This window comes from Haliotis asinina, chromosome 8 (genome assembly GCF_037392515.1).
Source record: "Haliotis asinina isolate JCU_RB_2024 chromosome 8, JCU_Hal_asi_v2, whole genome shotgun sequence".
In the NCBI taxonomy this organism is placed as follows: Eukaryota; Metazoa; Mollusca; class Gastropoda; order Lepetellida; family Haliotidae; genus Haliotis; species Haliotis asinina.
Window position 1 is genome coordinate 17,895,214 of NC_090287.1, and position 288,358 is coordinate 18,183,571.

The following is a 288,358-nucleotide window of genomic DNA, read 5'->3' on the forward strand; positions in this document are numbered from 1 at the left end:
CCCGTCCTAGATGTGACCAGCGAACATTTTAGCCTCAAGGTTTGGCCTTCTGTTTTGATGAGGAAAGTGGTGTTGCATTGTATTCGCCTTGCGTGTTTCATCATATCATTACAGCAACGATTTACAACTGTTTCCCTACTTTGAGCTGCCATTCGTTGTATCAAGATCAAAATAGAGCCATACGTCGGCTTTCCCCTTTGTTGAGATCAAAGAGACAGTCTTATTTACATACGTTCTCAGTCTGACGACCCATCTAGATGCTATCGCAATGGCTATTGTTAAAGGTTTATATCACGGCTTACCGGTAATACTGCACATTCTCAGACTCTCTGCAGCCTTTCATAACATTCCGACCAAAACTTTATAAAAAAACCACGAGTTCAAAAACCTAGAAATGTGTACGTCATTCGCCCTTACTGCATGCTAAAACACCCTAGCAGTGAAACATGAGTAGATATTACACATGGAATAAAAGCAACAAAGCCCTTTCTGTACAATGCCCAATAGCAGTCCACTGTCTATTGCATGGAGATAGGTACATGTTTGAGACAAGATGTGCTTATCTTGCCTCATTATCAACACATGCAAAGGCTAGTCAATTATTAACCTCAAACTCTTAGCTGGGTTGAGTTATCTACAGTCTGTAAGTGTGGGTTTAGTTTAACCCATCACTCAGCAATATTCCAGCTATACCCTGGTGGTCTGTAAATAATCAAGCCCTGACTGATCTATGCAGTTGAGATACTATGACAAGTCAAAGGCTATAACTGATCTTCAGTTACCAATGCTTGTAGTATAAGGCAACTAATATGTAGCCTGGCTTGATGTATATATCTATACTATAAGTGATTGAGAGAGTTAAGATTTATGCCCACTCAAACATATTCCAGCGGTATGGCCATGGTCTGTAAATATTCTTATTCAAGTGTGGATTAGGCAATCCAGTGATCAACAGCATGAGCATTGATCAATTCTTATACAATGACATATGTCAACGAGCCTGACCAACCCATACAATCTTGCTTCTCACAAGGAGGTTGCTGAAGATCAGTTCAATGCGAGTATGGTTTTACAAACTTTAGCAATATTCCAGCAGAAACACTGGACACCAATAAGGCTCCACACATTGTACCAGCGTGGGGAATTGAACCTGGGTTTTCAGCATGATGATACTTTCCTACAGCCCATTCAAGTCAGAGAATTTGGTTACTTGTCCTAATTCTGAAAGCAGTTTAATCATGTCCACTCATGTAAGCTTTGCTCAAAAAGTCCAAAAATAACACAGAAAATAAAATTGAAAGAGAACTTTCACCCTGTAGACTCCATGTATTTAGCTCTTTAAGTTCTATTTTGCTGCAGGAAAACATTTGTCATATACTCATTATATGTTTTAGTGATTTGTGGAAAAATCCACTTGGCTTCTATGTCTGCTTAACTAAGATAACATCTTTGGTGTTACAGTAGCCAACAGACAATCACTAGGCACACTGTTTACAATAAATACACTATAAAATCTGAATGAAAGCATGAGTATACTTTCAGACATCTCAACCAATAAATACTTTCACATTTTCTGGGGTAAAAAAAATACTCACAAAAAACTGTTAGAACTGTCCCCCATAAATCAACTTTTACTGTTACATAATGCCAGTCATCAGCATATTCCTCAAAGACTAAGCTGCTTACTAACTTATGATGATAATATTTCCAGGTCTGTTCCAGAAATACTAAACAGATAAACATCACCTTTTGACATGGAGCTACAATACTTTCAAGTGACTTAGCTTAAGACTACAATATTATCATAATAACTGCAAGCTGATCTCATCACAACATAACCTTCCATGAAGATCACTGTCGATAAAACTAGTTCCGGCAACACACAAACAACAAAGCCTTGTATCATACACTCCACAATTTATTTATGCAACAACGCATAAGCACCATGCTCAGTGACACAGAAACTCAGGAGGATCACCAGGGAGACGAGACGGGCTAGTGTTTGCTGAAAAAATATTTCCCCTTGGAAAAACCCTCACAAACACAGAAACACGAAGGAAAGAAAACATGGAAGATTGAGATGAGTGGCGGATACGAGTACAGACCATAACAGTTGGTTGTGAGAGGCGATGATCGTCTCTCCGTGAATTACAGGTGATGAAACGCATAGAGAATCGGCGGCTGCAGCACTGTGGGAGGCATCATGACAACTCCTCCACACTGATGCTGGTTAAGTCATCAGCTCCTCTCACAGAAGGTAAGGTAGCATACTTAGCATATCTTCATGGACATTGCATTCAGTTAGACACACCGATTCCAGATTGATATTTTACCATAATTAAAAAGCCATGAGTGGCGAAAGCTTCTATTTTGACTAGCTCCATCAACACACAGTACTTGTTCAGATAAAGGACATAAAATTCTGATGTTGGGCAATCAAAGTCGGTGATGTGTCTATGTTCATTTTATCATCTGGTAACCTCTTCACTCGCACATAATTTATTCGATATTGATACCTAAAAACAGATATTTCACATTCTCAAGAAATTCCGTGCCACATCAATACATGATTCAACTTCTAACATTAAGTTGTCTCTCAAAGAACAGTTATTGGCATCTTTGTTACAAATTGGCAAATACAAAATGATTACAAAAAGAAAATGACACAAAAACTTGTTCTGTCTCACATCATATGTAACATATCTCTTTGTTTTACAGTGAAAGACACCACCAAAACATGGCCAGATGAAAGACAAATCCTGAAGTCAATTCATTTCGTCACTTGACAGTGGAAATCTCTATCTCCATCTCTTGGTCACCACTGTAGTACAGAATGTCTCTCTTCAGTATATCATCATCTGGTTCTGAGATGTTTAAGATGATAGAATGGACAGATATACACTGGATACTGGGGAAGCTCTTAAACAGTACTATGCCAGCATAAAGACGGTCTCTTAGTACTTTTCAATCCAACCTGTCACGCAGCTGCAAGTGGTCCACATAACTAATGCAGGATTTTCAAAAAACAGAAAATATCTTTTTCATATTTCTAAATGCCACACTTACATCCCACTATAAAATACATCTCACAAAGATTGGGAAATGCTGCCAACACTAGCCCGTCCCTCCTGTTAATAGTGTATAAATTGCATAAACATAGACAATGTCTGCCGTGGAATAACACTCACTTTCTTATAATTGATGATGTCATAGACTTGTCAACTAGTGCATTATCAAATATATACATAGGAAACATGGTAAATACTTCAAAATGTTGTTTACTAGATAAATATACATGATAACACAGATTAATTTCACACCCATTTAGGTAATTCAAAGTCAACTTATACTTTGGTACAGTAAAATAAAGGAAGTTATGAAAGATGGACAAAGGACCAAAACAAAGTCAACTGACACCAAATTAAGCATCTTGCCATGACAGAATGAGGTCAGTAGGGTAGCGTAATGGTTAAAGCATTTGCTCATCACACCAAAGACACAGGTTTCACTCCCCACATGGTTACAATGTATCAACAACATATCTTTTCCTATTGTTGCTTTGACATTGCTATTGTATTGCCTTACCCACTCATGGCAAAGCGGTTTAGGGGCTACAGAGACAGCTTTTTAGAAAAAAGGATATACAACTTTTATAAAACATGAGGTATGAAAAAAAAAAATAGCAAAATCCTGTGATGTACTTTTTGCCCCTCTTAAAAATTAATCCAGCCACATCACAAGAAGTAGGACCCAATGTGAGAAGTGTGCTTCACACACTGTACCAATAAGAAGAATCAACCCCAAGTTTGCTGCATGATGAGCTAACACTTTACCCACTGAGTTCCCATATGTCCCCTTAGTGCTACAGAGGAAACACTCCTTGTCTCTGGCTCATTCTAAACTTGTGTACTATAATAACCTGCAGTATTCACAGACTTCCTGTCATCCTTCAAAGACCTCATAATCAAAAGTGGCTTCTTACACGGCTCTCAACTTCGTGTGGAAATTACATTCTTACATTTCTCATCTGTTCTCTAGCGTTGTGCAATAATTCCTGCCAAAAACCTGACGCATCTTAACTGATAACATGCTGCAACATGCTTGCTGGATTCACAAGCACTATTTCAGGCTCCTGTCGTGTACCAAGCCACTGTAGCTGCCAAGTTGTGACTTGAAAATCTATCAGCCCTGTGTCTATTCTGTGCATTGAATGACTGCCTGGGATTACATAAACCCAAAACTAATCAGGGTGTCTAAAGGAAGAATTAATCGCAAGCCTACGTCAATGATTCATCTTCCCCAAAACATTTGAAAAGGTTCAAGGATTAACTTACTTCAAGTTAAACAAGTTTACTGTATTTTATTATTAACATGCCATTCATTGTTCTACACATGGCATATTCTAGATGACCTTTCTTCTGAAGGCTGTCCGTGGTTCAAGTTGAACAAATATCATTCTGTTTTTACTGGCAATAAAAATATACAAATATGCCAGAATATTTTGAGGCACACAGTAAAACAATCAACAATATGATATTTTATTTCACAGTGGTATTTCCTATTTTTGCTGACTTTGTAAAACAAACAAGCCAACTTTTGTTTTAAACTAAATAATCCTTCACACAAGGAAACTAATTTGGAGAGAAGCATATTTTCCTAGGAAACTGGTTCAAAGGCATCTCTCTTTCCAAACAGATGAGACTTACTTAATTTCTTTTGTTCCTCCAGGCAACGTTCAGCCTCAGCTGCTCCTAAATAGATAATGTGGATAACAGTGTCTTTTAACAAAGTTAACAACTAGTCTTAATTTTGGCAAGATGTTTTTCAGGTCGTTGATGAATAATTTCCCATGAAGTTTACGGGCTTAAATTGACTTTTGAGCACTAACACCAAAACCAACACAAAACCTCTTTTATTGTTCAAAGGGAGCCTTACAAACATCAACCATCCATCAAAATCTATACATATTAGAAGAAAGGTCATTTATAGGGAGAGCCATAGAAAACTGTGGACGGGCCACCCAAAATATGACAGTATGGATGAGAAATTAATTACAAATTAATAAATATATATTGGGAAATGGTCATTAAATTGTAATTAATGATAAAGAACTTTTCAATTCTGATGATAGTTCAGGAACAAAACGTAGAAGTTACAGCACAGGTTTTCCATAAATGCACTAGGGGGTGGTAAGTACATTGTATTTTCAGTTCATGTGAGCCAACTGTCAATCCCTGTATCTACTAGTGGTCCCTAGAGTCTTTCATGATGCCAGTGATATTCTTGCAAACAGTTTAAGTGAATATCCTATTTGTCATTTGTCAAATGAACACAGTGAATCATGTATTTCTTCACCAAATTAATTTCAGTAACAGATGTAGTTTCAATTAGTGTTGTTAACAAAGACCACTGGTTAAACAGCAAGGCTGATGCTGTTTTCCACACGACTACACACAGATAAGATGACAGTCACCTGGTCTTTCTAATACAAGTGTCTTGTTAATGTCTTAAGGGATTAACAAAGGAGACAAATCATGATTAACAACAGTACAATTGTTCTTGATTGACAGCCAATCTGTCACACGGGCAGTAATACCTGTCAACCCAGAAAAAACAATCAGACATCAAGAAGCAGAAGCATGACTTACAAAATTCAGCCATTATCATTAACCTGGTGCCATATTACAAAACTCATGAGGAAATACAAGTTCATTTCAACTGTAAAATACATCTATAAAATTTTATAAATGTGAATCTCTTAAAACACAAAATACTGATAATTTTTAGCCAGATATGGAACAATCCACACAGACATGTAACGAAAGTATCAATTAGTAGTATTACGTTCACTTAATCTCCAGTTAATGCTAGGCCTGTATTCAAGAGGTTACACATCAGCTTGGTATGTCTCCCAGACACTGGTCTAAATAGAGTCTGGAAAAAGTGGGTAAGTCTTGACTCTGAAATGTACCTGACGTCTTTTCAATTTTATTACATTTTTTCTTGAAGATATATAATTCGAAGGATACTTATTATATTTCTGGGACAAAATGCCACTAAGATTAAACCAGAGATTCTGGGAAATACAGTTTCATTGTTTTTTTTACAACATACTCCAAGGATCCGTACTGTGTACTTTATCTAGGGCCTCCATCACAACTGCTCCCATAAGCACACTATCCAGCAAGAGGAATTTCTGGGAAAATACAACCCTGTGGGACATTACTCATACCTGTATGCCACACTGCACATTTAATGTCAGAACTTCTGTCAATTTCATCAAAGCCAGATCTTGTATATTTCAACCTTCTGTATGTTTTCACAGTAAACATCATAATAAATGCACTTACATGTTTATTTTAGATGGAGTAAGCTGATTCATCTGTCAGATGAGGCTGTGAGAGTTATTTACTCAATAACTCTTATCAATGAAACAGTTTTTAAATATGTGGCATAACCATGTAGAGCCACAGAAAACAGAAAAACTGTCATTCTTCATGAGAACATTTCCACCAACAGAACAGCTAATGAGATGCTGTCATGAAATATAGTTTTTGGAACCTGTATTTTTAATGGAAAGGCATATATTTTCAGAAAATGAATTAACTATTGCTCAAATAGTCATTTAGAGAGATGTATGATTTTCAAAAAGGCTTCATACTAAGTATTTACATATATGTGAAAGAGTTACAGACTTAACACTCACAGCCTTCTAATATCTAATCTAAACAAAAACTGTCAACAATGAAATAGTGTTAAGAGTGAGTGAGAGAATGAAACACTGGAATCAAGCTTCATGCTGTATACCTCTAAAGGGAACTCATCCCTGGCAATGTGTGACAATCAAAATGCCTTTACTGCTTTTGGCTCAGAGAAATTTCTTCCACTTTCACTCTCAAGAAAGTTTTCCAAGACTTGTATCTTTTCATTTATAATTCAACAAAATGACTCATGTTGTTGATCCATTTGCAAAGATGATAGCACATTTATTTCCTGGTGACTTCTCCATTTCAAACTTTAAACAATTACGCCCAAACTAGTGTAATATTACACAGATTAGAGCCCCTACGCTATTTATAGGTGACATCACATGACGTGCACATGTAGCCATGGAAGTCAACCATCACTCAACCCTGCAAGATTTACACCCAAGCTACATCATTCATAGCTGAGTGGGTGTGTCGCAGACTAGTGATTATTGTTTGGATAGCTGCCTCTAAAACATATTTATTTTTATTCGTACACTGTAGAATAATTTTAGATACATGAGAAAATGTTGACTTCCTTTGCGAAGGTGTTAGTTTAATATGGTGGTATTTACTTTATTGTCGCGACACATGTTAACGGAATGTTATACCTGCGGACAATATAAGCAACGCTGCTGCTGTGCGAAATGTGCATGTGCCTGTCCCAGATGAATTCATTCTGAGAGCAAACATAAATTAGACATACAGAATATTCACAGGTGTTCATCATGTCTGTCAGAGAGGTGAGCTACAAAGTGCTATTGCGTCCGACGTTCACAAAGACAGAGCTTCCTTTCCAGCCTAATCCCCTCTTCAGGTTGAAAAAGTAAATGTTTTATTTAATCAGAATGACAATCAAACTTGTCTCCACTTTCTCCAGGTTTATGAACAGGTATGAAGCTGTTACTGATACAAAATGTGGGCAATTACGACATTAACTGTTAGCATAAAAAATTATATCAGTTTCATTTACAAAGGTGTATTCGGATGCCCTGACTAGTGGTATTGCCTCGGCATCCAAGACACATACATACCATGTATATCAGCATTGTGAGGCACAGACTTATTCAACACAGGACAATTTTAGGAAATTTGAATCGAAGAAATGTGTAGGCACACATGCTCCGCAGTATATAAGTGGACATATTTACTTATTATGACAAATCTATGACTTCTTCAGCATCTACACTACAGCTCTTCATGATCATCCGTCGGTGGCAATGGCGGAAAACGAAGAGGCTGTCGAACAATAAGTTCTGTGACAATAAGGACCAAGATGGCCCCTAACAGAAACCCCGCAAACATGAGTGTCCCCCACAACAGATCTCCATGGTAACCCTCCTGAGTCATGGTCAGTCCAACTCCTCCGGCCGAACTGGGTGGGCAAGCGGTATGACCGACTTCTTTTCAACATCTCGAGACAGAGCCTTCCTCATGTCTGAAATAATAAAAACAAGAATTTCAAGAATCTGTTTCACACCTTCATGGTATTCAAAATGTTGAGACATGTCTAGTTTCTTGTGTTCATAATACAAATATCAGACTGGATTCATGTAGGTAAAATGTGTAAAGTGATGATAAGACACTAAAAAATAAAAACATATTTTCATAACCACCCTACCTCAATAAAAACTACCCATGAAGATCCATGTTAGAACTGGTCTCAAGTAACCCCTGCTTACTGTAAGAGGTGAATAATGACATAGGGTGGTCAGACTTGCTAGCATAAGTCGTCAAATCCCAAAGTGTAGATTGAGGCTCATTGCAATTGATCACTGGATTTTCTGGTCCAGACTCGATTATTTACAGACCGCCGCCATATACCTGGAATATTGCTGAGTGTGGTGTTAAACGCCAATCAACACAAAAAATCCCCTAAAATCAATACCAAACTTTCACCCTTACATCAATAAATAATCTCTGCGGATAAGAATATTTTTGTGTATTCCGGTCTCTATAAACATGACACAATGCAGAATAGTCATCACATCATTCCAGCTTCATTCATTAACTGAGACAAATACATGTATACAGTTACATGAAACAGTCTGTATCAAATATGACATGTCTCCTGCCACAAACTTTGGAGTGAGTTTAGTTTTATGCCGCACTTAGTGATATTCCAGCTTTAAAGTGACGGTGTCTAAACAATCAGCTTTACAGTGACGGTGTCTAAACAATCAGCTTTACAGTGACGGTGTCTAAACAATCAGCTTTACAGTGACGGTGTCTAAACAATCAGCTTTACAGTGACGGCGTCTAAACAATCACTTCTGGACCAGACATTCCAGTGATCAACAGCATGATCATCAATCTATGTAACTGGGATGCGATGACACAAAGTCAGAGAGTCTGAGACCATCCCATTAATCGCCTCTTATGACAAGCAAGAGTTACTGAAAATCAAATCTAACCCAGATCTTCACTGGTTCACACACTTCGGAAACAAATGAATGAATTTATATTGGTTAAATTGCTTCATTTCTTGAATGTCACATCCAGTAAGGTACCTGCACAATAACACCCCTACCCAAAACAATATCTACTCCACCATTCCTCCTACCCCTTCTCCTAAAGGTGATGCCTGAAATAAGCTTCACCCAAACTGTTTCCAAGTGATGAATGAAAGTTTTAAGTACTAAGCTACACAACCACCCCTTAATACAAAGCAGGAATCAAGTTATAGAAATACTAACACTCACTTGCAGCCCCAGTCATCTACATAATTATGCCTTCTAAAACATAACCGTTTGCATTCCCTTTTCACCTTCTACATTAGAACAAGTCAACTGCTCTTAAAGCAACATTCATGGACATGTAAGGGAAAAGCTATTACCTAATTTCCAATGGAAGTTGACAATAAAAAGGCTTTTACCATAATCCTATAAAAGGAACACCTAAACAGTCATAATTCCTAGTACCAGAGTAAAGCATCATTTTACCCAAATACAGAGCTTAATGTATATTTCATATGCACTATGTTTTGTCAGTTACTCCAGCTGTTATGCTTGATAACAAACACTACATTGGATAACATTTACATAGCACACTACATAAATTTCCCTGTGTCAGCAGTTTGGAGTGGAAGCTGGCACCACTTGACATAACTGCCAAGTTGAGATAGAGGAACCCCCTCAAGCATTTATTGGTAACTCCCAGCCACAAGCAGAGGGCTTCCCCAATTTGCTCATCATCATATTAACACAAGTCGTCACTTTGATGCTGACATACTCAATGGCCTGTTTCCTTTAAACACTACCATCATGTGCCATACTCTTCTGGGTACTGTATGCTGTTTTACAGTCTGGGCAAGACTTAACTTCAAACTCTCTTTCAAAAGAATTGCTTTTTATTCAAACAGATATCTGAATATAAAGCCTTACATGCATGCAGTTTATAGTATGGTACTAGTCAGTTAGTTCTCAAAGTTTTTGTAAATCACTGTGTGTAGAAACTAGTTAAGAAAAACGTATCAGTGATGAAGCATTGAGAGCTGTATAGAAACCTGTGTTGGAACAGGGCAAATTGATATCTGATAACAGCCCATCCTATCTACATCCAATTACAAGATAATATCACTCAGTTTTTTAACTAATTTAAATTTGGATTAAAAAATCTAGAGTTAATTTAATGTTTGCACAGAAAGATTTGAACAACACATGAAGAACCAATGAAGAGATGCATTGTCAACCAGACTGTCCTAAAGTTGATTGGGTTTTAACAATGTGAATAAGGTAGCTCTAAATGGTAACAATGTGAATAAGGTAGCTCTAAATGGTAACAATGTGAATAAGGTAGCTCTAAACGGTAACAATGTGAATAAGGTAGCTCTAAACGGTAACAATGTGAATAAAGGTAACAATGTGAATAAGGTAGCTCTAAACGGTAATCTGAATAAGGTGGCTCTAAATGGTAACAATGTGAATAAGGGTAACAATGTGAATAAGGTAGCTCTAAATGGCAACAATGTGAATAAGGTAGCTCTAAACGGTAACAATGTGAATAAAGGTAACAATGTGAATAAGGTAGCTCTAAACGGTAATCTGAATAAGGTGGCTCTAAATGGTAACAATGTGAATAAGGGTAACAATGTGAATAAGGTAGCTCTAAATGGCAACAATGTGAATAAGGTAGCTCTAAGTGGTAACAATGTGAATACGGTGGCTCTAAATGGTTAATATGTGGATAAGCATTATCTTCTAACTGATTGTAGGTAGGTTGATACTTGTCAGCACGAGACAAAATACGATAAAACTTCAACGATTTCAAAGTCCACAGCCATGCTAAGATTCATCGTCAGACACATCCATGTTTTGTCACATGCAGACAACAAGTAATATCCACAATTTCACAAGCCCATTATCACACCGACCCCTACTGCTGGTTTAAAACGCAATCAAAAAGATAATTTTCAACCTTCTGGCCCTCCACTGTTGCATGATCTTGCAACAATGACATCCTAAACTCAAGGCTTATGTCTGCCATTTACAACTCCACAGTTTTGCATCTGATTTGCCTCTAAATTTTTTAACAGTCCCAGATGTGCAGTGGTGAAAAGTGGGGTGGCATCTGAATGTGACAGAAGTGAGAAATAACACATTTGTCATGATTAATGTGAACAACATTTGATACTTCCCTCAGATGGATGAAGAGGATGAAAGAATGTAGCTGTTGTTGTTTGACTATCACATGATGTTATGTTTCCCTAATTATCCAGTGGCGAGGACATTTAGTGTTCGTCATTGGGCAAGTTGCTGATACTGAGTTACTGACAGAACTTGAAACAACTTATCATCTATCTTTCTGTCTGTTAGGGAGGTGGTGGCGTAGACTAGTGGTTACAATGTTTGCTTGTCATGCCAGAGACCCAGGTTCGATTCCCCACAGGGTAGAATATGTGAAGCCCAATTCTGGTGTCTAGCTTTATGATACTGGAATACTGCTTAAAGCTCACTCACTCACTCACTCACTCACTCACTCACTCACTCACTCACTCACTCACTCACTCACTCACTCACTCACTCACTCACTCACTCACTCACTCACTCACTCACTCACTCACTATCTGTGTTGTTAAGAACCACCATGCCCAGTAGATCATGACAATTTCACCAACAAAAGTTTGTCTGCTGGCCAGCTACATTCCTTCTCTGAACCCAGACTTCTCCCACATTCAGCATGCACATTAACCAATGACCTACCCACAACCGCTGCAGATGAAAACACATGCTGCACAAAATAATATGAAAATAAAATATAGCCTTTGTTTATTATTTTTACATATTTATATTGCTCAAGTAAAAAGCAGAGCACAAAGAATAAAAAATGTGACAACCAGAAATAATCTTCAACCCAGGAGGCTAACATTCCATCCAGTTTACTTGATTAATTCATTCTCAACAGGGATTCATTTTAATCTATTTGTCTCCCATAACCTTAAGTCTCTACAAAAATTTTATTTCCCAGAAGAATGTGAACTTGACAAACTTATTCACCAAATTACAATATTAGACCATCACATGCTCATAAAATTAAGCCATAAAGTTTGATGAAACAGTTTTATTATTTGAATTAGTCAACTTTGTATCACATAATTCTGTGTCTGAATTGATGAAATTTACATTAGACCCCATTCAGTTGTTGGGGGTACAGAATTGTCTACAGACAGGTTATAGAAAATAACAAAAAAATGGATTTTTTATCATCTGAAAATTTTATTTGGATTCATGATAATGTAAATTAATCTTGATCCAGTTTGTCTGAAGTTTCATGAATTGGGTTGTCTGCAGTGATTTGTTTGGGGACTAACACAGGCATGACATACATATCCATTGCACTGAGAAGGAAAGCAAAAAATACCAAGGTGGTTTCAGTCACAGACAAATCCCACAGACAAACAATTTTAACGGATGATTTCTTTCTGATATTTCTATGGTCAAGATGGTTGGTGGATCAATAAACGATGATCTCCAAAGGTTTGGGTCACACAAAAATTGCACTATATCTAATATAAGGTAAGTAATAATATTAATTATGGTTTTTAACGAGATAAGGCCCAAATATAGTATGGTGCACTTCATTTTTTTATAATTAGATTCTTATATATGTCAGGCATGCTAAACAAAATTATAAAAATCCACTGAGAATATATTGACAATCTATGTTGGACATCATTCATATAGCTGACCATGAACCACTGTTATGAGATAAATATCATGCGACGGACAATTTCCAGATGTTATCAAGTATTTGAAGCACAGGCATTCATTTGGTGCCATTGGCACCAGAGCCTGGTCAGTTTATTGCATCATCCCCCAATTTTGTTTTTTAAAATGTTTTTGTATCAAACTGTAATGGGATCCAATCTCGCCCTATTGAGTTTCCTTACCTGATGTCAAAATGCCCTGAACAACTGAATAATATTTTTTTGGACATCTTGCAAATTATTACAAAAACCTTAATTAGCCTTTTCAAATTGTGTACCAGAATTTATGTAGGGAGAAATTACTTGCTTTTACAAAATAGTCTCCAATACCTGCAATGCCATATCTTTAAATATGGCTGCAGCGGTAGCCATATTGAAATTCAAAGAACTCTTTAAGCAATTAAAGGTTTCTTTATCTCCTGTGTGTACACCACTCACAATGGCATTTATCTATTTTAGGATTTTACCAACAGAAGACAAAAAGGTCTGTTAAACATATAATAATTACAAGGACGTGATAGGAAAAATTTCAAAACATGTCAAGAATTATCACGATTAAAGGCGATTGTTTAATAATACATACGCCCATTTCCTGCTGCCCTGATAGACAAGGAACAGAAGTTGTTCATGTTTACATAAATCTGCACAGCAATAACAAATAGTCATCAACGCTGCTCTTATCCAAGTCCACATATTGACAAAACAGAGGTTTTAAAACCAGGAATAGCGAGCAATCTTCCTCTATGTGTTGAAACCTCCAATGTGTGGGCCTATACCTCTCATATTAACAGAAACAGCGAATAACACAGGTGCCGACAGTGATTCAGATCACAGGAAGATTGGCTTCAACTTCATGACAGAAATATTTCACCTACAGCCACTTAAACTGTTGTGAAGCTCACCTGATACAACAGAGTGTAATATACTGGACAAAAATAGTTAGGGATATATGTCAATTTTGAAATTATGAAACAAAGACGTATATATTCATTGACATACTTACAAAATATCAATAATAAAAATACTGATATCTCTAACTTATTTTGTCCATTTTAGATGGAAAAGGAAATTCATTTTTAACATGTTGTTTAACATCAAACCAAAGCAATATTTTACTGGTATGCAAATAGCCAAGTCTGATAAACGATCCTGTGATTCCTACTGTGAACAAGAATTCACATAAACGAAGTATTATGACACACTCTCAATTTCTGAGTCAGATTGATAGTTCCAACAAGTCACAAACACTACAAGAAATACAGGTGGCTTGGATCCAACTTGTATGGTAGGGTAGCCTAGCAGTTAAAGAATTTGCTTGTCAGGTCAAAAGTTCAACAAAACAACAAAAAGTTTCAACAAAAGTATTTCAACACCCCACAGAAGTAAAATGTATGATGCTCATTTCTGGTGTTCCACATCCTAATCCTGAAATAATGCTAAGTGGCATAAACAAAACTCTTCCAGGGTTACAAAGACATCAAACAATTCCAAAAACCTTTCCTTTTTAAGCAAGAAGTAACAAGAGAAACATTTATAATTCTGTAATTGTCTGAAGCATTTCCAGCCCAATTTAATCCTAGCCATAATGGTTTATTATCAAGGAACAGGTGTAATACATGCATCTGCACCATGAGCTCAAATTATAAATGAAATATCAATACCTCAGAGAAATTAACTGCAAAACTTTCAGAATCACAAGATCATTTTGCCACAAGGAGTGAATGAGTATGGTTTTAGGCTGCTTTTAGCACTATTCCAGCAATCCGACGATCGGGAACACCGGGGATGGGCTTCACACGTTGTTCCCATGTGGGAAATAGAATTATTAGCAAACGCTCTAACTACTAGTCCACCCCCATTTTGCTACAGAATTGTGAAAACAGTTTCTCATCTATAATGCTGATTTCCCTGCAACCAGACACTTACACAATATCCAGGAATTCAAACCTCAAATCAAGGCAATTGGAACATCTGCCATAATTAACGTCTAAACATAAACTGGTAATCACCACTGACTGATTGCATGGTGTAATAAACATGTGCTGAAAAATTACTATTGTGCTTACTTCTTAAAGTGAAAAGTGTAAGCAGTGATTATCAAGTGATTACCAATTATTACCTACCAACCTTGACAGATCAACATTAAACATGTAACATGAAAACTTTCTGAGTATTTCTCTTTGTAGTTTTTGTTGTATTTGCTCTAAATATAACAAGTATTCCACCAAAACAGAAATGGTTAGCATCTTTGAACATCACTTCATCAAATGTACTACATAATAATTCAAAATGATCATTAAATTTATGAAATTTTGGTTAAAAATAATCATTGAACAGAATCTGTAACTTTTTTCTCTCTCAGAAGCAAATTATATTAATGAAATTCCATTGCCAGAATGAAAATATCCATGAATGTAATCATTAGTTTTTGCACAGATCTGCTCCAACCTCACACCCAGCTGTAAAAATTTGAGATGCACAGCCATTCCACTTATGTTTTGTTCTGGAGCACTCTTCTGCACCTGTGACATTCATTAAAATCTTTCCATATCTCATTGGATCCGAAAACTCACATTATTACGTAAGCTAACACTTGCTTTCCATATGTTCAACTGAAATTAATCAACGTGAAGAAAGCCAATAGGCACAATATGGATTTCAGAACAAACATTTGGAACGTTTCTCGCTCGCACTTTTGGTAGACGGTGACAAGTTTATAAAAAAAAATTTACTTGTTATCATGCTAAACCAAAACATCAGTTAGGTGGACATCTTCACAACAATGTGTAAAGGTGCACTATTTATTTACACATGTCGTTATTAATACTCTGACACCTCCAACTAGTCACAACACTGCACCTAAGAGCACCAAACAAACCTAAACTGGTAAGGCCACACTTAGATATTCTATGGTTAACAGACTGTTGTGAAGGAATCAAAAAGAACTTACGGTACATCAGCAATATGTCAGCCATGTTATGAGTGAGCGTGGTTTTAGGTCACTTTTAGCAAAATGCCTGCAAATATCATGTTGGGAAAACCAAAAATAGGTTTCACACATTGTGAGAATCCAACCTGGGTCTTTGGTATGACATGTTAGTGCTTTAACCACCTAACTCGGAACATAAGTGCGTAAGGTAACTTTTACACCACTTTTAGCAATATTCCATCAATATCACTGCCGGGGACACCTGAAAAGGACTTCATACACTGTGCCCATGTGGGGAATTGAACCCAGGTCTTTGGTGTGATGAACGAATGGTTTAACCATTGAGCTACCCTACCCTCCTCATTAATCAACTGTAATATAAAAATAACTCATCAGTATGAAAGAACATTTAGAATAGACAAAATACAATATAAATTCCAGACTTCAGATCCCTATTAATCAGTAGTAATCCACCCTACTTGGGACCATGAAGACTTACGGCAAGTCTGTTATCTTTGGGGACCCCTGCAGGATCTATGCCATTCGTCTAGCTGCTTAAGATTGTTTGCCAGCTATGCTGAAAAATTCAACTCAACAAATATGCCAAAACGAAACAGTGGTAGATATGGACAAAATTTAATGACATGACCTTCTGATAGCCTCTCAGGTGATAACAACATTACACCCTTCAACCCCCAATGAGGGCACAGTCTACCTGATTAACAGGGTCATAGGGTCGAGTCTGAAACAAAAGTAATCTGCTGAATCTCAATATTTCTTTCTGTGGCATGCAGGAGCTGGGTTTGTAATATCAGAGCCATTGAGTTGAATAAGAAAACCTAAATGCTAACACTGTTAAAAGTGGAGAATATTTAGTGCTTCTATATAGCATGAGTCTCTTAGTGGCAGTATTTATGTACCTTGATAGCAGATTTCGGCATTACAACCCCTGTGTTTCTGAATAACTGTACTTTGTGTTCTTTAAATGTACTTTATGTAAGGAAGTCACAACCCCTGTGTTTCTGAATAACTTGGAGTAACTGTACTTTGTGTTCTTTAAATGTACTTCATGTAAGGAAGTCACAACCCCTGTGTTTCTGAATAACTTGGAGTAACTGTACTTTGTGTTCTTTAAATGTACTTCATGTAAGGAAGTCACAACCCCTGTGTTTCTGAATAACTTGGAGTAACTGTACTTTGTGTTCTTTAAATGTACTTCATGTAAGGAAGTCACAACCCCTGTGTTTCTGAATAACTTGGAGTAACTGTACTTTGTGTTCTTTAAATGTACTTCATGTAAGGAAGTCACAACCCCTGTGTTTCTGAATAACTTGGAGTAACTGTACTTTGTGTTCTTTAAATGTACTTCATGTAAGGAAGTCACAACCCCTGTGTTTCTGAATAACTTGGAGTAACTGTACTTTGTGTTCTTTAAATGTACTTCATGTAAGGAAGTCACAACCCCTGTGTTTCTGAATAACTTGGAGTAACTGTACTTTGTGTTCTTTAAATGTACTTTATGTAAGGAAGTCACAACCCCTGTGTTTCTGAATAACTGTACTTTGTGTTCTTTAAATGTACTTCATGTAAGGAAGTCACAACCCCTGTGTTTCTGAATAACTTGGAGTAACTGTACTTTGTGTTCTTTAAATATACTTTATGTAAGGAAGTCACAACCCCTGTGTTTCTGAATAACTTGGAGTAACTGTACTTTGTGTTCTTTAAATGTACTTTATGTAAGGAAGTCAATGACCTGAAAACAACATACTCTGCCTTTAATCATTATTCGAACAGATTTATTTGGCAATTGGTTAATAATAGATTGTCCATATCATGTGAAATCATAAGTCTTTAGTTCATACACACATTATGTTGGTTTTTTTTAATTCATCAAAGATCAAGAAGTTGGACAAATACAACTAAATCCTAACTATAAATATTTTAGTCTTCTGGCTGTGGGTTTTGGCAAATCTCTAAACCAAAATATATAAATATGTTGAGTAAGACCATTATTAACAAATATAAATATGAAAACTGCCTTCCAAATACATGTATGAACGTGCACAAAAATTGTCACATGCATGGTCTTTACTCTCTGTGTGTGGTTACTTGATAGTGAGCACTTACATACCGGCCATAAGGGTCACTGTTATGATGAAACTAGTTTAAAAACTGCCATCATAGATATGGCTAATTTTCAAACACCTTTTTGTAAGTGTATGCATTGTATCTGAGGTTCTGTTCTCATATCAAAATTTTTTAGTCCAATTTCATTCACAAGAAATAATGGCAAAACACTAAAAACAATACAACGAAAAAGCTATTCAATCGCAATATTTATTATTTAATGACATAACATATAGCCATAGCCACATGAAATATTACGGGACTGCTTCTGTAAACAACTATGTCTTACAAACATTTACAAAGATATAATGAATTCAACTTTGTATGGGTAAACCTTTCTTAAGATATGTTAATGACACAAAATATATTGTGCATGGCATACAGAGATTCTAATGAAAACCTGCTTCACTGATCACAAAGAACTAGTGAAGACACATTTAGAAAAAAATATATTTGTGAAACATGCAAACAGGATAAACAAAAAATTCAAAATATATTCTTTCCAACATTTATTCAGCAGACCCTTAATGCATGTAAATGGGGTGGCCGTTAAAGGATATATATTCAGTGGAATATGTCACATATACATTACTGGTGATGTGTAATCACAACAACAGAAGTACAAAAAATTCAATCCTTCATCATAGTTTTTGTCTTCAACCACGACATACTCCAAACATTCATGAAAGAAATCAGGAGTAGAGAGTAGATAAATCACGAGTTTTAAAAGAAATGAGATGAGTTTTACACAAGTAGTAGTGATTTAGCAGCCTCATCTAGAGAGGAGGCACAAAAGATGTGCTTACCATACTCTGATACAGTCTATGGTTGTACACCATGACTGCTGATACAACAACTGATCCTGCCTACCCCCAAGTATTTTTTAAGTGATCCTGCACACTTCAATGTCTTGGGTGAAGTAACAGAGAGCCACACACCCTTCACAGATAAGGGAAGCCAAGGATATATTTGTTGTGTTATAGTAGTCAGACATCAATAGAGAATGGGTTTGGTTTAATCTTAGTCTGAACAGAATTATGTTCTAACCACAGTGTGACAGCTTAATGTGGATGGAAGGGGAGCCCAAGTTATGATGGGTATCACTAAGGAAAAGCTGAAAAGCACAGGTATGATTCTGACGAAACATAACAAGAGCGGTGTCTGATTACTGTTTCTTAAATGTCCAAAAACAATGATGGTCTTCAGGTCTTCAGCAATAGGGATCAATATTCAATAAATCCTCTGTGATGCCAATTCAAACAACTTATTACTGTACTGTCCTAAAATATCTACTGTTGGTTTCATGAACATTATTTCCACTTCAAACAGAAAGTACAAAGAATATTCATAAATTAATATGTAACTTGCATGCATTTAGGTTGAACAAAATATTTCTGGTTTGAAAATGCAAATATGAAATGCAAATATTTTGTTACATTACGAAATAATGAGGCATACTATATCACCTTGTTCCAGACAGTGCTTCTTTCTGCTGGCATGTAGCAACAGAGAATGAAAGGGTTAGTTTATAAAAGTGGCACGCAATGTTTTTATGGCAGTACAAGTTGTCTCCCTTGCTGTGTACATATCATGTCCAAAAGATTGAACAATCTCAACATTTTCTATGTATATATTTTAATAACTCCTCATATGATTGATATGATGTTGAAGTATTAATGGTGAAATATCACTTATTTTGAATTAAGTTCCTCACTTGTTCACATATCTTTAATATTCAAACTGTAATAACAAAGGACAGTTCTCTCCCTTGACAATCTGTCAGGCCTTTCTGATCATGATGTTCAAAAAGGACTAAAAACTACACCTCTCCTTTTATTTCTCACCTCCAAGTATAATTCACCAGCCAGTTTAATTATTTCATAATGTTCATTGTTTCAGCTCTCTTGATCTATTCCAAATATGTAGTAAAATTCAAAGGGTGTCTGTTACTGTGTTAAAGAAGAGGCCCTGAAGAAAACATCAGCTATTTATTGGTTATACTTGGTGGAACTTCTTAAGTTCACCTCTATTTCAATGACTTCCACTCATCCAGACTGTCTTACAGTGACAAAGGAGTGAGTGAGTGAGTGAGTGAGTGAGTGAGTGAGTCAGTCAGTGAGTCAGTGAGTGAGTGAGTGAGTGAGTGAGTGAGTGAGTGAGTGAGTGAGTGAGTTTAGTTTTACACCACACTCAGCAATATCCTATCTATATGGCTGCAATCTGTGAGCAACTGAGTCTGGACCAGAAAAATCCAGTAATCAACAGTATGAGCAATTGGGAACCAATGACGTGTGAACTAAGTCAGCGAGACTGACCATCTGATCCCATTAGTCACCTCTTACAACAAGCATGGGTTACTAAAGATCAATTCTAACCCTCATCCTCATGAGTTCACAGACTTAAACAAATAAATGAACTTATATATAGTCGCCTTTTGTGGCAAGCATGGGTTGCTGAAGACCTACTCTACCCCAGATCAATTCTACTACAGAAACAAAGGACTCATCAAGAAACTCTGTGTCCCCAATGCAGTGGTGTGGAATTACTATGTCCGACTCGTCCGACTCGGGAAAAAATTGACACTGACAAGTCAGTTTTTACAAGTTAGTCGTCCGCGGACAAGTAAATACCGAATCTCATTCATTCGTTCCATTAAAATACAGTGTGCCAAAAATTAATGTCCTAGATCAAATTCATTCATCAGTCCCCTCCCGCACTCGTTCTGACGGTCACGAATATTAGTGTTGTAATAAATTGTGAATGTCAACTCTTCTCTGGTTGGCTGGATTTCATAACTTCCTGGGAATTCCTTGGTAGAGAACCAGTCAAATCAATTGTTACTATAAGGCACAGTCGCGTTGACAAAATCGTGGAAGTGATCCCTCGGCTATTTCTGAGAATTCGATACGATGCAGCATTACGATTGGCTGAAAGTTATATCCCTGATTAATATTCATGAGCTCATTCGCGAACATTTGTCAAACTTCCGCTGTCAGGGAAGCGAATGTTGTATGAAAAATGGACAAGTTTGTAATACGATCAACACCTGGTCACAGAGAACAAACCCTGAGTCGATCAAGTGAGGAAGCTGGCTCTAGTAAAAGAAAATCTAAATCAGAACGCGACCGTGATTATGATAAAAAAAGAGTTAGAAAATTTCAGTCAGGTTGGCTGCACGAATTCACGTGGCTCAAAACAGATGACGATGACAATGTATATTTTTGCGAAATTTGTCGTCTGTACCCTCAACTTGCAGACACTACCTCTGGACTGTATGTTGGAAAATCAGTTGACAGAAAGGACACGTTAACGGCCCATCAGATGTCTGCCAGACATATTTCGTGCTTGTCAAAATTTGAAGGCCAGCAGAAGAAAAACACGACTGACGGCGCGCTGTCGAAAGCCTTTTCAAAAGTCGAAGAAAAGGAAGTTGAGCGATATAAAAAGCTTTTTAACACAGCATTTGCGGTTGTAAAACACGGACGCCCATATACCGATTATCCGTTTTTATGCCAAATTCAGAAGAAAAACGGACTTGAGCTGGGAAATGACCACATCGGGAGGGATGCTTGTGTAGATTTTCAGAATGCTATTTCTGCTGTTTTAATGAAAGAAACTGAAAACCACATGCAGAGTGTGAGATTTGTTTCAATTATGAGTGATTCCAGTACAGACTCTTCTGTTATTGACCAGGAGGGTATATTACTGCGTTATGTGCATCCAGTCAGTCATGAACCAGTTACTGCAGTGGCAAGTATTGAGAAGCTGGAAAATGCCAGAGCTGAAGGTGTTGTACAGGCAATTAAAACAGGTGTACAGAAATGTGGCTTTGATCTTGAAAATACTCAGAATAACTCTCCCAAATTAATCTGTGTGAATTTAGATGGAGCAGCAGTTAATATGGGGGCCAAGAACGGTGTTGCTAAACAGCTGAGTGACTTAGTGGACAATAAAGTTATTATAACTCATTGTGTTGCACACAAACTGGAACTTGGTGTGTTGGATGGCATAAAACACATGGATTATGTAAAGAAATTTGAAGACACAATCAAGAGAATTTGCAAATTTTATTCTTATTCTCCAAAAAGGCGACAAGAACTTCAGAAACTGGCATGTTTTTTTCAAGAAAATTTGATCATGTACACCGAGATCAAGGCTATCAGGTGGGTCTCTTCAAAACTACGAGCGCTGAAAGCAGTTTGTGCAGATCTACATGTCACTGTCTCTCATATGGAACAAGTGCTGTCCACATCCAACAAGGCAGATGAATTAGGCCAGGCACGGGCCATACTCAATGAATTGAAGCAAGTGAAATTTGTCAAGTACATTCACCTCATGACTGATGTTCTGTCTGTCATTACAAAAACCTCTGAACTGTTTCAGACCAAAGATCTTCTTCTCTTTGAGGTTAAAGAAGCCATTGATACCCTGTACATGAAGCTACTTGCTATGTCAAAAGAACCAGGAGAAAATTTGTCCAAGTTCTACAGTGTTTTTGACAAGGAATCTGCCCTGTTTGATGGGAAGCTAAAACTCACTGGCCATCTCCCTGTCTTTGGAGAGGACAAAGATGTTCATGATCTACTTGAAAAAGTTGCCACATACATTCTGAACAGGTTTTCAGATTTGGGAAGACCCCCTGTCTCCAACTTTCAAGTGTTTGACTTCAGGACCTGGCCATTCAGTCTTCAGGACTTGAGCACTTATGGGTGCAAGGAAATTGGAACTCTCTGTGATGAATACAGTGACATCTTGACAGACGAAGAAAGATCCAGCATTCCCTCCGAATGGCAAACCTTGAAAGTACAAGTCTCAATGCAAAGGAAATCACACCCCCTGGCAGTCTACACTTCCATTCTGCAAAGACAGGAAGAGAGTGTTAAACACATTCTGGTCCTGTTAAACATGTTGGTAACTGTTTCACCTTCGACAGCTGCATGTGAACGCTTGTTCTCCAATATGAATTTTGTGAAGAATTCGTTCAGAACACGCCTTACCCAACAAAACCTTCAGAACCAAATGCGTATCATTGTTAGTGATACACAACTTGAGGACTTTGATCCACTTCAAGCTGTTGAATTTTGGTTGCAATCTGGACATAGACACATAACTCACAGAAAGCGTCAGAGGGCTGCTACTGTAGTTCCTACCCAAGCCAGTACAGCAAGCTGTTCTGATGTGACAGATCAGGAATCTATCCAGCCTTTTGTAGATGCCATTGTTAACACACTGGGTGGGGAAGACATTGCCAGGCAGAAGCTAAAAGACATGGCCAGTGATTCAGCTAAACAATGCCTTATTATGTGAAACCTTGTTAGACAGAAGCTGAAAATCATGGCAAGTCATTCAGTTAAACATTGCCTGATGATGTGAAGTTACCATAGAGACACTTTGCTAGACAGAAGCTGGAAAATAAAGAAATGATTCAGCTAAGTAGTGCCTTATTACAAATATGTGATATTCAGTTTAGCATTGAGTTACATTGATAGACAGAAGTTGGAAGACAGCAAGTGATGTAGCTTATTGTGTGACTTAAATACTTTTTGATCCAGCCTATTGTGTGACTTAAATACTTTGTGACATTGCAAGACAGAAGGTAGAAGATACATCTGTGCTGGCTGCTTCCATTAGGTGAATGGAAGTTCCTAATTTCAAAGAATTCAGAGATTTAGTGACTGTGTTGCAAACAAATTCATTAAAATAAAGAACTTGTGCAAAGTAAACGTGTTTGATGACCTTCAACAATGTATGCCATAGTATAGTCAAGGTAATGTTGATTTAATTGTAGTTTTAACTGTCATAATTCGGACAAGTAGAGTTTAGCTGCGGACAAGTGGATTTTGGCACTTTACTTGTCCGTGGACAAGTGAATGAAAACTGTATTTCCACACCCCTGCCCAATGTATAACAGTGGCGACATTCTCCCCTGATGCTGGTGTCTCATTGTATCATCAATCAAAATGTGGTGTCTAACAATGGGACCAATCAACTACACTGACCTTCATCAATTTGCAATCATTGCAATTTAATATTAACCAATCTCAGCACCTTTCAAGAAGCCCAATACTAGGAGATGCCAACAGTATCAAGCACAGAAGCAATGTCATTATAGCTGACAAACAAGGATGAGTGAGTGAGTTTAGTCTGCAGGAGACACCAGAAATGAGCTTCATGGGCTGTAGCCCTTTGAGGAATCGAACCATGATCTTCTTCAACGAGACGTGTGGATGTTTTAACAGCTAGGTATTCCACTGCCACAACAAACTGAACACAACGGAAATATATTTGTGACAAAACAGTACAATGTGATAAAGATGTTGTTGTCTAAGGCCACAGCAAATTCCTGCTACATGTTTAGTAGCCAGTAAATAATCAAATCTGGACAAGAAAACCCAGACATTCATATGATGAACAACTACTGCCACATCAGGCTACTAACTATCAACTAAGTCACCACATCTGATCATGTGATCTCTTTCATCATCTCTTGCAGTCCACATCCATTGCCCCAGATCAGTTCTCACCAAGATTCAACACCAGTGAGTGAGGGAGTATGATTTTATTTCAACAATATTCATGGCAGAGGACACCAGAAAAGGGCTCCATCATCTATGTGGGGAATCAGGCCTTCATCATGATGACTGAACACTTTAATAACAAGGCCACCACCCCACCATCCCCACACACAGGGGAAGAAGGACATGAAGTGTTCACGCTAACACAGAAACCTGTATTTTTCACGCCAAAAAATAATAAAAACATGCAAAAATATTTTGTGTGTGTGGTTTGGACGCATAAATTCTGATCTACTTAAAAGGTAATTTATACACACACACACACATACATACATGAAATCATGAAATGATTCAGGACTTAAAGCAAATTTTATGCTCAGATCTGGACTATATATTTGTAATTTTATTTCTGCACACACTTTTACAAAACCTCCCGCTAACACTGCATGAAGGCCAGTGACAGTTGCTCTTAATAGTTCTCTCAAAATAATCAATTCAGTTGCGGCTGAAGTCAAACAGGTCCAAAAGATAAAACAATTGCAAGTTCAACATGTTTAATACTTGTTAACATCCAATTTGATGACTGTAGTGTATACATTATGTTCTTGTAGCCCTTATACACTGTACTAGAATGAACATGGAACAGGAGAAACAACATTTAGTAACATCATTATTTTCATGTAAAGTGAGTGAGTTTAATTTTACGCCGCACTCAGCTATATTCCACCTATATGGCAGTGGTCTGATAACAATCCAGCCTGGACCAGACAATCCAGTGATCAACAGCATGAGCATCAACATGTGCCACTGGGTTTTTCATGTAGACAGTCAATATGACCAGTAGATGTATCAGCCACTAGCCATCAAACAGTTTTACACAACATCCTCATACATCAAGGTTGTTTCTCAAGAGTCCATCAAATTGTGGTTCAAAACATTTAAACATATCAGTGACCCGAGTGATCCTTTTTCTGATAAAAAAAATTGAAATTGTAAAATACTGATTCTACCAGAGAATGATCCAATATGATCGGTAAATCTTCCTCAACATTCATTTGTGAAAAAAGTGTAAAAAAGTGTTGTGGTCATGGAAGAATGAAGACAAACCTATTGTGGGTGTTTCATTTTCGGACCTGTTTATATTTTGGACAAAGTAACAACATATACCACACCATAGACTTTACTCCAATCACATCACTTGAAATCACAAAGTAACAACCTTGTTCAAAGGCAAATGCATATAAATACTCTTTTGACATCTTAACAACACTGAACAACTTAACAATGGCGATGACCCTTTATTATTATTATTTTGAACTGAACTTTATTTTCAAATCAGACAGCAGCACATGTGGTTACATATATACTTCCCATCAAATGTTTACACTCACTTCAAGCACTCACTAAATGTTATGTATTTTTTGCAATGATCATGTATTTTCAAATCCCCAAACCTCACAACCATACAGAAAAATCAGTAACACCATGGAATCAATTAAATGCCATTGTAATTCGCATGTTCGATACAATTTCTGACCTTTACTAAGAAGAAAATACCTTGTTTTTGTGGCTTTTTCAACAGCTGTTTCTTTTAATATAAATCTTCTGCGTTTTCAAAAAAAACTACACACAAATTCAGTGATGTTAGCGACATCGTTTCATCATGGATTTGATTCCCAGTGTATTATGTGCATGAATGTATGTACATTGAAAGGTTCCTGTGGTCAAAATACCAGACTGCTTTGCTTTGGGTGGTGGCTTGAAGAGTTACCTCCCTCAAACTTCACCTTCCTGCTTTTGCGAATGGTTCTTGAGAGTGTTCCACAAATGGTACATTCATGGTAAAAACTTCTTCACCCAAAATAATACTACTTACCGAAAGCATCTTCATCCACTTCGCCTGAGTAATACTCTAACACTCTCCGGTACACACTGTAACCTAACTTCTCATACATTGCCACTGCAACCTTGTTTGATACCCTCACAAACAGGTCCACGAAAAAACAATGCTTTCTGCAACCAAGCCAAATTCACATATTCATTTACATCATAAAATTCAGTGTCTGGTCCAGATAAACTCTCAATCATATATGAACAAAAAATGTACAACTGTTAAGATGATGTACATAATATGTTTTGAAAAGAGTTATAAATGTCAAAATGATTTTACTGCATTGCATGTATTCACTTAGAATTAATGAGCTGCTCCCTTATGTTTTAAACTTAGTGTTTTATTGTTAACTTCTGGTGGAATGAATGCTCCCTGTCACATGGCGATGGATAAAGAGTGCTAGTATTGAGCTGATTGTCATAAATATTGTCCAGGAGATCAAACCTTCAGGTATCTTATTTTTGTACATCTTTCTGATCACTAATTCAACCTGTTTAAGGGCCAGTGATGTCAGAATTATGTAAGAATTGGTTTGTAAGGCTTCTTTGAAAGTTATGGACGAGTCCAAATAACGGCATCCAAAGTATGATCATTTAATTATATTTTTGGGCATTTTATTGTCTTTATTATTATGTATGAGAGTTCTTCAGATTATTTTCATGGTATTCGTTAGTTGTTGTGGTTAACACTCATAAACTATATAAAAATTCATGCTGAGACCGGAAAACTCCTGTCCCCACTCATAGTGGACTCGCCTTCCATGAATTTGGTAGTGACAGGTTGTGATCAGTCGTATTTGTTTACATTTTGGTTAAATGGAATCTCTTGCCAATTGCGAGGGAATTTAGGTTCAGTAATGTCAGCGAACACCATCACCAGTGTACAATTAATAGGGATTTTATTTTCTTTGTTTTCAAAATGTTAAGGATGTATTGTCTCAACTGTATTTAGACGCAATACATTATAATAGAAGAGGTCTACGACTTGAGTTGTTTTATCTACACCATAATAAGCATCTCACTTCTGCTGGACTGCAGGTTTAACTATTAACCAAAAATTATCAATCTGCTTCTGATGGAACTTACTTCTCTGAGATTTCTTCCAGTATGTTCATGAGTTTTGCTGCAAGGCCAAGTCTCCGAAACACAGGGGCAACCGTCAGTGCTGTCACATGACCATGCCAAAGGTCACCAGTTCCTTCTGACTTCCCCATGACTGAAAGTGGACACATCGATTAAAGATGGAGATGCTGCTATCACTTATCTATAGGCAAAACCTTTCTAAATCACTGTGTCCATGTGCAATCAACAGCAAAAGCAGAAAGGAATGAAGAGTTCTTGAATCCATGTATCTTCGACATTCTTTGATAATTATACAATTGTGATCCCTGAACTTCCACTGTACATTGTAAGTTGTTCACTGATCATGAGGGGGCCATGGGCTCATGTACCTTCGAGGCTTGTTTATGTTCCCTGAGCCCATGGACCCCGAGGGACCAGTGAACACCTGAATTTTAATTTTGAACTGTTTGAAGCACTTCTGTTGAAAGCGAGGTGAATCGCCATTTTGCAGACGACACAAACAGATTTAGAGTTGTCTCCCTTCCATCAATTTTCAATCGCAAAACATCGGTAATTTCCGTGCTTGATGCATGATTCAATGTTATTCATGGTTAAAAAGTACTACCATGAAGCACCAGAAGAGTTCGGAATTCCCAGCAATGTACATTGAAAATAATACATCACCTGTAAGCGGGGTACATTGAAAATAATAGAACAGCGGTTAGCCAAACAGAAAGTGACATTCATGTGTGAGGTAAGATAATTATTATCTGTCATCTGCCAATATAGTTGAAAAAAGAATCAGCTTAGAAGGTAACAGCTTGTGAAGTCAACAACATTTATAGCATGCATTTACATTAAGATCACAGCAACTGCAACATCAAAAAGGATAAATATGTGATATTTACAAGATACGAAACAAGCTTCCCTTTCATATCAAGTTTATGTCCCGAGTGAAATAAATTTTGCTTTGTCACAAACTTTAACTTCTGAATGAAAATCATGGATGGAATGAGTGCTGAAAGTAGTACCATTAATGTCAAAGTTCACATATTAGCCAATCAAATCACTCAAAGATGTCATAACCTATGTAATGATAATGTGTCTCAAACAACCCACTCTGGAGACCATAACACTGAACCTTTTTTCATGCTTTTATCTCTTTCCATAAAAAGCAAACTTGGTTTCGAGTTTCCTTGTTCATATGTGTCACTGATTCCAAAATGATCAGTGCATGCAATGTTTATCACTACATTGTCATGTCCAGACAGTATCAGCTGCAAACCAAAAGTCACTGTCTTCTTTAATCTGACTGCTTGAAAACAAAATGTAATGGTATTCAATTCACAGAAATTTTAAGACTATGCACTGCGTACTGACATGTACAAATATTGTATACAATTGTATTGTTGCTCCATCAGTATCGGCGGCGTCATACAAATAATACTGTGACGTAAAGCCTGAATGTTATCACAAATGAGCAGTTCCAGCAGATGCTACCATGGGAACCAGCTGAAACAAAAAACTGATGACACTTCACTGCTGTACCTATACTCGATGTCAGTGAGTGCAGACAGTAAAATGTACGTGGGCCTTTTAGTTTATTTATGTGATTACATTATTGATAAACATCATGTGTTGGCCGATTTCCAGGTGCTGTTAAATATTTGAAGCATGGGAATATTTCATTTGAAACCTCTGGCTAACGCCATTGGTTACAAATGAATTCCCATGCTTCTAATGCTCAATAACATCCCGAAAACATGATGTTTATCATCTAATATTGTCACACAGATGGAGGGCTCAATTTAATGCTTTGTTACTTGCACTGGTGCAACCCAATATTACAAAGTGCATCCTAGTTATTAGTGAAACCTGTACAAGGTGCATCTCAGTTTTTGAGAAATAAATCAAACAATAAATCTAACATCATAAGTATTAATGTGTCAGCTCAGTTTCTTATACATTTTGAATGGCTATGACTGTTCATGTAAACAGGGATTAGCTGGGTACTACATCATCGAATTATGTCTATGTTCACCAAAACTGCAGACGTTTTATCACACTGCGTTGCAACAGGAGTGAGTGAGTGAGTTTAGTTTTACGCCGCACTCAGCAATATTCCAGCTATATGGCGGCGGTCTGTAAATAATCGAGTCTGGACCAGACAATCCAGTGATCAACAACATGAGCATCGATCTGCGCAATTGGGAACCGATGACATGTGTCAACCAAGTCGGCGAGTCTGACAACCCGATCCCGTTAGTCGCCTCTTACGACAAGCATAGTCGCCTTTTATGGCAAGCATGGGTTGCTGAAGGCCTATTCTACCCCGGGACCTTCACGGGTCACGTTGCAACAGGAATTTGGGTGGTGCAAGAAGGTCTTTATCTTAGGTTGCACTTGGTGCAAGTAGCTTAACATCTCTTAAATTGAGCCCCGAGATGTATTCTGTGTGTGACAAAACACAACAATCAATCAAACTAACAAATACAATTTTTCCTCACAACCATTATGGCTATGATCACAGTGTTGTTGAGCATATTTTATGCCTTTTTCATACAACGTGTTAAATAAACACTTACTGTATCCCATGATCTCGCCACTTGGAGACTCTGCGATCTGGAAGTACTCCGGCCAGTGAGCCAGGTACTGCATGTAGAATGGCAAGCCATACTAGGTCAATGTAAGGAAAACAACATGGAATACATTATACAACATGAATAGGAAACAGATGTTTACTTTTGTGTGAAAGTGTCAATAAACAGCATGTGTTGGTCAATTTCTGAGTGTTATTGAGTAATTGAAGCATGGGAATATTTCATTTGACACCTCGAGCTAAAGTCGTTAATTCAGAATGAATTCCCATGCTTCAAATACATAATAACACCTGTAAATTGGACAACACATGATGTTTAACGCCTAACCATATGTGAATATTCAAGGGGATTCCCCTTGTTGATGAGGTCCTTTATGATGCTCAAAAGCCAAGATTTTTTGGCTACAGATTCTAATCAGCATCTGGTGATTAAGTGGAATAAATAAAGTGGTCCCAAAAGATGCTGGATCCCATCAATGTTCTACCACAGTAATTGTATCAAAGGTTTGATATCACTTCCATCTGATCTTAGAATCACTACTTGGAACATTTTTGGATGCAAAGGAACCAGTCTTCAGAAAATGTAAGGATACTGTCTCTGTGAGTGGATCCAAATTCCTGAAAATAAAATAAAAATTGATTATATGACTTATGAGACATTATGATGGTTTAATAATGTTGTCTTTTGAAATTCAACTCATGACCCTACATGATGGGCATCAAATGAGGCTTACTACTTGTATGAGTCGAGGAGTCTCGCAATTTTCGACGGATGGTCTTACCACAAAACAAGTGAGCTGTTTCGCAAATCTACAAACATTACTTACACATTATTAAACCTGAACAGATCGTCACAAGTAAACGGTCTTATCGTCGTCATGTTTGTCGCTGAACCGACATAACACGTCTTGTTGACAACCTGAGTGGGTCCTCGTCGCTCAGATCATGCTTTTCTTCATAAGGGGGGGATAACTCTGTTTTCTAAATGATATAAGCGACTGTCGCGTTTGACTGGGCCCTGTCTACTTATTATAGCAAACGCTCTTCGTCGGGGAGTGGGTAGATGTGTAACCAATTTAATGGTTGGATTAGTGAGTAAGAGAGTGAGCTTAGTTTTACGCCGCACTCAGCTATATGGCAGTGGTCTGTAAAAAATCGAGTCTGGACAATCCAGTGGTCAACAACATGAGCATGGATCTGCGCAATATTGGGAACCGATGACATGTGTCAACCAAGTCAGCGAGCCAGACCACCCGACAAATTCCCATTAGTCGCCTCTTACGTCAAGCATGGGGGTACTGAAGATCAGTTCTAACCCGAATTCCCATGGGGCAGTTAATTGTTCCATAAAAGAAAGTTCATGTGGCGTGTTTTGTGTTTCACTTTGTGTAGCGAACGACACATGCACCCAGTACTAGAACGCGTTTGTAATTATCAAACAGGGACCTTTAATTAATTGTGGCTGAGAAAAAGTACGTTTAGTTCCAAGTGACAGCTAGAACAAAGTTTCGTTTCTTAAATAGGTAACAACAAACACCACAGACCTGTAATGCTTTACACGACTGCGTAAAGGGTGTTTAGTTTACTTTGTGGAGTGATTTTAACTTCTCTCCCCGGACGATATCCACCCGCTTCTGATCAGCATCTGAAAGATCCCACTCCAATGCCCAGAACATCCAGATCAACATCCAGAGATCCTCATTAACATCCAGAACATCCTGATCAACGCCCAGAACATCCTGATCAACGCCCAGAACATCCTGGTCAACATACGGTTTGTTTGTTTGATGTGCCGACAGATATATCCGGACGGGAGGTTGCCATCTACTAGTCTTTAATTTTCCCTACTATAGCCTGTACTGGAAAGTCGAATACCGGACATGTGGGAGCAATATAAAGTTATAACTTTATACGGGTTAAAATGTTAAGAAGACAGATTTTAACGTTTTAATACTACATTTAATTAACAATGCTCCATTTTGAAACGACATTTTGACATTTATAACAACATATATACACAAATTTTTAAATTAACTTTATTTTACCAAATGGTAAACCATGTGGTTCCGGGCTATCGTTGTGACCGTCCTCCATGGAATGTTTCTCACAACAGTAACTACAGTCTTAGGAATAATGAAAATCAGCATTTTTCCTATTATATGGAAAGAAGCGTCAGTATTTCCGTTGCATAAGAAGGGTAGTGTAAATGAATGTCAAAATTACAGGCCCGTTGCACACTTACTAGCTGTATTGGGAAGGTATTTGAAAATTGCGTATTCAAATATGTTTTCAATTTTCTTCGGGGCAATAATGTCTTAACAAATTTGCAGTCCGGATTTATACCGAGAGATTGCGCTGCTTATCAACTTACATATCTATATGACTTTATATGACTCGCCGTTTTCTGTGACATTAGTAAAGCTTTTGACAAAGTATGGTACAAAGGTATACTGTTTAAATTAGAGGCCTATGGAATACGTGGCAGTTTAAATGAATGGTTTCACAGTTATCTTAGTGATAGAGTACAAAGAGTAGTCATAGATGGCCGATCATCGGACTGAAAACAAATATCGGCAGGGGTCCCACAGGGATCAGTCTTAGGGCCGTTACTGTTCTTAGTGTATATAAATGATATTGTAGATGGCATCAATAGCAACATTCGACTCTTTGCTGATGACACTTCAGTATATGTAATTGTAGAGGATCCAGACAAAGCAACAAGGATTTTGAATAATGACTTAAATCGTATTTCTGACTGGGCCGATATGTGGCAAGTGAATTTTAATCCAACAAAAACTGAAAATATTTTATTCTCTCGCAAAGTAAATCCCTATGTATGTTCACCCATCGAAATGAAAGGAACTCAAGTAAATTAAGTATATTTCCATAAACATTTAGGTATTTATCTTCAAAAAGATTGTTATTGGGAAAAACAAATTGAAGAGATAGTAAAAGTTGTAAGTCCTATGGTAAACTGTTTAAGAAGGTTTAAATATAGATTAACTAGACATACATTAGAATGTATGTATACTTATTATATACTTCCACACTTCGATTATTGTTGCCACATATGGGACAACTGTACGACAGAACAATCTATTATTTTCGAAAATTTACAATTAGACGCTCTAAGAACGATTTGCGGAGCCGTGAGAGGAGCCAGTCATGAAAAAATCTACAATGAGACAAACTTCGTACCATTAGTTAAGCTTAGAGAAATCAAGAAACTTACCTTATTCTACAAAATGAATAATAATCTTACTCCAGCCTACTTATCAGATTTAATTCCGGAACATGTTTCAGTTTTAAGTTCTTACAATCTGAGAAATACTGATAGTATTCGCACAATTCGTTGCCACACAGAGTTGTATGCTCGGTCCTTTTTACCAAACACCATACTCCTATGGAACAATTTACCACCTGAAATAATTAACTCAAAATCAGTAAATTCATTCAATAAACGACAGACCAAAGAAAGACATGTTCTCTTTGACCAAAACTTTGGATCTAGATTTTGTCAAATAATAATTCTCAGATTGGGGTGTAGTGACTTGAACGCCCATCGCTTTGATAGACATGTTTCAGATAATGCAAATTGTGCATGTGGGTATCCATGGGAAGACTCTCTCCACTACTTCTTTTCCTGCCCTTATTATGATTCAATAAGATCAGATCAATTGTAGACGTATTTCCCGAATGTTAATGATCTAAAGCCTTTGTGGAAATAACTGTTTCTTTTGCTTTTTATTTTCTGAAATAATTCATTGCCTCTGTACTGTGTAAATTTTTTATTGTGTTATATTATAGTTAATGCAGAGGCACTTACATAAGCCTTTGGCTTGTTGTGCCAATCCATGGACTCTGTCACTGTTCCTAGACTTACTACAAAACTGGCAACTACAGTAAAGTTAATACTGACGTCTAAGAAGTTAGGAACGAAAGGCTGGAACTTGTGCATTTGTCATAGCTGCAATGACATAAACAAAACCTGTTTCTTGCTTAGGCTCCACCTTAAGGAAAAAAAACATGTCACCTTATCAGTTGAACAGTGTTGACTCAAGGGGTAAGTTACAGAAATTGATTGACAACTGAACTGAGCTCACTGAAACTGACTATGAAACTGACGTCATCACGTGTAGTGTAAGACGTGTGTCGGAGGATCTCCCATTTTTCCCCCATAAAAAAAGCTACAAAACTGTTCACTCTATATAACGTGTCTCAAAAGCAATGGGGATATGTGTGGACCAATTCCGAGCCAGAATTGGACATTTTGCACCGGTTCTTATCCATATTTTGGTGAAACTTAGTCGGCGGAAACGAGAGGCAAGACTACCGAGACGGTTAGTAATGGCGGGTGTAGCTACCAGATTCACTGTTTTGAACTTGATTTTGATGTTGCTTCTTCGCGCGGGTGTGGAACAGAACCCTGGTCCCGGCCCGCGTATGAGAGGGTCTGATGCCGAGGATACGAGACCGTTTACACGTGGTAGTGCGAAAGGATCTGGACGCCAACTCCGTCTGACTAGCAGTTCTCCGGCTGACAGTGAAGGCCATGAAATCGAATCAGTGTTAGCGGCCATTGCGACGTTGTCTACCAAGTTCGACGGTATAGTGAAGGTAAACAACGATATGAAGTGTCAACTGGAAACCATCAACACATCTCTAATAGCAGTCAACTCACAACCTGTAGACCTGACTACTAAGTGTGAGCGTATAGAGCATGAAAATATCAAGTTGAAGGAATATGTGTTCAAGCTGGAGGATAAACTCGACTATCTCGAGAACCAGAGTCGACGGGATAATATCATATTCCATGGCGTCCCAAAGCGAGATGGATTTGAATCATGGTAGGACTGTGAAAAGGCAGTCAGAGAGGTGATCTCCGATAAACTTGAACTTGATGCTGGTAGCATAATTATAAATCGCGCCCATAGGATAATGAAAGGCCAAGCAATAATTGCTAAAATCCCGGATGACCACGACAGACGGAAAATATTCCAATCAGCAAAGAAGCTAAAATCTACATCAATATGGATATCTGAAGATTTTTCCCAGACTGTGAGGGAAAAACGGAAGCATTTGAAACCTTTGATGATAGATGCGAAGAAGGATGAACGACGAACATCAATGCGGTTCGATAAGTTATATATCGAGGATGAGGTGTACACCTATGACATCGATAAGGGGTGTGTCGTTCAGCTGAATCGACATGGTACGAGACCACGACAATCACGTGCAAACGTGCAGACGTCGATCGATGATGAATCACGTGAAACAACCTAGGAGTTAGGCCTGGCTCGTGAGTCAGACGCACATAACGGTACATCCGTCTCAAGTGGAGAACGGGTTAACTGTATGTGTTGGAACATAAACGGGCTTAAAAATAAATTACATAACAGTGATTTTATCTCTTTTTGTTCCAAATATTATATCTTCGGTTTATTAGAAATTTGGAAAAGTGTTGACAAAGATAGTATCGAAGCTGCGTTCCCTTCGTTCACAGTATTTGTGAATTATAGAGAATATAACCCAAGAGGAGGGGTTGCAGTATGTGTACATTCTTCAGTTATTAATGGTGTGAAAAAGGTTATTACCCATTTCAATGATATGATATTTCTTGTGTGTGACAGGAATGTATTCTCCTTTACTCATGATATTATCCTTGCATTTATTTATATACATCCTATAAACACATCAGTACAAACTGATAACTGACTTTATAAAGGTATTGAATACTTTGAAAGGTCGTTAATGTCTGTCGTGTATGATTTTCCCGGATATGAAATTATTGCATTTGGTGATTACAATGCAAGAACTGGTACTTTACTTGATTATGTGATTGATGATGATAATAGACACATACCATGTCTGGAGGATATGCACTACGTATCAGACGCCTATAATATACCACGTAGGTCTAGAGACGAGGTGTATACTCAGTTCGGAAAGGAGCTAACCGAATTATGTGCTACATTTAATATTCATATGTTAAATGGCCGATATCAGGGTGATTATAATGGCGCTTACGCGTACTTCCGAGGAGAGGGGGCGAGTTTAGTCGACTATTGCTTATGTTCCAGTAGTATATTCTTGTATGATATTGACTTTTGTGTTGAAACACGATGTGACTCTGATCATTTTCCGATTGTAATGACTATGCCAAAGAATGCGAATGTTTATATAGAACCAAATCGGGAGGAAACGGTTAATACATCAACTTTACCCAGATTCACATGGAATAATAGTACGGCTGCTTCTCTTGTTACTAACTTGTCGAATCTCCTTGAAAATTTTACATTAGCGAATTGTGAGGCCTGTTGTTTGAATGATATTGATGTGGCTGTTGACACACTTGTGAACATTATTCAAGAATCTGCTCGACTTTGTGGTCTTCAGAAGCACTTATCTACTCGACATCGTCAAAGATTTGAAAATAACAACAAATGGTATGACGATGCGTGTACTGCGTTAAAACAGAAAAAGTTCAAGACGTTGGATATTTTCAGAAGAACGGGGGATAAAGAAACTCTTAAAGAATACCAACACGTTAGAAATGAATACCGACGTGTGTGCAGAAACAAGAAAAGTGTATATGAAGATGCCTGTGTAAATGATCTCGTGGCCACCAGTAATAACGGTAAATTATTTTGGAGAAAGCTCAAATCATTAACTCAGACAAAGGATAAGACAAATAGAGATAATATCCCCCCGGAGGAGTTGACTGAGTATTTTAAACGAGTTCTTAATTTGACGGATATTCAAGTGGACCCTGATAATATGGAGTCTGCAACTTTATATGAATGCAACCACACTGAGGAGAACTGTAACTTCTGTCAAGATGTAACCTTAAATAGCATTTTGAACTCAGATATATCAGAGAGTGAAGTATATAGTGCCATAAACAGGCTAAAATGTGGGACTGCACCTGGACAAGATGGTCTACCGCCGGAAATAATTATGAAATGTTGTAGTACTTTAGTTCCATATTTGACAGTATTATTTAATTGTATCATGCGTACGGGAGTGTTTCCTTCTACGTGGGCTAAAAGTATTATTATACCTTTACATAAGAAGGGAAGTGTGAAAGATGTTAATAATTATAGAGGTATATCCTTGATAGACACGCTAGGAAAATGTTTGACTGCGGTTATGAATGACAGATTAGCTCAGTTTGCCGATTTGTATGAGAAGATCCCAGAAGCACAAGCTGGATTTAGACGCGGATACTCTACTGTAGATAATATTTTCACTCTACAATGTTTGGTTCAAAAATATCTATCTAAGAAGGGCATGAGATTTTATTGCATTTTTGTAGATTTCAAAAAGGCTTTTGACTCTATTAACAGGACACTTCTATGGTACTCCATAATGAAGAATGGTGTTCATGGTCGTATACTTGTTTTGTTAAAGAACATGTATTCTAAAATTCAGTGTGCCGTTAAACTCTCTAACACTACAGTGTCGGAGTTCTTTGATTCATTAAGTGGTGTTCGTCAAGGGTGTATTATTAGCCCAATGTTATTTTCCATGTTTATGTTAGAACTTCAGAATATGATAGAATCGTCCACTCTAAGAGGTATATCGGTTGGCCAAGAGTTTATGGAAATATAATTATTACTATATGCGGATGATTTATGTTTAGTTGATGACAGTGTCATTGGACTGCAGCGGAAGATAGATATCCTTGATAGTTTTTGTAATAAGTGGGGTCTTCAAGTTAATTTAGATAAAACAGAAGTCATGGTTTTCAGAAATGGTGGTATATTAAGGCATTATGAAAAATGGTTCTTTAGTGGCTCTCAGATAAAGGTTACTACGTATTATAATTATTTGGGCATTTTGTTTTCAAATAGATTGTCTTGGTCAAAGTGTGTAGACACGTTAGCTGTCAAAGGCAACAAGGCGCTGTTTTTCATCAAAAAGTTACTTTTTATGCTCCCGGGATTGCCAGCTAATATTGCATTTAAACTATTCGACATTAAAATTAAGCCTGTGTTGCTATATGGTGCTGAAGTCTGGGGATTTCAGAGATATCCAGTGTTAGAATCATTACATTCACAACATTACATTACATTTCTGTAAGTTTGTGCTGGGCGTTAGCAAATATAATTCTAGTAATGCTGTTTTGGCAGAGTGTGGTAGACATCGATTGTATATAGATTATCATGTCAAATGTGTTAAGTATTGGTGCAAACTTTTGAGGATGGATAATAGCAGATATCCCAGGCAGTGTTATCTTTTAATGAAACAACTCGATGAATCTGGCAGGACAACATGGGCGAGTGGTCTAAGGCAGCTACTTTCCAGCTTTGGATTTGGTGATGTGTGGTGGTTTCAGGATATTGGCGATATGGATAGGTTTTTAATGCTGTTTAAGCAACGCATATGTGAGTGTAATGTGCAAGTAATGTTTGACAACATAAGTACATCTTATAGGTTAAAACATTATCTCCAGTTAAAATCATGCTTTGATACAGAATATTATGTCATGAATATTAGAAACTGGGAGTTGAGGAGATGCTTTTGTTTGCTTCGATTAGATGAGTTGCCTATTCAAACAACCATTGGACGAAGGTATGGTATCGATAAACGATTGTGTTTCTGTAAGTATTGTAATGATAAGATAGTTGAAGATGTTATGCACTTCTTATTTGTGTGCCCAATGTATAATTTGGTAAGGGCTAGATATATACCATCTCTATTTTCCGATAACCCCACTGCTTACTCATATAAGCAACTAGTATGTAGTAAAGATCATCAAACCATACTCAATGTAGCAAAATATGTCAAACATTGTTTGACTCTCCGCAGTGCATAATCATTGTCACTAATGCTATATCACAATGTTAATGTTCACAGATGTACATGGGCCGATGGCCTAAAAACGAATAAAAACAGTTACATATAACGGACCAGCAACCCAAGCGGAACACTTAATCTGGATTACATCAGGTTACATGACCGGACAAGTGGGACGAGCCACACCCACATCATACCACGCAACATCCAGGAGACACTGGTCAAGCCGATGCAACTAAACAAATTCAAAATGTTGTACCTGGACATGATATAACCTGGACGTTGAAGACATGCACAGAACACAATGTAACAGTGCATACATTTTCTGTAAGTATGTCACGTGTGAAACCAATCAAGGCGTGGATACTTCCTCGATGCATGTGTACAGAGAGCAGTTTCATATCCAGCTCTAACGGGAGTACCCCGTCAATGGCTTTCAGATTCCACATCTACACACTGAACAGACTTACACTCAATATACGCTCATTTACGGCCAAACACAAATCCGAGAGTGACAGTAATTGAACATTCATGGGATGTCGTATAAAATAATATTGGTAGTCTTATAACCCAGTTATTTACGAATATGTGTTGTATTTAATGTGTGTTGAGATGTGATTTGTGATTGTAGAAAACCGTAAACATTTATCTTCTCAGTTGGTAGAGTAAGTATCCAATAACTGGTCCGTACGTGTACACTTGTACGATTAGTCTGTCTCACGGTCCCTGACTGAACCACATTATTTTGCCTACTGCCAAGCCTTCTCTGCAGTGCTGCCTTAAATGAATCAAGTCTAGTTTTGCTCAGGTACAGGATCTCTGGTCTCCCAGGGGCTCCTTTTGAATTAAAATGGGTTTGTTTGTTACTGTCAAAAATTTATATATTCAGAGACTAACCCTTAGTCTATTGTACAATGTACATTGCATTAAGACAATTCTGGCATTTCTCCGAATCCAACCTCTTATTTTTTAGTCCCATTTTAGGTAATTCTGTAATTCTGATAATACTCAGGCAGATGCTATGTTTGTGTCTCTGTCAACATTAATATGGAGAAGGTAATCTCATCTATTTTCTTCCACTTTTACAAGTAAACAAAGATGTGTGTGTGTTTCTGATACATGGACGCCCCTTCCCGCCGTAACAAGCAGTCCAAACATGGGATATCTTTCCTCAGATTTGTTACTTCAAATATCCATTTCCTTGAGACTGTTTATGGCGAGAGTCGATATTAGATCCTCACAAGTCGACTTTTCACCAGGTTGTTGTTACTTTGTTGTTCAACGCCACACTCGGCAATATTCCACCCATTCCGGTCTGTAAAGAATTAGTCAGTGAGTGAGTTTTACGCCGCACCCAGCAATATTCCAGCTATATGGCCGCGGTCTGTAAGTAATCGAGTCTGGACCAGACAGTCCAGTGATCAATCTACGCAACTGGGAACCGATGACATGTGTCAACCAAGCCAGCGAGCCTGACCACCCGATCCCGTTAGTCACCTCTTTTGACAAGCATAGTCGCCTTTTATGGCAAGCATGGGTTGCTGAAAGCCTATTCTACCCCGGGGCCTTCACGGGTCGTCTGCAAATAAGCGAGTCTGGACCAGACAATCCAGTGACCACCAGCATCATCATCGATCTGCGCAATAGGAATACGGTGGATTGTGTCAGTCATCGAGTCTGACTACCCAATCACGTTCCTCGCCTCTTATGACAAACATTGGTTCCCGAAGACTAATTCTAAGCCTGATCTTCACCAATTACGCTTTATCAGAAAATGTATGTATATGATCAACAAGAAGATATCAACAAACATTAATATCATAGGTAATGTGTTAAATTATTCAATATCTGAAGGAACTAACACTGAAAGGAATACAACACCAGGAACACCATTCATACATGCACGCACGCACGCACACATATACATACATAATGTAACGTTGTACCCATGAGTTGAATCGAACCCGAGTCTACAACGTGACGAGCGGATGTGTTACCCACCAGGCTACCCGACCCATCTGTTCAATGGTGTTTTTCAGTGTTCCCGTAATTATTAGGTGAACAGATGACTAGACTTAGTACATGTGTATGTTTATTACGGGTGGCACCGGAGGGTCAGGATAAGCTCGCCTATTTCATACTGATATATAAAAACATGCTCTGACATCGTATCACAGGGTGATCACTGGATTGTGTGGTTCATATGTGATTTGTTTACAAAGAACGTTATGCTGCTGTAATACTGCTGAAACAAATATCTGCTCGATATAGTCACATCGACTTTTGACGAAAATTTCTTATGAATGTGGACAGGATTTTGTGGCTTCTATTTTAAATCTTATGCTGGCGAAATAAGCCTTGTATGGCGATTGGATCGCAGGTTAAAATCCGAGCATCCCCTACCCGTAACAGTAAATCATTTATTTATTTATTTATTTATTTATTTATTTATTTATTTATTTATTTATTTATTTATTTATTTATTTATTTATTTATTTATTAAAATCAAATGTGTGATATCAGTGAAGCATTGATATCTATCACCATTTATCATCAGTAAAACCTTTTTTACGATATCGAAAAATAGTTTATGATGACTACATTTATACTTATTTATATCGATGAATTATTTAATATTGTGACACTAGGTCCATAATGATGAATGAAATTCACTTTATAGTATCTTATGTTTATTTATTTTTTTAGAATATCAAACATAATGTCATGTATTATTATACAAACTAATGTAAAAATCATAATATCGTATTTGATTCAAACAAGAAGACAAAGTCATCAATGGCAATATAGTCTTCAGGAAATATGAACTGGTTATGGCTGTCAAATGTTACATTTTTCTTCACATTGATCCAGAGAAAACATACGTGTGTAAACTATTCGTATAGATGTACAATATTCCCGTCGAGCATATAAGCTGAAAGAAGCACGTAAAGACAGCACAAGCTATTATGAAACTTTACTGAATCCATCTTCCAGAAGAACACTTGGCATGATAAACGAAAAGATGTTTTCCACAAGCACCAAGAAGATAACGAATAAAAGGAGGTCTGCTTTTACTGAGATGTGGTCGTTTAAGAAATAACATTTTTCATGCAGGTTTGGGAGTACATTTAATACTTCGGGGAAGCTATATAGCATCAAACTCACAGGTACTGTTTGAACAATTTTTGACATTCAGAATAGACCATCAGAATGACTGCATTCAACGCGAAGGCCCGCATGCCTATTACAAGAGCACCTTTGAAAAATATCTTTCCTCCATCTGTTTTATAACTTTTTGTAGCACAATCCCACAATCCCCTATACAGGTGTCTCTCTGGGTCTGCTTGTAGCCGGCTCTTGACTACATCAACAGGTAGAATAAAAGCCCAGCTCATTATACCACTGAGTCCTCCACAGAAAAAGTTGATGACCTGAGATGGGACTGTGGGCATCACACTGGTGGTTGTGTGTGTCAGTAGTTCGTAAGTCGTCATGTAAATTCCACTGGATGAGATGTCTCTCAATGCCTGTGCACTTACTCCTCGGTATAGGCCTTGTATCCCTCGAAGACGGACAATATCCATAGCTGCTGAAATGGGGCCACGGTGGAATTTTTTGTGTGCAGCTGAAAATTGCACATAAGATACATTACTAAAATGAGCACAGTTACATTCGTGATGTGAGCGAATGAAGTATTTTCAGCAACAAATCCCCGATGTGTAATTATGAGATTTAGAGTGAGTGAGTTTAGTTTTACGCTGCTGTTAGCAATATCCCAGCAATATCACGGCGGGGGACACAGGAAATGGGCTTCACGCATTGTGTTCATATGGGGAATCGAGCCCGGGTTTTAAGCGTGACGAATGAACACTTTAACCACAAGGCTACCCAACCGTTCTAGGATGTTTAGAAGCATGGTTGACAAGAAATCATTTGTGTGAACAAGCTTTGTGTGACACATCAGCTTAGACATTGTTGTTTGGTCCAAGATAATGTGTCAGGTGCCAGTAGATGCAGTTTATAAGAATTCAGGAGCATGCTACAGTGTCCACAGACCAATATCTGATATGATCTGTTCTGTACACATGTACGAAATCCCATCCCACTTTGGACACATATGGTCCTAAATATGTTTCAGCTTGCTATATGTTTGAAGTAACAAGGTGTAATGTGCAATCAAGGTTAAAGTATTTGAAAAGCTTAATATCATTACACAAATTCAAACCCTCTTTACATGCAGCCATACAAATGTTTTTCAAAATGGCTGTCACGGTGGCCATATTGAAAATTCTTTGAAGGGCATTTAGAAGTGAAATGCATAAGAATGAAGATTTTTATGGGTATCAACTTCTTTATTATGAGAACACAACGTTTCGGAGTTAATGCTTACTCCTTCATCAGGTGAGAACACAACGTTTCGGAGTTAATGCTTACTCCTTCATCAGGTCACCTGATGAAGGAGTAAGCAACTCCGAAACGTTGTGTTCTCATAATAAAGAAGTTGATATCCATAAAAATCTTCATTCTCATATTGAAAATTGTATTTCTGGGACCAAGCATTAGTCAAATGTATTCCAGAGTGGACGTATGGCTTTATATTTTTATTGAAATCAGATTTCTGAAGTATGTGTGTTCGCGTCAACAGGCAAGATCCATTCAATACAGGGTAGGGGTAGCCTTGTAGTGGTTAAAGAGTAATGCGTGAAGAGCACTTCCCGTGTCCACAGCCATGTTACTGCTGAACTATCGCTAAAAGCGACGTAAAACCTTACTCATTCGAATCTTGGCTGTTTTCTGCTTTGACCCTTTTTAACATATATACCACCCACCTAGCTTGTCACCGTGGGGTATCTGAGACTGTAGGACGATCTTCAGTGTGTCTACCGGACATGATAAGGGCAACTGAGCAACACCAGCAACACAACCTGCAGCTAAGACTGTCGAATAGTAGGTGGCGCTGCGACGTGAAGCCTCCCTCTGGTGACCAAGTAGAGACAGAGTTGTTCCATAAACGCCAAAGAAGATGGACGAAAGGGCGACACTTGACATCAGGGGCCAGGACAAACCACGGAAAAAACCATTTGACTGAAATGAAGTATTCATATTTTATGTAAAATATTATAAAGGATAGGCCCCAGTGAGCAAAGTGAGAGTGTGTCTAAACATACTCTACCATGTGAACACAATGGATGGGCTCCAACATCGTATCTGTGTGGGGAATCAAACTCAGGTGTCTGACCAACCCTTACTCCCTTTAAATGTGAAGTGTGCCCACGTGGTGAATCCAATCCGTGTGACGGGTAACGCTTTAACCACAATGCTGCCCCCACCGCCCCTTTTATACGGACAACATGAACAGTAATGTTATAAAGACGGTATCAATTTAATGCATATTGATATAACTCTAAGTATCAGATCATAAATACAACAGGAGAATTTGGAGACCTGGCTAATTCAACAAAAAAAACTAGGATTTCTGGCACAAACTGATATCTCTATTTTCATGTAAATATCCCGTCAAAGGGTATACTTATTACCAGAGTTGTTTGTGAGTGAAGATTCTTGACACAGTCCAGGATATTGTTGTAACGGTCCGCGCCTCCCTGTATCTGTAGCAGCACCTAGAGCAGAACAAAATACAACAATGGAAAGCACTTAGCGATAGAACATCATACAACAATGGAAAAGGCCTGCAGATAGAACATAATACAACAATGGAAAGCGCCTACATACAGAACATAATACACCAACGGAAAGCACCTGCAGATAGAACATTATATAGCAATGGAAATGGCCTACAAATAGAACATAATACAACAATGGAAAGCGCCTACAGACAGAACATAATACAACAATGGAATGTGCTTACAGATAGAACATAATACAAAGGGAGGCATATACAGACACAGGACACAAGGCAACAATGGACGTGCTAACAGACGGGGCGCAATGCAGTGGGATACATAAACAGATGCAATACAACAATGGAAGGTGCCTACAGATAACATAATATAATGGGATGCATAAAGAGACAGGAACACAATACAAATATATTCAATACATGCAGACATAGAAAAATACAAGGGAACAAAGTCGTCGATATCCCTGCAATGCTTGTCTCGAAAACGTAACGTAATCTAGTTGTATTAAATATATGTACTTTTCACCAACAATATATAAAAAAAACAAAGAGAACCTTTACGAAACATTACAAACCTCACTATTTCACAATATTAGTTATAGCGTTCGCTCGTCCTATTTATGGCGTTCCCCCGCCGAGATACTGATGAATTTTGCTAAAAGTGGCGTAAAAACTCACTCACTCACTCACTCACTCACTCACTCACTCACTCACTCACTCACTCACTCACTCACTCACTCACTCACTCACTCACTCACTCACTCACTCACTCACTCACTCACTCACTCACTCACTCACTGTATGAGTATTACCTTAACTGTGTCGAGGGGATAGCCGACCACCAGACCAGCACCACCTGGGGACACAATGTAAGATTAAACAAGGATTCAACGGGATCCTTTACAAAATACTACAAACAACGGTTATGCGCAACTTTCTAGTACATTTAGAGCTAACACCACGTTCAAGACGAACTTACCCCGTATGTAGCTCGCAATTTCTGTTGGGATTGGCAGGGCGACAGGAAGTACAAACAAGGTAATTGGTCCAGAGGCTTAACATATGCTTTACGCGTATATCAATGATTTGATATCGTTCAATAATTGTTAAAAGACACATTCCTTCCACTGACTTAGAATGGATACAGTGGTTTCATATTAAGAACAATACACAAATACTGACAGCGACGAGCACTCTAAAAGACTTATGACAAGAGGGATGAATTCAACTTTCTATGTCGAGCAGTATTCATGACTTTCGTGTTTACATCGAAATTCTTGAGATATGATCAAGCATACATTTTTGTAAAGATTTCAAAGTACATCAAACAACGCTTGATAACAAAATATTTAATTAAGGTTACGACATTATATATAAAGGGTTTGTCGCTTTCATTTACTAACATTCATATGAGTCAAATCAGATGGAGATTGCAGTTTGCAAGGAAAGAAAGGGTAACTGGAAAAACTGCCTCACTTCTTTAACAGGTTTGGACGAAAATCTTACAATATGCTTTGTAGCCTTTTCCAATCAAACTGCACGGATAGTGGTGAAATACGTGTTTGTTTTCTATTGATTAGAAGCACAACACCACATCTTGTGGTGACGTGGGGTGAAATGGTGTTGTAAATATCGGCTTACTTAAGAATATTTCGTTCACATGACGGCGTGCATGCGTGTGTATATGTGGTTACTAGCAAACACTTAAACTGGTTTTATAGCGCTAGCTCACTGAGATACCATGCCGCAGTTGAGCATGGATACGCCTCTCAGACACATTATACTGACTCCAAGCTGAGCAGTCCTCGTTGTACCAACTGATGCTGAGCGCCAGACTTGGTCCAACATATTTTAATGTCTTTTGGTAGGGATCGAACCCGCGACCTTCTGCTCTCCGTGCTTACATTCTAACCACTATACCAGGGAGGCGGTTATCACATCTGTGGCATAAAATGAGGTATTGGTATAATTTAAATTTGCAATAAGTTTCATGATGTTTTATGTAAAACCAAACTATCATCAACGATCTTGCATAATTTATTATTCAAAATATTGATTATTTAAATTATTTAATCAGTTATTTATTTAACTAATTATTTAATCCTGACACGACCAAGGGACAAAACTTAGTTCCGCAAAGTTTGGCGATGTATTCCCCTAGTCACACGTTCCTTTCACTCGTAAGAACCCGATGCCCCTTGAGTACCTCCAATGGCTCCTGCTAAAAAGTCATGTAGGACCGTCCGGTCCTTCAAAATGGCTTCCTCTCCAGCCATTGGTTATCTTCCAACTGACAGTCCGCCATAAACAGGATATCACCCTCAGAATATCCTGTCTGAAAGGTAATAAATGAGTGGTTAGTAACTAAGACCATAGAAATACTGTACTATACTGGGATAGTATTTGACTAATGTACCATCTATATGTCATATTTTCTGTATAATGCACGACACATACGTGAAATGATCTGAATCCTGTACTTTTCATCTGTGATATGGTTTGAATTCTGTACTATACATGTATGATATTGTCTGAATCCTGTACTACACGTCATGCTATCTGAATCATGTACTACACGTGTGATATTGTCTGAATCATGCATCACACGTGTGGTACTATCCGAATCCTGTACGACACGTGTGTTGTATATATGTTGAAATAGTCCAAAAATGACGTCATCAAACACCTGCGTGACCTCATTTCGCAGACGTCAATGACCGCGTACCCCCAGAGGGAATCGGTATTCACACATCACACCATCACATCACCCCATTCATTTGGACTAATCAGGAAGTAATCAGAAGACTTACTGGTTTACAAACCAGTTTCATTCTGTTTCCATTTGAACTCCGCTGACAAAAATCACTTTAACATGGTGTCTTTACACCATGTTTACATGCTTCCATACTCCATCACCTTTTCTGTCTCATGTCTCAAAGTGCGCGCGCAGTTGAGGCATTGTGCACTCTCAGCCTGCAACCGAGAGAGCTCACTCAGCTAAGGTGTCATATGATATTGTTCTAACATTGTTCTCTCCCATATTATATTTTCTGCTTGCTGTGGTTTGTTTGGGTCCATACATATTCAGAGATTAAACACACATAGATGTAAATAGTTCGCCGGCTTAAGGACACATTTGCCATACTACATGTTTATACGAATCAGAATGGCTTAACCTTACATGGTTATATTCCATATCCTTAAGGTATCCTGCCTGGGAATGCCAACATGCCAAAATTTCATAATAAACTAGTGTATCCAATGCGAGAGGTGCGAATTCAAGGATGATATTGACATGTAAAACCCAAATCTCATATGTTTGTGATTGTATGGAATGAATCAACCACCAACGCACATGAGATGAAAATACACATCTGTGTATTAATCAGTCACTGCCACAAATTAGCGCCAACACGTTTTGGGTAGACTGGCGCAAGTCTCCATTAAGTTTTATCACAAACCGTTGATGCACTGCCCCGCGCTAGACTAACTAGATAGAATTGCCATACAATTACGAGTTTCAACGAGTTTAACCTTTAGGGCCGTCTTAAACCAATGCTAGGCTGCATTTAAACATGTGGTGATCCACACTGCTCTAGCCAGGAGGAGCTATCATGGTTCCGTGGACTGGTACACTGGTGACAGTCAGCATTGAGTGTATGCGTACGAGGCCGCTCGCGGTGTTACTAGGATGGAATTATGAATTTGCTCATGGCTAAATAGGATTGAATGAATGCCTCATGATAAGACATTGTAAAACAAACATAAATAAATAACTTGAATTTTGTCATATAGTGTTGTATAGCTTTTGCCCTAACTTTGCTCTGTCCTATAGCTGACATGTACGTGCGCTTCCTTAGACTTCCATCAGGAAAGTTTTAAAGTGTCAGACAACGCATTGGTGTAAATAGTTACATGTTCCCATGCTCAATCAATAACTCCCTATGGACCATCCACCTGGCGCACACTTTGTGACTAACGGTGGATACCATACATTAAGAAACAACAACAATATAGACTCATTTCATATTTTTTATTAGCTCCGTTTCAAGAACTATGGGATAGGAGCATGCCCAATAGTCCTCTGTACATATATTGTCTTATGGTGCTTCATCATCTTCGCTCTCCGTATCATCGTCATCGTCATCGTCATCGTCATCAGAATAATCAGGGTCATCAAAAAGATTCTCAACCCAGTTTTTGTACCTATAAAGCTTGGAAAATACATGATCAAACCCATTCTTCGTGTCTTGTATTTCCTTGAGTAATTCACGTGTCTTTGGAACCCAATGCATACGGTACACATAAGTAATAAATCGAGCATACGTCTCTTTAAACGCTCTCCAAATGAATTTTCTCAGTTTGGCTTGGATCAGGTCTTGGTTTAAACCCCGTTTCTCATTCAATACACGTCTTTATTCAGCTCAGGGATACGTGAAAACATGTGTCGTACACCTTGCTCTTCGAGATCAGCTATCTTCCTGTCACCACTTTCATCATCATCATCATCATCCATCTCATGACACCGTTTTTCATGTAAATGTTTCTGCAAGTTGTGGTGACTGTTAAACACTTGTCCACAAAAATCACAATCCACCAGAGGTCTCTTCACAGGAGAGATGTTTTTCTTCTCCCACTTCCTTTTACCTGGGGCGTCCCTAGGGGACCCACTGAAGCCTTTCAGGGACACCAGCTTCTTTTGTGTTTTTGCAAATCAGAAGGATCTTGAAACAAAAGACCACAGTCATCACACGATGGCATGGTTGGGAGGTTTCGTCACACGTCTGCTCACGATGAACATTGAATGACTGAATGGTCTTTGCCCGGAGGTCCCATTTTAAACTGAATGCATTAGGACAAAGCCGCAGAAGGGGAGGTGTCTGGGGTTTTAGATCAACCAGCATGTGTCCATACGGGTTCTGAGTTGCCCCTTGAAACTGGTCCATGAAATATTTAGTTTCCTGGATACATCTGTCTCGCCAAAGTCATGATGGGCTGTTGATCAATAGGATTATTAAACAGAAGTAGATAATGACAATTTCTTCATTGTGTGGAATCCTTACTGTAATACAAGTTTTGGTTCAAGACAGTTACTGAGAGATTCCGATGATGCCTTCCTTCCGTAAACAGATCTGTAATGCGTGGATCTTTGCTGACTGTTGACATTAAGTCACCAAGCACAACGTCATTCACCACCTGGGGGTGTAGAAACATATACTTTTCCAGGTCAGAAGGAATGCCTTGACGGAATTCAACGTAGGGATAAACACAGGTTCGAATGGAGTTGCCATCGTTTGTAGAGCCATACAATACGTTCAGGATAAGGTTTCATGTTCATCCGTACTAGAAGCTGCTTCACTGAGTAGGTTTTTCCACAGGAGGTCGACCCAGAGACAAGCATGGTAAATGGGTGTCGCAACCTAAAATCATCACCCACATGTAACTGCTTCTGCTTCTGCTTCTGCTTCTGCTTCTGCTCTTGCTGCTTCTTCTGCTGCTGCTTGGGATCCTCTCCTGAATGTTTTGTTCGAATATGACGGGACAAGTCATGAGCCCAAACATATTGTTTGGACCATACGGGATAGCAATACATGTTCACACGGCGACAGTCCTACTACAAATGACACATTTAGCCTTTTGTCTCAATTTAAAAATCTGTTTTCATTCGTATTGTGGGCACTGCTTCCATGGTGATTTCCCTATGGACGACACTTTTTTTCCTTCAACTTGGCTTTCGCCTATTGAACGACATGTTGGGTGGGAGACGTGAGAGCAAACGTGTCTGTAGAAGAGGGTAGGTCCATCTTGAACCCTTGTTTCTCGTAATAGATCACATAATCGTCTACATTCGTAAAGGGGTCGGGATAGTCCATGGCCTGAAAGTAGTAATATTTGGTCCATTTCTTAGGATCGTCCAGATAGGGTCTCCACTATCTCCTGTTCATTTTCTTGGTGCAGTTGAATACTGGCAGTTGCAGATGAAGTGTCACTATCACAGGTCCACGGCTAAATGAAGCTTGATTGCGCTCGCAGCCCTGTATATAGAACTCCCATCGTGTTCAAAAAGGAGAAGAGCGTGGTTTCGATCCAGGTTCCTCTGGGTTATGAGCCCAGTGCACTTCCACTGCGCGTCTCTGCTGTACTTGCATCTGCCCTTTTTGTTAGCATTTTTGTATGTTCACTCCAAGGATTATCCTCTACGTCCCAGTTCTTGAGAATGACAAAATATTGAGCACACTTGCAAGCGTCTCCTCTGAGCAAGTACACAAACCCTGCCCGTGCCATTTGACTAGGACTTTGTTTCATCTGCACAGGCCAAGACTGAAACGAATTCAGCCGTTCTTGGAACTGTGTTTGAGGTTTGAGAGGGAAACTGTCCATACATGGGTACCCATCGTCATATTCGGTCTTGTCTGTCTCTTGTACCAGCAATGCCATGGCCTGTATCTCTCCGCATTCCTCCAGGGCTTTGCAGAGCAGGGTGTATGCTTGAGGACCTCGTCTAGGTAATATGAACAGGAGTTCTTTGACCCGATCAAAAGACGGTTTCTCCATAATGTCCGCTTTCATGAAGATGGTAAGCACTCAAAACCGTACCAGTCTGCCGACCACCTCTTCTACTCCCTGTATCGCTTACACGAGGCCAGAATAATTCTTCCTCAGATTATCAAGGGCTTCCATCTTCAAGAGGGAGAGAGAGACCTGGATGTGGTATGTATTCAGGAATGAAGCTGATGTATGATCCAAAATGAAAGGGGTATTACATAGGTAAGACATGAAACCGGATGAAACTGGTTGATCTGTCTGTATGGTTGCTATGCGTCTCACCTAAAAATACACCCATGACCGTGAGGACCGCTCAAGGTCGTGGTGAAAATGAGGTCACCGCCATAGTGTTTTCCAAGATCATTGACTTTCGCGAACTGAGGTCACGCAGGTGTTTGATGACGTCATTTTTGGACCATTTCAACATATATACAACACATGGGATACAATCTGAACTGCACTACACCTGTGTGATATTGTCTGAATCCTGGACTATACGTGTGATATTGTCTGAATCCTGGACTACACGTGTGCTGTTATTGTAATCCAGTACTACACATGTATGATATGGCTGCAATCCTGTACTACACATGTGAGTGAGTGAGTGAGTAAGTGAGTGATTGAAATTAGTTTCACGCCGCTCTCAGCAATATTCCAGCAATATGGCGGTGGTCTGTAAATAATCGACTTTGGACCAAACAATCCTATGATCAACAACATCAGCAACGATCTGCGCAATTGGGAACCGATGACATGTGTCAACCAAGTCAGCGATTCTGACCACCCGATCCCGTTAGTTGCCTCTTACGACAAGCACAGTCGCCTTGTATGGAAGCATGAGTTGCTGAAGGCCTATTCTACCCCGGGGCCTTCACGGGTCACTACACGTGTGATACAGTCTAAATCCTGTACTACACGTCTGATGTTGTTGTGCTCCGTTGCTACACATATGTGACATTGTTGTAATCCAGTACTACACGTGTGATATTGTTGTAATCACGTACTACACATGTGTGATATCATCTGGATCCTGTGCTACACATGTGTGTAATCCTGTACTACACATGTGTGATCTGGTCTGAATCCTGTACTACGTATGTGCGATATTGTTGTATTCCTGTGTCACACATGTGATATATTGTAGTAATCCTGTATTACACATGTATGATATTGTCTGAATCCTGTACTATACATACAATGTGATATTGCTTTTATCCCTGTAATACACATACATGTTTGTCTGTATGCCATTGCCTGAAAATAAGTATTAAATGTAAATGATCTGATATTGTCTAAACAACAGAAATGTTCTATTCATAGCATCATTCAACAACATTAATTATCGGTAGTACCCGTTGAGTGTGCACATATTGTGTTAATCATGCATACATCTTGTGTACAGACGTTAGTTTGTATAATCGGGAAATCCTTTACAAGAACTGTGAGACTTTCTCTTACCGCGAGCACGTGAGAGCATTACGTTTCTAGTGTAACCCGTTCACAACTGACCTGTAATTCATACGGTGTTGACTGACGTATGACCTTTAACATACATTGTCAATGCACGTGATTCTCACAACTTACACGTGCATTCTGCTTTTCATTTCCTCTTTATCACTTTTTCGTGCAGTGTCACAAAATTTGCTGTATAAAATTGCAGTTTATTATGATTGCATCTGTGCGCTTTATAAGTTAGCGAGTACGTGTCATACCTGTTAACTTAAACATAGACATGTATAGTCTGGTTCATAATTATTGAGAATTTTTCTTCTTACTTTGAGCTATCCTAACACCTCAACTGATTCACTGATACTTAAAACTAAGTAATGGTACAAGGGAGGTAACTCATCTTGGCCTACTGAGTATAGTACAATTAGAGTTACCTCCCCTGAATTTGTAGCAGACGTCATTTTCCTCAGCACTGTCAACAATGTCTGCTGAAGATAAAAGAAGGTTGATTTTTGAGTTGTGTAATCAAGGAATTGATGATGTAAATACATTGGCAGAGAGAACAGGAACTCCTTTTTCTACTGTGTATAGGATTAGGAAGAATTTTAAAGAGGGAAAGGATTTTGGGCACCAGAAAGGAGCAGGGAGACCCAGAAAATTGGACTTCTCAGATCGCGTCCGGCTGGGAATTTTAGCGTCTAAAAAGCAAAGGGCAAGCATCTCCAACATCAGGTATGAAATGATAGAAAGGGGATCAACAGTTGTATCAAAATCTACAGTTAGAAGAAATTTGATTGATCTTGGATGGGAGAAAAAGACTGGAATTCCTTCTCCTCTCATGAAACAAGAACATAAAGACAGGCGTGTTGAGTGGTGTTTGGCACATGAAAACTTTGACTGGGAAAATGTGATTTTTACTGATGAAAGCTCAATATGGGTATATCCCAATAATGTGAAAATATGGACAAAGTCTGCGTCAGCACCGTTGTATCGACGACCTAAATACAGCCCAAAGTTTCATGTATGAGGAGGGATATCCTTATTAGGAACGACCCCGCTGTGTGTGTTTGAGGGAAATCTGACAAGTCAACGCTACACTAACATATTAGATAATTTTCTCCTTCCAAGTGCACATGTGTTTTATGGAAATGACTGGATTTTGCAGCAAGATAATGATCCTAAACACACCGCAAAACATGCCAAGCAGTGGTTTCAGGAGAAAAATGTGACTGCATTACCATTTCCTGCATATATTCCTGACTTAAATCCCATTGAGAACATTTGGGGGATGATGAAGAAATGTGTGAATCAAAAGGGGTTGACAAAAATTGAAGACATGAAGAGAGAAGTGGTCCGATACTGGGACAGCATAACTCACGAGACACTAACCTCTCTGATAGGAAGTATGCCTACCCGTCTTAGACTGTGCCGTGAAGCTCAAGGAGACTTGATAAAATATTAAATTGTTACCTACACAACATTAAAAAGGTCAGTTCACTTTCACAATACATTCAATTTTATCTGATTTGTTCTCGTTTAATAATATGAAATGCTTTAGCTATTCTCAATAATTTTGAACCATACTGTATTTAGACCCTTGAATTGTATTCAAACTCCCATAAACGCCACACAATCCTTTCCAAGCACCACCGTTCGCCACCCCTTGCGAAGACAATGTTTTGAATTTCTTGGCCCAGGGGACTACGATTTGTATAAATATCACTGATATAGCAGATTAGGAACCTTTTATACAGAAAAATCACTGAATGTTACAACTATAATTCTGAAATACACTGTAACTGCCATAATAAACGCAGACATATATAGCCTTCACTTAAGCGTTTCTGTATACATTTAATGGCAGGATATGCTACATTATAATGTGAAACAAAATACTAGTACTCACAAATCTTCAGTTGCACATTTTGCACAAGGTCACTCATTTATAAAACCGAATGTAAATTCATGCTCAGCATTTATAACCTGTTGGCTACAGCTGTTAAAGATATGATATACATGTAAATTTCCCATTAACACAGCTGCTGAGTTGAACCAAACAGCATTACACGCAAACATGCACATTCAGACAGGTCCCCACATGCATGTACAAAGGAACGAACCACTTATATTTTTTTCGTGGATTGATGACAGTGAAATGTTCGCTTTTTAACCGGAGATCCAGGTTCGATTCTCGGCTGGGTGTACATGGCACGGCGGGGGAACACCAGAGATGGGCTATATTGGTGGAATATTGCTAACAGCGGCGTAAACCCTTACTCACTCACTCACGCCAGTCAGACAACCGGACTACAGCTTTGCGAAGTTAAAAGCCCAGACAAACTGACGTCAGTTCAGAACTTTATAGGCCTAATAACTAAAGAGTCAACAGAGGAATATATAATGTTTGTTATTTGCTACATATCTCATATTTCGAATGACTATTTCTTAGTACATAAATCAGTACTTTTGTTTGACTGATATCCATCCGGGATGTTGATGTTTGATATTTGCCACAGTTTTGGAATAATGATATAAGTGTGTCGGAAAACACAAGGGGATGAATATTGTTTTATGCCGTTTTAAGCTATATATCAGTATAATGGCGAGGGTGACGGGATAAGGGATTTACAAATTGCACCCATATGGAGTATCGGGTATACCGTGTCTTCAGACTCACAAGCGGATGCTTTAACCTTTAGGCTGCCACACCCGTTAGACCAAACCGTGTTTCTAACGGTTTTTTTCACAGACACTGTTTACTTGATGGTTCTTGGGAGGCATATAGAAGTTGGTATTCAAGTGAATGAATGGCAACTTCTTCTTTATTGTATGTCATAAAATTTCTGGGCCATTCCTTGTTCCTTCGTCATTCATCTGACGAAGGAGCAAGGAAAAGCCAAAAACAAAGTTGACATCCATAATAGTTATCCTATGCTTTCGTGAAATGTTTTGATGTATGGAAACCGTTCGTTTATGTTGCCTTGTCAAATTTTAAATGGTATCTAACTTGTTTCAGAATTCTGGAAACATTTCTGTTTCAATAAGTGTGAATTACCTGTAATGATAATATCACTGAAACAAAAGTGGGTCACGTATATGGAACGAATATTTGACAAGCTTTCCCTCATTTCCAGTCAGATATCGATATCACAAAATTGTCAAAGTCAAACTATCTAAAAATTCGAGATAATATATGTGGCATCTAACGTTCAAGAGATAAGAACTCAAAAAGTCGCCATGGAGAAAAATATAAAGAAATAATTATTCTTATTTAATTTGTTTTTAAAACTATTTTACTTCATACTGATGAAAGACAACAGCTGAAAACTGTCAATTGTGAATCAAATGATGAATTTCACAGTTTGATCTTCCTGGCATGTAATAAAAGAAATGTTAAAGTGAATTTAATAAATTATTTTGTTCATTTTCAAATTTTTTAACAGGGGTAATCTACACTTGTCACACATTCTAGATTTGCATAGGCTGCATGGGGCATATTTGTTTCAGGGTGTGTATGGCATGCTAATAATTGATTAAATACAGTATGGTTCAAAATTATTGAGAATAGCTAAAGCATTTCATATTATTAAACGAGAACAAATCAGATAAAATTGAATGTATTGTGAAAGTGAACTGACCTTTTTAATGTTGTGTAGGTAACAATTTAATATTTTATCAAGTCTCCTTGAGCTTCACGGCACAGTCTAAGACGGGTAGGCATACTTCCTATCAGAGAGGTTAGTGTCTCGTGAGTTATGCTGTCCCAGTATCGGACCACTTCTCTCTTCATGTCTTCAATTTTTGTCAACCCCTTTTGATTCACACATTCCTTCATCATCCCCCAAATGTTCTCAATGGGATTAAGTCAGGACTATATGCAGGAAATGGTAATGCAGTCACATTTTTCTCCTGAAACCACTGCTTGGCATGTTTTGCGGTGTGTTTAGGATCATTATCTTGCTGCAAAATCCAGTCATTTCCATAAAACACGTGCACTTGGAAGGAGAAAATTATCTAATATGTTAGTGTAGCGTTGACTTGTCAGATTTCCCTCAAACACACACAGCGGGGTCGTTCCTAATAAGGATATCCCTCCCCATACATGAAACTTTGGGCTGTATTTAGGTCGTCGATACAACGGTGCTGACGCAGACTTTGTCCATATTTTGTCAGATTTCCCTCAAACACACACAGCGGGGTCGTTCCTAATAAGGATATCCCTCCCCATACATGAAACTTTGGGCTGTATTTAGGTCGTCGATACAACGGTGCTGACGCAGACTTTGTCCATATTTTCACATTATTGGGATATACCCATATTGAGCTTTCATCAGTAAAAATCACATTTTCCCAGTCAAAGTTTTCATGTGCCAAACACCACTCAACACGCCTGTCTTTATGTTCTTGTTTCATGAGAGGAGAAGGAATTCCAGTCTTTTTCTCCCATCCAAGATCAATCAAATTTCTTCTAACTGTAGATTTTGATACAACTGTTGATCCCCTTTCTATCATTTCATACCTGATGTTGGAGATGCTTGCCCTTTGCTTTTTAGACGCTAAAATTCCCAGCCGGACGCGATCTGAGAAGTCCAATTTTCTGGGTCTCCCTGCTCCTTTCTGGTGCCCAAAATCCTTTCCCTCTTTAAAATTCTTCCTAATCCTATACACAGTAGAAAGAGGAGTTCCTGTTCTCTCTGCCAATGTATTTACATCATCAATTCCTTGATTACACAACTCAAAAATCAACCTTCTTTTATCTTCAGCAGACATTGTTGACAGTGCTGAGGAAAATGACGTCTGCTACAAATTCAGGGGAGGTAACTCTAATTGTACTATACTCAGTAGGCCAAGATGAGTTACCTCCTTTATACCATTACTTAGTTTTAAGTATCAGTGAATCAGTTGAGGTGTTAGGATAGCTCAAAGTAAGAAGAAAAATTCTCAATAATTATGAACCAGACTATAGTTCCCAGATTACAACATATGTCGCCATTGGTGTGAGTGAAATTGTTTGCACCTGTTGACCACTGTGTCTTTACAATCAAAATGATATAATATACCATCAGAAAGAAGATCGTCGGGTTTAGATTGGATTAACACGCTATTTAAGGATAATCATTTACATGTGTTTACGAACAGATCGCGCCATTTTCCTCACTTACTCAAGCGTCAAGCTGAATTAGGCATAGGTTGACAATTATGCAAAACTGTTACAAATTATCCAAGGCGGAATTGGCATAACATCGGTCATTACAAAGCATTGTGAAGACCAGATCTCATGCCTGTTTAAATATGTTAATAGTTCTGATATTGTGGTGTACATTTGTGATTTTTTTAAGTGTTTGGTTTGTGGATGATGTCCTGTAGTGCATTCTAAGTAAACCTAGTCTCAATGTATTTCGAAGAAGTGGAGTGTAACGAAAAGTACTGAGGATAAGTTTACTTAGACTGTTCTATAGAGCAGTAAGTATGGCTGTAAGCCACTTATAACAATGTTAAATGAGAACGCAAGGATCAAACGGGGGACACCTGCTTGTGTCATTTAAAGAGAAAATAGCGAGATAGTATGTGCGGACATGCGTGTGTGTCAAGTGCTCGTGCAGGCGTGTGTCTCGTGATTCAGTTTTAACACGACACACTGTTATGCCTTTATAATAGCTAGCATTATCGATATCTCTACACATTACACGTTTGACCTATGTGCTTGAACATAGACTCAGATTTTTAAGACTTTCTGGAATGCGGTCATCTGTGTAGTGACTACTTTCGTGCAAATAATCGCAGAAAATGGATTTCACATGCATTTTTGTTGTTACGTATAAATACATGTATATAATTTATTCCTATCGCTATTATTAGCTGAAAATGCATAAAAGAAAAGGGGACATGCGTTGAGAATAGTGCAGTGTGTTGTTGGAGCAGGAGGAATGAATTCTTTTCGCCATAATTCGTTATTTATATGTGCACAGTCGGCCTTCTTCGTGTAGTAAATCATTCACAAAAACGACTTCGAAATGTATTCCCAAGAGCGTGAAGTCTGTGACCAATCAAAATTCCATCCTTTACACAACTTATATTGGGATCTCTATCCATATTAGTTTGAAAGTTCACGTAGATAAAACTAAACTAATCTGAAAACCAGGCAAATAATTCTCAAGAATTCAAAACTGCATGAGGCATTTCTCTGATCCGTCTAATGTAAGTGTTGTATCATCTGCGAACTGTGATAGAAACTTGATATATTTCCAAGTTCAATCCCTTTTAACCCTTGAAGATCCCGGGGCAGAAACGGCCTTCAGCAACCCATGCTTGCCATAAAAGGCGACTATGTTTGTCGTAAGAGGTGACATCGGTTCTTAATTGTGCAGATGGATGCTCATGTTGTTGATCACTGGATTGTCTGGTCCAGACTCGATTATTTGCAGACCGCCCCCATATAGCTGGAATATTGCTGAGTGCGGCGTAAAACTAAACTCACCCACTCAATCCCATTTAATTTTTATTGTTTCGTATCATGACGCCGTCACTACTACACACAACAAAAACATGGAGGTACTAATGCGTCAACATGGCTTCAGACCCTACCTACTTTATAAGGACTTGACGCAAGACCATTTTCCAAGACTCTCGATTCAATATAAAGCATTTTCCGATACGTTTTCAATAAAAAAACAACAACAATTTGTAACGTATGAATCAGTTAAAAAAGAGCATTTATAACATATGTCCAAACACTAAATATAAAGCAGTTTAAAAAGACATTAACCGAACCAATTTATCCTTTTAATGTCTCAAAAATTGACGCCACAATTGGGAGTAAGAAACTATACGTCTCCCTTTTCAACTCATAATTTCTTCGGATGCCAAGTTTTTCAAAATGGGAAAGAGTTCTAAAGTGTGACTTTACAGAACACGACTGGAAATTATTCAACATTATTGGAAACAAATCTTCAGGAAGCATAGATTTGAAATGGTTGCAGTTTGGAATTATTCACAAAATCCTCCCAACGAGACAATTATTGTATAAAATTGGATACAACAATTTGTCCATTTTGTGAAACAGAAAGAGAAGTTATCAATCATATGTTATGGAAATGCGAATTTGTTTTTAAATTATGGGGCAAAAATAGAATCATTGTTGAACTTGAACAGTTACAATGGCAGTTTACAAATAATATCGTTTTATTGGGAATGAAAGGAAAACCAATAATCCGATTAATGAAATCATATTAATGGTCAAACATACTATTTACAGATGCAGCAAAAATGGTTTTAGACCAAAGTTGGAATGTTTAAGAAATGCAATTGTCTGTCATTATGATATGTGAAGATATGTTTACCTATCAACGGGAACTGAGCAGTTATCTTTTCAGTATTGGTCAACATTTCATTTATTACTTGGAAAATAATCCGGCCAAATACTAGTATACCTTTTCAGCCAACTGTACATTTTCATCCATGTATACATATAACATTGTATTATTACGAAACTTTGCTTATACATGTTTGCCTGTGCGTGAAATATGGAAAACACAAAAAATAAAATAAAACAAAAAACATCGCTATTTCTTAAAGGTGTTCAAATCAATTCAACACTCCGAATCCCGGGTGGATATCAGTCAAAAAAAGTACTGATTTATGTACTAAGAAATAGTTATTCCAAATATGAGATATGTAGCAAATTACAAACATCATATGTTCCTCTGATGACTCTTTAGTTATTAGGCCTATAAAGTTCTTATATCTGAACTGACGTCAGTTTGTCTGGGCTTTTAACTTCGCAAAGCTGTAGTCCGGTTGTCTGACTGGCGTGAGTGAGTGAGTAAGGGTTTACGCCGCTGTTAGCAATATTCCACCAATATAGCCCATCTCTGGTGTTCCCCCGCCGTGATATTTAGGACTTTTTGGCGGATCGAGGGCTTTTTTCAAAGGAAATTTAGAACTTCATTTCCTGTATATTTTCGGCATACTTGATATTATTGCTGAAATATTCCTAAAATCGGCGTAGAGACGACCCCACTCACTTGTTACCCATCACTTGTAAACTGCATTTCTTCTGATATTCATTTATTGGAAATTTATTGTATTGGGTTTTGACACTTTTTGATTATTTCAACGAAGAAAGACTATAAGCAGTGATTATCTTGTATTGCTTAATTCAATGAAAATCGTGTAATCGTGGAAGTTAATAATAATCACTGAGTGCCCCCGGGTGTGGTAATATAACGACGAGACGAACTCGGTATCTCTTTGCCAAGTCTTGAACAAATCAATATTCCCGTCAAGAGTTCGTTCCCTTTACTACCCAATCTGAACGAAGGTGCACGATTCATGGGCAAGAAAAATCGTGAAGAACTCAGAGAGAATGTGATAACAGGGAGGTGATTTGTGCTACTGGATCCATGGATTGTTTATATTTCCGAGCCTTTCAGTGTAGACGATGACTGGCTGCCAACTGTTTGACAGGTGCCCCAACATCTTCCAAAGATTATTACGATAATGTAAAGAGGGCCAATTTGGGTTGTGTTAAATAAATATTAATTTGGCCTGTTGTTTATACCAGGGCCATAGTTTAGTTTTCTTAATAAGGAGGGTACATCCAATGTTAAAAAAGTATTATATCAATACTTTTGATGCATAAAAAGTAATTTTAAAAGATCAAGGGGTTAGCGGCGTTCATTTTTTTCACAAATATTTTTTAAAATAATGAAAATAGCCATAACAATAACCAGTAAAATATAGGATTATCAGATGTGGTGAAGCTAGTCTTTTTTGTAGATGTTATCCCGACAAAAACAAATAGCTCCATTAAAACGGAAAGGGAGCCTCGGGTATGTTTGCGCTCTTGCGAAGCTCACTCTTTTCTCCATGGAATGACTTCTGCTGCTGTCATGACCACACTTGACATTGCCCAGCCATCCTACTCCTGTATAGGTCTGTATTTTCTTAGATTGTTAGATGACAAAATATATCTGAGACATCAATGATATCATTTAGGAATTTTGTAATTTTCACCAAATCTATAACTATTTATTTGTGTAAGTCAAGAGAACATACACCTCTCTGCAACAGAAAACATACCAAAGGAACTGGAAGAAAACTGACAACTGTCTCCTACTTTAAAATGTAGTGAATGATCCTTTACTGAGAGAGAGCCATGCATCAAGGGTAACTGAAATTCAACTACATCTGATCGAGGTTGTACTTGAAAATAAATCACATTGTATGTTGAACAAAATTCAATGGGGCTCTTGTTCAATTTAAATGGACTTAGAGATCAGTATTTGATTTAGTCATACGAGACAACTAAGGGGATCAGGGGCTCCTTTCACGAAGCAAGGGGATCAGGGGCTAGTTTCACGAAGCAAGGGGATCAGGGGCTCCTTTCACGAAGCAAGGGGATCAGGGGCTCCTTTCATGAAGCAAGGGAATCGGGGGCTCCTTTCGTGAAGCAACCTTCACTACAGTTAGCCGTAACTCACATTCTTTATCATAATGCCATAAGGTTACCTTAGTGACTTACTATCACCTAAGACACCCAGGTGGTCAGACTCACTGGCGTGGTGGATGGATGTCATCCCATATTTTTATATCAGTACTCATGATAGACTACTTTGTCACTGGATTGTCTGGTCCAGACTTGATTATATCCATTTATGTGTAGTTGGAACATTGCTGAGAGTGGCGATAAACACCAAACAAACAAACAAACAGACACAGTTAAAATACAATGCAATTGTTTCTCTTAGTTCATCTAAAGCAGATTTCAAGAGGTGTCTACTTACCTATTTATTCTCAAACTGCATTGGATGAGACAAGGGGTAAATCAAAATGTGTGACAAATTGTGTGTGTAGCCAATTTAATATTTTATACTACCACATGCACCATGTCACTGGGTCACCTAAGCCTTCATTCGTAGTCACTTCTTCTCACAGGCACACTTTGGGGGTCAGTTTATATACCTACTTACCTACACTGTGTCATTGTATTGAGGAACTGAATGGGAGGTGAAAAATGGCAATGCAGATCATGTGTGGGTTCAACTAGGATGCAATCAAAGTTTAGAACTACAATGGAGACAAGCAAGACTAATATTGACCTGTATGGATCATTGCCCACATTTTATACCCACTCATCTTTAACTTTTTATGCAGGATATTCTGAGTGTGATATGCTGTACTGGATGATCTAATGACGGACTGTCAGTTGGAAGATGACCAATGGGTGGAGAGGAAGGCCATGTTGAAGGACCGGACGGTCCTACATGACTATATATCAGGAGCCATTGGAGGTACTGACTGTTCTCTACCAACAATGGGCATTGGTTCCTTTAGGGTCTTAGGTGTCACAACTTGCTTGGTTTCTGAGTTTTGTCCCTTGGTTGTGCCAGGATTTGATGATCACCATTTTGAACCCTAAATTACTGACAATCTTTGGTATAAGCAGACATTAATGCACTTTGGATACTTGGATATATGCCTGATATAAACTTTCTCATGGTTGAGGTTTTCTTTTGATTGTCCTGATTGAAAAAATAGATATACATCCACTAAGTATGTAATATTTTACAAATGCAAATTGTCAAGAAACGTCTAAAATTATTTTTAGGCTGTATCTGTCAACAGTGTGGAAGACTAATATATTTGTTTTTACATCAAACAGAACAAGTTCAAAATGATTTTAAAACTGTAGTTCTGATTATCTTATGCCCTGAATGGACTGGAGAATGAATTTTGTCCACACCAGTGCATTTAGCTGCCTTCAATATTGCATTTTCCTAATCAACTCAAAAAGAAAGAAAAGAATACAACCACTACCAGCACATCTCCACTGGTGTATGCAGCGATAAACTATTTGTTACATTTCCTGTTAACTCTTTGAACAATGTGAGGATGAAGGTACTTTTACTTCTGAATTTCTTTGCCATTAAAGTAGTTACGGTCATGAGAATGTCCATGGAATAAATAGGAATTTCAGTTGAATATATTCAGTGACACGGATAGAAAGAATATTTGGAAATTTTGTTCCATGGTTAAAGGATTATTTTACAAATCAATGACTTGAGTACATCATGTAAAAAATATGAGCATATCGAATACAGGTATTACAAATCTTAGCCCTCCATTTCATGGGCAAGTGTGCAAAATTGCTGTTAAAAGTCGTTGTGAAAGAATATAGTCATAAGCGTTGAAGTGTTTGCTATGTGTTCCTAGGTGGTGCTGGAATGGTAGTGGGTCATCCCTTTGACACAGTAAAGGTATGACATTAAGGCTTCAGCCATATCTCCAAGATGTTTTTGTATTGTATTGTGTCCTATGTCTATAGGTGCTGCCCATTGTTGTATTGTATTCTATGTCTGTAGGTACTGCCTGTTGTTGTATTGTGTTCTATGTCTGTAGATGCTGTCCATTGTTGTATTGTGCTCTATGTCTGTTGGTGGTGTCCATTGTTGTATTGTGTTCTATGTCTTTTAAGGTGCAGTCCATTTTTGTATTGAGTTCTGTCTGTAGGTGCTGCTGCAGATCGAGGGTGGCAGGGATCGCTACAAGAACATCTTGGACTGTGTCAGGAGCGTCCATACACAATCACTGGTAATAAGTACACTCAGAAACATGGTACATATCAAAACACTAGTATGACCTTGTGGTACAAATACTGATAATATTCTGTGATAAGTCACCATGTCTAAAACCATTGGTTATTTAACTAAGCTGTAGATTGATATTCATATACAATTATTATTTATTGTTTATGGTAGTAAGAGAAGGCCAGTGCTATAGGATGTAACACATCCAGTCTGAGTTTGTTTCCCAGTCTTCATGCTGCTGGAATGTTGTTAAACGTGTTATCACAATTTTGAAAGTATTATATATTAAGTGGAATCTTTATTTCAGTCAAAGGGTTTCTTCCGTGGTTTGTCATGGCCCCTTCTGTCCAATGTCGGCCTCAATGCCATCTTCTTTGGCGTATATGGGACAACAGCATCTCTCTTTGGTAACCAAGGGGAGTCCTTACAACATAGCACCACCTACTATTTGACAATCTTAGCTGCTGGATGTGTTGCGGGTGCTGTTCAGCTGCCTCTGTCATGCCCCATAGACTCCCTGAAGACTGTACTACAGTCTCAGATACCCCATGCACTCGGTGACAAGCAAGGTAGAGCTATTCTCATAGCAAAGTTTTGATATGAATGTATTTCATTGTATCTTGACCTGGTTGTTGCCTACCCATCAATCACACACCATAACATCAGAAGTAACTGTCAAAACTGTAAAACCATTGTGTATTGATGTCAAAATATTCAGAAAGAAATTTTATGATCAACTGAGAATATGTTGTGGCCTGTTTATAAGTCTTGTGCTGCCCATCTTAATACCTCTCCAAACAATCAGCGGAACTGAAACTTCAAAGGCTGGTTCCCCAAAGAACCACCTAAAAGTGATATGAATTTAAATTTCGATATGGCTGTGACTGCATGTTGGTTTGGGGTAGGGTGATGATTGTTGTTTTGACTGTATATGTAACTTTTTTTGCTTGCAAAAACCAAACTGCTATGTTTTCATACAAACACTATAAGTCTTTGTTTGACACATTTGTTTTCATTACAGATGCACACAAAAAATTCCACCGTGGGCCAATTGCAGCAGCTATGGATATTGTCCGTCTTCGAGGGATACAAGGCCTATACCGAGGAGTAAGTGCACAGGCCTTGAGAGACATTCCAGCCAGTGGTATTTACATGATGACTTACGAACTACTGACACACACAACCACCAGTGTGATGCCAACAGTCCCATCTCAGGTCATCAACTTCTTCTCTGGAGGACTCAGTGGTATAATCAGCTGGTTCTTTATTCTACCTGTTGATGTAGTCAAGAGTCGGCTACAAGCAGACCCCGAAAGGCGTCTGTACAGTGGATTGTGGGATTGTACCACAAAAAGTTATAAAACAGATGGAGGAAAGATATTTTTCAAAGGTGCTGTTGTAATGAGTCTACGGGCCTTTCCAGTCAATGCTGTCATTTTGATGGTGTATTCTGAATGTCTAAAATTGTCCCAACAGTACCTGTGAGATATACAGTAGCTTGCTTGAAACATAGAAGTTTGTGAAAGAAAACCAGAATCTTTTAATTTATTGCGTTTCCAGTACATTTAAGCCAAGTTCAGTTCATTTCCAGCCCAGAAACAATGAAATCAGTTCAAGACATGGTACCAGAGACCAATATGGATTATTCTATTGTATGTCTCTGCTGAAGCCAGTTTGTTCGTTACCTGGATAAGTATATTTAATCTGAATCACATCACTGGGTCCTGTAAGATATTGGGAATCAAATACAGGGTAAACTGATCCCCACACAATAACTGGTCTTTTCTGTGATATACTGCGAGATGAAAGGCAAGAGTTATCTCCCCTTATTAGACCTCTCAAAGAGTTGCTGGGTTCTGTTTGAAAGGCCATTGGGTTGTAGTACTCCAAGGTGCCTAGGTGTGTCGAAATATGGCACATTTCTAAATATACTTACCACAACACCCCTACATTAGAAGGTTTTTACTCAAGGAACATTTAAAACAATGCATTTCACTGCCACATAACACACTTTCTGAATTGGCATCTGCGATATCTCCAGGGTATACGTTCCGATTAGTCTACACTATACCCTGGATGGATCTATGGGTCGGCGGGAGAATTTTATTACCTCCCTTTGTTGGCTCCACATTCTCACAGTAGCCAGTCATCTAAGCCGCCATTACAACCAAACTTGCTAGTCTTAACAAAGATAGTGGGCACAGCTGTGAAGGTTTGTTCGCAGAACAACTCAGATATTGGGGAAATCATACAAATTGGTAGGTCTGAAACTTAAAAAAATGTATTTGCAAGAACTCCTTCTACCTCATTCAGAGAAACTCTGCATAGTTTGTCTTGCCAAGTTTAAATAGTTAGATAATTTAAAAAGTGAAAACAAGTTGTGATTGGTTTGCTGAACTTACCAGCGTAGACACCCGATTTGAGAAAATGCCAACCAAGGGAGGTAATAAATTTATCAGGCCGACTCGTAAAGACATCGAGGGTATAGTGGAGACTTATCAGAATGTATACCATATATGCATTGAGGGTATAGTGGAGACTTATCAGAATTTAGTCTGCATCGAGGGTATAGTGGAGACTTATCAGAATGTATGCCATATATGCATCGAGGGTATAGTGGAGACTTATCAGAATGTATACCATATATGCATTGGAGGTATAGTGGAGACTTACCAGAATGTATACCATATATGCATCGAGGGTATAGTGGAGACTTATCAGAATGTATACCATATATGCATTGAGGGTATAGTGGAGACTTATCAGAATGTATACCAATATATGCATCGAGGGTATAGCGGAGACTTATCAGAATGTATACCATATATTCATCAAGGGTATAGCGGAGATTTATCAGAATGTATACCATATATGCATCGAGGGTATAGTGGAGACTTATCAGAATGTATACCATATATGCATCGAGGGTATTGTGGGGATTCATTACAATGTTTACCCTGGAGATATCAAGGATGGGTTGATGGGACTGAATCCTTATGTACATGATTCCAAGTTTATGAAAAGATATCATACTATCATTATAATCCATTATTCATCGATTTGTTCATACGGGATATGCTGTAATGATTGCAACATTGATCTTAAATTAATTATGTTCTCATTATTGTGTTTAGATATAACTGTGTCTTGACATACATTTGTGAAAATTGTTGCTCATTTTCAGGTTCATTTTTCACCTTTATGTAACTCAGTGATAATGGAACTGTCAGACTATTGATTGAAATGTATGATCTCAGGGAAAATATTCAAGAATAAATCAGTCGAATTACAGAGCCTTTTGCTTATTTACAGCAGGTCTCCAGTGTTTGAATATTTACCACATCTCAGTAACCAAGATCTAATGTGATGTTTGTTCAAGCTGACGAGGGAAGGTGGGGTAGCCTAATGGTTAAGGTGGCTGTTCATCACACTGAAGACATGAGTTTGATTCCCCAAATGGATACAATATGAAGCCAATATCTGGTGTCCCCTGCCATTATTTTGCTGGAGTATTGCCAAAAGCAGCATTAAACTGAACTCACTCACTCAAGCAGAATGAAGCAAGCAAACATAACATTTAATCTCTGCAAAAAAAATGTGCCAATAATGGATAGTTTGCAGAGGAGATGAGAGGGAATTCAGGCAAGATATTTTTGATGGCAAGATGGCATCAAATGACACACCTTTGCTCAAACAAATAGCACAGATTTCTCAAATCGTAAAATTGACATGTAAGCCATGGTCAAAAGGTTCACCAAAAAATTTACCTTTAGCATTTCCAGAGAAAATATGTACTTACATAAGAGAAACCAGAATAGATTTCAAGAATACATTAAACATCAGATTTCATGGCTCCCATATTCATGATTTAATACATATACAAACACAAGAAATGCATTAGATGCCTTATACGTGTTCCTTAATTTTTTTAATTATTGTATTAAAGATGTTGTTAAAATATTGAAACCAGATTCATATTACGGGGCTCCGTTTCTCCGTTTTTAAACTATTCCATCTTCTCGGTTATTAACTTCCGGTCACAGTCTTCCGGTTTCAGAAAAGAAAGACTTGTTGTGTCCAATTTGCATGTTATGACGCGGGAAATACAACAATCCGACGGACAATGATATTTAAAACAATAGCTTACGTTCACAAAAGTCTTAAAGATGCTAGATAGCGATTGTGGACGTCACCCGTGCAGAAAATGGCCAGTTTATATCAAATACAGACGCCCAGTTTCAAAGCTGATACAGTCTTTTGCTTTGTTATAATTTTCACATTCATATGGCCGTCAGTGTATATGCATTGTTGGCACGATTTTGTACAGGAGGAAGTTGTTGAGTCTACATATCTTGAATATGAAAATGACCAAGATTTATCATATCACTCTGGAAATTATGATATAGATCGAAACAAAAGGGCAACCAAGAATCGATACCAATCAATTAGGATAAAACCAGAGTATAATTTTGGAAAGGGCCTCTTCGGAGATGAAGTCGATATTTTGAAAGATACCGTAGGAAGAGCCATACGAAAAAGCAGTCAAATTCTATCCGGTAAGTCATTTATTTTTTTGTTAACTTAAAACTGTTGAAAAGCAAATACTTCCCATTTCGTTTGGGTCTACAGGTGTCTATTACAAAATTTCAAGGTCATAACTTCAAGGTGGTGTTCTGTTCTGTTCAACTAATTATGATAAATGACCTGTCATGTAACAACTTATGTGTTAACACATGTAATATTCATGCATTACATATACTAGCATATATTATGTTGGAATAAATTTAATTTTTTTCTGAAACATAATCAGTTTGAGTAACACATAATTAGTTGTTAATGTCACAAAACGTGAACAAAATATGATTTAGGTAAATTTTAGCTAAGAATTCTGTCCATGTATTCTGTTTATTATGATTATGTCTAGGGGTCTAGGTTTAGCATGTTTAGGGTTTAGATTTAGAATAGTTAGGGTTAGAGCAGCAAAAAATCTATTCTTTGGCAAAGAAGTAGTAAAAAATGGTTACATCTGGAAATCTTTCCAAAGTTTGGGAGTAATATTCATGTTTGTATAGTTAATGAATGATAATTATTAATTAATGTTCAAAGTAAAGAGCTTGTTGTGGTACCATGCTCATGGAGAAGTCTTTCTTTTTCTATGTCTTTTAGTTTACCATGGTAACAGTAAACTAACACATGATTACTGCACAAGCCTCAGAAACTATATATCTTTTCAGGGTGTTACTTATCATTCATAGATTCCTTAACAGTCTTATAATAAATCTCAAAAGCACTTGCAAAGAGTACACTTTTGCCTCTAACATGTATTTCAACAAAAAGCATTCATGTTCATTTTTCTATCTAGATACAGAGTAACATATTCTTTTCTGGGAGAACCTGTCAATATATTTTTTAATGAAAAAAGTGTGTAAGCAGGATCAAATTTTAACACATCAATGTGTTCTCGATCTTACTTTCAAATCTGGTAATTGCGAGTGAAGTAAGACTAAGTCAGTTACCAGTAGTAATTGGTGGTATTTATGCTTGAAAGATAATAATACAGGGTACAAAAAATATTTAACCTGAAATCATTGAAGTAGAAATATACACCTGGAAATTAATCAAGCAACACCCCAATTTTTTCTATTGGAGCAACTTTGAAGTGTTCTGACAATCAAAATATGCCGGGTTGATATAGTTTGACACTTTTTTATTCAACAGACGATCTCTGACAAACAACTTAAAGGGAAAAAGTATCAAGACTTTGCTTTATTGCAACGAAATCCAAATTCTTAAAACTGTCTTAAATTCATGAAAAAATGGACACAATTTACTATTCATCCACAGACGTTGTTGTCAGGTGTATTAACACAAATGTCACATGGAAAGAAAGAACAGTCATCTGAGAGTCTGCACACCGACTTTCATCAATATCTAGTGTGTCCTCCCTGCGCACGCACCACCGATTCCAGACGCCTCCTCATTCCTTGGATGAGTCTCCGGATCTGATTCTGGGGGATCCTGTTCCACTCCTCATGCAGGGCAGCCGTCAATTCGTTGAGATTATGGACTGGTGGGTCTCTCTGCCTCACACGACGGCCAATAAAGTCCCACAAATGTTCAATGGGGTTGAGGTCAGGGCTCATGGCAGGCCATGGAATTCTGTCAATTGCATTTTGCCGCAAAAAATCATTTACAGCATGCGCCCTGTGAGGTCTAGCATTGTCGTCCATAAATATGGGTCTCGTTGCCAGAGGATGGTTCTCAAAATGAGGTACCACAGCCCTGTCAAGAACCTCCTGTTGGTAACGAACACCGTTAAGGTTGCCACGGATGGTAATGATATCCAACTTGCAGTTCATGGAAATGCACCCCCATACCATAACGGAACCTCCCCCAAAGGCCACAGTCTCCTGGATGTCCCGTGGAGCCATTGCTGTGTTCCTCTGCCTCCAGACCCGAGTACGACCGTCCACCATGTGCAGCAAGAACCGGCTCTCATCTGAGAAATGGACCTTCCTCCAAGAGGCAATGTTCCAGTGCAAACGGTCATTACACCAGGCCAGTCGGGCTGCCTTATGGGCTGGAGACAGTCTGGGTCGCTTGATTGGCCTCCTTGCCCGGTATCCTGCAGCTTTCAGACGATTCCGAACAGTCCTGTTCGAGATGGGTCTCCCTGGAAGCCACTCCTGTCTCAACCGAGAGCTCAAGTCGAAGGACCTGCGCCGTACAAGTCTCAGTAAAGCTCTGTCCTCCCGGACTGTGGTCTTCCTGGGTCTTCCTGGTCTAGGCAGGTCTTTAACTTCATTAGTGGCCCGGTATTTTTTCAAAAGTTTTGAAATTATGGAATGATGTCGTCCGATTTGAGTCCCGATTTGTCTTAGAGACATACCAGCATTCCTCATGCCGATTATTTGCCAACGAGTGGCCTCTGATAATTTCCTACGTGCCATGACATTGAAATGAATGAAAAACCGAATGCAATCGACAACCTGCGCTTGTAAACACCCCAGGGAAAAAGTGCATTTTTCGAAAGTTGAGGTTAAAGCAATGCACGTGCGCTGTGCAAGCTTCACGCGCGTCATATCAACCCATGAAAAGCTCATGCTGTATGTCAATACATCAAAATTGAATAATCAATCATCAAAATTACTTCGTTAAACTTTGTTAAGTTTTTATGTGTCTTTGAATTTGGTGTTGCTTAATTAATTTCCATATGTATACATTGGTAAATTCAGTTATGCAATTCATTAATTGTGATAGCTAATTATTTGTGAATTTTCAATCTCAGTATTTATTAGTCTGTTTATCAGAATCCCTGTGTGTTTGTCATTACATTTGATGCCAAATTCTGCAATATTCCTACTGCCTAATGGCAAAACATGAATAACTGATTGAACTGATGAGCGTCTTGATCCATTAAATGGACTCTTATGACCAACATTGGTTTCTGGAAAGCATCTGTAACTTCGAATCCCAGCATGGTTCCCAATTTAGTCAGTGGAAATGGCTCATAGAGAGTTGATCAGAAGACATTCTGCATAAGTCCCTATTAGACTTATGATCATGTGGATTATTGGTATTATCCTTACCATCTTGTTTGCGCTCACAGTAACTGTACTTTTTTGTTTACAGTCAAACCTGTGATGGGACCACTATTGCTGTCAAGGACACCATGCACAAAAACATGGTCATCAGGAATCAACAAGGGAAAGTAAGTAATACTGGGATAAATTCTTGACAAAATTAACATAATTAGCATGATTAGTGCCTGAGGTATTTTCTTCAAGTCAGATTCCGAAGAGATTTCTCTTTTCTTTAGTGAGGCCAGCTAACATAGCAATGTCTTATCACATTTTATCTTACCTTCATGTAAAATTTTTAGTTTCATTGGCCAATGATGCTTTAAGAAATTTCTTTGTTGCCCCTCCCTGGAGGATGACATCTGAAAAAAAATATTACCTGCTGTCACTGTAACCGCCAAATCTCAGCTGAAAAACTGTATCTCCAACAATGGTATGACGTCATAATATCATACCAACTGAAAGTAAAAGTTCACATTTTCAGTACAATGATATCAACAAGCTACATGCAAATTACCTAACTTCAATCAAGATTCCATTCTGGAGAAAGTAGTCAATTTCAGTCAGGATGGCTGATTTGTTTTTCATTCATTTCATTTCATTAAATGCGTGCTAAAGATATGGATCATTATGGATAGTATTTACAATCAGCTACCACTGAAATACTGCTTAAAATGGTGAATGCATAATACTTATATTGAAGCAATATTGTCCATAACCAGTCTTTCTTTATTCTTGTAGATGTTCTCAACTTGATGGCATAAAGCAAGACTATTGCATGGATTATTTTAAGGTAACAGTGTGGTTTTAGTGGCTCTTTTACATCAAGTTGAATAGCTTCTGTTCACTGGTTGATTTTGTACCTGATGAGGGTTTGTCTTGGTCAGCACATTGTCAAAATGTCAAGGGTACTTTTTATGCTAGTGGCAAAACAAGAACTCGGCATTCTATTTCCAAAAAGATGAACACTTGAGAATGCATTTTCAGTTAAACACACAACAGCATTTTTAATTTTCATTATTGTCTTGGCTCAGCCATAAATCAAGAAATTAAAATTATCGCACATTGAATTAAAGACTTAACTTTTAAACTATACTATTGGAAATGGAGTGGAGATGGTATTTGATGTGAACATGATAAGGGAAGTTAAGTACAATCACCATGGGATTCATCCCTTAAAGCAATCTGAGTTCAACTATTGTCAGAATTCATCGTAACAGTATGGGCATGACGTCATCTTATTGCTTAGATTTCTTTTTGTTCCTATTATGAAACATTTGTAAATATGTGCCCCAAATTAAGGTCACTGCAGAAAAAAGTTGAGAATACTGTGACCATCTGGATTCATTGTCATTATCATCAGATAGTACTTATTGATACAACTTACAAAAGATCTGAGGACATCTGTTACAGTCAGTCAGAGCACAGTTTACCAGATCTGGAAAGTGACAGTTGGAATGTATTTTCTGTTGATGAATCCCATGAGAATTTGAAAATGTATTTTGAATTTGTAGGCTGTATGACTGATCCAGTCAAAAGCATTGTCTGTCTCCCACTCATCATTTGAATCAGAAGAGACATTCTGTAGCTCATGGGAATACCTGCATACCGCTTCACCCCTCCATTTGAAATTCACTCATGTTTTACTGAAATTGAATTATTTTTTATCCCCCACATTTAAGGTGAATTGGGGGACTTAGTATTAGGCTCCATCTGTCTACACCTATGAATTGGACTGTGTTAAGAACCGTAGAATAGATTCTTTTCATATTAGGTACCAAGGTTCTTCACAGTATGAGAAAGGCGCCAGAATGGTTTGATGACTTTGACCTTCATTTCAAGGTCACAAGGGGACATTAACGTTTTACCCTTGTGAGCGAGATATTTCAAGAAGTAATCCCTGAATTTTCTTCATATTCAACACCAAGCTTTACCTAGGGACAGTGCAGCGTCCGGTCAATTTTGGTGACCTTCACATAATTTAAAAGTCACAGCAACACTTTGAAGATTTCAGAATGTTAACTGCATGTTAAGATCATCAGCAAAATATCTCAAGATCAGCAGTCTAAGTAAACTTATCCTCAGTACTTTTCGTTACACTCCACCACTGAGTCTAACAAAACCTTATGGGAGGTCACGTCAGGTAACCTTTGAGATTGACCAATGAGAACACAGCTTACCAAATCGCGAAAGTGCACATTCGCACATGCCTTTTGAACTTTGTATCTCGAAAATGTTCATACCCGAACGATTTCGAATGCTACGGTCACTTCCAGGTGATGCACACGGCATACGTACAACCATGACAACGGCAAGTAAACAGTCGTTGAAAATAGTGTTTTTGGCAATATTCAAGGATGTTATCCTGCGGAAATATTAGCTAATGGTAACTGTGTCAACAGAAACTCCAAAGCGTATATACTGCAGGTCAGAAAACTGTGTTATATGCTGATTTTTGTTTGTGAAGAGATCTGTGTCAGTGACCTGAATATTTTGATTGAAAGTCCCTCTGATCCCTAAATAGTAGCCGTTGTTTGATGGGTTAAATCTATTTAACCGTCTCGCATTTGATTGGACTGTCATTGGTTGCTCAAAGGTTACCTGACGCGACCTTCTACTAGGTTTTGTTAGACTCAGTGGTGAAGTGTGACAAAATACACTGAGACAAAGTTTACTTAGACTGTCAAGATCAGGTAGCTGGATTCTTTTTTTTCTAAATTTCAAGACTTCCCTTAAATGTTTTTTCAATAAGCAGTTTGTTTATTATTATTTTTGCACATTTCATACACAAAGACATTCAAGTCACGACCAAAGTGAGTCTTGAAAATATTTGTGCTTATTCAACTACAAGGCATCATGTCAACAGAGGTTTACTTGTCATGTTTTTGTTAACATTTAACTTTGTTTTATATTACGACCTTCACATTCAGCACTCTTTAAATCTGATTCGATAATTTGCAGTGGTGCTTATGTCACTGAAGTGACTATGCATGTTTTAAACATTGTAGGGGAGTCACCTGTTTGCAACTACTGTTGTAATGTTTTACTTTTAGTAAGCTGTCTTCTGATTGGCTAATGTTGCTTCATTAAGTCACGTTTCTTTCAGATTCTTTTGATGTGACCCTTTGTGGGTTGTCTAAGACCTTCGTTTAGCTGTACTAAGTTCCAGGATCAAATTTTAATGAGATTACTGATATCAGTGTTCACTATTCATCCAACGATGAACTGCTTGTGGAATTTTGAAATATTTTCCATCATGATTATCATGACGAGATACTAAAATGATGAAACTATTGCAGATACCAAAATCCCATTTGAAGGGTTACTCTGTGTACAATGGAAGGAGTCAGTCAGTACCATTTCACCACGAACCTGATGGCGTTGGTATAGAGAATGCAGACTATGTTCTGTATGTGACGGCAGAGATCACTAATGTCTGTTCTGGCTCGGTGAGTATCTTTCTGACATAGTTTGATATTTAGGGAATGAGTCTGTCCATTGTGACTGTGTCAGTGTACATGAGGAATATCAATGTATATCACCTTTTTTCAGTAATCAGGACAAGTGCACTGGGAGGGGTAGTTTCTCCATTCAGAGGATCCCACTGTACCGTACATGGATTGTTCATTTCACTTCAAAGTATATTTTTGGGATCGTAATTGCTATTTAGCCATTGCATCATATCCATTTAGTTGTATGCATAACTGTTTTTTCTTTTGTTTTTGTTGGTTCAGGGTTTTTGGGGTTTTGTTGTTTTGGGTTTTTTTGTATTTTATTTATTGCTTTAGACTGGTTTTACTTTAATTTGGGTTTACAAAATGGAATAAATGCAAGATAATTGTCAGCGCTTTTTCCTGTTTAAAATGGCAAAAATTGGGTCATTGATCATGCTCATGATAAATTAACATTGTCAACAAGAAACATGACAAGTAGTTATATTTCGTTGTTGCTGCTGCTGACCTGTTATATTTGTTACCCAGTATTCATAATATGTATGTTATTTGCCGCATAGGTGATTCATTCAAGACCTACTTTGCATATGTGGTGATTAGGGACCATTCATGGAGAGATGGTGATAATAAAAGCGAGTCACCCATTTTGTTCTGGGGAGGTAAATGGCTCATTTATTTGGTAAACATGGACTGGGTCAGCAAGTTTGTACGTAAAAATAGTAAAACATTATGCTTTAAAATTATAGGGATGTCATCAATTTTGTACATGAAGGGGGTCACTTACTTCATACATAAATTTTGAGGGAAGTCATTCTCATTGTGCTTGCTATAAAGCAGTATCACCACCTCCAATGTCCTAGCATATATTACGAACAGTCCTTTAGCTATTCATGGTTTCGTGGTTGTTCACTATATAGCATCAACCAATCTTTCCACAGGGAGACACAGTGTTGGCCTATGCATCATTTTGCCGAGTTGACCAGACTGACCGTCCAGTGGCTGGACATGTCAACTTCTGTCCGTCAGCATTTAGAAAGCCAGGCTTCAACAACGAAAGGCTATACTGGGTACAGTATTACTACAGAACAGTTCAGTTTTAGGGAATGGTAACAGCATCATGTCAGATGTCTCTAAAAGCTGAATTTTTTACTTACTTTACCATAGGTCTATAGCAGATCCTCACTTTTACTTCAAGCGTCGTCTTGTCTAGACGCGTTTGGGTTGCTTTTTTTTCAGCTAAGTTTGATTTACTGCGCTTTTACACTGATTGCTTTTATAAGTTCTCGGTGTTTGGGTAGGTAAAATGTTTCAATCTTTGTGTCGATTATAGCGTATAAATTCGCTCTTGTACACTTGTCAGCTACCTCACACGAGACACAGTCGTGTGTCTCCTATTTTTGATGTTGCCTCTGTAATATTATGTGGATCGATTTTGTTTGTCGGCAGATTTGTTTTTGTTGATATTTCTTCCGCCGTATTTAAGCTTTTGTGTTTCATTTTTTTGTCACATGCTGCTGTATCTAGTGTATTTTTGCTGTCCCTATCGTAGGGACAACAATTTCACTTGTCATTTGCAAGGCAGCTGCTGTATGTGCGAGTGGAGCAGTCCATTACGTAGTAAAGGGTGTTTTTCTTTCATTCATATTCACGTTTATATTTTCGTTTTATTACAATACTGCGTATGACAACACTTGTGCATGGTGTATAAAGGCCTGAAGTCCGGCAAAGATCCTCACCCCTGGTGTCTGGATTGTGCTACAGTGTCATGCACCCTTGAGCAGCGTTGTGCGGCGTGTACAAGTTCAACAAGTGCAGAGTTTAAAGTTTTCCTAGCTGTGGTTGGGAAGAGGAAAATGTTATGCAAGATGCCCCGTTCGCCTCATCAGGATCGGCGCCTTGTACACTGGAGTTGCAGCCAGCACTTGAGAAGCTTGGGGCAGTGTCTGATAATTCATTGAGAGTGGAGCCGACGCTGATGCAGACACTGACTCCGTTACCGAGGTCGATGCCAACGCTGACACCGTCGCCAACTACCCAGGACTTTGGTGGACTTGTCAAGGCGAGACGCCGTAGCGCACCTGGAGGTACAACGAATTCTGCGATCATTGCTAGTACCTATCCTTTCGAATGACATCGGAAAGGCGACTATGCTTGTTGTAGGAGGCAACTAACGGGATCGGGTGGTCAGACTCGCTTACTTGGTTGCCACATGTCATTGGTTCCCAATTGCGCAGAATGATGCTCATGTTGTTGATCACTGGATTGTCAGGTCCAGACTCGATTATTTACAGACCACCGCCATATAGCTGGAATATTGCTGAGTGCAGTGCAAAACTAAACTCGCTCACTCGATGACGTCGGGTGCATCTCAAAAGCTGACGGCGCCTACTACTTGTGCTCCACCATTGGTCCTGGACTTTGCAGCGACGCCGAGAGAGGAGCACATCCGTTTACCGGCACTGGCGCCCATGGGCGCATCTCAATCAGCAGAAGCACCGGGCTTGATGAGATCGGCGCAAGGGTTGGGCGCATCGGCGTATGGAGCGCCAAGAGACACCACTACTGTCACCAGTGCAAGAGGTCAAGATGCACAGAGGCAGCTGGTTGAGGAGTGTTCTAGCAGAGTGAGAGCAGAGCGTGCAGGTGTGAGTAGCCCCCCAAGCAGCTTGTCAAGCATATGTCCATCTTCCTTCAGATCTCCGGATTGTCGGGCCAGATCTCTCTATTGTAGGAGAGGGAGCAGTGGGCGCATAGGAAACAGGCGCTGGAGCGCAAGTTGGGCATATTTTTGGATGTGGATGAGGAGCGGTATTTTTCCCCTGATTATGGGAAAGACCCTGCACACGTGATGCAGGGCTCGTACCTGCCACTTTCTGCAATATGTGATTGGATTGCTGACACTCCCACATTGCCCTTCCCTGTCATCAGGTTTGGACAGCGCCAGGACTGTCAGAGTTGTGCCGGAGTTGATTCTGCCACATCCTATGGTGACCGACGCCATATCCTGCTTGAACGAGAACTTTGCCAAATTGTCGTTAAATTCCACAATTAGGGCACCCAGGTCAAAGAAACAGGACTATAAAGTTCATAGTCTTGATTTTGCGGACTCTGGGGCAGATGAGGCCATTAGGAGACTTTCCTCCTACTCCACATATAAAGTACATGATTACAGAATACAAGCGATTGATACAGAGACTGCGGCGTATCTTGAAGCTGGTGCTAGCTGGTGTCAGCGGCGGCTGTTGATTTGACTGAAGTTAACAAGTCCCGGTTGTAGCATTTGACGTCGTTATTCCTGTGACAGGGCAAGGTGCTTCACGACCTATTGGGGCATGTCCGTACAGCGTCCCCAGCCACGCCAGTTTTTCCTACATCAGTAGGTGGGAGACTGGGCATCTTTTGGAGGAACTGGTCGCATCCTCAAAGATCCTTACGTTACAGTTTGTCTACATCAGCTTCTAGCAGCGAAAGTTTGTTTTTTCAAACTACACCTCTGGTCACAAGAGATGACAGTATTATCTCCTGGGGAAAAAATTCCAACACATCTACCTGGAAGACAATTTGTCTACATCAGTTTCAAGCATGGTTACAGACAAGCCTAAAGGCTAGCAAGCGTATCACCATGAACAGGATTTCACGATGATCAGTTATCTGCTACACCAGTGACGTCACATCTACAATCTAATTGGTCCCTGAGAGACAACGTCCTACAAAGGAAGCTAGTGATGTTACATCTACATTCTGATTGGTCCTCGAGGGACAACTCCCTATGCAGAATGTGATGTTATTATTCCAGTGTTAGGAAGTTTCGCTTGATTTACAGTCATTTTACGATGGAAAAATGTCGTTTACACAATGGACTAGGCGTCTACAGCGTCATTTGTTTCTTCTTTGATTCTTTGATTCTTTGATTCATCACATCGCTGTCCCAGGTTTTGAGGGTCAAAGTTCAAGCCGATGATTAAAACAAATTCTATTCTGTCCGTTATCACTATGTCAGTAATAATGTCTACTCGGTCTGCTCACGTCACCTCAGGATATGACCAGACGATGAATACGTCTATGACAGCAGTTTCTGGGTCACGGTTTCATGTCCTGAGCGGTTTATGACATTGGGCATACCTGTTATGGTAGACTCGCCAGTCAATGTTTGTGCAGGAACTTACATATTAGAGCCGGCATTCAACAACCATCTTTAGGTAGACACGTCTCTCCAAGGATGAAGTGCCCATCTGATCAACGAGGCTGCAGGCGGATTCTGGAAGAAGGAAGATCGAGCTCTTCACATCAGCCAGTGGGAGATGAAAGTGGTGATGCATGTTATCCATCATTGGTCGACAACACTGAGAGACAAGCTACTGATGATCCAGACGGACAACTCAACAGTAGCCTTCTACGTAAACAAGGGTCAATGAGGCCTCGACCTCTACTACACCTGACGTTTCTACCCTTCGACGTGGTCGACAGTCTGAAACTCCAAATAAAGGAGTCTCCCATACCAGGAGCCTGCAACTTCATGACAGACACCTTATCTTGCCCTCTTCGTCTATCTCCAACAGAGTATGTGTTGCATTGAGAGACGTTTCAACTAATCGGCTTCCAGATTGATTGTGTCTGGTCCATCTGCAAAAGACATTGAGGGCCAAAGGGTACTCATCTCAAGTGGCAAAGATCATCGCTAGGGTGCACAGAGCTTCCACTCAGTCACTGTATGATGACAAGTGGGCTACAGTTGAGAAGTTCTGTGCCCAGTAGTCACAGGACTCGTTGTTAGCTTCACCCCAGTTCCTGGCGGAGCTTTTATGGTCCTCGAGGAAACTAAAGGGCAGTACCATTGGGACTTGCCTGTCAGCATTAAACTCAGTGTTAGCTGTCAGAGAAAATAGGAAGGTCTCAAAGATCCTGGAACTGGTTGGTATGGTGAAGGCATTCAAGCTGGAGGACCAAAAGGTTAAGTTCTGTCCGTTTGCGTGGGACCTGAACGTCGTGCTACAGCACTTGAGAGGTCGCACCTACAAGCTGCTGGACAGAGCATCGTTTGACAACTCAACGGGGAAGATGGTGCTTCTGTTAGCGCTAGCTACAGCAACGAGAGTTTGTGAAATTCACGCGCTGGATGTGACTAGGGTCTGGTTTCAACAGACCATGGTACTGTACACTTGGATGTTCTCTGGGATTTCTTGTCAAAGAACCAGCTGCCAGGTCAACCAGACCATCCCCCCTCTGACTGCCATCATTGGACAAGAGGATCGGGAAGAGCAGATACTCTGTCCAGTTCAGGAACTCCGATCATATATCAGGAAGTCCTCTCCTCCTCATGGAACAAGGAAAAGGTTGTTCTTGCCTTTTTCCATGACGACTAGAGGGGAAGTCACCAGTCACAGTAGCCTTATGGTTATGGCAGACCATCCTGGCGGCTTACGACACACAGAATCTTCCACACCCGTCATCTAACAACCCGCAAGAAATTCGAGCGTTTGCCTCGACTATGGTCCTGCATAGGAACTGTACAGTTCCTGACATTATGGCTGGATGCTTCTGGTGGTCCTCTAAAGTATTTGCCAGCCATTACTTGCGGGACTTGGGGGTGGAAGATATGGAGGGGCTACAGTCTTTCGGACCATTGGTAGTTGCACAGCAACTCACGCGTCCGTCTGCCCTATAGGTACAATCTTACTTACCTTGGTCTATGGGGGTCTTCTACTTACATGAGATAATGTACCGTACATCTCCGGTGGTTAGTACATGACCTACTACTCTGATTCTGCTATATGATGCTCCTCCCCACTACGGACTCTTCGGACCTAGAAGTAAAAGTGAAGTTCTCGATGACTGTCATGATACGGAAGTATCTGGGTCTCCGCAGTTAGTGAACCATACAAAATGTTCAGGTTCATACAAGGACGTATTCAGTAAATACAATTTGATTAAAAGAATTATTCTGAAGTTGACTATTTCCTAAGTGCTGAGGAAATGTTGGAAGTTAACAAACTTAAATTGATAATCATGAAAGTTTATGTGTAAGAAGTTTATAAAGTTTAATTGATATACATGAAAATTTTATTACAAACAAACCTTACATTGAAAAAATTACAAAAATAATCATTGCTAAAGGTGTTCTGATTGAAATATTTAAGGCTTTATTAGTTCATCCAAATGACCAAGCAATGAATATATTTTCAGCATGAGTAGTTTAGATGATCCTCAATCTTCAGTCAGTTGATTCACAACTGATTCTGATGTTATAGAACTGACATTTCATGTTTCAGAGTGCTCTGCATGAAATATTCCATGCCCTGGGGTTTTCCAAGAGGCTCTTCAATAAATACAAGAAATGTAATGAAAATGGTTCGTATACAGAAATCTTTTTACATTAATCTTAGGGGGTATAAACCTGTGCTCATGATTAATTCCTGGAGCTAAGTATATGAAGAGCTTGATCACCAAATGCAGATCTGATTTTGTATATGAATTAGAATATCTGCCAGTAGCTAAAAACAGGAAAACAAGTTGGGCTTTGATGACAGGCCTGGGTATTGGGTAATTGTACAAGTTACTGAATAGAAACTGATTTGTATAGGAATCTGCAGCACTTCAAGGAGGGTCTCTGTAACTGACTGTAAGTGTGGCATCATAAAATTCTTTCTGCTATTGCGGAGTGAGCTACAGAACCTCAGTTTGTTCTTTTCATCATGAATTGTTTGTATGTTTACTTTTCCACCACAAAGGAAATACTGATTTGACTTCTTGAATTTGGTGGGTTATGATAGATTGTTTGTCATGTTGTCAGCAATTGGGTTCTAGCCTAGACATGGTTACCTACAGGACATTGTAATATAGACAGAAAGTTGCTGAAACACTTACTGACTCACTGACCACTGACTGCTGCAGGCATGAACTGTACCGTCCATCCCTCGCCAGTTCTCCGTCTTGAAGATAACGTTATGCGGCTGGTGACACCACAGGTCAAAAGAATAGCTGAAGAACATTTCCATTGTCTGGATAAGTATGATTATGGAGGGCCAATGGATATCAGAGTAAGGGCTCCTTTCTCAATGTCATGCTTGTCAGAGTTTGTGGTCATATTCATAAGAATAACACATGATTATGATCGGTTTCTGTGTTCTGTTTCAGAACTTGTATTTGTACATGATTGTCAAAGATGATCATTTCTTTAAAAGATACTGTTGTAATTGTGTCAATGATGATGATAGCGTGTTATAATGAAAGTCTGTCGAATGAACCATTTTGAATTGACATACCTAATAATGTTATTACTATAAGGGTGTGCTGTTTGCTTCGTATCTTTGATATTATTACCACAACTCATGAAAACAACCCACCCAAGCACTCCCCTGAAGTAGGTTACCTATTGGGCCAAGTTGGTATTCTTTGATCTTCTCGCTTAAAACCATCATGTGCTAGTTAGGGTCTGCTGTCTGGTTGATGGCGTTTCTAACTTAGCCTCCCAGCCTTTTCTCATTCTGTGAACCATTTTCCCAGTCTGATTAAGGCCGGAGTGCATCAATGGGTGACAGACCAGGAAACCTGTTTTCTCTCTGTGGAGGAATTACCAAGTTAAGAAACCCCTCCAGCACATGTTACTTCAGACGAAATGGTTGATGCTGTTCTCTTAAACTCTTTTTACATAATCATCACAAAGGTTTGAGGGAATGAATTCAGCTTTGTATTCCTGCTTTTCTTCAGAATACGTCCCATTGGGACTCTCGCACAATGCAGGGATCAATAATGGCTGCTAAACAAGGCATGGTAAGCCCAGTGTTCTCTCAGCTGTTTGTATAAACTGATAAAGCATAGGCATCAACATTGATAAATCTCTCAATGGCATAATCAGGAGTAAATGCAAATAATTTCTGCAGCATATTGTTTCATGTATTCCAATGTTTTAAATAGATTGTCTTAAATTTCTTTTGAACAGCCTCAAAATTCTTTAAGTTGTTTTCGATTTGTTGATATTATGAGATCTGATATTCTTAAATGATTGAAACTTGAATGAAAAACCAAAAAACACAAATAACAAAGGTAAGGTTTAGAAGAGCATCATTATGAACAAGTAACTTTAGTACCTAAGAAACCCTGTGAACGAGGAATATATTCACATGTACTTCAGCAATGTTGTCATTTGTTTATCTGTTCCAGCCTCACTTAACGTTCATTGACTCGATAACCCTAGCCTTGTTTGAGGACTCGGGGTGGTATAAGGTGGACTACAGCCAGGCTGATGTGTATCTGTGGGGGAGAGGTGGGACTCAATGTCGTAAAGTGCATGAGCACATAGTGCATTTAAAACTAGCCCTACTGTAACACGTGGTCATCATGTGCTGCATGTTGCGTGTTGACCTCATCAATGTTGTGGCTTCTTGTCAGGTAAGTTACAGCTTCCGCACTTCTTGTAGTTCGTTATCTGCTTACTTGTTATCTTCTTTTGTGTGAATTTTTTTCACCCACTCCATTCCTCTCGAAGAGGCACCAGGACATTGTGGTCTTAAACAGCCTAAGTTGTGTTAAGTTGTCTTCCCTTAGTACCACAGGATTCTGTCTTTAAATGCTGGATTTGCTATGAATTTGATAAGTGGGTGTGCTATGATTTATCTCCAATGGTTTAAGGTTTAACTCATTCATATGATTAAGACATCCAAATTGTGTATCTTTCCTTATAATGAAGTTTAATAAGTTGAAAATATACAATTTCTTGCTGCTTTTCTTCCAGACATTTTTTACCATTTCTTTTCATGTTTGTGTTTTATTTTCTCAAATCATAATTGTATTTGAAGACAGGTTTTATTCATATGAGACTTGAGATGTGATGAGGACTATTGTACCATGTATCTGCCACACGTCACTAGGGCATCACAATAAAAGCAGCTTATCAGTATTTACTGGTTCAGACATGAAATCGATACATATTGTGATACCCTGATAGAAAACTGCTTTTTCAATATACATTCGGAAAACTTCGTAACACCTCGGAAATCTTTGGTTATTTCCATTTTTCACATCAGAAATCAAGTTAAGTTTGGTTTGAAGTTTCGTTCTTTATACAGTGGAGTGTTTTGCAATGTCTTGGATATGGATGGGATAAATATTTACTCATTAATGAGATCATTAGTGATCTCTGATATATTCTGACCAGGTCAAATTGCTGTCCTGGGGCTTTTTTTGAGTGTGGAGAAAGTAGTAACCACTGTGTTGATGTTAAATTGTTCTTTTCATTGTTTTAAAGTTAAAAGTTTTCTTTAAAGACTAATAAGCATAGTAATTTTGTTGCTTTTTTGTTTTATAAATCAAGCATTAACTCGATCATAAGTTGGTTTTGTGAAAAAAAGTATTCTTCCAATATATTGCAATATGTATTGCAATATATGCTTTTGAATTGCAATATATCATAATGTGAAAGTTCTCTGCTATACCCACTCCTAGGCATCACATTTCAGTGAGGACCACATATTCCAAATTTGAATTTACCTGTATACAGATACAAATGTAGCGATATGTTTTCCTTCTCTTGTTCATGAATTAACAATGATTGTTGAGTAGGGTTCAACATAATTATATAATGTGTATTTTTTTCTAAGTGCTCCTATTCTAGGGATAGACAAAACATAATATTCATCTTTGAGTAATTAACCACATTGTCCACAAAAAGCGTCAACAGGCATGTTTTTGTTCTTATTGTTCAGTTTTGAAATCATTGTAAGTAGTGTAATTTTAGTGTTAATTTAGACTGTATGTTATGATAGATTGTTTATGCAATTTAAGTAGTGCTAATAGTGAAATGTCAGTCAGAACCCACAATTTTTTTTATGACAGACATCACACAGATTTGTTTCTTAATTCTGTGATGTCTTGATGTGCAGTCTCAGAAACAATCTAGTTTAGCATGTTCGGTGTTTGCATGAATGTTGTGCTTCCAACTATGTTTAAACATACACCCAAGTTTTTGTCTGTTCATGAACCTTCAGTTAGTGTAGCACTTGTAGGCTGGCCTGTATTTCTTCGAGTTTTATCAAGTATTTTTAACTCACTAGACTGATGGTGAATAGTTGATTTCTGTGATCATAGCATACTCATAAAGGGGTGTAAGTCTTATCCCATGCTTGACCTTTTTGTCTCAACTCTCAGCCTTCGCCTAGCCTAGTGGTTAAAGCATTTGCCTGTGTTCATTTGCCCATATGGGTATGATGTGTGAAGCCCATTTCTGGTTTCCTGGGTTATTGCTAAAACTAAAAGTGGCATAAAATTACCTGTACCCACTCAAAATTATAACCATACTTGACTATTTGGTTATGCTCAGAGTAGTTTTAAAGAGTAAAGACTCTCAAAGGAAAAGGCTAGGTTTGGACACTACTCTAAGCAATTCAATGTAACACATCAGTGCTTTGATATCATGGGACCCGTGATGGTCTCATGCTTGCCATACAAGGCAACTGTGCTTGTCGTAAGAGGCGACTAACGGGATCGTATGGTCAGGCTCACTGACTTGGTTGTCACATGTCATCAGTTCCCAATTTCGAGGAATGATGCTCATGTTGTTGATCACTGGATTGTCTGGTCCAGACTAGATTATTTACAGGCCGCCGCCATATAGCTGGAATATTGCTGAGTGCAGCGTATAACTAAACTCACTCACTCACTTGATATCATGATTAAATTTGGATTGAGACATTTGAGCTGAAATGAACATTATGTTGACAAGTACGACTGCATGATGTTTTGTTTCAGGAGCTGGGTGTAGTTTTGGACTCCCTTCTCATTGTAAATTTGAAGTGGAATACTTCTGTCAACAACAGTGAGTGACTAATATACAGTCAGGCCGCGTTAATCCGAACACTTCTGTTTTTCATAAAAAACGTTCGGATAGTGAAACGTACGGACTACTGAAACGAACTTTTATGAACACAACTACAGTAGGGTTACTTCCCTTTGACATGGCAATACAAAAACATACGAACGTGTACAAGTTGGCTGAATGTGCGATGTGGTGTTTGGGAGCAAGAAATCAACTTTCACGTTGGTCAGTTTGACATTGGCATACTTGTGACTGACAGCATTGTTACGAAGTAAGATCACGTGTCAACCACGTGATTGCATCTGTCTGTCAAATGATCATAGCCAATCACAAAACATATCAGATGTCCGAAATTGTGCTGTTGCCGATAGACTGTCCGAATTCTTGACCAAAATGTTTACACATAAGATCAATATTGGCTTTAGGGTTTTCTCTTTTTTTTGTGCTGCAGTAATTTCACATCTTTTACGCCTAGGGGCGGGTCTTGTCATTATGACTGACAAGCGTCAGGTGATCTCATTTTGACACGATCACTGTTTTATACAGGAAGTAAGCATGACAGGTATTACTCCAACTAACCAAAAGTGAGACCTACTAATTGATCAAAATCACAAACTAACGACATCTTCAACTCGCAAGTGTCACTTAACAATTACCACTGAATGGGGCTCATCGTGTGAAGGGATTATCCCAACCTTTTTGATGTACCGCCGGATTAATGAAGCAAAACTATGTGTAATTAGCTAATCAGTTACCGCTGATTAACGTTCGGATACGGAGAGTGAAGCACCGGATTACTGAATCAACAGGTAATGAGTTTACATAGTAAGCAAGATTGGTTACAGCTGGCTATTGTTCGGATATCGCGGGAATCGGATTGTCGGGGTCCGGACTAACGCGGCCTGACTGTACAAAGCATACAACAATCTGAAACCAGAGTGTGTTTTTCTTGGAGATTAGTAGTAGTCACACAATGCCAACAATACTACAAAGCATGTATTAGTTTTTGTAGCAAGCCAAAGATTTAGCTTCATATTCTGTGTGTCAAGCTGTGTATGAGTAGGTTATGGCAACTTAAAAAACTTGTTTATGATCCTGTTGCCTCGTGTTTCATTGCATTAAGAGAGACTTATTCAGAAGGCCTGTATCAGATTAAGATGTCACAATTAATCATCAGCATGTATGCATGGCAATGACTTCTTTGCTCCTTTGCAGGGCCCCTGGATGTCACTTCCTACACTGGGATAAAGCAAAGTGTAGCACCAACTCCCATATAACCCCTTGCCGAGTGTTCGAGTCTCAGCCCGGGGTGAGTAATTCTGTCCTATAGTTACTGTCTTCAGTTTAAACAATAATGGGATGGCCTATTAGATCTTTTTACACTTTTGTCAGACCAAAGACCTAGGGTTGAATCCTATCATGGATACACTGTTCCTTATTCAATTTTGTCCACGTGTGAAGCCCATTTCTGTTCTCCTCACTGTCATATTTTTGGAATATTGCTAAAAACAGCATAAAACCAAACACACTCACTCACCCATATTTATCATAAAGTTAATATTGTTTGCTCATTTATTAACAATTGTTTACACTCAGCAATGGTCCACCTGTGTTTACGTAATCCAATCTGGGTCAGACAATCCTGTGATGGATATCATGAGCAGCAATCTGTGTAAGGATAAAAGGAAATGCATTAAGCAAATCAGTAAGCCTATCCATCTGATCCTACTGGTTGCCTCTAATGACAAACATGGGATGCTAAAGGTCATTCTTTACTTCAGATCTTCACATTTTCTCTTTCATTCTCAGGTTAAATCACCTGTGGCCAGACCTTAGTAGTTGTTCAGAAGATGAATACATGTATAATCAGAGTTCAATGATGATATTACATAGCAACTTTACAGTTGTCTTGTTCTTAGTCCTGAAGTATGTTTGTCAACAGGATGAGTGCTGGAAGGTGCCCACAATAGACCCGTCCAACGTCACGCTGGAAGTGTTCTCTAAGGACAGCAGATGTTTTCTCTCAAATATATCAAAGGTCAGAGTTTCCACCTACCAAAAGACCATCTGCAAAACATTTTTTCAATGAAATATGTATAGCATGAGGCAAATAAATCCATTCCAAATGGCGGAAAATGTATAATATTTTATTTGTTTGTTTAGTCTGAGGGAGCCCCATCAGTCCTCACACCTAGATGCTTCCATGCCCACTGTTATGAACGGAATCTGATGGTCAGGGTAGATAACTCTAGTTGGATGCGTTGTCCACCTGGGACACTGCTGCAGGTAGGTGTTTTATGGTATACAGTCAGAGACTTCATATGACGTTGAGACCAGTTTTACAGATACAGCAAAAAGCGCTATTGGCCTTATGCAACGCTCAGAATTGTTTCATTTTGATATCATCAACTAAAGACTGTGTGTTTTAGCAGCATCCGTATGTATGTCCAGGTTGTTGTTAATGTGATATCTCACAAACTGCTGTACCCAATGTCTTCAAATTTGGTGACAGTCTACATTGGGCAGGTATCCAGATACCACTCTCTTTTGGGTGACCTTATCCTTATGTTCAAGGTCACACTTTGACCACTTTTCAAACTTACATAAACACAATATCATGAAATGTTGCCCCCAGTGTCTTCAGTCATGTCAACAGCCTATAGTGAGTGATTATACAGACACCAGTCATTTCAGGGTGACCTTGAACTCACTTTCAAGGTCACAGGACAAGTTCAAAATCTTGTTACGACAATATGTACATCGCACAAAATGTAATTTTCTTTGTTGCCTGAAAGATAAAAACTAGTAACATTTAGCGGTGGGGGGACATTGCCATGTTTGTGGCAGACACTTGTTTGTTCTGGTCTAAGTAGTTTCAAACAGCCTTAATCATAGTTCTGCTGCATTGCCGCTGATTTTCTGCATTTTAGCTGAACCTTTATCTGCATAAAAATGTTCATAAAAATGGGCAAGTTTAACAAGCTATATTTGACACCAGCTTTATGATTTTATCATTATATAGAACACTTATGTGCAGTATAAGATTTTATAAAGTGTGACTAACTCTGCTCACACTCCTGGTGGTGCTTTTTGTCTGTTACTTCATGGCATTTATGTTCCTGCTGACAGATTCCTGGTTATGTTGGTGTTGTGAAATGCCCAAGTCATGCCGCACGCATCTGTTCCACTGTACCTCGACCTCTCACTAGCACACAAGCAACGACCACAACACAGATTTCTGACACTGTGCCCAATCATACTGACAGGTAAAGTGTGACATCACTTTGTTTGCCCTATCATACTGACAGGTAAAGTGTGACATCACTGTTTACCCTATCATACTCACAGGTAAAGTGTGACATCGTTTGCCCTATCATACAGGTAAAGTGTGACATCACTCTGTTTGCCCAGTCATACACACAGGTAAAGTGTGACATCACCCTGTTTGCCCTATCACACACACAGGTAAAGTGTGACATCATTGTTTGCCTTATATACATACGGGTAAAGTGTGACATCGTTGTTTGCCTTATAACATACACAGTGTGACACTGCTCTCTTTTTAATAATATTCTCCCAGTTAAGATTCTTGTTAGAATTGATCTTCGATGAGGGACCCATGCTTCTTGAAGAGCCGACTAATGGAATCTGGTGGTCAGGCTCGCTGACTTGGTTGACATGTGTCACTGTATCCTAACTGTGTAGATCGATGCTCATGTGTAAAATTAAACTCACTCAATCACTCTCAAATATATTGTAACTACACTATCAATTCTCCTGTTATTCCATAGGGATGAAATCAAGCTCTCTCTCAGATACGGTTTGACGTTACTGTCAGTAAAGATTTGAGTACACGTTCTTGAAGGTGATGACGATAACTGTGTTTATGATGACAATGATGATATGGAGATTTCACATACTTCTTGATACTTATTTCACTCATGGTCACACTGTTGTTAAGGCTTGTATTTTATTGACAGGGCCAGCACCACTACAGAAAGCAGTGGCCAGTCTTCCTCTGCTCCACTCTGCTCAAGCGCCACTGTTGCTGCCATCATCCTAGTTTCCCTACAGCTCACCCACATGCTTCCAAAATAGGATGGCTGGTCTTCCATCGGCAACTGGCTGACAATGTGTTAGATACATGTTTTGTATAGATAGTTGATTTATCCAACTAGAATTGACTGGTTAGTGAAAGTTTTCCCAGCTGTTTCTAACAAAAGGTATAAGTTTAAGGTTGTAAATTTCAGGAGAATGTTCTTTGAAGAGTGGATTTACTATAGGACAATAATATGCTTTATTGTATTGTCTATTATTTATTTCAAATTGCAATAGATGTCTGTATTTGTAATTGAATAGAATCCAAATAAAATAAAATAATTTGAACACTTTTGCTCAGTGGACAAGATGAACAAACATAGGGCATTACATGGATTTTGTTTACCTGGGGAAGTCTGTTTATTAATGTAATGATACTTTGTAGTCCAACTCACTCAGAAAAATGAAAACATAGATACTTGATAATTCATTGCAGTTAATGTAGCTCCAGGCATTGAAATAGTGTGATTTTATTTAATAGGGCACTTAGGTCACCTTGTGGCTCCTTAAGTTCAGTACCATATGTTGATATAATTTGTGAAGCCCTTTCCATATTTTTCTTTAGCAGTGGCATGCATTGAAAAAATGTAATGCAATATTACTATGTAGTATGTCTTTGTTTACAGACTTTGTGACAATTTAAGTATTCTTCAACCATTCAAGGCCTGGAGTACTTAAAAATCTTCAGCTATTGTAATGTTGTGACATTCTGTAACTGTACGACGTGAATGTGCATCATGCTGATGTGAGTCAACTTATTATAAGAGCGGTTCATATCAGATTTGATTTGGGGTTGTCAACCTCCAAGAAAAACCCATAAGAGATATAAAGCGTTTTAACTCTTATTTGTGCCATAAAGCGTCTGGAGTCCAGTGGTTGTTACTGAGACAGCCAGCTGATCTAGTTGCCAAAACGACAATTTCCATCTTCCACAACAGTGTTAATTCATCTGTAACATAGAAGAGTGCTAAGAATGTGTTTTGCACCAGAAAATATTTCTCTTTCAGCCTGTGCTGATTCCATGTATTTGTCTGTTGTAAGTGCTTCAAATATTTCATACTGTGATTTTCAAGAAAACTTTTTGAATCCCTGTGACCAGTGGACCAGTGTTGTTGAGTACAGTTAACAATCAATTTGTTCTTCAAAACCAATGGTGATCATTTGATACCATAATACAAACTTCTTCTTTCCTATTTTCTGGAATTTTTGCAGTATCAAACTCTCAAATCTTGCTGTCAGCCATAATGAAGAGCAATGATAAGGAATGAAAGTGTACACTGCTTGATGTCCTGTTTAAGAACAGATCAACTACCACTGCAATCAAAGCTATATTAACCTCTCCTTTCCAACTGCAACATGCAGTGCAACCTGTCAACAAGATCCCTGTCCACTGTTTCCATGGATACAAAGTATGATGTCATGTTCTTGAAGCTTTTGAACAAGAATTTATTATGCCATAAAAGATAATCGTTTAGTGTTATCGTCTCACCATTGTTAATCATGCTTTGTTATGTCTTTTCCAATCTAATATGCTGCGCAAGACATACAATGTGCTTCCCCTGTGATGTCAGTCTCTTCCAAGTGTTGTCTTATTTAAGTGTCCAGTTATTTAATTGTGTTATGCATAATTAAACTTCAATGCTTCCTACTGTAGAAGTGCCTTATTTGTAAATATATTTCTTTTGTAGAGACTAGCATTGTCCATTTGAGCACATAATATAGAAGTGCCTTATGTGTATATATTAATTTCATAGCCTTAGAGTTTGTCCATTTTATTCACTGGAAGTGGCAGTTTTGATCCACAATCAAGTTTTATAACTGCATTTCTTTTAGATATTTATACTGTATGGCATAGTATTTTATTAAACGATTTTATGTATGATAAGGTATCTTGTTATCTGTTTGGCTTTTTGAAACCCTGAAACAGGAAGAAGCCTACAAAGTTGTACTGTGTTGTGGGATGCGGTGCATTTGCACGACAAAAAAATACGGCATAGGAACAGTCTAAATAAACTTAGTCTCAGTACTTTTCTCCAACACGGAGTCTAACAAAACCTTATGGGAGGTCGCGTCAGGTAACCTTTGAGATTGATTAATCAGAACACAGCTTACCAAATTGCGAAAGGGGACATTTGCACATACCTTTTGAACTTTTCATCTCAAAAGGTTCATACCCAAACGATTCCGAATGCTATTTAGCGTACGCTCGCTTCCAGGTGATGCACACAGCTTAAGTACAACCATGACAACGGCAAGTAAACAGTCACTGAAAATGGTGTTTTCGGGAAAATATTCAAGAATGTCATCTTCTGGAAATATTAGGTAATGGTAACCATGTCAACAGAAACCCCAAAGCTTATATATTGCAGGTCAAATAATTGTGTTATATGCAGATTTTTGTTTGTGGAGAGATCTGTGTCCATGACCTGAATATTTTGAATGTACGTCCGATCCCAAAATAGTAGCCGTTGTCTGATTGGTTAAATCTATTTAACATCTACTGTTTGATTGGACAGTCATTAATTGCTCAAAGGATACCTGACGCGACCTCCTACTAGGTTTTGTTAGACTCAGTGGTGGAGTGTAACAGAATACACTGAGACTAAGTTTACTTGCAATGGGCATAGCAAGCACATCCTCATTTCAAATTTTGTAGCTCAAACTTTACAATGATCCATATATATATGTTGGGTTGTGAGGATAACATTTTTCTTAGAAGCCCACAATCAGCCTCATTAATGGGATTTAGAATGTTGGGATGATGCACATGGATGTAAGAAACTGTTACAATGAAGCAATAGTGCAGTGTAGAAACTGACACTGCAGTCAAGGAATATCATCATCAACATCTTTTTACTCAAGGAAGATCCATCTAGATGACACAAACCAGACAGATCATTCACAGGATATACAACTTTCTTTCAATAACTGCAACTTTTTATGCTTAATAAATTTGATAGACCCTTCACCGAAACATGACTTTCATTGCAGTAAAGAATTGTATCCATGGAACTATACCCCTTGTTCATACACAGCAGCTAATTTTAGGGGTCTTATTGCTTGGATCAGTCATGTTTCAGATATATGGGCCTCACAGTTTCCGAAAAGAACACATTCCTTTCCGAAAATATGTCGCATGCATTGTTTGCTCCAATACAAAACAGGTTGTCTACTGAAATAAAGCTTCTTGTTGCATTTCTGGCAATGATGAAATGCTATCACATGTATTACTAAATGACATTCTTTATTTACAAATGTACAAAAGCACTGCCTGTCATATGTCCAACCACTCCTTCATATAAACACATGTCTGAGGTGAGACCATTCCCCCATCATGGCACTGATCAAACACCTGCAACACAGAAATAAACAAAGTTGAAATTTTCAAATGTTCCTCATACTTATTCAACATGAATGACAAACATATATGAAGCAACTGAAAGTTAAACAACACTTCCATCTTTCATCAGTCTGTGTAGATGTATTTAGGAAATTCACCATGTGCTTGGGGATTTCACTAAAATAGTTGAGACTTCTGAGATAGCCTAGTGATTAAGGCGTTCACTTGCCATGTCAAAGACCCAGGTTCAATTGCCCACATGGGCATAATGTGTGAAACCCATCTGTGGTAACCCCTGCACTGACATTGCTGGAATATTGCTTAAAGCAGCGTAATACTTTCCTCACTAACTTAAACAGTTAGTAGGGGCGGGTTAGCCTTGTGGTTTAAGACCCACATTCAATTCACTACATTGCTATGAAGTGGATTTCTGGTGTCCCTAGTTGCTGGAATATTACCCAACGATAACTGCACTCACTCACTAAAGCAGTAAAGTAAACTACAAAAATCTATCCTGTTCATAAACACCTCTTTAAATATTGCATTCCTACCTAAGAATCCTGCTAAGTCAAGCTAATCTAATGTATACATCAGGTACATTCTCATTCAATAGTCATATATGTAGGATGGCCATGAATAACTCACTGGGCATGTTCCACAAGGTATCCTCACTAGCCCAGTCGGCTGGATGACTGGTCTGACTGCCCGGTACAGCCTCACTTGACCGCTGTCTCCTGCTGTCCCTTGACCAGCTACAAGAGTACGTTCCACCTTGCCATCGTAAATTAAAGTGTCAAGAATCGTCTCGATGTCCTCCACAGACAGTTGGACCTGGGAGCACAAAATCAGTGTACAAATGTACAGCCTTGAAATTTAATGCTTGTCTGTTATTCTGAAGCTAAAGACAGGTAAAAGAACTGATAATGGTAATCCTCAATGACAGTTATTGGCTATAATTCTGAACCAGTTTTTGAATCTTCCAATTTGCAAAACTAGAATAAATGGAACAATAATATCAGAATAGAGAAAATAATTATTGTAATTATTATTGTCTCAATCGAGCCGGACTTAATACTAACTTGAGGACAAGTCAAAGATGGATTCCACTAGTCACTGAAAAGCGTGAGGGCAGCTGCACTCATTCTTCCAGGATATTATATCCCCATTAATTATTAAGTCATACCTTGGACCAACACAGTATCTGCACAGAACAAGCTTGAAATCAACCATCAATCAAAATATCAATTATCAATGGAAGTTATGCATAGATCTCATGCATGTCTCTAATACATTTTCAACACACTAGCCAATCAAAGATACCAATTCAAGCCCAGCCCAAAACATCCTCTTTGGCAGTTGTCACTACACAATCTTAATCATTGTTGACTGTTAATTCAAATATTAGGTACAACTTGAGACAAAACCATCATGCGTCTTTCCGACTTACACATGGGTATTCATCAACTACTCAACAACACTGATAACATTCTGTTGCGGTCTTTACATCAAACATGCAGATACATCCTGGATATTACACTTTAATACTGTCATGTCATTACACAACAGCTGAAATCACATGCTTCTATGACAATGGAACACAACTTGTTAAGATGACAGGAAAAATCAACAGAGTCACAGTTGTACTGATAAGTATCATTAAAATTATATATTTTAGATACTGAATTCTTGCAGCTGAGAAATATGCTGCATTCATCACATTACACGAAAAGTATTCATACACATTGTCAAGTCCAGAAGATACTGGAGCTTCAAACTTAACAAAAGACCCGACTGCAGAATACATTCTGGTTCATTTTGCAACATACAAACTCCCTAACACAACCCAAGCATGATACGTATGCAATAACAGCAATAGATATTCCTTGGAATAATGAAATCGAGTACATCTTACTTTGCTTATTCCAAGTTCTGATATGTACTTCCAAACATCTTTCGAGGGAGCAAAGGCACCATTTTTCTGAGCGACAGGGTCAATCTGAGATTCTCTAGCTTGGGCAGCCTGCAAAACAAATCAAAGATACTTAACATGGTTGATTAGCATATTATGACCAATGATAACACAAGCCCTTTTATTAGTCAGTTGCTTATATAATAATGAAGCTTTGTATAGCGCTAGATTCTATAATAACATATGCTAAAGTGCAACATCAAATAGACTATGCTTAAAGCGCAACAACAAATAGATCAAAACATGCTAAAGAAGACTGCATGCTTGAGAGAAAATGTGAACACTAGTGACTGTGTGTACAGATTGGGACTCTGGCATAGTAGATGGTGAAGCCTGAGAAACAAATCACACACCTCACTTACTATCACATGATGACCAATGATAAAACAAGCCATTTTATTAGTCAGTTTTATATCATTTTGTAAGATTCACTTCAACACTTGTACACACAACAAGCAAAAATATGTTACATAATAAGGGCATGAGTTAAAATTTAAAAGATCACATTTTAGGGATACATCTAACAGCAATGTTGCCTGAGATATCTCCCATTACATAAGACCTTGTACACAGCAGTATTCATGAGGCATGCTGTCTGTACGATAACAAATATGGCTAAGAGTAATACTAACTAACACAAGGACCTCTTACCTTCTGATCCAGATACTTGTAGCACTGTTGGTTGAGCACCTCTACAAATTCGGCCTCAAAGTCCTGGTCACTGTACCATGCCCCGCCTGTCACTGTCCGGTCCGGTTCTAAGTTGTACAGCATGTAAACCTTCTTCTTGGAGGCCTGTGTTACAGAATAATATTCAACTGTTGAAGTAACAAACAGGAACAGGGAAATCACGAATATTGTAACAAAAACATTGTAACAATGTAGATTTTTTAATTGAAATGGGACAGTTGCCTCAAGCACAGTGGCTACGTTCATTGTAATGGAATTGAAGCCTGATGGCCAGGGATGCTGCTTATGACATCAACCACTGTCTTGTTTCATCTGGACAGAATCATATGGAGGAATCTGCATTGAATAGTATAGCTGACCATCGTATACAGCTTCACTGCATTACTTACATACCGTGACACAACAACATTTACTAATGTTTGCCCGATGGTCACTAACCCATGAAAAATTTCAGACACCCACAGGACACTAGCAATCTAGATATGTCTTGCCTCTTAAACTATTTTCAATGAATACTTTCCAGGATTGCACAAATGGTGATGGTGAGATGTACTTACTGCCACTGACTTGACAGCTTTGATTAGCTTCTTGCTTTCTAAGTTTTTCAGGATCTTGTTGAGTTGGGTCATTAACAGATTGCTCTTGTATCGGATATCCCTGATCCATATTCCTGTCAAATATAGGACATGCAGGTGATGACACATAGTTTAATAGTGTGAGAAAAATGGTCAAATACTATGATTCCAAGAAAAATATAACAAACAAAACATGTCTAAAATGATCTTGATCATATGTGTAGACATACACTGTATACACAGTATATCAGGCAGGAATGTTTTGTTTTCTTCAGAAAGTCAATTTTCATGTTCTTATATAAATAATTGTATGATTAAAACAAAGAAAATATTCTTGCTTCAGGGTTTGATTACATATTGTACATATTTAAATATTATCACACATACAATTATGTTTGAAGGGGTTTATACAGTTAAAAGACTTATATCGAAAACAATGTGTTGTATCATGAAATAAAATCAAAATCTAGATTTTGACATATTGAAGCAAAAATGTCAATCTGAGGTGCACTGTATGGCTTTAAGTATGATTTGTTCTTCACCAATCTGAAATAGCCATGTATGATCACTCCATTCTAGCACTTTCTCAACCATATCAAAATAAACGGTAAAAAGTCTTTGTTCTAGGGTGTCAATGATCATTATGAAGACATTTTTCAAAACATAACAAGGACATGGGGGGCAGTCATACAAGGTATTGCCATGCCTGTGTAGAGTTGTGTCCCTTGGATACAGAAGCAACTTTGAGAGACTGCATCATGTTTTTTTCTCAGTAAATATCCGAGACCTGCATCACTGCCACATTAAACTGCACTGCCTTGATAAAACTGGAATAAGGCTACAAGCAGTTCTAGTTTCACCTCAGTCCACCTGATGACAGAGTTAAATTAGATACCCAATATGTTAAGACACACTTGGAACTTTTTCAATAATGGTATTTTTTTCAAATAAGGACAGTGATTATTGTACTTTTACACAAGTACATTTGATAACCCTAAGAAAATTCTTTACAACAACATGCTTGATTACAGAAGGATTCACAAACAGATAACAAAACATGTTTTACCAATCACAATAAAAACCAGTGGGGCAGACTTCTAAACTATTCATTATCTTACTTTTAATAAAAGTGAAATCTGAAGCTAAATCAATTTGTCCTCAGTGTAGGCACACAATCTTGCCACTGCTTTATGACACACATCAAAATCTAAATATTTCTATCCTTGCAATGTGAAATGACAAGTCACCTATGTTTCCAGCCTCCTTGATGATTTGATATACCAGTTTCTCTTGGTGATCTGCACCCTTCACCTGACTGCAACACACAGAACATTCACTGTTATGTGGGCATCCAGGCTACAACTGGTTTTCAGCAGCCCATTACCACAAGAAGCAATTAACAGGATCAGATGGTCAGATTTTCTAGCTTGGTAGATGCATGTCAATTTATATCACGTGTAAATTGATACTCATGATAAGATGGAGATTTTATTTGGTTATATTACATTTATTCTAGGTCTTGGCACTGATTACACAGTAACACTTAAACTCCAACAGATTCTGGTTATGATCTGTTTCCATGTATCCATTTCAGTCAATGCCTGTATCATCAGTGCTTTTTATCTTGTCACAGTGCCTTATTTTAAATTCATATTTCAGGCCTTGTTTTCCGTTCTCAATTTGAACTAAACATATATGTTTTTTTCATTTAAGATCTAACACATGAATACATATATATATATCTTCAATAGGGCAAAACACTGACACTTCAGAATGTACTCACTTAGCAGCATCCGGATCTTTCAACCTGTACACTAACTTTGATCCACTCTTCAACAAGTCAATGCGCCCCTGCATAAGAGGCAAACATATGTTATGTCAAGAATGCTGATGGTATAGAATACTGTCTTTCCACAAGAAACATTAAGCTATAACTCTTATCAAATACAAACATTTTTTAACCAATATTCACTTGCATGATATCTTAAATTATCTTAAATACCCTTATGGGAATTCAGGGGAAGAATAGATGACATGTAACCCAGTGCATACAATATGAACTGGATGGTGTCTGATCTGATGGATTGTGTGTCATCTCACCATGCTTGCCTTGACGATGACAAGTATCAGTGCACATGGAATCAAGCCCATGTTTCTCAGTTTACTGCTATATTCATTGACTAACACATTTCTATCTTTAGGCACCTATGTGACACCTTGCATTCGCGTGTTTGATCCACTATGAAGACAACATACCCAGGACAAGCTCATTATTCTTGAACATCTCTGCAGTACAACTTGTCAGATCATGATATCATTCAGTATGTTTTGGTATGAGTTTGTCTGGTAACAGATAATGTGAATTAGTTGCCTTTATTTACAATGGTAAGACACTGAACCAGGCCTAAAATTGTAATTACAGTGGACAACAGCCTGTTGATGGCTGTAACTCTCTGCTTCACTTCAAACTGAGGCATGTCAGCTTGAATTGTTGTATCATCAATTCCTTCAGGGTGAGACTGACAGAGTAGGAGGATCCTGAAAAGATATAGGAGTTACCATGGTTACCAGTACCACGGTAGCTGAACAGCCCAAACAGTCTAGACTGATAGCATGAAAACATCATGAAGGTAGTTTTATTCACAACATAGAAGACAGAGTTAGCCACTATAGCGGTGTCCATATGTTTACGGAAGTGACGTCACAAACCACGCTCACTCAGACATGGGTAGGCAGAAAGCCACAATGGTTGATGATAACGATGGGAACCGGTGTAGTGTGAAAGGCAAACAATGGTCGGATTATGTACTTAACATTTTATTTCTATCTGATAGACACCCCAGGTCAGTTCATCCTCGAATCTGTGAGACCCTCAAGTAACTGAAAGCATATGAATATGTGGAAAGTGGACACGTTTTTCCGACACAGTACCACAATGTCGATGACAAAATACCTCTGTGCTTGCTGGATATCTGCTACGAGACAATTATGTTTGTGAGATGACTGTTTAACTTACATATTGAATTGTTAGGAATAAAGAATATATTGCTGATGCCTACTACAAGTGTGTCTGGAAAGTTTTGAAACTACCCTGTTGATGAGATTAGCCTAGATCAAGGCTGCTTTTGTATGTGTTTTTTATAAGTAGGAATTAATGTGATGACATGGTAACTCAATGCCATTTAAAGATTTAGCTTAGATCAATGCTACTTCTTTATCTGTTTTCATAAGAAGGAAAAGCTGTGATAAAATGGTAACTCAATGCCATTTAGATGCATGTGTTGTTATAGTTGACAAGGAAGGTTTGGGGTGGTGTTTATGTAACATGTATGACTGGCAGGTGAGGCAGATTACTCACCTTTCCTGATTATGTCATTGACAATATGTAAGCAAAGAAACAGTATGTGAGGGATTATTTGTTTAAAATTTGTATTGTTTGAAAGAAATGCGAGACAAACACTTGGGAGTTTTTGCATTACATTCTTGCTTTCATTGAAGTATGAAATCTGGATATTGTCAATTAGATACTTTCCACAAATGTTTTAGAAAAATAAAGGTTGTGTACCTGTCTCATTATACAACACCAAAAGAAAAAAGAAAACCAGATCGGGAGGAGTTGTTACGCATGACAAGTCAACGATCAAATGTATGCAGCTTGTGTGGTTCTCTCGTGTTTATGTTTAACTTCTGCCTACCGGAAGTACTCGGGCGCGTCACGTGATCAAAACACTGACGTCACCGTGGCCTCTCCTATTCAATACGTTGAGGATGTCTTAACGGTTGCATTTGTACAGCCGTTACTGCAGTAGCTAAAAGCATCACTGGAAAAGTTGTACCACCTGAGACTTTCAAATTCGCAAATTGTTAATACATCAGTATATTTCAGTTTCCTATAGAGACTGCATGATTTCTTATTAGATAGTTGGGGTTTTTTTTTCGAAAAGGCTATCCTCGGGTTAAAATTCAACTACTGAAGGGTTTACTATCCCGTATTGTGAAACTAATGATACTGCCTTATCCATGCAACGAAAACTCGACAAGCACTCTTAAGATGTTGAATGTTGTTGTTGATCTCATCAAGATAAAATATACATTATACATACCTTGTTTCTAAATCTGTTTCTTCTACTTGTTCTTGGGGTTCTTGTTTCACAACTGACGCCATGTGTCTCTTCAATTACAATAAACAACTAAGTGACAACGCTCTCTGTTTTCTGTCGGTAATTTCATGCAAGAACTGGTGCCGGTGAGGAAATTCCGGAAGTTTATGTCTGCTGCTCTTGGTGAACCGAATCCTGGACTGATTTTGGTTGGTTATATATTACCTGAATGACCATAACTGATTTCTATAAATAGATCCCATACACCATCCTTACCTACTTGGATCTAATATAAAAATTCAATGTTTCTTTCTTTCCTTGGGGGCAATACTTAATCTTTACCTCGTTGTTTGAAATTCAGTGCGAGGCTAATCATGACGATTATGGCGGAAGCACAGGTACGTTTGTGAGAAGTTCTGCGTAAATTTCAGTTAAAAGGTATGTTTTTCAGTTGTTTCTTGAGATTGACGAAAAGAGTATAGTGTTTGTCTTTTATTGTTTGCAGCCTGAGATAACTGAGGGTTGCAGATTGCCCGTGCTTCTAAAAAACGGCGATGGTTGGCGTAAGTAAAGAGAAAGTAATACCGAGCGCCACCTGCTGGCATTTCAACACACCAAGATGTGGATGCCGGTTAATTTATTTTGTGTATTAACTACTGTCATGTTGAATGGAGATATTCTATAATGGTAATTTTTATGTTATTTTGATTGGAATTAGGTACATGTTTTACGATATGTTTCAAAATGGAGCTGGAATGTGTGCACGAAGTGAAAATTAACTCCCTTTACTGTCAAGGGAATTAACTCTCATGATCTTGCCGTACAAGTTACCATTCAAATTATAATTAAATTAAGAGACAGACTTTAAATTTAAGGTAAGAGTTCCTCCCGTTCCCCAATCCCAAACAATATTTATAAATTGATATGTACAAGAATTATTAACAAAACCTAACACAACAATGACTAGAGGAATCACAACAATAACTATAAAATAAACAAATGAAGTAAAATATATAGGGTTGAATCACCTCTGTTGTTACCTCTGATAAACTGTGGAAGAAATAATATGGGGTAATGGAGCAAACTCTTTCCCCATTTCACATTTGTTTACATCATGATATCTGACATGAACATCTAAGCATGTTATTTTGCAGATATTGCAGAAATCCTCAGTAAAAAAGATGTCCAAGGGAAACCATTATACTACATTCATTATGAAGATTGTAAGTATTTCTAGTGTGAGCTTTATGAGTTACTGATTGTTAATCATTTAGAATGAGCAGTCAGATTACAATCACAGGTTTGTATTTGTGTTAAATTTCCATCTCCTTGTGCAGTTAATAAGCGACTTGATGAGTGGGTGCCAGAAGAGAGGATGGACATCAGCAAGTTGGAGCAACCAAAGAAAGATGCCAAAACACCTAAGAAGGATTTCCAAAAACTGGCCAATGGTGGATCCCGCCCCAGTAGTCCAGAGCGGGATGTTGTCACACCTGTTGTAAGTACAGTAGTTTTGTGAAATCTGAATACATTTACTTGAAGAATAACACACACCAGTTACTGAATCAGTTGTCCTGTAAAATAGGAAAACTTGAATTAGGTTGTGCCTTTTCAGGTTAGAGTACAAAATTGAATGTTTAACAAATTTTGTTTGTTGTCACTAGGTACAAAATGGGACCTCAAACAGTGGAGGACTTGGTGGTGGGTTAGGTGGTCTGGGGTCTGGTCTTGGTGCGGGCCTTGGTGCTGGCCTTGGTTCAGGTCTGGGTGGAATGACTGGATTGACAATCAACCTAGCTGTTCCATCTCCCAGTGGTGCAATGTGCAGCACTGGTGGCATGAAAAAAACACAAGCAGCCACTGCAGCCAGAAAGAGAAAGGCAGAAGAAGATGCACTGGTAATAATTTTATGCCAGAACATTCAAATAGGTTATGTGGGGGTTCTCAACCTGTATATTATCATTCATTTTATTCAATTTTGACAAACACATGAATATGAAAATGCATAACAAAGTAATAGTCCTCCAAAAATAACAGTTGCAAAGTATTTAAAAGTGACATGCTTCAGGATCACAACTGACAATGTTCATTTGCTTTTTATATTTTGAACATTACCGTGAAGTTGCTGAGTCAGGTTTCAGATATGTAAATGTGTCATTATTTTAGCAACCAGACTCACAAGATGCACTCCCAAAGATGCCAAGACAGACAGGCAGCATGGTCGCACATCATGATGATATTGTTACAAGAATGAAAAATGTTGACCTTATAGAACTAGGTCGCTACCGCATCAAACCTTGGTACTTTTCTCCCTACCCACAGGTATGTACTTACAAATGCCCTTTGCATTATTTCTAGTCCGTGAATGGGATGGTGGGGTAGCCTAGTGGTTAAAGCATCCACTCGTCATACAAACATGACTGGTTCGATTTCCCACATGGGTACAATGTGTGAAACCCTTTTCAGGTATTCCCCTCTGATATTGATGAAATATTGCTTAAAGCAGCATGAAACAGTACTCACTCACTCATTAGTCCATGAATTGACTGTACCCACCTCTAAGTTTATAAAAGTAAATATCATTATAGTGTGTAAGAGTGATGGATGCATTGCAACCTACTAACTGAAGGAACTTGTTTACACATTTTTGTTATTTTTAACATATATGTTGTATTTTGGAAAGCATGAGTCCGCATCCCATGAAGCAGTTAACCGGTTTTGCATTTTCACCCTTTCACAGGAGCTCACACAGACACCTATTGTATATATCTGTGAATACTGCCTCAAATACTTGAAAAGCAACAAATGTTTGGAAAGACATTTGGTAAGTTGATATATTTAGAAATACAGTGGAAGCTGTCAAAACCAGCATCTGTCCTATCCAGCAAGTTGTCAGCACCGGCACAGAATCTCAGTCCCATCCATGGCTTGTACATTTATCATCAGCTCTACAATCCAGCACATTTTCTAAACCGGACTAATTCTTCAGTCCCAATGAGTGCCTGTTTAGACAGCTTCCACTGTACATGAAGAGTGGGATAATAAAATGCAATAAAATGTTTCTGGGAGCAGAAATAAAAAATCTTAAGTCATACATTTCTTCTATTTGATATACAGTAAAGTTCACTTATAACGTACACGCTTACAACGAATTGCCGGTTACAACGAACAAATTCAGAAGTCCTGACTGCTTTCCTATATGTTGTTATGAATTAACTACCGTATACACCGAACACTGATAGTACGAATTATCTGTTACAACGAACAAATTGATGGGCCCTCTGTGCTATTTCACGCGTTAATTGACGTGTTTATAACGAACAGCTGATCCGAATCCACTCGCGTGTCAAACAAACTTGTGAAAACAAACAGGCTTCCTCACAGGGGATCAAGGGCATAATAAAATAAACTTACCTGTGAAATGTTATCATTTATTTAATCTTGTGAATCTTGTTGACAATGTCAAGGCATAAATAGCAATCTGGGAAGTCTTTCTTTCAAGTCAGCATGGAAGGGCTTGTCACGGAAACGTAAAGCGCTAGATCTTGACACAAAATACCAAATCATCCAAGCTGTAGATGCAGGCGGTAAATCCAAGACTGACATGACAGCAGACTTGGACATACAGATTTCAAGGCCAATCAGTCGTGGTTAGAGAGATTTAAGAAGCGACGAGGGATATGTTCAGCCATGACACACGGAGAAAGCTCGTCTGTTGACAGCAAGTCAGTTGATGATTGGCTGACGTCAAAGAAGCACAAAATTACCGATTTTGTTAAAGATGCATAATAAAATACATGATCGATGATGAAATGAATGATCCATGACAATTATATGTTCGTTGGTTTTGTCTTATTTTATTTTCTGTGTGAACATGATCTTGGTAATTTCCGAATATTCACGAACATTCCCGAATCGCTTACAACGAACTTCGCTTACAACGAACTGAAAACAACAGTCCCTTTGAGTTCATTATAAACGAATATTACTGTAAATATTATTTTCAGTCTTTATAGGGATATTAACCTGTATTTGAATAATGCAGGCTCCTTGAATAAATGTCAGCAACATCTTAGGGAACAACCCACTAATCTTCAAACCATACCCCTATCCATTTTATGATGTCATCAAGTGGTAAGCCTGTGATAAAAGAGAAGAAATCATATTAGGGAAGTGTGGTAAAATGAAATAAGCTCCACCTCATTCCTCATTGTTCTTTGCAATTCATCCCATGGCAATCTTGTACATCAGGTAGTAATGAAGTGAATTGCACAAAATATATGCGTATTCATTGAAGCTGTCTATCTGTAGCATGCCCACAGAATTCATCCTGATCAACGAGTGGTGTATGTTTCTTGAAATTGTGGCATGTTGTGTCAGTATAAGTATACTAATATCATGAATATCAAAATGCACATAATTTTCTAATTGCAGGCCAAATGTTTGCTTCGGCATCCACCTGGAAATGAAATCTATAGAAAAGGTGAAATCTCATTTTTTGAAATAGATGGACGGAAAAACAAGGTAAGCATTATATATGTTGTTTTTTTTCAGATGAAACAGTATGGCAAAAGCATTTGTTATGTATATTCTTTTGAAATGGAAACACCTTCTCGAAATATATTAACTACATTAGCAAGGTTGCTTGTTCTGAGTATTCGCAAAGTGAAAGTTGCATGACAAAATTCAAAATACTTTTGCTGTTGGGGTTCACTTTGTTGTTCTTGATTTCCAGGCATATGCTCAAAATTTGTGTCTCCTGGCCAAGCTGTTCTTAGATCACAAAACACTGTACTATGACACAGATCCATTCCTCTTCTACTGTATGTGTGAGATGGACAACAGGGGCTATCACTTAGTTGGCTACTTCTCCAAGGTGGGTGCAGTCCATTGTTTGTTTGTCTGTTTGTTTTAACCCCACTGTCAGTAATATTCCGTCTGTATGATCATGGAGGATCACCTGATCTACGTACATAAATTAAGTACTTCAAACTTTTGGAAATCATGCACTGTTTAAATTATCTTACAAGTGTACTTTTTTTTACAGGAGAAAGAGTCTACAGAAGATTATAATGTAGCTTGTATTCTCACATTACCACCTTATCAGAGGAAAGGGTACGGAAAACTGCTGATAGAATTTAGTGAGTACTATACAGTCAGCCTTCACATGGCATTGTGTTTTGTTGTCCTGTGTTGACACATCTTATTATGGGGGCTGTGGGGTAGCTTTTGATATCATGCTGAAGGCCCAGGTTTTAATTCACCTCATGGGTACGAAGTGTGAAGCCTATTTCAGGTTTCCCCAACCAATACTGCTGGAATAATCCTAAAAGTGGCGTGAAATTAGACTCACACCTTATTGTATACAGGGTGAAAAGCAGCAGTATACCCCCTCAAATCTTTTTCCGTATGTATGTTAAGATGTCATATTGCTGATTGTATGTTTCACTATCTTTCACTGGACCATTACAATGACACGGACCCTATTTTTTCATCATAAAAGAAAATGAGAGGTCACACATGATAAATGTTTTGTGATTTCTCAGTGTTAATGAAAACTTTGTCACTTTGACAACAACATTGATGCTACCATCAATTTGAGGTTTGTATTTACAGGCTAAGACAGTCAGTTCTAAAGGATTTAACAGCAGTATTAAAACAGTCAACACTGATTAGTTTGCACCTGTTATCAGTTATTTTATTGTTTTATCTTTGTAATGACCTTACTTCTTACACAGACAGATAATTGTGATGAACATGCTTATCAGCATATGAATTTGGTTGGGCATTGTCAATTTAATGAAGACCTTGAAGACCCTTCATATTTTTTTTCTTCATCCATATTCTGTGTGGGACAAGTTTGTCCTGAGCTGTCTTTCATAGATATTTAAGGCATCCCATGTATGGCACGAACGAAATAATTTCTTTGATCTCATGCTGAAAGACCTTTGAAAATAGTACTTGATATTACACTTCCTGGTGCCCTGTAATTAAAGGTAAAATGATCGCTGGTGAGCACAGAGTCTGTGTCTTGAGTATGGTATACATGTGCAACATAAAGCCTGGCTCTGTGATGTGATCTGTGCAAATGTTATTGTCTGTTTCCAGGTTATGAACTTTCTAAAGGTGAGGGTAAAACGGGTTCACCAGAGAAGCCTCTCTCTGACTTAGGCCTTCTGTCATATCGCAGCTACTGGTCACAGACCATTCTTGAAATACTGCTGAATCTCAAACCAAATGAAACTGGCGAGAGACCTCTCATTACCATTAAGTAAGTTGCTGCACTCATGTATGTTGCTATGAATCTTTAGTTGGATAGTACAATGTTTGAAATTAAAATTATCATAATAGTGAGATATTTCGTTTCTACCACAGATACTTTTTGTTCAGAATAAGGCATAAAGGACGTATTGCATGTATGATTACATGTTGAATCGTTTCCATTTTGTTATTTGTTTCATGTTGTTAGCTTTTCCACATGTTCTTAGGTAGTCTAATCCATGCAGTGTGGTACACATCATATTATTTCCTTCGTTGCAAGCACAGGTAGCAAAGTCATTTATGGCACTACATGTAGCAGAGTTACGTCGCTTTGGCACACCAGAAACCAATGATCATGGAATCATATCCCAGTTCAACCTGATTATGTCTTAGAAATAATCATATGGGGCTCTCCTCATATTTAGATGACATGCTATAAGTGAAATACAACAAGCAACATGAAATCCAACTCACTCTGCTGGTATTTGTATTATTATCCCCCACCACAAGTGGGTAAGTAAAGGTTTGAGCTCCATCCAACAGAGATTATGTGGATGGATTTTCTCAAGAAAAAAAAATGTTTTAGATAGGGAAACCAAATTTTGTTTTCAAGTCATGAATGCCTTGATGGAGTTTAAAACAGAAACCAGGTTACAATTTGTTTTTTTATGGTCCTTGTCATGCATATCTTGACTTAGTGCATGATATACCCAATGGGGTCAGATTTTCTCAAACCATTATAGATAGGGAAACAAAATTTGAGATGTGTTTTCAGGACATGAATGCCTTGATGGGGTTTGAAAACAGAAACTGTTTTATGATTCTTTACAGAGATAGGGAAACCAAATGTGGAATATGTTATCAGGACATAAAAGTCTTGGTGGAGTTAAAATACAGGAACCAAATAGGAACAGAAAACTGTAGGATGCTGATAACCATGTCCTCTTGTTTTATCATTTCATCCATTAAATAACATCTAATCATTTTCGTTACAGTGAGATTTCGGAAATGACAAGCATCAAGAAAGAAGATGTTATATCAACACTCCAACATTTGAATCTCATCAATTATTACAAAGGACAGTATATCATCACAATATCAAATGAACTCATGGACTCTCATAATCGTGCAATGGCTCGTAGAAAAATCCGTATTGACTCAAAATGCCTCCACTGGCAACCAAAAGACTGGAGTAAACGAGGGAAGTGGTGACTATAGGAAGTGATAGACAAACAAGTAACCCATCCTTCTAGCTGTCTAGTAACTTGAAAGTACTTAAACCATCCTCTTCCAGAAGACAACTTATTCCATGAATAGATGTTCCAAAGTCAAGAATATCAACAGAACAGAGTGATCTGTCCTATACACAGAGTGCATGGTCACCTTCCATGCAAAAATAGCTACTGGTGTGTTACAGGAAATACCATTGACCATTGGTGAAGGATTCTGCCTGGAACCTTCTTGGATACAATTTCATGAACAAGTGCTTCTGTGGATTTTTTTCTTAAATCTTTAATTTCTTTTTTTTTAAGCAATAGTCTGTGATACAAACTTTTTTTCTACCATTTTCATTCTGAATTTTTTTTTTTATTAATGTGTGTCTGTCATCCCATTCCAATCTCAAATAGTTTGAAATATAATCAGGTCCTACGCCTTCAGTGGTATACTGGTTCACCTTTTTCATTTTTCAAGTCACATACTACATTGTTGAAGTAGGCATACTGGTATCTTGTTGGTTTCCTTTCAATTCAAGGCGTATTTCAGACATTTACAATTTTTCTTTTTAACTTTTTTAGACTACAAAGGGTGCTTATGGCTTCCTAATAATTGTTTTACAAACAATCAGTTACCTAAATATAGCATTTGTTTACTACAATACTTAGCAGTGTGTCATTGTATGAACTAGTTTAATTCATAAAGCTTAATACATATGACCATGATAATATACTCTATAATACAAGTGCCACCACTTTTGTTTATTGTTAGTTAAGGTTTACTTCTGAGGATTATTGTTTTGTCTGACGCACTGAGGGCATGTTGCATTTTACACACTGGGTGTGATCCGTAAACGTAACCAAACTAGTCTGCGAGTTTGATATACAGCTAAGCATTTCATATCAACTGGTAGCATAACTGATATTGTCCCTATTTATGTACAACATTTTTGTGACAATGATTTGGAGATTTATCACATGCTTGCTGACAATGCATATTTCACACACGGCACATTTATGTTGGCAACCAGGGCTCGATTTAAGAGATGTTAATCTACTTGCAGCAGGTGCAACATTAGATAAAGACCTAGTTGCATCAGCAAAATTTCAGTTGCAATGAAGTGTGTTCAAATGTCAGAGGTTTCGGTGAACATAAGCATATATCCCTGATGTAGTATCCACGAAACCATAGCAACACAAAGACACAACTAATCCCTGTTTATAAAAGCTGCTATAGCTGCAATGTTTTGATGCCATAGCTATTCAAAATTTAGACAAAAATGAGCTGTTTATGCTTATACTGTTAAATTTATCATTGACTTATATCTCAAAAGTTGACTTGCATGTTGTGCAAGTTAAGACTCATGAGTAAGTTGCACTTTGTAATATTGGGTTGCACAAGTGCAAGTAACAAAACACTAGATTGAGCCCAGGCAACTGACTGCTGAACAAGCATGTGTTGACTTCTAAATAACTGATTAAAGACCTGCTATTTTACTGAACTTCTTTTGTCAGGGTTAATACTATTTACCCATTTTTCAGTTAGAAATATTAACTTTTAAAAAAATGCCTCAAATGACTTCAGCGATAAAACCACACTTGGTTTTTTTTTATTTCCTGACACTTGATAGTTTGTGAGATTTCAGATGCACAAATCGTCAAACCAGTGAAGTATTTATATCTTACATATAATGCGTAGTTTTTTAAGAATTATTAAATGTTTATCATCTCATGAATCTTAATGTTTTGCCTGATTAGTCAGTGTCATTGTCATTTATGAAAACGTGGATGTGTTCATTTATTACCAACTGTTATGTTTTGGACTTACGGCATTCTGTAATGACCCATGGGCAGGTGATAGAACACCATGTGTTTGACAAATACCACTTTTGTGGATTATAGGCAAGGAAAATACATCTGCGATAACCTTGTACTTGACCGATCATTTTCTCCTAACTGTGTATCACATCAAGCTTATTTTCAGGAGATAACATTCACTATGTGTACAACTCAAAAGAAGTTAAAGACCAGTTTGTTTATTTTATGGTATTTAAGGGAGATACGTTCAAAATGTACTTCTTAACATATGTTAAATGGTCAAAGTATACATATTTACACTCAGTGATTTCATTGTTATCTAAAAAGAACCAAACAACTGATCTGATTCCACAACCTGCGAGTATGCATATTGCAGTCCCAGCTTGGACTGTGACATCACGGTTTACACAAAGCATTTGTCTGCATAACTATGGAGTGATTCTATCATGTCTATTTTGTTACTCTCTGTGTGTGGCAGATGTGACATGGTGTATTTTTTCATGGGGTTGTCCCATTCCATCCAAAAAGTGAACCAAGTGTCATTTCTTCAAAATTCCAAGCTTAAGGACCAATTTGCAAGGAGAAAGTTTGGATATAGCGCAAATCATATACACGCTAAATACTCACAACATACAGAAGTAAAGTCAGCAAAAATCATGTAAAGAAAGATGTGTTAGACAAGGATACTATAAGATATATTGTACAAACTTTTGCCCCAAGAATGACTTTTGTAGGACATATGGGTAATAAAGTGTGGGTCAGTTTCGGGGGATAAGCATTGTTTCACTGGATATGTGTTTATCGTTAGCCATTAGTGATCAGTCACAGGTTTCTCAATTGAAAAAGTTTTTATGGAGATAGACATGAAGATGGTGTACATTCTTTGGATAAAATGTAGTGTGAGAGGTATATGTAAGATTATTATTGTCAGGTCAATAATTGATCTGTTAAATTATGTCTTTTTTGTTTTGTTGACGAGTGTGATATATAGCAGTCAGAGATGTAATGATGGTCGTGTGGTCAAGACTAACACTGCTTATTGTAAGCTAAGTACCAGGTATAAAGACTTGTCAGTGAAGTACATGTTACAACAAATGTATAAACAGCAGTAATTGCTAAACCAAGCATCACTAGACACACTATACAATATACAGTTAGTACATAACATTCATTTGCATCAAAAACAAAGTTAGCCTTAATTATAGGATGGTTGTTTCATGAGTGAAACATTTCACAACAGGTTCTTGTACCGTTTCCAAACAAGATTCATTACCCAAATGTTTTAGTTATGAGATAAGAGAATTTTTTTTTCAAACATTGTATATATTTCCGTAGATATACATGTGAAGAAAACTCGCTATTGTTTCATGATTTTCATTAGAGATTATTTGTGTTGTAATGTGACAAACAATGTATAACATCCAGCCAAAATCCAAGTTTCAAAGTGAAAAATTTATGGTTCAAGTTGCAAATAACAAATTTGTGTCTATACTTAGTGATACCTCATCTTCGCTTGATGGATTGATGTCGCTTTCTGTTCTGCTGGTAAAACCTATTTACAGCGCATATCAATGTGTACGAATGGCCATTGTACAAACATTCACTATATTTCTGGTGGTATTGTTAGGTGAACACTACTAATCTATGAAACATTGTACTGAACAGGCGAGTCAACTCCCCACTATGAAATCATGTCACATGAGACCAAACTCTTTTCATTAACTTGCAGTAGTTTCCGGAACTCTAATACTGGAATTACACATATATGCTAAGACTGTGAACAGCTCATTCATTTTTTTATTTATTTTTTTTAATTTGATTTTGGATACAAGTGCTCACTTGAGAAAAAAAATATTCTTTCTTTTAACATGCTTTATGAATAATTTGTTTTAAGGGATTTTTACTGTATATCTCGATTAATCCAACCTTTCATGACAGATTGACGCTAGTAATATGAAAGGATCACGTGGTCCTTAACTTCTTGTATGTAGTACACATCCTCTATCAGGAAACTTCCAAACAGTGTTTATTCCCATAAAGTATCCTCTCAAGTGCCTGCATTTTGTGAAACAGGCACATTGAAGAGTGAATAGAAGCAGAAAGTTACCTTTTTTTTCTTTCTTTTTTTTTTTCGTTCGTTTCTTGCCAGACATTTACATTTGAGATTGCTTCAGACAGTTCGTGGTTAAAGTGTTCGAAATTTGATGCATCATTATTTCTAAGATTGATGGAGTATCTTTTATCTTAAATATAGGTCACTGAAACTTATATACAATGTCCAAAAGTTAACCTTGACTATGTATACATATTGTGTAGATTTACAGCTCTTTCCAATTTCAAAAATGAATAACTTATGATGCATCCACTGACTGATTTGACGTTAACAGTCAAGTCAACCTTTTGGGGTGTGTTTTTAAATCTTAATATCAGTCGCATGTATTAGTGTGGCCTTTGAGTTGGTTTCATCTGGAACTGAGGCGGTTTAGAATGCTAGAATAATGTTGTGATGTCCCTGCTTCTTTGATAAATGAGATTCCTTGGAATATACAAAATGTGTTTGTCTCGTGTCAGCTCTCTCATGTCATCTCAAGTGTTAATGTGAAGTTGTGAATCATAAGCATAGTTTCAACCATTACTGCACCAGAATCATATAACAGATGGGCAAGCTACATGTATGGTGCTTTTGTTTATTAACGATACTGAGCACCTCTTTTGTAATTACATCATTTTATGAAGTGTAAATGATTTTCATGAAGAAAGGTTCCATTTGCATATTTCGAAAGTCTGTTTAAGTTTTACTTGGTCTCTGTTGAATTTATAATATAAACATAATATCAATGAAATAGTTCAAATGTCAGGTGAATCAACTGGTAGTTATTTGATAGCAGCAATTTGCGTTAGGTTCTGCTTTCAAATACATAGCTAATAGCTTTTCTCTAAGCATTTCCTTGTCTTGAAAAAAATATTCTGCAGTGATACTTGGCCATTTGGTTTTCCCATCATGTTGAAACCGAAACAGTTTAGTCTTTGAACAACATCAGTTTGAATGAACAAATTAACTTATGCATTGTGTCTTGACCATCACTCTTGCTACATTTGACAAAAGTATACTTTCCATATTGTTGGCATGCTAACTGGTATCTCCAATGTCCATATTCAGCCAGTTACAGTTTTATCATCATAGTTGCAGTGTGTACAAAACAGGTGTCAGTCACATGATAGATAGAAGTTGTCCTTGGAATCTGGAATACTCCAACCTTGGTGATTCTGTCACGATGTATCCATGGTAAAAGGCGAAGGAATACAGCAATAGTTGGGTGTTGTATTTGTATGTTTGTTGTAGACACACCATTGCATGTAAAGCAACGCTGTCATATTCTGTATATCATTTATATATTAAGATTGTGGTGTGCCTCCGTTTCTTGAAACAATTTACACACCTTGTGCATTTATTTGTTAAATGGAAAGTATTTTCTTTAAAAGAGATAATTTAGTAATGTAAAAAATATTGAGGTTTCATTATATTTTGTGTGTCATTATAATTCATGTTCATAAGCTGCTATGTCTTACCTTGTAATGTAGACATCATGCAGTCAGTAAACATCCAATTCATTCTCCCACCCTCATGGTGCTGGGATGAATACTGTAGCCTTTACTTCTTCCCCCGACCAAAGAGTTAAGTAATTATTTGTTGTAACTATGGTTACCTGAATGAGCTGATATTTGCTCAAAGCATGTCAACCTCTAGTGCACAAGGATGTGTCAGTCTTAATAATGGTTCATTCTGGCATGTATCATTAAAAAATGTGTTGTATTAGAATGTTATAGGTTCATTTTGGCGTCCATTATTCAAAAATGTGTTGAATTAGAATGTTATAGGTTTCATTTTTCCTTTCCACCTGAGCAATAGATGTTGTTGTTTTGACTTACATATCAGGTAAACCATTCTGACAACCACCCATTTATTTTCAGCAAAATATTTTCCATATATATATGCTTAAACAATTAAACCAATTTTCTAATAATTTTGAGAGACCATTACTGAAGGCAATATGTCTGCAGTTTCTGCTTGCAAAGTCCCAACAGACGTATCACCAACAAGCACTAACTAACTAGAATTGTAACCACTAGAAATCACAAGTCATGAAAGTGTTACTTTGCCATATTTTGTCAAACTCCCCTCCAACATAACCACTAAAAGATACTTGTATGTAAGACTGCATGGATGTATGAACAAGTTAAGGTAACTAAATAAACTGAACTTTCTGATGAGGGTTTGGTCTTTAAGTACCAATAACAAAACTGAGAGTTACCCTCTAGGCAAGTAGGAGTACTGTAGTTTCTAGCCTTCTAAGAAGCAAGGATGGGTAAGTGCTGACAATGTAGCTGGATAATGTTAGTCATGGTAGAGCCACCTCAGGAAGTGTTCCGATTGAGTGGTTTGTGTGTGACGTGAGAGCTTGATAGTTTATCATGAAGAGTGAGAGAGTGACCATTTTTTGTCAACTATCATGTCAAATAAAACTGTCTAAACAGTTACTCTGATGCTTTGTTATCAGTTGGGTATTTGGGAGAAGAATGAAACCATGTTTTAAGAATTAATTTTGCTTTCAGTTTGTAGTTGAAAGGGACATCCTTTTCATAATGTGAGGCCCACTATAGCAACATTTAACAACACTGGGACACCAGAACAGCTTCAGACACTTCACTCATGTTGGCCACTAAACCCTGGTCTTTAGTATTACAATAAGTACTTTAGCAACCCAACAAACACATTAACTTTGAGGACAAAGTAACAAAAATGGAAAACACCTTTCATAAATCTTAAAGGGAACTATTTCTCCCTTTGATCATGGATGGAGTTAAGGGTTCCATGTTCCTTTACACAGATTACATGGTTTTATGCTCCATCAATCACAACACTAACATCAAATGGCAACAATAATTTATTTAGAACCTCTCTGCTGATCTAGCGGCAACACTCCTCATCTGGCCATACACTTTGGATGGAGGACTTCCTGCAAACAGAAGAAAGGCACAGCTGTAGGTCCACTATTATCATGACAACAAACTTCATACCAACTAGACTTAGAAATAAGTGGAATTTAAAGCCATGGAACTTTTTCAGGGATTATATCTTCTTTATTGTTTGTCATGTTAAGTGATGAAAGTATAAGAAATAAGATTCACAGTTACACATTATAAGGTGTTCACTGGTCATGAGGTGGGCATGGGTTGATGTACCCTCGACGTTTGTTAATGCTCCCTGAGCCTGATTCAGTGTTAAAATAAGGAAGTACTACCATGAAGAACCACACCAGTTGCCATTGGCTACGGGGTACATTACAATGTACCTCACTTGTAAGTGGAGTACATTGAAAATCGTAGAAGAGCACTTAGCCAGAAAACAACATTCATATGTGAGGTGCCAAATAAAATATTCAAAAAGATGTGTTTCCCCTCCTCCCTGAAAATTTCGAAGCAGATAGGGTGCCTGGGACACAAACCCATTATTAATTTGTTTAGGCATGCCCTAGGGACACAACTCTGAATAATGGATTTTATCTTACCTCACACATGAATGTTGCTTTCTGATTGGCTAAGCGCTATTCTATTATTTTCAATGTACCCCTTCTTTTACAAGTGATGTATTATTTTCAATGTTCACCGCTGGGAATTCCAAACTCTTCTGGTGCTTCATGGTAGTACTTCTTTGCCTTGAATGCCATTGAATCACATATGAAGCATGGAAATTACCAATGTTTCGCGACTGAAAATCGATGGAAGGGAGATAACTCTAAATCTGTTTACCTTGTGTCAACTGCAAAATGGCGATTCGCCTCGCATTCAACAGAAGTGCTTCAAACAGTTCAAAATTTAAATTCAGGTGTTCGGTAAGATAAATACGTTGTTCACTGGTCCCTTGGGGACCATGGGCTCCAGGAACACAAACAAACCTCGAGGGTACATGAGCCCATGGCCCCCTTACGACCAGTGAACAACTTACAGTGTCACCATGGATGCTAGGGGCACTTGTAAACAACAGGGTTGTGGCACTATTTTAACCAGATGAGAGAAATCTTGAACATGAACTTACCCAATATGAGATTGCATATTGCTCTTCTTGCAACCTGAATATTTTGATAGGAGCCAAGGATATTCACTTTCCTGTAGAAGAAATATGTAACTGATTAAATTAGGAGTAAGATCTACGTCACAATATCATGCAGTCATACACTGTTGTGTCCAAGTTGAAGGGACGAACATAACATTTCAACACAACCCCAGATAACTTTACACATCTTGCAATTCAATTCTAAAAGCCTGCTCAAATCATTATACTTTCAATTTACAGTTTTAGATGCAGGAACATCTAATCCAGTTATTCTGGTAAAACCAGGTCCTTTATTTGTCACTTGAAATGATTTGCAAATCGGTGCTGTTCCTTAACTTCTCTTGAGTGTTACGTATTACGCTGTAAACACTTACGTATCAGCTAGGACAATCCTAGTTTTTGTGACATTCTCAATTGTGAATTTTGTCTTGCCATTTTTCCCTGCCAGTCTTCCTATTGCCCTGGCAAGATGGTCCCCCTTCAAGGGTTTCACTGAAGACCAAACACATTCAGGTATTTAAAAAATAACCATGCTGAAAGATGAAGCTTCAACTTTAAGTTGTCAAGAAAACACACTAGACACTCGTCATACAATTAGGACCAATTATGTATAACCTGGGCTTGTAAACATTAATTGGTTTACAGCATTTAATTTCAATGTATGCTTGACTGCCCAATACACTTGACATGATGATATCAGATATACAGCTCATTGATTATTTTCTTTCACATTTAATAAGTAGCAATTGAAATGTGTAAGAATTTATTTGCATTGTTTCACTCAGGTGGCTTATTTGATGTCTTTAATACACAAGCAGTGCATTTACATGAAAATAAACATAGAGCAGTCATCTCATTACCATTTGCTCAAAGTTTTAAGTCTAAATGTACGACCATGCACTGTCAGTGAAAAAACATTACTTCCAGGGCATGATCTTAAAAAGGATAACTTCATAGTATCCAAATATGACCTCAACCTTTGATATACACAGAGACAACTTACTACCTCCCATGGTAGATTCTGTACAAATATTTGGAAATATAAAGTTTCATGCTTATACAGAGGAAACCATGCCCTAAGAAACTGGCAATGACATATCAATGTTTTACAAAATGTTGACACCTGTCTTTGACCTCTGACTTATTTTGACATCACCCTGAGGTACAAATATCTACAGTGAATTCTGAAATGGTGGTGAACAGAACATGTTGCATCTATTTCTAAACTCAAATTTCAGTGAAGATATTTCAGAGACACAATTATCACTTGTACAAAGTTTCACATTCACAGGTCTTCTAGTTTCAACTACATTCAAGAAATGTTGAAAATACAAAAGTTAACATTGGACAGAGAAACAAAGGATAAGTTATCAACACGTAAGGTGACATGACTTTCAGTGACAATCAAATTCTAAGAAATACTATATGCAGTCTCATTTCACAAGGTTATTGATAACATTTTCATATTACAACAAACAGTATCTCACCATCGGTTACAGAAAATGACTCTAGATACAAATCATCCAGCCTCACAAGAGCTAGGGCATCCTGAAACAATTGAAACAAGTACTGAGACCATCTCAAAACATTTGCATGTGTCAAACGTTAACACTCTACTGCATTAGACATGGACAAAAATTAATCAACTCCATGTTCACCGACACATGAAAACAATAGATTATGAACACTACAAAGTTCACATTACCTTCATTTAAACAAAAAGTGCCCAATGACAAAATGTTAACCTGACTAATGAAAAGTTATTCACATCTGAAACTAATTAATGACATTTATTGTATTTAACCTTAAATTCCTTAATAACTGACAAGAGATATATGTAATCTTACATCTACTTCAAATCCAAGGGAAAAGGCTTTCACAAAGTCAGCTGCCTTCTGAAGAGCACCTATATCTTTTGTTTCCTTGCAAGTCTGTAATGTTTGAAACATAACAAAATCCATTATGTAATCATTCATTTCAGTTGATTTTAATGAACATGAGAGTGTAAAAGGTGTAAGGATATTACTGGAACTTTGACATATTGTTACCCCTGTAACAAAATAACATGATCATGAACGCTGTTATTTCCAGTTTGGTATGCTTACCTTTATTTCAACATTTCGTGACCGCAAATTGAACCTTATCTGTAGATGTAGATGTTCAACCACTGGAGTAAATATTTTCATCCAGTTTTCTTTAAGTGGAGTATATCTGTTTTGAGGGATAGAAATCTTCCTCATTTCCGCAGAACCACCCTGAAATCCATTATAATACATTATGAACTGGCAATCTGTAATAATCTATCAAGATTATCAAATAAAGGACATACATGTATATATCATTATCTTACTTACCTTACAACAAAATGATCCTGAGAAGTGCATACACACATTTTACACAAATTGGGTGTACAGTTAAGCCTTAATAACCTGGATGGTAACAGAACATCAAACATGAGAAGGGGTTCTATACAATTTGTGGCAGGATAAATTTAAGATGCTTATTTGTTTAAGATGAATTGTCACACAACATCAGATGCTGAAGAAACACAAGTGGAGGAGAATGACAATAGTGAGTGAGTTTAGATTTATCGTCACATCGGCAATATTTCAGCCATATCATGACGAGAACATTTAATAGTGAAATGAAATATATGTCTGCTATAAAAAACCTGTCAACGAAGGACAGTAAAACAACTAGAATATCACAATTATCATCAAGACTAGCAAGGAAAGATAAAACTAATATTACTATGTGGACAATACAATATAAAAACAGGCTATAGATCGTCAGCAACTGAAGGTAGATCACCACACTAGGGACCATGGAACTTACAGTACCTTTGCTACCTGCATGGACCCTAGTTGGATTTACAACATCCCTTCAGCCCATGCAGCTGCTGGCGTTTGTAGGAAATTTTGCCCAAAATCAAAATAACAAATATACTACACTTACAAATCCGGGTAAGTTTACACTGACTTTGAACGTTTTGGGACTTACATACCCTCTCTTTGAGGGTACAGCCACTAACAATTCAAGTTACTAATCTGAGAATGACAATATGATTAGCTGAAAATAACCTTACCTTAATAACTGAAAAGACCTTATCAGGCACTTTTAGATTTCACATGTTGCATGGGTGATAAAACTAACTTTGTAAACTTCAACTACTTAAAGGGGCACTGATACGGAGCGAATAATGCTTCTCGCCAACGGTCTAATTACGAAAGCAGACCATAAATTGGTCAGCGCCCACTCCTTCGACCGTGACGGACAAAAGAACTGGGCTCCTGTCCATATTAGCAAAATTTCTTCACTTAAACAGTCAGGAGGCCGGATGCCCATCACATGCCATTTGTTTAAAAATATCCATGGTATTCCTTGTCTGATCGTAACCATATATCCCAGCAGTGTAGTTCTTTTCGGATTTTGCTTGGATGGTATCCTTACTGATCCAATTTGATCCTATTTCTGTGTTTTTAACCTCGATATTTAATCATGTTACATGAAAATATGATGTCTACAGGCACGTAGCAAGCCATTTGTTTCAGTACGGAAGATTGCAAAGCTTTATGTTTAGGTAGTTTTGAGTGTTGGTTGAGCTGTGATAGCAAATAGCATACGTAAATTTTGGTACCTATGGTAGCTACAATGGTTTATTATTTATGATAATAAAACACACAGTTGATTTATTTGAATTCGTAAACAAAAAAAACGATGACCTTGGCTTTGGAAGAGAAATCTGAAAATTGTCTTACGTAAAAAAAAACCTTATTTCACTTATTTACCAAAGTACACAGCAAATGCCTGTGTGTATTCCTTATGTAACGAAATTCCGTTGGTATCCTCAAAACAGTTTCGGCCCATAAGTGTTTTCAGGCTGCATGCGACACAGAGATTACATCTTCCTTGCTGTAACTCGCGTTTGATGGTGTAAACCTACACGTGTTATTTGTCATCATTCTCTTGATGGTCAAATCATGAATTTATAACAGGTATAATTAGTAGCAACACCACTTCGGTTACTCAACAAAGGTTCCCATTTGGCATTTCTCCTGTCTGGAGTAAATACTCAACATTATAAATTAAGGTCTGTAATGGCAAATGTATTGTATGTTATGTAATATGTGCATGTAAGTGATGCAAGAGGGTTTATCAGCTCAGTTACAAAAACAAACATCGATCAAAGGATTAACCGATAACACACTGATTGATTAATTACTTTTATCTTCTAGCGGATTTGTCAAAAGGCAGTGTGTGTAGATGACTACCCCCTGTCGTAAAGTGTGAGTGCAAAAACAACATCCTCCCTTCAAAGAATTAACCACCCTTGCGTTGATTGATTGATTGCTCAATATTGGTCAACTAAATTACTTAGAATAGTGGACATCATACAAGTAGTTGCCAGGTGTGCTATCTTGGGAGACCAATGAGAGGTTTATCTAGTTTTCACCAACGAAAGACGTGAAACGATGTGTTACTTTTTCGCAAATGAGACAGTTGTAAGACACGCGACACAGAGCAGGATTATTTACCAGCTGCAGATGAATGGAATACGATTTCTTTTACGTGGATATTGATGGATACATTCCTGAACAAGGTAGTAGCCTGACATTGTTGCTATAATATTAGTCTGTTTTACATTCATTATTTGCATTTTGTTTTAATTTATTTGTTGTAGCATTCAGCAGAATCTGTATGACAGAAAACACACACTAGATCGCGTATGTGTGTGAAATAGGATCCACACTGGCAATCTATACAATGTATAAATGTTGCTGTTATGTTAGAAATTTGCTATGAGTATAAGCAAATCGTGTGTTCTTTTATTAATTTTCAGAATCATACAAATATGACAATAAACTAATTAGGGTTATGAGACAAAATATAGAGACGTACATTGGCTTCGTTATTTTTCCGTCCTAATAGTTTTTTACCATTTCTACCACTGGCAGATGATTAACCTTCAAAGTGTTTCATTTGTTTTCATAATACATTTGTAATGAAGTACAAATGACTTCACCTCAGTTGATCTGTCTATAATTAAACTTTCAATTGCGCTTACGGACTGCGCAGCGGAGGTCACGAACCAGTCACGAATTCTGGGATATCATCCGGGTACTCACGGGAGAAAAACAATAACAAAAGTTTACACCAGTCCACGGAAATTGCTCCGCATCAGTGCCCCTTTAAAGTTAACTTTGGTGAATAAGTGGACAACAATTGGATTGTGTTCATTTACAAAGTCATCAGCAGACGATTGTTTACCTTTCTGGGCATGTGAGACTGTAGATATTTATTTCCTGGTCAAAACTCGAAACATGATAAAAATGTCGTTCAGCTAGCTAAACGTCGTGTTCCTGTCAAAACAGTGGCAGGAGCACGACGTTTAGCTAGCTGAACTAAAGTAACATAAACAACAATTAAAACTAAAGATCGAAAAAGGACATTTTATGAGGAACCAAAGCAAGAGCAGACAGTCGAAAATTGAATGTTATCATTGTTATATTTGTAAACGGTGTCACATAAAAATTTGCCATGAAGAGCATGTTAATAGTATTACCGTGAGTTTATCACTGCTGATAGGAGGAAAACTGGGACGTTTGGGGGCTGATTCTGAAGTATCCATGACAGTATCTTCCTTGGAATCACTTTCAACTATCTTCCGCTTCCTTGTTTTTCTCTTCGCTGGTATGAAACTGTCTTCTTGTGGCGTTTGTGATAATTCCATTGAGGAGGTCTGTGATGTTTGTGTTTCTGCCATTTTCACGTGTGTTGTAAGAGGAAGTTGATCATTGAGCATGCGCCAATTGAAGGTTATTGAGTTGATTATCCATACTTCCGAAAGCATATGAATCTGGATAAGTGAACATGACAGATGCCCGTTTGATTTAAAGGGAGAATACTCTTACCTGTTTTCAGTAACAGAATGGGTGACAGAGGTTGGAGGTGGACTGATGCCCATTTTTGCAGTCTCCCCTCGCAGACGAATGTTTATGGATTAACGAGAATAACAGACAGTGAAGGAAATAACAAATTATTAGTTGCTTCTCTTGATGGAAAGGTTATTGCAGTTGAATATCAGACATTTAACAACAGACTGACACCATGCACCAAAGAAATTCAGTTTACTTATATTCCAGGTATAATGTATTTCGGAGTTCGATGTATTTAGATGATTAATACATTGGCTGCCAGACAGTTGGCCAACTTAACTGATATACATGTGCAAGGATAGAATGCTTACTTTTCTGTTGATTTGATAATTTGATTACACAATATTTTTGTGAGTCCAAGTCAAATGCTGTACATGGTATTTTGAAAAATCCGCTGCAGTATATCATTTCATTTAAGCAATCTATTTAAGGTGATGCTGAAATAGTATCTGTTGATGTCCTGCGAAGATGTCAAGGAAACAATGGAATAATTGTAGGGATTACCTTTTTAAAGGTGAGACCGCAAAATGTAATTAAGGTGATGTACTTAAATTTTCAGGTTATCATGGTTACTATATGTTTAGTTTTCATCATTTTTTACAATGATTTTATCAGATACATGTATTTGTTAAAAGGGGTCTTGCATCTTTCACCATTGTAAACTTACATTTTTGTGTTCCATTAACAAGAAATAGAAGCAGTAAAATTTGTGTTTCTATGATAACAGTTCACCATATTTAATGGTCATATGATTTAACTAAATTCTTAGCTGCAAGAGGATGAGAAGGAATGTAAACCTGCTTCACAGTTCCTCAACTTGTACTCAGCCAGTGAAGTGGGAGACGAGGCAAACTTGGATACAGTTGCTCGTAAGTTCAAGATTTCCAATCTGACCAAGACAGCAATCCAAATTATATTACTAACGTCTTGATGAGTTCCCTATGGTGCATTTGAAACCAAATACATGCACTGATGCTGATAAATATTAGATGGGAGGTCCTGTGGGTGTTTCTTATTAAAAACAAATTTGCTGCTTATTACTAATTATACCATTTAACAAAGTTTAGGAAAAGAACAGAGTTGTATACACTGAGCGTGTGATAGCAGAAGTGTCCATATAATTGACAACTTATCTTTTCAGAGGCATGTTTGAGCCTAGAACTGAATTTCATTCCCTACCAGCTGACACACACAGAGTGAGTTGCTTCTTGTTAGTGATAAACAACTAAATCTAATCAAGAATGTGAAATAGTATCGCTTTCCTTCCTGATATGTAGTGGACAGTTGTTCTTAACAGCATCTTTTACAGATTATATCTCATTTAAAACCAGACTTCTAGATGGCAGTTCTAAGGAAATGGTGTTTCTGCTCAGTGGAGGAGACAACAAGGTACACATGTACCGAGAGGTAGGTATGAATGATAATGGCTACATGAAATCTATCATGCTCTCATACACTCCATCCCATACCTTGAAATGAATACTGGAAGCATGAAACAGGTGATATTCTTTTAGGTCCCTCAATCTCGTTTGCACAAATTAATTGCAGTGTAGTTAATGACATGAGAGACCACATACGTGTTAGTTGCTATTGTGTTTTTCTATGATTAGGAGGACAGTACTCACTTGGCTCTCCAACATTGTAAAAAACAGATTTCAATATATTGTTTTAGTCTTTCAAGTCACATGGATTTCAAGAAACACCATCTGAGGAATTCTTTCCAGAGTTTGAAAATATTCCTAGCAGGTCAGTATATTCAAAATAGCATGTTGCTTGATAAGGTTTTGCTCACATTATAAACTGATATATGTTCATTTCATCAGAGGGTCAGTTTGCTCAGCATTTCACTTAATGTCAAGTACCACATTACAGAATTGCAGCATGTTTACTTTTTGGTTGGAACTGTCTATCATCTGTGATATAAGTGTTCATGTTGATGCAAGTGAAGTGTTCTGTTGTTGCAGTGTTCTGCAGCTGAGTATTAGTTACCTTGACAACTACGAGAGACGACTGACTGTGATGGGACATCAGAATGGCCTTGTCCAGCTTGCCTATGTCAATGTTGCTGCCAAAGGTAGGTTAACCTTTGGAATTTTAATATTTTAGCCAAATGTAAGTAAGTCTGTAAATATTCCAGTGTTACAGCCCAAGGTAGGTAACTCTCAGTATTCAGTATTTGAATGTGAGGGAGTGAGTTTAGTTTTATGCTGCACTCAGTAGTATTTCAACTTATGGTGGCAGTGTATAAATAATCAAGTCTGAACAAGACAATCCAGTGTTCAACACCATGAGCATCAATCAGGACAATTGGAAACCAATGACATATGTCAACCAAGTCAGCTTGTCTGCTCACCCATTCCCGTTCGCCTGTTACTACAAGCATAGTCGCCTTTCATGGCAAGTACTCACTCACTCTCATGTTTTCTAAGTTCACCAGAATCATGTTTTCTGGATAGGTTGGAAAAATGCTATTTTTAATCTAATAATACATTTTTCACTCTTTTTGTTTTGACAGAGGTGCTTTATTCCTGGTCAACAGATCATGACAGCCCTATCACCAGTATCAGAGTTTTCACAGCCAAGAACCATGTGGCCTGTCCATCCTTCCTTGACTGCTTCAATGGTACTAATTTGTAAAGGTTTTGATTTTCACTCATGTGTTGAGTAGGGACATGGTTGCACAAGCAGTGTGTAAGTAACATGGATACAGAATGAGTTATTCACATAGGTACAGTTTCCTTTTCAGCATGTTGTCTTTTGGAATGGTAACTCTACTTCACACTGTGAACATATTCATAGGCTTAATCAAGGCCAAGCGTAAAGTCAGTGAACAAACACTTTCGGTGACAGGGGTTGCAGCTTCAAGATCCATTCGTTAACGTTGTTTCTGAGTTGTACAATTGACACTTAAGCTAGGAATAATCTTCCTGTAGGTGTATCTCTACTTTCTATACAGTAAATTACTGCAGTAATAAACTCATTTGTTTCATTTGTCATCAGAAGAAAGTACACGTGAAGAAGAGGAAAAGTTGGCCAACTTTAACCTGTTGGTTACCAGTGCTCTAGAGCCTGCAGTTGTTTACAGGTAGGTAAACCTCATATAAGTCCTATGTACATGTGCTCTTTGTCAGGGAGGTTGATGAAGTACCACATCAGACATTTTGTATACCAATTTTCAACAATATATGCCCGGTGATGTTAGAATATTATCAATGGGGTACACTTTAGAATATTATTAATTGGGTACACTTATCATCAGTGATCATATAAGTGAACAGTCTTGGATATCAAAGATACTGAAGTGTTTTTGTTGATTGTTACCTGGAAATTATATTAGCCTTTTTTAATCTCTACAACTTGTTCCCCAGCATCCTTTGCTTGTCTTAGAAGGCAACAAGTCGGATTAGGTGATCAGGCACTGTGACATGGTTCATGGTGCCTTATCATACCCTGATGTTGTGGATCTCTGCTCCCAGTGTTAATCACTGGATTGTCTGGTCCAGACTTGATTAATTACAGGCCACCATGATATTGCTGGAACGATGCACTGTCAAACCACACACACTTACACTTACATGTTTTGCGTTCATATGAGTGAATGAAGAGAATTCATATTGGTGGAAGTTTTCTTTAATAAATTATGCAAACATTTCAGTTATTGCAATGAACAAAAGGCCTTTCTATCCACATCCAGGAACCAACAATTCTCACACCTTTAAAATCCGGAATACCATCTATTTCAGGAATATCCTGATCACTGGCTTTGAGGACATGTTATCACTCCCCAACAGTGAGAAGTTTGACAGCACACTCTGCTCCTGTGTGGTGGACATTGACTTTGACGGGGAGAATGAGCTGCTTGTGGGAACCTATGGCCAGGTAGGTTGAAGCCAATCAGAATGCATCCCTCTCTATCAGAGGCACATTTCTGCACCTTTTGCAGTCTTTCATGTTTGTGTACCTTTTGCAGTCTTTCATGAAATTTTGGTACAGTCACTTTTCTAAAACAACACAGTTGAATGTCGGTACAAGTACTAATTGGCACTTTTTGTGTTTCCAGACTTGTCAGTGCCATACTTATGCTCCAGAGTTTCAGTGGCAGTAGTGTAGGCTAGTGCTTTAAGTGTTTGTTCGTCATGCCAAGGACCTGGGTGCAATCCACCTCTTGGGGACAATATGTGAAGCCCAATTCTGACGTCCCCTACTGTGATATTGCTGAAATCCTGCTAAAAGCAGCATAAAACTACACTCACTCAAGGGTTTCACCCAGGAGATAAATATAACAGACCTGCATCATATTGGTCTTATTCCCACTATACCAGTGAAGGTCCGGGGTGGAACAGGTCTTCAGCAACCCATGCTTGCTATAAAAGGCGACTATGCGTGTCGTAAGAGGCGACTAATGGGATTGGGTGCTCAAGCTGGCTGACTTGGTTGACACATGTCATCAGTTCCCAATTGCGCAGATCGATGCTGATGTTGTTGATCACTGGATTATCTGGTCCAGACTCGATTATTTACAGACCACCAACATATAGCTGGAATATTGCTGAGTGTGGCATAAAACTCAACTCACTCACGTATTCCCACTAAGCACACATGAAGAACTGTGAGAATTGGTGTTCATCATGCTTGTCGTAAGAGGTGACTGACGGATTAGGTGGTCAGGATGGTTGACTTTGTTCATCACAATATGGTTGGAATATTGCTGAGTGCAGTGTAAAAGTAAACTCACTAACTCACTGACTTGTCATCATATCCCATTTGCATAGACCAATGCTCATGCTGTTGATCATCAGATTGTCTGGACCAGGCTCGATATCCAGTAGGTCTAAAGGGTGGCCTAATGGTTAAAGCATTTGCTCGTCACACCCAAAGACCCAGGTCCTATTCCTCACATGGATACAATGGGTGAAGCCCATTTCAGGTGTCTCCTGCCATGATATTGCTGGAATATTGCTAAAAGCGGTGTAAATATAAACTCACTCACTCTCTTGATAACCAATTAGAGCAACAACCATCAGAGAGACAGATTAAATTATTTACTGACTGTCACCATACAGCTGGAATATCGATGAGTATGGTGATGAACAACAAACAAAACAAAAAACGTTCCTATATTAAAGTAACATTGCATGAGATAACTGGAATTCTTGTCAATTTGTTTTTGACACATCTCTTTCCCTACCTTTTAGCAAGTCTTAAAGGTGGAGGTGTTACCTGATGTTTGAAGGACCCTATCTATATACCATGAGTTATGTATTCTTAGGCTAGATTGTATTTTCTGTCACCTTTCTGTTGAACATTTACAGGAACTTCTAGCATACAAGTATTTTGAAGAAAACCAGCACTTTGACACTGACAGAAAATACAGCCAATCTGATACCACTAAAGCTGGGAGTAGCCAATCAAATACTCCAACACATACGTCTTCAACACCGGAGAGAACTCTCAACCAATTGGAGGAACTGAACAAACAGAGACACAGATCAGATGAATCTAACTCACAGCCAACCATTGTGAAGGATGCACAGCCAACCAGGAAAACAAAGTCACAGGAGGATCTGTTTTTGCCTGCCCGTGGTGTGAAGGAAGAACAGGATCAGCTCGAAAATGACATCCAGCCTCCATTTAACCCTGCAGGTTTCCAGTTACTATGGCAACGGAGTTTCCCAGGGCCTGTGGTTGGGTTGGATAGACTGGACATCATGGGGGATGGCATGGACGACCTTGTGGTTGTCACTCTGAAGGGGATGCACATACTGCAGGTAGGTGTCTGTACAGAGTACCGCATGAGTAAAGAAAGCAAAAAGAAACGAATAAGGGAAGACAAGAAAGTACAAGTCTTCCTTTATTTATTTCCAGTGAAATTCTGCTACTGTGTACTCAGTACTCAATCCTCCATGTTTGACAGATATCAAATTGGTCAGATGTAAAACTTTGTTGCAGCCCGATCTTGGGGAAGTGGCTGAGGTGTGTCGAGAACGACTTCGTGGTTTGTGTGACTCCAGCTCGGAACCTGATGATGCTTATCACAACCTACAAAAGGAGACTTTCGGAAGATGACAGTGACTGCTGGAGAGCTTTCAACAAGTTTTCTTTTCATGTAACACTTTGTAAATACATCGTCAATTGTCAAGTGTTAGACAATGTAGTTCTTGCTTACCAAGCACATTGTTTTACTGACAAATGAGAATCCTTCTAAGTCAAATTTATTTTATGTCTCTCTGAGAAATGTTTTCTGTAAGTTCTGGTATATGTAGAAATATGTAAATATGGTACCTTGGTTACTTGTGTAAACTTGATCACTGATCAGTCTGGTCCAGATGATTATTTACAGACCGCCATCATATACTGTAAACGTATTACATTGTGCGCAAGTTTTATTTCCGTGCGAAATATTTTGCAGCGAAAAATTGTACATAGTGAATAAACCTTTCTTTCGTTAACTATACACATGCTTGCCTCTAAGTTGTTGCCATAACACATCAAGTTTGAGGACCGGAATCTATGGGAATGTTCGACTGATAGAATCAAAACGAATCAAACTTACTAGTAACTGTCGCCGTAATGGATTTCCCATATCGTGCACCAAAAGTAATTAATGAGCCCATTCCTATAATAGAATTACGAATTATAGTGAGGCCGCCATTGAAATTGGTCACGTGTTCTATTTGACCAATCATGGAGAGAGATGGTTTGATACAAAACGGATTACCATGAAACAGCTCAGAAAGAAATAATGCAGCTTCACTTTATTTATTCATTAACATTTTATGAAAGTTCATTAGTACTCGTAATTGATAGTCAATTAACACATCAGCACATTCTCAACAACCTGGATGTTTGAAATCACAACTTCATACACTATAGTAGTTCATTACTTGTAATTGTTTGAACCCGCTCTGAATGAGGTCCTTCCTCTTTGACATAGTGTCAAACACCTTTATAACCGATTGTCCAAGAAGGGTCTTGATGACGCTGGTCCAGGTACATGTATCAACTGAAATTGCAGACACTGCATCTTCATTGCCTGCATCCTCTTGTTCATCAAGTTGTCACACAACCTCACTGGAATACCATTTGTGGAAGCACTGTTTGATCTTATCTTTGAAATTCTTGTTGAGAGCTAGGTCAAGTGGTTGCAGCTTGTCAGTACAGGTGGCTGGGACATAGAGGAAACAAATGTTCCTCTCTTGTAGAAGTTCATGTAAACTGTCCCTACGATGAGCACGGTAGACATCAAAGATATACAAAGCCTCCTGGTGGGGACCTAATCCCAGCTGTTGGATTTTGTCCACAAATCTGAGCATGGCTTCTTCTGTGCTCCAATACGATTCCGTGTGTGTGATGTCCCAGTCTGCTGGAAAGTTGATAGATGGATGACATCGGTCAGATTTTCCAGGGTAGATCAGCTGAGGGGGCAGCAAATCACTGGACTTGGTCATCATCAGTCTGAAATGTATGATTAAATGTTACACATAAACTTTTAATGGTCAGATGAGGGCTGATAATGGAGAATAGCTTGTTTCAACTGACCTCCTTCAGAATAAGTTGCCAGTATCCCTTTACTTTCAGATCATATAAACATATGAATGGCCAAAACATAGTTTCTGCATTGAACGAGAAGACCTTGTTTTACTTTAGGCTGGCCAAGTCAGGTGAACCTGTGAAGGTCCTGGGGAAGAACAGGCCTCCAGCAACCCATGTATGCCATAAAAGGTGACTGTACTTGTCATAAGAGGCGACTAATGGGATCGGGTGGTCAGACTGACTGACTTGGTTGACACATGTCATAGGTTGCTCATGTTGTTGATCACTGGATTATCTGGTCCAGACTCGATTATTTACAAACAGCTGGACATATAGCTGGAATATTGCTGAGTGCGCCATAAAATTAAACTCACCCAAGTCAGATGATTTTATTTGTTAGTCAGGCAAGTCAAGTACCTTCCAGGATTCAAACTGACAAAACGTCCAAGCTTACCAGATCTGTGCTCAGACTTCATCCCCTCATAATAACGACTCCTTTTCTTGTAGGTGATCTCGGTCATGGACCCCGTTCCTGAAAGTGATCATAGTGCTACTAGTCTAGTCGTAACTCCCATACTTTACATTGACTGGCGACTGACACTGTCTTAGCGTTACTTTCAGGAACGGGGCCCAGGTCGCCACTGCCAGACAGCTGCCTGAGATTGTATTGGATGCTCGTCATACACACGCAACATGGTGAATTAGTTTAAGGTTAAAAATACGCATATACTTCACGTGGTAAACAGGTTATATACTTCAGATTTAAGAATTGACTCTTAGCTAACCATAGTTCAGCCAGCTAAACATCGAGTTCCTGCCAATGTGTTCGGTGTATCATTGTATCCCTTGGCAGGAACATGACGTTTAGCTGGCTGAACTAAGCTAACCCTACCGATCGGAAGTGGCGAGTGAGTGAATTAATTTAGGTTTACCTAGCTTTCAGCAATATTCCAACAATATCACGATAGGGGACAGCAGAAATGGACAGCTTCAAACATTTTATACAAGGGGGCAATCGAACCCAGGTGTTCCACTTGAGCAAATGCTTTACCCACAAGACTACTCCACCGCAAAAGTACGGACCTTTCAGCAAGACTCTTGAGAACAGAACATAGCGTAGACGACGCGAGGTTGCAAATACAGTAAAATACTTTTGTAACACGGATAAACCGAACTGACGGCTATAGTGAACTGTTTAAAACTCACTAACAAAACCTCTATATATTATCATGTTAAAAAGTCTTTAATAGCGAATTGTCTATAAGGAACTTAATGGATATAGCGAACTGATTTGCAATCCTCGGGAGCCCCAGTTAACACTAATTAACAGTGTGAAAAACGAACTGTGCGGAGTCAGTGTCAATGCCATTTAGCTATGCTTACTTTATAGTCGAGTCTGGAACAATCCAGTGACTGACATCATGAACATCGATCTACACAACTGACATACGATGATATATGTCAATCAAGTATGGGTGCCCGACCACCCAATCCCGTAAGTCACTTCTTACAAACAAATGTTGCTGATGATCAATTCTAATCCGGATCTTCATGGGTTCAAAACAGGTGGAAAGTACTGGGTAATGTCAAATATATACTCAATATATAGCAAGTGCCATATCCTCTGCGGTCCGTCCGTCCATCTGTTCCAAGGTCCGCTTGTTGATTCGAATTCAAGTTTCTGCGCTTCCATCAGCACTACTATGCTGAATGTGAGTTTCACAAAGTGGTAATGGCCATACGTACGTGTGGAGCTTGTGCCTCCTTGGATTTCCTCTCATATTAAGCTAACATTTGGTGATACATAAATACCCTGGAATTAACGCCCTCAGAAACGTATGCTTGTGGTTTTCCTCAGTATCAACTTGCATACTAGCAGTATCAGCGCCTATAGCACAATTAATACGGTATTGTAACTGTATACCTACAGCTACATCCAGGCCTTCGTTGTTACAGATGTCACCTGCACAACGTGACCCCTTTCCCGCCTTCCCACGTGATGTAACAGGTACTCTCCCAGGGTTATACAGGTTAATCACGTAACAGGTATCCATGAGAAACTTCATCCGATTATGTAAGCCTTTCAAACAGGGAGGCCAGCGGGTAGTCTTTGTAAGGCATAACATATACTAGTATTATATACATACTCCACTTTGCCCCGTGTGGACATATGACGGATGATTAACCCCCAATCCAGGCTTTATAACTGCATATATACCATTTGGAGGGTATTTTGCGATATTGGTTTATGTTCTCTTATTATTACCCTCGAGGATATGTTATTACTGTATTGCGTATACGTACGTCAGTATGCAAGTTTGTAATGGTACATACAGTTGCAAGGCGTGAATGTTAGCGATGCGTTCGAGGATCTGATAACACTCAAGAGCAACGACGGGGGCGGTGGGGTAGCCTAGTGGTTAAAGCGTTCGCCCGTCACGCCGAAGACCCGGGTTCGATTCCCCACATGGGTACAATGTGTGAAGCCCATATTCTGGTGTCCCCCGCCATGATATTGCTGGTATATTGCTAAAAAAGCGGCGTAAAAATAAACTCACTCACTCATTCACTCACTCACTCCCAGAGCAACGACAGTGCAACGGAATTTCATGTTGTATGTTTGTTTGTTTGTTTGTTTGTTAGCCGCACTCCGCAAACTTCAGCTTTATGGGCACGGTCTGTTAACAATCTATTCTGGACCAGACAATCCAGTGATTGAGCATCGTTCCATGCATTTGGAAAACAATGTCTACGAAACTTGCGTAGGGCTAGAGAGAACAAAGATCTGATTTTAATATAATTGTACCAACGCATCCATCTCCCACACAGTATACAAAATATAAAACAGAAATAAATCCAACCGTCATGTTGTTTTGGCAAGTCCAGATTGCTTCTGGTATACATTATTTAGAGGTCCCTTTGGACAAAGTTTGTAGTTTATATTTTTAAATACAGCTTTAATCTATGTCTCTATCCCACCCCGTAATGTTTGTTCAGACTAACTGTTTAACTGTACATTGTCATTACTGGTTTCGTAATGACCACTTCTAAATTATCCATGTGTGATATATCCCCGTTCTGTAAAAGTCATCTAGTGACAAGACGTATGGAATGTGGGGTGAGTGAGTGAGTTTTAGTTTGAGGCCACCCTCAGCAATATTCCAGCAACATGGTGGTGGTGTGTAAATAATCCCTTTAGCCGCGTCTTATGACAGGGCCTGTTACGCCGAGTATCCCCATCCGTTTGTTTTAAGACTAATATGTTCACCAGCAGTTAAGGTGAACATAGGCGAACACTTTATGGCTCATTGTATCTGATATATCCAAGAAAGGATGGAAGCCTGCAGTATGTGGCAATCCTAGGTTTCCACATCCTTGATATCTCGAGGGTATACGTTCCGATAAATATACACTGTAGTGTTTGTTGGATTGCCGCATAGTAGAGACTTCCATCCTTTGTTGGATATATTTGTTTCAGGGTGTGTATGGCAGCACTACCTCACTACTAATAGACCAACATGTTTATACGGTAATGGTTCGATGTACAGTTTCACTTCCATTTTCTTATCACCATTAGTGTACATGCATGCATGCATGCATGCATCCATCCATCCAACCACACACACACACACACACACACACACACACACACACACACACACACACACACATACATACATATATATATATATATATATATATATATATGACCCATCAGACTGATCCACTTGTGTTACAGGACACCTTTGCCAGTTCACTAGACAGTTTGGAAGTTAGAAGTGATCTTCATCTTGCCGTAGGCGTGGTCAGATATGGTCAACCTTGCTGACTTAGTTGATGCGTGTAGCCGTATCACCATTACGTTGGTCAACGTTCATGATTTCAGTCACGGCTGATGTCAGGTCTAGAAATACAGAACACCTGAAAAAGAACTTTATTTCCGCTCGATGATGCATTAGGCTACCACATGGCGGTTTACGGCCATCATAAAGCTGGAACATTGTCGAGAACGGGTAAACAACTACTGATCAATGCAAACATGTTCCTGGGGAATCGAATCATTTCTGGAAACAACTGCTCTGTCATACAGATCCTGAAACAAATATATGCAAGTTTAGTGAATGTGTGGCAAGTCCATATCTCCACAGTTTCATCTGAAAATAAAGAAAGTCTCGGGGCTCCTTTTCATCATATTTTATTGTTGTATTATGACATTTTTTCTGTAAATTTTGTTCATTTCAGAGGTGAGTTGTTAGTCTAAGAAACAATTACAGCACAAAAATTGTGTCCGAGCTTATTAAACTCCTCCCTAAAGTTAAATTGCTAATAGCTTGGCGAAGCGTCAAAGTGGGAAACATGACTTAGGGGCCGTTCATAATTTCTGGTTAGGGGATAGTGGGTGGTGATGAATTCTAGGAGGGGTCACACATTTTGTTCTGGGGTTCATCACACCCCCACCCCACCCCTTTAGCCATAAATTATGAACGGTCCCTTAGTTCGTCGTCTCCAGCAACTCATGCACACCACGAAAGGCGGCAAGGCTTGTCGTACGAGGCAACTATCGGGATAAAGTGATCATGCTCGCTGACTTGGTTGACACGTCATCTGTTCCCAGCTGCGAAGATCTATAATGATGCTGTTTGATCACGGAATTATCTGGTCCAGACACAGTTATTTACAGACCGCTGACGTATAGCTACAAATTTTATGCTGAGTGCGGCGTAAAACATATCCCACTCACTCAGAGCAACAAGAGCATGTATACGTCTTAGGAGAATGGAAGGCTCCGTTTTGAGGTCATCTTACAGCTCGGGAAGGCGGTGGACATTGTCTTTCCGCTGCAGCTGCAAATATCATAAAAACACGTGGAAAATCGTCAGCTGTGAATCAGGGGTATGTGGTGGGGTCAAGGTCAGGTCGACAGTTATCTCTGTTCTGGGAAATATGGGATATCGAGGGCTGTTATGGTGCCTCAACGGACAAACCTATCTTATATCTTAGAACATAGGCGGTTTATACCCACAGACCGACCGATAACTACGTCTTTTGTTCACATCTCTGACAGCACTGTTGCTTTCTTTTCAATGTGGTCAGCAGAAACTAATATAGTGAATATAACATTCTTCGTGGCTTATATAAATATAAATTTTTAAGTTAAGTCCAGTTATTGGTCTAGCTCATTGTCGTGTAAGGGAAACTAATTATCGAATCTCATGAAAGTGACTTTGTCACGTTGCTGCTTTGCTTTACAAATATGCGAAAAGTATCGAAGTTAGTCAGATGTTGCTACAATGCGACCACAAAACAATATTACCAATACTCAATGATAGCTGGTTGTTTAACATCACACTTAGCTATATTCCAGCAATATGGCGGCGGTCTGTAAGAAATCATATCTAGACCAGACAATCCAGTGAACATCGACCTACGCAATTGGGATACAATGACAGGTGTCATCCAAGTCACTGAGTCTGACCAACCGATCCCGTTAGTCGCCTCTTACGACAAGTTTGGGTTACTGAAGACAAATTCTGACCCTGGTCTTTCCGTTTCTAATAACCCATGAGTTCATTCGACTCTAAAAGTTTTATTCAGATACAAATGTTTCTGCTCCAGTCGCCATAAGCCGGATAGATTCATCGCGTGACAAGACTTGTTTGGGGAAAAAAGGGCAGGCTCGTCTAATCATACATTCGGTGGGCTTTACTTCCGTGTAGGTTTTAGCATAGCAATATATATAGCTATTGGACAACAAAGGCGACAGACACGATGTACGGTGGACGGAGCTTGTGCGATAACATGACAGTAAGTCAGGCAAAACGAGTTCTTATCGCATAGAAGAAGTTGACACCGCTCTGTTTGTTGGATAATATAACCATTGAATAAATAGCCAAACGGAGTATTTAATGGCGGCAGTTAAATGCTGGCATCGTAATACGTTGTCGAAAAATCTTGCATTTTATTTCAGCAAGAATGTTTAAATATTCAGCTGATTTTGATATGTCGTTTACTTATTTGCTGTTTATCGCAGCATTTAGCAATATCTAAATTTATGACGGCTGTCAGAAGTGAGCCTGGACTCGATAATTAAATAATTCATATCGCAGACATCGAATCAATGTCCCTAGGGTACGATTACATGCACTAACCAAGTCAGCGAATCTGGTCACCTTGTCCCGTAAGTCGTCTCTTACGACAAGCATGAGATGCTCTGGGAGATATCTTCACAGGTTGTTGACGCATGAGTTGAGTTTCGTCAGTCGTTCCTCCAACAGCACAGAATTTGTCATCACTTTTTCAACTGAACATAGAAATATCATTTTCACATGACACATTGTAAAAATATCTGGCTATAAGGGAGTAATCTTTTGCATTTTTTAATTCAGTCTCAGCACATCTGAGTTAAACAACAGCCTTAATTTAAGTCTTAAGCGAAAACCAGATGACATGTTCATTGCTTGCTCAGAATGTGTTTTCGATCCGTGTTTTCGCTGTGTTAAATTCTGTTGCATTAATACTATTGTGTTAGATGAATACTGTACCGATCCTCATCTTGGTGTTCCTGGATATCGCATGGCTGTATCCTACACTATTGCTTGACCCGCTTGTGCCCTACGTGGAGATAAACTCAGATCCTAACTGTTTTACAGAACGCTTTAATGATATTGGAAAAGTGTTGAGTTGAACCTAGGATGTTTTAAAGGGCTGGGAGTCGAATCCCTATGAAAATAAATATAGCAAAGACATGTCAGAGTCACGCGCATGTTCTACAGATGACCTCAGTAGACAATACCAGTACAACACACCTCTTATGTACATCATGCCTAAGCTGCATGCTTTTACATATACCTGCTGGCCGACTTACGTGATGGTGTAGTCAGGCTTGATGGCCTCGGCCATGCATGTCATCGTGTCCCACTTGCCTGGATCGATGCTCATGATGTCAGTCATTGGATTGCTTGGTCCCGACTCAGACCGTAGTCACATAGTTGTGATATTATTATTATTAATAATAATATAAAACAAACGGAACTTGCTTAATAAAGTAAGAAAATGCTATTTACTTGAAACAAACCCCTTTATGCAACTCATTGTATAAAATTAACGAATACCCTTGCCCAACATAGGGCAACGCCCCACTCTGGTTGCGTTTATGGTGTGAATCGTAAGCTGAATGAGCGCGGGTAGAGTAGTGGTTAACGCGTTCTCTCGTCGCGCGGAACACCCATGTTCGAGTGACTCGAGGACACAATGTGTGAAGCCCATTTCTGGTGTCCCCCGCTGTTGTATTGATGAAACATTGCTATAAACGGCGAAAATTGCTATACACCACGCAAACTAAACTCGTTGTACTAAGATCTGCCACATGCTGTATAACGCAAAATTGTATGCATGGATCGGTGATAAACATTTTTCTCTAATTACATCTACTAGTCCACGTTGCTCTTCTTCAATTTACATGAATACCCACGATAATATAATAATGATCCGAAAACATCACATGTCCAACCCTATTTAAAGTTTCATGATCCAGTTTTGTAACATACATACATTTGGTCCAATCAACACGCGCTGGAATTTGCCACGCCCACTTCTTTTAGTGGACTATTGACCACGAATGGTACTGGGTATGTAAATATTGACCTTATTAACTAAATATCGAGAATTTTAAGAGAAAGTGCCAGTTTCGGGGATAGAGCATGTGAATATACTAGCGCAGTGATACTCTTTGTATGTAATACGGTAATGCGGAGCCAGCTATAGCGAATGGGGCGGCTGAACGCTGTCAGTTGAACTGTTGAGTGAGAGCAGCTTGGGCAGATACTCCAGCAGGATGGCCGTGCTCAGGGATTTTTTTAGTACCTCTCTTAGACTCCAGACGACACTATCATGCAGCAGACGACCACAGCTGAGGAAGTGCCTGAAGTATGTCAAGGTTTTAGTCAGTCAACGAGGCATCACGACATCGACCACGACAACTCCTTTTCCTGAGTTTGAAGGGGTGCCCAACATCAAAACACATGACGATTTGTACAGGTTCAGTTTGGAGAACCCCGACGTGTTTTGGGGTAAACTGGCACGATCCAGGTTAAAATGGTTCCATGACTTCCATAAAGTGAAAGACTGTGACATGGCAGAGGGCAAAATACAATGGTTCGATGGCGGCAAGCTCAATGCATCGGGTGAGTGTTGACAGAACGCATGCATATGTTTTGTTGTTTCTGTGTCAAAACTTCAGAGGCCCTGTTAGGGTTGGGTCATCTGTGAACACAAATGTAACAAGTCGATTAGATTTGAATTGTTTCGAATATTATTGAAAGGAGCATGTGTACCTCCTCAGTGATATTTAATTCATGGCAGCTGTTATTTGAATCACAACATCTCACCCTCAGTCGCGCCCTTTGCGATAGCATCCCTTATCGTTCTTTAGATAGTGAAAAAAATTATGTTTCTAAGATATCTTGTGGTTGTCAAACAACGTGATAATATAACTATTTTCGTATCGTGAAGTTATAGGAATTTAAGCAATTTAAACAATTTAATACCCGTTTTTGGGTTTAGAATTGAAAACTGCGGTGAAAAATACAATCTCAGATAGCATTCGTTGGGCCAACTTTGTTAGACATTGGGCCAACGTTGGGCCAAGGTCTGAATGCTATCTGGGATGTCATTGTCATATTATATGCATGAAGTTCATCCCGATTTGCTCTCAGATATTGTACTTGTCAGATTATCAAAAGAGTAACATATCTAGTCTTTGAAATTAAAACATGTTACAGAAAAGAACTAATCTTTAATCCTAAGTGATTGAATGATCTCAATAAAATATATATGAAATACAGAGGCTTTTCACTTTCAAAGGCTGAGGTAATCTTGACTTGCCAGGTAGTGATATGTTTTTATAGACATGCATGGACTGTAATGATTATATGATATGGTATACATGTATCACTGTATGACGAACAACTAGATCAAGTTTGTGACCAGTTTAGCTGAACATAGATTGAGGTTATTAGTTTTGAGGTAATATAGCTGTTGTTCAAGTATGCATGAATGAACTGCACCATATTTGGTTGGAGATAAAGCACAAGTATCCTGTAAAATTTGTTTTTTATTGTTTTAATTATTAACAATTTGAAATACAACAAGATATGATTTAATGAGTGAGTGAGTTAAGTTTTACACCACACTCAGCAACATTCCAGCCATATGGTGGCAGTCTGTAAATAATCGAGTCAGGACCAGACAATCCAGTGATCAACAGCATCAGCATCAGTCTGGGATACAATGACATGTCAACCGAGTCAGCAAGCCTGACCACCCGATATTGTTAGTCACCTCTAACACAAGAATAGGTTATTGAAGATCAGTTTTAACCCGGGTCTTCATGTGTCCACATGATTCAAAGTAAAAGGCATAAAGTGTCTCTTATCTCAACAGATAGGATGCATATAGAAAAAGTTACCAGTAATTTTAATCACAATCACTCCTCCTCAACAAATACTGTGTCCTAGCAACAGCTTTAATCGCTGATATAAGGATGTAATTCAACTGTTTAAATCATGCTCTTGTTTGGGAAAATGCTACTATTTTTGTGTATTTTCTCCCTATTTTCATAGTTGTAGAAATATGTCTTCTATTTCATAGTCAAAATTTACAGAATTGAGCAGCAGTTATTTGTTTTGTATGCAGCACTCAACAGCACATGCGATATGTCTTGGTAGCCAGTAGATAATTTGGGCCAAATGACTGATTCTGTGAATCTGTATATATCATCAGGAAGTGCTGAAGCTATTCATTGTATAATAAATTTATTGGCTATGCTTGATGGGACGTCACAACTGCACATGCTTCCCCTTCTTGAGGTTGTTCCCTACAGTTTCTCTTACTTGACTCTTGTAAGACTTCACACAGAAAATCAAACAATGTTTGTGAAGTAACTTTTTATTTTGAAAAGAAAAGTCCAGAGTTAGTTGTTTTCATTACACTCTGCATTGAAATGAATGTTTGATCATGAACTGATTTTGAATTAGATAGTGATTCATTGCTGACTAAGCATTTCCACTATGATACGTAGCAACTGTCTGAGACCAAATATATTATTCATTCTCTCAGTTTCTTAAAAGTGTATTGTTATAAACATAATTTACTGTATTTGGTTCTTCTTATTAATGCAGGTCACTGAATACCTTTACCAATGGAAGTCATAACACAATCCTGCCGATAATCCTATGCTGACCTATTTAGAGGACACCATTGTTTAGGGAGTTGAGAGGTAATGATAGCACATAGTCCTTGAAGGAGACAAAAAATATGTTAGCTCCTATGCAACCCAGTGCTCGTGGACTATTCATGACATAGCCAGAAAGTATAATGTATATATTTTCTTTTACAAGAAACTGTTAGTTGTTGTTTTTACCAATAATGGAGTTATATTCATTGAATGACTTAAGACATGATGTTGGGACTCCAGATTTTTATCCATCAAATATTTACACTATCACACAACAGTGATATAGTATCTATTAATACCCTTATATTTGCTGTGGGAACATCCATTAAATTTTGGGTTGGCTGAGAGAGTATGGGAGAATTTGTTTTTAGAAAAATCTTTATTTTTTACATCTCTATCCAACAAATTATTTATTTAATAAGCACTCTCAAACAATCTTTTCATTCTCACTATTCACATAAAAACTTTAACAATTTGGAATAACTAAGAAATTAATATTATTACAACTGCCAAAAAAATTCATTTTGAATATTTATTTCAACAAACTCATTGAAAAAAATCATCCCTCAAACACAAAGAAATCATATTCCTGTATATGTGTACAACTTAAACTTATGAAAAATAATACTTTTTTTTTGTAACATACATGCAAATGCTCACCTGTGTATTTTACACATATTTACACCCAGTGTATTACGATTGAGGAGTTCCTTCATGTATGGCCCTGTATCTGCTCTTTGTCCCAAGTCTTCTGTCTTTCCAGATATGTGGTGGAAACAAATGTTTATGAAAGCTTTCATCATGTCGTCTTCAAACTGTAGTCTTTCCGTCCTGAAAGTAGGTTTACTACTGAATTTAAACATGATTCATCTCTGATATTACCCGCCATGTACTCTAAGCAAATTTTACTTATACCATCTGTAAGAATTTAAAATTTTATAAGTGGGCCAAGTGCACGTAATGAAAATATGAATTTAGTTTGTGAACTGAAATAAGGTCTAACCTTGATAATCTCAGGCAAGGACAGAGTGCCTGGTAGCTGAGTGGGTTAGATGGTTGACTTAGTGTGCTGGCAATTAGGTGTCTGACTCTGAGGGTGTGGGTTCAAATACCATATGGGACTCAGCCAAAAAAGTAGTATAATTTCTACTTTACTAAGAAAGTGTAATCCCATATATGATATGCTACATTTGACCACTTTCTAAATGGCATTGTGTAATCATGATTAGGGCTAATTGAGTTGAAGGTGTCACTTGTTTGTTTATATGATTAGGATTAATTAACGGTCACATGCAAAATCCCTTGAAGTGAAGCAGCCGTGGTACCAAACCCAGCCAGTGGGTGTGCACTCAGTTGTAATGAAGCGTTTTCATTGGCCACTGGTGCATTGCATCATTGTTATAAGCAGACAGACAGGTAGACTTATAAGTATCAATAAACAAGACATTGAGTTTTTATGTAATGAGTAGATTATTTACTTGTTTGTGTATACAACCAAGATTAGACTATAGCTCACGACCTCATACTCTGGGTAGGCATATTGTTATGAGCACAGAGCAGCATAGCTGTTAAAACCACATTTTCGCCCAGTGCTGGGGGAAAATTAGCAAATCATTTGAACTCTGATTTTACAGGGTTTTTTTTCAACATTATAGGCTGAATTGACATTTTTGGCTATTTGTTTCAGTAAGTGCCGAAAGTTATCAGAATCTGTAAAGTTGTGTCTTACGTTGCACGTCACCTTTATAGTTTAAGGTGGCATTAATTAGGAAGTACACTCTGTTATGACTAAACACTACTGATAACAGATCATGTTTTCGAATCACAATGTACTGTTTTGTACTGTAATGACGTGACTAGCATGTGATTGTTGAATTGTTTCTATCTGCTATGTGATGATATGCCCTGGTCAGATGTCACGAAGTTCAGATAGCTCAATATTTTTTCATGTGTCTATGAATGTCAAGACAACGATGCTCGACTGTAAACTCTTATACATGGAGTGATGAACTGATGAACCTGAATTATGTTCAAAGAAGGAAGGAAGTTTAATTTCTCAGTGCGTATAACCATGGTAACACTGAAACTTAAAGACCACAGCTATTTCCTTCATTTTGTTTATTAGTTAGTGTAAACATGAATGCCTGTTTGTCAAATTCTAGACAATTTGAAAAGAGACTTCTGCTTTAAATGTTTTTCATTTGACATCTGATTTGCATCTGTATATTGGACATAATGGCTGTTTATCATGGTTATACTTACCCTATAACAGGCATATACCAAGTTATCTCCCTTACCTGCACATTTCTTCTGAATCCTATTACTGGAACTGCAACATGAATAACAAAATGTCATGAATAACTGAGAACACATAGACAAACATACACACACTTGGCAAGAAACTTGATATGTTTGTTGGAGAATGCCTATAAAATGTGTTATGTAAACTGTTGTGCAATTATTTTCAAGGCCATCATTCTTCTTCAGAGGCAAGTGTTACTGCAGGATACAAATATATCATCTGCCTAGGTACTATATGCATAGTGTTATCATACCCAATATCAAACTGTCTTTTAACAATTCCTGATTGTGCTGTGTGATGTGCAACTTTGTACTGCTTTGTTTACACTGACATATATCCCAGTCATGTGGAATAAGGAAGTAAACATGCAGATGCATGTAGTGTATCTAACCCTCTCTGCATGTCCAGAATACATGTAGGTTGTAAGCAAACAAGAATTAATATTTGGATACTTTCCTGTATTTGATACATCACTGTCCAATCAGGGGTTAGATTGGCTCAGTTGAAGTCAAACCTTCTTCAAACAACCATTCTTTTTCCCTCAAGTACGTGTCAGTCATCACGTTTTTCACAAAGTGCTGGAGTGTAGTGTGTCTATTTAAAATCTGTAATCCATCTCCTAAAAAGTATGCAACTAAGACAGAGATGTAAAATGGCACCTGTACTCAGAACTATATTTTCCAAATCCTGCACCATACTCGAATATGTATGTACTTACCTTATGCTGACTGTGAAACATCAGAATATGTGCACAGTTACGAATCATCAGGTGTATTGACTTTAGATAAGAGTGCAAAGTTCAGCGCAAGTATAGCTCACCCAAGTTGGAATTTGACCTCATTATTTGATATTTTATGACAGCTTTCCCTCTTAGTAAAGCTTTCAAATAATAATGACTAGTTGCAACTCCAATAGAGTTTAACAACATTAAGGATAAGTGCATGCTGGGATGGAAATCTAAAGCACCAACGAAATGACAAGTGTGATGTTAATACAAGACACTTGTTATGGATGAGTATTAGCACAGAAACGTGTGTAAACAGTGGAGACGTTGCACATTATAACAAGTGTCTTGTATTAACCTACCAATTTCTAAATGCCTATCAAACATCTGAAGTAGGATATTGAATAATTACACTGAAGTAGGATATTAAACAATTACACTGAAGTAGGATGTTAAACAATTGCACTGAAGTAGGATACTGAACAATTACACATTATAATCATAAACTATTTCATGCTTTGGAGACAATACTGTGAAAATAAGGTGTAATATATGTCCCAGTTTTGTATTTGTTCACTTCTTGTGCTACTTCCTCCTGCTTAGTGTATTTGAATGAGCTTTGTCAGAGTTGCTTTCAGTTTCAAAAATGTTGTAGACATTGATGATACTGTACGCTAAAGTTGCTCAAGGATGGATTGGCTGTGTATACGTGATTGCCATAGTGTAGGAATGGGTCAGCGTCTGTCAGTCTTCATTGGGTGTCATGGAAAAAGTTGTAAAGTACAATAATACAAATATATATATTGCAAGGTCCCGTGTTTCATTAATAAAATAAAAGAATTTGTTTTAGATAAAATTCATTATCTTTGCCTGTCTGTTGTTAAGTTTGACAAATAATGAATTCACTAATCCTATGTTTAATAGGCATTTAGAAGTTGATAGGGTTATACAAGACACTTGATATGGATGTACAACTTCTTTGTTATTTACACGCAATGTTTCTGGGCTAGTACTAATATATAATGAATTTCGCTGTTCCTGTCAGTGGCAGTCATACAATGATACATAGAATAAATTCATTAGTAAACATTAGTGTGTGCAAAACAATGCATATAATTTGTTTTTAACAAATTTTCTGATAAAAGTGCTATAAAAATATTTAGTCGTGCAAATTTCAAGGAAGGAAGGAATTGCTGTTCTAAAGCAAAACAGGGATTTTAAACCCATAAAGACTAGCGCTGCACGGTATTACCGGTATACCAGTATATCGCAATACCCTCATTAAAGAGTGTGAAGAACATGTGGTGTTTTTGTGACAATCTTTATGATCTCAGTTATGACAATCTTTATGATCTCAGTTAAAACCTACACCAGTCGAAGTAAACTTCGTTACACTCCACTGCTGAGTCTAACAAAACCTTATGGGAGGTTAGGTAACCTTTTACACTGACCTGTCAGAACACAGCTTACCAGATCGCGAAAGTGGACATTCACACATACCTTTAGAACTTTTTATCTCGAAAAGGCTCTTACCTGAACTGCTATTTAGTGTACAATCGCTTCTGGGTGATGCGCACAACACATGACAACAGTGAGAAAACAGTCACTAAAAATAGTGTTTTGGGCAATATTCAAGGATGTCATCTTGCGGATATATTAGGTAATGGTAACCATGTCAACAGAAACCCCAAAGCGTATATACTGTAGGTCAAATAACTGTGTTATATGCAGATTTTTTATTTGTGGAGATTTTATTTGTGGAGAGATCTGTGTCAGTGACCTGAATATTTTATAAGTCCCTCCGATCTATTTAACCGTCTCGTGTTTGATTGGACATTTATAGGTCACTGAAAGGTTAACTGATGCGACCTTCTACTAGGTTTTGTTAGACTCAGTGTGGAGTGTAACAAATAACACTGAGACTAAGTTTACTTAGACTGAACCTACACATATTTTTATTCACAGCAGATGTTTTCCCTAGTATTTTAGTGACAAAACTGCATACTGTAATGCTATAAATTGTATAAAAAGGAACACAGTATCCATGACTATGCACCCTAATTTTATGTTAAAGGACGTTCAATGTAGAAAATAAGGATTGACGTGCACAATTAGTACCTCTCACTGACAAATACTTAAAGGTCACATGTAACCGAAAGATCAAACACAATTGAAACCCAGTTATCACTTGTGATGATATATAAAATGCATTGGTGTTTGAGGATAAAACAAATGAATAAAATTATAAGCGTATAATCAAATCACACATGCAATATTTTGTACTTGGGTTTTACCTCCCTCGAAACGAAGCAGCTGTTATACCAAACCCAGTCAGGGCTGGTGGATGTGCAGTCATGTGTAACAATGCCTTGTCATTGGCACCTGGTTCATTTGCCGATACACTTAGCCGGCTCTTCGTTTATAACTTATAAGCCAAATACGTCTTAATTTCAGGTTGCAAATGATCAGTAAATGAAGTTGTGCATTGCATATTATCATAAGCAAGCAGACAGGCAGGCAGACATATAGGTGTTAGTAAAGCAGAAATTATAAGTTATCACATCGTGTCGAGGGAAGTACAGGGTTTTATCAGTCCCGAGTAAGGTTGTATTACCCGAGCCGGAGGCAAGGGGAATACAACATTACGAGGGACTGATAAAAACCCCATATTTCCCGAGACACAATGTGATAACACATTTATCTAGCTGAATGTTTTCACTAAATCAAAACAAAGCAACACACATCGAATCGACTTGCTGCCATGTTGACACCAGCTGATCGTTTGACCTCAATGCACCGCACGTTACTAAAGGCTTGATGCACGCGTTTCTTACTTCGCGTCGTCACCGAGGCGTAGCAGGGTGATATGACTTTCATACTCCAGCTGGCGGATCCTGATGGATGTACATGGTATTTTATCAGAGTCACGTGGACCAATCAAAACTCGACATTCTTACACGAGGCTAGATAATGAATTTTTTCTATGACAAAGTCTGCTTATCACAGTCAACATGTTTTTCGTGTGTAGAGAGTAGATTATTTACTTATTATTATAGATTATATACCTCATACACCAGGCAGGCATACTGTTTCAAGCTCTGCGAACCTACTCACTGCACGTGCATTATTAGCACAGTGCAGCATAGCTGTTGAAACCACTTTTTCCACCAGCGCTGGGGGAAAATTAGTGAATCGCTTCAACTCCCATTTCACAGGCTTTTTTTTTCATCGCTCTTTTTCAACTTTATAGGTTGAACTCGCATTTTTGATGATTTGTTTCGGTAAGTGCATACCAAAAGATATCAGAATCTGCAAAGTTGTGTTTTATGTTGCATGTGACCTTTAAGGTCCCAGTATATATTGCACTGTGTATCGCAATACGGGTACCTATATCACTGCATATTACAATACAATTTTGTTACCATTACACAGCCCTATTAAGACAGACATCACTGTAGTTATCAAGGACAACATGTTTATTCAAATCCATACAGGACAGTCCTTTGTCCTGTGATACAGGAACAAAAGATATAATTGATAATCTGTTGCATGGGACATTGTCAATACTTTTCGCTTTCTTGTGAAACCTCCTCCTTATATTTGATGATGTCAGTTAGATGTGGTTTTGTAAACAAGTCATTTCGGCTTGTTAGGAGACATACCAAGAGCTCAAAAGCTTATTTATCATTGACATCGGTAGTTGTTCATTTTTTTCTTCACTTTGAAAGAAACCATACACCTAAAAATCATCTGTTTCGACTTAGTACACTATGCAGCATGTACACTATGTGTTCACATTGTTCCTGGTATGGTTGTAAACCTCTTTTGTTCAATACAACGACCTTGTCAAGTTGTACACATTTCGACATGATACATGTACATGTAGTTTTGAAAACTACTTCCTGTAGTGATTGGTATAAAAATAATGAACAGAAGATACTGATATACATTTCGACATAATACATGTACATGTAGTTTTGAAAACTACTTCCTGTAGTGATTGGTATAAAAATAATGAACAGAAGATACTGATATACATTTCGACATGATACATGTACATGTAGTTTTGAAAACTACTTCCTGTAGTGATTGGTATAAAAATAATGAACAGAAGATACTGATACACATTTCGACATAATACATGTACATGTAGTTTTGAAAACTACTTCCTGTAGTGATTGGTATAAAAATAATGAACAGAAGATACTGATACACATTTCGACATAATACATGTACATGTAGTTTTGAAAACTACTTCCTGTAGTGATTGGTATAAAAATAATGAACAGAAGATACTGATACACATTTCGACATAATACATGTACATGTAGTTTTGAAAACTACTTCCTGTAGTGATTGGTATAAAAATAATGAACAGAAGATACTGATACACATTTCGACATAATACATGTACATGTAGTTTTGAAAACTACTTCCTGTAGTGATTGGTATAAAAATAATGAACAGAAGATACTGATACACATTTCGACATGATACATGTACATGTAGTTTTGAAAACTACTTCCTGTAGTGATTGGTATAAAAATAATGAACAGAAGATACTGATACACATTTCGACATAATACATGTACATGTAGTTTTGAAAACTACTTCCTGTAGTGATTGGTATAAAAATAATGAACAGAAGATACTGATACACATTTCGACATAATACATGTACATGTAGTTTTGAAAACTACTTCCTGTAGTGATTGGTATAAAAATAATGAACAGAAGATACTGATACACATTTCGACATAATACATGTACATGTAGTTTTGAAAACTACTTCCTGTAGTGATTGGTATAAAAATAATGAACAGAAGATACTGATATACATTATCATTCACTGTATTGACATACATTAGATTATTTACAATTTTGAGTTTGCAGACTGTGAAATAGTTTTTATGGGACAAAAATAAAAGGCTTTTGGACATGTGTGCAAATTTGACACAACATCTTTTGCAGGACTTTAGTGCATCTCTATAATTGGGACGCCTGCGATGGTAACTGCAATTAGTATGTACAAAAGGATGCTAGACAAGTTATTTTTTGTATTCCAGTGAACTGTGTGGACCGCCATCTAGAAACCCGTCAAAACCAGGTGGCGCTGATCTGGGAGAAGGACGAGCCAGGGACACAGGAGACAGTTACTTATGGGTAAGGCATTTAGGGACCATTCTGCAAGGGACCTTTATTCTTTAAAAGTGTATTTGCTGAGTACAACAATTACCTTACAAAATTTACGCATCATAATTGTTTTTTGTCACCATTTCACTAAAACATGTGGCTAGTAGATTTCATAAAAACTTGTATTAACACCAGCTTGAACCAGTAGTAGAAGTAGAACCAAATTACCATCTCACTCACTCACTCACTCACTCACTCACTCACTCACTCACTCACTCACTCACTCACTCACTCACTCACTCACTCACTCACTCACTCACTCACTCATGCACACATATGCACATATGCACATATGTGACTCACACATTCACTGGTCAATTTTTCATTGTAAAACTTTACATCTGTTTTGTCACTATTCCAGTTATAATCAGGTGTGACAGCTTCATGTTGGAGGTATGCCTGAAGTGATGCAGGACATTAACCACAATGGTGAAACCCACTAGCATGGGCACGGTGCTGAATACTCATGAAGAACTAGATATAGCAATAATAAGTTGGGTGATAACACATTGATTTTAACTTTCCAGTGAGCTGTCTGTCATGGTGAACAAGATGGCCAACATGCTGCGCCACAGTGGAGTGGACCGCGGTGACCGAGTGGCTATCTACCTGCCTAAGTCCCCCATAGCAGTAGCATCCATGTTGGCTTGTGCCAGGATTGGTGCCATCCACAGCGTAGTGTTCGCAGGCTTTAGTGCAGAGGCACTGGCAGGAAGAATACAAGATGGTAGGTATAGAGGTATTTTCATGCAAGTCTGCATATCAGTAAATTTTTATAATTTCATGAGGACATTCTTTTCACAAATATTATGAATATGAATTTTTTTATCAACCAGTAGTGGACTAAATATATACAATATTGGTACCACAATTATTTCTTCATTTGCTTTGAGACCAAAATTGTATTATGCTGAGATTATAACCTTTGTGTCTTTCTGTGGTAGGAGTAAAATAAAGGAGAGTATTATACATATCTTTTACTCCTAGTATATGATAATTAAGATATACACATAGTTTATAGTCTCTGTTTTAAATGATGTTTTATTACCGATGCTGACGAACACAAGCCATGCATGCAGCATAAGATAACAGTCCACTGACATTACATGAATCGCTTTTAACAAAACGAATTTACATCACCAGCAAATGCTGAAACTGTAATTACTGCCGACCAGGGACTTCGGGGAGGGAAAATCATCGAGCTCAAGAGAACTGTAGATGCTGCTGTTCAGAAGTGTCCAAGTGTCAAACGTGTGTTTGTGTATCAGCGCACAGGGGGAGATGTACCTATGGGCAAAGTGGACATACCACTTGACAAGGTTGGTCGAGAAACTACATACCAGATGGTCATTAAAAGAACTTTCGGAACTGAAAACTATTTTCATGATGAAGTTGGTTCAACAAGCAAATGTTGAATACAATAAATAAAGTTCAGTGCTCATAACAAACAGACAGATATGTCAATCATAACAGGTCCAGGCTGTTTGCCGCAGGAGGTTTTTTAGAAGTAGGTGTTCAAGTGAAAGGTGACCCATGAAGGTCTCAGGGTAGAATAATCCTTCAGCAACCCATGCTTGCCTTGAAAGGCAACTATGCTTGTCGTAAGAGGTGACAGGCTCGCTGACTTGGTTGACACATCATCGGTTCCCAATTGCCCAGTTCAATGCTAATGTTGTTGATCACTGGATTGTCTGGTCCAGACTCGATTATATACAGACCACCGCCATATAGCTGGAATATTGCTAAGTGCATCGTAAAACTAAATTCACTAACCAACTCAAGTGAAAGGCAGATATTATACATGACAACTTCTTGTTCACTCTATGTCATAACATTTCTGGGCTATTCCTTCCCCTTACATCAGCTGAATTGTGCCCAGATACATTGTGGCATACAATAAACAAGTTGTTATCCATAGAATTTGCCTTATGCTTTTATTTGCTGTATATCTTGCTGCCAATAAGAGCAAAAAATGATTTTTTGGTTTCCAGTAGCGCAAATTCGATGCTTATGCTGTTGATCACTGGATTGCCCAGTCCAGACTCGATTATTTTCAGATGGACGCCATATACCTCAGTGTGGCATAAAACTAAACTCACTCACTCACTCACTGGATAGTGATGGCGGTTATCATTAAACTCACTCACTCTCTCACTGGATAATGATGGCGGTTATCATGTCAGATGTCCTCATGCACAAAGGGATCCTAGTGTTGCATCATCGGAACTTATAGTTTAGCTTAGGGATGGAAGGGTAACCTAGTGGTTCGCTTGACAGCGAAAAGCCAGGTTCAATTCCCCACATGGGTACAGTGTGAGAAGCCCATTTCTTGTGTCCACAGTTGTGATGTTGCTGGAATATTGCTAAAAGTGGCATAAAACCCAACTCAGTCACTCACTTTAGCTTAGGTTTGTTGTCACAGAGTGAACATCTCTTTGAGCAAGTTGGTCAACTCCATGTGTTTATACCCTCTAGGCATTAAGCGGTGAGTCTGCTTCATGCAAACCATCTGAGATGGGAAGTGAGGATCCACTGTTCATGCTATATACATCTGGCAGCACAGGAAAACCCAAGGGCATATCTCACTCAACTGGTGGCTACCTCCTCTACACTAATGTAACCTTCAGGGTAAGTAATAGGGGTGCTTTAATGTATGCAGTGTTAATACCTCATTATTTAAAACCTTTAACTTCTTAAAAATGTAATTCTTTTTAAAACCTAGATAAAGTTTGGAAACTTAGATAACTCTCAAGGCAAGGCTGTACCTGTTGTTAGCTTCAAGGTGTAATCTGTTACTGTTGTGTGCCTTGCCAGCATGTCTTTGACTACCAGGACGGTGAAGTGTTTGGCTGCGTTGCAGACATTGGGTGGATCACCGGACACAGCTACGTGGTGTACGGGCCCCTCTCTAATGGGGCAACCACCCTGTTGTTTGAGAGCACACCTGTATACCCTAATCCAGGTAGGGAAGCTGGTTTAGACATGTTTTATGGTTTCATGTAGGATGTCAAATAATGTGTTTCAACGTTTTTTCATGTCTTAAGACTTGAAGAATCATGAACTCAACGGCATGAAAAGTGATTTGCGAGGTTCAATCTCTGGTTACATTCTCTTGGCTGTGAGGCCCCACGAGGCCCTGCAGGGGTTTCCGAACAAACCAAAAGCAAGTTTTTGGTTTTGGAAATATTATTTGAAAAATATAGTTACAACTGTTTTGGGAATTTACAATAGACATAAAGTGCTTATAAATACCTCAAGGAGAACTCCCTGTAAAGAATCAGCAACTTCTAAAAACTCATGAGAGTTTCTTTTATTATATTAAGAAGTATGAAATTAAGGAAGATTTTTAAACATTGTAGAGAAAAAATTATGCTTGATTAACCAATTAATAAGAGGCCATGAAAATGATGTATAATTGTCAATATATATTGAATTGTATTAATGCCTAGGTCGGTACTGGGAAATGGTGGAGAGGTTAAAACTTAACCACATCTATCTTGCACCCACTGCACTAAGATTGTTGCTCAAGTCAGGAGACTCTTGGGTGAACAAGTATGACCGATCTTCACTACGAAAACTGGGGTGCGGTGAGTGTGTTACCAGTCCGTCAGAGCATCTTGGTACTAGGGCCTGATAAAGAATTTTGGAGAAGGGGGAGTGCACGTATATTATGAAGTCCATAGGTTATGGGGCAAAAGGGAGAAAATATGTCTCCCTCTCTCTTGATGAGGTTTTGAGTATTTGATACTTCCTGTTACTTCGCTTTTTGGCTGGCACCAAACCTGTGGACAGTCACACTGTGCAAAATGGTCTTAAATGGGAGTGCACAGCATTATTAGGATGCCTGTATTCCAGTACAGTAGAACCTGGATAAGCAAACATATAATGTACAAAGGGATATAGGAAACAAATTTAAAAGTCCTGTCAATAGTCCTTTATAGCATCATTAAAATTATACTCCAATAACAAACTCATGGGTAGAGAATTAATGGCAATAGCAAACTGATATGCTACCCCCAAGCCCCAATTAATGACGTGATAACGAAGTCACTCATTGTCAGCTCAGCCACCTAGTGGTATATATCAACCTTGTTTGTGTCGAATCAACATCTTCAGTTCACCCTCATCACTATGGCAGGCAAACATAAAGTTATCATCTTTGACACCAAGCTTCAGATAATTCAGGCTGTAGAATCAGGTGTGAAATCTAAGACAAACATCGCTTTTGACTTTGGCATTCCAAAATCCACTCTCAATTCCATTATTAAGAATCAACAAGTCTATTCTTGCAAATCTGTGTCTTCTGATTCTGGCAAAATTGTGGACTTTATTTATTAAATGCAGTTAATTTATTTATTGTTGAGATTGTTGTGATTGTTAAATATGTTTTGCTAATATCTATGAATGATCAATTCAGAATTCTAATATTATATCAATGTACACGAATAAAGATTTGTAGCCTCTGTTTCAGTTAGTGTTCCCCTACAAAATTTAATTACAAAAAGGCATTAAATTCTTAAGTCAACCTATCTAAAGTTATCTCCCATGTATCCATGACTAAAAATGCCATGCTAACTTTGCATCACTCTATTTACTTTAGTTTGTACAAAACAGAAATGCATGTATAATCAGTGTCAGTAGCTGTGCACAATACAACTCACTTTTTTGCAATACAGATACCTATTTTGTTCTTTATTGTAATACATGTACACAACCCATCTGTTGAACCCTGTGAAGCCCATTTCTTGTGAAATTGCTGGAACATTGCTTAAAGTGGCATGAAACTAAACTCACTCACTCTGTTGAAGTCCATATGTGTAGAAATGCTTTTTGAGTAAAACCATACTCACACTCATCATCATTTTAAGCTAAAACATAGACCCATAAATTTCAATTCTTCAAGCCACAGGTGTTTTTAGGAAATGTCTACTATTAAAATTATTATTTAGTGCTTACATTTGAGCCACAAATTGCAAAGAAAGAACTGTGTCATTGACAGTCTCCATGTTGTTTCCAGTTGGTGAGCCACTCAACCATGAGGCTTGGCAGTGGTACTACCATGTAGTTGGGGAGAACAGGTGTGACATCATTGATACCTGGTGGCAGACAGGTCAGTGCGTAAAGGGGGACTGCTTTCTTAAACTTGATCTGGCATATTTTACCTTGTTTAAAAATTATCAGCTAAACACTAACCAGTCTCTCTTTTCTAGTTTCAGCAGTTTATTTGCTTGCTTTTGTACCATATTTTCCATTTTGATTATGTAACCTCAAATGTTCAAGCACACTCTGTCAACGTATATCAGCAGTGTCAAGTTTTATCATGTGAAGAAGAGACCATATATGGTCTCTGTGTAAAGTGACCTTTAGATTTAAATACCTTTTATTTGACATGTTGTTTTCTGAACCAACCAGAGACTGGGGGCATCAGCCTGGCTCCCAGACCATCGGCTCCTGGTGCTGAAATAATACCTGCCATGCCAATGAGACCATTTTTCGGCATTGAGCCTGTTCTCATGGATAGCAAGGTATTGCTGAAGTAGAAGTACTGTCAGACTGTTAGCATTTTGTTAACTTCATAGATTTTGCTGAGGAATGACTCGAGAGTTTGTTTTTTGTTATCTGTATCATGATGATGGTATTATATTTTGTTGTATAGTAAACAATGTAAAGTAATGACATTTGGAAAACCTAACTAAAGACAAGTCACCCTATGTTGTGGTTTCTTGTGTTGCTTTTCTTACCTTGCTTACACACTTGCACTTTGACCATGTCAATAGATTCTCTCAATCTGCCTTTGTTTGAATTGTTAGCATCATCTCATTAACACCACTTTACAACAAAGCTAAAACTTCACTTGACTCTTGATTTTGTTTAAGATGTTCAAATCTTATGTCTAATATGGCTGCTACAGCAGCCATTTGTAACGACAACGAAAATTCATATGCCAATTACTTGTAAATCCGTAAGAGGTGAATGTTAAAGCTCCATGGAATCATGATTTTGTATGAGAATCCATGAATCTTCTTGTGTAGGGTCAAGAGTTAACAGGGAATGATGTCAATGGAGCTCTGTGCATCAAGAAGCCATGGCCTGGCATGACACGCACTATCTATGGCGACCATGACCGATACCTGGACACATACTTCAAACCTTACCCTGGTCAGTAATCTACCTCACCTTTATCTGCAGAAATCTCATCTTAAGAGAGGAAAGGGAGTTAAATGATTGTGAAAGTCCACTTTCAACCCTTGCCGACCTAGGCTGGGTATTTCGCAACTGGATTATAGCCCTACCAGAGGCTTAATGTCAGTTACGTCTTTCTCCCATATCATTTGCATTTGCTTCAAACAGAGTGGCAGCACTCAGTTAAGACGATTAGACTGAGAATCAATATATACTGGGGTATAGTGTGATAAAACTGGTCTTACATCACAAATTGCCTCAAACCATGTTGAACTCCTACAGTGGACCAACATCTGCACACCAGTTGCCGTGGAGCTGTGTGTGTTGTTGATCTTTTTTAGCATGTATTTTTTAATGTCCAGGGCTGTACTTTTCGGGTGATGGTGCCCACCGAACTGACAAGGGATACTACCAGATTACAGGCAGAATGGATGATGTCTTGAATGTCACCGGCCATAGACTCGGCACAGCAGAGATTGAAGATATTATTGTGAGAATATTATTATAGTACACACTAGAGATGTTAATAAATTTGCATAATATTTAATCCACCTGTCATTTAGAGTGGTTAGGGGATGGGATTTATATGGAGTCACAGATGTTTCACAAGGGAAAAGTGCCTTAAACACCTCTGTCTATCTGACTTCTGAGTTTGTTACTGTACTTTATTATTAGAATGGCTGACAAATTGCAGTTGATTGTGATTTCAGAAAACAGGATGTTGTGATTTGTTTTCCAGACTGAGCATCCAGACATCGCTGAAGCAGCTGTGGTGGGCTTCCCTCATGACATCAAGGGAGAAGGTAGGGTCTGCCACAGTCATGGTACCTACCATCTACCTCGCAACATGTCAGCTATGACAATGATGAATCTGTGTTAACGACAGTCAAAATCACATAGTGGAATTGGGCCTTTGGTCAACTGCAGAAAATTCCTGTACAGTTAAAATCTGATTATAAATCAGATTTCTCAGGCACATGAGCATACACAGGCAGCCACAGTCACATATCCGAACACGCACTCTCACATGTACACTCACACTCTCACACACATATGCACCTGTGCACGCCCGCCCACCTGCCCATGCACGCACACACACACGCACGCACGCACACACACACACACACACACTTCTCTCTCTCACACACAAAACCCACTCTCACACATTATTTGTCTCTCACACAACATTTTTAAGGCCATGTCTTACCCATCACTTGGTGTGTGTGCAGGTGTATACGCCTATGTGACACTGAAGGATGAGGTGAAGATGTCCAACAAAGAGATCTGTGAGCAGCTGAAGAACATTGTGAAGGTCAACATTGCTGGTTATGCCGTACCAGATGTAATACTAGTGAGTGGGTTACTGTATATGCATGGCTGAAGTATTTGTGCTATATATCTGTTTGACAACACAATGATAGTCAACTATATGTACTATATATCTGTTGGACAACACAGTGATAGTCACCTACTTGCACTAAACATTTATTGGACAACACAGTGCTAGTCAACCACTTGTACTATATGTCTGTTGGACAGCAGAGTGAGAGTCAAATATTTGTACTATATCTGTTGGACAACATAATGCTAGAGAATAATTTGTACAATATCTTTTGGACAACACAATGATAGGGAGAAAATTCGGTACATTTTGTGTGATACCTTGTGTGAAACTGTAAGTTACCCCACGTGTTGATTGTTTTGCCTTAATTAGGAGGACTATGAAAAGATTAGAAATGGTCTCTTCAGTTGATTTTATTTTTTTGTGTGAGTGTGTTTAGGAAGGCTAAATTCTGCACATGCTTCATGTAAGTCAGTGTTGCTTTTTGTCAATATCAGACTTAGTTAAGATTACATGCTAATATGTACTAATGAAGCTCGGAGATTTTCAACAGAGCAAGGAAGAAATGATTGTCAAAGTTTCATTACAGGTAACACCAGGCTTGCCAAGAACTCGATCAGGTAAGATAATGCGACGCATATTACGACAAATTGCAGCAGATAAATTGGATGCACTTGGAGATGTGTCAACCCTTGCAGAGCCTGACATTGTTGATACCATCATCAAGATCCACATCAAACTCACAAATTCTCAGAATTAATCTGGAGAATTGCTGCTATTGGACGGCACTTGACAGAATATGCCATTTGAGCCAGGACTAACGGCTACAAGAACTTGCCATTTAGGAGCAATGTTGAATGGGATCTTTTTGGGTGGATGGAAGGAGATGGGGTTAAAAGAAACAACAAATGGCATAAATGTTCAGGGTGATGGTTGCGACAACCACAAATCTTTTTACTGTCATGAAAACAATGGATGTCAATATTGTGGTTATGTTACGGCAGCATTAGATAAATCCTTATAGATGGTCATGAATTATTCTTGAAAAGGTTGTCCATGTTTTTTCGTTGTGTTGTTTTTGTAAAATAAATGTATTCTGATTTATAAGGTTTGGACATTTTGTAAGATATGCCTGAGTGCCTATATCCATGATATCAGGAAGTCAAATTTTTAATAGCTGTGTGGCTTCCTGCACTTCTTGCAATACTGTGCATCATTAACTTTACCGATTCTTACAGTTTATTGATTGGTTGTTGCTGTCATGTATCCATGGCAACCATTACAGCATACTCCATATTTTTTGTGACAAATTGTTTCTCCAAAACAGTTGGTTCCTTACAGAGAAGTGTGATGGCATCACCACCTTTACACATAGTAAAGGAGAAAACAGACATCCAAGGGTTTTATTCAAAATGTAAATATGACAGAGTGAGAGAATATCTCCAGTCCTGAGAGTTTACATTTTTAAAGTAGAATGAGCCATAAATGTTTAATCGTAATTAATAACCATTTAAATGCAAGAAATACCACAAGAAGGAAAAAGAAAAAAATGGAATAGTTTATAATATATATAATGAATTCAATGAAAGTGTGAGGTCTGTCATGTCATCATATACCAAGTGAGAAAACACTGGTTTACATTACTGATATATATGATTTTGAAGGTTCGATACATTGAAATTACATTGTGAAAGTAATTGATATATGGTTGGTCAGATTTCAACATTGGATGCATATCAAAAAGCCTTCCAGTATAAGAATTTCTTCCGTAAAAATGTGAAATGTCCAGGCAAGCCTCACAATTCAAATACATGTAATTATAAGGGAAAGTTCAGTGTACATGCAATTCTAATCTAGCCACTAACCACATAATAAACAAAAACACGAGAGCCGCACATTTTCTCTACCTCATTTGAAAGAGTTGTTTTCAGTCATTCATATGGAGCTTTGTTTCTATGTTGATTTTACTCTACATTCATACACACATGAAATGCATCCCATTTACATACTACTTTGTCATGCGCACAATATTCAATTGGTATGCAGGTGAGAGATTATTTATGTTATGTATGATAATGTATGACAATGTATGACAATGTATACTGAACACCACAAAAAACACAAGTTTTATAAAAAGTGAAATCTCATAACAGTAAGCAGTCATGTTTATGTCTTCTATTTAAATACTTGACAAATGCCAGATTTGTGTTTCTTTTGCTGTTTAGTATATATATTTCTGTGAACAGGATAATATTTTTGTATTTTATTTGACAATTTTTAATGTGCTATTGCAGTTTTTAACATTTTAACCTGTTTTATTCTGTGTGAATACTGTTACATGTGCTGAATATATGGCAGCCACCTAAACATTCTTATTCAAGTCAAAAGCTCTAATTATGGGGGTATTTTCATGAGAAAACACATGTCTGGAAACTGATAACAATAATATTTTATTGCCTTTTTGGCATAGATCCAGTGTAAGTAAACCTATCCTCAGTACTTTTTGTTACACGCCACTACTGAGTCTAACAAAACCGTATGGGAGGTTGCATCCAGTAACCTTTGAGACTGACCAATCAGAACACAGCTTACCAAATCGCGAAAGTGGACATTCGCACATACCTTTTGAACTTTTTATCTCAAAAAGGTTCTTACCCGAACGATTTCAAATGCTGTTTAGCGTATGCTCGCTTCCAGGTGATGCACACAGTGTACGTACAACCATGACAACAGTGAGTAAACAGTCGCTGAAAATAGTGTTTTTGGCAATATTCAAAGATGTTATCTTGTGGAAATATTAGGTAATGGTAACCATGTCAAGAGAAACCCCAAAGTGTATGTACTGCAGGTCAAATAACTGTGTTATATGCGGATTTTTGTTTGTGGAGATATGTGTCAGAGACCTGAATATTTTGAAAGTCCCTCCGATCCTTAAATAGCAGCCGTTGTCTTATTGGTTAAATCTATTTAAGCATCTCACGTTTGATTGGATTACCTGATGCAACCTTCTACTAGGTTTTGTTAGACTCAGTGGTGGAGTGTAACGAAATACACTTAGACTAAGTTTACTTAGACTGGGAATGGATCATTGTAAAGTTGACAATATTCCATTTGACTTGATGAGTATAGAGAGCTCAATGATCGGTTGACACATTAGACTCACAATTTTACATACATGTACATGATGTTGACACAAGGATTCAGGGTCTTGCTGTGAGATTTACACATCAGGTATAACTTGCATAATGACACATTTGTGAAAGACATCCAGGCTAGTGAAATAATAAATACATTCAAGGGTACACTTCTCTGTTATATATTTCAGTAAACCTATGTATAATATATTTTAAAACATGCACTCGTGAATGGACTGATTTTCATGTTTGTGTCAAACATGTACTTAAATATGATGCCTTTTAACAAGAAGATTTCTTTGTTGTTGTTAGTTCTTCTTCTCATGGAAACAGAATGGCATTAGTATGGCCATGCCAAAATATGGCTGCATTTCTGAGGAACTTAACAATACTAAAATTGAAATCTAATTCTACTATTATACTTTGAAAAAAATTGAGAAATATGAATGTGATGAATCAAATTATTGTAGAAGCTATGAATTAGTAACATAAGAATGTTTACAGTATTGATATCTGCTTGCTCAAATGGCTGACTCTACTCTTGTTATACAATATAGCAGGTATAGAGACACTTAATACCTGGTTAAGGGACTAGTCATTTAGTACAAGGGTAGGTGGATGAGATTTTTTTAATGCATGATGTACTGGAAAGAATTACTTTCAGCTAGTGCTTATAATAATTTTGAATAACCCTCCCCAAATATGGGGATTGGTTTTGCCCCAAGAGTCAGTTTAATTTTTGGTGATTCTCCCCTGATTCATTCTCACCCTTTATCCTAAATGACTAGTCCCTTATCATGATCCGTAATAATTGCTCATATATGACTAACAATGAAACATAATTGCTCATGTGTGACAGAATGTTGTATCATGTTACAGTCAGTACATGTTTGGTGTTCATGGTGATGATTACGACAATAGTGTCTTATTTGTTGTTTTGTCTGAGATATTTCAGCCATTCATAATAACTTGTGAACATATTGCAAGGTGTTTCTTCACATTGGACAGTCCAACCCCTAACCAACATGTAACTGTCAAATTATCTGTGCTGACGCACAGTGCCACCATCTCAGGTATATTATGCATCTTAAAAAGCTTTGAATTTACCATGTATTCTCCCACCTCTGAATGAATGAATTGTTCAAACTTTCAGCTGAGTTATAATTTTTACATTTATCATAAGCTTTGTTGACCTTATAGATGGTTTCACTGGGATTGACTAGGATTGGTAATTACAGATGTTGGAAAGAATTTGTAAGTTACAAGTACTCAGTGGTGTGATATACACCTACACTATGTTTAAGAGGTGTCTGTGCTTGATGAAATGGCAACTGTTGTCCTTGTCTTCCTTTAGACAAGCATTAAGGTAACTAGTCTGAGGTGTCATTCAGTTATATTACATATTTCGTAATAACTGTGATTATGTTCCCTAGATTGTATGCAAAGCCAAGACTACTTTACATTTCCTTATATATATGCTATATGAAATGTTTTATATATATATATGATAGACTGGTTGTAACACTAATATTAACTGAAACAGTTTTGTAGATCATGTATTTGATGTCATGTGTCTTTACATGGTGTTAACTATATATCTGAGATTCAGCATATGCAAGAGTTGTTAGAAAATGAATGTTATGATACTCAGGTCTTTAGCAAGTAGATGACCACATTCTCAGTTGAAAAAAAGAAGGAATTTTTATGCAATACCAAAATGAACACTTTGGCCATAAGGGAGGTTTTTGTTAATCCCAGAATTCATGTTTTTGGAATCCAACCTCATTGGTGAATATGCCAGTGCCTTGCAATAAAACAATGTATTTTTGCTGGCAGCATATGCCATTTAATTTTGAAGATAAAATATTGATATAATGTGTACTGAAATGACACTTGTGAATTGTTTGTGGATGCATGTGTGCAAGATGTTTTGCCCATACACATCAGATTGTAGCATGTTGTGAGGATATGGAATAAACATTTCATAATCAGAAACACTGCTTTGTTTCTTTGTCTCTATGAGTAACCTGATTGAGGAGAAAATGGTGTTTCCAGATTTAACATGTTTATTGTAATAGATATGGCAGGCATGCCCTCAAACCACACGAGTCAACTCAATATTTCTCTCTATATCCTGAAAGGATCTGGACACAGATTGTACCAACATTTCAAAATGATAACAATGTAATAATCTACATCGAAACATCACTCTTTGCAATAAACAAGAAGTTTTCATTCATAAAATTGTAGGTTTCATTTTTGACTTGTCAACTTATAGAAATGCCGACCAAACAATGTCAACAAGAGATCTGCATCTTGTAAATAAATGGGGTTTTTTTTCACAAGACTACCCTATCTCTTGTAAATGACTGAAGAAATTTCAGAGGTATACCATACATTCAAGCCAAAAGATAATGTGCTCATTAAGATGTTATTAAATCCAAATCTTTCATCCAGAGCAGGGAATTCCTGCATCAAGATTTGAAAATACCTCCATATAAAATCTTGGAGTTGGAATCATGACTGAAGAGTGCAGAATCTAAATGAAGTAAACATTTAACAATCTCATGTCAGTTTTCATAGTTTATTCTCCACAGAGATTCAGGAGTTTGATCTTAACAAAGCAAACCCTGTAGATGTGCTTATTCCCATGTCATAACACTTAGTTCAACAAGGTGACAAAAACTCCACAACAAAAGACTGGCACAGCATTTATCATCTACACTCAGATTTAGCTTGTCTCCAAGACACACAAATCAGATCTGCTGGTAAAAATGCTTATCTAGTTTTGTTCAAGCTGATAGGCTGATTAGAAAGTGTATTTTACTTCATCCATGGAGGTGTCATACGATTTTCACACATCCGGGTACTGTATCATAGATACAAATATAATTTTGATGAGACTGGCACACAGTGCTTCTCAAGAATATTTACAATGTAACAGTCCGAACACACAATCATGAGGTATCATCTTTTCTGTTTCTTCTCTGCTGGCTCTTCTCCACCATCATTATCTTCATCATTCTCCTCCTCCTCCTCCTCATCATCATCATCATCATCATCATCATCCTTATCGTCTGAAAACAAACAAAAACACTATTTCATCTACGCTCCATTATATATCCTAAAACTTACAACTGACACACAAGTTGCTTTTTTCATCAGTAGTTAGTATAGAATTAATGGGCTGAATATACTGAACCTGATCATTGTGACTTGGGTTGTGCAAGGAAATGATAAGTGAGCTGATTAGTGTCTAATAGAGATGTGTGAGGACAGTCTCTATCTTGCATTGAAGCATGCTTCACTTGTCTTAATTTCTTAGCCTGTGGCTTCTAGTGTTGAGAATTGGTTGAAATCTTACAACTGATGACTGCTTCATTTCCAACAAGAAGTTGTCAAATAAAATTGGTCAGCGTAATTTTTCAGATGTTCTCATTAAGGTTGTTATTGCAGGTACATATAACATGAAGCAATGTGCAAAGTGATAACTAATATATCATTGGATTGGAAAGGGTCCCTAACCCTGCGGATTGAAAAGGGACCTTAAACCCTCCCCCTAAGGATTAGAAAGGGTACCTAACCCTGAGGATTGGGAAAGGTGCCACACAATGACCACTAGGATCTGAAAGGTTACCTAACCTTTAGAATCGGAAATGGTGCCATACCCTTACCCTAACCCTAACGATTGAAAATGGTGCAATACCCTAATCTGTTTGCCTCTGAAGACGTGTCAGCTCCCCAAAGATTGGAAAGGGTACCAGACCCTAACCCCAAACCCTAACGATCGTGAAGGATACCTAACCTTAAGTATCGTAAAGGTGCCTAACCCAAACCCTAAGGACCGTAAACTCAAAACCCTTAGGATCATAAAGGGTGCGAAAACCTAACTCCAAACCCTAAGGATTGTGAATGGTTGTTTGCCGCTAAAGAAGAGATCAGTGGAGTATAACTGAATAAGCCTTACAGCTACACACTTACCTGACTTCACGGAACTTTGACCATTTGCTGCCTTATTTAATGAGTTTTTTTCTTTTTCAACAACATCTGTCAGGTATGAGTTGGTTTCTTTTTGCAAAGATAAAAGAGAATTTTGTAAGGTTTTGATATCAACAGGAGGGTCTCCTTGTCCCGCTGGTTTTGTAAATACTTTCTTGCTTCCATCCCGAAGCAGAACCGATAACTCAACAGAAGCCGCCATCTTGGGTCCGATGTGTACATGCAGGGTTATCTTTCCTTGGGATCATTTTACGGGCACCTGTTTCTTTCTTATTTAATGTGTATGCTATGAATACTAAGTGAATGATTTTGATTCTACATATTCTGTATGGAATATATACTAAATTATATCTGCCTTTAAGTACATTGGGCACCTATCTTAACTGCATAAGTTTAAGGCGTTTTAAATAGCCCGTCATTTAATTTCATTAATATGGAAATAATTACTCCCTTTATTTCCGGATAAGAGAGACAACCCTGGCTTGTCTTTGATTTACCAACGACCTCGGACAAGAATGCAGGCATAGTTTAGGCGCAAGCTGGAAGCACACACTTCTGTTTGAATTCAGTATAAATGAGATGTTCCCATTACGATTTGCTGGTTTGTAATACCCATGTACGTGATATCTAATCAGTGGAGAGTAAGAATTTCATTTTACGTAGATCTAAATACATGTGCTTTTCAATCTGTTACAGATAGTTGACATGTGAAACGTCGTCATGTAAGAATCACCTGCACACTAGGTAAGAATGTCAACATCGTGTGTGGAAAAGGAAATACAAACGGTTGTCCACTGGTTCCAGTGCTGGAGTCCAATGCAGAAGGGAGACTTTTACAAGGATTTGGTAGAGAAGGCAGCCCCACCTCAAGTAGATGCATTGTTTGATGCTATGAAAACCCTTAATGTTCAAGACAAACCCCCAAGTATATTCCAGTGTCAACTGAAACTCTACACTCAGTGGTTTGATGGATGGACACAACAAGATCGCCAGAGTTTTATCATAAAGTTAGCAGAGGTGGATCCACAATTTGTCAAAAGATTTAATGATGAAGTTGCATCTTTACAGGGATCATCTTAACCATTTGGTACCATGTGTATGTATCAATGGCTGAACATTATCTCATTTGCATGCATGAGTGGAATGCTCTAAATGAAATTGAACATTGATTTGAGATTTTCATCCTCATTCATCAAACTGAATGTGTGAATGTTATCATTTACTCTTAGAAGGAATGTATGTTTTGTCATGATTTACATCATACTGAATTTAGTAAGTGCAGTGCAAGGTAAAAAATCTGATAATGTCTAGTATATGGATTCAGCGAGAGATTCAGTGGACTGTCCACTGGTTTAAGAAGTGGACATCATTGCAAAGAGAAGAATTTCTAAAGGAACTGGTGGACAAATCTTCTCCTCAGCTTCCACAAGCACTTGACATCGCAATGAGGAGATTGAACATGGAAGAACACCCTGATGTATTTCATTGTCAGCTGCGTCTCTTCTCAGAATGGTTTGAAGGCTGGTCTGATGTTGAGAAGAATTGTCTGGTTGAGAAACTTAAACTTGTAGATCCATCATTTGTCGAAAGACTAAGCAGTATTCTGTCGTCTATTGCATGCTGCCGTTGACAATCTGTAGTACTTTTCCAGTGACATTTACAGTAGTAGATGGTGACAGTATTCACCATTTCCCATTTAATGAATTTATGCATTGCCTCACTGCTATTCATGATTAGTTTTACTTTGATGACTGAAAGTACAAAGAAAAATAATAGATCCCTCTTCTTAACATAAGTCAGAATTTTACTATATGATTACTGATCAAAGATTAAAACTGATCACAAAGACATTTTTGTTATGACATGGATTTTACTTTTCCCAAGCTTACCTAAAGTTGTGTCCCTTCAGCGTGTTGAAAGGAATTGAGCTAGAATAGTGTTGTCATGCAGGGCTTTACCATTACTTACTAGGCCTCCAAACAACCCCTGATAATTACATCCCAGGGTCCTTACAGGAAATATCATGGTCCTGTAAACTAATGAAATGTTACGTAAGAACAACAACAGGACCTTTATATTTCAACAACATGGTACAATTAATAGTATTGTATGTCTTTAACGGACAAGATATATCTTTTTGTCTGTGTCCATTCTATACAAGTGATGCACACTTCCGTGTCATGTAAGACCCTGGTTATGTGTAGGATTTCTTTTATGGGCATTTTAAAAGTTGAGGTGATGAAGGTAAAGTTATCATTCTTCATTCATATGATGTTCATTTGTAGTTTTTGGTTGACCAGCTGTTCAGATGTTAAAGTTGAGGAGTTGATAAAAATTGTATGTTTTGTATTCATTCATTTGCATGTATGCTATTGTGACTACTTACAGTGAATGAGATGTATGAATTTTTTTGAGTTGTTTCCATAAATTTGTTATTTCTTTCAGGCATTGCAGAATGAAAGTGTGCTTGTATGAAAAGTCACATTGAAATTACTACCATGGTGTCTCATAGAAAGTTTAGAGTATAATTAGGTATATGAGTATATCATAAATCACCGAGTCCTCTTAATTTTTCATACACCTAAAATAACAAATGGCCAAATTGACTGAGATGGTTGGATGCATATGAGAGTTAAACTTGTTTCTAGGAAACAAGCAATAGTGAACAAAGAAATAAGGCTGCTTTTTTGAAAAGTGTGACCTACACACATGAATGTACAATGTTTTCAAGGGAAGGGGGCCATGGCCTGCATATTAAAATTACTGAATATATTCACTCAGAATCCAGTCATTGTTCACAGTGAAACCTTTGTCTCTATCTTATAATGAACCATTTGAAATGTTGACTTAAGCCTCTTTGTCAACTCGACAAAGCTCAGGAAGCAAAATACAACCAGTATTCAAAAAGATAATAATCCTTTTACCTTTATGCATTTTTTAAATTTTTTTTGTGAATGACAGAATGAGTTTGTACATAGTTCATACCATGTAACCTGTTTGATCAAGGGAGTATTTCTCTATCAGCAACAGCTAACAGTCATGTGGCTGTAGGTCTATTGTTCTCAAGTATATCATAGTGTATCATAGAATGTTTTTTATATACCATTTGATTAGTAGTCTTTGAAAACAGATTTTGGAATCATATTAGTATTGTAGTTTAGTAGCTCATACTCAAAATTGTGTTAAATATTATCCTTGTCATGTATATTGAATGAATAAATGTCATTACTTTCAAGACACTGATACAAGACAGTCTGTAATTTGTTGAATGTTGGATAGAGTACTAATGGAATGTTTGAAAACTGAAATATGATGAGATGTCTTTTGTACAGGAAAATCTTTAAATCATGAGTTTTCTGGAAACCAAGTTCAGGTATAACTAACTACTGACTGTTTGTTTTCTGTGTGTCATCTGATCACTGGATTGTCTGCTCCAGACTTAATTATCCACAGATAGCCACCATGTAGCTGGAATATTGCTGAGTGTTGCATATAACTAAACTCACTCGCTGTCATCGATCTGGATTAGAACTGGTCTTCCACAACCCATGCAGAACTGTGTCAGTTAGTCTAGGTTGAGTAGGTTAAAATATTTCATCATGTCTCAGTTGTGCAAGCTCAATTATTTAAAGATTCCTAACATATACTCAGGCAGCACTGGACATCACCTCCAACTCTTGATGTTTGTGATGTAAAAACATGTCTGCACCCTCAATCCACACTGACGAGAATGCTAGATGACAAATCTTAAATGAATGTAATCAAGTTTCCTGGTTGTTAAGATAAATATACATGTATCTATCATACTAATCATTTTGTTTAGAGATTTTCACAGAAGCCAGTCTGTAACATTTGTATTAGGAAATGTTTTGCTTATAAGTTCAATTTCTTCTGCCTTTAAAAAAATCATTACCAGGAAATTAATCACATCACTTTATGTGAGGCAGTTAGTAACTCTCAGAATTCATATGCTCTTCTACATTAGTGTCTGGTGGTATGGGATATCAATAAGACTTCCGCCTGTATCCCCCATAAATTTCAATGATGAGGAAAATTTGAGTAGAATTTTCAGAAGTTGGATATGTCTTTGAGTATGTTCAATGCTATGTAAAGAAACATTTGAAACTCATCCTTATCACATGAAGGACATATGTTCAGCTGATATGATTTGACTATAATGAAATATAAGGGGGTATACAGGCGGAGGTCCCGACAACACACAAGGTGTACTTTGTGTCATTTGCTTTGGAGGAGTTTGTATGTAGCTGACATGGTAACCAAAGGTTTGGCTGTTGACTTTTTTATACTGTAGCTTAAAAGTTGTCCTTGAATATATTACTTCTGGAACTTGGGATGAACTAAAAACATATGATTAATGAAACTTTACATATTTGCAATGCAACAAATAATTTGTAAAACTTCTATATAGGAAACATCATGAGAAACGCAATGGTGCGTTTTCACGAATAAATCATTTCACAGATGAATACTGTAAGTAATCTTTACACAGACACAACCTGTGTGTGCCTTTAAAGTCAGATGACAGTTACATAAACTAAAAATTTTAATTAGTCACAGGTTATTTTTTTCAATAAATATGATTTCTCTGTGATCTCCAAGATCTCATGCCATCATTACAGAATTCTTTTTGTTTCCTCACTGAGGAACAAAGAGATAAGGTTTATTCTTTCAGGGGTAATGAGCAAAATATAAACGTGGTGTCTTTCATGATGTGGCTCTTATTATCCTCCCTCCAGCCCATGACAGAATGATGACCAATTAAATTTAAATGTAAGAAAGTACTAAGTTGATGAATGCACACATACAAATATTTTAGTTAAGAGTAAAGTGACTGTGTCAGCATAGTATAAAGTACATCAGAGAGTTATCAGAAGACATACCTGTATGTGACTTAATAATCGCTGATGATCAAGAGAGAATTCTATCTATATCAGCTGTCTGTATTTTCAATTTCCTGCTTAAGGATTAAAATAGATATGTAAAATGTGAAGGAGGTCAGAGTCAATGATCTACTAATGTCTCAATTCAAAAAACACCACAACACGAAACTTCCTTCCATGCTTCAGCAAAAGAGGCAAGATCATGAACATGGTAGAAGTGTATTGCCTTGATGACATCTAGGTGGATGGGTATGGTGCTGGCAAACTCCTAACAGAAACAAAACTCATCACTTTGTTTCTTGGCTAAGATGTGGACAAGGTCCATCTTCACAAGAAAAGACACTATACAATTCAACAAAGCGACAATTAATGAAAAAGATTTTATAAGTCAATATTTAATGAGGTATTATACAACTGATACCCGGTAAATAGGGTAGACATTGAGGCATTTATTGATAAGGATAGGATATGAAGGGGAAGAGGACATCCTCTGGATCCACTGCTGGTGTCCGGATGTCTTGTGCCTTTACAGCAAGTCTTGTATAGATATCCAGCAGATAGTATTTACTATCTGTACAACTGAAACTATTCTACACAGTAGACAGCATGAAGAGCAAATTGACTTGCACACACTAGAAAAAAAACACTTTTATTCATCCTCAAACACTGAATTACTTCTTTTTCAACTGTTCATCTGTAATTCCTGCCTGTTGCTGTAATACTTTCATCAATGCTTTGTTTTGCTCTCTCATTCTTTCTGAAGCTGGATCATTCATCTGCTTAAGTTTCTGTAAAAGACAAAGAAATTTAATTATACAGATATTCTTCTGAGGATCATGAACAACATTGTTTTTTGACGTCTTTTCCTGCTACACATACACTTGGAGTATTAGTTATATCACCACTTCTATCCTTAATTACACTTACTGACCAGAAATATTTACTATCAAATGAAGATTATAACACACAACTATTTATGTTTATTGGAGACTAAAGTGACAATAACAAAGGATATGTACCCAACCTAGTAAATTGTTACACATTTTTTCTAGCTGTTTTGCCATCAACAGAAGACGGATAAGAAGACAATAATGTTGGCTGCTTCATCACTTCATTATCAACATTTTTCTGTTCGCTGTTGGTGTGACCAGTGCCGAAACAAGAAAGATTAAAGTATTTACTACTTTAGCTGATTAAACATCAGAGATTGAGTGTGAGTGAGTTGAGTTTTACGATGCACTCAGCAATATTCCAGCTATATGGCGGCTGTCTGTAGATAATCGAGTCTGGACCAGACAATCCAGTGATTAACAACATGAGCATCGATCTGCGAAATTGGGAACCGATGATATGTGCCAACCAAGTCAGCGAGTCTGACCACCCGATCCCTTTAGTCGCCTCTTACGACAAGCAGAGTCAGAGTTTGCAAATACTTCACTAGACTTGTGTCAAAATGAGTATGATCTAATGTAAGTAACATAATATCACTTCTACATAACTATGTAAAGTGGGAACACAATTTGATTTGTGACAGCATTTGTGTGCACATACATTTCCATATAAATTTACAGTCATCATTTCACAAGACCAAACTGATTTACTACTGAAACCATATACTTTTATCAAGTTATGACAGACATAACATGTTGGGAAATAGTTCCTACCTTTCCCCCATATTCTGTTTCGCGTAGATTAACAGAGGTAACATTAAGTGGTTTAACCCTATGTGTTGTACTTAATCTGAGGGTATTTGTGACACCTATGGTAATTAGGTTACAATTAATGGTGTTAGGTTTTGTTAATAATTCTAGTATATATCAACTTATAAATATTATTTGGAATGGGGCAACGGGAGATACTGTTACCACACGCTGTACTGTTATTTCAGTCCATGTTCAGTTCAGTTTAAGCACAGGTAAATATACAATCATACACCTTTCTACATCACATGAATACGCACCTTTAGAGTTTTAGGTTTAAATATTAAAATACTGACCCTTTGATCTCACGTAATATTCTATATTTTTTTAATGAAACTAACACAGGTGCGCGAAATGTAAGATCCATATAAAATGCCTTACTCTTCGTGTTTCGTCTTCAGAAGGTGATACCCCAACCATAAGTATGTAACCAACAGCCGGTGCTGTTAAAACAAGAATAAGACTTCTGAAAAAACGAGCCATGTTCGGGATATTCTAATGGGTGCATTACGTAAATATCATCCAGGTTTCCATGTTGTTTTGAAAGCTCTAAAGAGTTACTTCCCTTGTGCCACTCGGCTAATGTCGGGGTTTTCCGCTGATTTCTATCCGGAGCCAAATAAATAGATATCGACAACAAAGTTGAAGCAATCGTCGTCAGTAAGTGTGTTGTTATTGAATGGTGGTGTCATTAAGTTTCAGTCTCCTTGACTAACATTACCTGCGGTGATGAAAATACTAACTTCAACAGTGTAAAACAGTTAAGATTACCTCTGGTATGTTTGCAAAGCTTTCGTCCGAAAATCCTTAATATGGTCTAGTTAATTGCTAAAGTATCAATCTCAGCTACATACTTTCATCTCGATCCATATGTGATATTATATTAGTTACACTGACGGTGTTGTCGTCGTGTTGACGTGGAATATATGTAGTATATATTTGAGAGTATAACTTTGTCAGTGAAACAGAAGTTCTTATACCGTTTTGTGTTGAGTCTCATTCGAACGCACACTACCTGCATAAAGTAATGTCAGCCCACAAAGTCCGCAACCTAACCCACTCAGCTACCATTCACATAGACATGTGCGTGTTATAGGCTTTTTGGCACTTAGAACATCCGTTGTCCAAAAACAGTATTATGTTCAAAAATAAATGAGATTTATATACTGATACTAGACGATTCGTTCCAATCGAATGATAAACCAGTAACTAAAATTTTCATCAAATTCGTACCCATGATTCGCACGTAATTTGTTGTTGTTGCTGATATTGTTATTGTCTGGGTGTGGATATTTGTTTTCGTCTACCCGTTATAAGATTTGCATAATCTGTAACCACATTTTGGATGATTCTCCAATCTTGCCAAAAATAGATGAAACATCCCCGTGTACTTCACAGCCGAAACGAAAAGTAGACCGCCCGTGATGCAGTTAATGAGATATATAGCCACTAGTCATGTATATTTTCATTGAGCAATGGTATTCGAGTTCTCTGGATGCGTTTGTACGAGTGGGTTTACGGGTTCGCCAAAAACGCATGGGTGCGAATTGTCCTGTTAATTAATAAGTGTGTTTACAATGCTCTAGACTTGGCGCATGCTCCTAGAGCTAACAATCAAAACACAGCACGTTATTACATCGGATAACGCAAGCTGCCCGTGAGGCTCTAGAAAGTTAATAAATGACTTACCCGACCCCGAACCTGTGAAGATCAGGGTTAGAATTAATTTTAAGTAACCCACTGATGCTTGTCGTAAGGGGCGACTATGGGGATCGGGTGGTCAGACTCATGCTTACTTGGCCTGACACGTGTCATCGTATCCCAGTTGCGCAGATCGATTCATGCTTATGCTGTTGATCACTGGATTGTCTGGTCCAGACTCGATTTTTACAGACCACCTCTATATTGCTGGAAAGGTGCAGGGTGTGGCGTAAAACTGAACTCACTCACTATCCCACCGGGTACCCATTTTCTGCGAGCAGATGCAATATTCCATGTTCCTATTCATGCGATATAATGTATTTGGTTGGCAGCATATTGGTCGTTTATTTTCAGACAGCATATTCTGTATGTCCACACCTAAACTCATTTCAAATAGTCCAACTCTCTGAAATAAAAGACAAAACTCAAATATATAATTTAAAAGAATTTAGACACATTGAAATGAAGAGTTACTTTATAAAATGTTCAGTTATTACGCCACTGTGTAGGTATCAAGGTTGAAATACAGACAGATCGGTCACCATTATTTAGACCGGAGGTTACATACAAACACCCCGATCTACTGAATACGTTTCCAAGCATTTTGTACAACTTAGGCAGTGCTGAGTAGTAAGTAATATGTCACACTATCGAGGACCATGGAGCATTAAGTGTATATCAGATTCGGCACCACATCCAGACATGTGTTTACGTTTCTGTGTATTCCTATTTCAAAATCAATCTGTCAAACGTAGTTTCAGTCTTTGTTATAGAGAATACAATTTAGCCGATCCTATGAGATCCGACTATATAATGTGTTTGATGCATTTATATGTATGATTCATTTGTGCCCGTAATAAACATGGCTATTTACGTTGTAAATGCATTCAGTAAAGGAGCAACGTGTATAGGGAAACAGGTTCCCGATATGGTAGTGCTGGACGTAAGTACAGGCTATGCCGTGAACATGTCAGGAGTAATTGTTGTCCCCGGTGTCACCTCGCTGAGTCACGTTCCGCCTTGTTGGAATAGATCGAGTATTGCATGGTTCTTTCATTATGAGTTCATGTGTACTGCAACGGTCACAGGAATATGTACCGACTCTTTGATTCCAGGAATATCTTCAACGATGGATAGTTACTTGGCAGTCAAAGTTTGAAGGTGAATTTGACGGAAAGGAAAATATAAACCAGTTAAAACAAAGAAAGGTATCAGCACAGATAAGTAGTACAGCATCTCTCTCTCTCTCTCTCTCTCTCTCTCTCTCTCTCTCTCAGAATTATATTAGTATCTCAGTAGACCTTGATAGTTAAGGTTGACAACATACAAACTGCATCTGTTATAATAACTTCAGTGGTTCTTGAACTGTAGGGTTGACAAAATACGACTGCATGTGTTTAAACAGTTTAAGTAGGCCTTGCACAGTATGATTGACAACATACAGGTGTATCTGTTCAAACAGTTTAAGTGGACCTTGAACTGTAGGGTTGACAACATACAGGTGCATCTACTTAAATAGTTTAAGTAGGCCTTGAACAGGAGGGTTGACAACATACAGCTGAACATATCTGTTTCTGTTTAGTGTATATGTAGGTGCTGAACAGTAGGGTTGACAACATAAAGCTACATCTCTAGAACTTTTCCAAAATTTAAGAGACTCTGAACAGTAGGGTGGAAACCTACAGCTGTATCTGTTTGACTTCTGAATATTTTAAGTAGGCTTTGAACAGTAATATGATACTATTCGTCTGCATCTATTTTGGGTATATAGGCTGTCCTTGGATGGATAACGGCTGATAGCAGGGTGCTGTACATGACAAATCTGAGCGTAGATGCAGAGTCAGCTATCTGCATTCTATTTCAGACGGACATTCTTGTACTCTAGATACATGAAAGGTAGACTTTATGGCAACTGATCAGCTTATAATAAACTTGGTGCCTATTGAGCGTCCTGGTGGCTATTATACGTTGTGCTATATAGATTTACGACAGTCATTGGTGGGAGGTACATGAAAAGCATGAAAATCCATGGTTTGGGCATACATATACTTGATGTGGGGAGTGTCAGGGAAAACAAGTAATGTTATTTTTCATGCGAAATCCTGGTTCAAACCTGTTCTTTCACTTCCGTCTTGCCGGGCAAATACACGTGTAAATCCCTGAGTGAAGGATGGTGTAGACACAGCTGCGAAGTGAATATTTCGCCCACTTAATCTTTTTTACAACTTCGTAAAAATACATTTCTTTCCGTAAAAATTATGTCCGTTTAGAAATGTCTCCGATTCTTTTGTATAAAGGGGACTCGGAGAAAAGCGCGGCACAACAATACAGATATGAGCAGTGAAAGTCCGCCTGCATCATCTGTATTGTGTTTATCTATGTTATAATGGTGATAAACGTAATATTGTTACTGCCCTTCATAATGCTCATGGAAATAGTATGGAGAATCATTTCACAAACACTTTAGGTGTACCCATATTGGGAAGCGGATTCTTCGTCTGCATTGAAATAATTCGTTTTCACAGGAATTTCTTTGATTTATGAACAATTTACGTAGTGTAGAAAATGTGCCCTTCACATATAGATCAAGACTGTCCGGGTCGATTTGGATTAATTAACGTTAGACTTAATTAAACTAAATAGACTTCGAATTAATGATATTATATTTGTGAGCATTTCAGTATTTCAAAGCATACTGAATCAGTGTTGAATTTAAATAATTAATAGGGGCACGTTTATTACGTGTCATTACATTTGAAACAAATTCGTCTCAGTGTGGTTGATGAGTAATTGATTCTGCTCCAGTGGTTACAAAAAAATCGAACTAAACGTTTTCGCGTCAGGTTTTGAGAAACTGTTTTGTTAACACTGTATCTATGTAAAGGCAAAAGTAGTGTTGGTTGTGTGTTTTTTTTTCGTTGAAACAATACCACTCTATCAATCATGTGACGCATGTGGATAAATAATCGGCTAGCCACACAACCAAAGGCTTATCTTGTAGGAATGACGTCATGTCATATTGTGCTAAGTTTAGAAAACTCATCCGGGTTTTCCGCTCTGCGCATGCGCAATGTAGGACATCCGCCATTTTATGTTTGTTGAAGTTCAAACATTTCGCATGTTTCTGTGCGGAAAGTTTATTGTGTTTACTCATTTATCCATGCCTCATCAGTAGTCACATATCATTATTTATCACAACCGAATTTTGGACTGATCTCTCTGAAGTTATGTATTTAGATCTCTAAGTATCGCGACAAGTTATGAGGCATGGCGGCCGTGAGTTGCAGTTGATACTTTGATCAGCGAGTCCTATCATTACGTCAATATTGTTAATGGTTTAGAATCAGGCGGCTGTCTGTTCAGAGAACTTAGGTAACAGACAGTAATCTTACAAGGTAAGCCATTTGAAACATAAGCAAATGATGTTTTTACGATATTGGCCCTGTTGTCTACGAACAAAATATCAAACACCATGGACACACGCCTCTACATGTTCCGACTTCGAGGTCATGAGCGACGCGATCGCCTAGCTTGTCTTGTCGGATATGAATTCAGTTCGGTTTTGCTTCCTTTTTGCAGATCACTGGTGCTCTATTGCCACTTGAGCAAAGAAAGTGGTCAGTGGTAAGAATTGGGTGGTTACATTGTCAAAAAAGTGCTGAGTTTTTAGGCTGTATGTAACGGTGGGAGGGGGGGGGGGGGGTTGTTACGACACAGCATGACATTGCACTATGACGACTCAGATGTGCAGGTCAGCACTGAAGCTATGGCTCATAGAACACCTTATTGACTTATGCATCGTGTCTTGTAAAGTACAGCACAGTTTTTCACCTGCAGATCTCATCAGTCTTATCTAATGTTATGTATTCCATTATTTAAAAAGTTGACATTCTTTTAATCCTGTTAGAGGTTTAATTTGTAACTTACCATGCTGGGTAGTGGAAATACCATTTGTCTTGTTTGTATCATGTCTGGTCTAGGACTGGGACGGGTAGGAAGAAATGGAATCAAATACCCGCAAGTACTTACCAGGATCTGAATCGAACACTTGGAAATGTAAGAAATTCAGAGGCTACTCACTGCTCATGTGCAGATAAATTGCAGTCATTAATAATAACTTCCCGTAATCATACAATACCAGTGATGTAAATGTGTGTTACATTTGTCAGTAAAAATGAGAAAGACAAGTCATTTTCTGCTGTTGTCATTGCAGAGGTTCTCTACCCTTGTGGGTACTCGATTCCTTGAAATAGGAATCAATTCCAGATGTACCTGACCTGGATTCGAGTACCTGTCCCAGGTGTACTGTGGTCTTAATTCATACCAATAAAATGTCATTCCAAAGCTTGTATATTGACTCAGTAGACAGGTTTAGTAAATGATATATCTGAAGTAGAATCCATTTCTCCATATGCGGAAGTTAGCACCGAACATTCCGATGTGAAAATTATGGGCCCAATACAGTGCACTACTCTTCTGTTTTGCTCTTTCAAATCATGGTGATAACTTTGTACAAGACTAATGTCATCTTTTTTATTCTGTTGTGTTTTATAGTAACGCTGAAGTTCCTAAACATGAAGTCCTAAAGACTACAATACTTAGGTTCTTGAAACTTCTATGAAATGAATAAGGGAATTTAAGTTGAATGGTTTATCTAGTTAGTTTCTTAAGAATTTTACTTGTCTCGAGACAACTGAAGAGCAAAAATCCGCTTGTCAGACAGCGCAACATACCGTCTCAAGCAAGTCCAGGGGTTGACTCCAACATTGGATTTCCAGACCCTTGTTTATGGATTATATTTTGGATTTGTTAGCAAATAGATCTGAAAATTTTCTCAGCATTTTTTTCTTTTTTTAAATCTGCAATTATTAACAAAGACTGTAAATAGTAACCTTGAGTCAGTGCCTTTTAAGTAAAGTTAGATATCAGATGATGATGTATTAAACTGTTATTATTCTTGTAACTTTACTTCAGTGGTTTCAAAGCTACTTAAGTGAACCTCATTTCGTAGTTTCCTGGAGTTGTTTTTGTTGTTTTAAATAAAACTGGGTTACAAGAATCATCCCATAAATTTCTTATGTTTCAGACCAAACATGGGGGCATTCTTAGATAAACCAAAGACTGACAAACAGAACAAAGGTGGTATGGGAAATGGTCTTCGATATGGATTGTGCAGCATGCAAGGATGGCGAGTGGAGATGGAAGATGCTCACACTGCTGTTATCGGTCTACCCTATGGGTTAAAAGATTGGTCTTTCTTTGCTGTATTTGACGGGCATGCAGGTGCCAAAGTTTCAGCCTTCTGTGCTGAGCAACTCCTGGAACATATCATAGCTAATGAAGACTTTAGAGGCAAACTTGATGTAACCGATGGAACTGAGGTTCAACCATCTCTGGAGGATGTTAAGAAGGGTATCAAGACAGGCTTTCTGAAGTTGGATGAAATGATGAGAACAATGCCTGAGATGGTCAGTGGGGAGGACAAGAGTGGATCCACAGCTGTGTGCTGTATTGTCTCCCCCCAGCATATCTTCTTTGCTAACTGTGGAGATTCAAGGGCAGTGTTATGCCGTAATGGCAAGTGCTCATTTGCAACTCGAGACCACAAACCTGTCAACCCGGAGGAAAAGGAGCGAATACAGAATGCAGGTGGTAGTGTAATGATTCAGAGGGTCAATGGCTCTTTGGCAGTTTCCAGGGCTTTGGGGGACTTTGAATATAAAAATGTTGAAGGAAAGGGTCCTTGTGAACAGTTAGTATCTCCAGAGCCAGAAATATTCATTGAGGACAGAAGCCCAGAAGATCAGTTTCTTGTTCTTGCCTGTGATGGCATATGGGATGTTATGACCAACGAAGAACTTTGTGCTTTTGTTGAAAGTAGAATGAAGATAACAGACAGTCTGGAACAAATTAGCAATTCAGTTGTTGATACATGTCTATATAAGGTGCGTGAAAAACTATCAACATTGAGGATTATGTTTGTTGAAAGAAAATATTTAGTAACTGTTGAGGCAAGTTTTATGTTTCAATTGTGAATCTGCCAAGATGCATTTAGTTATGCATATCATAGTTCATTTGCTGGATAAACTGTAAAACCTGTGGAAGAAATCTACATAGCTTTCCAGGAAAATATTTGCTGGGTGTAATTTTCACCAATTAAATTTGTTCTACCAAGTGTTGACAACCAAAACATGACAACAGTTTTTGTTTGTTTATTTACAGGGAAGCCGAGACAATATGAGCATTGTTGTAGTGTCCTTTGAAGGTGCACCCAAGGTGTCTGATGTTGCTGTGAAAAAGGAACAAGAACTGGATGCAAAAATAGAAACTAAAATAAGAGGTAATGGATGTATTTGTGCTCAGTATTGTGGATTTGTCTGTCTTAACCTGTAGCATATGTTGCTTGTGTTTTGATGATACTAACTCTTATGTTAAGAATATTTTCTTCTAATGTTCCATAACAAACTTTGAAGATCAGTTTGTGTATGAAGAAATTAATAATCAAATACTATCTTTAACTACTGGCATTACTAATCTATTGTGTCATGATGTGCATGCTACACATTATCACACCAGTGTGTTGTAGAAGTTTTTATGTTATTGCTAAGTTGCAATGTTTATGTAATTTCATGCCTTATTTTGTTCTTTTTGTGCTGTGTTCCTTGCATGGACAGACCTGTCAATTTCTTTTGTTTTTGTTTTACTTACAATTTGATCTTGTTGTGGCTTTCAGAGTTACTTTTAAAAGAATCCCCTGAAAATCAAGACCTCCCATACATCATGCACATGCTTTCGACCGAGTTAGATGACAGCTTTCCCCCTGGGGGTGGTTTGGCAGCAAAGTAAGTTGATATTGTACACAGCTATCCAGTGTGATGCTCGTGGTTGTTGCCATTGTTACTATGGTTACATGGACCACTTGCATGGGCTGTTGTAAAAAAAACTAGGTCATGATTTAGTTGCAATTAATTTTAACCTTCTACAGGTTAGTGGTGTAAGATTCAAATATTCTTTTACAAAAGAATTGCAAGCAGAAAACAGATCTGAATCCAACATATCAACCCATTATTGCTTACAATCGTATTCTGTAATAGAATATTTATAACAGATAAACATTTCCGGTGAAAGATCTGGTAATAATGCTTTACTGTGATGGAATGTCTGTGACATACTTGTTTTGATCCTACTTGTTGCCACCAATGGGGAAAGAGAGGCATCTCTTGGAACTGCTGGTTGTCTAGACTTTCAATCGTTAATCATCACTCCTATTGCTATTGTCTCGTGTGGTGTAGTCTAATAACTGTATTGGCCCTTTGGTATTTCCTTGTACTGGTCTGCTATATCGTTATGGAAACCACCCTATCATTGTTTTCCTTGATCAGTCACCTGTGTAACGTTGCACTTATTTTATTGTTTGTTTGCAGGAAAGGATTCATTGAGAGTACTTACTACAAATTGAGACCGAATGATGAACAGGATGTGAGTAAGACTGCCACAGCATGTAAAATCAGCCGTGTCTAGAGAAACTAACAGTAGACAAATGCCTCTCTACATGCCATTGCCAATTCTTGTCTTTCGCAACTCCATATAATCTGCCATGTTCGCACCCCTTCTTGGGTCTTGCATATCCACTGATTGTGTTCTGTCATCAGTGACTATATAATGTGGCTGTACCAAGGTGTTCTTTTCACAACTAATATTACTTCACCAACTTTGTACACCTAGGTGTGTATTCTTTTCTGTATAAGATATCATCTGTCTCTTATAAACTTGCTCACTTATTACCCTGCTTTGTTTGATCTGTAAGGCTCTGCATATGCTCTTGACTGAGAATTTTATGACTTGTCGCATGTGAATGAGGGAGTATTCACACTTTGTGTTTGAGAGGATATGACTCTTTACTTACCAAGGAACATATATTGTCTTGTTGACATTTTTCAGTGATGTGAAGTTACTGAGAATTCTGTTCAGTGAATCACATGAAAGAAAGTTCTTGTTTCACATTTGTCATAGAGCTGCTTATGGGTCTGAAATGACAATTCAGAGAAGTAGCTTGGTGTTATGATATGTGATATAGTAGGCAGCTGGTTGTGTGATAAGTTCCGTATATGTTTCTTAAAACTCTTGAACTGAGGTTCGAGTTTAATCTTGTCATGACTTGCTTTTTTAGGGTAGGGTATGACCATCAAATGCCATAGGTCTGATAGGTACCCTTTCAATCTTAACGAAATAATTTTTTATTACCAGGAGGATATTGAACGCATTTGAGTCACCTGGGGATTTATGTATGGGTATAACATCTTTTGTGATGAGTAGTTAAAGGAAATCAAACATTTATTATTGTGAAGCATTTAAGTTTGTAATTTCTTTTTGTATCTGCTAGTACTTAGTGATGTGTCAAGTTTGACATTTTGTTGTTTCATTCCACATTTTGGGTTTTGTGATGGATCCAATAATGGAGATTCACTATTTATGAAGTGTGTCTGTACCTACTCACTTTCACAACAACAAAAAGTACTAACATAAGTCCAGAACAACATTGACATCAACAGCTAAGGCTGCATTTTGACACATGACTCGTTAAATTCGAACAGGTGCATTGCTTTCAATTTCTGTTTTCTAGTTATTATATTCATTCACAACTGTATGTCAGATAGATATTAACTCATCAGCTGAATGAAGGGCTATTATGGTGTTTTTAATGTTACCAAGTATACAATGAACCTTAGTCCCTATGATGTGTTCCTTGATGTTTCCTGATTTAGACATGATAAACATGATAAAATCTGTTGTACTGATGTATGCATTGTCGTGTGCTGCTAATTGTCCAATATGAATCATGAACTGATGTAAAAGAATTGGTTATATATATCACAAGAGCAGTGAGACTACTTGCTGCATGACTCTTGAATACATTGTGATAACCACACCCTGCTTTCATCCTTGCTACCTCTGTCTTTACTTAAATTCATTGACGGGTTTTGAAGTTAGTAGTCCTCTGAATGCTATACTTTTCCCCTCCTATAAGACTATGTTGTTTTCTTCTTCCATTTGTCTACAATATTTCTGTTGCAGATTGTTTTATTGTATGTTTTGGGTTTTTTTTAAAATTTTCATCCTGCATGTGGAACAAAGTAAGACATTGATCAGAATATTACATATTTTGGGCATCGTCCAACTCAGAATTTTCAGAGACAATTGCTAGCTAACAGTGTGCCCTGTTCTTTCAGGACGAAGGTCCTTAGCCTCACATATATGAGTACATGAGAGAAGAGAGCTGTCCTCACCACCCAGCTAGTACCAGCCACCATTGTCGCTGTCTGCCGTCTTTCTAAGCGGAAGTTCTGTGCCATCCAGCCTGGGTGCACGTCACACTTGTAGGCTGGCATGTGGCTCCCATCTGGCACTGCTGAGCCATCAATACTGCTAGAATCAAAATGAGTAAATGGCCTCAGTTGGGGCAGCTAAAAGGAGGAAGTTTAATTTATCCTTTGTATGCATTTTCATACACAGGACACAAACTATTCCAGAGTGCTTTTGAATGCTGTAAATCAGGTAAATTCAAATGTGACATGTGATACTCTCACCACCAATTGTACTCATGAAACATCCATTGTAGATCTTTCCTACTTTGAAGAATATGTGCTAACAGCAAAATCAACATTTTAAGCTCTTTTTCATATTGTTTTAGAAATATTTTCCTTTGTAATTTTTTACATGAATGTGTTATTTCTACATGCTAATTCCAAATCAGAAAGTGCTACATGGAAAGAAACAATTCCTCAGGTCAGATTCAGAAGAAATACCGCAAGTGCTACAACATTCAGATGAAATGATATTACAACAGGATATTTGTAAGATCGATGGCATGGTTCGAATGATGAACTGACAGTGTGATCTTGTACCTCATGTTTGGATCTAAATTCTTCCAAGTGTTGGTGTAGCTGTAGTGAACAGCAGCATTACTACAATTATCATGATTATGCACCTGTACAGGGACATGCAGTAAACTGGGTTTTTGCTATCCAATCTTTCAGTGTGACCTGGGAAATGAAGTCTTTCATGTTGTCATTTTGGGTTTTCTTTGCAGACATCAGCTAACTGAATTTCTTAAACCTCTACAATTGGCACTTACGGCTACATTGACACCCCCGAAGCTTTTTGTTCTCTAATAAGTTTGGGCGGGGGGCATTTAATTTTAATGAGAGGCCCTCTTGTCTGAGGTATTAGTTGGTTGATTTAACTTCAGCATAAATAGGTAATCATTGTCCAAGTTGCTGTTTACCTTTTGATTGTGATGTAATATAATGATTGACAGTGTTTCTCTTGTGAGCTACATTAACAATATACCAGAGATGCAATAATGAGAGAAATATTTTTGCTGTTTGTGTTGGTTTTGTGAATTACTTTGCTTCCTCATGATTGTGTTTGTCCTGTTAATATAACTATGATGCAAGTCAGTACAGACAAGGCAGATGGATCATTTAATTTATAGCTGAAGTCATGAAGTTCACCACTCATATCCCATAACCACAGTAATATATTAGCCAAGCATTGTACACACTTTACACTGTCTTGCAGCATTCTGTCATTCATGTATCATCTGTGGTTGAAAAATTTTCATTTTCCTGCATTGTATGATATCTGCCTTCTTTGTAATGTCCTACAGGCCCAATGATGTAGATATTCTGTGTTTGGTTTCAGAGGGCTTAAGGTGAAAGGTTGTCTTTGTATGATCTTTTACTGTTCAAACAGGTCAAGTGTTTTCCCTGCTTTTGTTAACTTTATGTTGAGATCAGAAGTGAGTTATACACGTGCAGTTAAATATAGTTACAGAAACAGAAAGCAGACCAGGGACCCAAAGGAATTGGTAAGGGACTGAAAGTGTTTACTGTGTCTTGTGGCTTGAGTTGGAGGAATGTAACATAGATGTAGAATTCATAGAAACTGAATTTAATAATCATGTTTAGCCCATTAGATTTGGAACACATCCTTTTTTAGGCTACCAAGAGCTGATATTTATACAAGCACATATTCCAGGATTTTTGTTCAGTGTAATTCTAAACATTTACCTTTTGCTTATCCTGATATTAGCAATATCCTGTCGCTTTCAGCTTCCTGAGTCATCCATACTTGAAGGTGATCACAATACATATCCAATAACGACCCTGAAAGGCGGAGGACACTTGTCACATGATCATTGTATTCTATTGCAACACAAGTCAATATTCTAACCATTTATCAAATGCTTTCAGAGTTTGTTCAACATAACCAGGTGGAGAAATGGTCAACACATAAACCTTTGCACGTTAATAAACCTCATTTGTCATTTTTCCGCCAATGGCTCACAATATGCACAGGTTTGTAGTGATTTCAACTGGATTCCTCAGGACTGATGTTAATTACTTTATTTTTGTCATGGATTACGGATTTCATGTAAACAGCTTACCTACATACAGATATTTTTAGCATATGTGACGTCACAGCCATGTTTATGAGTGGGTGACAGTTCTCTGTTATCACATTTTGGGTAAATGAGAAGTGTTTCAAATGTATTGAGGGTGATTAAACATGGCAGCAGCTGTTTCTCAAGAATGTATATTGTATTATGATGCCATGTCGTGTGAATTTGTATTATATTGTAAAAATCAAGATATATATGATATGTTTCTGGAGAAATACTAGAATCAGTGATTTGAAAACTAATTATTTTCTGTGTTTGTTAGACATAGAGAGCTGTGGAGAAAGTTAATGTCACTGACAATAAATAGCTGTATATTTCTCCTCGCTTAAGACCCATCAATGCAATTTACTTGTGACAACATATTGCATTGTACATTGAAACATTTGGCCAATAAAGATAACAATTTTGTTTGAATATGGAAGTGTTTTGTTGTATATGAATGGAATGACAAAATAAATCACTACTTAGGCTGTTTCCTTTTTGTACAGATTTAAGTTGTTGTTGGTGTATAGATGGGAGACATAGTACGTAAATATAATTGTCACACAAGATATGGTGGATTGTAAGCAGGAAGTGTTAATTTCACATACTGTACTGATCACCACCAGATCTAACATTTAAATCTACTCTCCACTCAACTTCTTGTCCATAAGTCAACCTGCATACCTTTCTACTCCTTGACATGATAAAATAGAAAAATGTACATAATTCTTTTAAAAAATGTATTTACCAATGTATAATTGAACTCTATTCTCATGTCTAACCCAAATGAAATATGTTTTCGGTTGTGTACTGTTTAGCATTTGAGGCACAGTTGCAAGAACAAAACTGGAAACAAAAAAGTTTCCCCTTTTTGAGAAATCATGACCTAAAGTTCTATATATTTTGTAATTTTTTGCACTTCAGGAAGCTCTTGTAGCCTCTTTCTCTAAGCCTAGCACTGACCTGGCTCAAACGTTTCACTTCACATGGTTTACCACAATTGCTCTTAATTTGCTTTCACACACACGTTGATTTCTTTTGCCAACACCCATAATATCGGCCATTTATGAGCACACATCTGACAAGATTGTCATGACTGCAGTGAGTGGAAGAAAAGCTGCCCATGACTGACCATACCTGTAATATTAATCTGTAAAGTAGGATGTAAACTAGCTGATAAAGAATTTTTGTCACATTACTAAGTGTAGGGACACAGATCTCTTTCCCTTACCACCATGATACAATCTAGCATTTATTTTTAATCTTTTCATTTAATTCTTACAGTTAGCTCTGTCTACAAATGCCATGCTAGGAAGTATCAGAAAGGTACACAAGGTTCAAATTGAGCCATGGTTTGTGTGCATAATAGAGTTTGTTTCTAGCGAAAATGAGTACAGTTGACATTTTATTTTGTAGGGTTGTAATACATGTACTTGAATTCACCATGAGTTTCAGCTTATATGTGGAAATATATGTGCTGTATCACTGAGGTATGAATGGTTTCAAACAAACATTAACAGGTTAACAATGTGAAAAACAGTTGATCATGTTGTCATTTTATAGACTGTGAAAATAGACGACCATTGACATGATTGAAAATAAAACTGGAAAGACTTGCGGTCAAGGAAGAAGTTAACCCAAACATGTCTGAACATACCCAGTTGTTAAGACCTTGCACTCCTTGAAACTAACAGTCAGTGTAGACATCAAGGTTCAGTTCAGTTATTCATGGTTGTTGTAATCATGATGCTTATGCTCTATTCAGCATCTTTAACCACAGGCACCCTTGTCATTGTGAGGCTTAAAAGAATTTTTAATATGAAAATTTTGACATGACTCCTGACTTGAAACGCTTCACAGTACAATATATCTAGATATATAGTACTGTGAAGCGGTTCAAGTCAGGGGTCATCTAAAACTTTTCATATTTTTTAAGAAACATCTTTAAGCCTCGCAATGACACAAGTGCCTGAGTCTTTAACAGGTTAATAAGGCATCACAAACACTTCACAGACAGTTTACAAACAAGTGATAATTTTGACATTTTATTTGCATGAACCACCCATCCAGTGGCCCTTATACATACAAGACTCTGTACACCTTACAATCATTATTTACATGTGTGTACAGTCACATAGGGACATGCTATATACACTCAGTCAAAAGTATAAAATCTAGATATACTTTCATTATGCCCTTATACAACAAAAAGTAGTGATATATTAATAGTTCCATGAAGATGACCAGGAAAGATATTGCAATTCCAATCAATTCTCAATGGCCTTGGTAGGAATTCTTACTTCACAACAGAAAGGTTTCATGAAGGTGAGTGATTCTCTTGTAAGAGAATACAGGATTGGTTATTAGGAAGCATTATCCAGCTGGGTTGCAATAGGAACATACAGACACTAGTCCAGCATTTTCAGTTAAGCTCTATAGATAGAAGAAATATCTAATTGTGATGTCACATCCTAGGTCTATAAAGATCGAATATATAAAAAGTTGAACTGTGAAAGATCCGTGCAAAAACAGATTGTAAAGAATTCTATCAAAATCTCTCAGACTAAAGTCAAATTATCTTCAAAGATAAAAAGTACCATCAAAGTTGATAACAAAAGTGTAAATGATCTTTGTACATCTTGGTCTAGGTACATGTTTTCTGTAAAATGTTGCTCCATATGTCTTACTGCTAAATTAACTCAGCTTCAATGAAGTGTCAAACTGTTACAATTACTAAACATTAATTGGATGGCAAAGTGATTGAGCTAGACTGACCCCACTGATGACTAGTGTTATCTCGTGCATGCTTGTATGCCGCTGGTTGATGTGACTGATCCAGGGTACAGTCTATGAGATCAGAGTCCATCAGAGTATAAAATGGATGCCAGTCGTTATCAGCTGAGTGGTATTCTCTTTCCAAATCATGACTTCATGCAGGTGATATGTACTTTGAACCAGTGGTGTGTAACTCTCACTCAGATACCATCAGTGTTACAGCTTGTATTGCTCCAAAAATAGTGCACAGTATATAACTGTAGAAGTAGGGTCTACACATATGAAACATAGGCATTTCTAATGTGCGCGACGGAATAAAGGCTAAAAAAGGGTCATGTAAGTATGAAAGAAAATAAATCATGAGGGTATTTGTGATAAATGGCATTTCAAATTGTTCGTTCACACGTACCATTTGGTAGTTAGTATAGCACTTTCTGAAGGTAATGATATGAACAAAGATGCAACTGTGATAATTTCAAGCGAGGATTGGCTTACTGAAAACAAGAGGCAGGCAAGCATTTTTTATTGTCAACTTGTGTACAGTAACCATGTTGGATCACGAAAGAGTAACTAAAAGCTACATAGGCTTCACGAGACAACCATTAAAATATTAAAATGAATAAATGATAAGTATGTCGCAGACATATTACATGGTCATAACTTGCAGATTCTGTAAACAAATTAATTAAATGTATGTTTAATGTTCAAAAATACAATTAAAAATTAACCATTTCTTGAGTGTTTTTTTTTTTTAAATCACTGTCTGTTGTATTGCAACTGGTGATATATGAACGAGCTTGAGTGTATGTGCCTTCATGGAGGAATGAAAGGGTCATTGTTGAGGGGAGCAAACACAGTTTCCGCTGAGTTAACCTGCTGTCCTACCAGCGGTTGTGAAGCAAGGCTAAGCATGAAATGACAGATGGTGATAAAATCTGAGATCAGTCAGCTGATTAATGGTTTGACTTTTAAACACATTCGTAAACTCACATAAATAGCAGTCACACACAAAAAGAACACTCTTAGAAAATAATGACAAACATACCTGGGAACAAACTCATCATATAAGCCGTAATAAACAAAATATACACATGAATGTCAACTTAAGAAAATACTTTTCCCCATTAAGATGGATTTTGAAATCCGACTATATACAACCACATGCATGAGACAAAATGTCAACTTTGGTGAAAAAGGATTTCTCAAGGTCATGTGTGATAAGTGAAGCAATGGACTAATTTACATGCCGAATATTCACTGACAATATTTGCATAGTAAATGTGTCACTGTAAGAAAGATTCAATACATTTGCCCTTGTAACCATGGCTTATCCCCAATGAAAACAGTTAATCCAGTTTGTTTCTCTGGGAGATGAACTAGTGCCTTTGCCTCTCTCTTATCTTCAAATAGGGGTGATACAATTTATGACGGTATTACTGCAGTTTAATACTTGTGCCCAAGATGTGATATTTCCTTCTGAAAGTTGATACAAAACACATACAAACAGTATCCTACTCAAATAAACGAAAGAAATCTTTTCTCTCACATTGCTACAGCTACTCTGTCATGCTATGACTGATAACTATAGAAATATTGAATTAATATTCTTTAACTTATTCTGAGTGGTATATAGATAAAAATGTTTGTATATGCATTACACAGAAAGCGGTTTGCTTTGACTTTTTAAGTTAAGACAACATGGTCACATTGTAGGGCTGTGAAAGAGTGAGTACTTGTTCATCAGATCAGGTCAATATTGTTTAAGATGAGGCAATGATATAACTGTGGTAAGTAAAGACAGCTTTGGCAAAACATAACACTGATGACCGATTAGGAACATCAGTTTGGGAATGAATGACTTAAATTGATTATGTAATATGTGCTTTCTGATAGGAGCTTGAAAGTGATGATATATGTAAATACGACTTTCAGAATATAACACCAATATCATCATAAATACTTGGTTGTTACTATTTATAAGTTAAGGATGGCCCCTTTCTTTCATATTACTATAGGTCTTGTCTCAGCTGACCACTTGATCACTATTGCCCAGTAACTTTTTAGCTGGACCAGATATTATCCAAAAGATCCAGATGTATCTCTACAGCCTTGAGACCCATTTGACAAATTATTCTTTTTTGTAACTCCACACCATATTATACACTTACAATATTTGTAGTGGGGAAATCATCCATTAAAAGGAGTCCATGAATTTGATCACTGATACAGAGAGCCTGAGATGTTAATGCAAAATAATACTGTTTCAAGTAGATACTCTGGCCACCAACTGTACAAGATATTTTGATCCTTGTTGAAATGAATGGTGCTGATATAACAGAAAGAAAGGGTCTTAAAACCCTTAATACCAATAATGAACTTGAACATCCAAAGTGCCGAACACGACATTCATGCCTGACCTAAAAAAAAGAAATCACCCCACAGTTAGTATATTTTTATCACATGAAAATATTAATATGTCAATCCAATCATTACTGTAGTACAAATTCATCAGTACTGGCCAGCCTATCTTCCATATACTAAGGCAAGTAAGTTGTATTTTCTGTCTGTTTTGTGGTTTATTGTTGCTTCTTCCTTAGACTCAAATTACAAATCACCAAGCCACAGGTAACCTTTGGTGCCTCTGAGGCAAAATATCGCTTTGACATACCTCTGATGACCTGGTATTGTGACTACATGTACAACTTTTAGTGCCTCAATCGCAAGTAGAATGTGTGAGTTTGCATCGCTACTAACAATATTCCGGCATTATCATGGTAGGTGACATCAGAAATGGGCTTTGCACACAGTACCCATGAGAGGAATCGAACCCAGGTCTTTGGCATGACGAGAGAATGCTCTAAACTGTAGGCTACCCCACTGCCCCTCAGAGGGTTATAGTTTTCTAAAGTGAGTACAATGAAAATAGAACCGAAGATCAGAAAAATAATAACATAGCACCAGGACCATTCCCGTGGTAAATGGAATCTGTCGCACAACAAATGGATGTTATTAGTATCATTATATCATGATTATTATTATTACCATCTCTACTAAGCCTGAAATAACCCTGTATCAAACACACAATGGTGACCAGTGCTCTCTGATTACATTACTATCAACACCCCATCTACATGTTTTCAATAAAATCATTTTTGTCATGACAAGTTTCCCTGTAAAACGTAAATATGCATAGTCATCAAACTGGTGAGACCAGTTTTGACAAATATTTGCGCTCCCTAAATATACTAAATCTCCACCTTTACAACCAGCAATACAAACAAACCTCACTGCTAGACAAATAAATTCACACCACATTTGATAGATTAAATACTTCATAAATCATCTTTACGTCATCACACAACAGCTGTAACAGTGCCAATCAGAAGATTTGATTGTTCTATTGTTTATGAACAATCAATAAATACTAGCTATACAAAGTTAAAAGACAAAAGGCATTAAGTAGAACTAATATGTAGTCATCTTGATCGAAGTGACAGGTAGACTGAGAACATATGGGTACAAATTATGACATGTCCAATGGAAAACCACAAGCAAACTGGAACCTTGGATCAACAGTATGAGGTAGCTGCAAGACTGTGACTATATACTGCTCTGAAGGAGCTTCATACACATCCAGTCATGTCACTGTACTGTGCTCCTTGAAACCCCATGGGGTTTCTACAGAGTAGCCTGTATCCCTACTGGCCCTCCCCAATTTCCCTCTACCATTTTCAAACAAAACCTTAGAGTCGGTTGTCATGCCTTACATGCACTATGTGAATTACGCATACTGTATTGTTATAAAATCTGCATCTGCCGAAACTATTCACATGTATTGTTCAAGTGCCCTATGAAGGCTGTAACAGACATTTCATTCTCAGTAGAGTGAATGAGGGATTATGGTTCAACACACTTTAACCAATATTTCAGCATTATCATGGCAGAGGACAAATATCATGGCAGCCACTCTGTTGAGACTGTTGAACCCTGGGTGTGACATTGCATTGACATATTTTCAGATTGAGTTGGAGATTATGCTGCTCTTAGCAATATTCCAGCAAATCAATTGTGTGAAGGGCAGTGATTTTCTCACAACTAATAGATATGTATGGAGTGATGAAGACTTTGCTATGACTGCTACAAAACAGGAATTCATGACTGTGATGTAAGAGACTATATATTTCAGAGGAGTCAACACTTAGAACTAGTTTGGTGAAATGAACCCAGGCATCTGGTGTAAGGCATGATAATGTTAACCATAAAAGTCACCCAACTAGCACGTTTTTTCAGAATGAAACTTTTCTTCTTATTTCAGTTTGAATTAAGGTGCACTAAGCATCATATGGTTTAAAACTGAGGAATATATAAAAAAAGTTTTGAAACGCTTTTGAACAGTACTTGTGAACAAATCTGCAAAATCTGGTTCAGTTTCCATAAACATGTTACATTGAGACATTCGCATGAATCTCAATAAGTGAGTGAGTTTGTTTAGTTTTATGCCACACTCAGCAATATTCCAGCCATATGGTGGTGATCTGTAAATAATCAAGTCTGGACCAAGCAATTCAGTGATCAACAGCACGATCTTCAATCTGCACAAATGGGAACCAATGACACGTGTCAACCAAGTCAGCAAGCCTGACCACCCGATTCCATTAGTCACCTCTTATGACCAGCAAAGTCAAATTTTGTGATCCGATTTTTGTAAAAGTTTTCAATGATTACATCTGTGTTATTTCCTCACATAACTGTGACACATTTTGGCGACATCCATACACCTATTTTCTCTCAAAATCCTAAACTTTCCCATACTAAATGATTAGCTGACAACCTAGTAACAGAGCAGTTCATAGCTACAGTTCCACAGCGTCAGTATGAGCATATGATGAGTGAAGGGCCATACTAGACATGTGTAATAAGAATCAAAGAGGCACAGTCTCAAAGCACATGGCATTTCAGTTTCCTTGTCCACACTCAGATTCAAGCAACACATACAACAGCATCTCCTTCAAGATCAAATCTTTGGTTGACAGAGCTCTGGTCCACCAGCATTCTCTATTCTCATTCATATCAGGTCTTCTTTCTATCATGATAAATATCCTAAATACCCTGAACTATAGCTTTATTTTGTGTCAGGACAGAATGATACAACATTCTGATCAAATTTCATGATCGAAATAAACTACATACACAAGTCACCCTGTTGATGACTGCATACCTCACATGCCTTGTAGCTTCATTCCAACCTTTGATAATACCCAAGGACACATCTTTTTCTACAAAATGTTCAAAGATTCCATAAACATATCTCAGACTTTCCCATACAGGGTTCCGACTTTGAATGAAGATATTTGCCAAACTCGTTACCAGGGGGAATGTTTTTAATGATAACTGATTTGAAGCTTTTGAGACAGAGGACCTCTCTTCTAAAATACGTAAAACAGACTGAGATGAAGATTTTGTGTGGGGTAGGATAAATATCATGATAGAATGGGGAAATATTACTCCAGGTAATAGAGCGTGGTCCACCAACAAACAGACTCATACATTTGAGCAAGTTCAAATAACATAAACACCTTTCATGGAACACTCACATGCATCTCAGTAGTCTTTGGCCCCTTCTCACAGGACTCCATGGAGCCTGTAGGTTTGGTTTTGGGAGTGATCTCCCCTTGATATGGTTTCACTGTTCTATCTGCAAAGCTTTATACCCAAGTTACAGTAAAGGTGGAGCTGTTGTTTTAATATGAAAGGCTTACAGAAATCTAAAATCTGACATTCATTGACAGCTGCATATTATATAGTATCATACAGAATTTAAAAATAAAATTGAGACACTATTTCTAAAACTGACAAAAACAATATATTTCATATCTTTCTGTTCTGTTCTGGGTTTTTTAACCTAATCAAAGTGACATTTAACTAACTATTCGCTTGTAACCACTTATATCTTTGTAGTTCTGAGTTCTGAATGATAAAATTCTTACAAGCAATCATTTTCCTGTAGTATAAGCAAAAAATATGCTCTAACTTTGGAGACAATTTGAGAATTTAAGTTAATATAGAGAAATGTATAGCTGTCTTGTATATTCCAACCCAGCATTGAAAACCCAAATTACTGTAGACTTGCCGGGAAGTGTTGGTGCCATGTTCACTATAATAAGCAACCTGTTCAAATAAGGCCCTGATCCACTTCAAGAACTGTCTGTGAATAATACTCATGAACACATCCAACCAAGACTGAATGTTCATACATTTGTCAAAATGTTTTGTGTATACTGCACAAATAATGCTGCTGAGAAAGTTATATAACAGCCTTGTTAGTTTCATCACCATTTGAAAAATATGATGGCAACTTCTTCATTTCTGAAAACAAATTTTACTTGGTTTTAACAAGTGAGTGAGTTTAGTATAGATTTATGCCACTTCTAGCAAATTCCAGCAATATCATGGCGAGAGACACCACAAATGGGCTTCACAGGTATTGATAATTGCCCATTTGTCAATGTCTGAAGCACTGACAAAGCATATTAAAGTGAATATGGAACTAAAACAAACTTTGACATGAATAAACTGCCTCACTAAAGCCTGGCAGCAAGCTTTAGTAGATATGTAAATACTGTAAAGTAACTGAGCACAAAAAACGTGCCTTAGCCTGGACCAACCTGTTCTCAAGTATCTGTTTGTTCTGCACTTGGAACTAATCCAATCTGTATACTCCGTTTTCCATACAGCATATGAACTCCACAAAGTCCCTATCCAATGCTACAACCACTATAATACCTTATTTCCAAGTTGCCCTGGACCTAAAATAGTTCTTGTACTAAAATTGCCTCATGGAAATTGTCGTGGTTACAACTGCTTAAATAAGATAACAAAACAAAACAGCATTATTCATTTGCTTGCAAGATCCATTCTGCTTAAAATCACAACTAATATTTAATTATTCTAAAACATAAACACTTACTTGAAAAATGAAAAGCACTAAAATATATTTTGAAACCTTTCTTGTTATTGTCATGTCACTTGTATACTGTAGTATGTCCAGGAGGATGATACAATACAGAATCATCCAAATGTGTAGGTACAAAACACATTCTTCCCACCTGGTTAGATATGAGAACAGTGCTTCCATACCAGAATCTGTTCCAATTGCACTTTAGTAATTATTAGTTGGTCATTCTCAACAGTAATCAAAGCTGATTACACTTTCATTCTAATAAATACAACACTGCTATGACCACTCTGATATATCTGATCTGACAATTAACTTTGTACTAGGTTCATATGAAGATACATAGATGATGTAATGCACACACGACAAGATGATGCTCAATATTCCTCAGTCCACCTGCCAAGAGGCAGACAACCATGATGTGAAACAATTCAAAACCTAACAGTAATATATTAGGCTATAACAGGTCAATTAAAGCTTCAGGGCATGTTTCCAGTCAGGGCAATCCATTACAAACAGCTCCATGCAATAATTGTCAATCCTGTTATGTCCTTCACTGGCATGAAACTGGACACTCATAATCCCACATCTATAGAACTGATCCCAACAGCAAGACAGTGTACTTCCTGCACGTTTGAAACTCCTCAAATTGTGAACACATGCCACATCTCTGTGGGCTTTGTACTAACATACACTTCCTGCTTGATCATCCACTATTCTTTCGGGCCTCTCAGATACACACAGCCACAAGGTAGGATTTTATTTTATATTATCACAGGTTTTAAAAGTATAAATCCACCTCTGTCATACTTCTGCACCCAAGTCTGTGATACCGTTCTCTGCTATTGGCACATAATGTTCTCCAACTTGAACCAATAATATTGTTTTGTCTACATGAGAACGCCGGTTGGGGTCGCGATGACCTGGCACCCAGCGATGAACCACAATCCCCTCCATGCCTTTACAGGGTGTCCAGTCTTTCCAGGTATTCTTGCCTCCATGCTGACGCCATTCTTCATTTGGCCACTGAACATCTATTCTCCTTCCGAGATTCACAGTATCAAACACATGACTGGTGTCCAAAACCTGCCAAACACAAAAATAGGTTCACAAACTATATCAGAAGGAGACGGGTCATTGGGGGATGGAACGGGATTTTTTTGCCATGTTCAAGAATATTCCACATATTGTATATGACTTGCAGGCAGATTCATGTATTTTGTGTATTAGCATGGATGTGTGTTGTTAGTACTAGCTAGCCCACTTTGATAGTGAGTGAGTGAGTTTAGGTTTACGTCGCACTCAGCAATATTTTAGCTATATCACGGCGGTCTGTAAATAATAGAGTTTGGACCAGACAATCCAGTGATCAACAACAGGAGCATCCATCTGTGCAATTGTCAACCAAGTCAGTGAGTCTGACCACCCGATCCCATTAGTCGCCTCTTACGACAAGCACAGTCGCCTTTTATGGCAAGCATGGGTTGCTGAAGGCCTTTTCTACCCCGGGACCTTCACGGGTTTCCCGCTTTGATACCCTGCTGTTGTTTCAACATGGATTTTCCATTCAGATTGGTTAATTGGTTGATTTGTTTAAGTCACACTCTGCAATATTCCAGCTGTGTAAATAATCTCTGAAACAGACAATCCAGTGATCAACAGCAAGAACATCAATCTACAAAATTGGGAATAATTCACCAAATTCAAATCAAGCATTCATGGTGAGCAAGTTTTTGTTCAACGCTGCTTTGAAGGACCTTTACAGATATATCATGACATGTCAGCTTAATGAGGGACAGTACAGATGTTTGCAGGTCCCAGATGTTTACCTCTGAAACCTGATAAGCACTGAAATGGAGCTGACAAACCTTGAGTGAGTATAGGTTTACGCCATTTTATATTCCAGCAATATTAAGATGGAGGGGACCCCAGAAATGGGCTTCACATATAGTACCCGGGTCTTTGGCTTGACGAACAAATGCTCTAACCACTACACTACCCCACCACCCTGACAAATCTTGAATTATAAGTAGCAGGACTTGAACCTATAGTCACTGGTTTGTGCCAAACATGCACTGGGAGCAAGTTTAGTTTTACACCAGTTTTAGTATTATTCCAGCAGTATCACAGCAGGAGACACCAGAAATGGGCATCACACAATGTACCCAACATGGGGAGTCAAATCTAGATCTTTGGCATGACAAGAGAACATTTTAACCACTTGATTACCCTTTCAGACTAGGCCACCTGCAATGTGATATATTGTGATGGAAAAAATGAATGAACTATCAATCTCCTCACCCTGACTCTGTGAGGCATGGGGTCTTTATTTGCTGCGGAGTCCCCGATGAGGTTGGCTAGAGATGCCAGGGCACTGGGCTTGCTAGCAGTGCTGGCGGTGGAGATGAGGCTCCCTCGGTTACCCAGACTCTGCAGGGGGATATCCTGTGGCTGGTTAGTTGGAGTCGACCCTGGGCCAGAACATGTGGAACCTAAATGAGAAAAATAGGAGATGACCCATTTATATCATAACAATCTATGCAAATATTCATTATTGAGACTATTCACCTATCATAGTAATAGCACATTCACTTGAGACCTGTTACATTACTTGTATTATTGGGACATCAAATGATTGAATCTGGAATAGAGAGCGGGTTTAGTGTTGTACCACTTTCAGCAACATTCCAGCGATATCCAAGTGGGGGGACACCAGGAATGGGCTTCACACACTGTACCCACGTGGGACTTGAACCTGGGTCTTCAACATGACAAGTCAATGCCTTAACCTCTAGGCTACCCCAACAACCAAAATCTGGTATCAGTTGACATAATGATAAGCAATTTATGTTGAGCTGTAGCTACCCCAACACCATAATGTCACCAGCCAGGCACAAAACAACACTGATTTGATGACTAGCATTGGACCTACTGGACTGAGAATGAACTGTGAGGTAAAGGGAGACAACTGACCTAGAGCTGCTGCTGCTGCATACTGATGAGGGGGACTGACACTGTACATGTGGTCATCCTGGAATGCTGAACTACCCCCTGCACATGTCGCATCACATCGCCGCCTCAACCTGTCACAATTATACCAACGTCTCATTCACAATAATATATATAGTCTGGTTCATAATTATTGAGAATTTCTCTTCTTACTTTTAGCTATCCTAACACCTCAACTGATTCACTGATACTTAAAACTAAGTAATGGTATAAGGGAGGTAACTCATCTTGGCCTACTGAGTGTAGTACAATTAGAGTTACCTCCCCTGAATTTGTAGCAGACGTCATTTTCCTCGGCACTGTCAACAATGTCTGCTGAAGATAAAAGAAGGTCGATTTTTGAGTTGTGTAATCAAGGAATTGATGATGTAAATACATTGGCAGAGAGAACAGGAACTCCTCTTTCTACTGTGTATAGGATTAGGAAGACTTTTAAAGAGGGAAAGGATTTGGGGCACCAGAAAGGAGCAGGGAGACCCAGAAAATTGGACTTCTCAGATCGCGTCCGGCTGGGAATTTTAGCGTCTAAAAAGCAAAGGGTAAGCATCTCCAACATCAGGTATGAAATGATAGAAAGGGGATCAACAGTTGTATCAAAATCTACAGTAAAAAGAAATTTGATTGATCTTGGATGGGAGAAAAAGACTGGAATTCCTTCTCCTCTCATGAAACAAGAACATAAAGACAGGCGTGTTGAGTGGTGTTTGGCACATGAAAACTTTGACTGGGAAAATGTGATTTTTACTGATGAAAGCTCAATATGGGTATATCCCAATAATTTGAAAATATGGACAAAGTCTGCGTCAGCACCATTGTATCGACGACCTAAATACAGCCCAAAGTTTCATGTATGGGGAGGGATATCCTTATTAGGAACGACCCCGCTGTGTGTGTTTGAGGGAAATCTGACAAGTCAACGCTACACTAACATATTAGATAATTTTCTCCTTTCAAGTGCACATGTGTTTTATGGAAATGACTGGATTTTGCAGCAAGATAATGATCCTAAACACACCGCAAAACATGCCAAGCAGTGGTTTCAGGAGAAAAATGTGACTGCATTACCATTTCCTGCATATAGTCCTGACTTAAATCCCATTGAGAACATTTGGGGGATGATGAAGGAATGTGTGAATCAAAAGGGGTTGACAAAAATTGAAGACATGAAGAGAGAAGTGGTCCGATACTGGGACAGCATAACTCACGAGACACTAACCTCTCTGATAGGAAGTATGCCTACCCGTCTTAGACTGTGCCGTGAAGCTCAAGGAGACTTGATAAAATATTAAATTGTTACCTACACAACATGAAAAGGTCAGTTCACTTTCACAATACATTCAATTTTATCTGATTTGTTCTCGTTTAATAATATGAAATGCTTTAGCTATTCTCAATAATTTTGAACCATACTGTATATGAACACTTCTAAAACTAAAATCATCTTTCTATATCAGCTTTTGGGCAAATACTCGTTACCCTCATTCCTAAATGACTATACCATGAAGTGCAGTTTGCACAACATATAAAGTAAATGTATATACACACATAAAGGGGGTGAGGAGAGAAAAGAGGAGGAGGGGAAGATGGAAAGGGGCATTAACAAGGCATTAAATAACATTCAATTGGCAATAATCAATAATATCATTCTGGAAAAGCACATAAAGGGACAGTAACAGGAACATATCCGTCAGTAAAACAGGACCAAAGTTCTTCTAACTTAGACTGACCTTTTCCAAACATTTTGAAAGAACTTTTGGACATTGGCGAGAATAAACTCTGCTCCAATGATGGTAGCCAGCTGTTGGTGAGTGGAAGAGTAGGCGGTGGTGAGAGGGGATACGTATATGGGGTACCCAATCGGCTGATCACATGAGGAGTTGATCATGTTACGCAAAGCCTGCTTCGCGTTCTGGATGCTGCCTCGCTCTGGATTTCGATTTCTCAGGAAGATAAGTTCCTGTTGCTGCCCCGCCCACAAGCCTCGGACACACTCACGGTTCACCTGAAAAAATAGCACCAACAAACCTCTCACATAATTCATGTTACATACAGTAACACAGGAACAGCTCACTCTTTCGGCAAATCAGTTCAAAAACCTTGATAAGTTCTGCCAGATGCCATACCAATTAAACTTGACACACAACAACAGTTTCCCGTTAAAGAACACCCCCTCTGTTTCATCACTGTGTGATGTGGAGTATTCACAAGATATCAAGATATGCCCAGGCTTTCACCTTCAGACATGCTTAGTTAACGATATGAGTTTTTCCTTGCAATCCTTAAGCTCCATACCTTGACAACCCTAAAGCTGAGGTATCTCTTGTTGAGCATGATGATCTTGTATTCATCTGATCCTTCATCAAACACATGTCTGGAACATAATGTAGGACAGTTACAGCATGAGTGAGTCAGTGACCATTGATTCAAGGCAAAATCATTCACACAAAATCAGGTCAGACTAGAACTAATAAGAGAATTCAAAGAAAAGGAGTGACAAAGGGAGGTTAGTTTCTTGTGGCTTTTAGAAATATTACAGCGATATCATAAAAAGGGGGACACATAAAATGGGTTTTCCACATTTCACAGGTGTGGGGAGTCGAACCCAAGACTTTGGTGTAGTAAGCACACGCTTTAACACCCTGCCTGCCTGGCTGCCTGACACAGAAAGCACTGCTATGCCTGTCTGTACTGAAGGGCTGTAAATAAAAGCATATTGGAGTGCAAGGCTGTTTTACAGAAAGGTTGTCCTTACCGAAGAGCAAGAAGAGATGGGACATTAGAGAGCACCGCATTCCTCCAGGCCGGGTCAGCCTCATGTGATATGACCATGTTCATTTCATGGGAAGTGATGGCATCATACAAGGCACGGGGATCTTCATACTCCTCAGGTGAAGTGAAGTGATCCTGCAATGTCAAAGAAATTGAGCTCTTACATTCTCTTTCATGTAAGCGGCTTTCCATCACTGTCAGTAATACTGCCACAACTCGAGTCAGCTCTCCTGACACGGTAATGTTGAACAGAGCTTTCAAAATTACAGTACCTAAGTCTTTTAAACGTAATTTTCTGATGAAAATTGAGTGAGTGAGTGAGTTGAGTTTTACTCCGCACTCAGCAATATTCCAGTTATATGGCGGCAGTCTGTAAATAATCGAGTGTGGATCAGACAATCCAGTGATCAACAACATGAGCATCGATCTGCGCAATTGGGAACCGATGACATGTGTCAACCAAGTCAGCGAGCCTGACCACCCGATCCCGTTAGTCGCCTCTTACGACAAGCTGAGTCGCCTTCTATGGCAAGCATGGGTTGCTGAAGGCCTATTCTAACTCCGGGACCTTCACGGGTCGATGAAAATTGATATTTTATACTTATCCTGACTCATGCTAATTATGCTGGTTTCCTTGTTCTATCCAAAAATAGTGGAACACTTCAATCCCTTGACTTTCCCTCCATTGCAGAGGGCATAAAATCAACACTCACCCATGAGTAGTCTCCCCTTTGCCCATGCATTGGCACACAAGTTGGTCACATGACTACTCTCACTCTCACGTCACTCTCTCCGATTCAAACAGCCCAACACCCAGATTTACAGTGAAATCCAGAGTGTCATGAGAGGGAAGGATGGGAAGGCTGACCTCATGAGTCAGGATAAGTATAAAATATCAATTTTTGATCATGAAATTATATTTTTCCTTACCCTAACTCACTCTTTTTATGCTTGACAGAATCCGTCGGAATTGGTGGTGTGTCATGCCACATCCTGGATTCTTTGGTTGTCATGTATTTTACTTCCTGTAAGCCCCCAATGGGAACTTGAAAACGGCACTCCACAGAGTGTTTGGCATCAGCAAGTGCCTTTGAGGAACCATTAGTTGTTATGCTACAACTAGTGGACCTAATTGGTGAATGTCAACGATGTCTTCAGTAGCAGTATCTCTGGGATAGTGGTTGGCAAACACTGTATCGAATTTCCAAAAACAGCCCTCCATTATTGTTGTTATCGAGCAGATTCCATGTAGGGCAAGCGTGGATGCTACGGCTCTTACTTCATGTGGATTGGAGGCTTGTGGTGGCACAAGGCCTGCTGCTTTGTATGCTTGTAATATAACGGTTCTGATCCAGATCAATATTGTATCAGTTGATGACGGAATAATCAGTCTCCTTGTCTTTGTCCGTTGCAGGTAGATAATATTGCGTGTCACTTGGACCAAGTACAGTAGATAGTGCTGGGATGAGAAACTGTCTGCCTGGCTGTCCAGGCAGCTGACTCTTGGCAATAAAATCCATGAGTCCAAGGTTTACACTTTCATGATGCGCTGTTTTCTCGAGCATGTTAATGCATAATCCAGCAGATGTATTTTTGACATCTGGACAGCTGTTGCTGGGGCAACCAAAAATAGTGTTTTCGCCGGTACCAGGTCCATGGATGTCCGATCTAGTGGCTCAGAAGTGTTGCTTGTGAGAAGTTGTAGTACTAAGTTGAGATCCCATGAGGAAGCATTGAAATTCTTTTGTTGATCTTCTAACTTGAACGAACATAGTAACGCTAGTAGTTCTGGGCCCACATGCACAAAACTATCTTACCGCTACAATTATTATAAATCCTTAAGATCGCAATCTTAGGCTTCGACTACAATCGCCATCCACTTGCACAAAGTGGATGTAGGCTAAGATCATTGTAAGTTACAATCAAAACATACAATTGGAACCAATTGTAAGGAGCTAAGATCATTGTAGTCACTAGTAAATGACTTTCAAGTTGGTGTCAGTTTCACACAAATAATTAGCTTTACGTTTGGGTACTGCTTTTATATTGCATAAAACTGTATGATTTGCTTCAACAATTCAACAACACAGAGAATGCAACATTGATTTAACGTCAGAAATATCATTATTTGTGGTAGTGCACAAAATCATTATCGAGCCAATATCATAAAGTATAATTCTCACCTGATTCAGTGTTGGAAAAGTATGAACACCATACCTTTTTGATAAACAAGGAAAGGATAGTAACGAAAGGTGTCTGCATGCGATTAGCAGTGGCCATGACCTTTTCAATAACTCAAGGGCAGCTAATCTTAGTAATTACGCAAGATGGGAGTGGTTTCCCTTTGCATATTATGCTGTTGCCGTAAAATCTGACATGCCCAAATACTTTGTATGTAATGCTGTGACATCGCAGATCTCCACATATATTTCTTTTCGGTCAATGATTTGTCTTTGGTCATCATTAAAATAATCCACAGTTGGATAACGTACAAAATTATGCTTTTTCTAAAAAATTAAAATTAAATCTGATGAGAGACAAGAGTTAAAATCTATGTATTATAAATATAATACAAGTGTTCTTCAAACAGAAAAAATGCACATGCTGAGGTATGTGAAATTTGCATAAAAATATTTTTGAACAAAAAGAAAAAATAATTATCAACAAAGTAGCATAAAGTAATCACTATACTGTGGATAAGAACACATACAACACACACGGAACAATATCGTTTTCATATTCCCCTGTCAAGCATTTTCCACAACTCTCCCACAGTCATGTTGCCCCTTCACATCTTCACAAATCTAATGCTTGTGAGATATATTTGGGATTTTACTCCAAATAACACCAAACAGATGCCAAACTATGTTTCACTGACAGCCATTGACAAATCATGGTACATTTAGGTGTTATATCATATGGCAATTGTATTTATATGTCATCTTAAAATTTCATGATTATTGGGTCAATAATTCAAGACCCAAATTTGTTAATGTATTTGTTTGTATTTCAATATTTTCATAACATGACATTTCTGTGGTTGCAGCAACATTCTTTTTCATAAATCAAATTAGAATGTAGAAAAATTAGAGAATAACTCATGAAGTACAAGTGATTATTATATCATTTCCGTCTTCCATGTTATCAGTTCCTTCTTCCACGTTATCATTTCCTTCAAAGATTTGTGGGTTTCTTTTTTTGTTTTCTTTTGTTTTGTTTTCATGAAAATCCTGCAAGGTGCGATTAAGGAAGGAATGTCAGTTGTGTTTAGTAACCAAATCCACGTTTTATTTGCTCTGCATACTAAGCGCACTTTAAGACAACTGCAGATAGGAGTCAAGTTTAAGAAATTTCTACCTCCAACATTGAAGGGTTCGATCTTACTGAAGATCGCAATCTTAAGTCCATGCTGTCGTAAGATTGTCTTTGTGCAAGTGGATTAGGGCAATTGTATGGTGATTGTTAAGTTGGTTGTAGGGCCCTAAGAGTGATTGCAACTAAGGCTGCTCTGTGCAAGTGTCCTGGTACTTGAGGCAACTTTATGACAGTTTTCATAGTGATGACTGTACTACGCCTTCATAGAGCCTGTGCATATAACTTGAATCTCCTTCACCTATCATCATACAGTGATCGAGTAGACATTTGTAAGGTGAATGTGACAACCTTTGGGTGGAATATCCTCGTTTCTTGAAACAAGCTTTAATACAGTCCATATGTGTACCTGTAACAATGATGGATTTTTGAGAGATTGCTCAATGTGTGGATGAATCAGCAGATTCAGTCATTCTGGCAGTTTTAATGTAGGATTTCCGAGGTCTTGTAGGTCAGGAAACCACATCCTCACTGGACAGTAGGGCACGACCAGTCAGTTGTAGTTGCCTTGTATGCTTGATTTTCTGTAATACTTGAGGCAGTAATACTGGCGGCGGTAAAAGCTTAAGTGTTGAGTCCCTCCCATGGTATGCTGAGAGTGTTGTAGCCCAGGCTTGTGGATCCAGTATTAGAGACACAAAAGTTTGTGATGAGGTTCCTTTGCTTCCTTAACGCTGTTAGTGGGTGACTGTAGAAGCCAGTCTCATTGAAGCTATGTAAAATCGTCTTGAAGAATTGTGTTGTAATGCACAAAAAGGTTTTTGTAGAGTTGAACTCTCCACTACAACGATTATACATCAAAGACTGTTAGTTCAATCTTAGGCAGATGATGACTGCCAAAGTGACCTCTAGATCACTGTACACTGTACAGGAAAATGTAAATTATAGGATATTTATATAGCACACATATTCATGCAACTTTCGCTTGCTCAAGGTGCTGGTATTTGTTTCCCTCGATCATTAGATGTCCGTCTCAGCGTCACATTGTATCATCAATCTCAATTCCCTGGGGAGTATACAACTTTTGCTGCCACTAGAAGCACCAAGTTTATCTCTCTCTCATCCTAACGAGGTACCCAATTCACAGCTGGGTGAACTGGGACGCATAGCCACAGTATTTTCTCCAAGTTTACTGCACGTTGCTGTAGCAGCAACTAGGCGTATGCACATATTCATCTGGCCACCATCTGATCATACACCAACGGATTCATGGATTCTCTTAAGTGTACAGGGTTGTGTACTGCACACTAGGGGTTGTGACAACACGGAAAGAGTCTGCAAGGTCTTTCCACCTGGTAACAGGTGGGCTCGATCCCGGCACCTCAACCTCTTTATCTCTTTATGTAGCTACAATCTTGTGAGGTTAACACAAACTTCTTTTTGCAGGATAACTTCATATAATCTGTCTGCCATGTATGAATGTGGCATTTTCAACAGAATGTGTGATAAGGATCCAACTTCTTGGAAATTATGCGACATCGTTAGCTTCAAATGTCTGCCTCTTCCGTCAGTCACACATTGATCCAACATAGGCAAAATCCACATTGTAACATGCTTCGTGAATACGTCAGGGATGTGGGCTGAAACTTGACATGCTATAATGGAAGCGTTTAGGAAATGCTTAGGTGCTGTCTACACTTTCCAGATGCTGCAATTTCGTGGAATCTCACTGATAACTGCACTTGTGTTCATGGAACCTGCATATGTAAAACTTGCTGCATTCATGGAACCTGCGTTACTTGCGAAGACATCTAATAGTTGAGACAATTAATGAACGTGAACGTTGAAATTTAAATGATACAAGGTCAAAAACTAAAAGGATATGGTACCATATCAGGACCCAAGTGCCCTCACATCCGTCGTGTAGGGCAATGAAGGAGAGAGTGACAAGCATGGTCGGTCATGTGACCGATTTGCACCCCAAAGCACAGGCTAAAGGGAGGCCACTTGTGGGTGAGTGCTGATTTTAAGTCCACTTCCATGAAAGGGATTCAAGTGTTCCACTATGGTCACATAGAAGGAGACAAGAATAATAAGCATGAGTCAGGATCAGGACAAATTAGAACAATTCTACCAAGATAACACAGTCTAACATACCATATTGACTCTGAAGTTGCTAACAGAAACAGTATGCAAGAGTGAGTGAGTGAGTTTAGTTTTACGTCTCACTTAGCAATATTCCAGCTATATGGCGACGGTCTGTAAATAATCGAGTCTGGACCAGACAATCCAGTGATCAACAACATGAGCATTGATCTGCGCAATTGGGAACCCATGACATGTGTCAACCAAGTCAGCAAGTCTGATTACCCGATCCCATTAGTCGCCTCTTACGACAAGCATAGCCACCTTTTATGGCAAGCATGGGTTGCTGAAGGCCGATTCTACCCCGGGACCTTCACGGGTTAGGTATGCAGGAAAGGATGGAGACGGCACAACACAGGTTAATGAATCAAAGACCTGGGAACATGCTACTTGAACAACTGGCTGTCCCTTTCTTTGCATTCATCCCTCTTAACAAACAGTGAACTGCATCAATGATAATTTGTTAAATGTTAAGCAACTTTATACTTTTAGGACATAAATTCTGCCAACACCTGACAAAGTTGGGCTGATGTTTTAATCATGATCAGCATTTCACTGAGTATTTTATGTCTGATAGTTTTTGGGTTAAACTGTAATTCATCAGTCCGCTTTTGAGGCAAACTGTAAATGACTTTAACCCATTTATGCATAGGGTCTTAGATTTTCATCAAATTTTGTGAGCTAGTATATTTTGGCAAGCAATGACAGGAAAGGGGTGTCATTTACCAGTGATTAAAAGTTTCCAAAGTTTTTAACACTACAAAAGAGCATCCTAATAATGGGATGATATGCACAAACAGGTACAGGGTTTACTTTGCAGTATTGGATAGGTGCATTTACATGCGAGTCAAAATGGCAGCACCTGTGTATGCGTCGTTCGCAGTGGAAGTGTATTTCTTAGCATGTTATATCATACATTACATGGGTAAAATACAACAATAGCTATAGTTGGCTTGATGAACTGGTACATTTCAGCCAGAGTACAATCATGAAAGTTTTTGGAAGTTGTAAACTACCATTACTTTTCTTCATTGGTGTACTGAAGTATTTGTTGCCTGTAACAGTTTATCCGGCTAGTGCATTTATAACCTTTCTTTCAGACTGTCTGTGGATCCAGGATGGCGACATGTCCTACTACATCAGGGTACATGATACAACAATGTATGCCATTTTTGCATGGGGCCTTAGATTATCATCAAATTTCATGAGCTGGTATCGTTTGGCAAGCAATGAAAGGGATGAGGTATCATTTTACCAGTAAATACATTTTGCCATACTTTTTTAACACTGCAAAAGTGCATCCTATAAATGGTACAATATGCAGATGAGTGAACTTAGATTTGGCGATATATGAGGCTTATTCAGGATAAATCAACCTGTTAAAACTTAAAATTGACTCTTTTGGAATAAAACCATGCTGATGCTATAACTGTTCCATACCTATCCTTCATATTATCGACCAATTTCACTAACTATCTGCGTTTGCAAAACTATGGAACGCATGATCAGTAGTTGATTAGTTTGGCACTTAGAAACCAATAATCTACTTACTGGCATACAATCTGGTTTATGTAAGAACCAGAAGTAAAGATTTATATGATTTAGTATAATATATTAACAAATACTTTCCCAAGGTCCTTCACTTCACTTCCTCTCTCTCTCTCTCTCTGTGTGTGTGGGGGGGAGAGAGAGAGGGAGAGAGAGAGAGAGGAGTAGCAGAGGACTATGATGTTTAGTTCATCAGAAAACATCATGATTGTATTCAATGAAAGCTTTTAAATCAAAAGAGTCAGTTTTAAGATTTCACAGGTTCATGTCCCACCACATACGCTTAATATATTACCTAAGTAAAGGTCACTTATCTGCATATTGTCCCATTTTGGGGATGGTACTTTAGTGGAAAATTGAGTAAGAAAAATATGCGAACCATTTTCATTTTGAACAATGAAAGTTCTAAACACATTCTACTGAACTTACATCATTAAATTTAAAAAGATTAGATTTAGATTTAAATTAGATTTAAAAAACAACTGAACATCACTCTTTGTCGGATTGGCAGGTGAGCTACCTCAACAAAAAAAACTTAGATGCTACAAGTCATGTGAATGGTTCAACCATTAAACGACTTACTCAGCTTCATTCATGTTATACTGCAAGTTTCTATCTTCAACAATTGGAGAGAAATGCTTTTTTGAAGTACCCATCCCAAAAATAGGACAATATGCATAAATGGGTTAAATGGACAAGCATAGGTCTCTGGGGCCAATTACCTGGTGAAGTTTGAGTGACATTCTGATAGCTGGGGCCACCACCCTCCTCATCATCTCCATGTCAGCAAACACCCACTCGTCCCGCTGAGAGGTGATCCGCAAGTCCCCCTTAAACAGGGCATGGAGGCCAAACAGGAAGAAATCAACACTGAAAGACATAAACCACAACCATATTAACATTCATCATTCATATGGAGTCTTTCATAGAAATATAAAACATGAGGATGAGAGTTTTTCATCAATGTCATCTCCATTATTATGAGGAAAACAACATTTCAGATTATTTCCCTATTTCTTCATCTTTCACCTGATGAAGGTGTAAGGATATACTCCTAAATGTTGTAGTCCTCATAATAAAGAAGATAACATAAAAAAACCTCTCTTCTTTATATGTATCACTTCCAAATGCCATTCAAAGACCTGATCTAAAGAACGAATAAACTCAATTTTTTGGTACTCTTATTACCACTGCATACTCTTATTACCACTGCATATGAAAGACTTCTGGTTAGTCATAAACGGAACACCATTTTTTTTATAAAATAATCTTGTGGTTAATTAATACCAAGCGCTTAAAAGTTGCTCAAAAGCCGTCTGCTTCTCTCTCGCCCGCAAACGAAAGAACAGACAGGTTATGTAACTCTGTCGCCAGAGCCCTGCAGTGACGTCACAGAAGCAACGATTTTCAGTTAGTTGTACAGAAAATGTGTAGGAAGCTCGTCATTTTGCTGATTTCATGACATCACCAAAGACATGCCAAATTGTTGAGTTGCTGTCAATTGCTCCTTGAGGTTTTGTGATGGTGTCACTAAGCACAGATTGCCACCAGACCCCGTAGTTTGTGCTTAAATTGATTGTTTGTGTGTGCGAAGCGAACGTTGTGGAAGCCTGTGGTAAATACTAAATCGGATGTTTCACCCCTGTAAGCAGAATCAAGACTGCTTACTACACATTGCTGACCAAAAGGACTTTGCATGAATATAACGCTTTGTTCCTCGGAAACGAGGTTGTGGCCAAAGTGACAATATTATCGTAAGTAATATTATATCGACCCCAGCCTCGCTTCCAAGAGTGAAATTGTTATGTTATATGCAATGTCATGTAAAATCCTACTGCCCATCAATAAAATACATATTTCACTACCAGTGAAAAGTAATTTTGATTTTGTAAGTAGGTGAAAACAAACTTAAATAGCACCACCATTTTTGAAAATCGTGAAGTCACGAATTATGGTTTGTTTGTTTTCATCAAGTTAGTAAATCAAAACTACTTTCTACTAGTAGTTAAATATGTATTTGAATCATGACCAAAAGGAGTTTGCATGACACAACCTGTAACATAACAAAAGCAAGGACAGGGTCGAAGCGAAAATATTGCACTAAAAATTTCAATTGCTAAATTTACTTGGTGTCTAAACGTTCACTCACCAGTATGTAGACACTTGTCAAGATACGTCTACATACCTGGTCTCATAATCCTAATTACTTTATAATCATAATTATATGCATTTTGAAACTTAAAAAAAAAAAGAAGCGAACTGCAAATGTTTAACAGGAATGTAATATCTAGACTTCATAGTTTGCCTCTATGAATCATCATTCGCACGCACACCCTAGTGTATGTCGTCTGTATCATTACTCTTCACGACGAAAACAATGATTCTGTTGAAAGCTACGACAACTTCATAAAAAAAAAAATGCAAAAATTAAACTTAAAACAAAATAAAGTTATAGGAACAAAGTCAGGCTATTACCTCGCTTGAGGAATGTATCCATCAATATCCACAAAAACGAGTGATATATAATTTATCTGCAGATTTCACAAGTGATGTGTCTTTTAACAGTCTAATATACGAAAACGTGATGTATTGTTTCAGGTTTTTCACATTGCTGTATAGTCGCATTGGTCACCCAAGATAGCACACCTGGCAAGTAACTGCATCATGTGCGTCATTCTTTCAAAAAAGTAATTTAGTTAGCCAATAATGAGCAATCAATCAATGTATTGGCCGTTAATCCTTTGAAAGAAAGGTGTTGTTTTAACACAGACACAGACACGACAGAGTGTATTCAGCATAGATTGGTAAATGTACATACAAACACACTACCTTTTGACAAATCCCCATTTAAATCTGCATAAAAGTATTTAACCAATCAGCGTGTTATCGGTTAATCCTTTGATCAATCCAGACACAAGAAATGTCAAATCTAATTGGCGTTACCACTAATTATACCTGTTAAAAATTCATTAACTGAGCATCAAGTGAATGATGACAAATAACATGTTGGTTTATACCACCTAACATGGATTACAACCTAGCGACACCAAGTGATTTTGACAGAATCGTCTATGAAAACAGGGGTTGTAACTCGGAAACTACGCAAAGCAGGAGACAAAGCTAAATGATATTAGATTGTGAGAACATATAGCTTTCATTTTTCACAACAGCTTTTAACGATTTCAGGTTTCTACAAACCCGTGAACGAAATAGTTTACCCCCTGCTATGTAGATGAATTCTGCATAGACCCTCATATCTATATCTGCTATTACGTCATGGAGATGCGCCGCTCTGACTGGTTGAAACTTTGTTTGCGGCTGAGAATTGTGCACTATTTAAGGTAATTAAAGGTCGAAATGAGCAGTTTTAATGATGGGGTTTCATTTATAACGATGTCAATGAGTGATTTATGCATCTGCACCCCCAAGAGTATATGTGATCTTTAACAAGTGAATGCCGACACTACTGGTAGCCCCTTTATTGGATCAATACTGATACTACTTCTTGCACTTCATCAGGGAAATACTGAAACCATTTCCTTCCTTTCTGCGGCTGATTCCTGACATAATTCTTGGTCCACCAGTTAGGCCATTTATAATACTGTAAACTGGAAATATTCTGCATCAGTTTATACTTTGCAGATTTTGTGTTTCTCTTTTCCACGCAAAAAATACGCACAGTAATATTAACTTTTTCAGGGCCAGGCAACCAGATGCATTTACTTATTATAAAATGATTTCTCAAATGATAAGTATGGTCGTCTATTTCCCGATATCAGTAGCTTTCCTCTTGGTAACGGGATACAACAGGGGACAAGAGCTCTGTTTTGGAAGCTTCATACCAGTAACATACAAGGCATTGTTTGATGGCAGGTATCGATCGAAAGATCTGAACATCAACAATATCACAGTACCCATGCCAAGAGTATTTTTGCAGTTTTACTGGATAAAGACTGGTTTCTAATGACACTTTTGCTCTGAGGACCATCATTGGTCAGAATCATACCCAAGTCCTTAGACAGCCAATCAAACTATAGCAATGGATATCGTCCTCATAAACAAAAAAGCTTAGATTCAGACGAAAGTTCTGGGTAAATGCTATTCTGAAGTTCTACGCAAAAATATCACCACCTATACTATATTATGGAAGTAAGTGGACATATTGTGCTTGGTTATGGCCAGTGACAAAAATGCTTCTTGCATATATTTTAGCATTAAACATCGTGTCAGAGCATGAAGTTCAAGGCGAGGAAAACTGAGATGTCACTTGAATTACATTTTATGATCACACAAAAATGATGGAAATAGTAAGCCGTAATGTACGTTTGACAACTTTATGAGTACTGTAATTGATTTAATTCTTCAATTTGTTCAATTTGTATAATTATAGTATTGAAAAACAATGATGTTACACTATGATGCAAGAAGAAATGTTGTTTTAGTTAACTACATTGTTTTTTTTACAAAGCCTACTACTCTGGCAAAAATAACACGTCGCAGAACAGGCTGGGGGTACGCGTAGTAGTATTTTCAAGGCGCAGAATATTTCCGGTTTGCAGTACTTCTTGGTTTTCTGCAGGTGAATAGTACTAATACTTCTTGCTCCTTCACTATGTGAATACAGATACTAATTTTCATCCTAATTAGGTGAATACCAATACTACTTTTCACCTATACTGGGTAAATACAGACACTACTTTTCACCTATACTGGGTAAATACAGACACTACTTTTCACCTATATTGGGTAAATACAGACACTACTTTTCACCTATACTGGGTAAATACAGACACTACTTTTCACCTATACTGGGTAAATACAGACACTACTTTTCACCTATACTGGGTAAATACAGACACTACTTTTCATCCTTCATCAGGTGAATACTGATACTACATCTTGTCACTTGTCACTCATCACTTGAATACTGATACTACTTCTGGTGACTTGAATACTGATACCAGTTTGTACACTTGTTACTATCATTATTCTTCAGAAAATGTTTTTGCTTTGTAATGCTGCAGCTATATGGCTATATGTTTTTCTGGACCAGACAATCCAGTAATGAGCAACATGAACATCAATCATGACATGCACTGTGGTCTGCCAGCAATTCAAACAGTGTTACACAATCTAATAAATTACAACTGAATTTATCGAGGAACACTTCTCTCATATCAATAGTTTCAATTATGAAAAACTAACAAGAAGTTTCCAGTCTGAGTTGAGATACAATAGCCCTACTGCAGTATACCAACACATACAAACACATCAGTTGAAGGGAATCACTTTAAGGACTGGATATAAGAATTGCTGGTTTTAAGAGTATTAGGGAATAAGATTGATCGATTGATTGATTTTTATGCCACACTCAGCAACATTCCAGCCATATGGCATCATTTTGTAAAAAATTGAGTCTGGACCAGACAATCCAGTGATCAACAACTTCATCATCAATCTATGCAGTTGGGATACAATGACGTGTCAAACAAGTCAGTCGCCTCTTAAGACAAGCATAGTTGCCTGTTATGTCAAGCATGGGTTGATGAATGCCTATTCTAGCCAGCGAGCCTGACCACTCAATCCCATTAGTCACGTCTAAGTCAAGCATGGGTTACTGAAGATCTATTCTAATCCAGTAGGGAATATCAATTATGGCAAGGCCGCAACATTTTAGTCATCTGTGAATAATTTGATTAGATAGGTCAATGAATCTAGTTTGATCCTGAGGGAAATATTTGGTCCTGAACCTTAATATTAGCATGATTAAGGCACCATGTCACACAAGAAAATAAGTAGTTGAATCAATCAGTAAGCTCTTCCAGGTATACACTTATGTCATATAGCTTTCGTTCAATGAATGGGAGCATGTTTCTATGTATGTATATGACACAGCAGTAGGGCTAGTTTATGTCAACCAACTCACGCTTGAAACTTGTGACTCCTGTGGACTGACCTTGCTGAGGCACTGTTGTGAGAGGCATAAGCTAGGGCACGACGACCCAGGAGACTGAGGCTGTAGCACAAAGATACTAGCATGGAGCCCTTATCACTGTCCACACACTGCAACATATGGACAATAATCATTTTAGCATGTTACACACATTTTCACATTTCATTAAAAGCCAATTTTTATGCTTTATCCAAATGCAAAACATGCTACATCTACCAGACTCTACAATATCACTACATGTTCTTATGGTGACTGTTGCATTTCATAGTTGTTTTATGTCATACTTAGAAATATTCAAAGTCTTAAATAAGTCTGTCATATTCCAGTCGGTAATTAATCAAGTCTGGACCAGACAATCTAAGGACTGACATCATGAGCACTGAGTGGCATAAAATGACATGCTTCCACAACTTCTGCTAGGCTGTTGCACAAACCTCTTGGTTGCCACTTATGGTTTGCTGAAGGAACATTCTACCTCTGAGATAGATGGAGGGGCTACAGTAACAGATTTTGCACTGCCCCAGTTACAAGACATAATTTGTCAATAGAATGTTTTCATAAATAGAGCTCACAGTCTTTAGACACTACTGCATCAACAGCTATAGTGCACAATTGAGATGAATTTTCACTGAAGTAAAACTGACATTACTTTCGCAAACAAACTGCTAAAATATTTAAGCATCCATGTGACTACACTTACATTCTCCCTCCGTGAAGCACAGTGCTGTATCCACTGAAGGTACACAGCACAAAACGAGCGTCTAGAAATGCCGGACAGTTTGGTGTCGTAGTCATCATCTACATGCATGTTGAAGGTGGGGTCAAGGTCGGTGTAATCATCATCAGTAGTGGTCTGCAACGCCTCCCTGATGGCGCTATCTGTCAGCCACTGCTCTAGCCTCGGCGACCGCACAGTGTAATATATTATACTCTGTAGACACATAATACAGGAAGGTCTATACATCTGCTATGTTAGCAACTTTGTCAAGCTGTATCTTGGTGTGCATGAATGGTCATGGCTTTGTCAGGTAAACAGTATTTATATCATTACTAAAGATCTACATGATCACATTTAAACACAACAAAGGTAAGACAACAAGGTCAATCATGATATCAGTATGCAGATGTACATTGCCTCAGTCTGGCACAGAAGACAAACAATTCTGGGTGAGTGAGTTGGGATTTATGCTGTTTTTAGCAATATTCCAGCAATAACATGATGGGGGACACCAGAAATGGGCTTCACACCTGTACCCATGTAGGGAATTGAACACAGGTCTTCAGTGTGATGAGCTAATGCAATAACCATTGGGCTACCCCACCTCCCCTAAGCATTGATTAAATACTACACAACAATTTACAGACTCTTTCAAGTGAGTGAGTTTGATAAAATCTTTCTTTGAACAGTATGTCAGTCATGTCACAATATGAAAAAGAAAGTGTCAGTGTTGCTTTACAGTGCAGTCAAATAATCAAACAGCCACATCTGACATATCAGTCTTTACCAAGCAAGCCAGTGGTTGACTGCATAAGCAACAATCCATCAGAAACGTAGTAACCACCAATCTCATATTTATTCAGTTACTAAGGGATACAAAACCAGGCACATATATCTGATAAGCTACCTTGATGTAATATGTGATAAGCACTCTCCTGAGATCAAAGACTGTCAGCATGGTTGCGGCACTGTTGTCGGAGATGCTGTAGCCCTCTAGTACATATTTTGTCACCACAACCTCCCATGCTAACCACCGCTGATTGAAAGCCGCGTTCAGAGAAAGGAAATGTGGTAAGTGGCCTGGCTCAAAACAACAGAATCCTGAAAAAAAGAAACAGTGACCAGTGACCTTGACCTTCTAAAACCTCAAAGGAAAGCATGAAGTAACAGGAAGACACTAACAGTGACTTCAAAGTCAAAAAGGTAACCATATCAAAGATTAGAAGAATGAAAGTAAATGAGTTGGGACTAAACTGCTGTGAACGGTACTCACTTATATCACATATATGGTGCTAACAAAACAAACGACATAATCAGGTCGTTGGCTTTTCAACCAATGTTACCAGGATTCTGGTAAGTTTGAGGCATGTACAACATTTCATGTTGCTTTAGAAAACTTGAAAAGTAACTCCAGTAACAAGCAGATAATGGTGCAAAAGAGGGTCTTAAGGGGCACGACAGTACTAGGGATGAATTCCAGGAATATGACAGAAGTCTGTAAACAATCTAGTCTAGACCAGACAAACAAGTGTTCGACATCATGCACATCTCATGATGGTGTACAATGACACAAGTCTGCAAGCCTGACCACCCGATCCCTTCAGTCACCTCCTTTGACAAGCATTGGTTGCTGAAAACCAATTCTTAAACGGATTCTGAATAACCTACCTTCATTCTCTTCTACTCCCTCAGTGATAGCCTCCACCTCTCTCTGCTGGCAGTAGGTACCTGCAATGCAGACATCATCAACACTTACAGACAGTGACATACTCTACTTCAAGCATCTTACATATTCATTTGACTTGACTTAAATTCACAATTCACTGACTGTTTCACTTGCATAACACAATATTGTTAGAATTTACATATTGTTATTGCAGTGGCCCTACCTCTGAACTCCAAACCCCTCAACTGGAATGTGACAAGCCCATTGCCTGTTTCTATGATATGTACAAGAGCGTTGAGGTAGTCGGAGGCCATGATGAAGCAGTCTCCCTGGGTATAGTTGCCCCAGCGCCCCAGCATCAGATCCCCACACAGGCTGTGCTGTAGTGACCGAGTCAGATGTTCATAGAAGATGGAGTTGAGGTTGTTGTCATCAGCACCTGTGACAAGAGGGAAAAAAGGTTAGTCCTTTCATTGCAGTTAGTTATTTCATGAGTGAGTGAGTGAGTGAGTCAATCAGTGAGTGAGTCAGTCAGTGAGTCAGTGAGTGAGTCAGTGAGTGAGTCAGTGAGTGAGTGAGTGAGAATAAGAGCTTGGTTGGGTATTATGCACAGCTTTGAACCATATTCCAGTTCTATCAAGGTGTTCCACCTTAATGGTACAGAAGTTACAGCTTAATGAGGAAAGCCTGCATTTAAACAGGTCTCAGACCTTAACCACACTGGTGAGAGCTGTGTTGCATTAATCCCCGGAGACAGAGAAAGTGAATAGTTAAATATCACATATTACAAAGACTTTAATGTTTTTCGTCTTTCACATTTTATGCCTGCATTTTATTACAAATGCGTTAAAAGATAAGAAAACAAACCTGGATTTCTCTCTATCTGTGAGGCAAGGCGTGTATTGCTGTGATCCACCCGCTTAGTGCTGAAAACACAAGACCTCATGTTTAACACTGTGCATACATTCACTACTTTGAGTGAGGGAGCAATTCAAACAAAGTTGAACCGAGAACCTAACTGCAAAGTGTAACTGTTGCCGAAGCAGATACACAGGTGGTTGATAGTATGAGCATGCATTCATGCTCTGGTGGTACACATACTAAATCACTGATCCAAGGCAGAGGGATGAATGCCATGTTTGTTTACTGGTGGTATAATTCAGCAATCAGCAAATATTAGAGTCATTATCAATAACCAAGTCACATCTAGCAGAGTCGAGTTTTTAATTGTGTTACATATTACAGATGAGTACAATTCGATTATGTATACACAAACAACATTTGAATTGACAACTCTGTTCCTTATACCACAGTTGTGTTACATAACTGTTATACAACAGCAAAGCTGATATTTCTGTTCTTTAAACCACAGTTAAGCTAATATGTCCATTATATGAAACAACTGAGTTGAAACAATTTAGTCATATTTGCTACAGCTGAGCTGATAATTCAGACTGATGGATGTGTGTTCATCATTGTCCTTACTCACTTGTAGTCTCTCTCCCAGAACTTGACTGGTCGGATATAGGATGTGATGAAAATAGCACTGCCCAGGAATGGGTTTAGAGGGGTGGAAAGAAAAGCTGAAATAGCTGCCTGCAGAAACAACATTGCAGAATCTGTTTGCAGTCAAGGGTCATAAATATATAATTTTCTGAATAAAACTGATATTTTATACTTATCCTGACTCATGCTTAATTGCTTATAAGCAATTAAGCATAAGTCAGGATAAGGTACAAATATACACTGATTTAATAGATTTGTGAAGACAATTTTTAATCTGTTTTAATTACAAACATGACAAAAGGGTTCAATCCTTTTATCTTACACTTTCCTCTGATCTTAGTTTGAAATTTGTCTTGCCCAATTTGAGAGAAAAGCAATAACATGTATTTCTGTTTGAAATCAATCATCTATTCAGCTACTTCAACATGTTTGTGAATCATGTTATTTAACATCATATTCAGCAATATTCCAGCTATATGATATGAATGTAATCCATAATAATCAGAATCTGGACAAGCAAAAGCAGTGATTGATATCATGAGCAACAAAACAACTCAATCTAAACTATAGCCTCTGAAGACAAGTAATTGTCACTCCACAAACCTAGTTCACTATTAAGTGCTTAAGGAACATAAACTACTTAAATCTTAAATTATACAAGTCTTTACAATTCTTTCACACATCTCACAAACTATAATAATCTCTGACACAGAGACACCAGTAAGAAGGATACGAGGCACACTGAAAGGTTGTGCGAAGGCATGAAAGGCAGACCCCCAAGTTATCTGCCATGGTGCAATGTATGTAATGATAAACTTCATCTTCAACCACAGATCACAGAACTGAAAACAAAAAATGTTATATCACAGGGTGATTCACCTTTGTAATGTGTTCAAATACTCTGACACACATAAACACAGGAAAGTGTTGAAGCACATCCTTCTGTAAATCAAGCCTTACTTAAGTCATAACATTAGCATAGGCTTCTGTCGCTTTGTCCAGCGGCTTAATGATGATGTTATAACACATCATACACTGGTCTCCCAAAGAAAACATTATAACAGTCATGTCTGCCTGGGGCCCCACTCCACCTGAGAATGCCAACACAGTTCTACATTCGCAAACACATATGGTTATTTCTGTAAAACTGCATCAAGAAAGTCTTACCTTGCAAAATAAGATGGAAATGAAGAAATAGTCAATGAGGATTTTCTCAGATGACCACCTGAAGTCATACTTGAAGAAGAAGACAGTGAAGGTGAGGATCATGTACTGCCTGGGGGTGTCCGAGAATGCAAACCTCAGCATCTTCAGCGCACACACCACCACAATGAGGGGACCAATACTGACACACACACAAAAAATAATTCATATCAAATGTGGAATATCAACAAACAACCTTGGATTTCCATTTTTGTTCATCATTTTGTATGCTGTCGCATGAATAATACAGTGGACTCTGTCTACAATGGCACAAAGTGTCAGTCCCGACAAAAAATGCACTACTTTCTGTATAGAAACATCTGTAAACATCGGCTTCTGTCTACTCTGGATATCGGCATTGTTTTTCAGTCCCAACGAACAAATTGTTATGAAAACAAGGCCAAAAAAAACGGCACGTGAAAGACAGCACAACCCTTTGATGCAATTAGGTCCAAATGATGTCAACAACACAATTCACGGTTACTACCCCAGATTATTCAGAAATGGGAAGTGTCAATGAGTATCTTGTTAATTAGTGTGTGATACGTGTCCCTTACATAGAGTGATGAATAGTGGGCAGTTTGACTGTAAGCACTGTAACAACACATTTCCCAAGATTATTCAGAAACGGGAAGTGTCAATCAGTATCTTGTTAACTAGTGAGTCGTACGTGTCACATACATAGAGTAATTAGAGGGTATTTATGGTAAAATCGTATAATGTCAGTAGTGTAACAGCCAGTATTGCCAAAATGTCTCTGCCCGCAAAACTTGCAAGATGTGAGTTGACACTTCAACAAAAAGTGCAGCTGATAGAAGATTTTGATAAAACGCCAAGACCCACACAGAAAGCATTAGCATCAACATATGGAATCGGCGGACAGTGTCTCATATTTTGAAGAGGAGAGGTAAATACATTAAGAAGTTTGATATTAACATGAATGATGGTAAGCATGTGTTGGAGAACAGCAAATTTGACAAGATCAATACCATGACATATGACTGGTTTATGGCAGCTCAAAGTAAAAACCTGCCGATTTCAGGACCTATTCTTAAAGAAAAAGCTGTTCAGTTTGCTAACAGTTAACATCATGGAAAACCAACACAGCATAAAACAATTAAGTAAGTGGCGAGAGTGCCAGTGTGAATGCCAATGATGTAGCAACGTTTAAGTCCTGCCTACAAGATTTGACTGACGGGTATTCTGCAGATGACATCTTCAACTGCTTTAGAGCTCTGCCACACAAAACTCTTGCTTCCACATTACATGCTGCAAAAGGTGGTAAAGTGTTTAAATAGCAGTTAACTGTGTTGCTGTGCTGTAGTTCAACAGGTGAAAAACTTAAACCATTGGTAATAGGGAAGGCCCAGACACCTAGATGTTTCAAGAATGTCAGCATTGATGGATTGCCTGTTTTGTGGCGAGCCAATCACAAAGCTTGGATGATGTCTGTCCTCTATCGTGATTGGTTGGAACAGCTTAATCGGCAAATGCGAAGAAAAGAAGAAACATTTTATTATTCATAGACAACGCCCCTTCCCACAACCATGGCCTTAGCCTCAGGAACGTGAAACTTTGCTACCTTCCTGCAAACACGTCAGTTTTTCAACCTCGAGATCAAGGCATAATCCATGCATGTAAGGCGCGTTATCATCGATATCTGTTGAGATGACTTGTCATGATGAAGAAGAGAATGAAGTCGAAGATAAAGACGAAAATGTGTTTCCTAAACTGACTGTAAGTGATGTTTTGAAAATGTGCACTCAGATCAAACACTTTGCATCCAGCCATGAAGTGCGACTTCTACATCATGTGCAGAACTTCGAAAGTGCAGCTGAGGACACTGTTCTCGAGGCATTGGCACAGAAAGTACAAAGCAAGATCTGTGACTTTTTTACAATGTGAACATGTATATGGTGACACCCTTGTATATACCTTCAAAATAAATTCTAATATAATTTTATTTATATTTAATATTTTTGTAACAAGAAGACAACAGCAAAATACTCTTCATAAAAATGTCTATTGATTATGATTACAACATGTCAATGTTTTGGTGTGCGTATGGAGTGGAAGGAGAGTATTGTGAGGACACTACCACCAAAATCAGTCAAGGTCGAAAGTGTTGCCACGGAAAAGCAAAAAATATTTTATTCAGAAATCCAAACCTACCAAAAGGCACCACTATACCACCAGACCTATGTGCCAAGTTTGTTGAAGAGATGGTGAACGCTTTTAAAATTCAGCTACAGAAAAGAGCACAAGCACCAATTTCAACTTCAGCTCAAACGCACTGTCATGAAAACCACAAAAAATAAAATTCATATACTGGTGTAACCCTCAAAAGGAACAGTTAGGTATCATGGTGAACATGTCAAATGTGTACCAAGTTTGATAAAGCTAAAGTTTGGGAGATCTGGATGAGATGACATGCTCAAAGCTACAGCCTAAGTCATGTTGTCATGGAAAAGGCCAAAAATAAAATTCACATCTGTGTCTAACCTCTAAAAGGCACATCTAGGAATCATACTTGACACATGTACCAAGTTTGATGAAGCTAACATGTATAGTTTAGGAGATCTGCTCCAGACAATATGACATCCTCATCATCAGTCAGTCACAGCCTAAGTCATGTTTCAGTCAGTCAGGAAAAAAAAATAAATAAATAAAATTCACCCAAAAGGAACATCTAGGGATCATGCTTGACATGTGTACCAAGTATGGTTCCGCTATTACGAATAGTTTAAGAATTTGGACAAAGTATGGCAGACAGTGGATGGAACTCATTTCTGTATCACTCACAACTTTGTTGTTGTGGGGGATAATAAAAACGTATTTGTGTCTCAGTATTTATTTATATGATGCTTGGCTGCATAAACTCCAGTAAATAGCACCATTTTGTGTTGCAGTCACAGGACTGGTGCAGGCAGTTTTTAATCACTACACTTGATATGTATTTAACCTGCATGGGGTTTCAGAGAGAATCCCCTGGGTACAGATAGAACAATGTCAACATGGACTTACAAGTTTTTGAACTTGCACACGATGTATGGAGCTGAGGTAGTTAAGGCACAGAGACAAACAACAGGATACATGGCATTGCGCTCGAAGAATCTCAACCACACATACATCTTCTCAAACCACATCACTTTGGCTGGTTCTGTACAAATAAAGAATTTATTAAGAACATACTTTCCAACATGAAGATGCTTTCTCAACAACTCTGAAACCAAACCTTTTGACTTAAATGACACACATTCTTCAGACACAAATCACCTTTTATCTGTAGTGCTTAAAGTTATTGCATACATTTACTACTGAAGTGTTTGAAATAAAGCATGCCCCATTCAGGAATATTCCAAGCTAACATAAACTATCCTTCCACCATACTCAAAAAGACAACCAATTTGGTTTGTCATACTGTAGTCATTATATGCATTTACACTAAAATATACAGTCGGTGGTAGGGACCAAAAAGTTATCTGCTACTGTTAGTGCATTGAAAGTCCAACATTTTATAATTGTAAGTATATCACTGTAGTGTATAAAACGGGCAATCCCCTCTCATGGCTAGCATGGGTTGCAGATGATCATTTTCATTAGGTTTATGACAAAGACCCTTGCATTTCATGGCACACTTTGAACACTGAATATCAAGACTATCCATCAAAAACAAAGACATGCAATTGAATATCCCTCCCACTCGTCCAACACAAAACCCTTATCCTCAATCTCTATCCCCGAAGGTGTAAAGTAAGTTTTAAGACAGATAAGCTTTTCAGTCAGAGATACACGTCACCTTTGACTTCAAAGTAGTTCCTCTCCCTGCTCTGGAAGGCAGGATGGGAGCAGCACAGCCAGGGCATCTCCTTCCTCAGCTGGGGGATGATGTAATGAATGATCAGCCCCAGGCTGGCGGCCAAGTAATACAGGATGTCACTCAGGAGGGGCTGCAAGCGGAGCATAGAGATCAGTGAGGCCACTGAGGTTCACTGCCACGCAGGATAGTAACACTTCTTAAGAAACATGTCTGCTATAATTCTCATTCAACTTTGTAACACAAGCCATGACTGGTCAATGCTATTAGGTTCCGACTATATATAATCAGCATTAAGTGCTGATATAACTAAATTTTTGGCTATAAAACCACCAGTATATGTACCCAATTCGTCAAACACAGTACAGTTATTCCTCAACTGTGTGACTGGGTATTTAAAATCCTTGTTGAAAAATGTTGACTGACAAGTTGAGATTCTGACTGTAAATGTGAAAAGCTTAGGCAGGCAGACTATGAGGAATCACAGATTATCTGTCAAGAGTGAATGAATGGTTTTAATTATGTCGAGAGGGAATGAATGGTTTTAATATCTAGTTTATGCAAAGAACTAGAGTATTCAGTCATGTTACATACATTCTGTAATTCAAAGTTTCAAGTAGGTTATCCATACATATTGACATTTTAATAAAGAAGATGAAGAAAATACATATGAAATGTCAAACCAGAAGATAAACGTAACTGATGTCATATATTTCAAACAACTTAAGTGCTCAACAATGGAAGATTATATAGTCTGGTTCATAATTATTGAGAATTTTTCTTCTTACTTTGAGCTATCCTAACACCTCAACTGATTCACTGATACTTAAAACTAAGTAATGGTATAAGGGAGGTAACTCATCTTGGCCTACTGAGTATAGTACAATTAGAGTTACCTCCCCTGAATTTGTAGCAGACGTCATTTTCCTCAGCACTGTCAACAATGTCTGCTGAAGATAAAAGAAGGTTGATTTTTGAGTTGTGTAATCAAGGAATTGATGATGTAAATACACTGGCAGAGAGAACAGGAACTCCTCTTTCTACTGTGTATAGGATTAGGAAGAATTTTAAAGAGGGAAAGGATTTTGGGCATCAGAAAGGAGCAGGGAGACCCAGAAAATTGGACTTCTCAGATCGCGTCCGGCTGGGAATTTTAGCGTCTAAAAAGCAAAGGGCAAGCATCTCCAACATCAGGTATGAAATGATAGAAAGGGGATCAACAGTTGTATCAAAATCTACAGTTAGAAGAAATTTGATTGATCTTGGATGGGAGAAAAAGACTGGAATTCTTTCTCCTCTCATGAAACAAGAACATAAAGACAGGCGTGTTGAGTGGTGTTTGGCACATGAAAACTTTGACTGGGAAAATGTGATTTTTACTGATGAAAGCTCAATATGGGTATATCCCAATAATGTGAAAATATTGACAAAGTCTGCGTCAGCACCGTTGTATCGACGACCTAAATACAGCCCAAAGTTTCATGTATGGGGAGGGATATCCTTATTAGGAACGACCCCGGTGTGTGTGTTTGAGGGAAATCTGACAAGTCAACGCTACACTAACATATTAGATAATTTTCTGCTTCCAAGTGCACATGTGTTTTATGGAAATGACTGGATTTTGCAGCAAGATAATGATCCTAAACACACCGCAAAACATGCCAAGCAGTGGTTTCAGGAGAAAAATGTGACTGCATTACCATTTCCTGCATATAGTCCTGACTTAAATCCCATTGAGAACATTTGGGGGATGATGAAGGAATGTGTGAATCAAAAGGGGTTGACAAAAATTGAAGACATGAAGAGAGAAGTGGTCCGATACTGGGACAGCATAACTCACGAGACACTAACCTCTCTGATAGGAAGTATGCCTACCCGTCTTAGACTGTGCCGTGAAGCTCAAGGAGACTTGATAAAATATTAAATTGTTACCTACACAACATGAAAAGGTCAGTTCACTTTCACAATACATTCAATTTTATCTGATTTGTTCTCGTTTAATAATATGAAATGCTTTAGCTATTCTCAATAATTTTGAACCATACTGTATCTTACTTTTCTTAACAATGAGTCATTTCACATGTGCTTTATACTGACCAATGAACATCTGGAAACATGAGAAAGTTAGTACATATCATGATTCTACTTTTTCTTGGTAATACATAAGGTAGAAGTGTCACCTGCAACACAGGACTGGTGAAGGCAGTACTGACGTGGACAGCAAACACGAAGATAGTAATGAACACTGACACTAGCAGATCCGACTGTAGTCTCTCACTCTGTAGAAAATACAAGGAACTGTTTAAGGAAATGTATTTTAATTAATCAATACAGTGATTGATTGACTGACTGACTGACTGACTGACTGACTGACTGAGTGAGTGAGTGAGTGAGTGAGTGAGTGAGTGAGTGAGTGAGTGAGTGAGTGAGAGGGAGGGAAGGTGAGTTATTTTGGTTTGAGTCTTTCTTAACACCGCAATCAGCAATATTCCAGCTCCATGGCAGCAGCCTATAAATAATTGATTGTGAACAAAACAGTCCAGTGATCAACAGCATGAGCATTGATCTACTCAATAGGCTTGTGATGATATGTGAGAACCAAGTCAGCGAGCCTGAATGAATGAGCGAATGATGCTTTTCAGAAATACTCCCAGAGGATACAATGCATGTGTAGATAAGATCATGAGATCTGTTGATGATTTACTGACCACACATGTCTTCAGTTTGCCTGGAAGTGGATCAACCAGCTCTTCCTCTTTCTCATTCTGCTTTTCCTCTGTCTTCTCCTCCTCTCGACGCACAACACAGTCCCTGATCATCATCCTACGAAAAATACACCTAAAATTGACACTGTTGTTGGCTACACACTCCTTGTAAGCTTCACCTTATTGTCTATACATTTCAATGCAAAAACTTACCTAAGCAAAGGTGAACGCATAAACTTACCTGAGCACAGATCAATGCATGAACTTATCTAAGCACAGATCAATGCATGAACTTACCTAAGCACAGATCAATGCATGAACTTACCTAAGCACAGATCAGTGCAAGAACTTACCTTTTCAAAATCCTGACCTCTGAGCATAAGTCAAGTCTAGAACTTACCAGATTACAGGCACATTAAGATCATGGCAAGTAATGACAAACCAGGGCCCTGGCCTAAGCATGGACTTAGCACAGCCTGAGTCAGATCAATGTCTGCAACTTACCAGAGCACACTGGGGTCACTTGCACTTCTACTGAGGTGATATGAAACAGCTACCAGCACACCACAGAACACAGAGAACAGAACATTCTGAGCTGCCTCTCGTTCCACTGTCTCCCCACAAGTATGCTCAGTTCCCACACCCTACAAAACAAACACTCCACTCAATCACAAAAGGTCCTAATGGATAAAAGACAAATAGAGAATCATTGCTAGTCTGATTCATTCCATGTTTGAAAGTAAGCACAGAAGATAAATGTAAATGATCTTTGACACCTGTTAAAGTAATAACACAAGATGCTACAGACCCGCCCAACAACCTGGTGATGATAGCATAAGTAGTAATAAACATTATCAGCTATGGTGATACACTGACAGGGTGGAATGGAGAAGTCAGTATAACTTCTTCCGCTCTTGGCACACTGAACTCATGTGGATGAATCAAGTTCATGTCTTCTATATGCACAGTGAATGTTTCAATCCCATGGCTGGCCAACCTCCCTCGGCTAATGTGAAAACAGTACATTTTGAAGACCTAGGTTACAAAACACCAGTTTATTACGATTAAGTTCACTGTATTTAAATGAAAATGCTGTACTCACCAAAAGAGCTCCATAACAGAAGCCATAGAGCAGGGCAACAGCAAACACACTTCTACACAAACAATACACGGAGGCAACCAGGCCTGTCGTTGCTGAAATACAGTATCAATAAAATAACATTCAATACAGTGGTGCTGACAGCCAGGTTCATAATCTGGGATTTGAACCTATAACTGTCACATTTCTAACTTAAGTAGACATGAATTCAAATATCAAAACAGATTCTAAAGGAACGAACGGTATCTCTGTCAAGTACTTAGCAACAATAAGAACATTTAGTAAGTATTAAAAAACTGCAGTGTTTGTTAGTTTTCAGTATTTATTAAAATGGTATTTAAAAACTCATACGCTTGATAACAATGTTGGTGATGGTGATTAAAAAAGGTAGCATAATGTAGCATATCTGTAACATGGGCAAACACAAATTATCAGCAACAATCTGAAAAATATAATTTTCTGAACAAAATTGATATTTTATACTTATCCTGACTCATGCTTAGTTGCTGACTCTCCTCTTCCTGGCAAAGGTAGTGGAACACCTGAACTTGTAACGGCGATAATTCAGTCTTATTCTTCTAATAATCGTTGTAGATTTTGGGGGGGAATCACATCCAGTCGAAAAAAGGTTTTGTTGACTGGTATGTGATGACACTAATATAGCTAGTGTCTTGTTAGTTTCTGATGCAACTAAATATCACGATATAACAATCGAAACTAGTTGCAACCTTTCTTCATGTTTAATTATCTTCATAATGAACGTAAGGTCATAATCACTTATGCTAGTCTGTTCACGACGTGCGCATAGACTTTCAACCAAAAAGCTCCGCAGACTGTCTGGCTTCCATAAGTCACATGACAAATTGCTTGAGTTAAGTCAGCATCGTCAGGGAACTGTTAGTTGCTGAGCAACAACAAGTGGTCTAAACTGATGAATGCCAGTGACATCCTCTGTGGCTATGTCTCGCAGATAATGGTTGGTGAATACTGTATTTGACTTCCAAAAACAGCCTTCCATAATAGTAGATAGCGAGCAATTACCATGTAGCAGTAGTGTAGAGGCTAGAGCTCTGACTTCATGTGGGTTAGAGGCTCATGGAGGGTCTAATCCTGCTGTTTTATATGCTCTAAGTATAACAGCTCTGATCCAGACTGAGATAGTGTTGCGGGATACTTCCGTGGGTGTCTCAGTGGATATAGGGATGGATAGGCGTTTGAACCGTTGTCTTCTAGATTTGGTGCATGCAATGTATATTTTCAATGCTCTGACTGGACATAGGGATAAATCTGGTGTATCATGCGGTCCTAAGACTGAAGACAAAGCCAGTATAAGGAACTGTCTATCCGGTTGACCTGGCAGTTAATTCTTTGCTATGAAATCCTATCTTAGACCTAAATGAGCTGTTTCTTGATGACTTGTGTCGAAGCCCATTCGATTAAAGTCTACAGCATGAATTTCTGATACTCTTGCCGCAGTATCCAAGGCAAGTAAAAATAGCGTCTTTTGAGTCAACATTTCAATTGAAGTTTGATCAAGTGGTTCAAATGCATCACTTGTGAGATGTTGGAGTACATTATTTAGATCCCATGCGGGAGCTCTAATTCTGTGTTGTTGATCTACCAACTTGAACGAACGTTGTAAGGCAATGAGCTCTGGTACTGTAGTCAGTTTGGTCCCTGTTCCCGTGGTGATGACTGAACTGAGAGCAGCTAAGTATGTAGATGATGTAGAACCTTTCAGACCCTTAGATTGACGTAAATAGCATAAATATTTTGATATTTGAGGATGAGTATGTTTCAAACCGTTTCCACGTGTCGTCATAAAGTGTGAGAGTGGATTTCCATAAAGCTAAGGTGACTGCTTTCGCTGCTCTCACTGAATATCCTCTGTGTTTCAAACACGTTTTTATATGGTACATACGTGGAGACGGAATACTGATGGATGGCTGTGCATTTGCTTTGTGTGGGGATGATTGAGAAGATTCTTCCACTCCGGTAACTGTAGTGTTGGTTGTCCTAAGTCTTCTATAAGTGTTGGAAACCAATCTCTCATTGGCCAGTAAGGCACGACCAAAATCAGTTCTAACCTCTTTGTTTGTCTGATTTTCTCGATGACTTTTGGTAACAGCACTGGAGGGAGAAATGCATACATGCATATTCCTTCCATGGAAAGCTGAGAGCGTCCGTTGCCCAGGCTAATGGATCAGGTACTGGTGACACTGAGGTTGTTGTCTGTTTGTTGAATCTCATTGGAAATAGGTCTATTTGTGGTGATCTGAAAGTTTGACTCCTCATATCTTGTACTGACATGAGCAGGCCTAATAGGCACTGCCATTGTCGAAGTGTTAGCGGAGAGAGTAGAACTTGCGTTATCATCTTGACTCACCAGTCCTCCGGAGCTACAATCTGATTCAACACAGTGATGAAACGAATCCCGAGGAATTTGATATCTTGTTGAGGTTCCAATTCTGACTTTAGGTGATTTACTAACCAACCCAGTTGTGTTAGTAGCCTGATCGCGCAGCCTAATTGTAGTCTGAGGTGACTTGTGACACTTTTCTGCAGTGACAATCTTTTCCTAAAAACATCAGCTATTGCCACGACAACACCTCATACCTAAACGCATTCAACACGGGTGGTCAAAGATGGATAAGTATAAAATTGTAATAGTAGGAACTAAAAACAAAACTCACCGAGACAGGTGCTTCTTCCAACGACGCCATGTTTTGCTGCGTGAGTTTCCGCTCGCGACCAAAAAATCTCCGAAAAGATGGCCGAGCATGTTTCCAGTATTACCGACATTGCTTCCGATAGGGGCGATGTGTTTCTGTAATTACCGCTAAACTACCGATATCGCTGCAATTGTTTCGCGATTGGGCTGCATTTGTTTACATTTGAGATGCAATTCCTTCAAATTTGCTGTAATTCCTTAAATTACTTAGCGGGGCCTGGAATTTCTTTCTGGAATTCTTCTTCAGTACTAGGGACATTGGAGAGTAAAATCTGGCCGTTAGATTCTGTGGCTGTATTACTTATGTCGCTCCCTTCTGTAACAGTTTTGATATAGCATCGGTCAACTTGTCTAGTTGATTGTTTGCGTAGATGATAGGAGGTGGTTGTTTTGTAAGTGGTGGTGTATCCTACAGCGGAATCTTGTAGCCGTCTCGTAGAATATTCATGACATAGTTGTCATTCAGGATTCCCCAATTTTCCCAGTAGCGTTGAAGACGTCCACTCACTTCAGACGGTTGTATGGAAACGGCTGGGGGTGGCAGACTACAGTCGTTCCGAACCTGATCTTCAACGTTTATTTCCTCCACTGCCCCTGAACATTTACTTCGTCCATAGGGATGACGAAATAAAGAAGACTTTTTCTCCCCTCCATCGTTTAATTTCTTGTCCCTCGCTCTTTGACCCCTGGAAAACTTGGACTTGCTAGTGTAACGTTGATTTGTCTGTTTAAGGACAGAAGTCAAAGTGTCAATGGATTTTATCATCATAAGTTCCCTTGAATCTTGAGTAACCAACCTTGCTACCCCTTCAATTCTTCAATCGCCGAATAGCTTAGGTGCAGACCATGGGGCTTGATACAAGGGCTTTGTGAAGTTCTCTTTCCATGAGGTGGTGGACAGGAGCATCTGCCTACGAAGTAGACTAATTCCTGCAGAGGTAGATGCTAGATGTTCCGACATAAACGGCTGATACTTCCTCTGCGTAACGAGTGCCGACAGGATCATTGTCTCTTCCTCATTTCCTGGATTGCTAAACTTATCAATGAGAGTCTCGTTGATGGCTCTAGATCGAGCTAATCCAAAAAAAGTTCACCTCATAGCAGTGTCCAGTTGCACCAGTCTTTTGTCTTCCACCTGGTGAAATCTACTACGAGCTGGGTTGATGACTTTATAGCCTTCGTCAACCTCAGGCGCTCTGATGAATGGCTCCATAATATGAAGAGGGAAATGACGTGCATTAAAAGCGGCACATAATGCTGTTGAAACTTGGTTGCTGTCTTGAACGCTGTAGACAAAGTCTCAGGTATTGTAGATACAGGAGGTATTGGCGGAAATGTTAACATATCAATGTCGTCATTTTTCATCTCGTATGTGTTGAGCTCGTTGTCATCCTTAGATGGGGAAGCCAGGTTTAAACCATCTGTGATCCATGATGTGATTTCCCAGTCTGAAAATAAGACTTCCTCCGGGGACAATTCACGCTGATGTCTTACTTCATTCTTCCTAGAGAAAGACGAATTCATAGATTGCTGAAGTCCGAAGGGGAGGATGACTGCATACGACATCTTCTAAGAATAGGGGAGACTGAAGGAGACCTTCTCCGCTGACGAGTCCTTCCATGAGTGCACTCACGCGAGCGCTTGACGTCATTCACCCGAGTATAGCTACTCATGTGAGTGCACTCACTCGGCGTGGGTATATCCTTCTCTGTGCTGCAATCTGATGATAGGGACCTGGATCTTCTGGAGTGCGTACGTGCATGCACCTCCTCTTCATCCTCAGATGTGAGTGCCGGTCTAGATGAATGCTCTCACTGATTCATGCATGCATTCGAATGCATGCGGTGCGTTCAGAGTTGACTAAATCTCAGTTGACAATATACATGTTAGAAATAGACACAATAATTACAAAATTGTATAATAATAACAAATACATTCAAGCCAAAAAATGCACACAGCACAAATTTAGTTTTAAAAATCGAAAGAATGAAAGACTTATCACCGTGTACGGACCAAGTGACGGGAAAAGGGAGGTAATACTTGGGTGAGTGTGATTTTACGTCCGCTTCTTTCAGAAAGGAACTTCAAGGGATTTCAGGTGTTCCACTACCTTCGCCAGGAAGAGGAGAGTAAGCAATTAAGCATGAGTCAGAATAAGGAAAAATAATACATATATCCTACAGTACAAAGCATACATATTTGCATGCAGAGTGATGTACTTACCATTGCCGCCAAAGACATGCATGTCGATCTGTTCTAGCATGTACATGATAAACGTATTGACCTGAGGTAGAAGCCCTGCCGTAAATAGCAGCGGGAAACACAGGATAAAGACTGAAGAGAGAAGGGTAATCAGAGTGAGTAAATCTTGTTTTACAACACAATGTATTACAACTACAACATGTTGGCTATGAAACACTGACATCAACCCAGTCACACCTTTCACATGTTCATCAGACATGAGCGAATGAGTATAGTTTAATGCCATTTTTAGCAATATCACTGAGATGGTACACACATGGTACCCCGTGGGGAATCAAACTCAAAATCAAATGGCTTGATGAGCAGATGTTTTGAGGCTAACCCACAGACCCTAATAAGACATGAAAGATCATTTTTTTGACATCCATCCTACTTTTCAGATGCTTTTCACGAGATGGGAATTGCTGTTAGCTAGATTTGCTACTTATTCAAATATTGGAGGCAGGCTTTCTACTTACTTTTGAGTAAATCTCGAGCAAATATGAGAGAAGATTCAGCTGTAAAAGGCATCCCATAGATGGAAATGGGATGGTTCCCGACACGGTCACTTGCATAGTCCAGCAACAACACCAGGCCACAACACAGACAGAAATAGAATGGACGGCTGAACACTATCAATCTGTTGTATCCCTGCATAACACAAAAATATCATTTTTTAACAATAGGCAATAATTCCCAAAATCAGATTAATCTGACTGTAATGTAACTTCAACACTGAAGACACATGAAAGAAGCTCAATTCCCAGTCTTAAATGTAGTCCTTTTTTTCCACTACAATTAGATATGTTTCAGCTATAAGATGGCACTTCATAAATAACTAAAATTGGACCAGATAACCCATCATGAAGCAAGACACAATTAGGATACGATTCCATGTTTTAACCAAATCATCAAGCCTGACAACCTGATTCTGTTATTTGCCTCTTGCAAGCATGGGCTGCGGGAGACCAGTCGACCATTTATAACTGAGAATTTCCAGGGTATTTATCATGCATAAATGTATTCTGTCTTTTACTTACATGCATTGGAGAGGAGGCATCTGGCTGTACACTCTGGTGGGAAAGAATCAAACACAGTCACAAGTACTGCCAGTCATGTTCAAAGCAAATAATAATGTCAAATATACATACAAGAATATATGCAAAAACATCAACAAAGTCATAAAGTGCAAGTATGCATGTTTAATCTCAACAATAATCCTAGACTAAAATGGTGTGATGAGAAAAGAGCATGAAATAGGACTGATTATAACTAATTGCTAATGTACATAAAAGTTACCATAAGCCATGATAAATGAATTATGAAGTTTCACTATTCCCCTAGAGAAGAAAAGCGCGGAATCTTCCCCACACCTTATTACTGATATCCATGTACACACAGACAACAGGGAAATCACTATTTGTGTCCACTTGTGATTGAATACCATAGCGACAGTCACAAAAGCCACATCTTTTGACAAGAAGTTGAAGTACACAAATGCCCATACACTCTCTCTAAAATAATGCTAAGAAGTCAAAAAATGACCCAATTTATTGGTTGAAAAAACTTTCCTGAATTCAAATTCTTACACTGTTGTCATTTGAAAAAAAAATATGTATGTAATTTTCTGAATAAAATTGATATTTCTTACTTATTTTGACTCATGCTTATTGTGCTTATTGTCTCCCTCTATGTGAAGATAGTGGAACACTTGAAATCCCTTGAGGTTACCCTTTAACTGAAGTGGAGTACAGGGTCATAATCACTCATGCAAGACATGTTTGAGACATGCATAAAGACTCTAAATTTTCATACTCCATAGAACATCTTGGTCTCAACAAGTCACGTGATAAAAGGTTGAGTGAAACTCAGCACCTTTGTGGAACAGTAAATTGTTGTGCAACAACAAGTGGCCCAGACTGGTGAATGTGACATCCTCTGCAGGTAGTGACTGGTTTCGATTTCCAAAAGCAGCCCTCCATTACAGTTGTTAATGAGCAGTTTCCACTTAGAGCAAGTGTGGAACGTGTCCAAAACACAAGAAATTTTATAAATTTTACATAAAGATGATAGTAATTACAATCCAAAAAGCATGTACAACATAATTTAGATTATAGAATTAAAGCAAAAAACGTATTGCTGAATCGGGACCCAAGTGTGCCTCCAACCATCCTCTTTGTGCAATAGAGGAGAGAGTGACAAGCATGACTGGTCATGTGACTATAACGGCAGGAAAGGGAGGAGCCTGATGGTTGAGTGTATTGTATATCCGCTTAAGTTAGAAGGGAACTTCAATGGATATCAAGTGTTCCACTATCTTTACACAGAGGGAGGAGATTAACACAAAAAGCATGAGTCAGGATAAGGAAAAATAATCCAAATTTATACTGCACCTCTAGTTCAGACTAAGAAGGTGGTCCCCAAATTTGAAATCTATCCATGTAACAGTGTTCAAATGATTGGTTGAACAAAAATATCTTTGGACAGACAGGCAGGAGAATTCCTTGATATAACTATCTACCTAAAAAGGTGGGTGTTTTAAAAAAAAAGAAAATTAATTGAAAAGGTATTATTAAAAAAAACCCAAATACCCAACTCAGCCCTTACCTTGAGCAAGCAGTACTGGCAGCCAGCAATGATAAAACAGAAGACAAATATCCAGATGTCATGGTAGAAGTTCCACGACAAGACTAGAGCACCGAGAGCACCGACAGCCACCGCCATGAGCACAGCTACAATGTTCTCAAACACAGACAAGCTCCTGCAACATGGGCATACTACAGGTAAGAGGGCTAGACTATCGATACAATATATGAGAATATTTGTAATTATTTAACTAATGTGTTTCACAAAGTTAAGAATAATAGACCTTGCACTGAATAATCAGTCCTGGTTCTACTTCTATTTCACAGTCAAGGAAGAAAATTGCACTGGTTGTTAGTTCTTCTCAGCTTGTAGCTTGAGCTTAGAAGTACGTAAACCTTTAAGATGCTTCAGTGAATCTCATAGCCTATTGAGGAAGTCTGCAAATAATGAAGGAACTCACACTATTGCCTCATACTTCACATATTTACCAACTCAAAAACAAAGTTTTCAAAAGGCATTTAGGAGTTGGACAAACATGACTGCATCACACATTTTTATGGACAGTTTGTTTTTATCCTCTGTATGACATTTCATTCAGCTGATGAAGGAGTATGAATTAGCTCTGAAACATCCTACAAAGAATACAAAGAAGTTGTTAACCATAAAACATTTTAGTTTTTAATCAAACCAGTCACACGGTACTTAGGCTCTGTGGGCATGACACAATCAGCAAGGTCCAAACACAATGAGCACAATTTCAGTCATTTCTACTATTAGTCACCAACTGACCCTCCATCCTGTTCTGTTCACATGATGTATGACTACAGTGAGCAAGTAAGAGAGCTTATTTTTACTCCACACTCAGCAATATTCAGGCTATGTGGCTTCAGTCTGTAAATAATTCAGTGATCAAAAGCATGGGCAACGATCTACGCAGTTGGAATGCAATGACCTGTCAAACAAGTCAGCAAGACAGACAACCCATTAGTCTGAAGCCATTAGTCGCCTCTTGTGACAAGCAAGGGTTACTGAAGGCCAATTCTAACCTGGATCTTCAGAAGTTATAGTTATACCACAACAGACAGCTGGGAAACTGATCAACTTACCTATCTAACAATGCCAAAAGGGCAAGTCTATCAAAACGGATTTTCAAAAATTTCTTCTTTAACAACCACAGTTTGTAGAAATGTTTTGGCTTCTCCTTCTTTGACTTAGTGTGTGTTGTGTCAGAATCTGACGAGGTGTCAGAGATGGTTGGCCTGCTCCGACCACTCTCCAGTAGGGCCTGAACATATGACTGCAGTGCACTATGAGTCCGCATCTCATCCGCCGTACCCAAGGAGGTAGGCAAAGCCAGGTCATGGAACAAATCAGGCCGCTCTTCTGGCTTTGGGGAGTCCAGTATTACTGTGGAATCAGAGCATGTTGAGCCTGAAGACCACCTGTAGGAAAAAAAGTATCAGGCTACTGTCTGAATACAGAAAAAAAAATACATCTTTTATAAAACTCTGTATCCTAATATATACTAGGTCAAACGATATTTGAGTTACTTGAGATTCAGAAATCTAGTTAAATTATAGATCAAATCACTGTTGCAGAACCCAAGTAGTGGTTTTCTAGAAACATTTCAGTCTTTGAAATATCATCTCAAACGTCCCACCATATATCAATCAGTCATCTCACACTGGCCATCCTTAATTTCTTTGTCCTCATTGAAGAAACCATTCTAAATAAATGTGAACATTTCTAAGGCAGTAAATCATAAAATGAACATCCTTAAACTCAGTGATTCACTGATACTGCTATGCAAGATGATATCCCTGCTGATAGGCTCCTAGAGGGTACAACTCCAAGCAAGTCTACATGTGCAATTACTCTAAACTTGCAGCAGCATAGATCAGAATCACAGCTAATGTGTGAGGTGATGATCAACCACTTACTGGTTTTTGTTATGCTGATCTTGATTTTGCCATTCCTGTTGCTGGTTGTCCAACATCCCCAAGGCAACCCCAGAACTGTTCTCACCAAAGGTGTATGTTAACCAGTTACCTAGAAAACATCATTTTATTTCACACCTTACAAATACAAAGCAAACAGATTCACCATATAGCATATTTACAAGCATATTTCATGCTATTAGAAAAAGTACATTTTCTTTATTCAAAAGGTTTTCAGTATTTCATTATAAATATGTTTTCTTGCTATAACATGGTTTGGGTATTGGGCACCTACTCTTCTCTTCAACATTTTATTATGAACAAAAGGCGCCTGCACTATGAAGAGACCCCAAGGACACTGAGATTTATAAATATTTTGAAGGGGTAAATCACAATATTGACTCCTATAGAAAAATAATGTTTCAATGTTTGTTAAATGATTAAATGGTTTGAGTATATTAGTAATCATATATTTAGCATTTTCATTTGTGTTGATTTCATATCTGGTTTCTTGAGCATAAATACTCTCAACTAAGCCCTTGGACAAACAAATTTACAAATGAGCACAAAACAGCTCATGACAGCGAAACTGACCACTCTCATCTTGAAAGTAGTGGACAGCACCATCTGTGGTGTCCATATGTGAAGTGGCAAGATGGCCGCCAGTGTTCATCACGAGACTTGTCAAGGCTGCTGCTGGTGGAGAATCTCGTCTTCGACGTTGAGCCAATCTCTTTTTAGCACCTCGCCTCCTTTGGGTATACATACATAGATACAAATACACATACATAATGGACAACAGTGTTCTTGCCTGACTCAAGTCTCAGGTGGTTAAACCGCAGAGTGGATGCAGGCTGTAAACAGTCATCCCTGACTGGGAACAATGGTTCCTAAGGTTCCTAAATGCAGCTGATTGTGACAAAGAAATCAACATGTAAATTTAATGTAGACCAGGGGGACTGATACTAATACAACCCTGGGTGAAATCTAACTTCCATGGGTGAACATGCAGTCACTTGCTGGAAGCATGAGTGATTAAGTGGCGCTCATGTCATCAACAATATTATTATTCATGACATCCAAATGGAGCTCTTCAAGAAGGGTGGTTACATGCTTCCGGGGACTATTCATTCCATGTGAATGCAGCTAGTATAAATGGACAGCTGAAAATGTCTTGGTCAAAATTATAACGAAAAGGAATGGATATATCAAATGGTGTTAACTAAGTACTGTAGGGTTATTCATTAGCAGTGCATTCAAGAATCAGTGAACAGCATAGCTAATTCATAGACAGAACAAGATCCCATTTCAGCTCAGACCGAAATAAAACTGGGAAAAAAACATGACTTTATCCAAAAACCTTCAACTAAAACCAGACCACCAAACAACAGAAGCTAATAGTGATAACAGTTTTGCTCTTTTCTCATAAATATTTTTCTATGCATCTAGCACCTATAATTATCCACAAGCACACAATGCTATTCACATAATGCAGAAAATTAATATTAATTGCAATCATGTAATTTTTATCATGATATCAAATGTACAGATGAAATATTCTTTTCCCTATTCATTTATCTAGAGTTGGATTTAAATAGGACTGTTATTCCAATGACAAAAACATTCTGTCAAACCTAAGAATTAATGGATCTGTTTGATTGGCATTCAAGACCTTGATGAATATAAAGAAAGGTATAACACTTCATGGTTGGCAACTTCTTTACTATATTATAATGCAACAATTTGGTACATATTCTTATATTGTTGCTAAGCAAGAGTGACAATGGTAAAAGAAACTATACAAAAAGTTACATCATAATATAATAAAGAAGATGTCACTCATAAATTACCAATCTTTCTTATGAATTAATTGTCAAACAAATATTAATTTGTGAAAGAAGCTTTTAGGAAAGATGTACAACAGATGGGAAATGGGAAGACAGACAGGCCTTGTTACACATGACCCACTCTTAGAAGTGCAATACAAGCGCTCAGAGCAAGGGTAAGTGAGCAGCTGTCCTACCTGACTCCTTTCCGGGGTTTACTATCTGGTGTCTTCTCCCCTGTAAGAGGCAACAGAGCTGAGAATTCAGTGGGGGTGGTGGATTTGGACTCAGTCTCGTCGGTGTTGTTGGGGGCAGGGGTCCCTCCCCCGGGGGCCCCTCCTATCGCCCCATTGTCCTGTTCAACAGCTTTTCCCTTATCTTCATTCTCTTGCTTTATTTTTTCTATAAATACAGGGTTAGGTGTAAAAGTTCACCCATGTACAAGAATGAAGTCAATATATTTCCACTAGTACCACGTCATCTGATGTTGTGACTAAAATTATATTCAGTTTAAGACAATAAATATTTTCCGAAAACCTTGACAGCAACAGGGGAATAGCTCAGGACATGAGTGCGATAAGGTCTTGTAGGCTTGGTCACATAAACAATGTATTCCAAAGCAATAGTTCACAACCATCCATCACAGAAAGATGAGACGTATCTTAAATATTGTTTCCCCTTTCAATCAAAATCTGTTGAGAATACCATTGCTGAGGAATTCTGATTAAAAAGAAAAACATGTCACGTTTGACTGATAAAATACTGAACCGAAAACAACATTGTCACACAGACCCCAATACTTATTGAGTAATTAATCATCCCAATGTGTTTTGAAAATGCAATTTTAAATTTGAAAATTAAACATAAGCATGGAATATATTTTCAGTTGGGGGACGCGGTGGGTGAACTGGCTAAGGCACCAGGCTAGTGATCCAGCGAGGTTGTGGTGTCGGGATCAAGCCCACCTGTGACCGTATGTAAAAACCTAGGTGTCAGCTTTGTGGGCAGACTCTTGTTGTGTTGTCACAACCCCTGGAGTACAGTACACAAACCTTTCCAATTAAAAGAACCCATAAATCCGCTGGTATATGACCAGATGAATACATACATACACCTAGTGCAGTAAACTTGGACAAAGCACTGTGACTATGTATCCCAGTCCACCCAGCTGTGAACTGGGTACCTTGTTAAGATGAGAGAGCAAAACTTGGTGCACCTAGTGGCAGCAAAAGTTGTATAATGCCCAAGGAAAAGAGATTGATAATACGATGTGACACTGAGATTGAAATCTAATAATCGGAGGAAACAAATACAAGCACCTTGAGCAAGCACTATTCTGTTTCCTGATTACTAACAGTGTATAGTTATACCAATAAAATGAGAGTCACAACATGTTTTCCATATCCTACATCTTAGAATGTCAGCCTAATTAAATATATTGCACAACAGCTTCATAATTTCCTAACTGTCTCTAACCTGCTTTAGATGCCTCCTCTTGCTTCTCTTTGTCTGGCTCATCATTGTTGTTATTGTTCTGGTTTTCTGAAATCATGGTTGTTTATGTTATATGAGGAAGACTCAAAAAAGGTGGATGAATGAGTGAGTTCACAGCAGTCAGCAATATTCCCGCCATATGGCAGCAGTCTGTAGATAATCAAGTCTGGATCAGACAATCCAGTGATTAACAGCATGAGCATCAATATAAGCAATTTGGGTAACCAAGCCAGCGAGTCTGACCACCCAATCTTGTTAGTACCCCGCTTACAAGAAGTATGAGCTGCTGTGGACTAATTATAACTAGAAAAGGACTCAAGGGGTTCTAAGAGCAATAGTCCTGTCTCTGAACAGATCTAACAAACTTGGCACATAACAATGAAATTTCTCCAAGAAGTGGCCAGTGTACAAGAATATGTGAGGCAGTGAGTATCAACTGAAGACATGACACTCTAAGGACAATTTGATGACCTGGCAAGAGGTACCCCTGAAATGTTCCCATGGATAGGGCTGAAACGGTACACTGCGGTAATTTGTTTTTGGTTTGGTTTTGGTTAAAATTCACTTTGAAAATACAACACATTCATTTTTTGTACCATATTCACCTTATGCACATTACATTCGTTTGGGTCTCAATTCCAAGAAGATTTCTTCTCTTAACTTAATCAAACCGACAGTGCCTTTCCATGAAAACGTTTATCCTACAGAATATTATGGTTAATGAACAAAACTGAGAGTAGTATACCGTGATACGTACCAAACCAAGGTATGGTACTGTAGTCACCTAACTAGAGAAGAACTGGGATTCTATAAAAAGCGGCATTTCTTTACAACTTTCAACTCCCCATCAAAGAATAAGTATCTGGGTGATGTATTTGGAACAGATTTGTACATTGTCTAAGTTCAAGACTTATCATGGGGGTAGCTGAATAAAGGAAATCGGCCTCACAACAGTGTTTCAATGTCTGCTTCAGTTGACTATCCTAAGAGGCATAATACTGCTCTTCTCACTGCAAAATTCACATAGAGGATGAAGCCTACTCACTCTGCAGTCTTACATACTCTCGGAACCGTTTAAGCTCCTCTGGATGGTCCTGAGATTTGCAGAGGAGTTCTATCAGTTTCTTCTTGATTTCTTCTGGGTCGGATAAATCTGTTGAACCAGGGCTGGTTGACATATCACCTGCTGCTTGTATACAAGTTGTCACTAGTTATCATTTTGTTCAAAGAACATTTGGTAATCTATGGATTGTTAATGGTTTTCTATGTCTCAAGAGAGTTACTCAAATAAAACGACTATTGGAGGTACATCACAGGACAAAAGAATATTCCAATATGGAGTGTGTACCGGGTGAATGACTAAGCAGTAGTAAAGCGAGAATGATAACAAGTTAGTAGAGAAAATGACAATGCATAATTTGTGCTTCATATTATGAAAACTTTTGCATGTGAGCAGGTAACAATACCCTGGCTGTAACTGAGATCGTGCCAATAAATTGATTGAATGATTCACATATGTAAATACTGAGAATGGCCTACAGTTTACAATATATTACCGTGTATAAGCCGAATTCTGAGGACCCAAAAATGCTGTCTGTAGAAGGGGGTCGTCTTATAATTCATATATGAGACACAATTTCACGAACATATTTTTCTGATCATCAGTGCTCTGTAAGGGCGATCTTACAGGTTAGCGGTACACCTGCTATGAAGTTTACAACAATTACAGCCATAATGATTACGTTCAGGCCTTTAGGCAGTTCGGCTACGGGCATATCATTTTGCCTGAGAAAATGTGTCACAGAAAATGATGTGTTGAGACAAACTATTGTAGTGTAATATAAACATTACAATGTCATCAAAATGCTGGTAGGATTCCCTTACCTGGTGCAGCTGCACTTGGTCCTGACCTGCGCTGGTAGTGTTTCGGGATAGCTCCCTGGCTTCTCATCACCTCCAGCTCATCAGTGCTGGGGCTGCTGGGGGTAGTGGTGCACTCAAGACCTGCTAGAGGTTGATACCCTGCGTTCTGTTGGTCAGAGCTCACATCATACGAACTTTCCCCCTCATTGGTTATTGTGCTTGTAGACTCTGACACATCAGTCTGTGAATGGCTGTCTCCTGAAGTTGCAGACTCACTATCTGTACTGAACAACCAGTCTAGCCCTACTACACTGCTTTGTGTTGAATGATTGGCTCTCTTACTTGGATCTTCAGAGCTTTGTAAGTATCGAGTGATCTTAAATATTCCAAAATCTTTACTCTTTGCACCCCCACCTGAGATTGCGGGACTGGAACCTCGTTCAGTTAATGTGTGAGCAGAGCTGGATGTTCCCCCACTCCCTGGCCTTGACCTTTGACCTTGCACAGATGGCCTTTCGGCTATAGAGGGGATATATATTTCACCAAGACTAAGATCAGAAGAGTCACTGACACTAGATTGGGGACTATGTCGGACCATTCGGGGTCTGTTCCCACCAGCTGTCAAAGACAACGATGCCGGGCGAGGTAATGATGGACTTCGACTGACAGCTACAGGTCTTAACTGTTCATGGGGAAGGGCATCATTTGTTACACTTTGGGATCTCTTTGGCAAGTTCTCCTTCAGTAATTCTAAAGATCTAGTACTTGGAGTCCTTAGTCTATTTCTCACAGCTTCATGCCTCTCCTGTCTCTTGACAGCTGGGCTATCCATCCTTGAGTCCGAACCCAGCCTCCGCATCACCATATGTCCATCACTGATCTGTCTCTGCAGCTGCTCAGAGCTCACTGGGACACGAGAATGGGGAGGAAGGGACATCCGCATCCCTCCTGATTTGGATTCAGACTGGGAACCAGCATTACTAGGTTCAAGAGCACTTTTCGATCTGCGAACTGCTCGTCTTTCTCTCCGTAAGCGTAACTTTGGAATATATTCTGGGGATAAATCCGAGTCACTTTCTTCCCTCAATCTGGGGGGATTACTTCCGGACTTCTCTGATGGAGTGTTGTCTGGGATGTGTGGGTTGATCTCCACCTCAACCTGGGTGGTTATGGAATGTGGCATGTCCGACTTCAGGGCACCTGAAATAGAAACAATGTTGAACAGTCACCAGGTTTAAAACACGCTGAGGTCACATACATTACTTGACCAGTAGTTAATGAAAAGGTCAAGTGTCCATTCCAAATTCTGAAAATAAGAAGCTTGTTAAAACAGTTTTCAAAGAGTAATCTGAAATGCTAGTCCATACTTTAAAAGTTTGAAAAAGTCTTTCAAGCATGAATTGATTTTTGTACATCCTCAGATCTTGAAGCAGCTTAGCCATTTGTCTTTTAATGATACTGAAAAGGTAACATTGCTAATACAAACGGAGACACAAATGCACCAAATATGAAAATAAGCAAACATTTGTCACCCATTTCGGTGCTGTTCGTGTTATTTGGTTTTCTAAGTCATACTGCCAATTGAAAGATTCCCTGTAACATAATGGTATTGGCTTCTCTTTAGTCCTGAAGAGGTAACTGTAGAAATGACTTACTCTCCAGACTGCTCTCTGTGCTGTCTGGTCTGTGCCGGGATGCTGATCCTGTTTCTGTGCTGAAATCATCACCCTCAATTTCAGCAAGGGGAGCAACTCCATGAGATGATTTAACTGAAAAGACAAAAAAGCAGATGATTGTATTGTACTGCACACATGCCAACTCTGTGAAAAAGTGTTTTTGAACAACAAAAAAAAACAGCCAATAAGTATTTAAAAATTTTAAAATGACATGAGCTGACTTAAGTGAAAAAACCATATATACACATACCAATTAAAACTTGCAAAGCAACAAACAGTTACAATGTAATATGTATAATGCAGTGTTTCTAGCCAGAACATGAATCACATTCTCAGAGATGATCTTACTGTCAGTGTGGGCTCCTGAACCTTCTGCTGAGTTTATTTCAGAAATGAACTCTAGTCTGGATCCATGTTCACCTTCCAAAGCTGGAGTTGTCTCCCTTCTTCGGTCAAGTTGCACCATTTCAATACTTTCAGAATTTGCGTTATCCCTAAAATAGATAAAGCAATAAATATATTGTCAATATCATTACAATGGTCATCACAATTAGAAGTACTCTTGACTAAACTGTAACTTCAAATTGTCCATCTGAAATACATATTCTGTCTTACACTGTGCACTTTCTCTTTCTTTAGTAGATTGGAAACAGACTAGAACTTGGTTTTCAGCCACTGTGAACTGTTTGTCCAAACACACCCCTGTACCAAAAACTCATTTGGGCCTTTTCATTAAGCTCATGTGGAACATGCAACCAGTCCATGGTTTTCTATCATGAAAATAGGATAGGACATAGACCACAGACTACCCTCGACTCTGAGGAGATGACAGCCATGACAAACATTAGATGACAGATTGAGAAGGTGAGTTCCCAGAAACTGTCCCTGCATCCACATCGTTCTTGTAAAAAGTGAAACAGCTTGGTAAGCTCTCCGTTTAACAATCTGTCCCTAGTCTAGCAACTGACCTTCGCTTTCTACTCCAGCTTTTTAGAATTCATACCCTACTAACATTATTGCTCTCAAGGATGTAGGATAGTGAGTGTGAGTGCTGATCACCTCAGTGTTGTATGAGGCTTGAGTCTTAAACGTATCATGAAATCACCAAAGATGGTTGTACATCTTTGAGAGAGGTAGACCACTGAGAGAGGTAGATCTTGTGCCCAAATGGAGGAATGAATACAAGTCAATCCAGGATTAACAATGCTTATTATTCATTGCAATGTAGCATCAGATTCTGTGAATCTTTGGGGAGACACCACTATCTGTGCTGTTGAGCTGTAGACAACTGCCGCACCAGTAACCTAGTGTGATGTTTTCAAATACATTCAGAAAGCTGTTGATGTGAACTCTGAAAATCTCTTCACACTGCAGATACTGCATTTGAGGCTTCATAGTTCAGGTAAACACATGTCACATCGGAGGACCTCACTGGTAGTGGATGCCCGCAAGAATTAACTGAAGGTACTTGTGATGGTCTGGAAAGACTGGGACATGGAGGTACCCATCTTGCAAGCTGAGACTTTTTGCATAGTCACCTGGATTGAGGATTGTGCTGAGAAAAACTACAGAGACCATCTTGAAAATGTTGTGTATAATCATGTGGTGCAGGATCAAAGTACACCAATTCTTCAGGCCACCAGATATTTGTATATAGGCACACCTGGGCATACAGAAGTTCAAAGCTGTGTGATTGTTTCAGACAGAAATTGTATAGATTGCTGTTTCAGACAGAAATTGTATAGATTGATTCAAGGCAAGCTGTGATGTATCCCAGAAAAAGCATAATCAGATCCACAATGACCTCAAAATTGATCACTGACCAGAATTCCACGAGTATGGCCTTGATTTAGCATAGAGACATACACATCAGACATTGCTGTGATCTCCATAGCAGATAGTACATGTATTAAGTTAATTGCTGTTTAAACCTTCTGTATGATCACATCCATGCTTACAAGCAGAAGACCATCAGCAGGGTGGAATTGTTGTGTTTGGGATATAAGGCATGAATGTCTCTGTCAAGAGTAGGTGATGTATTCAAAGTGGTAAATCCATGGACATCAGCTTTCTCAAACTCCTGAGACTCTTGAGGCCTGCATGAAGTAAGGCAGATAGTTGGCCAATAACAGGACAAGACGTTACGTTAAGTCTATGTATCTGAATCAGTTGAGGAGTTACTCCTTGAAAACATAATTTATCAGTTGTCCATGGAAGCACTGCCCTAGTATTGACACTCTCAGTACTGCCTGAAGTATCCTTAGATGAAGATGAAGTAAATTCCAGATGACAATGAGGCAGCAGAGATAGTGACAGACTTGGCAACTCTATCTGAGATTATCTAATCGCAGAAACTGGGTGTTAGTAGTGCAAGGGACATGGACTGTACCAAAGTATAAGAGTCAAGGATAGGATGCTAGATTATCTTATGTCCAGCGGTCCCACGAAACCTGTTGGATTGGATGAATAGGTTTTGATGCTCAAGGCTACAATGAGAAACAGACAGATGCTGAAACAATCATGGCCTGGTATGATGGTGGTATCTCCAAATAAGGATCGATGATGATATTGACATAGACAACTACTGTTCTTAGTACAAGGCTTTAGAGTCGGATGATTTGTTTTCCATGAACCTGTATCGTTTCCAGCCTTATAGAGCTGTATCTAATCCCTTTCAATAACCACAAACACTAAAATTCCGCCAATGTGTATGACTATAACTGGCAGTAACAATGTCACCCAAGAACAGGTCACGAAGCTTCCTGCGCAGGTGAGCAATTCAGAGAAGCTGAAAATTTCATACCAGGTCATTTCCATTACATTGTGGAAAAAGAAGAGAGTGTTTGAAGAATGATATAGGAAATAAGTATAAAATTTCATATCACACATCACAAACTAGGCTCAAAAAGAAAGAGATTATGGGAATAAAACTTATGCAGTTTACTTTTCAGTGTTAAAAGGCAAGTTTTCATGAATTTGAAGATTTTTGTCTCGCATGTTTTCAGTGTTTATCAAGTAGTTTCATGTGACAAACTGTACAGATATCAAAAATATCAATTTATTTTGCTTTTATATCCATTCATATTTTGCAAATTTATCAAAATTCTACGTCCACAAAAAAACACATCATAGCTAATGTCCCTAGCAATATGAGATCACTGGTGCCAAAATGATAAACAAATGACATCACTGGATCGTATTGGACAGATCTGGCGTGGTGTCCAGGTGTGTGTTTTTTGTTCTGAAGTGCAGTCTACCGTCACTGTTTGATCAAAATCCTGATGATCATTTGATGATGGCAGAATCGCTGACAATGTTATGGAAAATATACAAATGCGTTAGCCGAAGTGAACTTTCAGTCATGTTGCAAAGTGTTATAAAATCATGTCACACTTGTGTTGGTTATGTTATCATATTTAATTCAAAAGAAGTTTCCTTTTGTGGTTCCTTGAAATCCACATACAGTTCAAAATACAATGACAATTGGTCTTCATCATCAATACCAAGAGTCTCAATGATATCAAGCAAAACATGTCAGATCAGAAAAGAGCACATGTCTGAAATGTAAACAATGTGAACTTCAGATATTTGGTTATCATTTTCTCATACTGTGTGAGATCCGTTCGTCTACTTGTCGCACAGAACATGCATGGGAAATAATAATAGGTGTATTCAATACATTCAACAGTTTCTGTAAGCATGAGACTATGCCTGATGCACAACGTTAATATTACATCTCATTTCCAACTATTTAGTCACAATGAAAAAATGGAAAATAACATGCGGATTGTCAGAATGTTTTGAATTACTTACATGTCACATTTATGCATATATGCTGCATGAATCAACGAAAGTCTCCTTAACATCTTGCATATTCGTGTTGGTGAATACGCCATTTCCTGAAAGTTGCTTACCAATAGTGATGTCTAATCAACCTAAACAATATTTTACATATTTGGTACTTTCATTGAGGTGAGGTATAAAAATGAAAACACACACAAAAATTCTATCCTGCTTCTTGTAAAATCTTCTTTAAAATCTTTAGCATACATTTTTATGTGATTACTTTCAGCATGAATATCTTTTGCTTTGGGAGTAGAAAGGAGACCAGTCTAAATCAAATGGCCCTGTTTATGTCATAACCAAACTCTGGTTTGTTTACCTCAACAAAGATCTCAAAATAGCTTAACATTTTAGCACTTATAATGGAAGTTATACTTTCCTTGTAAAAAACGAGTGCACAATTTCAAGCACTGATATTAACTGATTCAAAATTGTTTCGTTTCAAGCAAGAAAAAAGGGTATTTTTATTGTTTACACTTGCCTTTGAACTACAAAAGGAAAGGAACTGAAAAGAACCTAAACCTTAACACCTATACAATCATGTAAACTAAACAATGAATAAAAGGCAATCACAAAAAAGCCTGACATTATAATCTTTTGTATGACCTTAGTCACCCTCATAGTTTACCTGATTTCAATGCTTTTAGCCAAATCAGTGGAGCCAGCCTTGCTTCCCTTATCAGAGTTAGACTCATCTTCATCCACATCGCCAGTGTCGTACATGTGATGGAGCCTGAAGTTGACAAACTTGACGAGGAGGAACAGCAAAGCAATGACACCACAGTAAACTGTCCACACCAGAACAGACGGTATCAAGGTCTACAAGATAAAAAAAACAGTGCATCAATTAAGGACTTAACAAAAACAAGACAAAATTGTGCGTAGGGACATGGATGACCCCGCCACTGTAAGTGTAAGAATAGTTCCCTACACTGAGTGTGACCCATGAAGGTCCCAGGGTAGAACAGGCCTTGAGCAACCCATGCTTGCCATAAAAAACGACTATGCTTGTCAAAAGGGGTGACTAACGGGATTGGGTGATCAGGCTCACTGACTTGGTTGACACGTCATTGGTTCCCAGTTGTGCAGATCGAGGCTCATGCTGTTGATCACTGGATTGTCAGGTTAAGTCTTGATTATTTACAGACCGCCGCCATAGTCTGGAATATTGCTGAGTATGGTGTAAAACTAAACTCAGTCTCATTGAGTGTGCTCTGGTGATTAAGTTCTTCTAAGCAACTTCAATAAACATCTATGCAACTATGAGATACACACCTTTCGAGTTCCAATGAAACACATGCATATAAGCTTAATCAATACTGTTGTGCAGTTTTTGTGGAGAAGTAGATAGACTTAACCCCTGATTTCACTATCATCAGTCAGAAATTCTCTATACATAAAAAACCCTATGAAATACAAAAAGAAAATACAAGATGCACACCTTTAGAGTCTCTTTCTAAGACATATGTAAGCTAACTGAGGTTTGTGTTGTGGTTTTTGAGAAGTGGATAAAGTACAGCCCTTGTCATAAGGGACGAACAGGATGAATAGAACCAAATTCAACTACGTTCAAACATCTGTAGAAGTGACAAAATTAAGAAACTGGATGAACAAAGTATGAGATGCACACCTTTGTTCAATGACTGCAAATATCAAATACTTTGAGACACTAACATTAAGAGCATCATCTGTTTTGCCCACTTTCATTACAATCTCAGGTACCATCCTGATCAAACAATCCATTCATAGGTCACAGGTCAGATATCCATTTTCAGTTTCAGTTCTTTACTGTGGGTTTAGAGATAATGATGTTAATCAAAGTCAAGAACAAAGTTTATTGTACCTAGTGATGTTGATTTACTAATATATGGGTGTGTCATTGTCAGTTGAGGAAATGATGATGTGCTCAACAGTTTCAGTTTTGGACAGTTTATATTAAATGTGACTAAAGGGGAAATATGTCAATGACTAATTGTTAAGTGCCTCTTCTGCAAGGCAAAGAATGGGAGGAAGACATATGGTGTTTCTTAAGTTAACTTAACTCTTAAGTTTTTAAGAAAATGTTTTGGGATTCCTTGAGTCAATTAACTTTTGTTTTTAATTTCCTTGTTTACTTAAACTTTAGCAACAACTTTTTAAAGGTCACATGCAACCAAAAAATCAGACATAATTGAAACACAATTATCACTTATTCATGACATATAATATACATTGCTGCTTGTAAAAAAACAAATAAACAAAATTATAAGCGTACAATCGCGATTCAAAAGTGCAATATTTTGTACTTGGGCTTACTTCCCTCAAAACGAAGTCCTCATGAGACAAAACCCAGTCATAGAGGGTGGATGTGCACTCAAGTGTAACGGCGGCTTCCGATTGGCTGGCTCATTTGCTGATACGCTGAGGGCTCATTGTGTGTACAGAAAGATGATCTGTTTGATGGGCATTTTAGAACTATGGCGAGTCACAAGAAAGTAAGATTCTTTATGGATAACAACTTTTATTGTACTTGATTCATCATTTCAGTGTGGATCCATTTACTGTTGTCAAACAAAATCATATACAATAGAAGTAGTTGTTATCCATAAAGAATGTACATAGAAATGTTTGGTTTTGTAAATACATGTTCTCTGAATTTGCGTTCGATTCAGTCAAAAATCATCTCAATAGAGATGGTGAACTACTACGTGGTTGGAAAATGTCATTCATCCAAGTACAAAGCAGGAATTGAAGCCGAGTTTGTACCATGTGTACAAGTATCACACCTGCCTAATTACATAATGTGGCAGAGACAGGACTCGGGTGCACGAGTCATAAATCAGTTTATTTTATTTATGGCGTATAGCCTGATAGGTGTTAAGTTCAAATTGCATGTGGTCAATGATTGAAGCTGTGTATTGCATACTGTCTTTAGCAGACAGGCAGGCAGAAATTTAGGTGTCAATAAACCAGACATTGAGCTTTGCTTGTGACAGAGGCTGTTTACCACAATCAACAAGTTTTTTATGTAACAAGTGGATTATTTACTTGTTTGCGTACACAACCAATATTAGACTACTGCTTACAACCTCATACTCCGGGCATGTATACTGTTTCAAGCTCTGCGTACCTATTCACTGCACATGCGTTATGGGCGCAGTGCAGCACAGCTGTTGAAACCACTTTTTCCCGCAGCACTATGGGTAATTTACTGAATCATTTGAACTCTGATTTCGCGGGCTTTTTTCATCACGTTTTTTACAACTTTATAGGTTAAATTGGCATTTTTGATGATTTGTTTCGGTAAGTGCATACCGAAAGGTATCGGAATCTGCAAAGTTGTGTTTTACGTTGCATGTGACCTTTAAGATTGAAAGATTAAGAATGACTTCACAATGTCTGTTGTTCCACTATGTAAGTGTTACAATTTATCATTGCACAACAATGAGTCAGCTCATTTATGAACACCAGAGTGCATTGCCAGTTGAAATAAAAAGCACAGAAAATACAAACAATTTGTCATTAGCTTTTTCACTACAGATAAAATAATGATCAAATGAAATAAAAATAACATAAACAGATCACAGTCTTATGAATTACTGGATAGTTTTTCCTACCTGTTCCTCAAAACACAAATTAACCTACAAAACAAGGCATGTCACTTCAACCAATGGTGCTTAAATACATATTAAATACTCAGGTATCATTCAGAGTCATTTCTCATTAAACCAGTAACTGTTTGAAAACTTGTAATCCTGGAATGTTCTTGTGTGAAAGCAGGGTACTAAATATCTGATATCTAAAATCATGTTGATGTTGGTCTGAAGAATCACTAAAATATTACTGTGTTGTATCTATAACTTGCATTAGAGTATTAAAAGGAACACAAGTATGATTGTGATAATGCTGACAGATTGCAGTGTGTTTTAGTCTTTATCATAAGAGCAAAGCTGAATAATTAGACTGAAGTATTTCAAATTCAGGTATGCAGTGACTTGACCTCAATACAGTGTTCACATTTTCTGCTTCAAGGGGAGATATAGATTCCTGAAGTTCATTATAATATCCTCAAGAAAGAGAACAAAGGTTCATGGAACCCATTAAACACATACCTTGACGCAATACTGACGATGAAATACACAATTTGTACAATGTTTCTATCAACCTTTTATGAAACACCAAGCATTGAATAAAATATTATATCAATTTCCCAAAATATGGAGAAATCCATTTGAAATGTAAAATATTTTGATTATGGAGCACATATTTCAGCATAAAGTATTAACGAGGAACCCCGCTATAAATGCTATGTATATTCTCTACATGGTTCTTAAAAAAATTGAAGTAGTGTTGAAGAAACCATGAGGTAAAAAACTCAGAATTCACAGATTATGAAGAAATGCTAGGATATATGCAGATCTCAACAACTTAAATGCCTCAGCTTGTTTTTGTGGTTCAGCATATTCAGCACCCAATATTAACCCAAGATGTTGAGTTTTTACCCATTCGTGTTTGTACCACACTGCACACTGTGGTTCATCGTACCCAAATTACCAGATTTACTTAGCTGCACTGAGCATACATTTAACTATTTATATAGGTTGATATAAGATCAATATCAAAAACAATCTCCAAAATAGGATGAAATGACATCATATCACCTGTAGGGCATGCAATGGCCATTCTATTACAATATCTTGTTAATTTTACCATATCGATCACAATATCACGATTCAAAGACTGAGTTCAAACGTTTGGAGATCATACCGTAATTTGCTGCTTTGACTCCATTGAGCCTACATGTGACAATGACATTTCATTTTTACGAATCACCGTGCATATTTACACCAGCTCATACCTTAGGTGCATAAATATTAATTTTTCAGAGTGGTATTTGAATTATTCAACTATCATTCATGATACACACCGAAGGGAAACGACAGAGTCAACTTACAAGATGTAGAATTAGTGGAAATGCGAGGAAAAACATCCACAGGTAAAGGTGGAAAGTGTTGCAAAAGATACTCTGACGGGGGTCGTAAAACCACCCTCCGGTCAAGGAAGCCCATATTCCCTGACCAAGGATGTCTAAGATATGGGAACCCATTGATGGGTGTCTCCGCTATGGTTTCGCTATTTCACCATCGTGGATAGACCGTCGAATACAGGCATTTTTCTCATTCGTTTCATTTGTTCTCGTCGTCCATCTTCCGGATTCACCCAAGGCAAACAATCTCGTGTAATCACGCGATCAACGAGTTCGAACGAGACTTGGAGTTCTCGCACCTTGCGCGGAGTTTTTCGCTTCTAAGAGTCTGTTTTGTCTGCTTTGTAATCCAATTTGGGATCGGGAAGTTTGTATTCGTGGATTAGGAGATGATTTGAATTGTGTAACTACACTGATAAAAGTTATTTAATCCACATATAGCCATAACTCAAGGTCAAAGTACACAAAATGGCGGCGGAGGCCCAAATTGACTGGACAATGGTGATAAACACGGATTTTCACGGCATCCAGAGGTGAGGTGAACCCTATTATGGCACAGACTTAGCCTTTTGGGTTCTAGGAAAGGTGATGGCTGAAATGGATGTATTGAAACTAACAATTTAACGTGATTTTGTATCTGTCAAAACTGGATGTCAGAATCTACATTTGCATGTCGGTTCCCACCTCACCAGGGTGGTTTAGATATGTGTTCTCTGTGCGAGATTGGGTCATATTTGATTCCATCGAACGCGAAATGCTATGATTTCAGCTTCGATGGAACCCAATTCTAGAAACTATGGACCTCGTGGAAGGGAAGAAAATGATAACAGTCCTTTGTGGACTGCCATCTTTGACTATGAGGCCACTAGAGAAGATGAGTTGACACTAAAGAGAGGGGTGCAGGTGGAAGTGTTATCCACTGATGCCCGATATTCAGGAGATGATGGGTGGTGGATTGGGAAAGTTCAAGAAAATGTTGGGATTTTCCCCAGTAACTTCGTCACCAAAGAAGCAGACAACTGTGCCCTTGTACCTCATAACAAAATATCTGACAGACCCTTTGAAATCAACTTCTCAGAATTACAGTTAGAAGAAGTGATAGGTGTTGGTGGTTTTGGAAAAGTCTATCGTGGAATATGGAAGGAAGAAACTGTTGCTGTCAAGGCTGCGAGGCAAGATCCAGACGAGCCTGTCATCGACGATGTTCGAAAGGAAGCCAAATTGTTCTGGCTCCTAAATCACCCCAATATTGCAGCATTGAGAGGGGTGTGTCTTAAGGAGCCAAACCTGTGTCTTGTTATGGAATATGCAGCAGGTGGATCACTTAACAGAGTGTTAAATGGAAGACGGATACCTCCAGATATATTAGTCGATTGGGCATTTCAGATAGCCAAAGGAATGCATTATTTACATGAGGAGGCACCACTACCGTTGATACACAGAGATCTCAAGTCAAGCAACAGTAAGTTCCCACCATTTTTAAACAATACACAATTATTTGAGTTTATTTAATAAACACATGTAATTATTTGATACATCTGCTTCACATACCTGAAAAAATAACTAGCTGTTTCCAAAACAATGTTTTGATGTTAATTTCATAGTGGCTGTCTTTGATGGATAGCTAGAGATGTGTAAATAGTAAACCATATAAAATTGCATTCTCAAAGCAGTTTCATCCCGCAGTTAAATTCAAATATATTACCTGAAAGTGTTACAAGTTGGTCACTTGTTCTTACAATATACGTAGTATACAAACCACATTGTTGCATGGCTGAAATCTAATGTATGTTGAAATTAAGCATTGCATTGTTTGAAATATAATGTGAAATATTTCCTCCGAAGTTAATATCGTGTTGAGCATAGCAGCATTGTATTGTGTCTATGTGTACATTTATTTCCACAAAATGTGCTGAGAATGCTACAGATAACAATTTGCTGATGCTGCAAAACGATTTGTGTCCTGATAATAAGTGAGTGAGTGAGTCTATTTGCTCACCACTTTTAGCAATATCATGACTGGGGACGGAAGAAAATGGGCTTGCAACATTGTACCCATTTTCTGCAAATCAGACTTGAATCTTCAGCATGACTAGGGAAATGCTTTAACCACTAGGCTACTCCTCCATCCCCCAATAATAAGGGTGCATTACAATTCATATCCCTGTATTTCAAAAGTTCACAGCTAAATTGCAGTCCTTGATCATTTGTTTGTATATTATGGACAGCAAGGATGGGGTATTATTGTAGGCTTTAAACATAAAAGCTTGAGGTCACTATGCAAATTTTGCTATATATAGCCAACCAGACTATGCTAATACTTTGCTAAAGAATGTGCATAAACTTGTTCTTGAACAGTTCCTGTTGCTATTTGCATTTTTTTAATTACAGGAATTCTAGATCAGTGTTTTGTATCGTGAGACTCATAACATGATAAAATACTGCATAACCTTATCACACCACTGAAGTATGGATAACCATGCCAAGTCCTGGTTGGTTGAAACCCTTATAGCACAGGTTGTATCACGTGTACCTTGTTTTATATTTTGCCTAATTTATTTTTAACATTTCGATATGGGGCATGTATCATCAATATTAGCAGGAACACTAATTTAGAAATAGCCTTCCTGAAGTATGGCCTGGTTAGTTATGCTTGAATAAGTGTTTCATCAATATTATTCAGATATCTATTAAGAGTACAAATGGATGTGCACCTAGGAGTAGGGAATTATTTATCCTTAAACTGACTTCATAGATCTGTTTCAGATGGATCAACAACTGTTGTGAATGGCCTAATCCACTCTTATTATGAATGCATTGTAGTTATAAGCAGGTTTCAATCCTGACTTTAACAATTTGACTACTGCTGAAATGGCATATATATCAACCTTGAAACTTCATGATGCTCCATTGATGTTAGACATTGCTCATGACATCAACCAATTGTCCAAGATCATTGTATTTTTCTGTCGTGCAAGCAAATTTGTATGTGGTGCTGTACTGGTGTCCAGTTGAAATTCCAGTATTAATTGTGTTGCTTATTTAATATTTCAACAAGAAAATCGAAGAGTGGAGTGAAAAATTTATTGGTGCATGTGATTTTACATGTGCCTCTGATCCAGAGTACACTAGCAATTTTAAAGTTATTTCCACCCCTGATCAATTGTATCATATATACAAGCTACTGAGGTATGGCAGGAATATGGCTGACTATCATACAACAAGAAGGACTGCGCAGCATTTATTTTGGACACCACAAAATGTTCCACATTTCGTCGAACATTTGTTACTTCTTGATAATCAATATGTGATTTGAAGTTTTGGATGTATCCAGCTGTCTGTGTCAAAGACCTTTTATTCAGCTACCCCCAAACCTTGCTATTAGAATTTTTAGTACATTTTGGTGTTATCAGCTCTTCTTAGGTGATGTTACTCAACTGAAGAGATCGAACAGAATTTGACTTGACACAGACTAATGTTGTATTTACAGAACACTCTGACCGCACAGCAGCACATGCTGAGGTCAGTGAACCAGCACCATGCTCTAAGTCCTGTTATTCTTGTCTGTGCAGTCAGCCTCATTGCATAATGCAAATTGCTTGATGCCTATCCAGCCTACTCACAACATTTACACAAGTAATTGACCTGGTAGGATTATCCTAGGTTAAGTGATCACTGGCTTTAATTGACCCCATCACCTGCTGTTATTTGGAGTTGTGTTGTGATGCTTGGTTATCTTTGTCCTGAGCTGACCAGTGGGCACTGACCTCCAAGGAGCACCTGTTCTAGGGAGCACAGCTGTGTGAGATTCTCCAATTCGAGACACCTGGGACAATGAACCAGTGATATATTCTTTTCAAAATTAAGCATAATGATAGAGGGATCTAAGTCATTATGGTAAAACAGAATATATTAGGTGTTTCTGGACAAATATTGATTAATAACTAGTTACCATTAATTAAAACAGTTGTTCCTTGGTATAAACATCCAAATTGTAAATGAGGCAATTTTGACAGAAATTTACAGGATTTGTTACAATAGTTTATAAGTAACTCAAGTATGTGTTACCATTCTTGTAGCTGTTGTTACAGTCTCAGTATTGATCCGTGGACTGTCAGTGTTACACCTCTAGTCTCTACTCTTACATAAAGCTGACAACTGATATGTCAGTCATATGTTTGAAACAATTTAGGCGATGGGTTAGCCTACTGGTTAAGGCATTTGCTTGTCCCACCGAAAACCCAGTTTTCATTCCCCACATTGGCACAAAATCTGAAACCCTTTCTGGTGTCCCCCATTTGTGGAATATTGCTAAAATTAGCATTTCACTTACTCACTCAAACAATATATCACTTACCCTCTCCAGCAATTTTGAATGCAATTTATATTTAAAGTAAAAGTGTGTTGTGAGCATGGAACATAGAACACTGAATTTGAAGTACAATCAGTGTCAGTGAAATGACACTGTTTCATGCGTGACATGGTGAACAATCACTTGACTTAAAGTACTTAAGGCCATAACCAATAATTACCTATGATTGCTTTAACTTTTTTAAGTGTCATTTGAAAGTTGGTATGATGAACCATTGCTTGGTAACAGTGTTTAGCAGACACAGCAAAAGATCACTTACATTATAATAAAGAAGTTCTGTATCCATTGAACATTTCCTGTTCTATAATTGCGCTGTCTTAAATGTAATGCAACATCTTATTCATGAAATTTATTATGATACATTTTTCACAGTGGGATAGATTCCAGAGATGCTATTTAAAAAATGGTGAAAAGGCATGCACTTACTCCAATTTCTTCAGCAGTTTAAATATTAACATGCAGTCTTAAATAAGGATTGCAAGGCATGTTTAGGGTTATTCTGTGAAGGACTAAATGGCATACTTTGGTCACAAGGAATCAACAAATGGTAAAACCTTGATGTTTGATGTAAAATAGGGAACCAACTGTTGAAATTGCAAAAATATGTTCCATACTTAAATTGGGCAAAACTTGGAAAAAATACAAATATCTCCTGAAAACAACAGATCAGTCAATAGATGGCAGTTAGGTCACTCAGCCAAGTATGACAATTGAAAGTCGACTCACCCTGGCATGAAATGCATGTATGCTGCCTACTGGTGCAAGGGGTCACCTCAAAGATATTTTGTGCTTTTTCATATGTGTTGAATTTGTCTCATTTATTGATTAACATCTTGCATGTCTTTCTTTCATGAAGTTTATGAAGATAAGTCTTATTTGAAAAAGGGCGTTTAAATATGCCCTTTGTAAAAAATATTATCGCACACTAATTTGCATAAAGCCATGGTCTGTTCCAAGTGAGTTGCTTTGGACTTTCTGCATTGCTCCTTTCTGCACTAATCTGTCTTCAATAAAGTCCTTTTTGCACATTTCTTATCTCCCTGCCACTGGAACTGTTGTTAGGCCTAACTTACTTTAACAGATATTTCACATTTTCACATATCAGTCACATAAATTGTAGTGAAAACATGTAAAAGAGAGTTTTTTCTGTTTCTGACAGTACTTTAGTGCATAAATTCTGGTAGATAGTATATTTATTTTGCCAGATCCACTACAATGCATGTGTTGATCTGATAAGCTTTCATTGAGAAGGAGCGATGATGGGGTAGCCAAGTGGTTAGTATTCACTGGTCATGCTGAAGATCCAGGTTCAATTACCCACACAGGTACATTGTGTGAAGCCCATTTCTGGTGTCCCCCACTGTGATATTGCTGGAATATTGCTAAAAGTCACTCACTCACTCTCACTCACTCACTCACTCACTCTCTCACTCATTTAGCAGGAGGAATCACACAAAGGATGAACCAGATAATTAAGTTTCATGTCCCTTAACTTTAGAAAGAGTAATTTTTTCTGTCAAGTACATAGTTTGACTAAAAGCAGTACTTAGCAAAGAGTGAATATTTGTGTAAGGGTATATTAGCTTTTTCAAACACAAATTCAGACCAGAGACATGTACATAATGTATGAAGTACAAAAGTGTCAGGCTATCAGTATCATAAGAACCCACCAACTTTGGAAGCTGCAGGTCATCACTATGCTAATATGGTAACTTATATACCACTGAACCCAACGCCATAGAGACATGCACAAAGAACCTATAGCACGATGGACATTATTACCCCGTATAAACCAAGCTTTTTGTAAGGCGCTGGAAATTTAATGGTCAAGACTCGTCCCACCAGGTACCCATTTTCGGCTTGGTGAAGAGAGGCAATTTTTAAGAAACTCACTTGCCATAACTGAGACCAGTTGTGGGATTTGTCTTTGAGCAGGACAGAAGCCCTGCAATCTCTCATGTGTCAAGCTGCTAAACATGGTCACCCATCCAAGGACTCTCCATGACCAACGTTGCTGAAAATTGATTTGCATCATTTTTCATATTTTTCAGTTCAGGTAGTTATTGCAGATAAATTTAAAGGAAAAACAACACGTTATCTGTTGTTGTTTAGTGTTCTATTCAGAAACTAAACAAGTTCATTTGAAAATTTATCATCCAAAATAAAACTTTTACTTTCGGTGAGAAATTTTCAAATGAACTTGTTTAGTACTAAAAGTACACAACTTGCTACTTAAAAGTTATGACACCTCTATCTTAAACATACATAAACTTGCCAGAGTCTTTAAGAAATATTCAGTCAAGTGTTTCTAGAACTAAAACAGTACTTTCAAAATTGTTTGTGTTAGGTTATAAAAAAATGTGATCTATTACTTGGTTATTTGGACCACTACAACTGATGTTATTTATTATTTCAATTAACAGGAACACTGCAAGTATTAAGTCAATTGCTGTGATGTGTAGGTCACGGAAAGTTGCATAAGCCAAGTAGTTTTTATAAAAGCTTTGAAAGACAACGTGTTCATTTTCATAAGTAATGTTACAAATCTAGCTTAGGGACCATTCATAATTTATGTGTTAGGGGTGATGATGATGATTTTAATGGAGTTGCTTGTATCCCACCTCAAAATTAATGAGCAAAGTAAGTGACCCCCTTACTTGTCATGTCAAAAGTCAATGACACCACCACCCCCCACCCCCAGAAAATTGTGTACAAAATTGATGACCCCCACCTCCCAACAACAAAGTGGGTGGACCCCCCCGTTTTAAATCATATCACACACTCTCTCTCACACGAGCGCATGTGCACGCACACACGCGCGCACACACACCCATATATATTTGAGCCAGCCATAAATTATGAATGGTCCCTTACTTAGAAATTTTAAAAGGCTTTGGCAGATTTTCTTGTGATTGCTATGTTTCTTTGTGTGGATATGGAATCAAAGTTGGGCAAAAGTGTGAATGTTTCTGCGGCAAAATTTTACGAATTTGAATTAAATTTAAGCAAATTCTGCACCCTATTTTTCAATACTCTGCAAAACATTCTGCGGTTAAAACATTTAGGAAAATCAACAAAAACATTATACAAACCTTCATACTTTTAATTCTCAAACACAAATATAAAGTTAAGTTGGCAGTACACATCACATCTGGAGTAAGTTTGACGACAAAGCACCCACACCTTTTTCTGTGTTTGAGAAATAAACACTTGCTGAAAGTTATATCTCTCCTCTCATTCGTAACTTAGATGCAAACCAACAACATCCTGTTTAATGCAAATAGCAATTTTATGTTTAAACTTAATCAGAAATAATTTCAGTTTTCAAAATGATCAATTTTGAAAACATAATTGCAGTGTCAAGTTCATCTAATATTATTTGAAAGATGCTGAAAACTTGCTTTATTAATAAAGCATCTTTAGTCCTGATTATTTTGAAAATGTCACAGTAATTATGCCATTTTGTTTTATGTGTAACCGATCCTTCTTTTGACATTATCTCTACTTATCATTTCGGCTGTCAGTTCGTTCTCACTCAATTTTTAAAATAAGCAAGTTCTGCAGCAGAAAAGTGGCAAATTCTGCACGGATTCTGCAAGAAAAAACGTTTTCCATCAACCAGACATTTTTCTGCTTGGAAAGGTAAATTCCGCGATTTTTTCGGCAACCACGGAATCCAGGATTGACTGCTATTGAGTCTACTCATAGTACTAGCCATAACTTGCATTTTTGCATTATTTGAATTGGTTTTTCACTTATTGTACAACTTATAGGTGGCAGCAATTTATTTAGTCCTGTATTTGAGGGTCCTTGGGACACATACTCTTAATTTTCAGTGGTCCTGGACAACAAAATGGGGGTCCCAGAAATTTGAATATTACTATTAATACAGTTTTTGTATTATGTATTATGATCATCATATAAATTATTACTGTAATTAAATTGTAAATGATACCATAACTTATCATCTTGTGGCAAACTCAGTGATAATTTACTGTTTCTTAGTTGAATTTTACAAAAAGTATCTAATCTTTTTCTGCATCCCTGTGGATGCGCTAATAAGTTTTGTTGTGTCCATTCTCAATTTTTATGCGTATGGGACACAGGAATTTGCCTCCTGTAAATCCCTGGGTGGGCTAGTCATCTCAGGAACCATCATTTGCAATAGAGTTAGACTAACAACTAGTCTGTGAAATGAACAAATTTTGCTGAAAAAATTTCATAGTGAAAAAAAATATATATATATAATGAAATTGACCCCTGAGACTTTCTTCATTTTCAGAAGCTAGGAGAATCTAGACTTGACACATTTTCTAGACTTGCATGGGTTTTCTTGGATATATTTGTTTCAGGCTCTGTACGGTAGACTACAATAGAGTTGCCTCTTTTTGTAGGGACTCTGCCACTAGTTTCTTAATCTGGTAACTAAATTGCAGATGGGCTACCTTATGTATTTCTCCACTGATCTTCTTGTGTTATGATCACATGGCCTGCCTACCTTTTACATATGACCAGCGTGTCCATCCCTTTATTAAATGTTCCGGAACCCAGTTATTTTGAGTTTGAATGGCAAATTCACCACCGATAGTCAATAGTATGTCTGAAGTAAACAGTCACATACATACATAATTTTGGTTTGCCTGTGATATGCAGGTTAAATGTTGTTATGTGACTGAAATACTGAATAAAGTGTTGACCCATCTCACGCCTTCTGTTGTAAGCACTTGTTCCATCACTGTTGTCTTCAAGGTAATGCAAAAAAGCTAACCACTGTCCTAGTTTTGAAGATTCAGTGCAGCAAGTAGTATTGTTAAGGATGGGCTTGCAAACAACCTAGTTTCAAATGCTACAATGAGGATAGACATAGTTTATACTAATTTTGAAATGTCATAAGTAATGGTTAAAGTCACGTCAAGTTGCCAACAGTTGACTTCACATATCAGTTGCTGATACTTTAATACTAACAGTTTGTACTAGAAGTCCAGTCTCAGTTTGTATCATTGCATGCGAATATATTTGTGGCAGTGATACAATATTCAATATATGATACTGGCTAGCGATCAGTTATCGCTATTTCTAAGCGGTTTTTAATGATTATTTCTTAACAGAATGAAAAAACATTTATCTTGATAATAGTTCAGCTATTCACTGATGTTTTCTGCTTCTTTACTGTTGTTGATTGTATTTCTCCAAAACGCAGCCAACAGGAAGCATTGTAGTGTAGATTGTGCTTTCCCTCCATCTAACAAGACCAATTATCGCCATTTCTGAAGTTTTTAAGTTATTCACCGAATTTGACATACACTTGGTAATAAAACTATTGTGTTTCAAACCTTGACATATTGAAGAGATTTCATGATTTGAATTTGTTTCAAAAAAAAGAAGTTTAAAAGAACAAAACTAGCTTTCATTGTGAATGTGGACGGATGCTGATGTAAGCTAATGGGAATATGGAGATGTCAGGCCGGGGTTGAACTTACCAAACTTGACATTTTGAGTAGTTGTTTGCAATTTTGGCAATGTTTGTTTTCTCGGGGAAAACATAAAGATACAGGTGAAAATGGACAGTTATAATTGTCAGTATCGTCTGCATCTCTCTGTCGAGTCCATAAAACAGAGATGGAAATTCTGGTCAATGCAGAGTTAAGTGATTGACTATTGGCATTATGGGTAGGTTCAGACACATTAAAATCTGCACTTTTTGTGGACTGAATTGTCAAGTCGAGATTATAGATTCACAACACAGCCAGGATGGTTTTCATTCAACTCTCATCATTTATGAAATTTCATGTCAGCACACGTGACATCCCCCCTGATGTGTTTGGGTCTCCAAGGGATTCATATTTGTAACATCTATAACGTAAAATACTCACAGAAATTTTAACTTTTGTAACCTATCGTTTTTTGGATGTGCCAATATGTGAAATACTACTGAAGTACAAGTAAAGCTGTCTGCACAAGCACTACAGCCAGGTGTTGGCGATAATTGGTACACGGCGATAACTGGTCACTAGTTAGTACATGTCTTCGCTATGATTTGTATCCCCAGACTCTGTTTTTCATTGATAATATTCTTTTTGTGATTTTTTTTGCAAGTGATTACAGTCTGGAATACTTTTTTGTATATTACAGAGGATGGGATGTTGTAGAAATACTTAGGCTAAAAATGTGAATACCTTATATTAGGTGATTGGGACATACACTACCAGAGAATCTCTGTAAGCTTGTTTTCTGATCTGTTTCATCCAATAAACTGTTAGAATTCCATTTTCGATATGACTCCATAGTCAGTGGTATTCTTGCACAGTCAGAAAACACAGACAAATTGTTCTGTTTGAAAAGATACTAAAGTTAGTGTTGAAATAAGGGCAGGAACTCTTGATGTTAAAAATGAAAGCTTTAAGAAACCTCTCCAGCTTTTTGGCCTTGCAGTGTGAATAGTGTGAGGAGATATGTATGAATTTTCCTCCGCTCCAGTTACGTTTTGACAGCCTAAATGATCCAGCTGGCAAAATGACCCGGACAGAATCTTCAACATACTCTGTATGCATGCTATATGTACCCTTGGATTCTATCTTTGTAAACAATGTTTTACTGTGACAATATTTACCATTCTAACTAAATGTAACAACACTGAAGAAGTGAAGAGTGACTAGGAATAGTGGGTGAAAAGGTATAAATGTAGTTTCTGCTTTGTACTTTCAGTCAAAGCATCTCTTAAATCGTAATGTCTGGAACCTCTTGCTGTTTCGCCTTCATTTTGAACATTTAGCTTTGCTTTATAGCCCTATCAGAAGACTCCTGAATTAAAAGCAATATTTTACCTGGCCGAACAAGTTCCATCATTGTTCAAAATACTTATTCTTATTTTACATTGATTATTAGACTGCCTCTGTGATGTAGTTTATTTGCGATGCAACTTCTGCCCTGGATGTTTTATGGTCTTAAGTTTTAATGACAGGGTTTCATTTATAACAATGTCAGCAAGTGATTTTGCATTTGTACCCTATTAGAGTATATGTGACCTTTAAGTACCATTGATCACGTCAAATCAAAAGACAATTATGATAATGCTCATTGTTACCCGGCCTTAAGCTTTACGTTAAGGCTTGGAATCAGCATATTATGTCTGTGGTATCTATATTACACTACAACACTGGGCTAGCCCTAGTCTGTCGCAGGGCCCCAGGTAAGGGCCTTATTGGCATATGTACAGAAGAAAAATATGCACGTTATGGTAGGAGATAATTTAGAAAGCGTAGTCGATATGCTCCGGAGCTATGGTGTATGGTCTTAGAATCATTTACAGATGTATTTGTCTGAAAAAATATTGTTTTGTTTGTTTATTGACCTGTTTACACAGGAGGAGCAATGTTGCAGTGCATGTATGAAACGAAAAACAGGTTGTCGATATGCCCTTACATTTCATTCAGTATTCTAGATGTAATCTAAACTTTTCCAGTACTCATACATGGAAAAAATTTGCAGTACATTCTCCTGATGGTGAAAAAATGTCTGGAGCCCTACTGTCGTGCAGACCCCAAAATAAATATGCCCAATGAAGCCCATGCAAGTATAGAATATGTTGCAAGTCTAGATTTCCACAGTTTCTGAATATCAAGAAAGTCTCTGAGATCCTTTTTAGTGTATTATAATTGTAATTTAAAAACAATTTTTTCGGTAGAATATTTTTATTTCAGAACCAGCTGTTTGTCTTGGCTATCACTTTAAAACATTAATTTAGATCAGCTACACATGTGCATCTGAAAGTAAGCTCGAACAGCTCACCTCTCATCATATAAAAGTTTCACAGCTTTTGTGGTAAAAGTGTGGCTTGTGTCTGTAGAATGTTTAGCAGCTTACTGGTGGTACAGAAAAAGGGCATGTTTGCAGGGTTTCAGTTTTGTAATGATTTTTAGCAAGTCGCTTTCAGCTTTTGTTTTTGGATTATTCTGATAATTATTGAAATGATACTACCAGAGGATATAAGAATGAAGATGTTTATGGATACCAGAGGATATTTTTACAATCTAAAATTCCTGAATATTATTTTCTACATCGGTTAGACCTGGTTGGCAATCGATAATCAACTTGGCTGTCAAGAATGAGTTATTGGCTGAATATTCTGTCAGCCAATGCAGCACTTGCATAAAGACATTGGTGAAACTTTGATTTTATCTCAATTTATGCAAAGTATACATTTTTAAATGTAGCGATTGTGTTATAACTTGCCAAGATTAAAGCATTTTTGGTATAGATGTGATTGTGCAAGTGAAGTTTTTTTTAATGCTATACTTTGTAGGTACTTTAAATTGTGGTTGCATGTGAAATCATTGTTTTGTAATTGATTTATTTGCAAGGAGCATTTTAGTACATCAGGTGGTTAAGGGTAGTCATTAACAATGGATTAATATGATCTTGTCATGGTTGTGTTTATGTATGCAGTGGTGTTGGATCAAGTCATCAGTGGTTGTTTCTTCTCATTTATGTGTTTTGTTGGGCTGTAAACTTTCATGAATTCAATTTACTGATCATGATCACTAGACTTGAAAGTCATAAATGATTTAAAAGTGTGTTTTTGCTTGAATTTGGGAGTTCATATCAAAATGTGACATGCAAAATGGGTTATACCTAAGCAGGTTTCAAAATGCCACATGCAATCGAACCCAGTTTATTTGGACCCCACACATCCAGAAACACTGCCTTCTGGTCGATTTCTATGTGATGCGAAACTTGCGTTCATTAATTGTACTCGCTTAACCCACAGGCAAACTGTAACTCAAATGGATTGTGCAGCATAGAGAAAATGACCGGTCTTCTTATATGTGAGCGAAGCGAGCAAAGGTTGGCAACATGCTTCCCTCACTTCCGTCCGAAATATATTTTTCATGTCAAAATAAAATATTGCCACCATCAAAGTATATTCCCATTTCTTCACTGGATTGTGCTCTCACATTTCCAACCCCATGTTGAACAATTACTCACATGAAATATGTTTTATTCAACATTTTAAGAGCAACTCATGGTATATCAGACTGTTCTTTGCCTCCATTACCCCTTCCAGCTTCTGTTTCAACGGAGTGAAGGACCAGGAGGGTATTATTCAATGTGGAATACTTACAGTTACCTCCCCCAGTTCATTCTCCAGCTGTGTTTTTATGTAGAATCAATGTTACGAAAATTCTAACAACAGCGACAACAGAAATGACAAATAGGTTCATGATAAAATTAGGCAATATGGTATTTCTTTTTAATTTCTGCTTATTCTTGTTCCGTCATACCGTTCAGCAGGAAGCTGGCTGAGGTAATGGAGGCGAAGAACGATCTGAAAACCACGCGTTGTGCTTAAAATGTTGAATAAAACATATTTCAAGTGAGTAATTATTAAACATGGGGTAGAAAATCTTGAGAGCACAACCATGTGAAGAAATGGGAGTGTACCTTTGATGGTGGTGACATTTTTTTTTTCATATGAAAAATATTTTACGATCCGAAGCAATGAAAGCACATTGCCAACCTTTGCTCGCTTCGGTCACATATAAAGACTTGTCACATTCTCTATGCTGCGCAGCCCCATTTGTGCTACAATATGCCGGTGCTTAACCGGACTCATCCTCGATATCTCCAGGGTATACGTTTCGAAAAGTTTCCACTATGCCCCGGATGCATCTATGGCTCTGCCCAATAAATTTATTACCTCCTTTGACTGGCTTTTTATCCAATCAGGTGTCTACGCTTGGAAGTTGAGCGAACCAATCACAACTCACTCTCGCTTTTTAAATTGTCTAACCAATTAAATCTGGCAAACAAACCATGCAGAGGTTCTCTGAAAGAGGTAGATGGGGTTCTTGCATATATATTTAAAAACTTTCGGACCTATAAATTTGTCTGTATGATTTTCCCAAATTGTGAGTCGCGCGGCGAGCAAACCTTCTCAGTTGCGACTGCTGCCTTTGTTGACTCTGGCAAGCTCGGTTATAACAGTGGCCTAGCTGATTGGCTACTGTGAGACTGCGGAGCCAGCAAAGGGAGGTAATAAAATTATCTGGCCGATCCGTAGATGCCTCTAGGGTATAGTGGAGACTTATCAAAACGTATACACTGGAGATATCAAGGATGAACCGGACTCTGCTCTCCCGAACCTGGACAGCAAATTTTCAAACCATTCCCAGTGAAACCAAAACGTCCGGATACACAGTCTTCGACAGTATATTATCATGGCGTGGTATATCGACATGTAAATGTTGAAATGGCACAGATAAAAAGTGTTCCCAGTGCCCTTGTTGCACACCTATTTTTTTAGACAACTCACCTATGATCATTTAATCCCCAAAGTGAAACACTTACCCAAATAACAAACAGGCAAAAACATTTTTCGATGTATTTACATTTGTTTTTAAAAAACTATGAATAAATTTAAAGTGATCTGTAATTTATTCTAAAGACATGTGGGCACATTTGATATCTGAAAGACACACTTAAAATACTTGTCTGGTGCCAACAGCTGTCAGTGTTCTGATGATTTTCATCACTTTCCTTCTAAGGCATACGTGAAAAAAAAAATTCTATACTTGCTGAGCCAGCCTGGACAGTAGGCAACACTTGTACATATTTGATTTGGCAGCAGTTTGGTCACTGGTCATTGTCATGATACATTAGCACTCTCGCTATGGTCAAAACCAAGGCTAAGATTATATTTTGTTGTTGTTTCACTGATAAATAACACTTTAGCTGCTGGCTTGTTTTTTTATGTTCAGTACCCGATCGTCATATAAAGTATCATGCTTACCTGACATGAGATTTGTTGCAGCCTTGGTGTCTTGTCAGACGGCCTGTTACTTCACCACTAGTCCGAAACCTGAGTTTAGTAATATTTGTTTGACCTAGTAAAGCAAATTTTAGACCTCCTAACACTTTAATGTACTGAAAATTATGCTAAGTCTGTGTGAGCTGACTCTATTGTATCAGGGACAGACCTACTGTCATTCCTGTACAAGGCTCTCTATGCAATCTGTGCCACACTTGTGAACAGATAAAATATTATCCAGTCAAACACTTGTCTTGAATTTACGGTTGCCTTGAAATTTCAAAGCTTGGTCCCTGCATATTGTTTTGTTTTGCTTTGCTTTGCTTTGCTTTGTTTTGCTTTGCTTTGCTTTGCTTTGCTTTGCTTTGCTTTGCTTTGCTTTGCTTTGCTTTGCTTTTTGCTTTTTGCTTTTTGCTTTTTGCTTTTTGCTTTGTTTTGTTTTGTTTTGTTTTGGGTCTGTTTTTTGGGGGGTGATAAGTCTTAACTTGAAGTAATTACATAGATCTCTTTTTGTTTGACACAACATTCTGTGACTGTATGAGCAATGCCTTTTCTACATGGGTTCATTTCCCCATATGCTCACATTGTATAAAGCCTATTTCAGTAGCATGAAACTCCACTCACTCACTCACTCGCCCACCCTCCCATCTATCCTTTAAAAGACAAGGCTTTTGGTTTTTTATTTAAATTTTCATTGAAACTATTAATTAATACCTTAGAGACTTGTGCAAGGCTAGTAAAGGATATTAGACCAATCTAGTTATCAATGAAAGTCACATACTGAAAGAAACAAAATATATTGAACGTTGAATACTTTTGAAATTTTAAGTGATGACAGCTGATATAGAAGAAATGCTTTCGTATTGGCAACACAAGTGTAGTGAACAAGTCTGGTGTTCATCATCACGAGACAAGTAAGTGCAAGATGATTTGATTAGAAAGGACAGGGCTAGGGTTGAGAATGGCAAGATGGTATCAGCACAGTCAACATACCTTCCCAACTGGCAACTGAAATGTGAGTCAGTGGGTGGTGGTAGACATGTCTCCAAATTCAACATGCAACACACCATTTATATGCTTTTATTCTCAACATCCTTTCTTGGGTTTCAAAGGTATACGTCTTCCAACTCGTGTTCAAGAGATGAGAGGAGTTTGGGACGGGTTAACAGTTGTTTTTAGTATATAGGTCAGACAGTGTTACCTACATACTGCTGAACAATGTATGTTGTCAGCTTTGTTATATGTTATATTTTTGTTTAAATATGATGCAGTGTGACACCTGATCATAGGCCCATGCATTCAGAAACAGTACCAACTGCTGTGAACTGTTGTTTTGTTATGGAAAATAAGTGACAGGATGTTAAGAACTGGCTGTGCAACACGTTAGGCTATTGAGCATTATAAAAATTAGTATCAATTTACAAGTCAGAACAACAGTAGTATCTATGTCAAATAAATTGTTTTATTTGCGAAAGGAGTTAGCTTACCTTGGTAAACAAGTAATTTATTATTTTAAATATCTGAATACCTTTCAGGTATTTTGAAAACACTGAAAATATTACTCCTTGGAGAGTAAACACATTTCATGTTATTTGCTTAACACTCTATGTTTTCAAAGTTTCCATGCTGTTATCAGGGGTTATTTGTGTACATGCTGTAAAGGAACCAAAACTTAAGATCTTGAAATGCCAAGCACCAAAGTGAAATGGTTTACTCGCTTCTACAAGACGATATCTATATTAGGTCATCTCGGTACGCACAGTGTTGTGGTAGCTCTGTTAGCTGAAAAGTGGACTTATATCTATTTAATCTGCCCTTATTACTCTGTCAATGTCCTATAAGTGTCCGCTCAATGTAGATAACAAGCAGTAGGCCAACTATTTCTACCCACTCATCCCTGTGTGCTTATATTGGATTGACAAAATCAAGTCACGCTAATTTGTGACTTGCCAAGCTCAACATTGGCTTGGGACTTCCATTTATAACAGAAACATCCCCTCTGTAGTTATAACATGCTAGACTAGAAGACCTGGAATAAACTTTTTTTATTAAATGTGATTGATCTATGGCAAGCTGCATTAAAGTTAGGATGTTAATTACTTGGCCATGTGAAAGAATTCAGTGTTTTTGGAACTTTTGAGGAAGTAGTATATTATACAGGCAGGACATTACAGGTGTTTGTTGAACTTGGTACTGATGCACAGCATGCAGATCAAGACTGGTTTCAAATTTGAAATCTCTGAGGAATTATGAGCAATTACGTAGAAAACTGGCTGCTTCGTAACTCTATGAGCAGTGACATATGCTTGATATATGCATGCAGTTAACTTGATATATGCTTGACATACATGCCATAAGGCAGGACAGGGCTTGGCTTTCATTCACTTTGACTACAAAGCCACATGAAGGAAATGCCTGGCTGTGTGAGGCCACTAAATGGATTGGTTTGTTTCAGCAACTTTGTTGATTACATATCATCATATCCCAAGTGTGTGGTCAGTGCTGATGTCAGTCACCAGATTGCCAGCCCCTGGCTTGATTAATTACAGACCACTGTGATATACATGGAATACTGCTAGCTTCTAGTGTATACCAACACACAGCCATGTTCTGAGGCTGTCCTGAATGCAAAACCCATGGGTGTATTGTAGTTTTGCCCTTTGAAGAAGCAAGTCTAGAATACTTTTTAAGAAAATATCATTTAAACTAATCATTATTTCCAAGGTCTAGCCAAAACCAGGTTACAGTTATTGTGGGATTCTGAGATATGAGGCATATTGTGTTGGTGTTTTATAGGTGGCTTGTTCCACAAGAGTATCAGTATACAGTCATGCAAAAGGTATTAGACACTTGAAGTAATTTACATAACTGACTTCATCTTATTCAGTTGTGTTAATTAAAATATTGCTTGAACAATATATTAGTGGCCTGATTCACAACCAGCTAGAAGTTGGCTAGTGGACCAGTAGCTATTTCTGATACTAAACTGCACCATGATATCTTGGACTAGCTAAGTAGTAATACAAGTTTGAACAATAGCAGTACACCAACATATGTGAAATATGCGCGATGTCTACCATATTTTCACCTCGCTTCTTGAAATAATTACCCATGAAGGGTTGGAAATGGCCTTCAGTAACCCATGCCTGTAAGAGGCAGCTAATGAGATCGGGTGTTCAGACCCGCTCACTTGGTGGATACATGTCATCGGTTCCTAATTGTGCAGATCGATGCCAATGCTGTTGATCACTGGATTGTCTGGTCTAGACAAGATATTTTCAAACTGCCACCTTATTGCTGGAATATTTGTGAGTGCAACAAAAAAATAAACTCACTGTTGAAGTAATAAGGGTAGAACTGATAGGAGTACTTTGTGTACATTTTTCAAGAACTGGGAGATGAAATTTGTATGATCTTATATACTACAGTCAAGAAAAGAATTGTTTAACGATCCTGTGCAGCATCTTTTTAATTGTACAGGGTAGGGAAAGAGTACCATTTGATTTATCCTGTTAGATGGATTCTCAGCTCAGGTGTCAAATCTCAAAGGACAAGTGTACATCAGCAGGGGATTGGTCATCAATATGTGATTTACTCTATTCTGTTCTGATGTGCATTGACAGTATGAGAGGTGAAGACATTAGACATGTTAGTATTTTTAGAATCATGATAGGTAGTCAGACTGGTTTCTTGTGAAATTGCTGTGCCTGTGTGTTTCTATCATAGATAGTCACGATATGGCTGCAATATTGCCGATGTGACGTTAAATATTAACTCACTCACTCACTCTATGATAGATGAAATAAACCAACATTTTTGTGAAATTAGGGAACTTAATGTTCTGGGTTCATCTGACAATTGTTTTGTGGCATCAGTGTGTTTTTGTAAAGGGAGTTGAGAGGGATGGGGGTTATTGACTACCTGTGGTGGTTTTAGTCCCTTTTTAAGCCATATTTACTCTGTGTGTGTGCATGCGCGTTGAAAGACTTAAAAAATTACTACACTTCTTAGTTACTTACCTATGAAAGTCCGACTTAGAATATTGGCCGTCACTATTAGACAGCTGATTGGATGGTCAGGCTTTTGGACTTGGTTTACACGTGTCATCAGTTCTTAATTGTGCAGGTTGATACTCGTGCTGTGGATTGTCTGATCCAGACTCAGTTATTTACAGACTGCCACCATATAGCTGGAATATTGCTGAGTGTGGCATAAAACAACTCACACACTATTATTTGTTTGTTTGTTTGTTTCGGGGAATAATAGATGCAAAGTCATCTTTTAATCCCTAATTTCATCCCTAGAGTGAATTTCTTTCTTCCTTCATCAAGCTGTTTTGCTGTGCCATAAAACAAAAATACAGTCAAACCCCGTTGTGTCGAACTCGTCGGGTCCAAGGGGAAAGTTCGACTTATCCGAGTGTTCGACACATCCGTCAGCATTGAATAGACCAAGAACCAACACGACCACGGTGCTTAACACATCGTTATTTTGCAGTAGGATACACATGCGAACAATATGTCTTTGCAAAGATGACCACTAATGTGGACTGTCACATGACAACAACATGCACCATTGTTTGTTTAGAGATATCCTGTCGGTCCGTGATTAATGTGTCACTGGTAACAACTTAATTATGGTTAATTGTTTGAGTAAAGTTCAGTTGGTAAGTGAGCTGACAATGTGTGTATAGATGCGTAGTTAAACATGTCACTTGATTGTTGAGTCCGTTAATCGTTACTTTTGATCTTTAGGTAGCATGTTTATGAGGATGACTTCCGATTGCGCGACTGAAGTTTTCAGTTGCAACAACCAGCTTTGACAGTTCGAGACAAAAGGGTAAATTGTACTTGTTAGAGCCTTTGGGGACCCTAAAGTGAGTTCGACACAACCGGGAATTCGACACATCTAGTTCGACTCATCAGGGTAAAAATAATGATAAATATAAAGAAATTGGCATTGACCGAGGTGTCAGTTCGACACATCCGAAAATTCGTCTCAACCGAGTTCGAGACAATGGGGTTCGACTGTATACTGAAGTTATTTTCACGCCATTGTTGTATACAATTATCTAGCCTCATGTAAGAATGTCGAGTTTTGATTGGTCCACATGACTCTGACAAAATACCATGTACATCCATCATGATCCGCGAGCGGGAGTATAAAAGTCGTGTACTCCCGCTACGAAAGTCATATCACCCCGCTACACCTCTGTGACGATGTGAAATTAGAAAAGCGTGCATCGACAAGCCTTTAGTAACGTGCGGTGCATTGAGGTCAAACATTGGCATCTCATGTATATAAACACAAGTCAATTTGATGCGTGTTGTTTTGTTTTGATTTAGTGAAAACATTCAGCTAGATAAATGCGTTATCACATCGTGTTGAGGGAAATACAGGGTTTTATCAGTCCTGAGTAAAGTTGTATTCCCCTCGCCTCCGGCGAGGAACTATACTATAAACCACCTGGTCCTTATAGCCCTATACCTCAATTAAATGATATATGTAAAATGTAGTATGGAGCAAACATGATATTTTTCCATTCAGTTACTCTTGAAATAAAAGATATTTTCGCAACAAAAGTTGTCCCTGATTGTGTATAAAGGAAGTTTCTTTTGTGATGGGGGCAACGTTACATGATCATCAATTTCTCGGACATATCTAATGAATGAATGAATTTTATTCAAAGGGATAAAGAATACTAGATAGTTTGGATCATTTAGATACCCAAATTCCATGAGAAAATATATAAATGAAACTGGTTGTGAAACTAGCATTAGTTGTGAAAACCACTCGATGTATGATGTGTATGTCAGGAAGAAAAGGACACGGTTGATATTCAGTGCAGGTACATTATGTGCTTCCAAGACAGAAACCACACACTGTGGTTAAAAACCCTAGATGTTTCAGCTTTTATTGTGATATGGATAAATGAAAGTGTGCATGGTCTGTAGAGTATTTCAAATCTTCATTGTTGACTATAACCTATGCATTACCTCATGCTAGTGATTAAAGAAGGCAAGGGAGTGTGGAAAGTCTTGAAGGGAACTGTGTCACATATGTCTGGCTTGTGCACTGTCTACAACTTTACTGGAGATGTATGTGGGAACATGTAAGCCTGCTATTGTTGGTTGTTGTTTGATTTCCATTGTCAGCATTGCACATCAGTACTTCCCCTGTTTGAATGATAATTACTGTAGCACCTTGATAGGAGTGGATGGGAGCAGTTAAAGCGTTGGCTGGTTCAGCCAAAGACCTGGGTTTGATCCCGACATAGGTTCATAATGTGAAGCCCATTTCTAATGTCCCACGCCTTCATTTTGCTGGAATATTGGTAAAAGTTGAGTAAAATCCACTATCTCGTTGATATATCACTCAATGACAATCCATCGGTTACTATAACGATAGATGTTGTGAATTATGCCGACTTCTGTGTCAAATGTTTGGCTACTATGTTACTCTGTCATTGTCTTAACTCACTCATTTATTCTCAGAACCAACACATGAAGATTTAACAGCTCATAATCTTATGAAATTTGTTTTAGGCATAAATTCAACCTCTCTTCCACCTGTCTAGTTCCCTCCACTATCTTTGTTGTATCCTCAAGATTCCAATTCCATGTATAAGTTGGATTCACTCAATCACTCTGCTACCTACCTACCCACCTACCCACCTACCCACCCTACCTAGTTACCCCACCCTACCCTACCCTACCCTACCCTACCAGGACCCCTGAAAATTATAAGCAAGAGTCCTACGGACCCTCAAGTACAGGACTCAAAGTAAATCCCTCCTATCTACCGACCAATCTGTCAGTATCAGATGATTAACATCACCATGGTGATACTCTCTTGTACTATCTAAATGTTATGATCATCGAACATGCCATTGGTCTGCCTACAGTGACACAGCCCCACTTTCTTAATGAAGAAAGTCAGGGTCTCCTAGTGTTTCAGCATTTGCTAATCACAGGAGCCCCTGATTCGATTCCCCACATGGTTATAGTGAGGCCCATTTCTAGTTTCCCCAATAGAAATTTAGCAAAAATTGCTGAAGTTGATGTTTTTACATAGGTAAAGAAGAAGTGGATGGCTAAGAGCGATATATCAGGGTTCTTCCAAGATGTTTTGGAAATCTGGTTGACTCTCCCAAATTTGGGGGTCAAACAAAGATCATGGATTTTCGTCTAATAATTATTTTTTTCAGGTATATGCCTCAAAGTCTAAAGAATTATCGTGTGTACTTTTAAATCAGTTTGAATTCAGAAATCAATTTAGTTACTTTTATTAACTATAGCAATTAGTTGTGTGGTTTTGATTAATGATTTTATTGCATCAGAACTGACGCAGTGTTTGTTTTTTGTGTGTATTTTCCCTTTACACTGCATCATAAACACACTTTCCACGTCAAGGGGGACCTTGGGCTGTATATTATTACATACACCTTGGTGGCCTGTCACCATGGTATACATGTTGCACTATTTGCATCAATTTAATCCACATTCAGTTTATTCTCACCATTGGCATTATGACACCAGTGATAGTTTGTGTTAAACAGGTATGACTAGTCACACCTGTCTGGTTTTGAGCATAGCAACTCACCTTTCTGAAGGATTACAGAAGCTGTGGTAAACGCATTTGTTTATCATGCCAAAGACAAAGGTTTGATTCCCCACATGCGTACAATGTCTGAAGCTTAATTCTATTGTTTCCTGCATTGATGTTGCTGGAATATTTCTGAAAGTAGCACAAAACTAAACTCACTCACTCTTTGATGGCTAATTTAATGTATCATGACAAATGTTAAGACTGATATAATATACTCTAACAAACTTTTATGAATTCATTTCATTATGTGTGGACAGTAGGTGCTGTGGCATGCTTTTTACTTGAATTTGTGGGGTTTTATCAAAGCCAGATGGAATGTGAAAGCCAGGGAGAATAATTGTCAACACTCATATGTATTTATTTTGACAATGTTGTCATGATGATGAATTTACACTATCAAGAAATTTATTTGTATTGTACTGAGAGTAATGAACAATTTTTCAGTTAGTTTAATAGTTACTCAACATTTCCACACATCAGCCAATATTCCTATCTGTATCATAGTCACCAAATATAGGATGTTGCAGCCCTTTATGTATACTAGGGATGCCAAGATATATCAATGCGTACATACTTTTTTCTAAGACGATACAGCTATCAATATTTAGTTTTCAAAGTATCCATTTAATATGTTTTGCCAGGGTATTAAAATCCAGCCCGTCCATCCGTGCACATTTATCTTTTCCTGTCTGGTGGTGTACCGGTGCCTTTTGATAATTTTGGAATTCTGAATAAAATATTTTTGGCGTTTCCATGGCAACAAGTTTGACTAAGACTGAAATTGGAGGTAATGCAGGGGATAGACGACAGACTGTGCAGGGGATATTGATGACTGTATCTTCTTGTTTTGTTTTTGGGTTGTTGTTTTTGATGTTATGAGAGTTTTAAATGATTTATTTTTCATGCTCAAAGATGGGAAGTGAGAACTTTGTAATCTCTGAGCATCAAAATGTTACATTTTCATCGACAGTTATAAAATATGAAATAGTAATGTTCAAAATTTACTCAATATTACCGCAAAAATATCGTACATATCGAATAGTGATATGTATCGATTCTTGAAACTTATGTATTGTGACATCCCTAATATACCAGTTTGCATATATTCCTTTTATGTCAAGTCATGCGTCCTGGCATTATTTCAGGAAACCTTTTTGTTGATGCATGGACTATGAGTATTTGTAGGTTGTCAGGGAATCTCTTTTAATAGCCTAGTAGGGTGTCATATTTCTCCATTCAAGGTATGTGCCACAGCTATCTAGTTTAAACCCCAATGTAGGCATCAGGAACAGCACATTCCATTCATTGAAAAGGGCAATCTCTTGATTGTTCATAATGTGGTTATATTCAGTTTTTGTTGTTTTTTGAAGCAGTCATTATGCCTACCCTGTTTGCTTTCTGAATGTAATGATTATAAATGGTAAAGGTCAGATATATAGTAAGGGTAAGAGATCAGTTGATATGCATCGGTTGTATAGGTCAAGAGAAATGAAGACAATGTCATGAGATATGATAGTTCTTGTCGGTTACTGTGTACTGTCACATGTACCACTCTCAAGTCACCATGCACTTCTTGAAGTATTTTCAAATAGATCATTTATTTTACTTTATCTTTGTTTTCTTCCATTTTCTTTTTTCATTTGTTATAATTTTGTTTAGTAGTCTTAAACATTCCATGAGGTTAGTACAGGTTTCATAAATTTATTTAGGAAGGATGAGCACCAGACCCTTCACGCTGTGAAATAGCTTATCCTGTCCTCCCAGTTGCCCACTTTTCTTATATGGCTACCAAGTAGGAAGACTTTAATTCAATAATTTACAGTGTAAAAAACTTGTGCAAATAATTTTGTGAATATGTTGTAATATAGGATTGTGAAAGTAAATATTAACTGCCACGAACAAGAGTGTGTCTGTGAACCATGGGTAGACCTTCCTATAGGGACATAAAGCTGTCCAACTACAGGCATTATGATTGATAGATATGTTGTTGCAGATCCTTGTTATGTTCAACCCTTATGGACAATATTCGCTTTCATGTACAAATACATATCTCACACTTGAGCTTTCCAATAAGAAAAGAAATGTGTTGTATCTCCCTTTTTATCTTTCTAAAAACTTGATTAAAGGTTCTCTCTTATTAAAGTGAAAACACAAAGGTTCTTCCTTTGTATATCATATTTTCAAATAGGGGAATTTGATTAAGATGTGAAAATCTTGTTCATATTAAACTGTATGAATGCGTTTTATATGTTGCAGTTGAGGAATTCTATATTAGCTGTTTCCTTGAAGTTTTGTTTTCAATAGATGCAGGGATTGGGACAGGCAAGGGCCATGGGCCGTTTTGCACACTGGAATACAAAATGGTCCATTAAAATTTGAAAGTTTACTATTGATACAAAGGCTGTGGCCCATTCTAAACTTAGAAAATGGCTAATAATCCTGATAATAGCCCATTGTCAAAGTTCCCTTTCCCAATCCCTGTAGATGTAAGGAGCCGTTAAGGTTTGGATTAATTAATAATAAAAATATGTAATTATTTATTATATATTTCTAGCCTACAGCTAATATCAAAGTAGATATCTTAACACATTAAATTAATTGCTTGGCAAGACAGTTAGACCAGCCTTGAAGCCTTGCCTGTTATGACCCTTTGACAAGTTCTCCCCATAAGAGTCAACTTCAATACATTTTGAAATTATTGTATTATATTCTAATGGGGCTATCATTTTCTAAATTACTAATCAGCAAATAAGTTAGTTGTTCAACATTTATGCAGTGTCCGAGAATAAACCGGGAAGCCCCACATGGATGGGTACAATGAGTGAAGGCAGTGTCTGGTGTTCACTGCTGTGATATTGCTGGAATATCCCTGAAAGCCATATAAAACCATAATCACTCACTTATCCCGGGTTAGAATTGATTATCAGTAACCCATGCATGTCATAAAAGTTGACTAACGGGAGCAAATGGTCAGGCTCACTTGCTTATCTTGTTGGTCACTGGATTGTCAGGTCCAAACTGAATTATTTACAGACCACAAACACAAGGATTATTCCACAGTGTTACTGTTAATATTGTTGTAGTATTTGTACTCATGTGATGAACTGAACATCAGGAAAAAACCCACTGGCATTACTAGCTTGAAACTTATATCAGGTCTTTGTGTTGTAGTCAGTGGCCATAATAAATAGGTACAGAGGACTAAAGACAAGCATCACATGCGATTGAAAAAATAATGCTTTACAGAACATTTCTGAGCACTTAGATGTATGTTTAGACAGCCACCTGCACTGTATTTGATCAGATATGGACATGATTCTCTTATTACTCATGGCGTGTGAAGATGTTGCTCATTAATAGACATATTTTACTGAGCCATTATGGTAACACAGTGGTTAATGTATTAGCTCATCACACCGAAGATCTGGGTTCCATTGCTCAGTGTGTGATTCCCATTTTAGTATCCCATGCTATGATATTGGTGGAATATTGCCAAAAGCGGCATAAAACCATACTCATTCAGTTTTATTTTACTTTTCGCTTTTAGTCATTTTTAGAGGGTGACTTTTTCCTGTCCTTTATTTCAGTCTTGCTGAAGGAAACCATCAATGTGGACGACCTGTCCAACAAGACACTCAAGATCACAGACTTTGGTTTGGCTCGAGAGGTGGACAAGACCACAAGGATGAGTGCGGCAGGAACGTATGCATGGATGGCACCTGAAGTCATCAAGTCATCGCGCTTTTCAAAGTTCAGTGATGTGTGGAGGTATGATGTCATTACGTCATGTATTCCTTGCTTTGATTCATGCAGGACAAGGGTCCCTAGTGGTTGAAGGACACTGGCTTGTCAGTTTCATTTAGTTGCTGGATGCCCTATGTTTTTATTTGACTTCAGATATACCACAACTCTCTGTGTTTTCCAGTCTAAGTAAACTTAGTCTCAGTGTATTTCGTTACACTCCACCACTGAGTCAAACAAGACCTAGTAAAAGGTCGCGTCAGGTAACCTTTGAGCAGCCAATTACCACCCAATCAAATGCGAGACAGTTAACAGATTTAACCAACTAGACAACGGCTACTATTTAAGGATCGGAGGGACTTTCAAAATATTCAGCTCACTGACACAGATCTCTCCACAAACAAAAATCTGCACATGTCACAGTTATTTGACCTGCAATACATACGCTTTGGGGTTTCTGTTGACCTGGTTACCATTAGCTAATATTTCCACAAGATAACATCCTTGAATATTGCCAAACACACTATTTTCAGCGACTGTTTACTCACCGTTGTCATGGTTGTACGTATGCTGTGTGCATCACCCGGAAGCATGCGTACGCTAAATAGCATTCGGAATTGTTCGGGTACGAACATTTTTTAGATAAAAAGTTCAAAAGGTATGTGCGAATGTCCAATTTCACGAATGGGTAAGCTGTGTTCTGATTGGTCAATCTCAAAGGTTACCTGACGTGACCTCCCATAAAGTTTTGTTAGACTCAGAAGTGGAGTGAAACGAAAAGTACTGAGGATAAGTTTACTTAGACTGTGTGTTTTCCCAATACCTTCAGCCTCAAAGTCTGTTATACATCTCACTTCAGCTATACCATCAATTCTCTGAGTGTCCCCAATACCTTTAGCCCCTCAAAGTTTGTTATATATCTCACTTCAGCTATACCATCAATTCTCTGAGTTTCCCCAATACCTTCAGCCTTTCAAGGTCCTCGTATCTATCAGGTCTTAGACTCAACATGTCACAGTCAGCGAGTATTAGTTTCTGGTGGGACGATCCTGAGTTAGCATTAGGATTTATGTAGGTTATTTCCTGCTTTAAGCTCAGGTATGCATTAATTGTTGTGTTATGTTGTCACTTGACACTTTTAAATACTGAACAATCCTCGTATTGTGTTGTGTGAGACTTGCATAGAGTAAAACTACAACATAAATCACTCTCAAATTCCATTGCTGTGCAATGCTCTAATCATGACATAATTGAAACATCAGAATGTAACAAGCAATAAAAGCCCTGCTATTTTTCTTATTTTCTTGTTTGGCAACATAACCTGTACATATGTGTGTTCAGCAAATTTGTTTTTAATGATTGAGCAAGAATTATATCTGCATTTAATAGAAAGAGAAATAGGCTTTGGTAATGTAATCCAAAAATATCAGTAAGTCTGATTCACCAAAAATAAGATTTGTAACAATGTCATGTTTGTCACTATATTTTATGTAGAATGTTGTATATTTGTTGTATATGAAATTTGCTCATTAACAAGTGAAAAATATACTGAAAGTAAAAATATGTACGTCATGATGCATAGGAAATGACACATGCAAACATAAGTAACCTGATAGTTGTTGGAGGATATTATGTGGTATTCATAGTGCATGGGGTCTCATTCATCCATCTCTGAGGTGCTGACCCTAGATGAAGACTTCCTTGAGACCTTGTAAACCTATCTCACTTTAATTGTCTACAACAGTTTAGTCCCAGCAGGTCTGTCAGCCAGGGTTACAGTCACTGAACACAGCTTCATGCTTACATGGGTAAACTGTGCAAACATAAAAATGCATTTGTGAAGATGACAAAAATTCATCGCTATCAATCACTTAATCAGAGGAAGGCCGGATTACAGACATACAGAACTCAGCTTTTTACATAGTGTTCTTTGCTGTGTGTATGTTTAACCGTGAAGACAGTGAAGTACCATATAGTTCCATAGATAAACGGAATTTTGAGACCTAAAAAGAGGCTTGTTACCCGGAATTTGGCATTTCTATGGGTTACACTTTAGTCAAACTTTTTTCCATGGTAACCAGGAAGAAAATAAGATCATATTGTTGCACATGAATGAACAAGAGAAAAACAATTTTGTCAGAGAAAATGTCAAATTTGCAATTAAACATTACCAGACAGTTTTCCTTTTCAGTTCTAATATGGTTTTTGCTAGGCATTATTATCTGCAGTGATTAAAATTTCTGTGTGTATCTGTCTCGTATATAAAGACGGAAATGGCATTCAGCTGTGTACATGTTTCAAGTGATCTTGTGAAAATGATACGAATTCTGATGCTGTGATCAATAAAATATATCTCTAACTATTATTTTACCAATTGATCATCTTTTGTGTTTGCTTGATCTTGTACACTGTTAAGTTTAAACTTCTCAAAAGGGAACTGGTAAAATGGCTTGTATAGCCATAATTGAACTTGCAAGCCTGGGCAGGGTGCCATTGTACACAACAGCCTTAGCACTAAGACTACCTTAAGCCTATGTTATGGTATGGGAGTTACGGTTAGTTAGCGCTAAGATCACCTCGAACACCGGCACCCAGTTTGTGTTGTCATGGCAAGATCCACATGGTTCTCTCAGAAACATTATGACTAAACGGCTAAACATTTCTCACTTGATATTTTTCAGAAGATGTTACTCTATATTTATAGGGGGTGGGGTGTCAACTTTCAGAGAATAGTTCAAATAGGTCAGATTTAAACCACTCAAAAAAACTTACATGCTGCAAGTCTTTGGGATACCTTCAACATTAAACAAACTGTCACATTTTTAGCAGGCTGGTGCTAGTTAGCATCCCTGTATCCTATTCAGCTGTTATCCATGTCTGTTTCCCCACCTTAAGTCAAGTGGTTTTATGCAATACGCTGCCTTTAGATCAACCCCCTTCCCCATTGTTTCAAGATAACTGTTTGTTACATATAGGCAGTTCTAAAATATCTTTCTTAAACAAGTGTTGCTGAGAAAAACAGTGAATTCCACGTCTGTAATTGGCATCTCCATGGTGATGACCTAAGGCCAGATTGTGTTGTGTAATTCAGTGGATAAGTTGTTCGTGTTTGGACGAACTTACTTATGTCTGTGTGAAATGTTTATAGATTTAGTGTTAATAAATGTTCTAATGTCATCGTTGACTTAGTAGTCTACTGGTATAACAGAAACATGATCTGAATAGTAAGCAGTTGGCAGGATGTTGTGGACGACCATTGTGTTGTGTGTCAATGCATCTCCGTGGTCATGAGAATAGTAGAACTGGCTTAAATGCTCAATAATCAGAAATAGCATTAATGAGAAGAATTATTACGGATTATTAATGTGAAAATTGTGTTATAGATAATATTGTGCATTAAATTTTGTGATAAGAACAAAATACTTTCGTGCACACTATACAAATTTAGGACATTATCCATGATCTGCTTCTAAATTCTGTTCAGGACACTATTTTGTTCATATTGCTTGCAAAAATATGCCAGTATTCACAAGTTATGTGTAATACATTCATTTCTTCACACATTTTTTTCTCCAAGTTTGGTCTCCAATATCTATTGTAGAGAATACACAAAATATGTCAAATTGATAGCTGTCAGATAGCAATTTTCTTATATGTTCTCATTTCAAAATGTATACTTCTAGATACATTTTGTAAAAGTTGTAAAATAAATGGTATGTATCTGATATACATACGAGTCAGGGATTTTAGGTTTACACTGTGCTCAACAATATTCCAGCAGTATGGCCGGCGGTCTGAAAATAACAATCCTGTTTCTGAGTGATCAACATGAGCATCGATCTACGCAACAGGGATTTGCATGTGTGGGCACATGCATGTGTTTACATACATACACTCCTGACTGTCGATTGTCCTCACATTTGACCTCCATCTGCCTTACTCATTCATCCATTCACGAACAAAAGTATTTTGCATGTCAATCATCTTGCAAGACAACAGTGTATCGATGTGGATCGTGTGACCTCATTATGCTGTGCACTGCCGTCAACATTTTACCCATGTTGCAAATATTTCCACAAGATTCCTCAAATTTAATTTCAAGATATGATTCATAATGAGTTAAAATCCACAATATATGAATCACGTCCCAGTCTGAGAAATACCTGTAGACCCACTTTCCTTATTTGGAAACCTGATGTCTTTTTGAAAGGCATTCTTCTGTACATGGTCATGTGTTTGAAATGTGTTATTTTTGTCTCGGATAATCTTTTAACTTTAATAAAATATTTCCATTGAAGTACATGTATACTCTGACTCTAATATCCCAAAACACAAAATTTTGTTAATAGAAATCTTTTACTTTTTCAGTGTTTCCCACTCTTCAAGCTATTCAAAATTCAAGATATGATTCATAATGAGTTAAAATCCACAATATATGAATCACGTCCCAGTCTGAGAAATACCTGTAGACCCACTTTCCTTATTTGGAAACCTGATGTCTTTTTGAAAGGCATTCTTCTGTACATGGTCATGTGTTTGAAATGTGTATCCCAAAACACAAAATTTTGTTAATTAAGGACAGGAGAAATCTTTTACTTTTTCAGTGTTTCCCACTCTTCAAGCTATTCAAAATTCCGAAAAATCAAAAACATGAAATAACAACTTGTGTTTAAAGTGGCACAAATTTATTACACAACTTGCGCAAATGCATTTCAAGTAATGGAAGTTAGTCTATGTACAATTTATGACTAATTGATAGAAACTCCATAGCTATTGGCAATTCTCTGCTGACAGCTGGTGAGATTCTGTGATTCTTTATACCCATGAAAACCCTGTAATGGTGGTAAACATAATATACCAAACAGCAAACATCAGTTTTTGTACATTTTGATATTGCTTTGTCATTTTTTATTGCTTTCTGTCAAGTTAATTGAGGTTAACAGTTGTGAAAGGTGCATCAGTAATAGTCCTGATAACCGCACTGTCGGTGATCGTTTCTCGTGACATTCCTGAATGCAACCTAATATGTTCGTCATCAATTCTGGACAGAACTTTGAATTTTGGATTGTCTCAGAAATGTGGTTCAACCAGTAACTTAAAAACTATTGGTTTGATGTGTTCCATTTTCAGACCATCTTGTCTGTCCAAAAGAGAGATACAGTACAAAGTTTGATCATGTAAATTCAACTTAACATGCCTAGTGAGAAGCACTGCCATGCAATATCAGCCCTCTTTCAGACGATACACATCAATTATTTTTTTAAAATTTGTTCGGTTTTAAATTTAAAACATAAATTTTGCCCCCAAAAATTCCAACGAGGGGCCTTGAATGGAAAGAAGTGTCACAGAGCTCAAGAATGCTGATTTCTGATTGTCTTGTTCTCCTTTTGTAATGACATGATATGTTGTGGGAATTCCGTAGATCTTTGTTTATTTCTGTCAAGAATAATGATCAGATTCGAATCTGATCAATCAAAAAGCATCGCTATGTCTGAAACAGTTATAAGTTCAAACAAGTACCATTAGGCAAATAAGCATTCTTATTTCACACCGTCAGTTTCAGTGTACCGAGTATACTCTTAATAGCAGTGATGAGTGAAAATTGCAAGTGGTGACTTCGAAGCTAAAATCTTACGAATGAGATTCCAGAGGAACAAGAGTTGTTGCCCTTTAAGTTGTCTGTGTATAATGTTGAAACGCTCTTGTGTTGCAGCTATGGAGTTGTGCTATGGGAACTGCTGACTGGGGAGACCCCATACAAGGGCATTGATGCACTGGGTGTGGCATATGGTGTGGCTGTCAACAAGCTCACCCTGCCTATCCCAAGCACCTGCCCAAATCTCTTTGCTGACCTCATGGCAGGTAGGTCATCCGCATGAGCACAGGTTAACAAGTTATAAGCATTTCTGTCTTGTCTGGAATATTTGCTGTAAATATTGTCAGCATTGTCATTGGACACCTTCAGTTCTAAACTAAACACTCATCTCTCCTAAGGATACAAGGAGTAATTATGCTTCATGTCCATCTTGTATCATTCACCCAGGAGTAGCCTCCCTTTCCCGCCAACAGTCCTACGTGACCTGAGGAGTACACTAGCTACATGATGGCAGTTTGTAAATATTTGATTTCAGACCACATGATTAAATGATCAACATACTGAACATCAGTTGTTTAGATGCAATTTGGATACAATGACATCACTGTTAGTCAGCTCTTACAACAAATATGGGTTGCCTAAGATTGCATCTAACCTGGATCTTCATGGGTGGAGTTGATACAACATTCTTAGATGTATTAAGTTTATTGCATTCCAAGTTATTATTGTTGTCGTTGTCGTAGTAGTAGCAGCAGCAGCAGTAGTAGTTACTAATGTTCTGCACTCTCTCTGTCAGATTGTTGGCATCAGGAGCCCCATGAACGACCCACATTCCAGGCAATCTTGCAGCGCCTGGAGGAGATCGCCAAGTCTTCCTTCATGAACACCCCCCAGGAGTCCTTCCACACCATGCAGGAAGACTGGAGGCAGGAGATTGAGCAGATGTTTGATGAACTACGCAGCAGGGAAAAGGTGAGAACACTCCCTGAAGTCAGACTATCACCACACATGCAATACAATATATACTGATCACCAAAAGAAATGCAAGTTTTGAAGAAAAAAAAATAACATGTGATAAAGGTAAGCATTTATCTCTTCTGTTTGGAAACTTGACACCCCGCAGTTGCGATTCTTTTGCCGTTCTGTATATGTCTTTAACGTCAGCCTGGACCAGTCACTACAATCAAATTCGACCTAAATGTCTCTATTTTTTCTTTTTTGGGGGGCACCCAAGCTTTTGGGTTTCACAACAAATGGTTACTGTGTAAGACCTGCTTCAAAATAGGAATCATTTATAGTTAGGTCAGACGTTTCAAATGACATATAACATGTGGAAACAATGATGTTGTACAGACTTGATATTTTCCTTGATAAATGTGGCCTTCAGTCTCTTGGAACTCAATGCTTAGCAGTAGAAAGATTTAGTTGATTGGTGTTCAAAGGGTTAACATCCTGATATTGTTTGCAAATTGATATGCTTGTGTCTACGGACAGAAACTCAAATTGTGTTTTAAAAGCATCTTCTGTTTTTGTTGCGTTTACATAAATATTCAAGATAATCAGTATATATGGATATTTTAGGAGTTGAACTGTCAAAACTATGAAACTGAATTAGCTTTTAGTTATGATATGTCTTCATGGACATGTTAAGCACACAGAGGACCTGCATTTCCTTCTACTAGTTGCACAGGTATCAGATGACTTATATTCACGGAACTTAATATCTTGTCTATCTGAAATAATTGAATGATTTTAATGTAGTCAGTGATGTAACAATTCATAGCTTTGGATATGTTTATGTCTGTAACTGTTGCCCTAGATCACACAGAGTTTGTGTTTGCAGGAGTTGAGGTCAAGGGAGGAGGAGCTGACGAAGGCAGCACTGCAGCAGAAGATCCAGGAAGAGCTGCTCAAGAAGAGGGAACAGGAACTGGCAGAGCGAGAAATCGACTTGCTGGAACGAGAGTTAAACATCCTCATCCTGCAACAGGTCATGAACAAACCAACGCCTGTGAAGAGGCATCGGAAAACACGGTCAAAGCTCAAGTCTAGTGGAGGCAGGATCATCAGTGAACCATCAGGTAAGCTGTAGAAAAGATCAGAGACTGTGGTTCAAGTCTAGAATAGGCAGTTTCATCAGTGAACCATCAGGTTGACTTTAGAAAAGATAATTAGTTTCTGACTCAAGTTTTCTATAGGCAGGATCATCAGTGAACGGTCAGGTTGACTGCAGAGGTCCTAAGAGTCTGTGGTTCAGGTCTCACTTAGGCAGGATCATCAGGAAGGGGTATGGGATTTAGGCACATACTGGACCATTTAAGGGCAATAGTTGTGTGTGTGAAATATATCTTGGAAGTGAGCTGCAATGGGATGTCCTCAGATCTTTGTGTACCAGTAGTGAGCACTAGGGTTTTTTTTGTTTTTTTTTCTTCTTTTTTTTTTGACTCTAAGGTGTTTCAATCTCAGCACCTTCAGTATGTTCCAAGAGAACTGTAGAGTCACCAAACACACAGCTACATTACAGTGAGCAATTATTATTATCTCTGAAATTTGTATGTAATATATATACAGTGGCGGCTGTCAAAACCAGCATCTGTCCAATCTGGCAAGGTGTCAACACCAGCATAAAATCTCAGTCCCGACTGTGGCTTGAACATTTATCAGCAGCTTTACAATCCGGCATGTTGCATAAACTGGATTATTTCTTCTGTCCTGATGAGTGCCGGTTTAGACAGCTTTCACTATACTTAAATATTTAATTGAATTGATGATAAGAACAAGTGTTATGTAAGGGTGTGTATGGTCAGTGTCTCCATGCTTTCAAGGCTATATGAGATCAACTTTTTCTTCAGGTTTTCGTCACAACATCACTGTCCAGAAGGAGGGCCTGGTACAAGAGAAGCGAGGGATGTATGGTCCAAACAGTCCAGACAGTCCACCTGCCTCCCCAGCTCATGTTTTTCCCGTCTCCGGCACCAGACTCAGGGCTATAGCATGTAATAATACACTGTGACCTTGTCAGAGTTAGGGGATCCCTTGTTGGGCATGTGGGGCTTAGAAGTTCCAAGTATCCCACACTTGTCTCAGAGTTAGGGGATCCCTTGTTGGGCATTTGGGGCTTAGAAGTTCCAAGTATCCCACACTTGTCTCAGAGTTAGGGGATCCCTTGTTGGGCATTTGGGGCTTAGAAGTTCCAAGTATCCCACACTTGTCTCAGAGTTAGGGGATCCCTTGTTGGGCATTTGGGGCTTAGAAGTTCCAAGTATCCCAAACTGGACAAAAGAGACAATAAGTGAGGATTTTATGGTGGAATCGCCAACATGACCCTAGATCATTGCTTATTGCTTTTCTTTGACCCAGACTTGATTATTTACAGGCCCGACCTCTGTGGCTGCAGTAATGTTTGGTTTATAAGTCACTCTTGCTCACTCTCACTGGAGATGTTGAGGAAACCATTATGGTACAAATGTAGTACATGGCTGTGTATGCAATGTTGCAGATCCTGTTGATGGTGTGAAGGGGAAGACATGGGGACCAAGCTCAGTACAGAAGGACCGGCATCAGCGCTCTTCCATTATTTTCGCTGATGGCCGGTGGTCCAAGAGTGCTCCCAACTTGGAGAAGAGTCTCCGGGCTCTTGGTGGTGGACATTCCAACATAGGGGCCTTGAGTGAACTTTGTGAGTAACACTTCAGATAAATCTCTTTAAAAACTAAAGATGCTGAGAATTAATGTGTTTTTACAGTCCATTTGTACTTACATAAAAAGCTACCAAAATGCATGCAGTTACGATAACCAAAGGGCTCACAAGGTTGGTTTGGTCCATGAATATGGATGGATCTTGCCAAATGAATGAACTCTGTGAGACTGATTTGGATATTCACTGTTAAGTTATTGTTTCGAATTGTATTGTATTGTCTTTAATCCATTTTTTTTTTTTTTCAAATTAAAAACAAATCACTAAGAGTTTCGTGAGTGATGTTACGTACTCATCTGAGATACTGTTCTAGAACAGAGCATGTTCATGACATGCGTAACCTTGTCAGGTTCTGATATTATTTGACAAGATTACCTTGGACTTTGGACTCTGACCTTAGTGAGAAGCACTAATATAGTGCTCAGTTAAATTGTGAGCTATGTGATATATGCCATTGTTCCCTCCCTTGTGCTGTTAACATGACCTGACAATAAACTGCGAGAACAAGAATCATCTGTTTATTAAGCAGGGCAGTTGATGCTAACACATTTTTTTAATGAATTCTCTGTTAACTTTAATGTTAGGATGGTTATGATGATAAGATTAGTGTTGAGGAGGTACATCATTTTTTAAACGAATAGAACATTTATTATATTGTGTCACTGGATAAATTATCATGAAGTTAAAAATTAGTGGTAGACATTATTATTCATGTTCATAAGTCATCAAATATGATTTTCATATGAACGATTAACAGAAGTGTAAATCTTTCCTGAATTTTACTTTCTTGGACATGCAAACTTGTATTTACAAGATAAAAGCATCAATGAACTCTCCATTCATGATGCACCACCTTATGCTTAATGAATTTCCACATTATTATAACCCTGGCCAATGGAACAGTGAGCTCCCCGTTTTGATTCCCTGTTCCCTAGGGAGTATGTAGGTTATTGTCAGTAAATTCAGTTTTAGGAGGTATTCAGCATTATTCCAGGTATATGGCGTCAGTCTATAAATAATCGAGTCTGGATCGGACAGTCCAGTGATCAACAGCATAAACATAATATACGCAATTGGGATACAGTGACATGTGTCAGCAAGTGTGACCATCCGATCCAGATGCTTACAATAGGCATGCGTTATTGAAGATTAGTTCTAACCCAGATCTTAACTGATATGTTGATTTTTATAGGGATTTATGCGACCATGCTTAAACCAGCATAGAAATGATGCCTTTTCCAGTCTAATATATTGCCTAATGTCTGAAATATTTACTGGAATATTTCTTTCTCTCTGCTGTCCATGCTTGGCAACAGAACTAACGACCGTAAGATTGGATTACCAGGCACTGGTAGTGTTTGTAGCTAAAATGGATAGAATTTTCATTAAACCCCACACACATCAGAAATGAGCAGGCCACTTTAACATGAAAATGCCCTGAAAATGCTTGACAACGGGCCATTATCAAATCTGCAAATTCTAATGCCTTGAAAAACAGCATAACCCTCACAGTAACCATACTTCGTGGTGAGGATGTTTCATACTTTCATTTTGGTAAAGGCATGAGTTTTCAGACTCATACTAGTCCATCCTGTCTATCAGAATAAGACAATAGATTGTAATCTCCATATATATTTGCAGATGATGAAGAAGATGAGTGGCCAGATTTTTCCAATGAGCAACGATACAAAAACATTCCACAGTCTCCAAACAGTGTCCCGGAGTCGTCGAACACTTTAAAGCGTAATGCTGTGAAAAAGAAAAGTGACAGTTTTCTGTTAAATGCAGCTGTTATACTAGCTGCAGTGGCAACTGGTTTTGATATTAGGATCTCAAACACCTCAGCTATTCACCCTAATCTTCACGGTCCTACGGAGGACGAGAGAAATGTGAAGAAAAGGGACTCCTTCATTCTCAACAGAAGAGATGCATATTTAGGGGCTGTGCGTGACTCTTTCATCGAGCCTGAGGGCATGTTTGGGAACCACCCTTACACAAATGCCTCAGGTTACCGCCATACATATCATGGTGTGCAGGCGCGTCAGAGACCAAGTGTTCAGAATAATGAAAATTTTGATAGGCCGATACATTTCACAGAGCAGGATGGGGATAGTCCGGACTCACAGACTACAAGCACAATAGGATCAAAATCGTCTCCGCACCGGTTGTCTTATGCAGATAGTGATAGCACAGGGGTGTCTGCAACGCCGTCACAAGCTGATCGCAGCATTATGTATCAGAGGCAGATCTCAGATGGCAGTACATACGAATCAAGTCGGGCATCCCAAACCCCGCAAAGACGGTCAGTAACTTTTGAGGATGATTTCACCCCAGACAAGCATGTGGCTACTTACACACACAAACGAACTCCTTCAAATACCTCAAACACTTCCAATACGCCACTGGACTATGAACCACGTTCTACTAAGTATAATCCTGACAAGCGATCGGCAGACAGCCAGAAAGGCCAGCCAGTTCCTCCACGTCGCAAGCCCAGTGGTGATGCACCTCAGAGACCCACCACACTCGAAGTGGGATCCACCTTTCGTTCTACATCTCAGCAGCAAACCTCTGCAATGAAGTACGCCTCCCCCGTCAATACGGGAGGCAGCCGAGATTCCCCTCGAGTGTGGGTCACCCCCTCTGAGACTGCCCCCGACAATGGCTTCTACTCAACTCGCTCCCGCCTGTCACCGGGGAACACGCCCCCTCACATCCGTCATCAGAAAACCCTCCTAGACATTGACATGGAGGGACAGAGTCAAGACAAGCGGGAGGCGCTTGTTAAACCCAAACCTCTCAGTACAAAACCCACTATCAGAGACCTAGAGAAAGAATTTGTCTGGAAATGATGCACAATACTTTTTAGGCTTTATGAAATGTCAATCTGCCGTAAATTTAAGCTGTCCATACTTCTGTTGCCACATACTCTTTCAGGACTGTGTCTGTGCCAGTTAGTTCCATCAGAGATTTCTGTCGATATTTCCGTAAACATGCATTGGGTATTCTTTTTCTTGATAGTGAAATAAATAAGCCAGTGCATATCATTATCATGATTATCTTGCTAAACAATGTGTCATATCCATCTACACTATGTATAAGGAAAGTATACATGAGGTTTTCCACCTGTGTAAATGTGGTCCATGTTCTGTATTACTCTAGGGTATTAAGCATATTAACTTGAGCAAATAAGAGGTGTTATCCTCTTTTTTCGAAGATTTGCCAAGCATGTAAATCTCACCTTACAAGTGCTATTTGTTTCTGAGAGGTGTACGTTGATATTACACACTATATCATGTTACAATATATGTTGTGTCCAAGTTGAACTGGGCCTGTTCGTGATGTCCCTTACCTGTGTTGATTTTAGATTAGTGTCTCAAGTCTACTATTCCTTGTGTAATCAGAATCGTTTGTAACAATATACCCATTACGTTTGTCATCTCATAGTCCTTCTGTAAAGTGAACAAAAAAAATCCTTTGTACGTGTTTCTACTTTCCTATGATGTTCCCCATCTTGATTATCATGACCGATATGCATTTATACGTGTAGGAGTGTACTTGTCTACTAATTTATATATTCTCGTAGTTTTCTTGAGTCAATTGTAAGCCTTTGATTTTAACCAGAAATCTATTTATGAAATATTTATATAATGCACAACAAGAGTACAAGTTGCACACTTACAAAGAATCCACAATTGTCACTGTTTGATTGTGATGCTTGATAGTCACAGGCTTACAGTTAACTTAC

At 38.1% G+C, this 288,358-nt stretch overlaps 13 protein-coding genes, 2 long non-coding RNA genes and 1 pseudogene across 22 annotated transcripts; 8 read left to right on the forward strand and 8 right to left on the reverse strand.

Annotated features, from left to right (window-relative positions):
- Positions 1-1,907: 1,907 nt before the first annotated feature.
- Positions 1,908-31,065, reverse strand: LOC137293632 (N-alpha-acetyltransferase 20-like). The gene is made up of 6 exons (XM_067824293.1): positions 30,901-31,065; positions 30,667-30,691; positions 30,060-30,150; positions 27,499-27,628; positions 26,399-26,535; positions 1,908-8,184 (listed from the first exon to the last, which is right to left on the reverse strand). Exons 1-6 carry the CDS (start codon positions 30,951-30,953, stop codon positions 8,099-8,101), a joined length of 522 nt encoding a protein of 173 aa, XP_067680394.1. The 5' UTR covers positions 30,954-31,065; the 3' UTR covers positions 1,908-8,098.
- Positions 31,066-41,839: 10,774 nt separating this feature from the next.
- On the reverse strand, positions 41,840-46,842 carry LOC137294525 (solute carrier family 25 member 45-like; annotated as a pseudogene).
- A 13,953-nt stretch (positions 46,843-60,795) lies between these two features.
- Positions 60,796-67,387, forward strand: LOC137294129 (solute carrier family 25 member 45-like). 3 transcript variants are annotated; one of them, XM_067825100.1, is made up of 6 exons: positions 60,796-60,974; positions 62,664-62,800; positions 63,723-63,766; positions 64,020-64,100; positions 64,404-64,665; positions 65,118-67,387. In XM_067825100.1, exons 2-6 carry the CDS (start codon positions 62,701-62,703, stop codon positions 65,579-65,581), a joined length of 951 nt encoding a protein of 316 aa, XP_067681201.1. In that variant the 5' UTR covers positions 60,796-60,974; positions 62,664-62,700; the 3' UTR covers positions 65,582-67,387. The 3 variants fall into 3 exon arrangements, with proteins under 3 accessions (XP_067681201.1, XP_067681203.1, XP_067681202.1); XM_067825101.1 differs by lacking the exon at positions 60,796-60,974 and adding an exon at positions 61,287-61,442; XM_067825102.1 differs by lacking the exon at positions 63,723-63,766 and having other exon boundaries at positions 60,800-60,974.
- A 744-nt stretch (positions 67,388-68,131) lies between these two features.
- On the forward strand, positions 68,132-91,918 carry LOC137293887 (ciliated left-right organizer metallopeptidase-like). 2 transcript variants are annotated; one of them, XM_067824670.1, is made up of 15 exons: positions 68,132-68,652; positions 71,729-71,807; positions 72,418-72,469; positions 74,976-75,125; positions 76,067-76,195; positions 81,398-81,476; positions 82,020-82,165; positions 82,836-82,898; positions 83,289-83,391; positions 85,872-85,938; positions 87,154-87,247; positions 87,881-87,976; positions 88,102-88,224; positions 89,068-89,204; positions 89,919-91,918. In XM_067824670.1, exons 1-15 carry the CDS (start codon positions 68,301-68,303, stop codon positions 90,034-90,036), a joined length of 1,788 nt encoding a protein of 595 aa, XP_067680771.1. In that variant the 5' UTR covers positions 68,132-68,300; the 3' UTR covers positions 90,037-91,918. The 2 variants fall into 2 exon arrangements, with proteins under 2 accessions (XP_067680771.1, XP_067680772.1); XM_067824671.1 differs by lacking the exons at positions 87,881-87,976; positions 88,102-88,224; positions 89,068-89,204; positions 89,919-91,918 and adding an exon at positions 87,535-87,833 and having other exon boundaries at positions 68,136-68,652.
- Positions 91,919-93,261: 1,343 nt separating this feature from the next.
- On the reverse strand, positions 93,262-101,296 carry LOC137294168 (DNA-directed RNA polymerase III subunit RPC6-like). 2 transcript variants are annotated; one of them, XM_067825154.1, is made up of 9 exons: positions 100,714-101,296; positions 99,031-99,148; positions 98,394-98,461; positions 97,858-97,925; positions 96,593-96,705; positions 95,997-96,140; positions 95,289-95,396; positions 94,022-94,207; positions 93,262-93,388 (listed from the first exon to the last, which is right to left on the reverse strand). In XM_067825154.1, exons 1-9 carry the CDS (start codon positions 100,773-100,775, stop codon positions 93,311-93,313), a joined length of 945 nt encoding a protein of 314 aa, XP_067681255.1. In that variant the 5' UTR covers positions 100,776-101,296; the 3' UTR covers positions 93,262-93,310. The 2 variants fall into 2 exon arrangements, with proteins under 2 accessions (XP_067681255.1, XP_067681256.1); XM_067825155.1 differs by lacking the exon at positions 100,714-101,296 and adding an exon at positions 99,425-99,477 and having other exon boundaries at positions 93,264-93,388.
- LOC137294166 (histone acetyltransferase KAT5-like) lies at positions 101,076-114,542 on the forward strand. Its single transcript, XM_067825153.1, has 12 exons — positions 101,076-101,108; positions 101,216-101,273; positions 101,865-101,933; positions 102,048-102,208; positions 102,375-102,608; positions 102,877-103,032; positions 103,451-103,534; positions 105,145-105,234; positions 105,446-105,586; positions 105,758-105,851; positions 106,819-106,981; positions 107,967-114,542. The coding sequence occupies exons 1-12, from the start codon at positions 101,085-101,087 to the stop codon at positions 108,181-108,183; spliced, it is 1,491 nt and encodes a 496-aa protein (XP_067681254.1). The 5' UTR covers positions 101,076-101,084; the 3' UTR covers positions 108,184-114,542.
- Positions 114,543-114,936: 394 nt separating this feature from the next.
- LOC137293655 (RNA-binding protein PNO1-like) lies at positions 114,937-122,005 on the reverse strand. The gene is made up of 7 exons (XM_067824336.1): positions 121,682-122,005; positions 118,224-118,373; positions 117,966-118,049; positions 117,606-117,666; positions 116,493-116,610; positions 116,101-116,171; positions 114,937-115,021 (listed from the first exon to the last, which is right to left on the reverse strand). Exons 1-7 carry the CDS (start codon positions 121,967-121,969, stop codon positions 114,954-114,956), a joined length of 840 nt encoding a protein of 279 aa, XP_067680437.1. The 5' UTR covers positions 121,970-122,005; the 3' UTR covers positions 114,937-114,953.
- Positions 122,006-122,009: 4 nt separating this feature from the next.
- On the forward strand, positions 122,010-128,508 carry LOC137293654 (KICSTOR complex protein kaptin-like). Of its 2 annotated transcripts, none has more exons than XM_067824334.1 (12): positions 122,010-122,261; positions 122,486-122,568; positions 122,824-122,923; positions 123,196-123,250; positions 123,386-123,461; positions 123,727-123,800; positions 124,019-124,128; positions 124,570-124,677; positions 125,055-125,139; positions 125,798-125,933; positions 127,367-127,822; positions 128,004-128,508. In XM_067824334.1, exons 1-12 carry the CDS (start codon positions 122,048-122,050, stop codon positions 128,118-128,120), a joined length of 1,614 nt encoding a protein of 537 aa, XP_067680435.1. In that variant the 5' UTR covers positions 122,010-122,047; the 3' UTR covers positions 128,121-128,508. The 2 variants fall into 2 exon arrangements, with proteins under 2 accessions (XP_067680435.1, XP_067680436.1); XM_067824335.1 differs by having other exon boundaries at positions 122,039-122,261; positions 125,058-125,139.
- A 604-nt stretch (positions 128,509-129,112) lies between these two features.
- On the reverse strand, positions 129,113-130,108 carry LOC137295140 (uncharacterized). The gene is made up of 2 exons (XM_067826462.1): positions 130,005-130,108; positions 129,113-129,509 (listed from the first exon to the last, which is right to left on the reverse strand). The coding sequence occupies exons 1-2, from the start codon at positions 130,106-130,108 to the stop codon at positions 129,113-129,115; spliced, it is 501 nt and encodes a 166-aa protein (XP_067682563.1).
- A 6,519-nt stretch (positions 130,109-136,627) lies between these two features.
- On the reverse strand, positions 136,628-142,927 carry LOC137294137 (uncharacterized). The gene is made up of 4 exons (XR_010957509.1): positions 142,842-142,927; positions 142,119-142,150; positions 140,482-140,652; positions 136,628-137,849 (listed from the first exon to the last, which is right to left on the reverse strand). It is a non-coding gene; the product is annotated as an uncharacterized lncRNA (long non-coding RNA).
- LOC137294136 (acetyl-coenzyme A synthetase 2-like, mitochondrial) lies at positions 137,340-156,669 on the forward strand. The gene is made up of 14 exons (XM_067825115.1): positions 137,340-137,770; positions 147,914-148,010; positions 148,568-148,767; positions 149,184-149,359; positions 150,516-150,668; positions 150,855-151,002; positions 151,490-151,627; positions 153,058-153,150; positions 153,453-153,565; positions 154,073-154,199; positions 154,586-154,713; positions 154,963-155,026; positions 155,453-155,574; positions 156,155-156,669. The coding sequence occupies exons 1-14, from the start codon at positions 137,422-137,424 to the stop codon at positions 156,323-156,325; spliced, it is 2,079 nt and encodes a 692-aa protein (XP_067681216.1). The 5' UTR covers positions 137,340-137,421; the 3' UTR covers positions 156,326-156,669.
- Positions 156,670-161,269: 4,600 nt separating this feature from the next.
- Positions 161,270-162,916, reverse strand: LOC137294498 (calsequestrin-1-like). Its single transcript, XM_067825527.1, has 2 exons — positions 162,681-162,916; positions 161,270-161,776 (listed from the first exon to the last, which is right to left on the reverse strand). The coding sequence occupies exons 1-2, from the start codon at positions 162,898-162,900 to the stop codon at positions 161,667-161,669; spliced, it is 330 nt and encodes a 109-aa protein (XP_067681628.1). The 5' UTR covers positions 162,901-162,916; the 3' UTR covers positions 161,270-161,666.
- A 236-nt stretch (positions 162,917-163,152) lies between these two features.
- Positions 163,153-165,941, forward strand: LOC137294657 (uncharacterized). Its single transcript, XR_010957526.1, has 2 exons — positions 163,153-163,299; positions 163,395-165,941. It is a non-coding gene; the product is annotated as an uncharacterized lncRNA (long non-coding RNA).
- An 8,106-nt stretch (positions 165,942-174,047) lies between these two features.
- LOC137295127 (protein phosphatase 1B-like) lies at positions 174,048-182,878 on the forward strand. Its single transcript, XM_067826449.1, has 6 exons — positions 174,048-174,395; positions 176,087-176,945; positions 177,223-177,340; positions 177,734-177,842; positions 178,425-178,479; positions 180,231-182,878. The coding sequence occupies exons 2-6, from the start codon at positions 176,094-176,096 to the stop codon at positions 180,243-180,245; spliced, it is 1,149 nt and encodes a 382-aa protein (XP_067682550.1). The 5' UTR covers positions 174,048-174,395; positions 176,087-176,093; the 3' UTR covers positions 180,246-182,878.
- A 10,027-nt stretch (positions 182,879-192,905) lies between these two features.
- On the reverse strand, positions 192,906-249,072 carry LOC137295117 (pecanex-like protein 1). 3 transcript variants are annotated; one of them, XM_067826431.1, is made up of 37 exons: positions 248,757-249,072; positions 244,452-244,642; positions 240,329-240,474; positions 239,960-240,073; positions 238,326-239,504; positions 237,487-237,627; positions 236,424-236,489; positions 235,145-235,184; positions 233,716-233,873; positions 233,125-233,233; positions 232,291-232,626; positions 231,206-231,359; positions 229,639-229,671; positions 229,078-229,249; positions 228,581-228,691; positions 223,630-223,721; positions 223,032-223,171; positions 222,531-222,645; positions 222,003-222,101; positions 219,805-219,955; positions 219,030-219,165; positions 215,970-216,147; positions 215,536-215,644; positions 214,786-214,915; positions 214,164-214,222; positions 213,520-213,735; positions 213,299-213,358; positions 212,538-212,731; positions 211,613-211,843; positions 210,886-211,022; positions 205,682-205,829; positions 197,938-198,089; positions 197,478-197,556; positions 196,913-197,187; positions 195,150-195,259; positions 194,478-194,668; positions 192,906-193,262 (listed from the first exon to the last, which is right to left on the reverse strand). In XM_067826431.1, the coding sequence occupies exons 1-37, from the start codon at positions 248,907-248,909 to the stop codon at positions 192,981-192,983; spliced, it is 6,387 nt and encodes a 2,128-aa protein (XP_067682532.1). In that variant the 5' UTR covers positions 248,910-249,072; the 3' UTR covers positions 192,906-192,980. The 3 variants fall into 3 exon arrangements, with proteins under 3 accessions (XP_067682532.1, XP_067682531.1, XP_067682530.1); XM_067826430.1 differs by having other exon boundaries at positions 210,916-211,022; positions 235,145-235,349; XM_067826429.1 differs by having other exon boundaries at positions 235,145-235,349.
- LOC137295118 (mitogen-activated protein kinase kinase kinase 11-like) lies at positions 249,048-288,141 on the forward strand. The gene is made up of 8 exons (XM_067826432.1): positions 249,048-250,251; positions 275,164-275,344; positions 281,031-281,179; positions 281,710-281,885; positions 282,757-282,994; positions 283,766-283,909; positions 284,413-284,592; positions 286,252-288,141. Exons 1-8 carry the CDS (start codon positions 249,549-249,551, stop codon positions 287,460-287,462), a joined length of 2,982 nt encoding a protein of 993 aa, XP_067682533.1. The 5' UTR covers positions 249,048-249,548; the 3' UTR covers positions 287,463-288,141.
- The last annotated feature ends 217 nt before the right edge of the window (positions 288,142-288,358 follow it).

Excerpts from the sequence above, each read along its gene's own strand:
- LOC137294129 (XM_067825100.1), top strand. The coding sequence starts at position 62,701 with ATGACGGACTGTCAGTTGGAAGATGACCAATGGGTGGAGAGGAAGGCC. Across the intron at positions 63,767-64,019 it reads ATCCCTTTGACACAGTAAAG|GTGCTGCTGCAGATCGAGGG; the intron begins GTATGACATTAA and ends TTCTGTCTGTAG. Across the intron at positions 64,666-65,117 it reads TGCACTCGGTGACAAGCAAG|ATGCACACAAAAAATTCCAC; the intron begins GTAGAGCTATTC and ends TTTTCATTACAG.
- LOC137294166 (XM_067825153.1), top strand. The coding sequence starts at position 101,085 with ATGACGATTATGGCGGAAGCACAG. Across the intron at positions 101,274-101,864 it reads AAAAAACGGCGATGGTTGGC|ATATTGCAGAAATCCTCAGT; the intron begins GTAAGTAAAGAG and ends GTTATTTTGCAG. Across the intron at positions 105,235-105,445 it reads TAGATGGACGGAAAAACAAG|GCATATGCTCAAAATTTGTG; the intron begins GTAAGCATTATA and ends CTTGATTTCCAG.
- LOC137293887 (XM_067824670.1), top strand. The coding sequence starts at position 68,301 with ATGGCCAGTTTATATCAAATACAGACGCCCAGTTTCAAAGCTGATACA. Across the intron at positions 72,470-74,975 it reads ATTGCATGGATTATTTTAAG|ATACCAAAATCCCATTTGAA; the intron begins GTAACAGTGTGG and ends AAACTATTGCAG. Across the intron at positions 75,126-76,066 it reads CTAATGTCTGTTCTGGCTCG|GGAGACACAGTGTTGGCCTA; the intron begins GTGAGTATCTTT and ends ATCTTTCCACAG.
- LOC137295140 (XM_067826462.1), bottom strand. The coding sequence starts at position 130,108 with ATGACCGAGATCACCTACAAGAAAAGGAGTCGTTATTATGAGGGGATG. Across the intron at positions 129,510-130,004 it reads GTCAGTTTGAATCCTGGAAG|ACTGATGATGACCAAGTCCA; the intron begins GTACTTGACTTG and ends CATACATTTCAG.
- LOC137295127 (XM_067826449.1), top strand. The coding sequence starts at position 176,094 with ATGGGGGCATTCTTAGATAAACCAAAGACTGACAAACAGAACAAAGGT. Across the intron at positions 176,946-177,222 it reads TTGATACATGTCTATATAAG|GGAAGCCGAGACAATATGAG; the intron begins GTGCGTGAAAAA and ends GTTTATTTACAG. Across the intron at positions 177,341-177,733 it reads AATAGAAACTAAAATAAGAG|AGTTACTTTTAAAAGAATCC; the intron begins GTAATGGATGTA and ends TGTGGCTTTCAG.
- LOC137294136 (XM_067825115.1), top strand. The coding sequence starts at position 137,422 with ATGGCCGTGCTCAGGGATTTTTTTAGTACCTCTCTTAGACTCCAGACG. Across the intron at positions 148,768-149,183 it reads GGCAGGAAGAATACAAGATG|CAAATGCTGAAACTGTAATT; the intron begins GTAGGTATAGAG and ends TTACATCACCAG. Across the intron at positions 155,575-156,154 it reads CCGTACCAGATGTAATACTA|GTAACACCAGGCTTGCCAAG; the intron begins GTGAGTGGGTTA and ends GTTTCATTACAG.
- LOC137293654 (XM_067824334.1), top strand. The coding sequence starts at position 122,048 with ATGGGTGACAGAGGTTGGAGGTGGACTGATGCCCATTTTTGCAGTCTC. Across the intron at positions 122,924-123,195 it reads AAACTTGGATACAGTTGCTC|AGGCATGTTTGAGCCTAGAA; the intron begins GTAAGTTCAAGA and ends TTATCTTTTCAG. Across the intron at positions 123,801-124,018 it reads TTTGAAAATATTCCTAGCAG|TGTTCTGCAGCTGAGTATTA; the intron begins GTCAGTATATTC and ends CTGTTGTTGCAG.
- LOC137295117 (XM_067826429.1), bottom strand. The coding sequence starts at position 248,909 with ATGGGTTCCCATATCTTAGACATCCTTGGTCAGGGAATATGGGCTTCC. Across the intron at positions 236,490-237,486 it reads AGAGTATGTAAGACTGCAGA|AAAACCAGAACAATAACAAC; the intron begins GTGAGTAGGCTT and ends CCATGATTTCAG. Across the intron at positions 233,874-235,144 it reads AAACCCCGGAAAGGAGTCAG|GAGGCGAGGTGCTAAAAAGA; the intron begins GTAGGACAGCTG and ends GTATACCCAAAG.
- LOC137295118 (XM_067826432.1), top strand. The coding sequence starts at position 249,549 with ATGATTTCAGCTTCGATGGAACCCAATTCTAGAAACTATGGACCTCGT. Across the intron at positions 282,995-283,765 it reads GATCATCAGTGAACCATCAG|GTTTTCGTCACAACATCACT; the intron begins GTAAGCTGTAGA and ends CTTTTTCTTCAG. Across the intron at positions 283,910-284,412 it reads CAGACTCAGGGCTATAGCAT|ATCCTGTTGATGGTGTGAAG; the intron begins GTAATAATACAC and ends GCAATGTTGCAG.
- LOC137293632 (XM_067824293.1), bottom strand. The coding sequence starts at position 30,953 with ATGACGACGATAAGACCGTTTACTTGTGACGATCTGTTCAGGTTTAAT. Across the intron at positions 30,151-30,666 it reads TGGATCCACTCACAGAGACA|TATGGCTTGCCATTCTACAT; the intron begins GTATCCTTACAT and ends ACATTGACCTAG. Across the intron at positions 8,185-26,398 it reads AGTGGATGAAGATGCTTTCG|ACATGAGGAAGGCTCTGTCT; the intron begins GTAAGTAGTATT and ends TTATTATTTCAG.
- LOC137293655 (XM_067824336.1), bottom strand. The coding sequence starts at position 121,969 with ATGCTTTCGGAAGTATGGATAATCAACTCAATAACCTTCAATTGGCGC. Across the intron at positions 116,611-117,605 it reads GTCATTTTCTGTAACCGATG|TGAAACCCTTGAAGGGGGAC; the intron begins GTGAGATACTGT and ends TTTGGTCTTCAG. Across the intron at positions 116,172-116,492 it reads AGGATTGTCCTAGCTGATAC|GAAAGTGAATATCCTTGGCT; the intron begins GTAAGTGTTTAC and ends TTTCTTCTACAG.
- LOC137294498 (XM_067825527.1), bottom strand. The coding sequence starts at position 162,900 with ATGGCGGCTTCTGTTGAGTTATCGGTTCTGCTTCGGGATGGAAGCAAG. Across the intron at positions 161,777-162,680 it reads TCAAAGTTCCGTGAAGTCAG|ACGATAAGGATGATGATGAT; the intron begins GTAAGTGTGTAG and ends GTTTGTTTTCAG.
- LOC137294168 (XM_067825154.1), bottom strand. The coding sequence starts at position 100,775 with ATGGCGTCAGTTGTGAAACAAGAACCCCAAGAACAAGTAGAAGAAACA. Across the intron at positions 96,141-96,592 it reads AAGCTGTCAAGTCAGTGGCA|GCCTCCAAGAAGAAGGTTTA; the intron begins GTAAGTACATCT and ends TCTGTAACACAG. Across the intron at positions 95,397-95,996 it reads ACAAGTATCTGGATCAGAAG|GCTGCCCAAGCTAGAGAATC; the intron begins GTAAGAGGTCCT and ends TTTGTTTTGCAG.